Here is a 283,095-nt window from a genome sequence, read left to right as displayed (position 1 = left end):
GTGCTGAGTGTTAAGAACACAGCGCTGCAGATCCTGCAGTATTTCATGAGCTGTGAATCTGAGCAAGAATCTGTGCTGCCTGCCCTGCTGTGTGCCATGGAAAGAAGCAGTTCAAGACTGATGTTGGCATTCACGGGAGCAGCTGCACACGGTGGACCGTCACTATTGGACTCGGGAAACAAGCACTAAGTGGTGGGATCGGACTGTGATGCAGGTATGGGATGAGGAGCAGTGGCTGCAGAACTTTTGGATGCGCAAAGCCACCTTCCTTGAACTCTGTGTGGAGCTCATCCATGCCCTGTGGCCTAAGGACACCAGTTTGAGAGCTTCCTTCACAGGGGAAAAGCACATGGCGATCGCTGTGTGGAAGCTGGCAACTCTAGACTGCTACCGGTCACTCACATATCAGTCTGGAGTCGGGAAGTCCGCCATGGGGGTTGCGGTGATGCAAGTGTGCAGGGCCATTAATTGCTTCTGAGCAATGTGCAGGAAACAGTGCATGGCTTTGCTGCAATGGGATTCCCTAATTGCGGTGGGGTGATAGATGGAAGGCATGTCCCAATTTTGGCCCCACACCACCTTGCGACAGAGTGCATCAACAGAAAGGGCTACTTTTCTATGGTATTGCAGGCTCTGGAGGATCACCAGGGTCCTTTCACTGACATCAACATGGGGTGGTCAGGGAGGGTGCATGGCCCATGCATCTTCAGGAACACTGGCCTGTATAGAAAGCTGCATGCAGGGACTTTCTTTCCAGACCGGAAGATTCCAATGGGGGATGTTGAAATGCCAATTGTGATGTTTGGAGACCCAACCTACCCCTTGCCTAAGTTCCCCCTAAGCCACGCAGCAGGCTATCAAGGGCTGCGCAGCGCAGTCACAGGGGCCTGGACTGGAGAGGAGAGAGGAGCTGCCAGAGAAAGGCACCTCTCCCCCGTCCCCGGAGCTCTTGTGGCGCGAGAAGGCTGGGCAGAGTCCTCTCTCCCTGACGCAGCCCCAGGGCAGTCTGCACCCCAAACCCCTCATCCCTGGCCCCACCCCAGAGCCCGCACCCTCCCCACACTGAGCCAACCCTGAGCCCCCTTCAATACCATGAACCCCACATCCCTGGCCCCATCTCAGAGCCCTCTCCCCCCCCCCATCCCAACTCTCTGCCCCATATCTGAGCCCCTCACACACTCTGAATCCCTCGCCTTCCCCCCCCCCGCCACACATCACCTCCATATTGGTGCACATAACAAAATTCATTCTGCACATGGATGTAAAAAATTAGAGGGAACATTGCCCATTACCCCTGTGGCTCATGAAGCCTTCCACTGGAGACCTGGACAGCAGCAAGGAGCGCTTCATTGACAGTTCTACCAAAGTAATTCTGAAGTGTAGACCAGGGCTAAGTGTGTCACAGCTAAATACAAGTTGGAACAGATAGATTAGCATATGTATTTAGCGCACATTCTAAGGGACCAATAAAGGTGAAGTGGCCCGTTGACACCCCTGTAGTCATAGGACAAAAATGCGGTTTAGTGGCTTACAGGTGGTTGTAATAAGCCATGAATCCTGTGTTTTTATTAAAACCATGATTGTTAGTCTGATGGGTTGGATCACAGAAACCCCTTTGGGACTGCCACCTGATGTGCCTAGACTCCCTCTGAGCCAATTTATCCTGCCAGCTTGGGACTTCAGTACCTGGCCTTGTTTGAGTCAGACATGCTTGCCTGCTGCAAACAGATCCAAGTCTCAACCATGTCCCCCACAAGCTGCAGGCTTAACTGAAAACCGCTTAAGAAGTGCTCTTGTCTCCCAGCACTCAGATACCCAGCTCCCAATGGGGTCCAAACCCCAAATAAGTCCGTTTTACCCTGTATAAAGCTTATACAGGGTACACTCATAAATTGTTCGCCCTCTATAACACTGATAGAGAGAGATGCACAACTGTTTGCCCGCCCAGGTACTAATACATACTCTGGGTTAATTAATAAGTAAAAAGTGATTTTATTAAATATAGAAAGTAGGATTTAAGTGGTTCCAAGTAATAATAGACAGAACAAAGTAAATTACCAAACAAAATAAAATAAAACACGCAAGTCTAAGGCTGATACATTAGGAAACTAAATGCAGGTAAATCTCACCCTCAGAAATGTTCCAATAAGCTTCTTTGACAGACTAGCCTCCTTCTAGTCTGGGTCCAGCAGTCACTCACGTCCCTGTAGTTACTGTCCTTTGTTTCAGTTTCTTTCAGGCATTCTTTGGGGTGGAGAGGCTATCTCTTGAGCCAGCTGAAGACCAAATGGAGGGGTTTCCCCAGGGGCTTATATAGCCCCTGGGGAAACCCCTCCATTTCTTGTGGGTGGAAATTCCTTCTCCTCTCCTGTGCAGAATCCAGCTACCAGATGGAGTTTTGGAGTCACATGGGCAAGTCACATGTCTGTGCATGACTCAGTTCTTTACAGGCCGATGCCACATTCCCAGGAAAGCTCAGATGGGGATTGGTGTCTCTCAAAGTTCATTGTCAGCTTACATGTTTCTTGATTGGGCACTTACTGAGAACAGTCTTTTCTCAAGAAGCTGACCAAATGCTTCACTGAGGCTACTTAAAATCAAACAGGTACATAACCAATATTCGTAACTTCGAATACAAAAATGATACATACATACAAATAGGATGAATATATCTGTAGATTATAACCTTTGCAGAGATATGTTACATGGCAAATCTAGCATAAAGCATATTCCGGTTATGTCATATTTACACTCATAAGCATATTTCTATAAAGCATTATGGGGTGCAGTGTCAGTGTCTAGCAAAGTTATGAATTTAAGCTCCCAGGCTCATCTTTTGAAAGTGTTGAGCTGGTTTCCTTTGCAGATGAGGCCTGATAGGTCAGACATAGAGGGATCGCTTTGTGAAAAGTGTCCACCTGCTTATATTTTGCTAACTATTGCACACTGTATTATGAATCTGTCACCACAGGTCACTGCCATCTTTGACCTGTTAGGTAACCATCTAGCACTAATTTAGTACATTTCCCCAAGTCTTTACCAGTACCCCCAAGGGCTTCTGATGCTGTTCTGGCTTTTTTCCTCTTAGCTCCTATAAATCCCTTGCCCTATGCGCTCTAGGACTTGCACAGTGCTGTGTTTCTTGCTTGGAATGTCTGCCTTTCAATGAGCACTTTACGTGCATGTGTACTCTCCCTTACATCTACCAGTTGCCGTAGGGGAGGAGAGGAGGAAATAGTGTTTGGGGTCACATAATGGCTGTTCTCTGTACCATGCACCTCTTGCTCAAGGCAGACCCTTAGCACTTAAGGCAGAAGGGCCATCCGCAGAGCAAGAATTCACATTTTGACCTGGCAGTCCTCCCCAGCTTTGGGTGGCATATACAGCCTACCATCAGTATGGCAAGGTTTATTTATAGACTTTTCCATAGCACTGAGTGCCTCACACATTCATTATCCTTCCAACACCCAGCTGAGGTAGGGCTGTGATGTTGTCAGATATCTTGCAAGCTACGTGAGATCAGGCCTGGGCAATACTTGTGAATGAGAGGCCTTTAGGGCAGTGGTTCTCGGCCTTTTTTGGTTTGCAGACCCCTAAAAAATGCTGAATGGAGGTGCGGACCTCTTTGGAAATCTTAGACATAGTCTGCAGACCTCCAGGGGCCCAATGACCACAGGTTGAAAACCACTGTTCTGTGGTGGTAACAACCTTTCACGGACCCCTTAGACAGTCTGCAGACCCTCAGGGGTCTGTGAACCACCGGTTGAGAACCACTGCCCTAGGTAAAATCCTGGGTGCTCCAGGATGTAATATAGTGGAGGAGAGATTCTTGACTGAGTACCAAACAGATGCTCTAGCTTGCAATTAGAGGGTGGCTGTGTTGCTAGGTGAGCCATTTTCTGGATGAGAACGAAAACCGAGATCCTAATCATTTGTGGACATTAAAGATACTAATACCACTTCTCAGAAGTGTGAAAATACTAGCTGCAATGTCCTGGCCAGATTACAGTTGGCCAGTTCTGTTCCATCTTCCTAAAATCCCCCCTGCAGTTCCAGTTGGCTATGATAGTCTGCTTCACTTCTCATCCTGAACTGTAACGTAACGTAGCGCTGCATTGCTGTGCTCTTTTAAACAGCTGCTGGGGCTGCATTTCAGTGGTGGGCAAAGTGATCCATGTGGGGATAATGCCTGCTCCTGGAAACCTTACTCACATGAGTAGGTCTATGCAGGGTTGGTCCATGGTTTATAAAGCACCTTGAGTTCCTGTGGGAGAAAAAGTACCATGGATGCTCTGATGAGGCTATTAAAGGATACAACCTCCTTTGAATATATGGGAATTTGTGTACAGTAATGTTAATGTGAACTGCACATAAATCCAGGTTCATTGAGAAGAGCTATAAGCCCGCTAACGCGTCCCATTCATAGAATATCAAACCAGAGTCAAGAGCAAGCCATCTGACACTGAGCCAGGATAATCAGCCACTGCAATTCTGAGATTTCTTGCAGAGGACTTTTCCTTGGAGTTAATCAGATGAAATGCCTCAAAACATCCTCCTGCATGACCTACATAAAATATAAAATTGATTCCTAAATCCTGCTTTCACAAACCACAGCATAAGCATAAATATCACAATGCATCTGTGGCTATATTGAGCAGAAAATCTGGCTTGGATTTGTAACGGGAATAGCTTTTCCTTTTGCTCCTAGTTGCCTGGGGGAGTCTGTGGTTTGGGATACCTCAATACTGCCATGCTGCTGCAGTGGACTTGGTACCCTCTAGATTCTGGACCCAGGCAAAGCTTGTGATTGGTGTATCCAGGGAGCAGGCTTGTTTTTAAAACAAACATCTGGAGGCCTGTGAGCTTGTTAGCTGAGCTCAGCAGTGTGGAGCTCATCATTAAAGTGGTACCAGCTGTGCAGGGTTAAAAAAAAAAAAAAGCCTTTCTTGGAGCCAAAGGAACAAATATAATTGAAAAAGGAGAAACCTTTCATGAAACCCCTCTTGTTTTTAGAGAGCAACTCACCAGTGCTGCTAACCAGATGGATTCTTCTCAGTCCTCTCCATAACCTTCCAGGTGCAGTCACTCTAGGTAGTGCTCTTTTGAGGGGCCCAAAATTCCTGTATATTGCACCGAGCCAAGATAGTGAAGCTATATTCGGCCCATTTCCTTTCTCATTGTGGGCATGGAAAAGCCCCATTTCAAAACTGCAGGAAGATAGCTCGGATGGGGCTTAATAGGTCTGTGCCATCTCACTTCTCTGCACTGTGAACATGTGACGGCTGCATTTGAGAGCAGCAGTTGCCCAAAGCGGCTAGCTCTTTTCTGCAAGTGACTAGATTGTGTGTGGCATTTGTGAGTAATTCAGTGACTGCTGGAGGAAGGCCTTGCACCCAGTTTGTCTCACACCGTTTGCCGCCTCAGTGCATCCCCTTGAAATGGAATTAGATGAATGTGTAGCGAGGCTCTTGCAGAGCAAAGGTTGTGTTCAGTCTTGGGGTTTATCTCTTACAGATGTCTGTGTTTTTTTACAGTTATAGCTGTCTGTGTTTAATCAAGACTAGCATCTGTGTGGGTTACCTCTAGCACCCTATCTGTAATGTGTTTTCACCCTAGGGGCATGGGGAAGGGAGAAGAACCAAGCATTGCTTCACAGTCACTCCTCTGGCTGTATGAGGAACTACATTCATGGGATCTGAAAGGAAACGTGTCCTTTCCTCATTGGCTAGGCAGATGGCGGACCTTGAAAATGAGGATGGAAAGTGGGATAATTCCCAGAATTCAGCAGTGTTGTGAAGAATCTGCCTCCTTTCTTCCTTGGGGGAGAAATTTACAATCGGGTTAACAACTCTGTAATACATTGATTCCAAGGCCATGAGGCCCCACTGTGATCCTCACATCTACCTGCCGGTATGAGAGAGGCCAGAGAATTTCCCTGTGCGGTGCTGTGATTTATGGCTGTTGCCTGAAAAAAAAGTCTTTTGTTTGTGTCTTATGCTCCCCCGCTCAGCCGCCTTCCCCCCAACTAAAAACTGCACATTTCTGCCATGCTCCAGGAATGAATCTCACATGAATTTGTTAATTTTTTCTCTTTCCAGGAAACTACTTTGCAAGTCACTTTTTCATGGGAGGTGAGAAGTTTGATACCCCACATCCCGAGGGTTACCTCTTCGGGGAGAACATGGATTTAAACTTCCTGGGGAACAGACCCGTTCAGGCAAGTTCACATGTGCTGTTAATTTCACATCTGTATGTGTCTGTCAGGAGGAAACCCAGCTTCGATACTTACCCAGGAGGAGACTGAGCATTGTCTTGGAGCTGGCGCACAGTACTAGGGGATTGGGATATTCCTATGTTCCATTTCTGGTTCTGCAAGTGAGTTGCTGTGTGATCTTGGGCAGTGGTATATTTGTGAGTGGGCATCTGGTATAATGCCCCCATCCACATGGAGGATGCCATTTTGAGAACATCCTGCCACGATCCAGCCCCACTGCAGCACAGATTTTGGGCAAATCACATCGCCTCTCTCTGCTTCTGTTGTCCAATTTGCAATATGGGCATCATGCCTACCTCTCAGGTGTCTGACAAGACTGTAAAGAGCTCTGAGATCCTGGCATGGACAGCAATACGGAATTGCAGAATGCTCTGTCTAGAGAGAGATTTTTTTCTATCTCGTGATTGCTTTGGTATGAACAAGAAGTAACAGTACTGCATGATTCAGTTTGTCATGGGTGACCGCTCCTGACTCTCAAATTTGCATTTTATACAAGCTTCCAAGCCTTACGAACAGGCTTGATATCAATAGCCTAATTGCCATTGGTTCTTTTACCCTTCAATGCAGACTGCTGAGCTGAGTAGTTCTGACCTGATGTCAGCACTGGGTCTGAGACTCTGATTCCCGTATAGTTACCTTGCAGTCACTTGTAAACCTATTGCACTGCTATGACCTCCTGGATTCTCCTGCAGGGAGGTTTTAGACCTGGGGATAAATTCAGTGCAGGCTTTCAGCCAACTCCCTGCTGGGAAAGACCCTGTCCAAGACCTTTTTCTTTTCCCCTTTGTGTGCACCTCTGAGGCTATTGGCTCTGACTGGGAGAGAAAGTAAATTGGTCTCTCTTGAACAAGGACAGTAGTCTTGGTCCTGGATTTCCCTGTGGGTCTTTTCCTCAGACTTCGCTGTTTTGAGCAGGAGTAGAGCTAAGATGGCCAAGCCTAGGCTGTAGCACTTAGGAAAGCGTTATATTCCTTCTCAAACCAAGGGTGGAGATTTATTTTAGACTAAACAAACACCAGGCTTTCCAGGAGGGGAGTAGAAAGCACAAGCATGAAGAGGTGCCGCCTCCTGCCTGTGGCAGACAATTTAACAGTAGATGTGCATGAGCTGCGAGGTATTTGAGAGAGATGTCTGGTTGTGGTGAAAAGTGCTGCATAAGGACAGCGTGGGCAGCTTCAGGACAGGCTCTGCACTGTGTCCTGCCAGTGTGTGTACACTCTGCTGTGGGGACTGCTGCTGAGCTGGAGAGGACTGATTAGTCTCTCTAACCTATTCAGCTTGAGTCTCTCTACTGAGCCTGCCAGTGGGATTGCTGTTTAGTGCCAGCTGTGGTTGGTTGCAGCCCAGTGTTGACATGAGCATGATCTCGGGCAGCGTGGATGTTTCTTGTATTAGGTTGCATCTTGCTTAAAGTGTTAATTCCCAAGATGGTATGTTAACAAAGCAACTTCTTGCCTCTCATTCTAGTTTCCCTATGTCACACCAGCCCCACACGAGCCTGTGAAGACACTGAGAAGTTTGGTGAATATCCGCAAAGACTCTCTACGTCTTGTGAGGTACCTTTACTGACCAAACTGTTTGTTGTATTGAAGGCAAAGGGTGGGACACACTTACATTTGATGGCCTTCTCTTCAGTGCACTAAGTGACAAGTCCTTATTCCAGTGTCACTCCCAAGGGTGTTCAGAATATTCAGGGTTCACATGTAATCAATGCTGTCCAGGGCTTTTCAGATAACTCCCGTTATTTATTTCCCCAGAGTTGGGTAATCAGCATTTCCAACCAGCACTGGGGAGACATCTTTCTCTAGAGGCTGAGTAGAGCAAACGCTGCCTTGTAGGAAGCTGTGACGCTTGGGTCTCACTCAGGAACACTAACACAAATGGAAAATATTAGTCATGTCACTACTCCTGCAGACAGATTTCTTTCTGAACTTTTGTGATTGCAAAGTTAGAAGTTTGTTTTTGGTGCAAGGGCCAGGCCAGGAGGACTGATTAGTTTTGAATAAAACTGTTTCAGATTTTTCTTGCTGGCTAAAACACAGTGTAGTCCCACTTGATTCACACACCTTTAGGTGACTGTATCCCACACTTGTAGGGAGATAGCTCATCCAGGCTAACGAGTCTATATCTCACTGCTCTGCACTTAAATCAAATGCAGTGGTAGCTAGAGTTAGGTCTGTGGATTAAACGTAGCTGTGGAGTGTCTTAACAATCAGTCTGCAGCTGTACTTATTTAATACAGGTGTAGAGCCCTGGGGTAGATCTAGGTCCCAGCACACAGTCTGAGCAGCCTGGCAGCTGCATGGAGCATTTCATACAGCCCCTGGAGAGTCTGTGCAGTTTGTCATTTTATGGAAATGTGTGCATTCCTGGCAAGTTGCCAATTTCAGGTCATGGCTGGGCAAGGTTTGGGTGCCTTGGTATAAAGTGTATGGCAGTGTAGTTGTAGCTGCTGGGAGCTTAAATTTATTACTTTGCTAGACACTGACAATCATGGACTGAACAGACACCAGATTTATGACTTATTACAACAATCTGTAATCTACTAACCCTCTCTTTTTGTCCTATGACCACCTTGAATGGCCATAAGAACATAAGATATATGCTAACTATTTATGCTAAACACTCTGTTCCACTTTGCATTTTGCTGTGACACTGGGAGTTCCTTTCCCAGCCCTGAAGAAGAGCTCCGTGTGGCTCGAAAGTTTGTCTGTCTCACCACCAGCAGTTGGTCCAATAAAAGAAATTACCTCACCCACCTTGTCTCTCTTGGTAGAAAAGGGGCTAGATTAACCAGAACTGCATTTGAAACTGATCAACCTTGTTTTTCTTTGAAAACTCTGATTAGTCTTTTTTAATGGTCAAAAACTCAAAGTGATGGTCTCAGAATGAGCTGGACAGGTGGAGAAGGAAGAAGCGCCCACTCAGATAGTGGGCATTGGTCAATGTCCATGTTACGAAGAGCTCTTGGCTCTTCTAGCCAAAGGGTATGTCTGTCTCTATTGGGATAACACCTTAATTCCTGCTTCCTCTGAAGCCAGGACTTGCTATGTAAACGGTGTCCTAGTCCTCTAGGAAGCATAGGTTAGCAACGCACCAGCTCTCAGATGTGTAGAGTCTTATATCTGTGAAAGGGCCTGCTGCTAGTACAGGAATTTTTAAGTGCTAATCTGAGCTCTGTCACTAGCCTGCTGATGGACAAGTCATCTCCCCACTTTGCAACTTAGTTACCCTATTTGTCAAGTGGGGAGAATGAAATTGACCTGCCATCTGGGGGAGTTGAGGCTGCATTGCTGTTTGTAAGGTGCTCAGTGATACCACAGCGATGAACCCACATAGATGCAGGTACTATCTGCTTTCAAGAGTTGGCCTCTCACATGGCAGTCAGTCTTACTGGTCCTGAGTGAGCTCCAGAGCACAGTCAGTGCTGCACTGTTTAATTTTCTCTTGACATCAGTATGTTTAGGAGTTCTAGTGACCCAGACACTTAAAGAATCCTTTAACACTTAAGGGTTAGCAGCCTTTTTCACAAGGGAAAGGTCTCAGTTTGCACTGTGCTGCCTGTGCTGAGTGGAAGTTCAACCCCTCTCCCTAGGAACGTGTAAAAGCCCCTCCCTGACCTCTCCAGCAAGGGTTTCTTTGTGATTGTGAACATGGAAAAACAGCCAGTTCCTAGTTCTCTGGAGATTCTCCTCTTCTCTCCTTCCTGTCCCTGTAAAATGAGGCTGAATTTGGCTCGCTTTTTGATGAAAGATGAGATCTGACTGTAAAATTCCCATGAGCTCTTGGGTTTTCCCTGTCTCCGAATTGTTAGCCGGAGCCTCACCTGTCTGGAGGGCTAGGTGATCCTTCTAGATTGCAGTTGAGAGCTTTGGGGGAGGGTGTGAGGAAACTTCCACTCTGGCTCCCGGCCATGCTGTGACTGGTGAGCAAAGTTCAGTGTGTTGCCAAACCTGAAGTATTTGTGGTGGTCACCGGGAGAAATTCCACACTCATTAATGTTCCTGCCTGAACCTCTGTATCTTTGAGAACTTGTGCAAATTCCTGATTTCCTGCCAGGACCAGACTCCCCTGTGTTAACTTCAGAAGGGGCAGGGGTGAGCTCTCCTGTTGAATATAACAGAGTCAGGTGACCTCTCTTCCCTCCTGCCCTGCCACTTCAGAAGGTGACTGTGAGTTCCTGGTAGGAACTCTGCCAGCTGGTGAGTCCCCATAGGAGACAGAACAGCTGCAAGCCAATTGTCACCACATAAAGTCCTGAGAGTCAAATGGCTGAGGAAGTTTTCTCCTCTTGGTGCTGTGAATAAGTTTGAAAGTAAGTCAGGAAGCCAGCGTTGGTCAGCAGCTCCTAACCTGGATGTCCTCTCCAGTTATTGGAGGGAGATTGAGTCCTGAGATGCATTATGTGTTTGGAAAGAGGCCATCTCGTGGTGGGATTTTGTTGCCCTCTGCCGCTGCTGCTTTCTTCAGACTTATCATAGAACTGGAAGGGACCTCGAGAGGTCATCTAGTCCAGTCCCTTGCACTCAAGGCAGGACTAAGTATTATCTAGCCCATCCCTGACTGGTGTTTGTCCAACCTGCTCTTAAAAATCCCTCATGATGGACGTTACACAACCTCCCTAGGTAATTTATTCCAGTGCTTAATTACTCTGATAGTTAGGAAATTTTTCCTAATGTCCAACCTAAACTGCCCTTGCTGCAATTTAAGCCCATTGCTTCTTGTCCTATCCTCAGAGGTTAAGAAGAACAATTTTCCTCCCTCCTCCTTGTAACAAACTTTTATGTACTTGAAAACTGTTATGTCCCCTCTCAGTCTTCTCTTTTCCAGACTAAACAAACCCAATTTTTTCAATCTTCCCTCATAGTTCGTGTTTTCTAGTACTTGAATCATTTTTGTTGCTCTTCTCTGGACTTTTTCCAGTTTGTCTACATCTTGCCTGAGACGAAGGGAGGCTACATGGGGATGCTGGAGGAGGCAGGCAGTATACCACTTTGTCGCTTGGGAGTCTGCCCAGAGCGATTTACCTGGCACTTGCTAGCGGAGAATAGTTGCTTGTTTGTAATTGAGGCCTGCACCTTTGTCGCATCACCCTACTACTGTAACTCCGCTCCTGCTTCGTTGGCCAGCTCATGCTGCGAACCGACAGGCCAAGCGAGAGAAAGTAAAACTTCTGCTGTTCCCAAGAGAGAACTTCAAGGAAGAGAGACAAGCAGAGGAACCCATGTTGTGGTGGGTGTGGCTCAGATCAAAGCAGCCCTGGAACTTGTAGGTGCTCAGCCAAAAATCAAACTGCCTGTGCATCTCGCATTGACAGCACAGGGAGCTGCAGGGCTATTTCATCCCTGTGTGACTTCATTTAACTTGGCCCAGATTGTTTTAGGGGTCTCACAGTCCTGTTCTCCCCTTCCTTCATTAAGCATGGCATTTACTGCTCTCACTTGTATCACTTCTGGAATCAGATAGTAAGCTCCTTGGGGCAGGGATCAGAAGGGACCAGTGGATCATCTAGATATCACAGGCCATATTACATTGCACCCCAGTTCCCCTGTGTTGAACCCAAAAGCTTGTTTTTGACTAAAGTGTCTTCCAGAAAGGCAGCCAGTCTGGATTTGAGAACATCAAGAGATGGATAACCCACTACTTCCTTTGGTCTTTTGTTCCAATGGTTAATTACCCTCACTGGAGGAAGGATAGCCCAGTGGTTAGGGCACTGGCTAAGGATGTGGGGGACCCGGCTTCAATTCCCTGCTCTGCCATGGTCTCCCTGTGTGGCCTGGGACAAGCCTCTCAGTGCCTCAGTTTCCCATCTGTAAAATGGGGATGACGTTTCTCTACCTCAAGGGGTTTTGTGAAACGCGTTGAGATCTGCTGATAAAAGAAGCTCTATAAGAAATATACTTTGTTGTTGTTGTTACTGATAAATATTTGTGGCTTATTTCCAGTTTGAAATTGTCTGGCTTCAGCTTCGAGTCACTGGTTCTTGTTCTGCCTTTCTCTGCTAGATTAGAGAGCCCTTTAGTACTCAATATTTTCTCCCTGTGAAGATACCTGTTCACTGTAATCAAGGCGCCTCTCAATCTTTGTCATAAACTAAACAGATTGAGCTTTTTAAATCCCTTATTCTAGGGCACTTTCTTCAGCCTTTGAATCATTTTTGTGGCTCTTTTCTGCACCCTCTCCTATTTTCTCAACATCCTTTTTAAAATGTGGACCCCAGAACTGGATGTAGTATTCTAGTATCAGTCCTGCTAATGCCATGAAAATGCTCTCCACTCCTTACTACTCCCCGTTTATCCATCCAAAGAAAACATTAGCCCTTTTTGCCACAGCATTGCACTAGGAGCTCATGTTTCAGTTGCCTGTCCACTATGATCCCTAAATCCTGTTCATAATCACTGCTTTCCAGGATGCAGTCCACCATTCTGTGGGTCTGGCCTACATTCCTTGTTCCCAGGCATGTAATTTTTGCATTTGGCTGGATGAACACGTTTTGTTTGAATGGGCACAGCTTAACGAGCAACCCAAATGGCTGTGTATGACTGCCCTGTCCTCCATCATCATTTCGCATTATATCAATCTTTGTGTCATCTGCAAGTTCATCTTCAATAGATTAATATTTACTTCCAGAAATTTGATTAAAATTGTTGGCTAATATATGCTGGCTAGCATGTGTGTGCGTGTGTATACACACTAATATATATTATCTGCAACATATAAATGTATTGGTATGCCTTGTGCACCATTAACATAAAGCACAAATATTGTAACAGTGATATAGCTTAAACCGGCCTGTACCATAACCCTGTTCGCTATGCTAAGTATCCCATAACTCCTTGCATTTGCTGAAGTAAGCATTTGGCATAAGGAAACTTGTCAAAATCAAGATACATTTGTTCCATGCCTTCATGGAAAGTACCTTCATGGCCAGTACCTGGAAGGTAATATCCCAAACAAAGATAAGGAAGGAACAGAAAAACAAGTTAGGGTACTGGGACAAACTGATGGGTTGGATTTGACATAGAAAGAGATGTGTAACTTGTAAAATCATGATCTAAATAACACCAGATGGAATGTGTAATTTTGGGAGCACGCTTTCTATGTAAGGTGCATGTAACATTGCTGCACAGGATGGCTTCCCGGACCCTGGTATCAAAGAAAACCTTTTTCCTGTACTATGTGATTATTGGCTTATAACTCTAAACCTGACTGACACTGGTTATTTTGTCTCTTAAGTATATTTTATAATGAACCAAAGTGTGATCAAGCAATTGACTATGCCATTTATCAACAAAATGTTGAATAGTCTTGGAACCTGTACCAATCCGTGCAGAGCCCTACTAGAAACACCCCTATTTGATGAGGATTCCCCATTGATAACTGCTTTTTGAGATTTGTCAGTCAGTTCCTAATCCATTTGAAGTATGCTTTATTATTGTATCGTGCTTGTTCTTTAATCAGAACATTATGTGGTACTCAGTCAAATACCTCACAAAAGTCTGTTATATCTACACAATTCCCTTTATCAACCAAACTGGTAACCCCTTCAAAGAGTGAAATCAGATTTGTTTGAGAAGATCTGTTTTCCATAAAACCATGTTGCCTGGCATTAATGATATTCCTCTCCTTTTAATTCTTTAGTGATTGAATCGTGTATCAGCTTTCCTATGGTTTTGTCCAGGGTTAATGCTAGGCTAATAAGCCTGTAGTTACCCCGGTCATCCCGTTCACCCTTTTTGAATACTGGTGCAACAATGGATCAAATTTGTGTTCTCAGACGTGCCTCTAACATCATACATAGTGATGGCTGTAAAAGGACTCTGTATACATAGTACTGGACATGAATGCCCGAAGTCTTCCACACACTGTAACTTGAAATTGACCAGGTACATGCATACAGTATCTTTCCCTGGGCCTTTCGCCCCTGCAATCAGAAAGGATTGTGTAAATGTACTGTAAAGTGAACTGGACTCAGGAATTGGAAAGCGCTCACTAACCCCAGAGCCACCTACTGATGCTCCACATTGCAAGGATCACAGGAGGATTAAGTACACAATTTTCTCCTGAAGCTGCAGCCACCAGCTGTGTGATAAACTAGGCCATAGAAAAGGATCTCTCTGCTCCCTGCACAGCAGTCTGAAATAGCCCTCAGTGCTCCTGGCTCCTGTAGCAGGCCAGCATAGTGCACAGCATAACCTTCGACCACCTGCACCCCTACTTACTGGCAGGTTCTTTACACCCAGCCCCAGGGCACCTGGTGTTAAATACATCAACAGCGTTACTCCATGGTGGTTGGGCTCAAAGCGTAAATGCGTCATCCCTGGCTCCAGTCAGACAGAACTCCAACTCTGCTGGACTGCCAACAGGAGCAGCTTCCAGAGAGTGCAACTCCAGCACCTGACCAGGAGAGCAAGCCAGCTGACTGTAACGATCCAGATGGGATGCAAGGGAGAGGAGGTGCAATCTCGCGTAACTGGGTCCTAGACCATTTAGGGTTTAAACACTTTATTCCTAGGAATGATGGGGACAGAGACAAACATTGGCAGCAGATCCAGAGGTGATGGGGGTAGGAAGTGAGCTGTAGCTCACGAAAGCTCATGCTCAAATAAATTGGTTAGTGAGTTTCCACGGTATGCATCCGATGAAGTGAGCTGTAGCTCACGAAAGCTCATGCTCAAATAAATTGGTTAGTCTCTAAGGTGCCAGAAGTCCTCCTTTTCTTTCTGGAACAGTGAGAGAACCTTGAGGGATGAGTGGGGGACCCAGGAGAGTGCATGGCTTCTCGACACATCAGCAGCTCAGCTGAACCGCCAGCTAGCTGTGCAACAGAGCTCCCCAGCCCTCTGCGGTGGAGGAAGCTGAGAGACAGGTTAGAAGACAAAGAGGTGGTCTGTAGTAAGAAGAACTGCAGAGCAGGCCGAGGGGCCCTCAGCCTCCTTTCTGAACAGGTTTCAGTGATCTAAGAGCCAGGAAACCCTCTGATCTCTCTCGGTGTTCCTGACATCACAAAGATTCTCTGGGAGCTAAAAGGTTAACGATTGTAACCAGCGCTGTGAGTGGACAGCCAGTGTGGGGTGTATTGTGCTCCTGACTACTTGGGTCTCTCGGGATGCTCCATCTCTCATCAGATCATGCTTTAAAGATAGTATCACACAAAGCAGATGGAGTCCTTTATGGCAAGAGACTATGTAGGTCCTGGAGGTGGGAGCACACCCCTGAACTCTCCTGCCTGTCCGAGAGTCCTCACTTGGCCCCAATAGGCATGAGCAAAGTGGTTACTAGAGGCATTGTGATGCAGAGAAGCACACCACAGATCTTCATTAAGGGACACTGACCGGTGTCAGCACAGCCCTGAGAGCCAGGAACTCATGGGTCTTAATCCCTGCTCTGACACTGATTCCACTGTGACCTTGGATGAGTTTCTTAACATCGTCTGCTGCAGTTTTCCCGTCCATAAAATGGGGGTACTGCTTACCACACATGCCTCATAAGGGGCAGTGGGGATTAATGTTTGTAAAGAGAAATTAACTATATTCCTGCTAAAGACCGAGCTCAGAACCTGTAGGGAGAGACCTTCAAAAGTGGTTGGTGTTGGCTTAATTCCACTTCCCTTGAAGTCCCAGGGAGCGGAGTTTACTGTACGTTTCCACAGTCTTTTCCGAGGTCACTGTCGTCAGGCTCCAGACAAAGTGCTGAGTGCTTCTAACAATGCCATCCCATAGGGTTTAACGTGCGGCAGAGTTAGCCTGGCTGTGTCTGCCACTGCCGTACCTAGCGTGCACAGCAAGCCCTGTGGAGAAACGGGCTGGTATCAGTGGGTGCGGGCTGTCAGAGCCCTAGGAATGACACCATACGCAACTTTCTTACCTCTCGCTGTGCTGCATTTGTTCCCATGGCTACGTGTAGCTTCCCTGCTTTCGCCTAGTGTATGTTAATATGCACATCCTGGCTAGCTTGGTGGCTGTTAATAGTATATAGAGCTTATGTTGCTGATTTTTTAACCCTGCCTAGGCCAATGGTATTCCTGGCCAATGCCTGCCTGGCTGCCTATGTGAAATGAGGTCTAGGTTTTGGTACATTTCCCGCTGGGGAGGTGTCCCCATCACCATCTCCCCTCCCACTCAAAATTGGTACTGATTCCCCCTCCCCCAATGTCAGTGGTGGCATGGAGACAGAGGTCTCCTGAGCCTTTAGGGGGTGTTCTTTGAGCTCAGGGGCGGGCACGCTGGCAGGGGATGGTGCAGGGAAGCTTGCACTGCTGCTCTCTGTGTTGTGCATGTCTAGAGCAGTGGTTTTCAACTGGTGGTCTGCGGCCCCCTGGCCACAGACTGTCTAAGATTTCTAAAGTGGTCTGCACCTCCCTTTGAAGTTTTGTAGAGATCTGCAAGTGGGAAAAGGTTGGATTTTTTTGTTGAAAATTTTGGTCTAGAGGTTTCTGCTTCCTTCAGTCTCCCAGTCTGTCAGTCTGCTTGAAATGCCGAAGTTACACTCGCACTCACTCGGAGAGCTTGCTGATCTGGCTATGCCTTTCCATGCTTACAGTGTTGAGCTTTACCGTGAATTTATTCTCTTGAGTGGCACCAGTAACCACACTTAAATCAGGACTGTATCTATTTGCATAATAGTGCAAACGCAACCTGGTCACGTCCTACTTCGGCTGCCTTATATAGGTCATAGCAGCCACGGTTTCAGAATGGCAGCTATTTCTTGCTTTTATCCTTTTTATTCCAGCAAGTTGGAAAAGCTCTGGTTAAGAAGCCAGTTCCTGTTTTGACCTAGGTGAACCCTGGAGAAAGGTCTGTCGTCTCTTGCTTGATTTGTGTGGAATCTTCCAGATAGCTGTGCACTGAGGAAATAAAAATAAGGCTGTAACCATTCCCTGCATTGCTTGTTTAATTTGACTATTTTTAATCTTTATTTGGCAGCTTTTATATTAAATCATTGATGCTTTAAAACCTCATACCTATTAAATGCCCACTGAAGGTGGAATTTATGTTGGTGTTTGGATTTATGTTAGTTATGGATTCTCTTGGAGACATCCTGCTAAAGTAACATCTAGCTACATCTGCTGTGTATTCCGGATAGCCTTATGGAGTGCTCTATGAGGCTATTTGGGAGAGAAGATCTACAGGTGCTGGAGAGCCAGAAGGATTCTAGGCAAAAGCCCCTTTGTTATCTAGGCCTCCCTGAATGGTTTGTCCACCTAATTTAACCAGCTGAGCCTCAGATGTGCTACTGGTAGGATGTTAGAAGCTGGGCTAGGGCAGCAAGCTCAGTATCATTATAGACATTTAAAAGGCAATCCGTTTAAAACTGATCCACAGAAAAAACTTTTCTACAAGCACATAAATAACTAAGGCACTGTAATGGGGCAGGACTCACCACCTCAGTGCCTCCTGCTGGCCATGCTGGAAATTAGCTCTTGGTTACCAGTGAGCATTCCTCTAATGGTGTCTCACTGCCATCACTTCTGCTCTGCCTCTAAGACCTGCATCGCTCCCCAGATCGTGGCGTCCTCTTCTGGGCACAGCCCTCCAGCTGTGCCCCACTCTGCTTTCTCTCCCCTTCCGGGGGAACCAGCTGTCTCTAGTCCATCCACTTGTTGCTGTGGCCTACTGCAGCCTTCGGTCTAGCCCCTCCCCTCAAGGAGTAAACTACAGTCTGAATACTGGTCACTCCCTCTGCGACAAGTGGGAGAAAAGAGGGTGGACGGACCTGCCCGCTATTCTGGGCCCTGACCCAGGGACCCTATAGCCAGCGGCCATATGCTGCTGCTCCTCCAACTCCCACTGCCTATTTCCCTGGGCCATTTCCCTGTAGCCCTAGCACCTTTCTGGCCCTTTTTATCAGGGGCCTCAGTTTGGCAATCCTCAGGCTAGAGCTCACTATTGCTCCCCTAACCCTACCCAGCACTGCTCTATCTAAGGTGGTACTCTAAGGCAGCCAGTCCTCCCTTGCACTCCAGGGAGAGATTCCCTCTGTTCTACTCAGCAGCCCTTCTTATATGGGCCAGCCTGGCCCTAATTGGCTGCTCCACTAAGCCTTCTCCCTATTGGCTGGCTCAGTCAGCCCTCTTCTAATTGTCTGGGTTCTGCGCAGCCTCTCCAAGGCTGCTTTAACCCTTCTTCTGCCTGACAGGCACTCATTGCTTCAGGATGTTGCAACTAAGAGAGCTTACAGGGTTCAGAAAAGGATTAGAATGTACAGGGATAATGACAGAATCAGCAGTGACATTAGGCTGGATAAAAATGTATAAGAAAGATAAACCTTCCTACTCTAGGACACAAACCAACCCCTAACTGATGGGGCTAGATTATTTCAGCCGTCTAAGCATGTGAGAGAGAGAGAATGCTCGGTGCCACCTCAGAGACCAGTGTCCCATCTCTAGCCATACTCATCGCTGATGAAGGAAGGAGATATTCAAAAACAAAACAAAAAAAAAACCCCAAACCCTCCCCAGATATGTTGTGGAGGGAATCCCTTCCTGACTGCTGCAGGTGGCCAGCTGAAACCCTGAAGCATGGCTCTAGGAACATAAAGCATAAACCAGAAGTGAGCGACAGGGCTGTGGAGCCTTGCTCCCTACCAGGCCTCTGTACCCTAGGACTGTGACTGAGAAAGGGATGATGGCGGTGGAGGAGCATTTTAAATTACATCCTCCTCTGATTTTCCAGTGCATCTTGTCCCTTCTATCTCTCCTTCAGGGCATGTCTACACTACAATATTAAGTTGACCTACGTTAGGTTGACTTACAGCCACCACAGTAATTAATGTGATGGCTGATGTCCACACTGCCCTCCTGTCAGTGGTGCATGTCCTCACCAGGAGCACTTCCACTGACTGAAGAGGGGCAGTGTGGGGGGCTGAGATCCAGGGCTCTCAGCGCTGCACTGCTTCCCACTGGAAGCCCAGCTGCCTGGCCAGGGCTTCTTACCTCTCTACTGAGAGTGGAGGGGAAGCTGCTTGGTGTGTCTCTCCTCTGGTGGGGTGCTCCATGCCCAGAATCTGGTCAGCTGCCATGTTCCTAGCAGGGAGTCGAGACACCAGGGGACAGCAGGGCTCCCTCTGGGGAGCCTGGGTGGCAGTCTAAGCCAGGAGCCTGAGTGGCAGCCCAGCTTGGGGTGGAGACCTAGCAGCAGCCTAGCTGGAAGCTGGCTTTCTTGTCAATTTCATGGCTCCAGCCGATGTAAGGAACAGTTTCGCGCTGACATAAGCCCTATGCCTCTCATGGAGATGGGGTTATTATGTCGGTGTACTACGGCACTTACATCGGCAGGAACCAGGCTGTAGTGTGCATTGTCCATTGTGAGGATAACTTCATTTATAGTGCTTTCTCTTCTGTAGGATTGTGACCGTTGCCTCCCTGGGACTGAAATAGAGTGACTGTGAGATCAGCTAGCACAAGGGTGGCCAAGCTGTGGCTCCGGAGCCACGTGTGACTCTTGAGAAGTTTAATATGCATCTCCTTGTATAGGCGCTGACTCCGGGGCTGGAGATATTGGTGCCAACTTTCCAATGTGCCGGGGGTGCTCACTGGTCAACCCCCGGCTCTGCAACAGGCCCTACCCCCATTCCACCCCTTCCTGTCCCCTCCCCTGAGCCTGCTGTGCCCTTGTTCCTACCCCTCGCCTCCCGAGCCTCCTGCATGCTACAAAACAGCTGATCGGGAGGTGTGGGGAGGGAGGGGGAGGTGCTGGTTGGCGGGGCTGCCAGTGGGTGGGAGGTGCCGGGAGCGGCAGGTGGGGGAGCAGATGGGGGGCTGCTGACATATTATTGTGGCTCTTTGGCAATGTACATTGGTAAATTCTGGCTCCTTCTCAGGCTCAGGTTGGCCACCCCTGAGCTAACACGTCAGTAGCAGGCATTTTGCAGTTAAATAACCTCTGAAAGAGATTCAGCTGCTGCTTAGGGCAGATCTCCTCCTCTTGGCTTAAATGCTCATCTTAGGGAGACTTATGCTGCTTGGGGTTGCTCCCAAGAACAGGGTGACTTGGATGGGTTTAGGGGGGTATCTTGTTCTGAGGCAGATAACAAGGAAATTTAGGCTGACTATCCGAAAAACCTTCCTGACAGTTAGCTCTGCTGGAACAGTGGGCCTCTCTGTGGTGACACGGTGACCCATGGCTTTAGTCATTAAGACTGTATTGGACAAAGCTTAACATACTCTAAGAACACTCTTGCACTGGCCTCTGAGGATGAAGTAGATGAGATAGCAAGTATCTTCCATCTGTAAAGTTTGTCCTGACTCTGGCTTTTTCTTGTAGGTATAAGGATGACCTAGACAGTCCTACTGAGGAGAACGGGAAGCAGAAAGTCCTGTACAGCCTAGAATTCACCTTTGATGCTGATGCCCGTGTTGCCATCACAATCTACTGCCAGGCTACAGAGGAATTCATCAGTGGCATGGCAGTGTAAGTACTGGGAAAACAGATTTAAAGGGGCACTGGCAACTTACAGGTCACAAGTCTGTCTGAAATTTTTCTTCTGGTACAAGTAACACCAAAGGAGGCAGGAGAGAGCACGAGGTTTCTCCTTTACAGTTTGCTTGCTTTGTGCATTTGGCAGCTCTGTATCTTAGTAGTTTCCCCTGTTAGTTAGTTGTGTGGGTTTTTCCATGCACATTTGGGAAAAGAAAACTAAAGCCATACAGTTTGTCAGGGAGACACAAGGTGTAGCTCCTGAAGGTGTAAGCTCATTTTTTGTAACTGACCAACTAGATTTCAAGAGGATGTCCCTTTTCATTGCAACACCTGGGTCAATAGAACTGATGCAGTGAGAATGAGCGCCCTTCAAGGATCAGGAGAGGGAAAAATGTGTAAGGAATCGAGCCGCCTCCCCCGGCTTTAGGGGTTAAATGACCATCTTATGAAATTAATTATATTGAAGGGTCTCTCCTGTGTTTTATAGGCAATAATGCCTGTTAGATGTTTCCTTCCTGGTGCCTACTCTAACATTTGTGTGGTCAAAGTTCAACCAAGGGAATGTTAGTGTGGCTTGTATCGTCAATATAATTCAGTCATGAAGACTCAAAGTCCTAGTATGCAATGCTTAATCTAGATCAGCATATCTAGGCTGCGTCCAATCAAGGCGGAGTTTTATATTTTTGGGATGTTTTAGTCTCAAGGGGGCACACTTCCGTGTTCAAAGACCTAGGGTGCCTGTAATTTTCTTTTTTTCCATGCAATTTAAGTACACGGGGGCCTGGTGACTTACTACTGCAGGCCTCATATGGCATGATTTTTAGACCCCTCTATTTATAAATAGCTCAGGATCTTTTGTCGCTAACAGAAATCTCTAGGCTGGAGAAGCTTAATGTAGATCTCTAATTGATGGCTGACATCTCTCTACAGTTAGAATTAAGGGTTTCTGCAATTGTGTTATACATCATACTGGCTTTTAAAGGAAACTTGTGTAATTTAAGGTAAGTGATCTATTAATGATTAAAGCAGAAAAAAAAATCAAATAGAATTGATGTCAAAAGACTTGCTTAGGCACAATGTAAACATCCTGCTAATGATCAATGAATGTTGTTTTTAGAAATGGGGCCAAAGGCTGAACATTCCCACCCAGATGTGAATTCCTCCAAACTTGGAGGGTGTCCAAAGTCAGGATTTTGATCAGGCTCCTCTCTAGTTTTGTTAAAGCCTGCAGCTGTCTTTACTCTTTGTGAAAAGTAATAAATTAGCTCCTCTTACAGAGCTTTGGCACCTCTTGGGAAGCTTTGAAAACCCAGCTCTTCAGCCTCAGTTTCTCCTGAGCAGTGCAGTATATAGGCAGGCTCCTAGAAATCCTAACTGTTTCCATGTTATGTTTTTGTAAGCCTTTAAAAAGGTTTCCTGTGAATTTAGTGCTAGCGAAGGTCTCGGCTTGACACTCTTGGCACTTGAAGTCCTCTGTCCCTAAAACTGGTGAAACGTGGCTAAGCAGCAGTGCCAGCTTCTCTGCTACTGCCCTGCAGAATATCCCTCACCCTTGCTCTGAAAAGGGATCATCTTTAGGGACTGTGCCTTTATGTTGGAGTGGCATAGCTGTCCAGTGCGCAAGTCCTTAGACTGAAAGAGCACAGCTGGGTTCTGTTCCTGCCTTTCACTGACCCTTGAGCAAATCAACCATGCCTCAGTTTCCCCTCCCATACCATGAGGATAATGATGGCTTATGACTGGGTGGTGGTGGTTATGGTTGCAACAGAAGCCGATGGACTCTTCTGAAGCCAAGATCCTGATTTAATGCAGATGTGGTAGATAATAGGGATCTGGGGAAGAGAGCAGCAAATATAGACTTTATAAACTGCTTTAATTCAACCCAGACTATTTTCCCATGTGATGGTGGCGGCAGCTTTGTAAGCACATCTTGGGGCTAGTGCAGCTGCCTGAAGTGGGTATCTCTGCTTCTCTGGATTTAGCACGCTGCTACTAAAAACGTTCTTTTAAAGCCCTGATTTTAGCTTTGCCAAGCAGTTCTGTAAGGGCAAACACTATAATTGCTTTGATTTATTCTCCAAGTTCTGGTGGAAAAAACAACTCTGGGCTGCATTTAGAACACCTCAAAGTGGGGAGCTGCATTTTTAGCACACTAATTGGAGTGCACGATCGTTGAGGGTACTTTTATCTCCATTGGTTTGACACTAATATCTAAACTGAAGGGTCAGTGTGTGCAACTGTTGTGTGTGTTAGAATCAATGCCCCCTCTCACCCCTTTCAGACTGATATGCCCAGCGCTTCAGGGGGGAGCAGGATCTCTCTGAAAACCAAAGTCACTTTTTCCTCTTAAGTGGAAGCCAATCTCTGAAGCAGGAGAGGCTTCCTCCAAAGGTGCCAAGGCAAACGTGTCCTCTTAGCCACCAGTCTGCAGCATGCTCCTTGGAAGTTCTAAATGGCTGAAGCTCACTTCCCTGGCTACTTTGCTGAAAGACCCACCTCACAATCCCTAATCGTACTAACATGATGTTTGTTTCAGTCCCCGGCTTGGAGCATGGCTTGGGCCTCTTAGAGTCATTTTGCTGCATTTTGGAGGAGGGACTCTCAGCTCTCTGTGCAGAGACCATTCTCCATGGACCACAACCCCCCCGGCCTGCTTATCCTGCAGCTCTATCCAGAGCTAATAGGTCTCCTTCCCTTTGCTGAGAGAACTGGGGTCCATTTCAAAGACAAAAGGAAATCTCCTCCCAGAATGGCTCAGCACTCCAATTAGAAAAGGAATGGCATCAGTACCATGGGAATCCATCTTGAAGACAGAAGGAGTCTCTTCTCTGCTTGAGACTTCTCTGTCTGTTTCATGAGACAGCTGAGTTTTCTGGAGTCTGTTAAGCTGGGGAAGATAGCATGTGTGTGTGGTATGAGCAGCCTGTGTGTTTCATTGCATGATTAGTGGCTTTGAGCTCCCTTCCCTAATCTGTCCAAAGCCTCACACCACACTGGCATGTCATGCTCTTCGTTAAAACAGGGTCCCTAGGGATTTTACAGCTGCAGGTGTCTTGCTGAATGTCATAAAACCATTTCCTAACTGTGAGGTATGAACGTTTAGTAGTCCCCTAAGGGAAAGAGTTGGAGTCAGCCCCATGACTGGAGTCACTTAAAACTAGCCATTTGGGCTGGACATGCACTTTAAGGAACAATCCTGTGCTGCCAAAGGTGACCTAATAGTTTTGGTTTCTAACTCTGTGTGAGGATACTGTTCAGTACTTGTGCAGAGCTTTTCCTTTCCATGTGCTTTAGAGACAAGAGATGCTCTTCCCTAAATTACTTATACTGCACTGTTTGCTTGCAGGCACAATGAAGCACAGCTGATTTCATTGGAATGATTTATTACATTTCATTTCTATTAGTATCAGGTATTGCAAAACCACCCCACCCAATCCTGTCTCTTTTAAAGTGACAGCCCATGTGACACTGGGTCACTTACCATCTGTTTGAATGTGGGATTTTGAACTTAATTCCTTTTGATGGTGGTGAACCAGCTAATTAAATGTATGCCTTGGCCTACTGGCTGCATTCATTTGAGTGTGTACAGAAAGGAGGCAGCAGGACTAGATGAGCCTCTTGTCACTTAATAGTCTCATGCTTATTCATGGCCTGTGAAAGTCCTTTCTCCTTGATTGTACAGAGAAGTCAAATTAAGCATGAGTGTCTATAGCAGAAGTGTGTGAAGCAATCCAGGGCTGGGTATTTACTGCTGTGCACAAACCTACTCCTCTCTTTAAGGCCAAAGCCTGCTTTGAGCCATACAGATAGCAGCCCCCAAAGAAATTCTATAGTGCTTGAAACTCCTATGCCATAAAACTAAATTCCAGAGATTTCACTGCCCACAGGTAAACCCTCTTTCTTTAATAAGAGTTTAGCCCCCTCTTGCCTTTCTCTGCAGCTGCACTAGCTGAACAACTTGGGCATGCTGGTTAGAGTAAATATGAGTGCAGCACGTCTTACACAATAAGTCCAGCTAGCAAATCTAGACCTGCTACAGTCTTGGGATGGTGAAACCTGCCTGCCAAAGGGCAGATTTCACACACTCGGCCACAGTTTCTCCAGGGCTGGTGCGGAGAAGCTATGCCTCTTCCTGGGAGAAAGGAGAGAGTTGACATTGCACTGTGTGGCAACCTACCACCAGGTCAGGAATGGACATACAAACGGACACAGGATCAAACCCCAAACATTGTGTGTGACCTGTCCTGCATGAGTCCTAACTGCCTCTGACAGAGACCTAAGGGGTCTGGCTTTTCATACTCAGCCTTTAGCAACATTTGTCTAGTGTATTCTGCCAATAAAATCCCAATTGAATTGAAGTGATGCCTATGCCTGACTTGGGACACCATGTGCTTGCTGTAGCTGATTTGACTGTATAGTAAGTAAAACCACACTCACCTGCGTACCCTATAATTCACACACAAAGCAGCTGTCACTTCCCACCTCCCCACAGCACTTTAATAACAGAGTTGCAGCGAGATCTCCTATTACTACAGCTGTTATTTTTATGCTGTACTGTTCTGAACATTTTTCTAGTACATTGTGAAGTATTGTCATAAATCATTAAAATGAAACTACCCCAGCAAGAATGAACAAAGCACGTTTTAGTGCAGTCCCCTGGATGTTTTTTTTTTATTCACCCAGCTGTTAATTTGCAAAATCAGTCTTTGGCACCCCATGCAAGTGGTTCCACTGACTGTCTAATCAGCCTGGCAAAATTCTACCAGCCAGGTTCTTAGCTGGTGTCAGTGTCGTGGCAATGGATTTCCAGTGTAACTATGCCAGTGTACACCAACTGGGGAGCTTGCCTGGGGCATGTAATTTTTGGCTCAGGCCGGCTGGGTAAGACATCTGCAGTTCTTTCTCCTCCAGACATTTATACTGTGCTCATCACCAAGATAGCTGAGGCCAAACTGGGAGACCTAAAATCAGACGTTTAAACTCCTAAAATAGAAGTGGTCTCTTTTTTTCTCCAAGCTTCCTGCTCCCACGGGCTTGAGTGGGATTTGTAAGTGCTCGGCTTCTCTGACAATCAGGCGGCTAAATCCTAAGGACTTGACTGTGGATTTAGGAGCCTAACTTTAGGCCCCCAGTTTGAAAGTATTGGCTTGAGCGTGTAAGGGTAAGGGCAGATGAGCAGGTGCTTTCCCTGGGTTGGTGCTTTTTAATGGTAGGTGTGCAGTGGTGCTCAAAACAGGCTGTGGATAGCTAATTATTGATCACGTGTGTCAGAACTGCATTAAACCTCTCGGCTGTTAGGTGGGTGAGCGGTGTAGCTGTCCTGGAGCAGCCTGCTGTGGACTCTGAAGAGAAGATCCCCTGCTTTACACTGCCAACCAACACACTGGAAATGGAGCTATCAGCTAGTTAAAAGTGCATCTAAGTAGCCAACCAACTGTACCACGCAACCATGGCAACAAAAGCATTATTATGGAGCTCTGGGAAGCTTTAAGCTCTAAATGCAAGACAGAAAACGTGAGGGAGATGACTGCTGTTGTGTAAATATGTGGGAGCTGCATCGTGCTCCTGGCTGGAGCAGAGGCAGGGCACACTAGGTGGTAGTGGCTGTTGTCGTGTTCTTTGGAGCCCTTGTGGGAGCTGTCTTACCATCTCTTTTCCACGCGCTTTGCGTTAGTTACCGTGGAAGTTGCAAGTGTGCTTTCCAGCCACAGCAGGTGCTTTAGTTCCTGACAGTCTGCGAGCTTCGCTTCTGTATCACAAAAGGGCTAGTCAGATCCTTTAAAGATGCTGAATCCAGATCTCCTAGCGGTGCTTCTACTCCCTGGTTTCCTCTTTCCTTGCACACTTTCCTCAGAGCCATGGTCTTGCCCTTCGCACAGCTCTGCCCTTCTCTCATCCTCTTTCACCTCAAGAGCCGCGCCTCCCATTCTCCTCACCTCCCTTGCTTGGTTTCTCTCCAGCCCCTGCTCTTTGAGCAAGCGCAAAGCCCCTCTTTCAAACCATTTGTTTTTACAGAGCTGCTGCTATTCCTCTCCCTTACAACGGAGAATACTGAGGATAACAGCCTATTACTATGGCTAACCAATGGAGTTACTCCTTTAGCTCAAGTACGTAAAGGTCTGGACTGTAGGTCCTTGGTTTGAACTCTGCTAAACACCCTTCAAGGATCATTATTTCTGCCTTAGCTTGCACCCGGGACATTTTGCTTCCCCTATGATTTGTAAGATACCACTTACACCCTGGACACAGTAAATAGTGGCACCAGGTGGAAGTTTCCTTGGATGCTTACAGCCCTGCTGGAACTTCTAACTTGGGTTAGGATAGAGAACCCAGCCGATTACAAGTGCAGAAGGCCTGGAGGGTGGCAGCTGGCCCTACTGCTCCAGGTGATGCCTTGGTTTCAGAGTAAGACCCTAACAAGGGAATAACTGTCACTCCGCCATAGGTGTGGAGGGAAAGTTGGCCAACACCCCTGGATCTGGTGTTGGTGCGGCTGGTGGGGGGTGCCCTTGAGCTAGTGGAGTTGTACTGCCTTCAGATCAAGGATGCTGCTCTTGCAGGGAGGGAAAGGGGCATGGGGCTTGGAGACATGGGTGTGAGAGGAGGGTATCAAATTTAGTTCCTGCTACTTGGCCCAAATGCTGATCCAATGCTAAGCTGCCACTGCTCTCTGTGTGCAGCCATTAGAGGGAGCCAAATGCCATCGCAGGCGGGACGCAGGCAGCCTGTCAGCAAGTGAGGGGAGGTGTGGAAAGATTTATCACTGTTAGATCACTGCTCAAGCTTTCAGCTGTGCATTGAGGGCAGGGGCCAGGCTTCCTCTTCAAAAGTATTGAGGAGACCTGAGCCTGTTAAAATATGTGCTGCCAGTACCCATACTCCAGACCTCTGGGGTCAGCCTTTGCTAGGCTGGGGTCCCTTGTCTGCAGTGCTTTGTGCTGCCCCATTGACTAATATTCCCATCCAGGCCACTATGGAACTGATCAACTTGACTGCAGATCAAGGCTGTGTTCTTGCGCTCTTTCCCTCTCCTGAGCTCACTTTCCCTTCCTTTTTGTGTCCAGAGTGAATGGCTGCCAGCCCCTGCCAGCTCCACTTCTCAGAGCAGCTATTTGTGATTCCTGGGAGGCTGCAGGCGTGAATGACTTTCTTAGAGTCCAGCACAGAGCAATCACTTGTTACATTGAGTTTTCTTTTTTGCCCCCTCTCCAGATACAGCACAAAGAATCCTTCTCTGCAGTCAGAGACGGTTCATTACAAGAGAGGGGTGAGCCAGCAATTCTCCCTGCCTTCCTTCAAGATTGATTTCTCAGACTGGAAGGACGATGAGGTAAATCTCTCCTTAGATTTCCCTCTTCTCCAAAACCCTGTTGTTCCAGAAACACTGGGCTCTGTTTATTTAACTTCCTGAGTTGTAGCTGGAAAATTACCAGTCACAGTTGCCGTGGCATGATCTGTCAGCATGGGGTGAAGGGCCCTGGGAAAAATGGGTCTGAAACATTCAGGACAACTGTTGGGTAGGTATATTAAGCCAAAAAAAAAAAGGGGGCATGGGTTGGGGCGGGTTGGACTGTCTGTCGAGATCTCAGATACCTGGAGTAGATTGGAACTTATCTACAGCTCTCTGGGTGAATGACACTGGTGCCATCTCCAGAGGAAGCTGCTGCTTTTTCATCCAGTCTTGATGTGATGTTCTCCCAACTGATCAGGGCACTGTGGGAGCTCAGGAACGCAAGTCCCCTTCAGAGAGGCATTTATCACCTAGTAATGTGTCTGGTTACACAGAGCCTGCAGAAAAGTTGGGTCCACTTAGCAAACGTATTAAACCACATGATTGATAAGTAAACTTCTTTTTAAAGAGAGAGTCCCCAGTTACAATATTCACTTTTTTTTTTACCCCATCAAAGGAAGTCAGAATCATACAAGCAGGGTGGAATTTGATCGCTTTGAAAATAAATACTTATCTTCTCTAGAAAAGAGTACAATTTTGAATTGTGTTCTGAGCTGTGAATTAGTATTAGTATTCCATTTCTCATGATGTCCTACTGGTGAATCAGCGTGTGTTTGTTTTTTCCTAGTGTGTGTCTGTTACAGAATATTGAGGGGGCGCATATGTGTTCATAGATTCCAAGGCTGGAAGGGATGAGGGACCACTGCAATCATGTAGCCTGATCTCCTGTGTAACACAGGCCAGAGAACTGCCCCACAATCATTCCTATTTGAACTAGAGCAGGGATTTTAGAAAAGCATCCCCCAAATCTTGATTTAAAAATTGCCAGTAATGGAGAATTCACCATAGCCCTTTTGGAAAGATACTACAAAGGTAATTGAGCCTATAAGGCACATTTGCATTCATTCACGGGTTTCAAAGAACTCAAGATCACCATGACTGGAGCTGTGTTGGTTGGGAAAGTGAGCATTTATGTATAGCCTTCCATAAGCTTCCCTTTGTCCGGTATCTGATAGATAAGATTCTTACAAGAAAATGAAAGGGATTCTATCTAGTCATGTGGGCCCAAAACATAAAGGGATCTGTCAACTCCAAAATGATACTGTGTGACATGTTAGTTACTGTTATTACAAGTAACTTGCCTACCTTCCTAGAACTGAGAGATTAGCGAGAAAAAGATTGGTGTTTTTTCTGGGTTTCTTTGTATGTTTAACAGCATTTTTGGTACGTTTAATTTCACTGTTCCATCTGGTTTATCAGCCTTAGGGTGAGGCTTTTATGTCTGCTGATTTTAATTTCAAAATGATGGCGCACCTTACTGCAGAGGAGGATTGTGAGATCAGAGGTGAATGAGCTAGTCACTGCATTTCTTTTCTTTTGTTTCCATTTTTCCCAGCACCTGACAGTTAAGTAAATATTGGGTGGGATCTTTCTCAGTTTAAAATATCGTGTTTACCATAACTGATGTTAACCACCCTTGGACGGCAAAGTTGTCAAATTACTAAAATACTGATGGTGAATGTGCCTCTAAACCTAGCTAGGGAGCTGTAAGGGTTCCCTGTTCATATAAATGAGTTATTACCTGGTATTTTAATCATGCTGAAGTCTATCTCAGTCGCATCTGTGACTTTGAGACCAACATGTGAACTACACTCTGTACAAAATAGCATTTTCTCTGATTTGTTTTAAATTTGCCTCATTTCAGTTCCTAAATTCCCTTTATTTTTGTCTCCTGGGACAAGATTAGTAGGCACATCTGACTGGCTTCCTCAATACCATTTCCTTTAGCTTATCCTCGGAACTTGTCACGTATCACTAACTATGGAAGGCTGGGTTTTCTTTAGCTCAGTACTTTCCTCGTCTATGTGCTAGAGGAAGTGGCGTCCTTTGAGTCAGTAACATACCAGTGCCCCAGCATGGAACTGTGGGAAGCTTTGCTGCTAGAGGTGCTGTCCTTGTTGATGAGCTATAATACCAAGGTCTTGGCCGTTTGTGGTTAATGATGCTCTCTGCTCAGAAGAGTATTATGAGTGGTGTTAATCCAGGTGTTTTGGCCAGTTTCCAGCCAAGATAGGGACTTTCTCTAACCCTCACCCTGCTGTCCACGCTCAACTGGATATGATGATATTCACTTCCTGTCCCAAACTGTTGTAATGTTGCAGTGCATGGTTAAACGTGGAAACAAAAAAAAACCCTATATATGTTGTGCAATCCCAGCAGAGTGAATAGCCATTGGTAAAATACACCCCTAACCATAGTTTCAAAACAAACCGTAAGGCAATTACCAGGCTCTTCCCCATGATCCTGAGAAATCTGGGCTGCAGATGTTCTAGTTTCTCTGCCAGTAGATGACCTCACAAGTACACCTACGACAGCTGAAAGAACTGTCCCATTCTCAGCCCTGCTTTTCGTTCCCTTTGTCACTCACTCTGATGAAGGAAGCAAGATGCTGGCAGCCCAGACTCTCCTCAGCCTCTTAGAAAAGCAAATTTGTTCAAATCCTCTGTTAATGGCATTTCTGACCAGCCAGAGTCACTTGTAATTGTGCAAACAGGTTTTTAACTCTTAGCAAAAGTTTTGCAACTAGTCTTTAAACAGCTGTGTGTCAGCAGAGGTGGAGGTGATCTGTGTATTGCACATCTGTTGGTCAAGTCTTCAAAGCTCTTTGGAGTCAGAGGTACTATAGAAACATAAGCTGTAAACCCCCTTCCCATCTCCTCTTCGGACCAAATTCTGCTGATCCACTCTGCTGATCTGTTGCATAATCAGCCCTGCCGTCTGGCAGGTCTGCAACTGACTTCACTGGGAGTCCTGCTTGGGGAGCAAATGTAGAACAGGCAGCATGGCTCAGAGGAGGGTTTCTGTGTGTGTATCTACCTTCCCTTCCCCCCTCCACGCCCAATAACATGCATGTGGCTAGGTCTTCCTAACTACTCTCTGAAATGCAGCACTCCTGTCGGACATCAAACTGTGTGCTGCTGTTCAGCTGTATTCACTTAAACCCTGTGGACTGCTTGCCAGCTTCACTGTTAGTTTGTCAGAATAAGATGGAGTTCATGCTTTTGCCTACTGCAGTGGTTGTATATGACACAGCCCTTGACCATATGACAGGATGGAAAGCAGTCTTGCCTGGGGTGGCTGGCTGGATAAACCTTACTAAGTGCATGTTTTAGTTTGTCTTTACAGATGTGTTGGTTCATTGGCAAACTGTACTAAGAGGCTTTCGTTGTTGAAAGACTGTCTTCTACACATCCAAGAGGGAACATGAAGTGCAGCCTTCGGGAGACCGTACATTCAGACAGTGCACAAATTCACAAAGTAGTTCTGGCCTATGCTTTCCCCGCCAAATGTGCCAAAATGTAGCTGTGCTCTTGCAATAGTAGATTGGGAGCAGGAAGTGGAGCAGGAACCTAAGAGCTGCTTTCAGCTGCACCTTAGTCAATTATCTTTAATGAGTTGGGAATGTTTGGAGTGAGACATGGTAGTTTTGAAAATGTGGTATAGAAATGGCTAGCTAGAGATGCAGCAAACCCCTGCAGAGGATCTCGCAGTGTTTGAGGCTGAGCTGAGACAGGAAGTGGTTTCAGTCACAAGACCTTTAATAGCAACTGGTCTAAATTGATACATAGTCATGTCATTATATAGTTGAGAACTGAAAATTTTTCTAGGAAGCCTGTAGACTAACCATAGTTAAACATTTCCTAGAACATTCGGCCTCTGTAATGATTAGACTGAAGCTAGGAACAAAAAGGTGGTAGATTCCCAATTTTCTGTTCTCCTGCACCCTCCACAAAGTAAATTAAGACTGGTCTACATTGCAAAGTTGGGTCGATGCAAGATAGCGTACGTGGACCTAGTTGTGCATTTGTCTATTCTTAACTTTGTCTCCCACCAATGGAAGTGCCCCATTACGCTGACACCATAAGCAGCGAAGAGCCATAGCCATTGTACTTAGGTCAATGCAGTGCGAGTGCTAGACGCCGTGTTACTTATGTCGACCTTAACTGTCCTCCAGCAGCTGTCCCACAATGCCCCACACTGACTGCTTTGGTCATCATTGTGAACTCTGCTTCCCCGAGGTCACGGAGACCAGAACCCCCACCTCCACCCCTTAAAGCCCTGCAAATTTTTGAAATTCCTTTTCCTGATTGCCTGGCTTGTCGACCACACCTAGCAGCTCTCTCTTGTTGAGTGAAACTGCGCAGTTGACCATGCTGGCTGCACACTCCTGCCTGGAGTAGGCAGAAGATATTGGATCTCCTGGGCCTGTGGGGAGAAAAGGCTGTGCAGGCATAGATCTGAACCAGTAGTAGAAACCTTGACATCTGTGAGCAAATTGCTCAGGGGATGCAAGAGAAGGGGCATGACCAGGGACCACCAGCAGTGCTGCGTGAAAGTCAAGGAACTGCAGAAGGTGTACCAGAAGGCCAGGAAGGCCAACAATCGGTCTAGTGCCGAGCCACAGACCTGCTGCTCTTACAAAGATCTGTTTGCCATCCTCGGTGGAGACCCCAGCACCACCCCCAGCACTCTGAGGAGCCTGAGTCACAGGTCCCTGCCATGAACAGCAAGGAGGATGTGGAAGAGGAGGAGGAGGAATATGGGAGACAGGTGACCGGGGGAATCCAGCTGCACAGTGAGGACCTGTTTTTGATTCCACCGCAATCCAGCCAGTCCTGCCTTTTGATCCTGGGCAAGTTCACTGTAGGGTAAAGAGCCTTGGTAAGTGTGTGTGGATAAATATTTCAATTACAGGGGTGGCATCTCCAAAGTAGCAGGACATTCTTATTAATTGATTCTTGCTAGAAGAGGGAGTGGTACAACCAAGAGAGGTAGAGTTGCTATCAGGTTTTCATTCCCCTCTAGAGTTAGGCAAGGGGGCCACATGTTTATGTACACAGGGATGTCCCTTGAATTCTCCATGGAGATCTCAATGAAACTTTCATTGCAGTCCTCTTCCATTGTCAGCCGAAGGTTGCTAGGGAGGGCTGTCTTATTTCTTCTACCGTGGTAGGACGCTGTCCCATGCCACTTGGTGATCATTTTAGCAGGCAGCATTGCAGTACACAGGCTAGCAGCATATGAGCCGGGCAGCTCTGGGACACCAGCAGCAGCTGTGCTCTCTCTGCCTCTGTTACCCTCAGGGCTGAGATATCAGTTAAAATCACCACTGTCTGTGCCATTCAGTATTCAGTGCCATTGCCTTGTACAACTAGAATCCTGTGATCAAACAATTCCCTCCTCATTTCCCCTACCCCCAGTGGATCATACTCACCATGGCTGGTGCAGTGACTGGTGCCGTGCACAAGCAATCCCAAGTAGAAGCGAGAATGCAGAGCTTAAAGCTTTAGAGGAGCAATGGGAGTGAATTAAGCATCTTAAGTTTTGCTTTCTGTGGTGAATATGCTGACAGTGGTACCTCTGTGTGTTTATATCTGCAGCTGCTGCCATTGCGACCTTCAGGGTCTCCCCCTCCATACTGGCAGAGCCAGATGAGGAGGAGAAAAAGGAGAACTCAGGATGACATCTTTAATGAGATCCTGTACTCCACTGCACCATGAGCACAGGGCCTGGAGGATGAACTTTGCGGACACCTGGAGAAGGAAAGAGTGGAGGAGAAAGGCTCAGGAGTTCCAGCAGGACAAGGAGACGGAGACGCACCAAGACATAATGGGGCTTCTCAGACAGCAAACACAGATGCTGCAGACTCTGTTGCAGGTTTAACAATCCCAGGCTCACCTCTCTTTGCAGCCCATTGAGAACCCAATATTGGGACCTCCCTACACACCCCCTCCTCAACATTTCACGTGTAATCAGGGGTCACTGCAGTACCCCTGCCGCTCCACCCGGGGGCACATGAAAAACAATCACTGACCCATGACAGCCACAGTCGGTGTATTTGTAGCTGAAATGGGCATGAATGTTCTTTCCCCTTCACAAGTTCTGTTCTCTTAATAAATTCCATTTTATTCCATTTTTAATGGATTTGTTTTGAAATTGCACGGGTTCTTTTTGCACTGAAGTTGTTACAGAATAAAATTCTATTATTTGTAACCATTCATTTTTATTAGTTCACAACAGATGCTGCTGAGTGCTCAGCAGTTCTGAAAGCAACCAATTACCTGTTACTGCAAAGTGTCTCACAACTCATAAGGTCATTCAGAAACAACATTAATAGGTGCATTGACAATGTTCTATTACTACACGTACAGCAATCACCACACGATTCCTACCAGGCCACTAAAGAGCAAGGTGAGGTAGAGTCCACTACAACAACACATGCTACTGTGGCTCACTGTTAAAATGGTCTTACAAAGCTTCCCTGAGCTGTGTAGCTCCACACTGAACTCTTCTAATAGCCCTTGTATCTGGCTGTTCAGATTCAGCAGACAGCTGCTCTGCCTCCACCCGCCAGAAACGTTTTTCCCCCTTGCTTCACAGATGTTATGCAGGACACAACGGGTAGCAATAGCCATTGGCTTATTTTTCTCACTGAGGTCACTGAGTAAACAACGCCTGCATCCCTTCAAATGACCAAAAGTGCACTCAACTGTCATTCTGCATTGCTGAAAGAAAGTCCCTGCTTGCAGCTTTCTGAACAGTCCTGTGTTCTTAACGATGAGAGCATCGTGCACCTTCCCTGAGCAGCCCACATTGATATCAGTAAGGTGTTCCCAGTGATCCACCAACACTTGCCCAACTGTGGAACATTAGCTGTTTCTGTTGATGTACTCTCTGTGGCGTGGTGGTCTGGTGCCAGAATAGGGATGTGTGTGCCGTTTATTGCTCCACTGTAGTTCAGGAACCCCATTGCTGCAAATCCATCCACTGTGTCCTGCACATTGCCGAGAATCACAGCCCTGCGTATCAGGAGGCGATTAATGGCCTTGCACATTTGCATCACAGCAGTCCCCGCAGTGGATTTCCCGACTCCAAATTGATTTCCTGCTGACCGGTATAAATTTGGCATTGCAAGTTTCCACAATGCAATCACCATTCGCTTCTCTGCTGCCAGTGCAGCTCTCATTTTGGTGTCCCTACTCTGGAGAGCTGGGGCAAGCTCAGCAAACAGATCCAGGAATATGGCCTTACGCATCTGAAAGTTCTGGAGCCACTGCTCGTCATCCCAAACCTGCATTACGATGTGATCCCACCAGTCGGTGCTTGTTTCTCAGTCCCAGAAGTGGCACTCCACCATCTGCAGCTGCTCCGCAAATGCTGCCCACAAACTTGAATTGGTGCTCGCTATGGCCCACAGCACTCTATCCTCCAGGGAAATGTCACGTTCCTCACTCATTCAGTAGTTCTTGCATCTCTGCAAATTCCTCAGGATCAGGCGCCCTGTGCTTGCAACATTCATGACACTAGTGCAGAGTTATACACGTGCCATGCTTCTGTCAGACGTGGCGGACAGCGAAGAGGGCCATGTGGGTTTGGGGGATTTTGAAAAAAGGTGCAAAGATTTTGGGATACAGATAAAATTATGGGATGGAGACAGCTGCAAACTGGGAAGTTGACCCCGTGCTCCCAGTCAGTCTTGTGCGACTCGTTTTGGCCGCATCATGCATTGCCAAGACTTCCCAAAATACAGTGTGCTGGCAGGTGGTGAGTTGCATAGTGGGATACCTATCCACACTCTGCATCGATACAAGCAGTCCTGGTGAGTATGCACACTGCCAACACAAAGGGGCCGGTATGCGCGCACATGAGCAGTGTACCAACTGCAGCAGCTCTGTGCCGACCTAACTTCTGTCGACATAAGTTTGTAGTGGAAATCTGGACTAAGGCCAGGTCTATGCTAAAAAGTTGACTTGACCCAGCTACCTCGCTCAGGGGTGTGAAAAATCCACACCCCCTGAGCGACTTGGTTAAGCCAACCTAACCCCAGTGTAGATCCCGTTGACCTAGCGAGGGAAGAACCCCTGTGCTGCTGCAGCTTTTCTAGTGAAGATCTACTCTAGCCCTGGGAGCTTGCTGCAGCCTGATAGGCCTAAGATATTACGTATGCTGCCCGTCTGGTGGCAGTGCAGCAGGGTATTTAATGGGCCACATTGTACTTGGTAGGTGGTACTAGTCTACTTTGTATCTGAGGGCTCTACACTTGAAGGGCTACAGCAGCACAACTTCAGCTGCGTTGCCATAGCGCTTCAGTGTAGACCCTACCTACACCAGTGGGAGAGGCCATCTACCATCCATGAGGCCATCAACCCAGCACGCTCTGTACTGGATCAACTAAACTACATGGCTCAGGTTGTGGATCTTTCACAACTCTGAGTGATGTAGCAGGATCGGCCTAACTTTTTAGTGCAGCGCAGGCCTAAGAGATCCACTGTTACACCTTTTAAAAATAGCAAAAATAACAAGGACTCCTCGTTATTTTTGCTGATACAGACTAACACAGCTACCACTCTGAAACCTTTTAAAATTTAGGTTATAATTAATGGAAGGAAGCACACTGAACAGAGAGGTAATGGGACGGTGGGTCTCTGTTTTCTATAGAAATGCCCCTTGTGCCATGGTTTGAAAATGAAGCCATTCTCAGCTCCCCTGAAGGAACATCATGAACAACTGTGGGTAAAGTTACTAGGTTTAAAATTCAGCTCATAGCAGTTAGAGATGGAAAGACATGCTAGAACTTCAAGTGCAGTACAGGATAGTTATCCCTACTCAGAAGCTCTCTTGGGTATTATGCTTTTAACTACATGAGAGTTTACTCTCTCTTGTTTCTCCTCTCCCCCTTCCTCCCTGCCCCCGATTTGCCAGATATACTCAGGGTCTCCTGCTGAGAAACTACACAGCTGAAAAGGAGTGCTCTGGATGTTTGGAATTCCAGCTGTCAACAGTTATAAAGCATTCTGGTTTTGAGATACTAGGTGATAAAATCAGTCCTAGATGAAGTCTGGGGAAAAAACAAGATAAGGGGTCCAATTGGAGAGGCTCACTGCTGCTCCGTGAGGACTGCTTTTTCATTGGTGGATGTCTCGTGCTCTAGAAGACAAGTGTTGTTGCTTTGAAATTAAGTCTCTAGCCCCATGAAGATAACCTTCAAATTGCAAACTGCCTGTAACCACTGTGCAGTGCCGTCTGCCTCTGGCTGCAGACAGCCTGAAACAATACCTCTGAGAGGAGTGAGCTGCTCCCATTTGACTCATTTGGGTAAGAATGGCGAAACCTAAAGATTAAAATGTTCTGACCTTTTGCTGCTGATCAAACCCAATGAGCGAGAGTGTCTGTTTAACAGCTACCTGATGTTGGATCCAGAAAAGCTGGTCATCAGTACAGATACCAGGAGGAGCGTATCTGGATGCCTGTCTGTGACCCAAGGAGAAGATGTGGTATATAACCTGTCTCATACTGTGGACCATCATTCTCACTCCTCCATTTCCAGAGTGAACCTTGAGCATCTGGAACTTTTTTGTAACTTCCTGCAGGAATTCATCATTTTCTTCCTTTTCTAGTGCGCGCACACGACGCTGGGATGTGGGGATGTGTCCAAACCTCTTCTGGCGCCTTTCAGAACGAACACAGACACTCTTTCCTTTCTCACAATGTTTTGCTTTTGTGAAGCAGCTGTGTGAGCCCTTTCTGGAATCGGGTCTTTCTGTGGCTTTGAGGGAATCTAGTGACCCATAGCCTGCAGGCATTGATTTCTTTATCACTACTGCCGGATTGGCAGGGCTGGAAAGTGAAGCCGTCAGGTAGCCATGGAATGAGCCTGGGCAGTGTCATCCCCTCGCAGCTCTGTTACCTCCTGCCATTGTGATTCAGCCTGGCTTGTGGGTAGGGTGCCAGCAGTCCTGTATTACAAGGGACATCGCATATTTAAATGGAAAATTACCTGTCTCTTACTAAATTGGGACACCTTTTATCTCATATTTCTACAGCAGGGGGCCAGTCAGTACTCACAGGTGCATCTTTCCACTCCCCTCCCAACTCTGGCCCTTCAGTGCTGCGCAGGGAAAGCAGACTGGGCTCAGGGCTGGGAGGGGAGTGGACAGATACACCCGTGATTACTGGCCTCCTACTGACTCTAGCCGTTGAGCGCAGTCCCCTCTGCTTTCCCTGCACAGGCTGCCTGTCTGTCTGGCAGGGCAAGTGGATGGGGCTGCGTGCCCTGGTGCTGCGCTGAAGAGCCAGGGTCAGGAAGGAGCTCTGTCTGGCAGCAGGGTGCACAGCATGGCAGCAGGCAAAGACCAGCCATGCAGCCTCCAACTTGGCTCTTGGTGCCTGTGCAGACGCTGAATGGCAGTCACAGTGGCTGCTGGCCCAGCATCTGACGCCCTGGGCTCTCTGCAGCATCCAGAGCTGGGGAGAGAGAAACCTAGGAAGCATGGGGTGGGGAGAAAGGAACATGTCCCCAGAGGTTCAAGTCTCATACGCTACAGATGCATGCTCTGGTCTCATTATTCCTGTGAAATTGAAGGCATAGGAGTTCTAGGGTTTGCGTTTGGGGTGGGGGGAGCAGTTCAAGTCCATTTTTACCCTATTGGAAGGAAAGGCCAGATGTTCATTGAGCCTCTTGAGCCTGGCAACATCTTTCCCCGGTATGTTTTCCAGCCTCTCTCCTTTGAATCAGCAGGCCCCCCTCCTGCCAGCTTTGTTAATTCACTACACTGGGGTATCTGCATTCTTAGCATCCGAAGTGTGTGTGTAAGGCTACATCTGCAGTACGAGCTAGAGGTGTCACTCCCCTGCTCGTGCCGGCTCTCATGAAGTTAGTGCTAATATAAATAGCAGCGTAGCCTTGATATCATGGGTAGCGGCTATGGGGGCACGGCTGAGCCAAACCTCCCTGAAACTAGTGGGTATGTGCTCAGCATGGCTCACCCATCCCTCTGCTGCATCTACCCGGGCTACCATGGCTACACATCTATTTATGCTCAGGTAGCATGAGCAGGGGAATCGCACCCCGAGCTCATGGTGAAGATGTCACTTCAGGCACTGTGCTTTCAGCTGCCAGCAAGAGCAGAAGGCTGGCTCCTTTCAGTGCTTTTTTAATGCAGTAAACAGCTATAACGATGAGGCCATTAATGGCAACTAACAACTTGACGTGGCTTTTGAAAGCAGCATATTGCCCACAACAGCCCTTTAGGGTTCTGGTTGCAGGCAAAGTTGATTAGTTGCTAGGGAACTTCTAATTATCTGTCTGGGGATATACACGTGAATAGGGTCTCCTTGCCTGAGGCGTTTGGTTGGCCTGGTGGCTTTGATAAATGAGACCCAATAAAAGAGGGAAAGTATCTGCACTGTGAGGTCGTTTTGCTGCTTTATGATGTGTAAAGATGGCCTAAAAGGAATTTTCTGCTTATTTTTTTTCCGTAGGAATATTGGGTTTTTGTTATGTTGTTGGTGTTGGAGGACTCATTGGATACCTCAGAGATCTGACTTAGGGGTTTTATCCTTTCTCCTACCAAATGCAGTACGTTATCAGTTGGATCGCCATTTCTCATTCCCCCAGGCACCCATCTATGGTGGTATGTGTGTGTTGTTTTGTAGAACAAGGGTGATTATCCTGAAGTGCAGGGGGAGAACTCTTGGTCTGCAAATTGGAACTTGGCTGTGGTATTCTGCTATGTCTGTGTGAACCTTGCTCATGTAGATCAGATCCCCTGTGCACATCTGACAGCAGGTGTGCCATAAGTGTGTGTGACATTGATGAGTCTGACACAGTGTTTGGATACTATTGTGAGATAGGTGCTGTAGTTAAATGTTCCTATTTTCTGAACTGTGGAGGACTCAGAGAGCAGGAAGCAGCCTTGGAAGGGTCATTTCTGATAGTCCGACCTAGGATGATCACTTGTTCATCTTAAAATAAATCTGTGAATAATAGGCCCCATCTTTATCCAGTGGACTCTTCTTTCTTGCTCATTAGGAGTCCAGAAGAAAGGCTGAGAAGAAAGGCTCTTCTCAAGTCAGCCTTCAATTTAAATTGCAAACAGCCTTGGAGGGCAAGTGGGACCATGGATAACACCAGCCCTGGGGAGAAGGGCATGGAGGAGGGCAAGAAACCCAGCCTGTTTTGGGGCACCACAGCCTCAATAACCTCAGGTACTGAGTTTCTTGCCCTCCTCCATGCCCTTCCCCCAAGGGCTGGTGCCTTCTCCAGCTGGAAGCCAGTCCCTTTCACTCTGCTCTTCTGCCTTGGAGATCTCATGGCCAATGCTGAGCACAAGAGAAGCCATGGCTTAGTGTGTAACTGCAGCTACTTAGAGCTCTGTAGCTAACAGACTTAGTTAGGCTTGCAAGTTGAAGCCGGGGAACTGATGCAGTAGTTTCAGAAAATTCCAGAAATGAATCCCTGAGCCACCTCCTCTCCTGGCATCTGACGATACTTTAAAGTTCCATTTTCTGTAATTTACAAGATTCCCTGCAGTTGTTAAAGTGCTTTATGAAGTTCAGGCAATGGAAGCATTTGGGCCTATGCTGTGCACTCTCAAGTGAGATTTTAAATTGTCACTGTCTGCTGTTGTTTTGAAATTCATGTTCCTGACCTACTGTGTGTACAACATGGCAGGAGAGGAAAATCCGTGTGCTGTGTTTCAGGGGGAGAGGTTTATGCCAGATTGCAATTTGACTGATCTGGGGCGTGTGGTGATGTAACATCAAGGACTGTATGCGGCACTCTGGGTTTCTTTCGTGGCATAGGCAGGGTTGCTAATTTACCAGCTGAAGAACATGCTTTTAAAATGTTGTAGCCTATTATTATTGTGCTGAGGTATAAAGTGGGAAGCAAAATCTGTACTACTACACTTAGGACATTACTGCTGTGATAGAATCACAGAACTGCAGAACTGGAAGGGACCTCGGTGGGTTATCTAGTCCAGTCCCCTGCACTGAGGCAGGACTAAGGATTATCTAGACCATTGCTGACAAGTGTTTGTCTAACCTGCTCTTAAAAAACCTCCTTTGACTGAAATTCCACAACCTCTTTAGATAATTTCTTATAGTGCTTAACTATCCTGAGAGTTAGGAAGTTTTTCCTAATGGCCAACCTAGAAGTCCCTTGCTGCAATTTAAGTCCATTACTTGTCCTGTCCTCAGTGGATAAGAAGAATAATTTAATACCCTCCTGTTTATAACTACCACTTATATACTGAAGACTGTTATGTTCCCCCTCTCAGTCTTCTCTTCTCCTGACTAAACAAACCCAGTTTTTTCAGTCACTCTTTGCATGTCATGTTTTCTAGACCTTTAATCATTTTTGTTGCTCCTCTCTGGATTTTCTCCAATTTTGTCCACATCTTTCCTGAAGTGTGCAGCCCAGAACGGGACCGAGTACTCCAGCTGAGGCCTTATCAATGCTGAGTAAAGAGAGAGAATTACTTCTCTTGCCTTGCTTGCAACACTACTGCTAACGTATCCCAGAATAACGTTTGCTTTTTTTGTAGCAGTATTTCACTATTGACTCATATTTAGTTTGTGATGCGTAGTTTGTATAAAGTAGGAGGCAAAATCTGCAACACTACCCTTAGATACTGCTACTACAGTGTACCATTTCGACGCATCACTAATGGCATTAGTTATTTTCTAGATACTTTGTGCAGCTGGAAATTGCACAGGAGCTCCTTTGGATATGTGAATTGGTGGGGTGCAAATAAATCCAAATTGCTCTGGTTCCTTAGTCTGCTAGCCATGTTTCCTGTTTAATCACTGTACCCGTTAAAAATATGTTCATTTCTTCCTTCTGGAAGATAAGCGTCGTCTTATGTTTGGTACAGATTCTTTGTGTTCATTGCAAGTGGGGATTGACAGCCCATCAGAATGACGTCCTCTCTCCGCAGAACAAGTACAGCACAGGAGGTGGCCGGGGAGCCGTCCCCCTGTACTACCCCACCAGAGTGCCTCAGCTCTACCCTGGCAGCCCCACCCCCTAAAGCTGGGAGGGGAGCTCAGCCACCCAGGCCTAACAAAGAGTCATCACTTTTTGTGGGCCACACTCTGTATCACAATACAGCTCCCCACAGCCAGCCACCAGTCTTGAGCCTTACTTTTTAATCTGTCTTGGTGTTGGCTTAACATGGGCTTTGTCTCTCATTGTTGAAACCCCGTTTTCTTTCTTCTCAGTTGAACTTTGATTTGGATCGTGGCGTGTTCCCTGTGGTGATCCAAGCCGTAGTGGATGAAGGGGATGGTAAGCTAGATGCTTTTTCATTGGTTGGTTGTTTCTCCAAGCTCCTTGGAGGCTTTGTCTGCACTGTGAACTCGGTGACTGAGTCCCCCTCTCACATACACATACACACACTAGCTCTCAGCAAGCTAACGAGAGCACGCATAGCCGTGTAGCCTCAGTAGCACAAGTAGCAGCCGCATGGGTACGTACCCACCAGTTTTTGGGGGGGGGTTGGACTCAGCACGACTCAGCCATGCCTCCCCTGCCAGTACCCGTGTTTCTGCAGCTACCCCGCTCTTTATACTTGGGCTAGCTCCAGCCTGAGTATATGTACATAAGCAGGGGAATCACACCCTTGGCTTGCATGTAGAGATAGCTGTAGAGGGGTGCAACCCCCAAACACGTGCTTCATGCAGGATGGGGCTTAATGACTCCATGTGTTTCCAGTGTTTCAGGAATGTGACTTAAACATCCAGGGGAAAGGGGCCCAGGTAACAGTCAAATGTGCCTTTTACACTCAGATTTCATTTGGAGAGGAAGGGTGGTCTTATGGCTAAGGCACTGGCTAGGTCAGACCTTGGTTCAGTTCCTGGCTGTGCCACAGACTGTGGTGTGACCTGGGGCAAGTCCCTTCATCCTGCTGCACCTCAGTTCCCATCTGTAAAATGGGGATAGTAATACTTGCTCTTTGTCTGATCAGACTGCGAGTCCTCTGGCTATGTGTATGTGCAGGCAGGCAGGCCCTGATCTGTGTGAAATCTTTAGGTGCTGTTATAATAACATTAATGTTTCCAAGCTCTTCAAATCACTGTTAAATCAAACTGTTTTTACAGTGAAACCTAACTTTGAATGTTGAAAGGCTCTGGTTAGTTCAAAGGGCAGCTGAATTCTTTCGGCCCTACCTGACAATCAGCCAGAGCAGCTTTTTATTTGTCAGTTTTTAATACATTCACCCATTTAAAAACATTCATTGCTTTTTTTTGATGCATGGCTGGCTAATAAATATAATATCTAGACTGCCATTCGTGTTGCATGAGGTTTGTTCCTCTGCAGGCTGTTTGTGTGGCTACCACTCCTCCTGAATGTCAGCAGTTAATGGGAGACATTTCGCTTACCTTTGTCGTAAGCGCAGTCCTTTCTCTATTGAAGCCAGTGGGGCCAGGATTTCACCCTAGTTTTTTTTTGTTTTTTTTGTAATGTCTTCCAAAGCAGAGACCAACAGATTATTTACAGTAACTCCATTTCCAGCACAAACATTGCAGCATTGTGCTAGGACGTGGGAACCAGAAATATGAAACTGTCCAGAAACTGATGGCAAGCAAAACCAGTTGAGAAAAATCCCCAAATATGAACCAACATGAAGTTGAGCAATAAGGCATAATATAGTATGAAGGAAAGGAGTTGTAAAATGTTTGCAGTTGTAATAATCTAAGGTGCTGTTAGTAACACTGGTAAAGAAGTTTGGTTTTTCTTAGATGTAAAAGTGTCTCTTTCATTATGTCTGGGGAGTGCTTTGACAATCTACTTGTATGCTGCAGTGGTGCGTATATATAGAAATGCCTATCATGGCCTGATAAATAGAACAAGAAGAGATGGGGAATAAGGAAACAAGCATACAGCTGTGTGCATACTGCAGTGTCTCTTAGTCAATAATGCACTCTCATTTGATTTAATAAACTCTGTAAATCTGTCCTAATAACCTAGACAGGCAATGGCTTTTAAATCCCCTCCTGGAAAAAATATCAACGCGCACAGTATATGACCCCGCAAAGGGATCTGAGAAAATTTGATGTGCCTTTTTCTTTCTTTTTAATGAATGAAAGAGCTAGTAGTAGGTGTTCTGATCACCTGGTAAGTGATAGGCATGTGCATTAAATAAAATTGAACGGTAAATGAAAAGAGCAATCAGCAAAATGCTTTGTTTGTCCGAAAGCTGCCAGGAGATGCTTGCTTTCTGTGCAGAACTGTGAGTATAAAGCTACTGGGCTGGAACTGGAACTGCTCTAAGTTTAAAATCCTTAATGGAGGGGAGATTTCTGTGCAGCATGTGACTGTCCAGTTCTGGCTATGCAAGCTGCCTGCATGAACAGGCCTAGTTTCTGTTTAGGTTCTCCTATCTCTAACTTGGCTTTAAAATGGTTTATGGGAGAGCTGAAGTTAATTCCATTGCTCAGATTAGAATTTATACTGGCTTGTTTGCAGAAAAATCCCCTGGAACTTGTTTCCTCCTCACTGATAGCAGGGAGGGGATCAGCCCCCCTGGCCTCCATACACACACTTTTATCTTTGCCAACTATACTTTACCTGCTAAAGACTCTCTGTGAGAGCTCGGTGTGACCCCAAGGGTCACCAGTCACTCTTGGCAAGAGAGTCCATAGTTTCTCCTCCCACATGTTGCTTTTTTAAGCCAGAATCAAATGAATGGGTCGCCTTGTCATTTATGCCCTTTGGGGCTGCAAAGGAACCTACCGAGCTCCCTTCCCTTTGGAAGCAGAGTCATTTCCTTCTGCCGTTACTAGCCTGGGAGCTGACAGCAGAATCAGCAGGTCACTCAAAACCTTCCCTGCATCCCTAGCTAGTTGCCATGTGGTCATGTGAGTGGGACCAAAGGCAGTTATACCCCTTGTCCCCCTTGTCTTGCCTCGTGACTCCTCCAGACTCTCATCTGAGGCTCTGCATGTACGAGTCTGACTCCTAAAACACGCTGTCTTTGCCTGGCTCCTGAGTGTTGACGGAGCCACGCGTACAGTGCTGGAAGCTTCATCAGTTGCTTTTGAGCTCTCCTAGAAGAATGAGATCACCCCCAATTGGGAAGGGGCCAAACGTGGGGGGAGAAGGACAGAAGGGGCCAGAGAATGAAACCAAGATGTTTGTGTCTGTACTTGATAAACTGCTGGTACAATTAATAAATGAATTGGGAATCCCTAGGACTAGAGTAAAATAAGGCAATAAACACTGAGGATTTGCCAGTGTAGATAAACCAGCCTGACGTCTCTCTTTGCGAGGATAACAAGCTTAGGGAGTAAAAGAAACCCAGCAGGCTTTTCGCTCTCACTGCTTTGGTGTCTGTAAAGGAGAAGCCAGATTGCATGGAACAGCTGCGAGAGATGCAGCTGGTAAAATGGATCTGAGTGGGCAGTGGTTCACAGGCTGTCTGCAGGATGGAGGTGCCATTTGGCCCTACAGGGCTGTTCTCTGGGCCCAAGTGTTTACCATTCTCCAGAGGCTAATGTGGAGAAGTCACTAATTGAATTGCTGGACAGTATAAACTGGGAGAGCTGTTGACATTGCAGGCAAGGATGAAAATGCAGCATGGGCCAATTAAAGGGGGAAATGGGATATAATTCATCTTGTGTGCAGCAGCTGGATTCCCAGTCATAATAACCTGGGCTGTTACATTCTTTACGTTGAACCCCTTCTCCCCAACATGCTCCAAATCATAAGGGGATTGGCCTCACAGAGCAATAGCCATGAAATACTCTCTGTTCCCCTTTCCCGCCCCCCTCCCCACCGAAAAATGGCGGGGAGAAGCATAACCCTCGTTCTGTTCCCTCTGTGTGTGGTGGGCTTGGAGGTGCCGACCTTGTTCAAGGTTTTAACCAATGTTGTTCTCTCTTTCCAGTGGTGGTTGAAGTTACTGGCCATGCTCATGTTCTCCTGGCTGCATTTGAAAAGGTAACTGAGCCCTGCCGTTCTGCTTCCTTTCCTGTGTGTCCACATAGCCATGTGGATGGAAGTGTCCATGGTACAGAATGTCTGTCTTTTGTTCTGTTTGCATGTGACTGGGGCTCCCAGGTGCTACCATAATACGCTACCATCATATGTAACATACATCAGCTCCCATGCAGGTGTATTCAGTACACAGAGTTGTGGTGGTCAACCAGCCAATTGTAGGCAACATCTCCTGGCCACCTGAGGATTGGAATGATTCCAGCATCTAGGATATTTAAATGCAGTGGTGTTTAGACAAAAGAAGGCTGTCATGGTAGTATGATCAGAGCCTTCAGATCCATCTGCAGGACCAGATCTGCTATATGACTGTTTAGTCTGAGACCAAATCCTGTTACAAACTGGTGCTATGTTATATGTGAAGACCAGGGCTCTCACAGTGTTTGGGAACATGGTAAGAGTAGCTTATTCCCACCCAGAGGGCAAATCTAAACCATGATATATTACAGGGAACTCTGCTGTATGGATAGGTCCCGGTACTGATTGTCTCCCCCCCGCGGCATGCAGAGTCTGATAGCAGTGCAGCTACTGCTTCTCCATGCTGCAGCTGTTAAGGCACCTTAGTGGGAGTACCTAGAGGTTGTTCAGGGAGTTTAGTGGTGCAAACTGCACTTGAGGGCAAGGCGAGAGGGGCTGGGAGAGCGATCGGAGGGAGCAGCGTGTTTGCTTTTCTTTTTCCGAGCCGTGGACTAGTACCCGAAGTGTGGGAGTCTGCAATGCCTGAGGTCTAAGCCTGGTTCTGCTCAGGGCTTGCTGGGACCCTGGCCAAGTTGCACAACCTCCCTGCCCCAGTTTTCCCAGCTGTAACATGGTGGGGATAGCTTCCTCCAAGGGAGTGGGAGGGCTAATCAGTTGGTGCTGGAGAAAACCCCTGGCTGGAAAGGTGCTCTGGGAATTAAGTTATTTTACGTGGTGTTCGCTGACCTTGGAGGTGGATAAAAAGTCTCTCCTCGATCTGCTTTGGGGAGTGGGGAGGCCCTCCGGTGGATGGAGAGAGCTCAGCTGGGGGTGCCATCTGCCAGCTAGGGAACTGTTAGAACAAGGAAAAGGGCAGCTCTCACTTCCTCTGGGAATTTCTTCCTGCCTCTTCCCTAAATTCTCCTGGAAGCAAGAAGAGCAAACTTGCTCTCTCCCAGTATATCTGGCCCTGCCCATACTGTGAATCAGGAGAGAGCCGGGCAGGTATTGAAGCCTGAAATGGTCAGAGCCAGGCTGTTGCCTGTGGTGGGAGATTCTCTAGGTGCCCCTTTGGGACTATGATGAGATTATGGGAAGGATCAGGCCCTTGTTCCATATGAGACAAAAGTGAGTGGTGTTGCATGGTGCCTGGTGAATTAACGTCTGTAGCCAAAGCGTTCACCGTTCCCTGCTCTCCAAAGACCCTTAGTTATTCCCCTTGCTGCTGCCTTCGTGCCCTCTTGGCTGTAGCTAGCGCCAAATCCACTGCCAGTGTAATTTTGTATGCAGGACAGTCAGAGGGATGGGGTTTGTCTCGCCACTATCCGCTTGAGAAGACCGAGCTCACCACTCTCGCATAGTGCCCAGCCTCCTGTGGCTACGGAGCTGGAGTCCTGAAATGAACCTTGCTCTGCATTCCTGGCATCATATTCTAGCACCATGTGGCCAGCCTTTATAATAAACGCTTCTTATAGAAATCTGTTCCCCATGGCCTCCGGCTGATGGAGCAAGTTTTGTCTCCTGAGCTGTGAGAATTGGCACCTCACTGTGACTGATACCGGAAGGTGCAACATTCCATGGTGCATGATAATTCTGTTAGAAATCATTAGTGCTGCTGTGATAGTTTCCATTTCGGTAGCACTTTCTGTCCCAGAGAGTCCAACACTCTGGATGCACGGTGACACCAATACTCGGCTCTCTCTGGGAGAGAGGCAGCAGCTGGTACTCACTCGGCATGTTGCCGCCTGGTGGGGAGGAGCAGAAATTTAGCAATGATCTTTCCCTTCCCCCCACCCCCCTCCCAACGAAGTGGCCCACGGGCTGCTCGCTCTCCAAGCAAGGCAGAAAGGATCTTGGGGTTTTGAGCCCTCCTGGAACTTCCTCTCCTTCAGAAGATCCAAGGGCTTAACCTGTAATTCCAAGGAGTCTGGGTGCTTTTGACTTGATGCATAGAGCACGGAGATCTCCAGCTATTGTAATGTGGAGGTCCATGGGGTTTCGGCTGAAGGGGAAGCATGCCAAGTGCACCTTATGCCAGGTGGAAATGAGTGCCTCCCTAATATTTAGAGAGCAGAGCAAGGTGCTCAGCAAAACTCAAAAGCACCTAAAGCTGCCTGGGCCATTGCATGAGTGGTGCTGAGCTCAGTCCAGTGCCCAGACCTCTTGAGTGCCCCATGTTTGAGCACAAGCACTTCCATCATTCCTCTTCACTCTCCACCTGCTCTGTGCTTGTTAGCCCACCAGTTGGGCATCACCATCCTTGGTGCAGCCTGCTCCTAGGTATTGGTGATTTTCCTGGGCGGTCCTGAGTGCCTTCTGCTAGACTTGGCTGCCAGACTGCTTCAGGGAGCATTGCACCACAGCCCCTGCCTTCAGCACAGCCCAGCCAGTGTGGAATGGAGGCTGGAGTCCCAGGGCAGTAAGGAGTCTGTGATCACTGTATGGGGTTCCCCTCATGCTGTGGAGGGGCTGATGGCCCAGCTGATCCTGGACTGGGGGTGGAACACACCCATGGCTCCTTCTCCTAAACCATAGCCCCGCCATATTCCTGCCCCCATAGCTGGCCCTTGGTTTCCTGTGTCTTGTTGAATGTCACCTTAAAGGCTAAATGCAGACCAGCCCTCCCCTATTGGGCCTGGGACAGTCAGGAGGGACACCCTCTTCTCTGGGGAACCTCCCATGCCCTGACCATGTTATGAGGGGCTAGGTTACCTGCTTTATTTCCTTGATTCCTAGCCCTGTTTGTTTGGCCCCCTGTGTCCGGGGTTGCTGGCGAGCGTGGAGGGTTATTCTTTGCCTGGTGTTTTGGGAGCGCAGTGGAGGCGGGTTGGCCTGATCCGTGGCCCTGTGTGAGGTGTTGCAGTGTGGGAGAGTGGGAAAGGGGGTTGGGGGGTGCAGTAAAGAGGAGTAGCTGGTTACCTGTTTGAAGACTGAGGAGCAATGTTGCCTGTGCCATGCCAGCAGGTGGCTTGGTAGTGAGTGGCAGACTGGGAGCTGAACAATTTTAACATTAGGGTGTTTTATAGACAGGGATTCTTTGTCAGTCCATTCGCTGAGTAATGTGTGTGTCCCCAGGGGCAGCCTTGGCCTCCCTCAGACTGTTCATGCAGCAGGCCAAAACTCTTGGTGGCCTTGCATGGAATTCATGTTGCTGGCTGATGCCATTCGGGTCCTGCCCAGCGTTGGGCACAGAATATAGTGGCAATTTCCAGAGCATGCTGCCCACTGCTGAGCAAATGGAGGGAGCAGCTAGGACCCTTCTCCAGAGGGCTAAGCAGCCAGGAGTCTTGGTGGAAGATGCAGGAAAGTGTAAAGGGAGCCATGGAATCGGGATATGGTCCCTTGACTTTGCTTGATGGGATTGTGACGCAGTGATGGGTGATACATGTTTGCAACCTGAGAGCGCATCCTGCCATGGTCCTGTCATGGCCCCAAAACTCTGCTCGCAAGGCTGAGCTATCCAACTGCAGTCTGAACAGAGAGCTTGTGAAGTGCAGTGACCATTGAGGACTTTAGCCCCATGGGCAGCAGATATCAGAGGCCAGGGGAGGTTGAGCCTTCCCAAAAGCCCTGCGTGGCTCTGCCCCCAGGTCCCCTCCTGCTTCCCTGCGCTCTACAGCTCTTCCCCCATGGCCAGGGCCCCAGGCTGGGTCTAGTGGGGGCCAACCTGCAGCCAGGAACTCCGGGTGGCTGGAGCCAGTGCTCACACCACCCACGTGGTGCTCTGGGACTGGGGGCGTTCAGGCGGCCTGCGGGGAGGGGGGCCTGCAGGGCCTTGGACAGAAGGGGCAGGCCGGGGGCTAGCCTCCCCGAGCCCACGGTTCACCCACCGTCCATGTTTGGCAGACTAGGGAAGGCAAATCCAAGCATAGGTGGAACATAGCAGCAAAATGTCCCTTGCAGCCCCCCCGCACTGCTCATGAAAGGAATACAGGCTTCAAGCAACCAGGAAGCTGCACGTTTTCTGCTCTGCCAGTTTTCTGCTCTGCAGCCGCAGCCTTGCTCCTTCCAGACAATCTCCACCCCACCCGTGGCCCTCCTCACCTTGTTTGCTTAAAGCACATTTACTCTCCTTAGAAAAGTCTGGGGCTGTTTGAAGTGTAGGCCATTAATCCAAAGCAGCTTTGTTTGTTAAGGATCCAATTACTGCCAGAGTCACCAGAGCAAGCGGAGAAGGGTGCTCACAGAACTCGGACATACCAGCAGGCTTCAGTAATTTGCTATTTATGTATTGGTAAAACAAACATGTAACCTCGGCAGTACGTGTGTAGTCTGCTGGCCTCGGCAGTTCAGTGTGTGACTGGAAAATGCGGCTCTTGAGTCTTTTTGTGTGTTTCATGTTAATGATGCAGTTCTTTCCTTTTTATGACTCCCTCAGTGAACAGATGTGTGCTTACATGTGTACACACCTATCAATCTGCTAGATGGTTCCCAGGGCTATTAAGTGTCTTGCAGTGAATCTCCTTTCCCATCCCCAAAATATCTCAATCAGCCACTTCTTTTCTGGGTTGTAACTGACTAATTGCACCTTGAGTGTCCCCAGGAACACAGAGGAAATGGAAAAAAGCATAGTGCCTTGGAGTCCCATCTCTAGTATCCTTTGCATGTAAACTTGTTCCAACTCTAGACGTGCCAGCTAGATGAGTTAAATACAGTTCTGCTCTGAAAATGGAATCATCCTTGAGGTCTTCAAACTACAATTTGAGGACTTCAATAGCACAGATATAGGTGTGAGGTCTTTTTTAGGAGTGGTGGGTGAAATTCTGTGGCCTGCATTGTGCAGGAGGTCAGACTAGATGATCATAATGGTCCCTTCTGACCTAAATATCTATGAATCTATATTAATTGTGTCTGACTCGAGATCAAATCTACACAGCTGTCAAGTAAAGAGATGGCTTTCCTACCAGCCCTGCACACTCCCCCGTGCTCTCTCTCTGGCTCACTCTTCATCAGCAACTATTCTACAATGGGATGCTACCGGGGTGAAAGTAATTTAAGGACTTACCGGTACTCCCGAGTTCTGAGCAGGGGGCGTGGCCTCGACAGGAAGAGGCTTGGCCTCAATCGGAAGAGACAGGGCCTTTAAATACTGGGGCCCTTTAAATCAAGATTTAAAGGCTCCGGCTATGGCTGGGAGCCCCGGGGCCTTTAAATCACCCCCGGAGCTACCAGCTGCAGAGGTGGCTGGGAGCCCCGGGGCTTAGGGGCAATTTAAAGGGCCCCAGGCTCTGGCTGTCGCTACTGCAGCAGAGCTCCAGGGCCTTTAAATCACGGCTGGAGCCCTGCCACCACTACCCCAGGGGCTCCGGCAGCGGGGCTTGGGCAACGCTTTAAAGGGCAAGGGGTTCCAGCCGCTGCGGGGAGCCCTGGGCCCTTTAAAGCGCCCCCCCCCCAAGACCCGCGGCCGGAGCCCCTGGGGTAGTGGTGTCAAGGCTCCGGCAGCGCTTTAAAGGGCCCAGGGCTCCAGCCACTGCGGAGAGCCCTGGGCCCTTTAAAGCTCCAGCCTGGGGAAGCTGGTCCAGTCCGGCATGGCGTACTGGCTCTTGCTGGTACACCGGACCGGACCGGCTTACTTTCACCTCTGGATGCTACTGAAATAACAATTTGGGTGGTGCAAGAGCCAGACTAGATTCCAGCTCCCACTCTCAGAGCTGGGCTGGCTTTGGAGCACTCATAGTAGTAAAATGGAGTAATCACTTGTAGTGTGTTAAGACTTCTGGCTCTGAATGCCCCCAGGGAGAAAGCTTATTGAGTAAGGCGGGGCTGTTTTGACGCATCCCTTTTCAGGGTAGAAATGCCCTGTAAATTACATTTCAATGGACTTCTTTTCAAGGCTTCTGCTTCCATTTCCAAATGTCATCTGCAACAAATGAAGTTTAACACCCTGATTTTCAGTCTTCATCACTCAGTTCCTTCCTCCCCCTCTTTTTGAAAGCATATGAAACTCTTAGAGCATGCCTACATAGGACAGTTATTCCAGTAGTGGTAGAGTGTGAATTTAAACCACTGTAGCTATCCCAGTGTAACTCCCTATGTGGACACTCTTATTCTGGCAGGAGTGCCTTTTCTGTTTTAATTTGTTGCTTTGGAAGGGGTTTAAACTAAACTGAAACAAAAGCCACTAACATTCCAGAATAGGTATGATCACATGGGGGAGTTATTCCAGTATAACTACAGCAGGTCATTATCGCAGTATGATTATACCAGTATAGTTAGAAGTCCCCTGTCAAGCCTTTAGGTAGCAATAAAGTGATAAACAAAGCTGTTTGATTGGCTAGAAAGAGAGCATTACCTGTGCTGTTCTTGCTTCAGATCTGGTTTCCCCCCCCCCCCCGCCACATGTTTCTTGTGAGAACCTCCTGCAAAGTTGGACCCATGCTCTGTTTCCTGTGTTGAGAGTCCAGTCCCTTTGTAGCACTGATTCCTGCGCTGTTCTGGAATTCTCCAGACCCCAGTGAGCTGGGATACTTGCTATAGAACTTGTTAGGCCAAGGTCAACGGGGTGAGTTTGGGCTCTTCTGAAATGCATCTTATTTGGGGAGAAAATTCAGTGAAAGGGGAGAGTGAGGGATGAGCCAGCATGGTGGTCCTGAGGTTCTGGGAAACTGCTGCTAATGATCCTGGGAAGTCTCAAGGAAAAGGGTGCTAAAAGCACACAGAGATGCTGCTCTTTAGAGATTGTTGATAGTGATCCCCAGTGCTTAGAGCCCTTTCCATCTACGAACCTCAGCACACTTTGCAAAAACTCATCCCATAGCCTCTGGGTGGCAGGTGGGAATTGCTTCCATTTTATGAAGGGGGAAACTGAGGCAGAGAGTGTCTTGCCTACAGTCACACACGATCTGTGGCAAAGCCAGGACGAGGACCCAACTGTGATGGGTTCAGTCACAGAGACCCCCTTGGGACTGTCACCTGACATGCTGAAACTATCTCTGAGCCTGTTTTCCCTGCCAGCTTGGGACTCCAGAACCCTGTCTGGTTGAGCCAGACACGCTACTCCACTACAACACAAACCCAAGGTATGAACCATGCCTCCAAAGCTGCAGACTTTAACCAAAACTGCTCAGCAGGTTTCCTATCTCCAGCACCCAGACTCCCAGCTCCCAATGGGATCCAAGCCCCAAATAAATCCGTTTTACTCTGTATAAAGCTTATACGGGGTAAACTCATAAATTGTCTGCCCTCTATAACACTGATAGAGAGAGATGCACAAGCTGTTTGCTCCCCCAGATATGAATCACTTACTCTGGGTTTAATAATAAACAAAGTGATTTTAAATATAAAAAGTAGGATTTAAGTGTTTTCAAGAAATAACAGACAGAACAAAGTAAGTTACCAAGAAAAATAAAACAAAACACGCAAGTCTAAGCCTAATACATTTAAGAAACTGATTACAGGAAAATCTCACCTTCAGAGATGTTCCAATAAGCTTCTTTCACAGAGTAGACTCCTTCTTAGTCTGGGCCCAATCCTTTTCCCTGGTACAGTTCTTGTTACTTCCAACTCAGGTGGTAACTAGGGGATTTCTCATGATTAGCAACCCCTTTGTTCTGTTCCACCCCCTTTTTATAGCTTTGGCACAAAGCGGGAATCCTTTGTCTCTCTTTGGGTTTCCACCCTTCCTTCTAAATGAAAAAGCACCACGTTTAAGGTGGATTCCAGTGTTGTGACATGTTCATATGTCCTGTGAGACTTCATTACTCACTATCTGGCACCAATGTATACAGGAAGGCTTACAAGTAAACAGCCATTTACAACCAATTGCCCTAGTTAATGGGAGCCATCAAGATTCCAAGCCACCATTAATGGCCCACACTTTGCATAGTTACAATAGTACTTCAAAGTAATACTTCATATTTCTAGTTTTAGATACAAGAATGATACATTCATACAAATAGGATGAACACACTCAGTAGATTATAAGCTTTGTAATGATACCTTACAAGAGACCTTTTGCTTGAAGCATATTCCATACAAATATCTAGATGAGTTGATGTACCTCCTGGGCGACCTCTGCATATCCCTGGTTGAGAACCACTGGCCTAGAGGAACCACTGTAGCTCACGAAAGCTTATGCTCAAATAAATTTGTTAGTATCTAAGGTGCCACAAGTCCTCCTTTTCTTTTTGCGGATACAGACTAACACGGCTGCTACTCTGAAACATTCTATACATGATACTCACATTCCAAGCATATTTTCATAAAGCATATGGAATGCAACGTCACACCAGCTCTCCTGGTTCTCAGGCCTGTGTCCTCACCATGCATCCTTCACTCCAATGTCATGCCTTGCTGTTAGCGTGTAGGCCCTATAGCATGCTCCTGATGATGACTCTACAGCATGGTGCTCTTCGTGTGTGTGTGTGTGACTGAATTCGGACCTTTTGGAGTCACTTTCCTAGCTCTCTGGCTGTTAAATGTGAAAAGTAAATGTTGCAGAATTCAGTATCTGCATATTGCCCTTCAAGAGCATTGTTAGGTGACAGGCTGAGACATGGCTTCATTAGGGAACTTGTATTCTCTTGTATCCTTTGTTAGAATTACTCTTGTCTGCCCATCTCTGCTTTGTTCAAACACTTCTAAAGCAAGAAGTAGGATTCAATTTGTCATTGTTGTTGCTGGAGAAAATCTGTGTCTTAGAGACTGACAAGATAGCCATGCAAGGGCCTTAAAACACCATGCTTTGGGCTGTGCATCTTCATGTTTTAAATCTCAAAAAGAGAGGGGCGCTTTCTGCTTACGTGGCTGTCTGTCTGTGAGCCCTGCCCTGCTCTCTTTCCTCTAGGCCAGTGGTTCTCAATTAGGGGTATGCAGAGGTCTTCCAGGAGATACATCAACTCATCTAGATATTTGCCTAGTTTTACAAGCTACATAAAAAGCACTAGTGAAGTCAGCACAAACTAAAATTTCATACAATGACTTGTTTATACTGCTCTATATAATATCCACTGAAATGTAACTACAATATTTATATTCCAATTGATTTATTTTATAATGATATGGTGAAAATGAGAAAGTCAGCAATTTTTCAGCAATAGTGGGGTGGGACACTTATATTTTTGTCTGATTTTGTACGCCTGTAGTTTTTAAGTGAGGTGAAACTTGGGGTATGCAAGACAAATCAGACTCCTGAGAGAGGTACCATAGTCTGGAAAGGTTGAGAGCCATTGGTCTGGGCCACACCTTCAACCTGATAGTTACGTGAAGTTGCGGAGGACATATTATGGTAGGTGTTGCCCCTTTGATTACCTGATCTCTCTGCCCTGCTCACCTTGTGATGGCAAAATTACAGCTCTGGCTGCTGCCACCAGCCAAGTTCCCCTCATGCCCCTTGTACATTAGCCCATTCACATCCATTCTTCTTCTTTCTAGCCCACGTCAATGCTCTCACGTGTCATTTTTGCATCTGGAGATGTACTTGTAGAGCAGTTAATTGTTTAACAGGTTTTTTAAAAGCTCCTAGCTTCAAAACTCATTCAGCGGGTTTGCATTTCCATCTAGCACACGCGGGTACTGAGGTGGTAACAGAGGTGGGGTGATGGGAGGTGAGCACCACCTCAATGCAGCATTGAGAAAGATTTCGCTAGAAATCTGTGGTAGCCTCACAAATAAATGTTTGATGCCTGTCTCTCCTGTGCTCTGGTGTTGATAAGTAGCAGGACAGAAACCATAGTGAAATGCCTGAATTACAAAGTAAAACACACTGAGTTTGCAGGAATTTTTAGCCGAGACTAGCTGCTTTCTCTTCATGCCAGGACATAAATGGGGTCCTCCTTTCTAGCAGCTGAAAGCCTTAAGAGTTTGTACAAACACAAAACAACAGTGTCATCCCAGTAGGGTAGTCAGACCTCTTTGAGCAGGGGGTTGGACTAGATGACCTCCTGAGGTCCCTTCCAACCCTGATATTCTATGAAACCTTGCTGTCTTGCTGTGGGGGAGCTACATGGTTGCACACACACCACATGGAAAACCTGCTAGAGCCACTCGTGCTGCTTCCTGGGTCCCAACAAACCCTGTCTGTGATAAACCTCTAGGGAGATCAGGGACACCAAAGGCACAGGCAGACCTTCTGTTGAGAGACCCCCATTGCTGGTCTGAGTCTAGTCCCAGGGACAGGTGCTCCCTTTGTCTTTAGTTAGTTTCCATACGTTACAATAGCAGCTGCAGCGGTGTAGTGGCAGCTTCAGAAATCAGGAATCACCTGGTAGAGAACGGACTGGGCAAATGTCCCATTTTGGATAAGGTCCCACCAGCGGGATGTTTCTCCAGATCGCCTGGCTTGGTGCGGGAGTCGCATGAGAACAATCTCCTGCACTGGGGTAGCACCCAGCGGGGGGCATGGCAGTAGATACATTTTGAAGGGATTCTGACTTTTTGGTCCTCGCCGCTTCCTGCGGCTGGGTCTGGTATCAATATGCAGGTGATGCCCAGGACCTGCTACTGGAGGCCCAGATGAACTTGTTTTCAGGATCTTAGTTGAAAGAAAAAGTTAGTCTCGCTGCATCCCCTTGGGCGGCCTGTGTGGTTTGCTCATGAGGCCACAGGCCAATGTACAAACAACTTCAGTTTAAAAAAAAAAAAATCTAAGAGTTGTTCCATTGGCTTCTGTTTTTCAGTAGAGGGAGCCGTCTCCTCCTGGTAATTACAGCCTCTTATCTGCGGTGCACTTCCCCAAAGCTGGATTGAATGGTGCTTGACATATTACCAGTCAGTTTGACATACTTCCGTTGTCCTGCAATACAGAACTGCTTTGGGGAGTGCCAGTGTAAATGGTTCTGTTTACTTAGATTCCTTCCTTCCCTGTAGGTCTGTAAGGAGACCACACAAGCTGTGTGAAACTCTGCAGGGAAAGTGTTTTTATTCCTCTTGTCACTAGGTCTCTGGAGATGTTCTTACTCCCTTCACACTCTGTAAGATGATGCACTTAAAATAACCCAGGTACTAGATAAGACTGGTCTCCCCCATCCCATCAGGAGGCCCCTCCTGATTCACAGCAGCCCTTTGGCTTGTGCTCCCAGTGAATGTAACTTAAGCCTTGGATGGCAAACTCCCAAACAACCCTTTCTGCAGCATGGCTGCTTCCCCAAAGCAAAAGCTGTGGCTTTTTTTTCCCCCCTGCTGATGGTAACTTTGGAGCGCACATTGCCTCAGTTACAAAATCAAAGGGCTCTGCGGAGCATTGAGCTGAGCTGTGGCTGAAGAGTCTTGTGCTGAGCAGCTGTAGTAGATTCTGTTCTTCTGGTCTAGCTTTTACAGTCGATTAAGTAAGCGTGGCCCATTAGCGCGGTAGCTCTAACTAAATTTGCAGTCACAAGAGCACATGGTGACCATCTGTAAGTCCGTTTTGACTCTCTGCCACATGCTCTGTGCAGCTGGCAAATGTTTAGAAAACCACAGCTCTGCCTGGTTGTGGAATGAGGCCCCTCGTGCTGTAATGCTTCGAGTGACACTTTCAGATAGATAAAGTAAGGACTAGAATCACAGAATATCAGGGTTGGAAGGGAACCTCAGGAGGTCATCTAATCCTACCCCCTGCTCAAAGCAGGACCAATCCCCAATTTTGCCCCAGATCCCTAAATGGCCCCCTCAAGGATTGAACTCACAAATTTGGGTTTAGCAGGCCCATGCTCAAACCACTGAGCTACCCCTCCTGCCGTGAGCTATCCCGCTACTCCTGGTGCAGCATCGAAGGGTTGTCTACACGGGGAAGAAACCCTCAGGACCTGGGGTGCACTACCTGCTCTACACTCACTCCCTGTGTGGGGACACTAATGGCGCATTGAGTGTCTTTGCACTGTTGCTTTGGCTATTTCCGTAGAGTCCGTTTAACCTCTCTGTCTTTTCCCCCCACCAGCACGTGGATGGCAGCTTCTCTGTGAAGCCTTTAAAACAGAAGCAGATTGTAAGTATATGGTCCCTGTTTATATCATTTATAGAAAAAAAATGTGCTGGGCCAAGATGTTTGCTGCCATCCCAGAGATGCCCCCATGTGCCCAAAGGGCAGCTGCATTGGCAGATTGCCAGAAGCCCACGGGCTGCACCTAATTTGTCTAGATTAAGGAGCAGATGGGAGCCTTCCTCTTCTTTATTGTGGAGATAGGGCCTGTGCAACCAAAAGGTGCCAGCATTGCGCCGTGGGACTTGTAATGTCACGGGTAGCACCTTTTGTATTGGCTTGAGTGATGCATTGTGTTTAGATCAACATCTGTCATTCTGTGCTCCTGGATCTCCATAGCCGATTGAGGCATATCAAAATGGTAAGTGCCTTAGAAATATCTACCGTCCTGATGTCTTCACTAAGCTCTATCAACATCAGTTTGAGGTCTGTCTGAATTGCATCGTTGCTGGATATGTTGGGCAGCACAAACGCCACTTGCTCAGAATCTACTCTTTGCCCCTTCAGCTCTGTGTTCTATGATAGAGGCTCTAGAAGTCTAACTGGGTGGACCATTTTTTGGCCACCCCAGTGTTAGCCACCTCCTCACAACTGTTAGCTCTTTTCCTTGCACATCTGCGTGCCTTAGCTAATTGCAGGGATCTCTGTACTTGTTTTCTCCCTGCACAATGTGTCAAGTCTCCTTATTCGCTGAGAAAAGGAACGTCTTTTGCTGGTGATATCCTAGGAGCAGCTGGGGTGACGGGAGCAGTCCAAGGAGATCTAAATGGAGGGTGCTTGGTCCACAGGCAGCTAAAAGGAAACCTGGGAGCAACTGCAAGAAAGCAGAGATAGAAGAGCTGTTAACTCACCTGGTCCATCTTCCTGCCAGCGCAGAGGGACTTGAGAGAGCTGGCTTGGATGTTGCCTAGCGAGAATGAGCAACACTGAAGCCATCATAATTCCAAGCAGAGTTGAAGGGAATATCCTGAGAGCTGGGAGACTCACAAGACATCGAGGTTCCCAAGGAATTCAGACTTTGGAGGAGAAGTTTGACGCTATTTCTCTGCCAGGAATAAGGTGAGGTGGCTTGGGGGCACCTGCAGTGCAAGGCCTTGAAGAAGATGCAGCACACAGATGTTCAGCTGAGGTAACAGAAGACTAAAGAGTGAGCTGTGGTGAATGCACTGGCTATTCAATCCAGAAGCAGACTGGGCATGTGCAGTTTCCACTCATGCCCAGGAGTGTGCCCTTGTTGGAAGACTATTCTAAACTGGTTATATGATGGTGGCCCCTCCCCTTGTGGGAATTTGGCTGAGTTCACCGTGACATTGAGCTGGTGATCTCAACAGATCTGCTCAGCAGGGAGGAATTAGTCCAGCAGATCTCATGCTGAGGATCGGAAGCACCAGTAGTGTGGAGTTTAAAAAGAGCAGCAGGTTATTTACAGTTAGACTCCTTTGCAGCATAGCAACAGGATTGATAGCATGGCAAAAACCCAGCCTGATCATCTTCCCCTTCTCCCTCATGTCTCCATTGGCAGCCTTGCTTCCCTTCCCATGGCCAAAGCTTGCAGTATTGGTGTCAAGTCTGAGATTTCATTTTCTCTTCCCATCCAGGCCCTTCCTAAATCCTGCTGTTGTGTTCTCTGCATTTTGGAAACTCATTCCTTCCTTTCTATCCCACTACCAAATTCATCTATTCTGTGGCACCCTGACCGATGACCACCTGGCCTTTATGATGTGTATTGCGGTTGTGCCTAGGAGCTAAGGTCATGGCCCAGGACCCCATTGTGTTAAGCACTGAACAAAGACTTCTGCACCCACCCGTTTCTCTCCTCTCCCCTGTTCCAGTCCACCCACAGAACAACTACCCATCTCTTCCTTTCCCCTCACCTTAATCATGTCTCCCTCTTTTTTGCACCTTACTCAGCTCTCCCTAAGACTTTGGGTGCTGGGGCTTGCACTTCCCTGGCAGACGTGTGCCTTATTTCTAATGTGGATATTCAGTTTTTGAATAAAGCTGCATTTTCCCTGAGCTGCTTTAGAGAGAGCATTGCCTGTTAGAGTGCTTTGTCCTGATGGGCTGATAGAACTCAGTGGGTGGGGGAGGTTTAAAAACTATGCCTCTCTGTAGCTTTTAGGTAGTGCTTTTTGGTGGGAAAAAATAGCAAGATAAAAAGCCCCTAAAACGTGAGATGATGTGTTGCCTTGGTTTGATGTGAATGTCATTAATAAGTTGCCGTTGTGGTTGGTCTTTAAGAGTGGACTCTGTCTTTGATCTTTGATAATCATAATACTTAACGTCTTAGAGACTAACCAATTTATTTGAGCATAAGCTTTCGTGAGCTACAGCTCACTTCATCGGATGCATCTGATGAAGTGAGCTGTAGCTCACGAAAGCTTATGCTCAGATAAATTGGTTAGTCTCTAAGGTACCACAAGTACTCCTTTTCTTTTTGCGAATACAGACTAATACGGCTGTTACTCTGAAACCTGTCAATACTTAACATGGGACATCTTCCCAGCACTGTGCAAACAGTAACTTAGTTTGCTTGCCTGTTTCTACAGCCAGTGATCTGGCTAGTGATCTAATTTCTGCACTGGTCATTTGTTCTCAGTAAATACTGTTATTACTGGGGCGCATCTGATGCAGCTGGCTGGGCTGTTGTCTTTATTCACTAACTGCATCGTCTCTGGGCTGGGTTGGCTCCCACTTGCGTCTACAAGACTTGCACAAAGGATGAAATCTATCATAGTCCTTCTCTAATCTAGCTATGTCAAATTTTGCTTTAGGCTGAAACTGGGGGGGGGAGGCAAGGCTTGCTATGGAAACTGGGTTACTCAGGGAATTGGAATGGGATATGGAACCTGACACTTCTGTTGATCCACAGCAAGGGGAGCAGCCGCATAACCTGGAAGGGCCACCTGTATGGGGGAGAGGGGAACTCCATCTGACTCATTTCAATCCCATATCCAAAGGTTGCCAACAAAGGGGCGCAAATAGGGTACAGAAAAATATAGGCTCCACACTAGGAAACTTGGCAAAAACAAAAGGCAGTTAGACTATGGCTACTTTGAAACAGCTGTTCTCAATAAACTTTTGACTCTGGAACTGATCTTGGAAACTTGTTGTCATATAAGGCTCCTCTGCTGTCCATATCAGAGCTGGTCTGTTTTGCCTCTGTAGCTGCAGCCAGCAGGGAGTTAGTGGCTTAGACATTTACTGCTGGGGAAGATGGGCTGAAAGTGGTATCTTCTTGACTTCGGCCTGGTCTATACTAAAGTTAGGTTGACCCAGCTACATCCCTCGGGGTGTGAAAATCCATACCCCTGAGTGATATAGTTAAGCCGACCTACCCCATGGTGTAGACAGTGATTGGTCAACAGAATAATTCTTCCATCGACCTAACTATCCCCTGTCAGGGAGGTGGATTACCTATGCTGATGGGAGAACCCCTTCTGTTGATCTAGGTAATGTCTACAGCAGTACAGTTGCAGAGTTTCAAGTGTAGATGAGTCCTTAAAAGAGCTTTCCACAGTCAAAGCAGTGTGAAAAGTGTCTCAAGTCCTGCTGTGGGACATCTACACAGCAAGAGTTGCTCGCTCCAGTTCAAGCTGCTGTAAACGTACTCATCTAAGAACTCAAGCAGTGGGGAAAAGCATTCATCTGCAGTAGGCCACAGAGAGGAATGAATTGCGGATGTTCACCATAGCTCATACTCTTCTCTAGGCCATTGGGGATTCAGAGAGTTTAAAGTCAGAAAGGATCATTAGATCATCTAGTGTGACATCCTGTGTATCATAGGCCACCAACACCACCCACTTATCCCTGCACTGAGCCCAATAACTTGTGTTTGGCTAAAGCATATCTTCCAGCAAGGTAGTCGGCATTGATCTGAAGACATCAGGAGATGGAGAATCCACCATTTCCCTTGGTCATTTGTTTCAAAGGTCAATCACCTGCATTCTTAAAAACATGTGCCTTATTTCTCATTGAATATGTCAGGCTTCAGCTTTGAGCCGCTGGGTCTTGTTCTGCCGTTCTCTGCTAGATTCAAGAGCCCTTCCATATCCGGTATTTTCTCCCCATGAAGATACTTAGACTCTGTAACAAAGTCACCTCTCAGTCTCCTTTTGGATAAACAAAACAGATTGAGCTCTGTATGCCTCTCACTGTAAGGCATTTTTTTCTGTTCTCAAATCATTGTACATCCTGGCCAGTTTTTCAACATTCTTTTTAAAATACAGAGACCAGAACTGGGCACAGTATTCCAGCATCGGTCTCACCAGTGCCATACACAGAGTTAAAATCACCTCCTGCTTGTACTCACTGCTCCCCTGTCTACACATCCAAGGATCACATTAGCTCTTTTTGCTACAACTTCGCACTGGGTGTTCGTGTTCAATTGCTTGTCCACTCTGACCCCTAAATCCTGACCCCTAAATTTCAGTGTTCCTGCTTTCCAGAGTACAGTCCCCCATTCAGAAGGTCTGGCCTGCATTCCTCTTTGCTAGATGTCTCCCTTTGCCTTTAGCTATATTAAAACTCAGTCTCCGCTCCGGTCGTGGAGCTCCCATCGATAGGTTTAAGATACGGAGCAAGAGAATTCAGCCCAGAAAACTAACTGACGTGTGTAAAGTAAGGCCCAGAAAGGGATTATCCCCAACGGTCGTTGTTCTGAATTTGAGAACTCCCAGGCAGTGTAGAGCAGAATGCCATCTTGGAGGCTGCCCTGTGGCTGTGAAGGAGCAGAGCACAGTGAAATCAGCAGTGTCTCCTCTTCAGGGTTGGTTTTGTGTGTGTGTGTGTTTGTTTTTTTTTGTTTTTTTAAATCAGGAAGAAATGTTGCATTCACAAGCTCACAAAACCAGCCTGTTCTTCTTGCCAAGTTTGCTGATGGTAAAGTATTGGCCCACATGGCAATGATCTATTCAAATAAATGCTGGTTACTGCATGGACTTGCATTACATGTGCACGGCTCTCCCTTAGTACTTTAGCCTGCTGAAATGGAGAGCTGTTTCCTTTTAACTGGCCGCCAGCACAGTTCTCAGCTTACCACAATATGGGAGCCCACTCCTGCTATGAAATAGTGTGTATTTGTCTGTCTCTCTTTGCTGACACAGTTCTCTGCCTTCCTAATTGTCTCTTCCTCCTCAGCTCATAAAATCTAGGAGCTAAACAGTCCCACCCATAATGTTCCCAGGTTTTTAAAATAGACCTGTAAGCTGTTCCTACAAGAACACAGAGTTCTGCAGAAATTAACATGGATTAGTCTGCTCCCCGTGTGTGTAGAATGAGCTGAAAAGTAGTGGAGTGAAGTGTGTGTATATTATTGTCAACTTTTCTCATACCATCATTAGACTTCTTTCCTTCCCTCCCTACCACTGTAACCACCTGTTACTCCCTGAGATCTTCTGGGTACCCAGTGCTGTAAGCCCTTTGGCTAATGATCTGAGCTGAGTTTCTCTTGGCTAGATGGGGTGTAGTGCACTAATTAATACCTAAAGGTCTCTCTAGCAGGAGTTGCATTCTACCTTGTCGGAGAGGTGGATTTCGCCGTCGACTGAGCCTCGTATATTTCTAACTGGCATGTGATCCTACATTCTATTTTAGAGATCTTTCAATAAAGGGAACACATCACCCTGGGTAGATTCCAGTGCCCACGCTGCCATCCGTCGGCACCCTCGGAGCTGACCCCCTCTGTACATCTTGATTACCCAAGGAGTCAGGAGGATGGAACAAGGCCCTCTTTGAAATGTCCAGCTATAAACGCTCTGCTCCCACACAATAATTGTAAAACTTCCCAGCCTGTAGCTTAGAGGCACTGCAGAGAATTTCACTCCAGAGTCCAACCACTGACCTCATTGCCTTGAAATGCAGCCCCAGCATGGATGTAGGCTCCATGCTGAGTTCAGTGGGGAGACACTGGAATTAAGCTGCTGGTTCATGAGTCAGAGCATTTTAAACTGGCAAGCAGGATGGATATGATTAGGCTTGGCCTGTGTCATCTGTGTGTGCTGCTTTCTTCAGCACTGAAGCTCTTAGTCACAGACACAGCCCTTCAAACAACCAAGTTCTTGTTATTGGCTGGAGGTGGAAAACTCAACTGGCCGACTGGTGGGAGAGTTCGAGCATCTGATTCCAGGTGGCTTTGCAGAGTAGTGGCAAAGGGTCAGTTTTGGATATGCAGTAAAACGTTTCCATGTCCCATCTTCAGGATGTCACTCTGGGCAGTACTGAGGGTCTCCCCACCATTTCGCCCACTCCCTGGGCTTTTCACAGGGTGGATCCAGGAGAGATTTGCTTTTTGGTGGAGCTCACTGTATAGCATCTGCAACAAAGCGCAGTGATCAATGGTTGTGTCCGTTACCAGGGTGCTTCCATGCGTAGAAGGCTCAGGTGAGATTAGCACTGCACCTGCCAGTGTGGCTGCCCCAGCTGTCCTCTGTAAAAGCACCTACTGGCAAGTCCCCGGTCTGCTCTGAACACTGAGCCCTTCTTCCTCTCTTCAGTTTTCAGTGTCTTCCCCCTCATCCCTTTCCTGGAACAGAGACGAAAAGATCCTCTGCACCCTCTTACCCCATCTGTCTCGTGATGCAGCGGCAGACCCGCACCCTGCCACATCTCCCCAGTGTGGGAAACCATAACCTAAGAAGCCTTCCCGCAGTGGGAACTGAACCTGTGACCTAGTTACTACATGCACACGCGCTCTAGGCCAAGGCATCACCGCACTAGCTGCTGACCCTGCTCCTCCATGGCTTTTCATGTGGAGGGGCACTGCGTTGGGCACACGGCAAGGCCAAAGGTTCATAGCAGCTGCAGTACAGTCCATACCCAGTTACGATTTGCCAGCTGTGCCTCTTTGCACTTGCACGTGCCATCCCAGTAATTATCCATGTACTGTCCTAAAGGGGAGACACCCCAAGGGCTCGAGCACTTTTGTAGGTAAATTCACTGCGCTCACCTAGCGCTCTCCCAGGAGCCTGACTCTCTGAAGTAGCTTTCTCATACAGAACCGTTTCTCCGGCTCTGTTGACTCGTGGGTATCTGCAAGCAGAACACCACATGCTGGTAACAAGTGCTGGGGAAACTTGGCTGCCACAGTGCAGAAGCAAGGTCTGCTGCTGCTGCGTTTGTCCAGCCTTTCTTATATGGAACTGAGCAGGGGGGTCTGAAGTTCAGCATGGACATCCATGATTAAAGCTAAGCCACCAAGAAGGGCCTGATCCTGAGAGGGGCCAGGTCCTGCAGCGCCCGTTGAAGCCAGCGGAAGTTGCAGGCACCTGTTGCAGGCCTGCTATGAGCCAAGTGCAGTATTATCAGTTGTGTTTGATGTAACCCCTGTTCTGTCCCTGCCCCTCAGCCAGTTCTGAAGCTGGGGCAACGGAAGCTCCCTAAAAGCGGAGGGGGTCGCTGACGCCGGAACCATGGCCCTGCCCCAAAGGCCCTGCCCTCACCCCGCCTCCACTCGCTCCTCTCCCCCTTCACATCACTTGCACTCACTGGCAGTAATGGCCTCCTGGCCCCTCCTTTTCCGGTGCCCCTGTCTGAAGCCCGCTCCTCAGCGTGAAGGTGAAGGGAGGGGCTCTGCTGGGCCATGGCTCATCCAGGCTCCTTTGCTATGTTTGTGTAGATCAGCTCCCCTTCAGCACTGCACGGGCAGTGCTACGCCCCCTAGGCCAGGGGAGGGCAAACTATGGCCCGTGGGCCGGATCTGTCCCATCAGGGCTTTCAGTCCGGCCTGCGGGATTGCCAGCCCCATGGCGCAGTGGGTCGAAGGCAGGATCTCTGCCTGCTGTGGCTCCATGCTACTCCCGGAAGCGGCCAGCACCACGTTCCTGGGGCAGAGGGCTCCGTGCACTGCCCCCCACAGCTCCCATTGTCCGGGAATGGGGATCTGCAGCCAATGGGAGTTTTGGGGGTGGTACCCATAGACAAGGGCAGCATGTGGAGGAGCCGCCTGCTTCACCCTACCCCCAGGAGCCACTGCCAGACATGCTGGCCGCTTCCGGGTGTGACGCAGGGCCAGGGCAGGCAGGGAGCCTGCCTTAGCCCCCTGCGCACCACTGCCACCCTGGACCTGCTCGAGGTAAGCAGTGCCAGGCCGGAGCCTGCACCCCGAACCCATTTGCCCTGAGCCCCCTGCCGCACCCCTCCTGCACCCCAACCTCCTGCCCTGAGCCCCTTCCTGCACACCGCACCCCCTCCTGCACCCCAACCCCCTGCCCTGAGCCCCTTCCTGCACACCGCACCCCCTCCTGCACCCCAACCCCCTGCCCCAGCCCTACATTCATGGTCCTGCATACAATTTCCCCACCCAGGTGTGGCCCTCGAGCCAAAAAGTTTGCTCACCCCTGCCCTAGGCTGTGGCGCGGGTCTGGCAGCCCATTCTCTCCCTTGTTGCAGGTGAAGTGACTAAAATGGAATAAATGCAAATAGAGCAGCCATGACTCCTAGGCTAAGTGAAGTCCCTTTCTTTCCTAGGTGGATCGGGTGAGTTACCTGCTTCAGGAGATCTATGGCATCGAGAATAAAAACAACCAGGAGACAAAGGTACTGGTCATGTTGCCTTACTGCTAATTATGGCAGTCCAGGCCCTTCTGTTGTGATGCCACAGTCAGTGGTGAATTTGTCCCCTTCGGTTTTGTTTGGCAGCCTGAGGATGGGCTCTGTGCCTGATGTTCACAGGAGCTAGAGGGAGTGAGGCACCAGCTGCTGTTGGGTTTCCGTGGGCACCTCTCTCCATAGCCCATACCAATAACGGTCCATCACGAGAAGAGCCGTGCCAGGCTCAGCTACTGCGCGCTCTGTCTCTGGTGCCCTGCACAGGCTGCTTCCCAGCCCAGAAAAGTCTTCCTTTTCCTCCCCTGTAAATGGGTCCTTGATCCCACCCCCCACCGCACTCCCTGAGATCACTCCTTGCAACTGACTGGTCGGTTAGCACAGGGCAGGCTGAGGAGAGCTCTCTGCATCCCTGAGGTTTGTGACTGTAGCGGTGCTGTTAGTGTGTGCAGGTTGGCTCCTCATTGCCAGGGGTTAACATTCCCCTTGTGCTGGGTCTGCCGCTGCAGTGCATCCCTTGGACGTGGCCATGTGTTGGAATGGACTGCTGTTCTCTCCATGTCCCTGCAGCCATGGAGGAGTTGACTCTGAGTAGTCTCACTAGTGCCAAAGGGATTATATGGAAACCGCTTCAACTACAAACGTAATCAGCTCCTTCTTGAGAAGACAAGCCTGGGATTTGATCCTGGGTTCTTATTTATTGCATGGCCTTGGGCACGTCATTTAACTTCTCTGAGTCTCAGTTTACCCCTCTGTAATGCTGACCTTCCCAGCTCAGTGGGCAGGGGGGAGAGGCTGAGAGTATTCATCTGTGATGTGCTCTGCAGATGAGAAGCATGGTGAGTGCTGGGTGTTGGCCTCTACAAATTTGACTGCTTTTGGGAGTGCTGTACTCGATTCCCCAGTGCTGTGCTTGCGGGAGGAAGTGATGTTAGGAAGGGAACAGAACAGGGGAAGCCCCACCCCTTCTCCCCCAGCCTTTTCCCAGGCCTGTGCTAACAATCTATGCCCTCTGTGTGGCTGCTCCACCAGGTAGCCCGTGGGGAGGCGGGGAACTCTTTTCAAATCCTATTACCTGGTCCCCTTAGAGACTCCTCTTTGCACTCCTGCTGTCTTCTGACCAGCCGTCGGACCCAGCTCTTTCAGACAGAGAGCCCTGTCAGTGCAAGACTTCGGGCTGTTTGTCGTTCAGTTCCAGTACAGTGAGCAGCCAGTGTGAAAAGGAGAGAGGAAGGACCTCCTTGCGCAACACGCAGGAGCCCTGAAATTGATCAAGAGTGCACACTATGTCCGCAGGCAGCTTCCAGCTGCTCACTAGTGTGGTCAGCAGGTTGGCTCGCTCATCTGGCAGGAGCAGATGCTGTGTCGTCTTGTTTACGTCTAGGTCGCCCCACAGTGCGGCGTGCGTCCCAGCGTGCGTCAGCAAAGGGAACTCACACGAAAGGACGAGCATGTCTGTGCACATCACTGAGGTCACTAATGGTTGGGCCCTTCCCCAACAATTGCGACTGCTCCAGGTTCAGCAAGTGTTGCTGATGGGGGGGAGCAGGGTCCACTGCACTGGAAGGATTCCTCTCTCCCCCCCCCCCCCCACCCCTGGCTTCAGTAGAGGGAGCTGCTGTGACTGGGAGCAAGTTCCTCTTTGTAGCGACTGCTGCATTTGACTGTCAGCTGCAGTCGCAGGGCTTTGTTTAATGAAAGCCGTATAATCGAGCCCAGAGTGCGGCAGTGTTACACCAAGGGGGATGGAGGGGTCTTCCCTCTCCCACCCTAGGTATCTCACTTCGAAGAAGGCCACAAACTCCCTGCCGCAGCCTGTGTCCCTGGGGCTACTTAGAAGCCCTCAGAGCCCTTGAGGCTCTGTATTGCGGCCCTGGAGGGTGACTGTTCACAAGTGTTGGGTTCTGAATGGACAGTGTTCCCTGAGCTGCACCCAGAACTTTGAAATTAACGTGCGTGAATCAGCAGGAGGAGATGGTAGGTGTCACCACCTCTCTCCGCTGCTGCCCCAGGCAGGGCCGGCTCTACCTTTTTGACCGCTCCAAGCAGCGATGGAAAATGCTGCCGAAGGGGGAAGCGGAGGAGCTGCCTCTGGCATGCCGCCTAAAGCTGCCGCAGTGCCACCCTTTCCCGTTTGCCGCCCCAGGCACCTGCTTACTAGGCAGGTGCCTAGAGCCGGCCCTGGCCCCAGGGCAGATCTGGTTTGAGCTGTGGGCAGCTGCTGCCCTTCTCTCCTGCTGCTCAGCAGCTCCCCTGCTGGTTGCCTGTTCTGTTGCAGGGGAAGAAGGCTGGACAGGAGCATTGTGATCGTCGAGGGCGATCCTTCTGTAGAACACAGCCCAGAGACCTGCCCCAAGATCCTTCCTAGAGCAAATGTTTTTCTAAATATCCAGTCTTGGTTTTAAAAGTTGCTAGTGATCCACTACAACCCTTGGTAAATTGTTGCAGTGGTTAAAAAATGTGTAATGTGTTAGACCTTTCTCTGCTAGACTGAAGAGCCCATTATCAAATATTCGTTCCCTGTGTAGATACTCGTAGACTGTGATCGTCACCCCTTAACTTTCTCTTTAAGTTAAATAGATTGAGCTCCTTGAGCATGGATTGCAGCCTCTTTACCTTTTGAGCCATATTTCACCTTTGAGCTGCAAGGACCTCATTGGATTGCAGTGTCCCTTTCCTTCCCCGCAAAGCACCTGTATTCACGTGGCACTGCCTCTCCTCTCATAACAGCCTTCCGATGATGAGAACAGTGACAACAGCAACGAGTGCGTGGTGTGCCTGTCCGACCTGAGAGACACCCTCATCTTGCCCTGCAGGCACCTGTGCTTGTGCAATTCCTGTGCAGACACCCTGCGCTACCAGGCCAACAACTGCCCCATCTGCAGGCTGCGTGAGTACACTCAGGAGAGGGTGCAGGTCTCACTGCCATCCATTGGGTAGCTGCAGTCTCCCCATTCGGGTGCAAAAGCCCTAACCTCTCTGGGCAGGGGTGGCTTTACTGACCAGCAGCGTAAGTGACTGGTTGGTGCCCTGGGATTATGGGTGGGGCAGAAACCTGTAGTCTGATTCTCTCCCCTCCTGCTCAGCCAGTGGGACCAGAACGGGAGGCAAAGTCTAGATGGACTATAGCCTGCTTAGCTTCCTCCGACCAGTGTCCCAGCAGTGTGTATCTTCGTCTTCCTTTCAGTCCACTCACCCTGTGTGTCAAGCTAGCAGCCCCATCTGGGAGAGGAAAAGGGTGTGTCTTTTATGTAAGCACCACCGTTTTTCCTGAAGCAAACTGGCTCCCGTCACTCCAGAGGGTTGATGCTAACTCATTGGCATTCTATTAAATGAATGGAGCTCTTGCGAGTCAGCAGTCTGTTTGGCTTCTACCACCAGCCTGCTTTACGTCCAGCATTTGGAGGTGTTAAATCCTTTCCATATCCCCTAATTCAGGGCCTATTCATTCAAAAAATGAATGCCTGATGCAGAGCAGAGTAACTGCAGCCCTGTCTCCAGCTCAGTGCCCTGTTAATATTTCAGCAGTTACTAGGAATAGGACAGCAAATTGGATTAGGTCACAAGCATGACCCCATGCTGGGAGCTAATCAGACAGGTTTGGAGGTTGCAAGTTGGGCCTTGGCTCTGATGAGCTTTTCCAGGCATGATAGTTTTTTCTGAGCCTCGGGAGGGCCTATTGTGGACGCAAGCTCATTTAATTGTAACATGTTTAATTGCAAGCTCATTTAAGTGTCTCTGGGGCTGGGTGGCTAACCTTGCACTAAACAGCTCAGTGTTATAATTTGAAAGGGCCTGAAGCAGCTGGCTTTCCCTGCTTGTTTGTTGGCCACCCGAAAGCCATGTGATCAGCCTGAATCAAACCATGGTATCAGATGTATTGAACCTATCCCATACTCGCCTACGTCTTCAATTACCGCCCCATATCCCCAGTATCCTTCACCTCCAAATTCCTCAAACATGTATTTACAGCTGTTGCCTTGAGTTCCTCTCCCCCTGCTCCATCCTGGATCCCCTCCAGTCTGTCCCCCGCTCACTGTTTTGGACTGTAAGATCTTTGGGACAAGGCCTGTCTTGGTGTGCATTTGCGGAGTGCCCAGCATACTGGGAAGCTGATCCTGCTTGGGGCCTCTGGGAGCTACTGCAATATAAATATTTAAGTGTCCCCGACTGCTTCAGAAGATGGTGTTCTCTCTGGTGCTCGTAAATGCACCAAATACTACTCCTGGGGAAATTCTATGCCAAAAAGTTAAAAATTCTGCAACAAAAAAATTAAAATTCTGCAAAATGCTGAATATTTTATTTGTCAAAATAACACAGTATAATCACACCAGTTTCAATTATTTTTGGTCATTTATTTCAAAATACCTGTCAGCAAGTATGTCTGTAACAATACGGACAACAGAAAAGATTCAGGAAATGTTTTTTGACAAATAGATTCCTTAGTAGGCATATTAATACAGAACTCTGAGTAATAATTCATTTAAACTGCAATACAGAACCGTATTTCCCACACCGCCAGAAACAGTGCAAAGGCTGGGGGAGAGTCAGGGGTAATGGAGTAGCTGAGGGGGAGGGAAATAATTGCTGGGAAAAGACCAGAGAAGTGCTGGGGGGGGGAGGGGAGAAGCTTTATAGGTCCTTAATTGAAAGGATGGAGATATTTAAATCTTCAACAGAAACTTTTAAATGGTCCTACTAGACATTATTTTTCCTTGTCATTCCTTGGGTTTCACTTCCTTGATACTTGTGATATCACCTTAGTTCTCTAGTCCTCCATAAGAACAACCATACTGGGTCAGACCAAAGATCCATGTAGCCCAGTATCCTGTCTTCCAACAGTGGCCAATGCCAGGTGCCTCAGAGGGAATGAACAGAGCAGGGAATCAAGGGATCCATAGAGTACGCCAAGAAAAAGAACCCTCCCACCTCAAAAGTAACCTCTCTTTAAATAGAAAACTCTTATGCTTTTGCTCTTTACATAACAAAAATAATGTGATGAAGCCACAAAGGCACAGTTGGGTCCCAAATAACCATGTTAACTAAATACTTGCACCCGCACACAGCCAGGCTTCATATACACTGCTGGTTTCTGGTGTCTTTTAAGACTTAGAATGTAGTGTGCACCATAGAGCGCTCTCAAAACTCCTCTGTTCTAGACACCACAGAAACCCTTTCAGGCATTCTTTATGCATAAAAAAGCAAACAAAGAAAACCCCCATTTGTTTCCAGATCACCATTAAAAAGGATAGCTGGGTCTTCAGAAGATCCTGTGGAAAGAACAGTATCTGATCATGTAACTAAAGATTATATCATAATGCATATGTATTGGAGGGGGAGGGGGGCAAATTAAGGTTGTACGGACAGGAAATGCCAGATGTCAGGCTAACTTATGAGTGCTTCACTGTACAATCTTAACATTCTTTTTAACACAGTCTTTTATATCATTTTCTTTTTTTAAAAAAAGCTTACTGAAAAAACTGATATCCTCATGTGGAACCATGTTGACCCTCACATGGGTCACCAGCTAGTTTGGGACCTCTGCCACTTGAGCTGAGTAATTGGTAGTAATAGAAGGCTGTTATCTTCCTTGTGAATTGACCACTAGAGGGAGATGAAACCTGCTGGCAGAGCGTGTCTATTTGCTGACAGTGGAGGAATGTAGAGACTCAGGAGTAGACAGAAGTGGGGGGAAAGGATAAGAACTGGGTTGGGGGGGGAAGACACACACTGCGGGGAGACAGGCTGAAGTGTGTGGGTTTTTGTTTTTTTTAATAACTACTAGATAAAATAAGTGATTGGGCACATGTATGTTCCAGTGCAGGGATACGGGTGCTCAGTGTGTTCAAGTCAAAGGCTTTTGCCAGCAGACCACTAGGTGGCACATGTCCTCCTCCTCTCCTTGTGCAGTGAGCCAAGGCCATGAAAGGGGCATGTCTGCCACCACCTCCTCTGTTCCTTAGCATGGACAGGCACAAAAGCTGCTTACTCTAACTAGGAAAAGGTATTGTGAGGGACAGATATCCAGTTTGTACCTCCTCCCCCACTAAAGGAAAAAAGCAGAGGGATTTTTGCCTAAAAGTGCACTGTGGTGGTGGTGGGTTTGCCTTGGAACTGAACCTGCACATGAGATGATGGATTCTGAATCCACAAGGAATGCCCCTCCAGCTGCCCGCATCTCGGAATGCAAGTCAAGAGAAAAACAGTGTTCTTCCTCTCACTGTCGGCCGCCTCAAAGCACCCAAAGCATTCCGATGCTGAAAAGCGCTTGAAATCTTAGTCTTCATCGAGCAAGCCTTCCAGTAAGTCCTTCAGTGCCGGTTCGAGGCATCGTAAACATAAGCATTCACCAGCTCCATCAGACTCCAGTTCCTCCAGGACCATTGAGTCCCATGCCTTTATCTTTACTGGGCGCCTCTTCACCTGTACAGACAATCCAGACCACCTTGGCAATGCTGGATCCACCAATGATCGAGTCAGTGCCTCTGACTCCTTTAGCCTTCCTATCTGCAAGAGATCTTGGGTGTCTCCTTTTACTGGCCTTTCCACGACTGGAACACCCAGCTCTGGTATTGAGCACCACAGGGTCTTCGGCATTCTCAGCACTATGCGCACCACTGGGCCTGTCCGTACTGTTGACACACCCGGCACCATCCACACAGAGACATCTGGTGTGGTAGACGTTGCCAGTATTTTCAGCGTATCCGGGACCATCGATGAAGTCAGCTTTCCCAGAGCGATAATTAAAACCGAAGCCTTTGTCATCACTGACAAAGTCGACTTCAAAACTGCCAACACCCATTACCTCATCAGCATTCAAACCTCCTTATCCCATGCTATATATGGACTACAGGGCCCATCTCTCTCAAGACCCCCCTGAGCCCTGACAGGAATGCTCCCTCTGTTCCTTGGGGAGTTACACATTCCCTCTTCAGACTCGGAACTCTGTTACCATCCTGACCTTTCAGATCACCTCATAGACATCATGACAGGGGCACAGATTCTAAGGACTATGACTCGTCTTTTTTCAAGGAAGCCCCAAGATGGTGACCTCCACTGTGGGAGGCTCCAACTGTGGAGTTCCCCTCTCTTGGCCATACTGGTCGTGGCCCATTCCAAGGGAGCTGAGACCTCCTTCAGAATCTCAGACCAGCCGGGGTCCCCTTCTCCAGTCCAAGAAGCCTTTCATAAGGCTCCTCTGACTGTCCCCTATTGAGGAGGATGAGATACTCAAGTAACCCCTGGATGTCCCTCCACGCACTTCGTCATCTCCAGACAAGGCTGTCACCCGCAGAGTCACCTCCAGAGGACTTCAAGGTTGTCCAGGACCTAATGAGAAGAGTGGCCTCTTCTTTAGGAGTGCAGGTGAAGCTGGTTCAAGAAAATCTGCAGTCTCCTTGATGCTGCACAAACACTTGCTACGGGAAACGTGGTCCTTCCCATTGAAGAAGCCCTGCTTGAGACCAGAGAAAAACCTTGGGCAGACCCCAGTTTCTATTCCACCTGCAGCCAAAAGACTGGAAAGATGCTGCCAGGCTCCTCAAATGGATTCTGATTGTTATCAGTTATCACACTCTCTGATGTGTCTCCAACTCACTGGTGGTTATGGCCGCCAGTGAGCATTCACACCTGTCTCATCTCAAAGCCAAGCTTAAAGACAGGTTGCTCAAGAGACTGGCTATATATGGCAGGAAAACTCACTCTACAGTTGAGGGTGGCTAACCGTCAAGTTCTCCTGTCCAAATATAATTGTATTAATTTTACAGCTTTAGCCAGACTACCAGAGAAGACTAGGGAACAGTTTATGGCTCTGAAGGGCACCTCACAGCAAAAACATCCCTCCATGCAGCTACTGATGCAACTGTTACAGCCTTGTGATCCGTGGCCACTGTCCTTGCCATGAGATGTTCCCCGTGGCTCCAGGTGTATGGAATTCCAAAGGAGCTGCAATCTGGGATTTGCCGTTTGAGCGGTCTGAATTGTTCTCTCAAAAGACTGACGTTGTCATGTGCACCCTGAAAAACTCCTGGACAACTGAGCTCAATAGGGGTGTACACCCCAATCAAAGAGGAAACAGTTTAGACCTCTGCCCTCACAGATCACATTTCCAGCAGAGATTTCCGGACTCTTAAGAGACAATCTAGGCCTTCTCGATGGCACCAGACGGCTTTGTCTCCATCAGGCCCTTCTCACTAGACATCAACAGCTTCTTAACAGTCACTTGGACAGCATACCAGGCTCTCCATGTATCCCAGCTTTTGGAAGATGCCTATTGCACTTTTAACAGTGCTTGGAACTCAAATAACGACAGACCAGTGGGTGCTCAGCAATGTGAAGAGGAATGTGTTATCCAGTCACCGACCTCCCCGCAGCCCACCTTCCCAGTCCCCTTTCAGGGACCATCTCACAAGACTGTATTACTCTAAGAAGTCCGGTCTCTTCTGCAATGGGGAGTGATAGAAAAGGCTCATTGTCACCACAGAGGGATTCTATTCCTAATTCCCCAAAACTTCCAGGAAGTTGAACTAAGAAAATCAAGTTCCAGATGTCCCCCTCGCTTCCATTACCCTACCCTGGAGAGTGGAGATTGGTATCCTGCCCTCTATGTGCAGGACACATACTCCTGGTAATACATCCAGGCCACAGGAAGCACCTTCACGTTATAGCCTGAGATACATGCAGTCAACACCCGGTGCTCCCCTTTGGCCTAGTGCGTGTATCGGCCTTCCTGCGCTGCCTAGGTGTCCAGCATGTCCCTTACCTAGACAACTGGATAGTGTGCAGTGCCTCAAGCATCCAAGTCCACAGCAGCATCCTGATCAGAGGCTCTTGTCTAGTCCTGAAACTGAATTTGGACCAAGTTACAGACAACGCAGCTCAAACTCCCCGTAACCTCTGGCTTCACGCTGCCCTGCTAGCCGCTGAGTGCAACAGGGAAACTGACTAATCCCTGGGTTGTCTTTAAGCACAAGCAAGCGGTATCAGTTGCAAGCCTGGTGTATTCTTAGACTCCCTTTAACCTAAGTCTGAGCAAAGTGACAAAATTAGAGCTTTCCAGAGAGTGAGTTGGGGCCAGAAATGAGATGGAGGCAGGGTGAATTGATGTAAATCGCCCCATGGACAGCCAAATCATCAATTTGAATCAACTTTTCCAGTTGTACTTCAGTTATTTCTACAGAAAGGTGCCTTATCATTGGTTGATATAACCATTTAAACATGTTGATTTACAACTAAATAGAGCCTTTACGCTAGATTTAGGACATCTTTTTGCTACCTAGGACAGTACACTATAACTACATACATTTATTTAAGCAATTATATAGCTTAATATTTTCAAATTCTTATTAATTGTATATTTTTAGTATGTTAGAAAATGGTGAATAATATATTGCTTATTTACTAGGTAATTAACTTTTTTCTTGTAATTTGTGTTAAGCTGCAATAGGATAGTAACTGGAATTTAATTAAACACACACAACAGCACATAAAATTGATTTTTTATTAAATAAAATAAGGCCTTAATACAGTGCATTAGCTAATGTGCCATATTTATAAAGCTTGACCTCAAAAGTTAGCTGTGTTCCCTGGATTCTTTACATCAATAAAGCAGCCTTTATCTCACAGTTTTTGATAGAGGCTCATGGATTCAGTATATTTATTTTTTATTTAAATGTTTTAAAAAATTATAGTAAGTTTAGACCTTAACATATTTTGGGTTAAATTCAGATTTCATTTTAATCAGGTTTCTTTTTAAAAAGAAAACTGTGTATTTTAAATAGCGACCCTTGATTTCTAGTGGTGAAAAAAAATCTATTTTTTTTCCCTCAAAAGAACCCATTGATTTGTCTGGGCAGAGGCTGCTCTAGGGTAGTGACATGGAGGCCAACCTGAGCCTGTGAATGAAACAAGGAGGCCTGAGTTTAATCACCTTGTCCCTTTGTATGGGATGGGCCTGGACCCATTTCAGACCATCTCAGAGTCTTGTTCATTGGGGGATTTCAGCGCATCTGATGTGCCTCCTAGCCCTAACGTGTTAACAAGTCATCGTTTAACTCCCCCCATTACCAGAAAATTAATGCCACATTAACACAGTGGCCAACTCCTCACCCCCACCCTGGCCTGGAGCAACAAATCTGAGGCTGAGAAACAATAGAGGGAGCTGTGTCTCCCGCCCCCAGCGCGGTTCTTGCAGAGCAGTCACAGAGAGCTGCTGATGGTCTCCTTGGCATTCTGTGTGCAAATCTGTCAGAGCCTGGCCTGCTTTTCTTTCTCCTTCCTACTTCTCAGGGAGTAGCCCCAGGCCTGGCCCCATCCCCACACCTCCCAGCACTAGTGCAGCATCCTATGCACCAGGGAGTCTTCCTGAGCCATGGCTGGGGTCCCTGCCTGTCTGAGGGCCTTTGCAGTGCTGCCCCATGGTGCCCGAGCCTGGCAACTGCATCTTTGCCCTGGGCCTGCATTGGGGATTGCCACAGTGTACCAACTCCTGGCCTCCCACCATGCGTCAGCCCCTCTCCTCCCTGCGGGTCGCTGGCTGGGGGCAGGCTGACACGGCTGGCTGCAGATGTAGGGCCTTGCTCAGGTGCAGCAGCGCCCCCCAGGTTAGTTATGAGAGTGGGCACTTCCAGAAGGGCCTGGGGCTGTATTTCCATATAAATAGAGCTGCCGTTTCGTTTCATTCGCTACAGATGCTGCTCGGGGCCAGGGGCTCTGTCTTCTGCCAGACTGCTCCTCCCTCCAGTTTCTTGCACTAGCGGATGAGCTAAGGGGGCTAGACACCAGCACTTGGCTTCCGTGTGTTCAGCTACGAGACTTAGCCTGAAATCGGTGCCAGTCAGCTGGAGGCAGCTCCCCCCAGGAGCTCCTGGTTTCTAGGGTGCAGGGTCTCACCATGGTGAATTCTGCCTGCTAACGGGGTGTCTGAGCCATGTCCCTAGTGGAGTTGCTGTGGCACAAGCTGGCGCTGTCTGACATGCTGCTTTGGCCATCTAGTCACCTGTACAATGTTCCCTCCTAGCCTTCCGCGCCCTGCTGCAGATCCGAGCTGTGAGGAAGAAGCCTGGGGCTCTGTCGCCCGTCTCGTTCAGCCCCGTCCTGGCGCAGACCATGGACCATGATGAGCACTCTGTAAGTAACTCTCAACCCTGTATGGCTTCTGGCCCTGTGTTCCCCCAAAGCGAGTGCTGTCTCCCTACCCAACAGGAAATGTGCAAGGGAAACAGTGAGTGGACTTGGTCACATTAATCATCAGAGCATAAGCTTTCGGTGAAGTGAGCTGTAGCCCACGAAAGCTTATGCTCTGATAAATTGGTTAGTCTCTAAGGTGCCACAAGTCCTCCTGTCCTTTTTATGGATACAGACGAACACGGCTGCTACTCTGAAACCCGTCATTAATCACCAGGAGTCTCACTAGCATGTGAGACCTTCCACGTACGAGGGCTTGCTAACACGCTGGGCTTCGCTTCCTCCTAATGCCCACAGTGCCCTAACCCCAGACACTGCTCCCATTCGTTCTAATAGCGCTCGCCCAACCACTGTGCTGGAGGGAAGCAGCATTATCCTTGTTTTACAGATGGATACATTTTGGGAGACTTGCCTGTAGTCCAGAGGGAGTCAGTATCAGAACACAGGGATTCCTGGCCCCGGTCCTGTACTGGAACCCTGAGATCAAAACCCCTTCTTACTTGTTTTCCTGCTCCAGACTCCTAGGACTGGGAAAAAGAGCCTCTGTCGAGTTCCTGTTCCACCCATGGGATTGCTTGAGGGAGCTTGTCTGGATTTGTCTAGCCCCGATCTCTTTGAAGGGAGTGCTTGGGTTCTCTTTGTAAAACTCTTGTTCAGAGAGGTTGGGGTTGACAATAGCAGAGTCAAACCAAGTCTCAGATGCAAGCAGAACTGATTGCAAAAGAGTCCCTGCACACCTTGTGTAAAGCAAACACCTTTGGTTGTGAAGTTGCTTAAAAAACCTCTCTAAAACTCTTCTAGTTGAGTGTTTGCACCCTGGGACTTGTTCATGATTGTGGTACAGCGCAACGAATCAGGGGCCGCGCCTTGGCAAGCAGGAGGGGGAAGCACAGCTGAAGTATTAATGCAAGTGACCGACCTAAGAGAGGGAGGAGCGATCCATTGTTATCCCCTAGACCTATCCAGTGAGGCTTGCAGCTACCCTCATCTTCAACACCAGGGAGGCTCCTGCTTCCTCTTGCTCCAATCAGCCTGGGGGCTTGGCTCATGGTAGAGCGTGGGGCACTGGGACCTGTGTTCTCTGCAGGTCGCATCTCTTCATTAAAGATGAGGGCTGTTGTCTGATGCTGTTATACAAGCTTGACACAGCCCGCAGCCTCCTCGCAAGCTGCAGATGAGGCCCTCCGAGGATCACGCAGGGCACCCTGCAGTGGTCATAGAATCATAGAATATCAGGGTTGGAAGGGACCTCAGGAGGTCATCTAGTCCAACCCCCTGCTCAAAGCAGGACCAATCCCCAATTTTTGCCCCAGATTCCTAAATGGCCCCCTCAAGGATTGAACTCACAACCCTCCTGGGTTTAGCAGGCCAATGCTTAAACCATTGAGCTGTCCCTCCCTTCCTACTGAGTTATCCCTCCCTTCCCTGTGGTGCTGTAGGCAGAGCAATAGGCTGCAGGGACAGCTGGGTGGTAAGTGCCCGATGAGAGGGAGCTGTTGCTTAAAGATGTGTGTAAGTTTCAGTGACTGATTCGCAGGGCCCTGTGTGGCCCCTGGCTGTGGACTTCACTGCAGGATCCAACCCCCACCCCCCGGCCTCAGAACCGAGCTACAGCACCTGAGCTTTCATTTAAAAAAGAAAACACAAAATAAAAGGGTTGGTTCTTGCCCCTCATGACTGCGAAGAAAACGTCCCCGATATAAACCAATCTCTTACTGTCTCCTCATGTCTGCTGCCTCCTGAAACAGGAGCTCTGAGCTGGTGTCTGTACACAATGCCCCCTCCAGCTTGGTGGGGCAATAATCCTGGAACCTAGGGGCAGTTTTAGTGTCAATGCAATTAAGTATTTCATTGCTCGCTTAGCTCACTATCCCCCACTGCCTCTCCAATTGCCTAAACCCACAGTGTGCTGTACCTCGCTGCCATGTCCTCCGGCATGCATGCACCAACCTCTACAAGGCACTTGTGCTTTGTCAGAGCAGATGTTGTTGGCACTGAAAGGCATCACAAAGTGAATGGGTTATAACATCTCAGTCAGTGGCAGAGATGCTGAGCTGGGCATATTCTTTATACTCCTCCTCAGCGCAATAAAAACTTCCCTTTGGGAATTTACCAGCCTGCCCCCAAAACATGAGCACTGCGGTGCAGAATTGAGGTGCAGTTTGCCGCTGATGATGGTGATTAATAATTGGGTTCAAATGACATTGGTTTAACTACTTTTAACAGGACACCGTCGACATGTACGGCATGTCCCCTCAGCCCCCAGTTTCCCAGTCATGTGAAAGACCCAGACAGACAACAAAGGAAACTCGCTATGTGGAGGAAGCAGCAGGAAGGGCTGTTGGATGCACAAAAGAAATAAACTGACAAATAGCAAGCACATAACATATTGCTCTCTCTAATCTTTGCCTTATCGAATTTTGACTGTTGTTTGAAACAGATGTGTGCACAAAATTTTAAATTGGTGGTGCCCCTTTAAATTAACCATTAAAGGAGCAAAGGATTTACTGTGCAAAGAATAAAGCAGGGATCCAGGTTTTGGACTGGGTCCAGCTTGGTGGGGTTGCCTAATGTTACCCCTGTTTTCCTCTCCTGCAGAGCTCCGACAACATCCCTCCAGGATATGAGCCCATTTCGCTGCTGGAAGCATTGAATGGCCTCCGCTCCATCTCCCCATCCATCCCTTCCGCTCCTCTGTACGAGGAAATCAGCTACACCGGGGTGGTGGATGGACTGCCCCCAGCAGGCCGCCCACTAGCCGGGATTGACAGAGCCATGGAGAGCGGCCCTCAAAAGAGCAAGCGGAGCAAATCTCCAGACAGGTCAGCCCTAACTTCAGAAACGTCCCTCCCCCAGGGCCTCTTCCCTGCACGTGCCTTCTAAATACCCCTAGAGAGCTCAGAGCTACCGACCATTCCCATCTGTCTCCGTAGGCTGCATCACAGGAGGTCCCCAGCTTTCTCATATCAGCTGTCCATAAACACACTGAGCTGGGGAGTAGCCTTCCTGGCTCCTGGTCACAGAGCGATCTGCTGTCCTAGTGCAGTGTGAGGCTGGGAAGTGGCGCCCCGGATTTTCAGCTGGTTTTGCAGCCGTGCTTTCGCACTCTCCATGTCCCGCACCCCCAGTTCTATGCCCACACTTCCTTTGAGCTTTTTCTGGTATCATGCCCCTCAAGCCCCAGGCTGCAGGTGAGCCTCCCCTTGACACGTGGAGACCCAGTCCGGAAGCAGAGCCCTGACAAGCATTGCAAGAAGGGGCTGAAACTCCTGGGAATGCCAAGTTCAGATCCCAGCAGGCCTGAGGTGGCCCTTTGCCCTGCTGAGCAGGTTCTATGCAGGTGACTGTTGGCTTGTGTCTCAAATGACACGCACCCAGGGGTCTGAGCACTCGAAGCGGCTGCTTATGCCCTTGTGGCCCTTTCTATGGGAGGGAGGTTCCTGATCACACGTTCCCCTGCCTACACTCTTGTGCACCTCCTGGTTTCTGCCGTTTCCGCTGTGCTGTGCCTGCCAGGGGTTGGGAGGTGCCATGGGAATGTAAGTTGCTGTGTTTTGTGGCTCTCTGCAACGTCACCCTTCTCCTACCCCCAGTGCGTTACGATCTCCTTCGTCGCCGATCCACGAAGAGGATGAGGAGAAGCTCTCTGAGGACTCGGACTCCCAGCCAGCGCTGAGCGGGGCCGAGCTGGTACTGAGGAAGAACAGCTCTCCTGGAGTAAGTCCCCATCCCAAGCACTCAACCCTGGTTGCTCCCTGCCCCATGAGCCCTGCACCAGTGAAGGGCCACTCTCTGGGCTGTGGCCTGGCGGCTGGCTACGGGTGCCAGTCTGGGGGGAGGTGCATTTCGGGCAGGATCTTCCTGAGTAACAGGGCTCAGGGTAAACCCTTTAGTGCATGATGGGAAGGAGCCCGGAGTCTGCTGCCGGGGAGCCCCAAACACTTCCCCACCTCCCTTAACTCCACAGCTCTCTACCCCCCAACCCCAATGCCTTGGGCTTCCCATGCTCCCAACCCCTCCCCTTGGGCACAATGGGAACTATTACAATTACAGCCCGGGAGGGCATTTCTAACCCCTTGGGGCTGGCACCTGAAGGGCTTTGTTAACATGGGATGCTCCTGCCGGTGCAGAAGGATTCCTGAGTGGCAGATCTAGGTTAATTCTGGCTCCAATCACTGCAGCTGGCTTTGCAGCTTCCTAGCTCTGAACCCCCCAACCTGGGCCTGCCCAGTGGACCCACAATCAGCATCTGACACCTGGGAACCTCCAGGAGGGGGTTTCAGCAGGGGGTGGTGTGACTGGACAGGTGGCCACCCTCGTTCCCCAGGCCAGTACGGTGCTAGTGTGGTGATATTGCTGGGCACCCTGTATCGGGGCATCAGGCTGCCCCCTGTCCTGGACACAGCCCTCCTGAGCACGTCGGTACAGTATACTGAGTCCGAGGGGAGGGGTTCCAGCCTGCAGAGGTCATTCTGTTCTCTCCTTTTCCAGAGCATAGTGGCTGAAGAAATGGAGGGGATCTCATCCCTGCAGCAAGGTACGTCCTGCCTTCAGATAAGTTAGTCTAGAGGGTAGAGTTTGGGGCTGGAATTGACCCCCTGCTCGCCTCTTGGTCTTGCTCTCTCAGCTTATGGCAGGGCTCCTTCTAATCCCTCTGGAAGGTGCTCCTTGGGGATGGACATGGTCTCAGCCTAGGATCACATGCCCGGGTCACTGTTCTCTGTTGAATGTGGGAATCCCTCTGCCAGGGACCGGCTTTGGGGTTTCCAGTTCCCCTTGGAAACTTGAATCTGACAATGGCTAATCAGCTGCAATTCCCCAGTCTGAGGGCCTGTCCGGGCAACAAGCTGGGGGGTAAATCTGCAGCACGCTAGCCTGCTGCGTATCAACTGGCCACATGGATCCTTCGACCATGCACTCAGGGTATGTGCACGTTTAATCTGGGAGATGTGATTTCCAGCCTGTGCAGACATACCAGCACTAGCTCTGCTTGAGCTAGCATGCTAAAAATAATGGAGCTGGGGTAGCATGGGCCGCGTCTTGGGAGAGCTGCTGGAATACGTATTTGCCTGGATCCCGGGTACATACACAGGTGGCTGGTCTGAGCAGCCACCCATGCAGCCCCAGCTACACCACTGTTTTTAACAAACTAACCTGAGCTGGGTTTCAGAGTAGCAGCCGTGTTAGTCTGTATTCGCAAAAAGAAAAGGAGGACTTGTGGCACCTTAGAGACTAACCAATTTATTAGAGCATAAGCTTTCGTGAGCTACAAAGCTTATGCTCTAATAAATTGGTTAGTCTCTAAGGTGCCACAAGTCCTCCTTTTCTTTTAACCTGAGCTGGGAATCTCACCTCCCAACTCAGAGGCAAGACGTAAACATTCCCCTGTGTGCATTGAGTGCTTGGGAGCGCTGCGTGTGGTAGCAGGGTCCACGTGGCCAGTTAGCGCAGGGGCAGGCTGCTGTGCTGCAGATTGACACCCCAGTTTGCCATGCACTCACCCTCTAGACAAGCCTGAGCTTTGTCCATGGGATTTCCTTGGAGACTGAGCGCCCCCTAGTGCTTGTGCACGGACACAGCGCCTGACCCATCACTGCTGGGCCCCAGGTGTGATTCTTCATTGAAACATGAACTTTGTGCAACAGGGGTCTTTGTGCGAAGAACTATCAAGATCCGCAGAGCTCTGTGCGCTGTGACTCCTTCCAGCGCGTCTCATGTCTCATATCTTCCAAAGGGAGCATTTAAAAACTGCATTTGGACAGTGGCAGAAGCTGAAGGGGAAACCACGCCAGCTGGGAACTAGGGAAGCGACAGTGACTGAAATTTCTCATGCGTTCCTTCCCAGCTGGCTCTCCCTGGAGCTGAGCTCTGCCCAGGGTGGGCTGACGGGGCAGATCAGTAGTGCAGTGCCAGGCTGGCTGTGTGCATTCTCCTCCCCTTTGTTGCTGTCACCATGTTCCCCAGCCTGCGCCCAAGGGCCAGGTGGGAGGCAGAGGCTCTCAGTTGGCCATTGTGCCAGGCAGCACCCACCATTCCCAAACACTTGATGGGAAACTTCACTGCAACTTAAAAGCCTAGATCTCATTCCCTAGACAAACCCTCAGTAACACCAGGCTGCCTGTTGATCTGCTGTGGGAGGTGGCTTCCACATGGGGAAGGAGGAGAGTGCCGGGGTGGGTTCTCCGTCTTGCCCAGTGCCAGGTAGCCATCTCCCTGCTCCAGTGCTGCTCCATGGGTAAGATCCAGGCTGTTCCCTGCATGCCTGGGGCTGGCTCAGTGCTCTGCTAGGATTCGCACTCTGGTGCTGTGATCAGTGCCCAGGGCAGGGCTGTCAGGAGGAATGGCAGGAGGCATTGCACGACTTCGCTGGGCTCCCTAGGCCTGATGTGTCTCGGCTGCAGACAAGAGAGGTGCCTTTTTCAGTCGCTGGCCCTGTCACCTGGCAGCGTTTGCAGGGCGCAGCAAGGGGCAGTGGGGAAGGAACCTGTTCTCCCAATGCGTATGGCAGTGGGGGGCCCTTGTTAGCACTGGTCTCTCCTCGGGAGGGAAGGCAGCACAGGCCCCTCCATCTCTCTCCCGGGACTAAGCTGTCCAGCTCTCTGCTGACTCCAGGTAGCCGCCTGCCCTCCATGGAAGACATCCCGCCAGAGAGCAACTGCAACGAGCACAGGAGCCGTACGCGGTCGGAGAGCGACCCCCCAGTTGATGTGTACCTGCCAGGTAACAGCCCAGCCCTTGTGCGGGCACGGTGCTGATTGGCGGTGGGTGGTGCCGCCGTGGCTTGGCAAGGGGTCTGTGCTGTGCCTATTGGCTGCAGGCTGAGCCACCCTGCTTGCAGCTTGCTTGCCTGGGTTGGCGCATCAGGCAGCTCGTCTCCAGTGGAGAGCGAAACTCTCCCCTAAAGCACCCACTTGCCATGATCATATGGAGCTAACTGCTGCCTCCAGGGGCATGGGTGAGTGGGGCTCCCAGAGAGGTAACTTGCCCTATATCTCCCTTTGCCGTCCCCCTCCTCCCTCACCCTTTTGTCTTGCTGCTTCCAGTCCCACCCCCTTTCCTCCTTTCTGCTCTTTGGGCTGCAGCCACCAGACGGCAACACAACTGCAAGTGTGATAGTGGCCTCCCCGTGCAAGTTGGTGAGATTCTCTTTCCCCACTCCACCAAAGATTCAGGAGTACATGAATAGAGGCATAATATGTGGGGGGGCTGAAAACCCCTGGTCTCCCTCCTCTAGTGACAGCCGCATCTGATCACTGGCCCTGGCGCTCCAGCTGTGAGCTCCCACCAAGGGGAAAAGCCCACCTGGCAGCAGATCCCGGGCACACCCAGAGAAGAGCGCAGGTTCCTGGCTTTATTGCTCCTTGTCTCCATACTGCTGATCCAGGGAGGGAGAGGCAGGGCCTGCCATGCTGGGGCCGCTGAGCAGTGAGCATTGCTGGCTGTGCAGGGGAGGACCCAGGCTGCAGCCCCGCTGCCGTTAGAGCAGGGGAATCCTCCTCCAGGATGCCTGTGCAGGAAGGGCTGTGGCAGCAGGGGTGCCTGCTGTCACCACAATCCACACGCGGCACACTGGGCTCATCCTGGAACCAGCCTGTGGGCGAGGGAGGGGCCCACTCACTGTGCCGCGGGCGGGGGATTGCGCTTCGGGGGGCTTCATGGCTGAGCTGCTCCCAGTGCAGCTCCGTCAGCTGTAGTCCTTGCAGCCTGTTCTCCCCCGTAGAGTCGCGGTCTGTTCTGAGCGTCTCTCTAATGTCTCCTTCCTTCTGTCTGCCTCCCTGCTCCTGCCCTGGGCAGCACTGGGTCCCGATTCCTGCTCTATTGGGATAGAGGAGTAAGCTGGTACGTCGTCTCATTCTCTTATGCGCAGGGAATTGCATGGGGCGGCAGGACCCCTTTCAGGGTGGGGCTGTGGTGGGGGCAGACTAGCTGAATGTGTCAGTACCAGGCTGGCCCCTTCTCCCCTCCCTGCCCTTCCAGCTCGGCCCAGGATGGTGCATTGCTGCAGTGGTTTCCCCTCACCACAGGATGGCAGTAACAGGCCCCAGTGCAGGGCATGGGATTTCAGCCAACTGGCCTGAAATCCTGGAGTTCAGCTGCTCCCAGGGCTTCTCTCTCTCCAGACTGCTCAGCTTGTGCCTCCTTTGTGAATTGTCTGCAAACTGACCTGTCAGCTCTGATCCTACCCCCTGGCAGCATTCCTGAGTCCCCTCTGCCCAGCGCTAGCCAGGCCCAGCACCCCGCCAGGCTCCACTGGGCAGGCCACCAGTGTCCCTCTCCCCAAGAAAGCGAGGTGAGTTCAGCTCACTGCTCCTCACGACTAGGGGCGCATGGTGCCTCCAGCCACCGCTGCTGTTACAGGAACAGAGGAGCCCGGTCCCTGCCATGCTGAGCACCCTCCCGCAGCCCCTCGCTGAATGCTCCTGCAGGAGGCCCATAAGCATGTGGGTAACTCAGCCCTGTTAGCACAAGTGGCCAGGGTGCGGAACTGGCCCAGAAACCCCCTCTCACACGCACACAAGGAGATCTGATCTGATCTGCTTCTGCTCACCATGTGCAGGGTTCCCCAAAGACTGGGGGGCCAAGAGCCTGAAACCTGCGGGGGTTCCCATCTGGGCCCCGGTGCCCGCTGGGTCCACGTCCTGCTGAACTGTGGCAGAGGGCATGGGGCTCGTGCACTCATCAGCAAAGCCAAGAAACTGGAGAGGAAATCCTTGTTGGGTCCCCACCCAGCCCCTCTGTCCTGGGAGCCAGCACAGGGCAGTTCCCTTCCCGAGCAAAGGAAAGCGGGACATACCTGGCATATGCTAGACTGTGGGGAGTGTCCCGTTTGCAGCCTGAGTCCCTCTAGCCTCCCCCCACCCCCACCCCCACCCCCGAAAGGTCCCGTGCCCACAGGGCTCCTCTGGTGCGCACATGCTGGCTGATTTTCCCCCAAGCTGTGGCTCAGCCCATCCTGTGCCCGCCTGCTCCACCCCTAGGCTGATCAGAGGGAGGGAGGCAGGGACCGCAAGGCGAGCGAGCTGTCTTCCTGGGCTGTGACATCTGTCTCTCTCTCTCTCTCTCTCCCCCCTCCTTCAGGGTCGTCCGACTCCAAGACCCTTCCAAGCCATGGCGCCAACAGTCCCACTCAGCCCCTCCTCTTCGACCAGCCCCAGCTCTGCCCAGAGGACGCGTGCAGCCTTTCCTTCCGCCCAGGCCTGCGGCGGTCTCAACTGCGTCCCAAGCCACATGCACAAGCTCTCCTCTCCCCGAGGGAGCTGGGAGCCTCCCACGCCCAGCAGGGCCCCCAAATGACACTCTGAACATGGCTCGGGTGTGTTAAATGAGTCTGTAAATGGGGCAAGAGGAAGGCAGGCGCTGCCCCCTGCAGTGGGTTCAAGCCAGGCTCCCACTTTCCTCTTGGGACTGGCTGCTCCCCTCACCAACGGGCACAACTTTTGCACAGGTTGGTTTTTTAAAGATGTTTAAAGTACTTCCTGTTCTAACCCCTCCGCCCCCTTTCCCTCCCCCCACAGAGGAGCTGGTGGGAGGGAGTTGTTGGGGGGCGGGATGCAAATGAAGGACACTCGCATGTATATTTTGTAAACACGAGGACTGTCGCAGCTGTAGGGTTGTGCTGCCCCTCCCCTGTAAATACGTCTTGGGCCAGTCACCCCTTGCAGGCCGGCCAGGGTCTGCTCTGCTTTCTCCTGGGGGCACCCAGCCCGGGGGGGGGGGTCTCTAGCCAGACTTACGTGGCACTCCCTCTTCTCCTGGTGCTACTGTCCCCAGGCGATGGTCCCCTGGGTGTGGCATTGCCACCTGTCCAGCTGGTGGCTCCATGATTGCTTTGCAGCTGGCGCTCACTCCCCTGCAGCCTTGTGTGGGAGGAGCAGTGTGGATAGGCTTATGCCTTCCCCTGCAGAGGGACGAGGGCCCCAGCTGTACTCCCAGGAGGGACAGCCCCTCTGTGGGGAGCCTGCTCCTGCTCAGTCCTTCCCAGGGAAGATCCAGCCGAATCTCCAGCATGGGGCACACGGGATGCCCCTCCCCTTCCTGATCCTGCACGGGGGGGGCTCTTGGGTTCAGCCACCAGCTGCTCCCCTGCTCCCTCCAGCCCGTCCTTCTTGGGGAGCTGGTCGCTGCTGCGCCGGGGTGGACCTAGCACCTGTCCCGCCCTGCTGTGTGGCTTCTTCCTGCCAGGCCCTGGTTCCTGGGATCTCAGCATGCCATGCATGTCTGCAGGCCGGCTCTTACCTAGCTCACAGCACTGGCAAACTCCTGCCAGCGGCTCCAGGGCAGCCTGCTCTGTCAGCGCCCTCGGGCTCTATGGGCTGCTTTCTGAGCTCCTTAGACACAAGCACAAGACTCCTGCCGGAAGGGGGGGCTTTGCCCCACCAGGCTGCCACCAGCAGCACCCACTTGGCTACCTGCAGGGCCAGGGCCAGTGGGGCCCTGCTGAGTGACACTGTTCAGGGGAGCCCTTAGGAAGAATAGCCTGTTCTTTGTCCTTTACTATTCTGCCCACTTTCCCTGCTGCAGTGAAGCCCTGCCACTTGCTCCTCCTAGCTCTGGGGAAACCCTTCCCCAGCCCAAGTCCTAGCCCCTGGAATCTCCCCATAGCCCCAGCACTACTGTGGTGTGTCTGAGCCCTGGCAGGGGTAGGGAGCCCGGCCTGCAGAGAGTTGGGAGCAGCGCCCTGGCAGTGCTAGGCCCTGTTACAGCTGCAGGGCCCAAAGGTGTGGGAGGATCAGCCTGGCAGTTTGTTTCCCGCTGGCTGGGGCAGGGCCGATGAGTCGAGCACTCAGCTGTGGGTGGGGTTGGGCCCAGCATCTCTCCAAAGCCAACAGCTCCATGCTCAGCACCACCAGCAGTGAAGCCCAGGTGGAGGGGTCCTGCCCCCTGGTACGGGATTCCTGCCATGCTGGGGCATAGGAAAGGCCTCCATGGCAGAGAACCACCCCCTAACCCATGGCCCCTTTGAGTTGCAGCCAGCTGCCTCCACCCTGGTAAGGCCTTCATGAGGCAGAAGATCACCCCTAGGCCCTCACTGCGGTCTCCTGGGCTCGGGTGTCTGTTGCTGAGGAGATGGGGCGTGCATTGGGGTAGCAGAGGGGTCAGTCTTCCCAATGCTCCTGCTACGGCTCCTCCCCTGGAGAGCAGGCACGGCCATGGCACAGGAAGATGCCGTGAAAAGCACCTCCCGGCCCTTGCCACTGACTTCGGTGACTCCCTTTGGTAGCAGGGAAGCTTCTATCACCGCTATTTCCAGGGGCGTGAATCTCTCTGCCCCTCGTCCTGACCTGCAGCTGCATGCTCCCTGGGCAGGGTTCCAGACGGGGCTAGCGGGGCATGGGGGTGCTGCCAGCCTACGGGGCTGAGGGAGACCTGCACTCTGCACACAGCTGCACACCTGGAGCAGGAGGTGTTTGGGCACCTGCTTTTCCCCAGTGCCCATGGCCTCGTTGGTGCCCCCTGTGCGCCCGCCTTGATCGATGTTGCTCAGTGCGGTGACCTTGCTGTGTGCCTTGTTCTTGCTTTCTGTGCTGTGGGGAGCCCCTCACCCCATCCATGGGGCTGGCCTGGACCCTGCGGGAGTCTTCTGTCCCTATTGGGAGCTCTGCCCACAAGGACGCATTCCCAGGGGCAGGTTTGTGTGCATGGCTGCTGGGCTCTGCCGTCTGCTTCCGTTTGCCACCATGCCTTTCATTCTCTGCTCCTCCCCAGTGAGATGGGCCAGCCGCCTGTCTCCCCCGGCAGGGATTTCTGGGGGCTCCTCCCTTTGTTCCTTTGTTTAGAGTAATAAATCCATGCAGCAATAGCCTCTGTTTGGCCGTTATTGTAGTCTGTGTGTGCATCCCCTGCCCCATGCAGGGGGAGCGGAGCAGAGCACTCTGGGGCAGACGGCTGAGCCCAGACTCGGGCCTGGGTTTGCCCTGTCACCGGAAACCAACTCCCCTGCAGAGGCCAGGCCCCACGGCACTCAGACCCCATGATGTGCACAGCGGGCCCGGAGAGGTCTGGTGGAGGCTGTGGCTGCAGAGGTGTTAAGGGGTCTCTGTCCTGCCAGCCCCACCCTCTGAACACAGCACCTGTCTCCCCAAGCAGCTATCTGCAAAGCCCCAGGCCTGGGGTCTGGCTGGGTGCAGGCAGGCTCTAGGTTCCCAGGGGGCTGCTGGGGCCCTGCTGCTCATGACTGCTTCTTCAGACCATGGCCCTCCCCACCCTCAGGCCAGCTCATCCGTTGGCTGTGGGGAGATGTCCCTGCTGCACAAGCAGGATGGGTTCATTCCATCTAGCACCTGGACTCACTGCTGCCGGGCTGGTGGCACCCACCCGCTCACCCCGCCAACATGACTGTGCACTGGGAATAGGCGCCCTGATGTTCCCCTCAGCTCTGACACGGTACCTGCTCACTCCCTGGCATCAAGCTTCTCCTGGCACTCTCTGCTGCTGCCGCCTTGTGTCCCCTAAGCTTGCGCCTAGCCGTTAACAGTGGTGATAACTGAGACTCCAGGAGTCAAAGGGTTAACTACATGTCACAGTGCAGAAAACACGGATTACAGCTAGTGGGGGGGGGGGCCTTCCCTCCCACCCCATGTTGGAGCTAGGAGCTCAGCCTGGCCTCCCTGCCTCCAACTGTCAGACCCCAATTGCTGTTCACCAGGAGCCAAGGAAGCTGGAGCCGGTGGACAGCTTGGCTATCCCTGTTCATTGCCAGAGCCTGGGGTGCATTTGGGGGTGGGATGAGGGGTTCCGGAGATAGAAGGTTCAGCCTGAGCTGCTTTTATCATTTTGGGATTCTTATAACTCTTCGGGTTGCAAAGGAAGGAGACAAAACTCAGGCCCTGACCACCTCTCCCCTAAAAGGTACAGCCCTGGCCTGCCCTGAGACACTGAGAAATGGGGCCAGGGGCCAGGCTCAAGATGTTTCCAAAGCTACTGCTCTCTTCCTGGTGTCCAGGAGTCCCTGGCGAAAGTGGGAAGCTAAGAATGGGCATGTTTGGTGTGTGGCACAGTGTGCAGCTCTGAGATCATAGTTGGGAGCTGAGAATGGGCATGCTCAGTGCCTGGTATAGGCCCACAGGAAGGAGGGCTGAGAATACCCACTGAGGTGACTGGAGCAGTTGACACCTTCTTTCAGGCTGTATTCATCTGCGTGGGTGTTCTCACTCAGTTGAGAACACTGCATTGAGATGAATGGGCCACTTCACAGCTCCCAGAACTCCCTGTGCTGTAGATGGATGTGTAGAGCCCCCTGTGCCTCATAGGGCCCAGAGCTGGCGCAGGGCCTCTGCATCTCCACTCTGCAACCCCTGCCTGCCACAGGTGGGTCCATGGGCTCCTCACAGCCCCACCACTTCCCCTTAAGGCATGGCCAGGAGGAAGTGGAGCTGGCCACTGAGTGGTGCATAGCTCAATGGTCAGAGCAGCAGAGATGCGGTCAGAGCAGCAGGTGAGAATATTCTGTGTTTGAGAAGATGTAGGGGACCAGCCAAACCCCATCTTTAGAAACCCCAGTTCATTGACTAGAGCGCTGATGAAAAACTGATTTTGATCCCTTGGTGAAAGAGGGATGGTCTTCAAAGGCGCCTTTGATCTCCCAATTTTCCCCTTTCTGATTCTGTTCGGTCAGTGATTTTGAGCCCCAGAGAACAATCTGTTCCGTCCCCTACAACTACCCCCAACATCCTCTACAATCCCTCCCCATGCCTGCTCCATCAGGTCAGGGGCTGAGCTCAAGGGTTTCCCCTTCCCTCCACTGTTCTCCAATAGGGAAAGGGAACCCAGAACTCCCCATTTCCCCATGCTCCCTCCAAGCATGGGGACAGGGCACCAGGCTTACCCCTTTTCCCCTAATGATGCTGTTTCTAGGGAGAAAGGAGCTCAAAGCAGGGTAGGAGAGTGTGGGGAGAAAAACAGGGGTCAGAGTTGTTCAGGAGGGTATTTGGGGTCTTCAGCTCTGCCTCCCAACTTTCACGTCCCTGCCCTCCCTCCCCCTTTCATTCCTTCCTTCAAAACATACTGCCCACCACTGGCTCCGTGACAATCCCTGTCTTCTCAACCTGTGGGACCCTCACTGATGCCCTGCCCCCATGACTTTAGATGGCCAAAAAGTATTATTCTAACACAGAGAAAGAGGACAACTTTGGGTAAAAGCCCGTCCTTTTTCAGTGTGTGTGATAGAGAGTGTGTGTGTGTGTAAGTGTAAAAGATTGATAAGGAAACTAATAACAGCAGGGGAAAGGGAAAAATCCATGTCTGGCTGGGCTAAAGACTGAAAGGCAACGTTTTCAGTTTTGATAATAGAAGATCCCAACATTGTTGAGCTGTGTGTCACACTGAAGCCTAGAATATTGAGTCTGTGTGAAGTGATGGAGACAGCTACAATTCGGGGCTCTTTTGGTTCAGAATATCACTAGGGTCAGTCGTCACTGGGTTTAATGATCTGGAACTGTCTCAGTTTTTAAGTTCTCAGCCATTTTGACGTCAGAAATTCCGAGGGGCTGCATCCAGCCCTTCAGATGTTTTAATCCAGCCCTCAAGCTCCCACTGGGAGCAGGGTCTGGAGCTTGCCCTGCTCCAGCCAGGGAGGAGGGTCAGGGGTTGGCCCTGCTCTGTGCATGCTGTGGCTCCGCATAGCTTCTGGAAGCAGCGGCAAGTCCCCCTCTGACTCCTATGCATAGGGGCAGGCAGGGAGCGCTGCATGCTGCCCCCCACCCCCACCCCAGGTGTGGTTCTCACAGCTCCCATTGGCCAGGAACCACAGCCAATGGGAGCTGCAGGGGTGGCACCTGCGGACGGGGCAACGTGCAGAGCTGCCTGGCCACGCCTCTGCCTAGGAGCTGAAGGGGGGTCATGCTGCTGCTTCCGGGAGCTGCTTGAGGTAAAACGCTGCCCGGTGCCTCCACCCCTGTCCCTCTCCTGGGCCCCAACTCCCTGCCCCAGCCCTGATCTCTCTCCTGCCCTCCAAACCCCTCAGTCCCGGGCCACGGCACCTTCCTGCAACCCCAAACTCCTCAGCCCCACTCCAGAGCCCGCACCCCCAGCTGGAGCCCTCACCCACTCCCACACCCCAACCTCCAATTTCATGAGCATTCATGGCCCACCATGTATGCCCACCATACAATTTCCATACCCAAATGTAGCCCTCAGGCTAAAAAGTTTGCCCACCCCTGCCTTAGAGTTATCGCTTTGAAGCCTAAAGTGTCTAGTATGAGGGACTGGTATCAGAGGACGGACTCCCCTCTCCCTCATGGCCAAGACAGGTGCTGGGGTTATTAAGACCTACCTGGGAAGAGTCAAGGGCAGGGTCAGGCTAGGGTGACCAGATAGCTAGTGCGAAAAATTGGGACACTTTTGGGGGCGGGGGGGTGTAGTTGCGTGTATAAGACAAAGCACCCCTCTCTTTACCCTGTCCCACAGTAAGGTCCCTGCAAGATGTGTGCATGCCTTCTGCCTGCTCTCCTCTACCTTTCCCTTCCCTCCCAGGAGTTCTGCAGTCTCGCTGCGGACGGCCCAGAGAGCTCGACCATCACGGGCATGGAGCAAGGGGGGATGACCTTTCTCAGACCCTGCCCAGCCCAGGGGAATTGCTCCCAAGAGGATCCCCAGCCATTTATACCTGCTGTTCCATGGCTCCGCCGTAGGGCAAAGCCATTAGGCGTAAGGCATTCCCCCACGACGGAGAGGGGAGCACCAGTGATCTGGACAGGAGAAGTTCAGTGGGTTGCTTGTAACAAAGGCAGCCATGGACTTCAACCACGCAGGCCTCCCGTCAGAACTGCCCTACCTGTACAAGCAGGACCACATGCATTTCTGCATGCCTTAGCAGGTCATGGGGCCTGAAGACCTGATGTCCCACAGCCCCGAGCCCCTCTGTGACAGGCCCTTGCGGACAACGCCACTTTGTGAGGCACACCCCGAGAGGGTGTGACCTCGGCCAGGCTGCTCCAGGCTGAGTTTCCGCCTGGCCTGAGCTGGGGAGATGGGTGCAGGTGCTATGGGAGGGAGGAAAGGGAACAGGAGGCAGAGCCCACCCATGGCACCAGACTCCAAGCGGTCCCCCCCTAAGCACCGAGCCATTGGTTGGCCACACCAGGTGGGCTTGTCCCCATGGCCTCACCAGCTCTAGATCTCATGGAACAGCTACCCTGGGCCACCCTGCCAAATGGAGGTGCTGGAAAGGGCAGGTGCGCAGCACCCAGCAAAATGGCGGCTGTGGCCAGTGCCCAGCTTGTGGCTCCAAGTGCCTCCCCTGGCTCTGCCCTCTTGGAGCAATTACCCTCATCCCAAAGATCACTTTAACCCCTCCCCCCCAGCTGGAGAGGCATGTGGGGTTAGAATGGAGACCCCTGGTGTGTGTGGGGGGGGGCTGGAGGAGACACAGGGGGTTAGAATGGAGGCCCGGGGGGGGGGGTAGAGGAGACACATGGGGTTAGAATGGAGACCCCTGGTATGGGGGGGGTAGAAGTGACACTCATGGGATTGGAATACAGGCTTCTAGTGTTGGGGGGCACTATGGGGCTCTGGGGGGCCTCCAGCACCCTCAGCCCCGGGCCCTGGTGGGTGAGTGAGAGGAAGGGCTGGGGTGCCTCCCCATGGCGCTGGCTGCTTGTTGCTGGGCGGGAAGCCCATGGAGGTGATGGGCCATGCCCCTCTTTCCTAGCAGCCCGGCTTGGGGCAGGACTACATATCCCAGGATGCCGCGCGGTGGCAAGAGAAGCTTTTTCTGCTTGGTTTACCACGTTCAGGTTCCCAAACAGAGGATGCTGCAGGGGGGCTGGGGTGTAAGGAGAATGGGGCGGGGGGCAGCAGCCAGCTGCCCGGCTCTGAAGGCACCGCAGAAGTAAGGTAAGTAAGTAAATCGTGGACATTTGTTCATATTTCAAAAATGTGCCTTGACGGATCTCGGCGGACCAAAAGCTAGGTCACATGTGGGAAAACCTGGCTATATGGTAACCCTAGTTTCTGCCCAGCGTGTCATGACGCGGTGGCTGGATTTGGTGCCGAAGTCACTGCCTGCATCCCTCTCCTGCTCTGTCCTCATGGCCGGGCCCCACTGTGAGGCGCCACAGGCCGCCTCCCACTACACCGGCCCAGCCCTTAGTGCTGTGGGACCAGCTCATGGGCACAGCCTGGGATGGTGCTTGATGAGATGAAAGGAGTAGATGTGATCAGAGAAGGCTACAGCCAGAGCAGCCCCCACTGTCCTCTGACAGGAAACTATGCTTCTGTGCGGCCTACATGAGGACGCACACCCGCTCCCCTCATCATCGAGCCATTGACTGCCCCAGATCCACCTCCCTGTTCTCACGGGTGCCAGGGAGTCACTTCGGCTGGACTGAAGGCTGCCAAGAGCCCTTCCAGTTTGAAATCCGCCCTGCTAGTGGCAACGATACCAGCCTACCCAAATTACGCCCTTCCCCTCAAATGCTGTTCACATGCTGCTACATGGGGTGGGTGCGGGGCTTCCCTAGGGCAGGCAAGTGGGGGGTAGCATATGCCAGCTGGGGACTGAACGACTCTGGTATGGACAATGGCCACTACAGCAGCTTCCCAGTAGAACTGCTAGCCCTTGTCTGAGGTTTAAGAGGTATCTGGCAGCTGCTCACTTTACTGTATACACAGACAACAACCCCCTGGCACAGCGCCACTGCTGGGCAAGGAGCACCTGGCCAGCTACGCCCCCACTGTGCAGTTCAGGCCTGGCTGAAGCAACACCAATGCAGATGCTTTGTGTAGGCGCCAAGCACATGGGGTCTGGCATGGAGTGGTGGGGGATAGAGGACCTTGGTGGGAAGGGGTGAACAGAGGCCCTGGCAGTGGGGGAATGGAGGGCATGGGGTGGAGCAGGAATGGTGCACACTGAGCCACTGGGCTGGGGGGCGCACAAAACCCCAGACTGGGAGGAGGTTGGGGGCTTCCAGGGATTCCCTGCAAGAGAGGTTATTGGAGCGTAGCCCGCAGGGAGCTGATGTGGGGATGCAAGGAGCTCCTGGGGCTCAGCCCACAGAAGCTACAAAGAGTGCGCTCCTCTGGTTTGTTAAACATCAGCTGGCTCCCAGCAGAGTCCTCCTATCTGCCCACACACACCATGCCTGGGGCTCCACATGCCTCCTGAGCATTGGGTGGTTCATGTGTGCGCTTCCCGAGCCTGCCAGCTGGCCCAATTGGTGCAAGGTCTCAGCCCTCCTTGTGCGGCTGTGCCCTGGCTGAGCTCTGCCTTGCAGCTGTCTCCTTGACTTGGATGGAGCCTGTTTTTTGGATCACCCACCTGGTCATCTGCCCCTGCCCTTGGTCCTTCCCCAATGGGTCTAATCCGCCCAACTCCTGCCTAGGCTCATGGGGCGCCGGGCTGCCCTTCCACCAAGGTGCCTGGCCTCAGACCCTGAAAGGAACAATGGCCTGGGTTCTCGAGCCCCATCTTCCACTCTCCCAGAGCCTAGTTTGGTTATTCCTTCAGCCCTATTCACCTTGCCCAGGCACTTGGAATGGGGCGACTGCCCTCCCAGCCTGCCTCCGAGAGCCAGTACCCCGTGACAGGGGGTCCCAACTCACACGGAAAGAAAGACAGCTAAGGAAAAGCAAAAAGCAAATTATCTTGAATACAAGTGACATCAAAGGGATCTTAACAGATAGAACAGAAGTGTCCCAGCCCTGGAAAGGTGTGAGGAGCCCAGCTTGGCAAGTGCCTCTGGCGTCTGCACGGGGCTATGTCTGGGGACTGCTCTGAGGAATGGGCCGCTCAAGCAGGGCCCACTGACCCACATCAATTGGCTCTAAAAGGCCTGGGCTGCTTCCGGGCAGTGGGACCGCAGGATCAGACTATGCCAGTCCTAGTTCTGCCTGACCAGTGTCTGTGCACGTGCTTCATGGAATTGCTTCAGGTTGACATTTTGAGCACAATTCACATTGTACCAGCACCCCCAACAGGCATTTGTGTGAATTAAATTGTTGGCGTTCCCTGTTCCCACCGGTACTAAATCAGCTACTTGGTGCCAGGCAGGACAGCAGCTACCCCCCAGAAGGCCAGAGGGGAGCAATGCCCGCTGCAGTTTGGGCGATCCTCAGGAGGGGCCTGGCTTATATCCAGAAGGGCATCTCGTGCAGTTCCACTGCACACCCAAACCCGACTGACCCAGCCCGGCTTAGAGCCAATCCTTATCCCAATCTGGCTTGCCAACTTCCCTTCCTACATGTACCAAAGGCTGTTCCCTTGGAGACCTGCTGTGGAGGTCAACTATGTGCTATGAGTCAGCAGTGTGCCCTTGTTGCCAAGAAGGCCAATGGCATTTTGGGATGTATAAGTAGGGGCAGTGCCAGCAGATCAAGGGACTTGATCGTTTCCCTCTATTCGGCATTGGTGAGGCCTCATCTGGGTCCTGGGTCCAGTTTTGGGCCCCACACTACAAGAAGGATGTGGAAAAATTGGAAAGTGTCCAGTGGAGGGAACAAAAATGATTAGGAGTCTGGAGCACATGACGTATGAGGAGAGGCTGAGGGAACTGGGGATGTTTAGTCTGCGGAAGAGAAGAATGAGGGGGGATTTGATAGCTGCTTTCAACTACCTGAAGGGTGGATTAGACTGTTCTGAGAGGTAGCAGATGACAGAACAAGGAGTAATGGTCTCAAGTCACAATGGGGGAGGTTTAGATTACATGTGAGGAAAAACTTTTTCACTAGGAGGGTGGTGAAGCACTGGAATGGGTTACCTAGGGTGGTGGTGGAATCTCCTTCCTTACAGGTTTTTAAGGTCAGGCTTGACAAAGCCCTGGCTGGGATGATTTATTTGGGATTGGTCCTGGTTTGAGCAGGGGATTGGACTAGATGACCTCCTGAGGTCCCTTCCAACCTTGATATTCTATGATTCTATGGAGATGGGTACAGCCAATGCGAGATTTACACCATCTCCCCGGATTTTCAAGGCCCAGTGAGAGCTCACCGGATGCTGCTGGAACCATGATGCTTTCCAAGGCTCGGGCCCCTTTCTTGGGGTGAACCCATTCAAGGGTGCCCTGCCCTTCACAAAGAAAAGAGAACTCTTACCGGGGCTCCCGCTGGCTTCTCCGGGATCAGTTGCGTTACTGCACTGGATGCCTCATGGCACCCATCTCTGCCACTCTGGATTTGGGAATCTGCACCCGACTCCCTTTCAGTCGGCTGAGAGTAACGGAGGCCATCGCCCGTCTCTTCAGAACGGCACTTGCCTGTCTCTTTGGAATGGCTCTTGCCCGGTCCTTTGGACCAACCGACCCTATTCACCCTTCTCCACTCTGGTCTTCAAAGTTCTTGTTTGAATATTTGCTACTGCCACCAAGCTCTGCACCTACTGCAGCTCCCCCTGAGCCCATACCTCAGCAGCCCTCCTGCCTGTCACAGCGTAGATCCCTCAGCTCTCATAGCTGGTGCTGGCTGGGGATGGGCCCAACCCTCCAGCATCTCCATTTTCCAGGCAGGTGAGTTGTTACATGCTCCTTGGATTTCCACTTCCATGGCCACCGTCCTGCTGTCTGTACCAACCAGCACCTTTCCTGGGCTCTGATGAGCATTGGCATCAGGCGCCTAAACCCAGCGTTCGGCTCATCTCACAGCACCAGGTCTGCTTACCGAAAGTGAGCACTAGGTACTCCTGTCCCATGCCTGGACCCACGAAAGCGAGCCGAGCACCTCACCCACAGACAGCCTGAGAACAGCTTGAGATCGTTTCAGCCCCACAACCTGCAGTCATTTGCTGTGTCAGATAAAACTGCTGATACAGACGAGCACCAGCTCCCTGCAGGAGCCAGCTACTAGATGGGGTGCTGAGTCTGTGCCCCTATGTCCAGGATGGACGACTGACTCGAGTGTCCTCTGGCTTTGCCCTGCCCAGGCATGGTTCAGTCTCATCGCCAAGGGGCTGCAGGTCAGGACTGAGAGGCATCAATAGAGCTGCAGGAGCTGTGGGACGCTGGAAGAGCTGTGTGGGGTCCCTATAATGTCTGGAATCACTGTCCCTGAGTCTAGCCCCTAATATAGTGGCTGGTCCCGCCCCCATCTCCATGTGGGATCATCCATTGTGTGTTCCCCTGGGGCTGGGCTGGGCAAGGGGGGCTCTGTACAAGGCCTTTCCCAGCAGGTGGGAGGGGGAAGCAGCACAGAGAGGGAATAGGGAGCACAGGGCTGGGGGGCACAGATTCACCCAGACCACACCAGGTGTGCTGGGAGGGTACACCCCCGAGTCCCTGTCAAGCAGCATGAGGTTCCCCACCATCTCCTCCATACACACCCAGCACTACACAGAACTGGGGTCCCAGAGAAAGCCACGCTCACTTGGCCCATTGCATCGCACTGCCCCCCGCCCCCAGTACCTCTGCGGGGACCTCAGACCCACCTTCCCCAGGGGGCCCTCTGGGACAGAACTAGCCCCTGGGACAGGGAATGAGGCACAAGATTCAGCCAGGTCAGAGAGGGGAAGTCAAGCCCAGGGCTGGATCCCCACAGCCCAGTACTCCCCAAAAGGGCCCCAGCTTTCCTCCCCAGGCCCTGCCTTCCCCCAAGCTGTGACGCCTGGGACCGGGCCTTGCTCCCACTTCTGGGACATGTGCGTGGGGCACAGCACCCTAGTCCACACGGGACCTGTGCCATACAGCTCAGGCCAGTGACCAAGCCACTGAACAATGGCCAGGCAGGGAGGGGGAGGCGGTGGCTGGAATGTGGAGCAGGGCAGGTGCATCTGTCTGGTAGTGCAAGCAAGCCCCGGCTTGCCCTGTGCTAAGCACCTCACACAAACCCTGGCCCAGGGACAATGCGCAAGGGAGAGGTAGTCAGATGATCTGTTTTCCCTGCAGCCTCCCCACCCCTCATCCAGTCCAGCAGGCCCAGCACCAGGAAGGGACCCTTTTCTCCCTCCCCGACTCAGCCTCTGTAACGATGCTGGTTCTGGTGGGACCCAACGGAGAGTGCCAATTCAGGACAAACTGCTTCAAGCAGGGCAGTTACAGCCCAAGGCTGAGGTTTCTGTGCACAACAAGGCAAACCAAACCAGCCGGACAGAGAGGACTTTGGTCTCACCCCACTGACTAATCACAAGTCACACAAGCAATTCCCTTAGATGCTCCAGTTTCCTAGTATCCCCACCAGTGCCACTCGTTATGGGGACAAATGATTATGAAAACCAATACCCCTATAAAAGAAAAATGGTTCCCTCGATCCCAAAGGACCAAGCCCCAGACCCAGGTCAATATACAAATCAGATCTTACCCTCAAATCACGCTGTTGCAAATCCTTTAGAATCTAAGATCTAAAGGTTTATTCATAAAAGGAAAAAGATACAGATGAGAGCTAGAATTGGTTGAATGGAATCAATTACATATAGTCATGGCAAAGTTCTTGGTTCAGGCTTGCAGCGGTGATGGAATAAACTGCAGGTTCAAATCAAGTCTCTGGAGAACATCCACAGCTGGGATGGGTCTTTCAGTCCTCGGTTCAAAGCTTCAGTGTAGCCAAGTCCCTCCAGAGGTATGAAGCAGGATTGAAGACAAGATGGAGGAGCTGCAGCAGCTTGTTATATTCTCTTGCCATGTGGTCTTTCTTTCTTTGTTCCAAAGACAAGCTGTCCATCACATGGCCTGGAAAAACCTCAGAGTTCTGTCCATAGGCATGTCTCTGCATGCCTTGCTGAGTCCCAGGGCGTGTCTGCCTTCTCTCAATGGGTCAGTTGTCTAGCTGATGGTCCTTAATGGGCCATCAAGCAGGCTAGGCAGAGCGGACACCAACTTGTCTGGGGTGTCACCCGGAATCATAGCATAAGTTTGAAATACAGACAGTATAGAGCCAATACTTGTATCTTTAAATACAAAAATGATACATGCAAACAGATAGCATAATCATAACCAGCAAACCATAACCTTGTCTTAGACACGTTATTTGACCCCCTTTATACAAGATTTGGTGCCACTACAGGACCTTGGTTGCAATGATGTTCTATACAGTCCCACTTCAAGTCAATAACGTCACACTCCCAACGCAAAATTGATGCGGGAAGGGCTAACACAAATATCACTGACCACATCCCAAGTGCTCCCCATCCTTGGTTCTGTCTTAGTACAGCAAGTATTAGTTTAGAAGCCATATCAGTGTATAATAAAAATGGTTTATCAAAGTCATATTCAATAACATGATGGATTCGCTTTACCAACTCAAGGTAAAACTTGGTTAGAACAATAGTGGATTGGATCTGCTCTTGCAGCATGGTTCCTGTATGTCTCGTGATCTTGCCAAGAGCTAAAGAACATAGCTACTTTATCCATACAAGCTCTGGCAAATGTTTGGAACTCAATTAACATCAACTTAATGTAGATATTACTGTTCTTTATAGTACAGGAATCTTGGCATTTAGCCATGAAAGCAATATGGTAGTGTGCCTCAGTTTCCCTTTTCATACATCACATCAGGTTTGGAATGTCTTTTCTCCTGTAAAAAGTTCCAATACTGTTTACAGGCATTAACTGTGAAACATCAGTATAACAAGGCCTTTTAACGTAAAGTGTGTTCCTTTTAACATGTTCAAGGAATTTTCCAAAAGATTAGGCACATCATGCATTTTTACAGTTTTTGGTCACAGTAACACATTAGTCACAAAAATTACCATGAGCAATATGAACAAATTCTTTGCAAGTGTCCATCTACAGCCATATTTCTCATGCCACACCTTCGGCACAATACCATTGGGGTTTGGGCATTTTAGGGTTAACCTGTGGCTTCCCTTTGCAAAATTAAGTTCTCTTTTTCCTCCTTGTCCTGAAGGATCAAACCCTGATTTCTCTTGCTTAACAGAATTCACTGGCTGATTGCGTGTGTTCTCTGTGCTAACAGCTATTACCAAGTCCTTCTTCTCCCTGTCAGCCAAGTAATTTGCATTACCACAAACAGGAGCCAGTTCACCAGTTTTCAGATCCTTAACTGCTACCAATTCCAAGGCTGGACTCTGTCTTAAAGAGATACCATCCATTTTCACTAACAAGCTAGACTCAGAGTTCTGTTGTCCTTCCCTTACCAACCTCTGCTTCCACATGGAATTAGATGTTAAGTTCACTGAGAGACTACAAGTCATATCCAAAGCGTCTGGAGATGAGAGTATACCTGCCATCCCTGCATTCTTGAGAGATTAACTGCACAGCTGTTCTGCTCTGCAGACTCAGCTACCCAGTCTTCCCTCTGAACCTGAGACACAGACTGTTCACTTACAGAATCAGCATGGAGATATTCCTCTCTCAACAACCTTGTCTCCCCAACAAGCTGACCAAACACAGCCACTTGGTTATAGGACTGTCCAACTTTCTTAACAGCTTTCACTCTATCTGAGACCTTCTCAAAGCTATCCACACTGGATCTGAGACCTTCTCAAAGCTATCCACACTTTCCAAAAGGAAAGTCAGGGGATCCATTCACCACAGAAAATTTCTGGCTGTTAGGAACTGAAACTTTCTTGATTACATCACTTTCACACCCTTCAGTTGCAGTAAACTGCTTGCAAAGACTACTATGGGGATTCCTTTCCCCAGGAGTTTTTCTAAGCAACCTTTCACAGAAATTCTGCCCTTAGCCTCTTCACCTAGGGCTTGCTCTAAAGGAACACTTTCCTGAGCAACAACAGACTCTTTTGGGTCTCACTTACAACCAGAATCACCTCTGGCCCATCAAGTGGATTCCTACACAGTCCCCTTTCAGGCAAACTTATAGACTTCCTAGATAAAAAGTTAGAAGCATTCTCCTTCCCTTTGCCACACACAAGTTCAGGAATCTTTTCCTTCTTGCTACAAGTTTCCACACCATCAGGTAACACCAGCATATCACCTTTCTGCTCTCCTTGTGCCCTGGCTAGGATATCACCCTGATTAGACAAAGTTGCTACACCCTTTCCCAACAACACACAAGCACCAGAATTGTCTGATCTCTGGGATTTTGCTAGGACACTAACTGGATGCAACCTAGTTACAATGCCATTCTCCCTAGAAGACACAAACTTAGGACCAGTTTTCAGAGTAACAGCCGTGTTAGTCTGTATTCGCAAAAAGAAAAGGAGTACTTGTGGCACCTTAGAGACTAACCAATTTATTTGAGCATGAGCTTTCGTGAGCTACAGCTCACTTAATCGGATGCATACCGTGGAAACTGCAGCAGACATTATATACACACAGGTTTCAGAGTAGCAGCCGTGTTAGTCTGTATTCGCAAAAAGAAAAGGAGGACTTGTGGCACCTTAGAGACTAACCAATTTATTAGAGCATAAGCTTTCGTGAGCTACAGCTCACTTCCTCAGATGCATCTGAGGAAGTGAGCTGTAGCTCACGAAAGCTTATGCTCTAATAAATTGGTTAGTCTCTAAGGTGCCACAAGTCCTCCTTTTCTATATACACACAGAGATCATGAAACAATACCTCCTCCCACCCCACTGTCCTGCTGGTAATAGCTTATCTAAAGTGATCATCAAGTTGGGCCATTTCCAGCACAAATCCAGGTTTTCTCACCCTCCACCCCACACTGTGAAGAGAGTTGTCACTTTGGATGGGCTATTACCAGCAGGAGAGTGAGTTTGTGTGTGGGGGGGGTGGAGGGTGAGAAAACCTGGATTTGTGCTGGAAATGGCCCAACTTGATGATCACTTTAGATAAGCTATTACCAGCAGGACAGTGGGGTGGGAGGAGGTATTGTTTCATGATCTCTGTGTGTATATAATGTCTGCTGCAATTTCCACGGTATGCATCCGATGAAGTGAGCTGTAGCTCACGAAAGTTCATGCTCAAATAAATTGGTTAGTCTCTAAGGTGCCACAAGTACTCCTTTTCTTTTTGCAAAACTTAGGACCATTCCCTTCCTGGGCTTTAGTTGAATTCAGAACCAACTCTGAGACAACTGCACTATTCTCAACCATCACAGGCTGAAAGGCACCTTCTGTCTGCTCCACAGACAAAGAGCCAGAGACACATTCTCCTTTACCAGACACACAGCTTGGGATATCCTTTCCCTTGTCTGCTTGGAGACCGGGTTAGCTCCCTCCATAGGCAAAACAATACCCCTGACAGACACAGGAACATTTCCTTCACTGTCACACTTCTCCACACAGTTAACAGGTAAGGTATAAGGACACTCATCTTCCACTATCCTTGCCTTCCCAAACTGCTGACTAGACAAAGCCATCAGCTCACAAAGCTGCCTAGGCTCATCCAAAATTTCCTTACCAGGCACATTGCCACTCCCAACAGATAAACTGCTGCTCTTCTCACTATACTGAGCTACTTCCAGCAAATCAGTTACCTTTTCCAGGTTCACTTTTACAAGCTGTACTTGCCAATAATCCATCACCCATCAAAAATCTACCCTTTCCTTCCTCCGTTAGGGCTTCCACCTGACCATCCACTTTAATCTGCTCCTGAGAAACATTTTCCTGACCAATGAGTTCTTTCTGCTCTTTATCTAATTCCAGATTCACTTCTGAGACATTAGACAGACATTCAGAAACTTCATTCACAGACAAACTGCTTTTTTGCACGGACAAACACCTATTTCCCACCAGGTTAGAATCCCGCTCCCCCTGGTCAGAGCAATATAACATACCAACATTGTTATAAACTGAAACTTCAAGAGGATAGTTTCTCGATTGCTTTTTTGACTTTGAGCTGAATTCTGGCAATTTCTTGTCACAGCTGGTGAACCCTCTCCTCAGCAGCGATCCTTTGCTTTCCCGGCCATCAAATTTCTGCTAGTTTCTTTTCATGCTCAGGTTGCCATTTGTTTGCTGCCTTTTGCATTCCAATTGCTTCTGCACCTTCTGTAGCATCATGTAAGGGCTGTGCTCCTGCCTCCTGATCACCGGCCATTAACAGATCTCTCAGTTCTTGATTTGTAGCTTTCTTTCTAAAGCTTATCCCCTTTTCTGAACACAAGTCTTCCAGGGCTTTTTGGCCAAGGCCCTCATATGCTCTTTGCTCACCCATTGGAACTGTTCTTTAACCAACCAAACTCTCAATACCAAAATTCAAATTTGGATAGCGTGGGGTTCTGACCCAAAGTTTAATTGACCTGGTTCTGTGGATCCTAGCACAACTACACCACTGTAACGATGCTGGTTCTGGTGGGACCCAACGGAGAGTGCCAATTCAGGACAAACTGCTTCAAGCAGGGCAGTTACAGCCCAAGGCTGGGGTTTTTCCACCTCAAAGGCAAACCAAACCAGCCAAACAGAGCAGACTTTGGTCTCACCACACTGGCTAACCACAAGTCACACAAGCAATTCCCGTAGACACTCCAGTTTCCCAGTATCCCCACCAGTGCCACTCATTATGGGGACAAATGGTGATGAAAACCAATACCCCAGTAAAAGAAAAAAGGGTTCTCCCGATCCCAAAGGACCAAGCCCCAGACCCAGGTCAATATACAAATCAGATCTTACCCTCAAATCACACTGTTGCCAATCCTTTAGAATCTAAAATCTAAAGGTTTATTCATAAAAGGAAAAAGATACAGATGAGAGCTAGAATCGGTTGAATGGAATCAATTACATATAGTCATGGCAAAGTTCTTGGTTCAGGCTTGCAGCGGTGATGGAATAAACTGCAGGTTCAAATCAAGTCTCTGGAGAACATCCACAGCTGGGATGGGTCTTTCAGTCCTTGGTTCAAAGCTTCAGTGTAGCCAAGTCCCTCCAGAGGTATGAAACAGGACTGAAGACCAGATGGAGGAGCTGCAGCAACTCTTTATATGCCAGAGGCATGCTGGAGAGGACCCTGAAGGCAGCCACCCACTCGGTGTACATGGAAACCCTGAAGTATAAACCGGACCAGGGTGAAGCCTTCAAACTGACCAGCAAGTGGGATGCCAGCAACCATTTCCTCGCTGGGGGCGGCTTCACCCGTTTTGCCGACTGGCAGTTCATCCACCGTGCCCGGTTCAACTGCGTCCCGCTCAACGGAGCTGTCCGCCACGGGAACCGAGACAAGTGTTGCAGGAAGTGCGGCTACTCAACGAGACCCTGCCCCACATCCTGTGTAGCTCAAGCCCCATTCCAGAGCCTGGCAGCTGCACCACAATGCCATCCAGAACCGCCTGGTGAAAGCCATTGCACCGCGCCTGGGGGAGGTCGCCGTGAACTGCGCCATCCCCGGTACTGACAGCCAGTTACGACCTGACGTGGTAGTCACCGACGAGGCCCAGAAAAAGATCATCCTCGTCGACATCACGGTCGTCTTTGAGAACAGGACCCCAGCCTCCCATGAAGCCTGAGCTCGTAAGCTGGAAAAAATACGCCTCCCTGGCCGACACCCTGAGAGTGAAGGGCTACGAGGTGCAGTTGGATGCCCTGATCATCGGAGCCCTGGGCACTTGGGACCCCTGCAACGAACGTGCGCTGCGGACCTGTGGGATCGGTCAATGCTACACATGGCTCATGCGGCACCTCATGGTCTCGGACACCATCTGATGGTCCAGGGACATCGACATCGAACACATCACCGGCCACCGACAGTACCAGGAGGTGTGAGCCGGTACGACATCGTGCATCCACTATGAGAAAGGGACCAAGAGACTTTTTCCATTGGACCATATGAACTGGAACCATAAACTCACTGAACATTAAATCTCACCAAATGAGGGTAAATCCATCCTCATCATTGTATCCACTCGTTATACTCCACACCTGAACATAGCCATAATATGAACAATATACCCCCATATCTCAATGGCTGTACGTTGACCTGTTAACCTTTTACCCCCAATCGGGGATATTGCAGATTATGTATTCCTTACGCCACCCGTTCCTAAACCGAACTTTGCACCCCTTGATAATCTGTACCTTATTCCCTGATAACCAGAAACTTCTATGCTTAAACTTTGTACCGTTTTCTTTTTATTTTAACATCATCTTAAAAAAATTATTACTTCTCTTGCCATGTGGTCTTTCTTTCTTTGTTCCAAAGACAAGCTGTCCATCACATGGCCTGGAAAAACCTCAGAGTTCTGTCCACAGGCATGTCCCTGCATACCTTGCTGAGTCCCAAGGCATATCTGCCTTCTCTCAGTGGGTCAATTGTCTAGCTGATGGTCCTTAATTGGCCATCAAGCAGGCTAGGCAGAGCTGACACCAACTTGTCTGGGGTGTCACCTGGAAGCATAGCATAAATTTGAAATACAGACAGTATAGAGCCAATACTTATATCTTTAAATACAAAAATGATACATGCAAACAGATAGCATAATCATAACCAGCAAACCACAACCTTGTCTTAAACACCTTATTTGACCCCCTTTATACAAGATTTGGTGCCATTACAGGACCTTGCTTGCAACAATGTTCTATATGGTCCCAGTTCAAGTCAATAACGTCACAGCCTCCTTTGCTGCTGCTCTGGCCCATGGCTTTGGTGCCACAATGGGGCGGGTGCATGGACTCCTCTTCCTCTCCCGCACTGGCCCAGGGCGCAGACACCCAGGGGTTGGGCTGGAAGAGACACTTTGAGCAAGAGACTCTCCTCTGTGAGCCCCAAATGAGAGCGGGAGGAGAAATCGGTGGGAAGGGGGAGATATCTGCCTCCAAACTAGCCAGCTAATAAGAGCCTGGCAGTGCTCCCATCTGGACTGGCAGAGACAAGCCAGGCAAGCCTCTTGTTTGGGCCCAATGGGCACAGACAGCCCCTAGCGCTCTCACTGCACCCTGAACCCAGCCAGACATTAGCGAGGGGTTGCTCACACAGCCTCTGAACCAGCCAGGCTGTGTGTACCACAGACTCCACTGGATGGGCACGAGGGCCAGGGGAGCCCCCCGGCCCCTTCCAGGGTCCTGAGCCTCACAATCCCCACTAGCAACCTCTCACCCCAGGACGAGCCTGTGCTGAGGAGGAGCCTCAGGCCTTGTCAGCGGTTCCACCACCCGGGCTAGAGCCAAGCAGGGACAAGGCAACAGGCCGGACTTGGCCCGGGGTCAGCTGGCATCAGCTGAGCCCAGAGCGCTGTGGCTCCTTACCCCAGCTTGGGGTTTGGCCCCTGTGCTGGAGTGGTGGAGGGAACGTGACAGATGGCACAGCTGGATTCCCATGGGTTGAAAGGCCTGGAGTATGTTGTCCCACACATCTAAGGGGAGACACCCCTATTTGGTGCTAAGACCAAACCTCATCAACCCTGTGAGAACAGGCCAGACAGCTGCTGCATTAGGCCATCCCTCCCCCTGCCCCTCTCTTAACAGATGAGGGCGCAGGGGCTACTGAGCCACAGGTCAGAGAAAGCCCCACCCTGATACCCAGAGCCACTCAGCCAGACGCCCCGTCTCTCAGAACAAGGCAAGACTATTAGAGTGTCAAGAGTCAAGCAGCAGTTACGGCCAAGCAATGGGGCTGTGAGTTCAATGCGCCAAGCAGTGGCGGGTGTCACCCTGGGAGATGGCTCAGGCCTTTGTGCTTCTTGGTGGGTGCTGCTTGGGGCAGCTTTGGTAATTCATTGGTTTCAGCACGGGGGGCACAGTGCAGCCTTTTGAAGGGGATTTCATACGGCGGTTGGGCTCGTTAATGTCCACATGACACAGAGTAGGGGTGTTAGCCCTCCCCGCCCACACTGGCCAAATGCAAACATGGGCAATTGAATTTCCTCTCCATGTACACCCCAGCAGTTTCAGTGGGAAACAGCATGCTTCCCTGCTGTCTTGAACTGTGGGATAGCATTGCTATGCTCTGTTCAGCAGCTGCTACGTCCCACCCCAGAGGCTGCTGCATCTCAGCCAGGAGGGAAGCAATTCTTGGGCATGTAGTTTGCAAAGCACTTTGCAATCTTGTGGGCTTCAAGGTGCTCGAAAAGCAAGCAGAGTCCCTGGGGGTGCCATCCCTGGGGTTAGGTTTAGGAACAGGTGCCCCACCCTGCCAGAGTTTTGCTTCAGGCTCGTCTCTAGGCCTGAGTTATCTCGAAGTGCTTTACCCACTATAGCCCCAGAAATCACTTTGCCCATGACAGAACTACAGCCATCTCTAGGGTGAAGCACGGCAGCTGTTTAACACCGCACAGCAGCACCACCCAACAGTTCAGAGCAGGAAGCAGGAAGCAAAGAAGAACGTTGTCTCCAAATTGCAGCAGGAAGGGACCTGGAGAGGCACACACAGTAATAAGAGCCAACTAAAAATCAAACTCTGTGCCAAAAATACTGCCCTTTTGGCATTGGTTCCATTTGAAACGGAGCGTTTTTCATTGTTTGCCATTTTCTGTGTTTTCCCCCCTAATATTTCTATTGAAAAACGTTATTGAAAAGTTTTGTTTGTTTGGAGAACCATTTGGAGACGTTTCTGGGGGAAAAAAGTTCTTTTTTTTAAATGGAAAAAGTTTTTTTCACAAAACATTTGGCCATTTCTTTTGCTCAACTTCTCTTTTTCTAAACTTGGCCATTTTTTTGTGGAAACCTTTTCGCTGGATACCTTTGGAGCCGCTCTAATACTCCTCCAGGGTGGAATGTGTCTGGACAACTTATCCAGCCCCTCCGTGCTCATGATCTGTGCTGGGGGACCCCTTGTGAGTCACATGCTTAGGAGAGGTCAAGTTTCCTTCATATGAAAAAGCAGCCCAACCTCTGCGAGCACAACCCTGGGGCATGGGAGCTCACCGGTCAGGCCCCAGCTCTGCCATAGACGCTCTGTGCAACCTAGGCCAGATCTCCCTCTGCCTCAGTTCTCCACCAGTCAAACGAAAATAACAGCCCTGACCTGCTTTATAGCAGTGACTTGAAGGGACGAGCGCCCCCAGTGGAATAATTCAGAGCAGATGTTGCATGCCAGGGCCAGGCCTGCTAGGGTCTCAGGCAGGGATAGAACTTGCTTTCAACCCACAGGCCTTTACCACCTGGACCCAGGGCATCCCGGGGAGACCTCAGGACTGACAGCTCAATACAGTGATGAGTCTCAGCTGCGGTGTGGCTTTGCCATCACCCAAAAAGGCCAGCCTAGCCAATCAATGCTCACTGCCCTTGCTCTGTGCCTGTGCCCTGTAACTGGCACAGAGCAAGGGCAGTGAGCTTTGATTGGCTAGGCTCCCTGTCCTGCCTGCTCAGTATGGAGTGCCAAAGCGGGCCGGGCAGGGAGCCAGCGCAGGGTGTTTCTTTGTGCCGTGGGGAGCACAGCTACTGCCCGTACTCCTCCTATGCCCAGTGGCACAGTGCGTGGCACAGGCCATCAGTCTCACACGGCCAGGTGGGGATGGCACCTGGGAACACCGCTGTGTGCTGGGGACCCTTCCTCCCTGCCAGCACTTTCCACGCTCCCTGTAGCCCCCTGCTGCCTATTCCCCCCTGTATAATCTCTTCCCAGCCTGCTACTGGCCACAGCTTGGCTTCCCCAAACACCAGGGCTTGGGGGCAGGTCGGGGGGGGGGGGCGGAGAGGGGGGGCTGGCAAAGGTTTATCAGACCTGAGCCTGGTGGTGCAAGAGCCCTGGACTTGGCATAACCCGCTGTCATTTTGTGTTCTTCCCACCAGAAGCTGAGAACAAGAAACCCACATAGTCAGCAAAGATAATGTGGCCTTGCTTAGGCAGCCAGACCAACACAGCTGTAGCTTTGGTTAATCAGACTAATAAGTGACAGCCATGAGAATGGGAGTGTGACTAGCTGACCTTGAGGCCGGGTGTCTGACTGTTACTCTTGTGGCTAGAAGTTGCTTTGCCGATTAGTAGAAATGATGAGGGTTTTTTTTTTCTGCTGTTGCTAGGGCTATAGCCCATTAGGTGTTATTTGGGGTTCTTCTACGAGTGCTCGCGCATGTCCGTTCCACGCCGCATTGTCCCCTCAGTGGTAGCCGTCGGGCCGGCTCTAGTGCCCTCTGGTGCCGTATGCTCAGGCGCTGGTATAAGGAGCACCGCTGGCCCTGGACCCTCTCAGTTCCTTCTTACCACCTGTGACGGTTGCTGGAACAACTCCTCTTGCTTTGGCAAGGAGTTTTCAGTGGTTTTTCTTCTCAGCTTAGTTTATTAGTCTTAATGTAGTAGCAACAGTGTAAATAGTGTAAACAGTGCTCGTGTAGATAGCCCGCTGCCTTTAGTGTAGAGGGGCTCCCTTTGCCCCTGCGGCCGGGCATGCCGTGGTCCCCGGGCAGCAAACCTTGTGCCACCTGTGGCAAACCTATACTGGTGAGCGACCCACGCTCCAGTTGGCCGAAGTGTCTGGGAGAGGCTCACGATCGAGAGCTCTGTCAGATCGGTCAGGAGTTTAAGCCTCGTACGGAGCAAGACAGAGAGGCTAGACTGAGGGCTCGCTGCATGGAAACCGCTCGGATTCAGCGCTCCGGGACAAAGTGCCCCAACCGCACCGCGCGTCTTGATGCTGTTCTCCAGCTCCGGTGCTGAGGGAAAAAACATCAGCCAGAGCGCACCGAGAGGGGCCTGGTGTCGAGACAAGGCAAGCAGGAGGAAAGCACCGGCGTGCGACCCACGTCGGGCCACTCCTCCAGCCCCGTCCCCTGGCAGCACCCTTAACTCCACCCCAGTGAGTCTGGTGTGGGAGCCTCATCGTAGCGCCAGTGGGATCAGTGGTTCTCCCCCTCTCCCCACTTCGGGCCAGGTGTGGTAGGTTCCGACTGAAAACTCAGCCATTAATGCACACACAACAATCTCCTGACCCTGGCTGCTCCGATGGAGACCCCACTTACCCTCCCCGCATGCCTATGATAGGGGACCTGCCGTCCACTTGACTCCCACCCCGTCCTCCCCTGGCTGGCTGCCCCCTGGGCTTCTCGCCTTCCCTTGACCCACCAATACCAGCTCACCGCCTCCCCCCGGCCCCGGTTTTTCCTCTCTCCCGCTCCCAAGTGGAGGAGCGGGTCCAAAGCAGTGGGAGGCCCCAGCCGCAGCTTGCCCTCGGGTTCTGCGCTAGGACCATGCCTGGTTCAGTGGCAGGGCAGGTCTGTTTCCTTAGCCCCAAGGCTGCAGCACAGAGCTCTGTCATGGGCCCAGGCCTGGAAATCACAGGGCTGGAGGATCGTCTTGTGTCATCACAACAGCTCCTGGCTCCTGCAGGCCCCAAACTCCTGTGGCTCGCAATCCGTTGGCAACTCTGCCAGACTGCCTTTCCCTGGTTACTTTGTGGTAGCTCCGAGGGGCATTGCCCACTCCCACCCAGCTGGCCAGGGGTTCCAACCCCAGGCACACCTGCAGTAACTCCCCCTGCCCAATGTGTGATACTCAGATGCCCTCCCACCCCACCCAGCACTGTGCCCTGGGCAGTCACCCACTCCTAAGGCCAGCACTGTTCATGTGAATTGCTCCAGGAGCGAAAAAATCCAAAGATTTGCGAGTTCTATCACGGGATCCTGAATGAGGCTTAATTTTACTTAGAACTCATGTCTCTCGTGACAGATTTGTGAGAGTTGGCATGTCTGGAAGTGTCTCAGCCCAGCTGCTTGGGGCTCAGGGTCCTACTTTGCAGTGCGGCCACTGATACCTCCCCATCATAGAATCATAGAATCATAGAATATCAGGGTTGGAAGGGACCCCAGAAGGTCATCTAGTCCAACCCCCTGCTCAAAGCAGGACCAATTCCCAGTTAAATCATCCCAGCCAGGGCTTTGTCAAGCCTGACCTTAAAAACCTCTAAGGAAGGAGATTCTACCACCTCCCTAGGTAACGCATTCCAGTGTTTCACCACCCTCTTAGTGAAAAAGTTTTTCCTAATATCCAATCTAAACCTCCCCCACTGCAACTTGAGACCATTACTCCTCGTTCTGTCATCTGCTACCATTGAGAACAGTCTAGAGCCATCCTCTTTGGAACCCCCTTTCAGGTAGTTGAAAGCAGCCATCAAATCCCCCCTCACTCTTCTCCTCTGCAGGCCAAACAATCCCAGCCTCCCCAGCCCCCCCCCACAACCCATGTGCCCCAGTCCCCCAATCCCCTTGGGTCATGCCCAGAGGATGTGGGACCCTCACTGAGGTGTGAGCCCCTCGTGCCTCTCCAGCAATCTGTGGGGGGGACTAACATCTTGAGGGTGGGGGAGAGTGGAGGAGGGGGAAGGGGGTGGATGGGGGTGTAGGAGCCTGACTTGTCTGGTGACTCCGGGGTGGGGGGGAGGAGGGCTGTGCTAGAGGCCATGCCCTCAGAAGCTGCACGTGCTGGAGCCAGGAGGGCCTCATATGGGATGGGATTAGTCAGTGCCTTGTTTATGCCAAGACAAATAGGCAGGAAGAATGAGGCTGCACCTGGCTGGTTGGGTCCACTCCCACGTGGGCCGGGACGCTGTTCACCCCATGCTGCTCACTGGGCCTGCGCCTCCCGCTCACTCACGCCCTGGCATGCTCGGTTCTCCTGAGTGCCACGAGACGCGGCGGGCACTGCAGGGCAAGCCCAGACACGTACAGTGCACCTGATGGGGGGGGGTACACACAGAGGAAGGGAGAGGGAGGCACACACAGAGGGGGAAGGACACACTGTGGGAGGGAGCTCAGGCAGGGCAGCATGGTGCCAGTCTGTGGGTTCAGGGTCATGTCCTGCCTGCAGCTACCAGGGGGGCTTTCTCTCCTCAGCCCTATCCCCCCACCCGTGGTCCCTGCCCCAGCAATGTAGGGGAGGGCGAAGTGGGGGCCTTACACGCATACCTCACACTGACCCACAAGTGCCCCCCAATACTTGGGGGCCTGTGCACCCCATTTTCGTATGCCCTCCTGCATGGAAAGCCAGGGGGTGCTGGCTTTTGGAGAGTCTCCCATGTGATGCTGGGAGGACTGGATAGCCATGGGCTGCCCTGTCTCAGCACTGGGGGCATGGGAGGCCTAAGGCTCCAGCGCTGGCAGGGATGGCACCAGACACCTGCTAATGGGGCCTTTCTTCAGCGAGCCGCTCCCTGCCCCAGGGCCAAGCTGGTGCCCTAGGCTACCTGGAGGGACAAGGGTGGCACGCATGGCACCTCCCCCCACCCAGCCCCACCTGGGACACTGAGCTTGGGAAGCTCCTGGACCTGACCTGTGAAATGCCCAAGGGCCAAGACTCCTGAGCGATGGAGGGGCCCAGTTGTGTCCCATGCAGCCTGGTCCCAGGGCTGGGTTAGCCCACAGCCTGCTCCCTGGGGCTCCCTCCAGCGCCTGGCACTGAATCCTGGGGCCCTGCCTCTGGAGCGGCTCTGGCCCAGTCCGGAGAGCTGAGCTCTCCAGCGGTGACTGGAGCTGCCCCCCCACCCCTGAAATATAGAAGTTAAACTACACCTGTGCCACCTGTCTCTGCTGGTGCCCCTCAATCCTGACCCTCAGCTCCTCTGCTAGTCTAGCCTTAGGCTGCCCCCCAGCTCTGCCAATACCCCTCAATCCTGACCCGGAGCCCCCCTGCTATTCTAGCCCTGGGCTCTCCTCTGTCCCCAGCTCTGCCCCTCAACCCCCCGCTATCCCAGCCCAGGGCTCCCCACGCTTACAGGTCAGCTGCTGCCCCTCAACCATTACAGGCAGCCCCCGCCACCCCCTGCTAGTCTGGACCAGAAGCTGCCAGGTGTGCAAAGGGAGGTGGGTCAGCTCCTGCTCACTGCTCTCGGTCCCACACTAAACCCAGCCCCTCAAGGGGAAGGGGCTGTGCAGGACCCCACCATGCTGCCCTGCTTTAGTGAAGTGGGGCAGGAGCTCAGGTTGGCCCTAGCCCCCAGTGAGATGTGCTCTGTGGGGACTCCCAGCCCCATTCCTAGGCAGGGCTGGCCAGGCCAGTTCTGCCTGCTCTGCTGGGCTCCAGGAAGCAGGGCTTGAAGCTCAGCCAGCTCTTTCCTGCAAGTAGCTTAGCGTGACATTGCAGGTGACATGACCCTGTTCCCGGCACCCCTCTTCTGCATCTGTCCCACAGCCCGGCAGCCAGGGGGTTAATCAGCCATTGTGTGCCCGGGTTCAGTGCCGGTCACTCCGGTGCTGGCAGGAGCTGCCAGCACCCACCCGCTGGGCTCCGTTCCCGCTCGCAGCCCGCGCCATGCAGTCCTGTGCACTCGTGCATGACATTCACAGCTACCGCCTGCGTGCAAACATGCCACCCACATTCCACCTGCCAGCCCCACGCAGCGAGCCCAGACCAAGAGCCAGCCCGCACAGAGGGCAGGGGAAAGGGCCCTGTAGAGAGCCTGGGGGCAGTGGGGAGGCCCTAGGGGTCTGGCTGGGTTAGCGCTTCCAGCACAGGCCTGTGATGAGAACCCCATCCCTTAGCAGAAGGGGGACCAGGCACCCCCTCCACACACACACACTACTGGGTCCCCACTGCCCGTCTGCCACAGGGGGACCTGAGTAAGGGCTGCACAGAGAGCGTGTGAAGGAAATGCGGGGCCTAGCCTGGCCAATCACAGGGCCTCTGTCTCACCATTTCTGGCAGGTTGTGAACAGCCCTGGGGAATTGCCCCCATGTAGGTTTGCATGCCCCCTGTCCTGCAGGGATGTGTGGGAAAGGCCCAGCCAGGTGGGGTGGTTTGAGTCACTGGGTGTGGGGAGCTCAGAGGGCCCCACAAGGCAGCAGGTTGGGGCTTCCCAGGCCCCACAGGGGCACTCGCTGCAGTACATAGGTTCTTGTGCCTGGAGCTCTGGGTGCTCTGGGTGGGTCTGTGCCCAGGATTAGGTGCTGAGATTTCAGCAGGGCTTGTAACCCCTTAGCCTCCCCATGCCCAGCCCTGGCTCTCCGAGTGCCTAGGGACTCAATGCAACGGATTATAAAATGGCACTGAAAGCAGAGATGCCCTAGCATGAGCCCCCTGCCAATGGGGGGGCGGGGTGGGAGGGCTGGCCCTGAGCCTCGTGGTGAGAGTTTGCTGGGCTCCAACACCCGCAGGATGGGCAGGGCATCAGGCACATGCTGGGTGAGGCCTAGAGATGGGGGCAGTGGGGAGTCTGGGAGGCAGATGGAGCCAGCCACAACATCATGTGCCCAGCTGCAGGGTTCCCCCCCACCCCCCACAGGCCGCGGGCACAGTTGTTGCCAGAGAAGAGGCAGAAGCAAAGAGGGGAGAATGGGCCAGGGGTCAGAGTATGATGTGGGGCAGTCACCCTAAACCCCAATTCCTCAGTGACCCCTCAGACTCCCACTGCCCCCAGAATTCCCAGATCAGGCTGTGCCAGGCTGGCAGGACGGGGACAGGGTAGCTTGCCCCGATGCCCTGCAGGAACTCAGAGGGCCGTGTCCACCAGGGCGGTCACCCACGCCCTCACCAACTGCAGCAGCAGATAGGGTATGTGTCCGTTCATTTCAAATATGCCAATCAGCTCATTAAATGATTTACCTAAAATATCACCCATGGTACTGCCCAAAATGTGACAGCACGGGCCACCTGCCTAAGCCAGCCCGCAGCCGGAGAGGGGACAGTGGTTCGAGCGGGCAATGCAAATAGCCTAGGCCAGTGTGCTAAACCTCAGTGGTTCAGGAGACAAATTAGCGCTCACCATTCCCCAAAGAGCTGCGGTCGTGTGCATTCATTGTTTCTGGCACCGGAGCGCAAATCCTATTTAAACAGCATGGCAGGGGAAATACTGAGGTTCTCTACATATATCTGTGTGGGTCTCTCGCTATTATTCTCACAGCAAAATCACTGACAAGCTTTATTATTTTATCAACTGCAATTGGTTAATTACACAGTAAAAGCCTCCTGATTGGTTAATAACTCTGATCAGTTAACAATGAAATCACACGTGGGCTGCACAGGGCAGCGGGAGGCACATTAAAGAGCCACTTGAGGCTCACTGGCCCAGGCCATAGGTCTTGCGAAGCAAGCTCAGCATTCCCAGCAACCTGAACCCAGCCAGCGCCCGCCCCCCCAAGCCTCAGTCTCTGTTCCTAGCCTGGCTCTGCGGACCCCCCACGGCAGCCAGCCCAAGTGCTGAGCCTCCGGGCTCAGCCCACTTCACATTGTGCTGAGTATTTGCTGACCAGCCCCAGGGATGGGGGGGGGAGAGCAGTGAGGGGGATTTGGGGCAGTGCTGCCCACTGGTGAGAGGCAGCCATTGTTCCTAGCTCCAGCCAGCTGAGCCAGCCCCACTGCTTGGGGATCCCGCTAGCTGCCCTGGGAGGGACTCGGAGCCAGTTCCAGCTCATGCCATTCATCCTCCTGCGTCAATTTACAGCTCCCGGCTTCAAAAGGCCGTGCCCACTGGGGCTATGCGGGGTCAAGGGGCCTGGGCTGCAAGGCGCTTTGGCTTTGGTTTGTGGGGTCAGTGAGCTGTTGGCTAAACTGGTTAGGCTGAACAGTACCATAGGGCGTGGGGAGGGGTGGGGACAAAATGGGGTTTTGCCTCTGTCCTGATTCCCATGGCATTGCTGCCAGGCTGGGGGAGACTGGCAGAGCGCGCAGCGGGCACGGGTGCGACTGCAGCTCCAAGGGCAGTGCCCGCTGGGCAGAGGACAGCCCCAGCCAAATTTCAGTGTGACACCCAGAGCAATGGCGCCATCTCCCACAGCCCAGGGGCAGTCTCTCTGCGTGGTGTCCCTCAGCCTGCGGGGTGAGCTGAGATGGATAAAAGGGCCAGACCCCAAGGAGGCCCCTGCCTTTCCATGCCACTGCGTGGGAGGCAGCCGTTCAGCTCCACTTAAAGGGTCCAGCCCAGTGCTCAGCACACAGAATAGGGTGGGAATGGAGGATCATGGGGGTCAGCAGCCACCTGGCGAAGCCTGCCTTGGGCAAGGTGAGCCGGTGCCAGGGCTCTGGCTGGTGGGGGTGGGGTGAGGCTCAGAGAGGGAGGTGGGGCTGGGGAGCAGTGAAGGGGGAATGACCTGAAGCTCTCCATGAGGTGGGAGGGGCAGAGGGGCTGGACTCCACCTGGCTGGAGGTGCTGAGCACCAGATTGCTGCCCAGATGGTTCAAGCAGGGTGAGGCCTGGCAGCCTTGGGACACAGAGGCCCCTGGCGCGTTCACATCTGGACCAGGGAACCCTGCGCTGGAGGTTTGCACCCCTGGATGCAGCAATGCCCATATGAGCTGGCCCAGCTGGCGTCAGCCCTGCTCGCCACACGGGGCTCGCTCACCTCGGCTGCCCTGCCACCCACCCCGCCCCTCCGTCAGGGGTGAGAACTGCCTGGCACACCGATGGGCTGGTGTGTTCTCAGCCTGGCATTAGGAGCCGTGCCACTGTGTGCTGGGGGGCAGCTGGGCACGATCCCAGCCCATGCAATGGGCCGTGAACGCTGGAACTGAACGCTATGCTGTAGGAGGGGTCCATTTTTATTCTTTTTGTCTTTTACAATAAAAACAACAAACAAAAACCCAAGGGAATTAAACACAAAAAGCTGCACAAGACAGAGTCTTCAGCATGTGGCTTCTCCCAGGAGCCTCAGCGCCGTGCCAGGTGGGCAGGCTCGTTCGCTGCACGCTCAGACGCCGGCAGGGAAAGAACCCATTGTCAGCAGCGCGTCATCCAGGGAACAGGGGCTGCCCGGTCAATGCCGCTTCGGCACAGGTGCACTGAGCGCTGGTGTAGGGTGAGTCGTCACTGTGACCGTAGCGACACGCATGGAGCGTTTGCATGACAGTGCGTGTCCACGGCCCAGGCAGGGCGGGGGGTGGGAGGATGTGGGTGGAAGTGGGAAACGTTCAGCCGGACTCTCCTGACACGCATGAATGTGCATGGGCGTGTTTACAAATTCAGCCAGGTTGCAGGGCCATCGCAAGCCCAGGGATTTCAGGCCAAAGGCTACAAGGATGTGCTTCAGCCTGGCTCCTTTGCCGTCTGGGTGCCCGGGCACGGCTCCGACGGGCTCGGTTTGAGAAGCGTCCATAGATCCATTGAGATTTTGTGCTTTGTCTTCTGTGAAATCTCCAAGAACGCCTGCAGCCTGGCCTGGCAAAGCTGGGCTGCCCGTTGAATGGCTGTAGGGGACTCACAGCCACACACACACTTTCTCACTCTCACACCCTGCCTCTGTTCCCTCTTAATTAGGGATGTAAATATCCATTTTAAAAGTTAACCATTTAAACTATTACAATTAGGTCATTTAAATGGTTAACCAATAAAGGGGAGAGGGGCTGGGCCCTCTGCGGCTGGGGCTGCTCTGGCTGGCTGGCCCATGGGGCTGGGGGCTAAAGGTTAGGGTCGGTTAACCCAGGGGTGGCCAACGTATGGCTCCAGAGCCATGTGCGGCTCTTCAGAAGTTAATATGCAGTTCCTTGTATAGGACTGCAGGGCTGGAGCTACAGGCATAAACTTTCCAGCGTGCTGGGGGTGCTCATTGCTCAACCCCCGGCTCATCATTTTCCTCATTTCACAGGTGGGGAAACTGAGGCACCAAGCTGCGCTTGCCCAAGCTCACAGTGCAGGATAATGTCAGAGGCGGGAACAGGACCCAGCTGGCCCATTTGCCTCTGCCTCTCGCTGGCTCCCTGCTCCAAAGGGTAGCACTGCCCACTCCTGAGGCAGGGTGACCTCTGCCATCTTCACCCTGAGGGGGAGGGGAGGCTGCCATGCCTAACCGCCAACCCAGATGAGGCCTAGGAGCAGTGAAGCTGGCTAGGGCCCTGCTGCAGAGCCAGGTGCTTCCCTCAGGGGTGGAAAGTGGCCAGCACTGGCGTGGAGCCATGCAGCCAGGGGAGGCTCCTTTGGTTTGCCTGGTAGACCTGCAGCTCAAGGCTCAGCTACTGCAACGGGCGACTGCAGGAGGGAATTTCACTGCCAGCTCACCCCCATCCCTGGCTGGACATCAGCAGCTCCCAGCAGGAGGAGCGGCTGGGTCTCCAGGCCACTTGCCAAATACCCAAGTCCTGGCAGTGGGACTCACGCCATGGCACAGCTGCTCCCTCCTAGGCTAGGGCAATCCCAGCAGAGGCCCCTCCCAGCCCAAGAAGCGGGTCACCCACAGCGGTGTTCCTGGGGCAGGCTACACAACTCTGGTGCTAGCTCTTCCCTCCTGTCCTGGGCCATCCTGGTGTGTTTTGGGCACGACGCCATTCATGGCAGTTCCCTGCGAGTCTCCTGCCCACCCCTTCCCTTCCCCTACAGCTTCCTCAGGCGCCTCCCCTGTGGTCCTGCCCCACAGCTGCTGCTGCCTTGGCCCCCCCTGCAACCTGGGGGCCACAATGGGGCACAGAGCCTCCTGTGGCTTAGGGCCAGGATCCGGCTTGCCCTGCAAGGGTCACTGCACGGCCAAGTCGCCGCTCTGGGGCACTACAGTTTGCTGGGGTGGGAGTGGGGGGACGAGTCCCCATGCAACCCCTGCATGAGGGCTCAGGAAGCTACAGGTGCTGGCATTTGGGGACAGCAGAGAGACAGGGCCTTGTCCCTCCTGCACTCCCAAGTGCTCTATGGGCTTGGCATGCCTTCACGCCATGGGATAGGAGACAGGCAGGGGCCCAGCGCTCCCCGCAGGGGAATGGTTGCACCTCAGCAACCTGCCAGGGCCTGGATCCAGCTCAGCTGAGTGAGGGGCAGTCAGAGAAGAGCGATCAGCTGGGGGGCTGGGCACTGCAGCCCACGGGCTCCTGGGGCCCTGCCCCAGAAGAGAGAGGGGGATCACATGAAGGCATCGACTTTGTCCCAGGGCTGCGTCTCGCTGAGGAAGCTGTCACAGAAGTTGAAACCCTGCTCAAAGCCCCAGGGGTTGCCGAGTGCCTCCCCCCTCGCCTCCTCCCAGGGGTGCTGGGGGGCGTCGGCAAAGGGGGTGAAATCCTCCCCGTGGGAAGCCCCTGGGCTCGGGTGATTGGTAGCCAGAGCGCCCCACTTGCCAGCAGGGGGTATGCAGCTGCCTTGCATGGCAAGGTCCACCTCTGTAGCCAGCGAGCTGAGCGCTGCGTTAATATCCAGGTCCTCAAAATTGCTGCCATTTCCCTGGAAGACGTCGTCAAAGGCATCGGCCCAGTCAAAATCTCCCCGCAGGGCCTCTGCGTCTCCGCCACTAGAGGGCAGCAGAGGGGACGAGGCAGTTCTGGCTGCCAGGCAGGCGCGCTTCGGCAGGGGGCTGGGGGCATCCAGCAGGGGGCAGCATTGGCCATGCTGGTGCAGAGGGCCGTGGGCAGCCTGGTGAGGGGTGTGCCCTGGCTGCCTGTCCCCCAGGTGGGGCATGGGGGACAAAAGGCTGCACCCAGCCTCTGGGACGGGCACGGTGGGGTGCTGCTGTGGCGGGCTGTAGGGCGCGGCCAGGGGCCGTCTCCGCTTGAACACACCGTTGACGAACATATCGGCATACTGCGGGTCGATCTCCCAGAAGCCCCCCTTGCCTGGCTCGTCCTTCTGCCGCGGCACCTTCCGGAAGCATTTGTTCAAGGACAGGTTGTGCCGGATGGAGTTCTGCAGCCAAGAGAAGGAGGAACAGGCCCATGAAGGACACGGTGGCAAAGCAGGGCCAGCAGTACCTGGACGTGCTGAGTCCTCCCAGCACCTAGAGAGTGCATAGCACTCGCCCCATTGGACAGCTGGGGAAACCGAGGCAGTGGGCTTTAAGGACCATGGAGTTCGGCACCTAAAGATCTTTGAGGATCTGGGCCTAAGTGACTTACCTGGGAAGGAAACTGGATCAGAACCAGGCCTCCTGACTCCCAGTCCCAACCATTCGCACCTTTTACCCAATCTAGCCAGTCTGTTCACCTCTCCATGTTCCACTAATGTGCGTGGGGTGGCCCCATAGCCCTGCAGGATTGCCAGCTTTGCCCATTGCCAATATCCAGGCTCCATGGTACAGATGTATGTTCCTCTGCAGGCCCCATGTGTGACTCACCATGTGAGCGTTTGGGGTTGGGGGCCAGGAAATTCAGGCACTACAGGCCAAGAGAAGGCCTCAGTCACGTGCGGAGCAGAATCTCCACTTTCAGTCTTAACAATGTCCCTTTCTGGCCCTCCTGGCTGAGAAGAAACGTGACCGGAGGGCGACCAACGCGGGGCACCTGCCTGAGTCTGCTGAGAGCCTGACGCCGGTGCTCTCAGAGACAGGAAAATGCCCCATGCATCTCAATGGGTCCTTAACACCAAGCCCCTCTGCTCTGGGGGCAGCCCTGCAGAGGCTGTGCTGGAGCTCAAGCATCCTCCACGAGTCAGGGCCGTCCCTCAGCCTCCAGATACAGATCCAGGGCCCTTCCCTGCCCCCCGACAAGCAGCTCTGGACCAAGTGCAGAGAAGAGCCTGTCCACTTGAGGCTGCCCTTGCTCCCGATGCAGCAAACCACCCCCAACCCCCAGGGCTATGCAGCAACCGTTATAAAAAGCACAGGCAGGTCCGAAACCAACTGCTCACGTCACACACAGCCCTGTCCAGCTGAATGGGCCACAGACGCTGGACCCCTCTCCCCTGCAGCTGGGCTCAGGAGCAAAGGGTGTATGGGCTGCGGCCAGGGAGATGCTCCTCCCCAGAGCTGCTCCTGGCACCTTTCTGAGCCTGAGGCTTATAAGAAGACCACGAGCAAGGTAAGGTGCAGCCTGTGGGGGCAGTGCTGGGCTGAACGTGCCATCTGGGCAGCAAGGGCTCTTTTGGACATGCTGGGCAGGTGTCACACCCCCCCATACACTCACCCCACCCAGCTCCTCTCCTGAGACACTCCCAGGCATCCCAGCAAGGCAGGGACCAGCAAAGAGCCCGTGTGGGCTTAGACACCATGGACTAGTCCTGTGTCTTTCGGAGGGTCTTTGCCCTGCCCCCAGAGAGCCGGCTGGGCAGAGCAGCACCCGCTGCCCACAGCAGGAAGGCCCGAGGAAGGGGCCACGTGGAGCCAGGACTGTTCAGGGAAGGCAGTGTGGCTGCATGGGCTGGGCTCCCCCTTGGAGCTGGGGATGGCTGGGCTGGAATTAAGCTGCAGCCACCAGGGGGTCTGGCAGCAGCCCCGCGGATTAGCCCTGCTTAGTTCAGCCTGCCCTGACGCTGCCCAGCAGGTGCACACGGCCTTGGTGTGTTGCTAATGGGGACCTCAGTTTGGTCTAAGAAGAATGCGTGTTGGGACCATGTTTTCCAGCTTCTCCCCGCCCCCCCCCAGCAGCTTCCACACCCCGACGAGAAAAGACACCCACTGTTTCCTGTGTTAGAATCACAGGCTTTTTCAGCCAGTCTCACGAGTCTTTGGGACCGGAGCGATGGTGTCAAAACACTTGGGGCGGGTAGCATGGTGAGCATGGGTGCAGGGCTGCCCGGAAGCATTACGCTGTCCATGTCCAGCTCCCAGGAGCAGGAACAACATGCCTGGGGTCAAATCTGCCTCTTGCTCACTTGTCAGCATGGTCAGAGACCTGCCGATGCCTCCTGGGACCCCCCTGGCCCAGAGCCCTCCCTGCCAGAGCTCAGGTGGCCCCATTAGCAGCCCTGGGTCTAGACAAACAAGCCTGGTGTGTTCATCCCCCGCTCTTTATAGAGAGGGGCTTTTGATGAACCCAGAGACATTGGCTCTTGGAGGCCCACCTCCCCCCCCCCCCCGAGTCCTGTCACTTATCCCTCTGAAATCCCAGCAAGCTCCTCTCCGCACAGCGGAGGTGGGGAAGCGATTTGCATGGCCACCATGACGAGTGGGCAGAGCTGACCCACTGAGAGAGGAGACCGCTCGGTAGGTTTGCTGGGAGCTCTCCCACAGCCGTGACCCGCCCCAGAGGTGGCTGCATTTCAGTCCCAAGCAGACACTCTCTCTACCACCTGTAGAGTGAAAGGCCACATGGAAATAAGGGTGGATAAGCCACCTTTCCAGTATTCCCCACTCCAGAAGACACCTGGTGAAGGAGCAGCCACACAGCTAAACACAGCGTTTGCTGGGGTCTTCCAAGAAGCAACAGAGAAAGAGAAACAGTGCCCTGCGCTCCCCACCCCCACCTCTCGGCACATGCAGCCTCAATGGGGGGTGACCGAGGCAGAAGGAATCAAATGCCGCAGCTCATTTATCCACCTGTGGAGCCCCGGTCCTCCTGGTGACAGACGGAGGCCTCCATTGTCCATTGCCTCAACAGGGCTGTTAATTATTCAAGCCACCGACTCACCTGCCAGCTGGGCTCAGCATGCCGGTAGTAGCAGAAGTTCTCCGTGATCCAGCTGTAGATGGCTGACAAGGTGACCTTGGCCTGCTTGCTGGCCCGCAGAGCCATGCAGATGAGGGTGGCGTAGGAGTAAGGGGGCTTCACCCCAGGGTTGCTCTTGTAATCAGTCACTGCCGCGCCGAGGCCGGGAAGGTAGCTGGTGCTAGGGGAGGTGGCAGTGGAGGTGGGCTTGCCGAGGCGCGGGGGCATCCCCTTGGCCGCAGTGTCTCCTGCTGGTGGGCTGGCCGGGGCCTCAGACCCTTGGAAGAGCTGCTGGGGAGGCTGGTGGAGAGGGTGGCTGGGGACAGGTGGTCTCTCCGGATCAGCAGTGACAATGGAAAAGTCTTGGAGCCACTGCAGGCTGGTGAGGCTGTCGTCCAAGGTCACAGCCCCACCCACATTGTCCCGGTCCTCAGGGTGCAGCAGCAGCCACTTCTCCTTGAACCGGGCAGCGATGTCAGGTGAGGCAAGGATGGGCATCCTCCGCGGATAGGCTCCCTCCACTCTTACTGCGGGGCAGAACAGAGGCACGTCAGCCATAGGCCAGCCCTCTCCCATGCCCTGCACAGCTCCTTGTGAGACACACCGCCGGGGAGGACATCTGTGGGTGGAGGGAGGAGAGACCCAGGCTGCAGGGAGTGGACAGCTAGGGCTGGGGTTTGAAGGAGCTGCTGGGACCAGCACAGCCCTGAGGATGTGGATCTTTCCACCTGGCAGAAGGGCTACACTCCCAGGGAGTTGGCAGCAACCAGGACCAGGTTTTCAACATCCAGGGGTCCCTCTTAACAATGCAACACAGAACTGGCTCAAGCCCCCACCCAGTAATCAGGGAAAACTAAACACTCCCCTCCCCTGGTGCCTCTAAGAGGCAACAGCACCCCACTCGCAAGTAGAGTCTGTGCGTAGTGGAGAAAATGTAGTCAAAGGGGAAACCACCACAACCGTGATTCGAACATGTCTGCCCATGAGCAAAACTCCCGCCCCGGAGTACAGGCAGTCCCCTTGGCCTCCGCTTCTCAACTGGCGGTGTGCAAGTCCAACCAACAAATGCCCCTGTAACACACCACCCCCTCCACCACACCCCACTCACAGCTGCTGTCCTTGGTCAGCAGAGACCCAGCGTTCACAGAAAGAAACTTCAAGCAACGTCTTCCCTGCTGTTGTATTCATCTGCTGCCCCTGGCCTCTCCCCTGGTACTCAGTGATTTCAGCTCTCAGGTAGGGAACCTCACTGCTGCAGGCTGGACAGTCTCTTCTGCAGAAACCACCCGGTCAACACTAAGACCTGATTAGCAGGAAATTCAAGCTCCACTGGGAATCTTTCATTTTAAGTGAACAGCTAGAGCTGATCAGTTCTGTGTTTAAACAGTGGAGTGGGGCAGGTCAGATGTTGCCTGTAACCCTTAGGCAGAGTCAACACCTACAGGCACAAAATCCTCCCCACCTCTGCTGGCAGAGGGCATCCAAACCCCCTGCTTAGCGAGTTCAGTTCAGTTGAGGGTGAGCCCCACCTCAATCAGGCCAGGCTATGCACAGTCCTGGTGCCCTTCACTGGTACAATAAAGGATAACATTTCATGAGCCCTGTATTCAGCATTAAAGTGATTTGTACTCCAGTGCCAGCCAGAACTGATAACTTGGGCAACATAGCTCTGTCTGCTCGCACCTAGAAGAGTGGCTGTGTTCATGTAAATACAGTCTGGCCCTGAACCCCCCACCCCCAGCTCATTATTAGGTCTCCAGGAAGACCTCAGTCAGACCTTGCTGGAGGAGGCTCCAGCATAATAGAACAGGCATATCTTTGACACCTTCCAGCAGGGACCTCAAAGCACCTTCCAACCCTGTGTTACCATCTGCATTTACACACAGGAAACTGAGGCAGCACAGGGACCTGCTCAGGGAGCGCCAAGGAGAAGGGCAAAGAATCAGCTGGTTCTGACCCTTGGAAAATGCACCCTCAAATGTACAGTCCCCTTTTGCACGGAGTGAGGGTAGTGCCCAGGCTTTGAATCCCCTGCTCCCCAGGCGAGGGATGGAGCTGTGCAGCCGGCAGGGAGACAAAGGCCGAGCAGTTGCCACCTGCGACGAGATGAGTTACACTGGCACCTGGCTCTGCCCTGCTCACCTGGGACGTGCAGTGTGGAAAACAAAAGTGCTGAGGCGGCCTCCAGGGAGGAGTTCTCCTGTTACCGCAGGTGGCCAGGTGCTGCCACCGAAGGGCTCACGATGACGCTCATTAAGGTCGTGCGCCGACAGACCGGGGGCGCTGCATAGCCGACAGGGAACACAATGCCACCGGGGAGGGCGGCTCGGGGTGGCCCCAGGCGCTAGCAGCTTGAGAATGGACCAGCAGCCACATGCGTGGCAGAGAGCCTGGAGAGCCAGACCCATCGCTAGCTGCCAGGAGGGCCCGAGCAGCAGCAGGATGGGGCAGCTCAGAAAGTCCCCTCTCACTCAGTGGCTCCTGAGTAAACCTCATGGCAGCCAGGCAGGGCCAACCTGGGGCATCTACAAGAGGGGTGTTCTACTCTATGCCAGACACAGCTGGACCCACAGCAGGCTTCCTGAGAGGCCGGTTACTGCCACCTGGGAGGCAGGGCAACGTCAAGCTTAGCCTGTTACAGACAGGGAAACCGAGGCACGGAGCTAGTGTCTCCAGGCCAGGCAGAGCTGGGACTGGAACACAGGAGATCCCGGCCAAGCCCCAGACCCTCTGCCGAAGGCAATCTTCCCGTTCCATCCCCCGGCAGGGGATGAAGGCCGACACAGGCCCTAAGGTCTGAGAGGCCCCCCTCTGCCCCCACCCACAAAATGAACACGACGCTGGTTATGCAACCAGGCTAGAGGCGCGGGTGCGTGCGGATCCGATCGGACCCACAGCTCCAGCGGCCTCCAGACAGAGCCAGCTTTGCGAGGCCAACCCCGTCCGGGACCTGCTCTCCCCACCCCGCTTTTCCTTTGGGGGCAGATCAGGAAAGGAGCCACGTTCAGACGAGATCCAGATCCAAACCCGACGCCCGCACGTCCGCCCGGACCCAGCGGATGCGCTCGTTGCGTGCCTCGCAGCCCGGGTGCTGGGAACAGCAGCCTCTTGGAGCAGCGCCCGAGCGGGGCGGGGGTATCAAAGGAGACGTCTCTTCCTCAAACTTGCCAAACCTCGTGTCGAGCTGCGGGGCTAAGCCTGGAACGGGGCGGGCGGGTGTGAAGCCAGAGCCGGGCGCTTGCCAGGGAGAGCGGAGCTCTTACCTTTGCAGAGAGGTGCGGGCTGGGGGCGGCGGCCCCAGGGGGCACCTGTCTGGACCGGTAGAGAGACACTCCGCGCCTCCTGCTACCGCCCCACCCGCCCGGCTGGCCTGGCAGGGAGATGCTGGGGGCGCCCGTATCGCCTTTTGTAGGGCGCGGGGGGTGAGGGGGGGCTTTAAACCGATCCTGGGTGTCTCATTGGCTGATGGCGTGTGGAGTCCCTTGTGCCTTCTGGCCAATGAGGCCCGGAGGGAGGCTCCCAGCCCGCTCAGCAGTTAGGGAGCCTCTATAAATTCTCATTCTGGGCAAAGAAAAGTGCCTTGAGTTGAGGGGCCAGGAGCAAGAGCACAAGGTGGGCCTCCAGACCATGAGATTGGCTTAAACCTCAGGAGATTTTCAGAAATCCTAAATCTGGCTTCTCTCCGTTGGTCTTCTGGTCTCTGAGCCTTTGGGGGGTCACGTTTTCCAGCTTTTCTCCGCAACCACCAGGGCTAGGAATGGATTTTAAAATGCAAGCTGAGTCTCACATCATCACCTAACTCCAGGAACCCAGACTTTAAGAAAAACACCAATTGTTGGGAGGCCCATGCTGAAATCTCCAGAGCTGGCTGCCTGTGAAACTAAGGAAGAGGGGAAAGCGTCTTCCACATAGGTCCTTGGCCAGTGGCAAGGATGAGTCCAGCTTGTGTGGGAGGGCGAAGAAGTAGTGTGAGAGCTGGGGGATAAGAGACGTTCAACCACCTGCAGCTTCCAAAGCCTCAGGACCTCTGAAAATCAGCCCTTCAGAGGAGACCCAGAAAGGTCTATAGAGCAATGCCAGCTGCAATGCATATTGCAGCTCACAGAGCCTGCAAATCCCAGCATGCAGCATCCCATACTGGCCAGAGCAGGGGCCATGGAGACCACAGGCACAGCTCCAAGCATGGGGGATGACAGAGGGTGTATATCCTGTCCCAAATGTGTTGCATCAAAAGGTGAGCTGGCCGCTGGCAAAGGACAGTGTGACTGTATTTAAATGTGGCACCTTCACCATGTTCCATCCACAGACAAAGCCCATGCTTCGAAAGGGGGGAATTATCTACACCCCATAGATAGGGAAACTGAGGCATAGCCTCAGAGGGAAAGTTACTTGCCCAAGATCACACAGCAAGTTCAGGACAGAGCTGGAATGGAACCCAGGAGTCCTGGCTCCCAGTCCCCTGCTCTAACCTTCCATGAACAATGACAGACCCCAGACTTTTCTTAGCCCATTTTAAACACCAGCTACAGCATTTCCCTCCCTATCAGAGCACATGGTCCAGTTCTTGGATGCTACAGGTCCCAGCATGGTCTTCGGGGCTGCAAAGTTTGGACACCTTAGCCCCTGCTTCAGCACTTCCCCTCATCAGTCTGATAAACTAAACAGCCCCGGCCCTAGCTAGTCAGAGGCCAGAGAGCGGGGGAGCAGGGAAGGGCAGAGAGGGTCTCTTGGAAGGAAAGAAATCAAACTGCCTCAAGAGGCACTGGCAGGGACCTCAATGCACGAGCATACACGCACTGCTGGTTCCCCACAAGTCACACTGTGTTTGGAGTCTCCTATTTGCACCCACTCCCTGGTGAGCCTTGGCCCTGGGGCAGAGTAGGGCTAGACAGGAGTGTACCTCTGCCTGGCAGCAGGACTCTGCCTGAACAGCTTTCATTTGACCCAAACTTATTGGAGCAGCTCCTGGGGCTGGTCCCAATGTCCGACACATTCACTCTCCCCTGGACTCTAGTCCTAGTCACTTCAACCTCAATATTCCCCTCTCTCCCTACCCCAAGGCCTCAAAGGGGAGGCCAGATGTTGAGCTTTGGCCACCAGAGCTGGACTCTGGGAGCCACCAACAGCCAGCAAGGGCTGGGGAGAGGGAGGCAGGAAGGGGGCCTGGGCTAGGGACCCATTGCCAGGTCGCCAGTTCTGACCTAGCCCAGGGAAGTTGTGACTAGATGTTGTTGGCTGTCCAGGATGTGAGGGGAGCTCATGGGATGGGAATCCACCTTATGCTCTGCAGCACTGGTACAGACATGGCCAGGTATGCTGAAGGGCTTGTGAGATGCAGGGACAGGGATCATGCTGGGCTGGAATATGCTGGTGATTGAAAGGTTTTGGGTGTTAGCTGGCAGCACCCTCCTGCCCCACCCTGTTTGACTCTTGGCCTGTGTAGACTGCCGAGGTTACCAGTAGCCACTGGACCTACAGGTGACCAACACTGGGGCCCCCCCAACCAAAGCATCCTGGGGACCTTTCTGCAGCCACAAATTCATCCAATGCACATGGGCCTCCAGAGGGGTACATGACCCCTCACCCATGTGCCACCACACTGCTCTTATTGCTGTCACTCGTTAACGGACCACCCCCTCCCCCTGGCATACAGGTCAGTATACATCACTGAACGTCCTGGCTATGGGGGGCCAAGGTCAGATTACACTATGGGATTTTTGGGCTGAATAAGGTCAAGGTCTGCGTGAGAGGCAAAGAGCCACGGCCCCAGAAAGATCCTGGCAGAATCTACTGCCTGCATCCAGGCAGGCTGAGTGTTAGATAACCAATTCCTTTCTGCAAGAAACAGGCTGTGGGGCCTAGCCCTGAAAAAAGCTTGTGAAAATAAAGGTGTTTCCAGTGTGTGATTTCAAACAGTGTTCAGAAATCCAGACACTCAGCGCACACCACAGGCTGTGTTGGTCTAGGGATACCTGCCGGACTGTGGTAGGAGAGGAGGGGTCAATTCCTGGTGAGTGTGTCGGCCCAACTCTGAAATACCTGTGGTGCATAGGTCACTCATTCCTCTCAGCACTCTGGGAAGCAGAGGGGTTGTTGATCCAAGGCTCTGACTCTGGGCATGAGAGCTGCTAGAAGAACCTGCACAGCAGTTGTGACAGTTGAAGTCTCAAGCAAGTTTTGCACTAAAGCTTCATGGCTCATTACCAAGGCCCTTCCCCCTCCAAGAGAAAAAGCTACAGTTAAGCACTTTAGTGCCCTCAGACAAACATAGCACTGACTACCTGAAGGTCCTTGGTTCAGTCCTGACTTTGGCAGGCCCATCATCAAGTGCCTTTGCCAAAGGAGGCCCTTTTCAATGATGACAGCTAAGTGCATTCCCCCCTTTGTGAGATAGGGAGGGTAAGGAAAGAGCTTCTGCCTCTACCTAGGGGTGGAAGGAAAGGAATCCTTATGGCCAACCAACCAGCTGCAGGAGTACTCCAGGCTCTGTGCCTGTGTAATCTGCAATCTGTACTAAACTGTATCAGCAAAGCAGGCCTCAAGCTCAATAGGTCCAAATGCAAATTTAGACAAACTGAACTCTCCTTTCTGGGGCATACAACTTCACAGGCTGGCCTAAAACCTGATCCGGCTCATATCCTGGCAATTTCAAATGCTCCTCCTCCAACAGATTTGCAAACCTTATGTTCCTTCTTGGGTCTTACCTCCTGATATGCAAAATTCATTCCCAATTATGCTTCTGTCATTGAACCATTACGAAAATTACTATGGGGAAGTTTAACCTTAGTGTGGACAACAGATGCACAAGCTAGTTTTGAAATGGTGAAAGACTTGATTGTACATAGTCCAGTACTTGCACTTTTCAGTCCTGCATTGCCCACAATTGTAACTACTGATGCTTCTGATTATGGACTTGGGGCTGTCGTCATACAACTTCACGAGGACAATAAAGAGAGCACTGTTGCATTTGCTTCAAGGACACTAAGTAATCCTGAGAGAAAATATTCTACAGTCAAAAACGAAGCACTTGCTTGTGTCTGGGTTACTGAAAAATGGAGAACTTACCTGTGGGGCTGCACGTTCAAGTTGCGCACAGACCACAGCCCTTTGATGACGTTGCTCGCCACGAAAGGACTGGGAAGAGCAGGATATCGTATTGCTAGGTGGTCTGCAAGACCACTCTCTTTCAATTATGAACTGGAATATGTCTGGAAACCAAAATGTGGTAGCTGATTGCCTTTCTCGCCTGCCTTTGCCTTCACCAGATTATCCACCAGAGGATGAGGATGTAGTGGTTGCGCTTATTACAAGCACTCTTACTGCAGTTACAAGAGAACAATTTCAAGCTGCTTGTTCAGTGTGTCCAATTCAACAAAAACTACAGGAATTTCTGACAAAGAGATGGCCCACTATCCCCAAAAACCTTGACCCAGTTTTGCGGCCTTATTTTAGAGTTCAGGATGAACTTTCTTAGCTCGATGGCTGTGTGCTACGAGGTACACACCGGCTACTTGTGCCAGAAGAATTACAGTCAAAATTCATACACCTGGCACACGATACTCATCAAGGAATTGTCAGAACCAAACAACGACCACAGGATCTATATTGGTGGCCAGGGATGGACTCTCAAACTGAAGCACTCATAAAATCCTGCGTCACTTACCAAATGCATGATAAGACAGCAGTGACATGTACCCCTCCATTACAGCCCTGTTCCTCTTCCTGAATCTGCATGGGAAAAAGTGGCGATTGACATTATAGGACCCTTTGATACTGCTCCAATTGACTGTCGTTATGCCATCACCTTAATAGACTATTTCAGTAAATGGCCTGAGGTAGCGTTTACATTGCAAATCTCTTCTGCTACTTGATTATCATACACATTGTAAGAAAAGTGATCACTTTAGATAAGCTATTACCAGCAGGAGAGTGGGGTGGGGGGAGAGAAAACCTTTTTGTAGTGGTAAACACCCATTTTTTCATGGTTTGTGTGTATAAAAAGATCTTCTGTACTTTCCACAGTATGCATCCGATGAAGTGAGCTGTAGCTCACGAAAGCTTATGCTCAAATAAATTGGTTAGTCTCTAAGGTGCCACAAGTCCTCCTTTTCTTCTGCTACAGTAATTAAGTTCCTCTCTTCAGTTTTTAGCAGGGAAGGTAACCCCAAAGAACTGGTTCCAGATAATGGTAGTCAATTTACTTCCCTGGAGTTTGAAACTTTTCTAGTAGAGAGGAACATTTTACACAGAAGGTCATCCCTATACTACCCTCAAGCCTATGGGGAAACTGAATGGTTTAACAGAAGTTTGAAAGAGAGTTTGCAAACGGCTAATTGTGGATAACCTTCACTACTGATTTCTTGCAAGCATACTGGGCATACACGACATGCCATAACGCAAAGATCACCCGCAGAGTTACTGCACGGGAAACAGATGAATACGAAACTGAACATTGCTGGATTATTAAAGGCATGACCTGAGGCCCCAACCGAGGATGATGTGAGAAAAACAGTTGAACAGAACCAAGCAAAGTATAAGGCTTTCACAGACAAGCGGTGCGGTGCTAAGGAACCAAAGTTTCAGTGTTGTTCCTTTGCTAGAATATGAAAACCTGGAACTTTACGCAAAGGGGACCATAAATTCACAGCTCCTCTTAAAATCATAGGTGTAAGGTCCCTTCTTCTGTATCGACTTTCTGACAGGAGAGTATGAAAGTCTTGCACCTGTCTATGCATCAAGAGGAGATCATACAAACCCAGTCTGCATTGGATGACTTCACCGTAGTATCAACACAAGACAGTGCCCTGGAACCGGGGCTTGAGAGATGGCCTGTCAGACCCAGACGACCACCTGTCTGGACTAGAGACTATGTTATGTAGTATCTATAGTGTTTTTAGTGTAATAATTCTGTCTACAGTCTAGTGTTTTGTTTCCTATTTGTTCCTAGGGTTAGAACAACGTTTATTATAATTGGGAGAGTTTCTTAAGAGAGGAGGGAATGTGGTGTTTAGATGTTGCTACAGCGCTCCCTCACACCCCAGATGTGTTCCTCCCTAAAGCTTTGCCAAGGACAGCTGTGGGGAGCTTAAGTAGGGTATTTACATGCAGCGCCACCTGATGGCTGAACAGTATAATGCAGATTAGGAACCATTGTACCCGGTGGCCAGCCCCCCCCCATCTTCCCCACCCACCTACTCCTGCCCCAGACACCGCACAGCCCCCCGGGTCACAGTGTGGCGTGTGTCCGTCCCCCCCCCCCCCCCCGCTTCTCCCGCCCGGGGTCACAGTGCGGCGCGTGTCCCCCCCCCCAGGCCCAAGGTCACAGTGCGGCGCGTGTCCGTCCCCCCCCCAGCTCCTCCCGCCCGGGGTCACAGTGCGGCGCGTGTCCCATCTCCCCCCGCCCGGGGTCACAGTGCGGCGCGTGTCCCGTCCCCCCCCCAGCTCCTCCCGCCCGGGGTCACAGTGCGGCTCCTCCCCCGTCTCGTCGGTCCAGGCGCACTCGCAGGTAATAAGCCCGCGAGCTCAGTGAGAGTCCCGCCCCCTCCCGCGACCACGTTTTTCGTAGCTGGGATCCGCCTCTGTTGCCTTTCCTCACTGCCCCACCTCTTGGTCGCAGCAGCCAATGACGACTGTGGGCAGCAGCCAGGGGTCACGAGGAGGGCGGCGCTAAGGAGCTACTCCCGCCACCTCTCCTCGCTGCCCACCCCCGGGAAGTGGGCTCTGGCCAGCTCTGCCTGGGAGTAAAGAGCCGCTCCCCTCCCCGGCCTGGACCGAACCCAGCATGCCGCGCGGCCGCGCCTCACTGCCCACAGCTTTGATCTGATTGCTGATTCGCTAGCAGGGCCACGGGTGGCGCTACAGCGCCCGCCTCCTGGGAATGGAATTGCTCGGATTGGGTGATGGCTGTTGCATTGGTGTCACACGCCGTGGTCTGATTGGCTGGATGCGGACAGTGGGCTCGGTGATCGGCTGTTTCAGGGGTGGCTCCGCCCCGCAGCTCTGTGATAGGTCAGCGCACAGAGGGGGGTTAGCCTCTCTCTCGTCGCGGCTCCGTGTGGTGATGGCGGCTCTGACGGGGAGCGCGGGCGCGGCGGGGCTGCTGCCCTCCCTCTCGGTGCCCGGCGTGACCGAGCTGAAGCCGCTGAGCCGCTACGAGGCCATGCGGCTCGGGCCCGGCTGGAGCCACTCGTGCCACGCCATGCTGTACGCGCCCAACCCGGGCATGCTCTTCGGGCGCATCCCGCTGCGCTACGCCGTGCTGGTCAGCGGGGCCTGGGGCGGGCCTCGGGCGGGTTCCATGGGGCGGGGCCTGGGGTCCGGTTGGGGGCTGGGGCCTAGGTCAGGTCCGGTTGGGCGAGGTGGGGAGCCGGGCCTGGGGCCGGGTTTGGGGTTTCGGGTGGGGTCGGGGGCGGGGCTGGTTGGGCGAGGGCTGGGGGCGGGAGTCGGGAGTGGTTGGGTGGCGATTGGGGCCCGCGGTGGGGAGTGGGGAGCCGGCCTTCAGGGTGCGGGAACGCCATGAGTCCCCTTGGCGGGATGGAGAGCTGGGACCCCCGCCCAGGGCTAGGGCTGAGGCCTTCCCCGCGCTACTGCACCAACTCCCTAGGGTGGCGCCTGTCGCTGCTCGAGCACAGATCTGCTAGTTCGGCCCTGCCTCGCCCTAGCAGGGCGTGAGCAGCCGGCCCGAGGACAGTGGCTAACCTTCTTCCCCTACACACCACTAGCCCTCCCAGCTCATGCTGCGCGTTGAGCGGGGTCTCCCTAGGCCAGTGGATTCTATGCTGGCAGTTGTTGCAGAATAGGCCCTTTAATCCATAGAGAGAGGGTGTGTGTGTGTGTGTGTGCGCGCATGTGTCTCTACCTATAGTTGTAAGGCCCTTATGGCTTTGCAGACGTGAACTTCTGCAATGCTGTCTGCCTGAGTTTGCAGACGGGGTGTTCCATTGCCTCTGCTGTCGCACAGGATTTTGCTGAGCAAGAACAAAGGGAACTGAACAAGTCTGGCTGGTTTTGCTGTTGCTCTCCACAGTGCTGTAAGTGACATTGAAACTGACAAGAGTCATGTCCGTTTCACTCTGCTGCTCCTTGGGAAGGGCTGAGCAGAGCCCAGAGGTAGTCACCCAGAAGGATTCAAACCCAGATGTAGGGGAGGGGCAGAGCAGCAGAAATGCCCCCTTCATAGCAGCCTGCAGAGGAGAGATCCATCTCCGTTCCTGCAGGCAGAAAGGCTGGAGCTTCAGATTTTTCAACCATCCACTATCTGAGGCTGATCCAAAACGTGGAGCTCCAAAACTGGCATGCCACTCCTGGACAGTAGCTAGGAGGTGGGAACTGAATGTGCCCCTTGAGCTCACCAGTGGCTGTGTCTTTTCTGTGTATCTCTGGTTGGTAGGCTTGGTCCTCTGGCTGCGATGTGTCTGGTGCACTTGTCAAGACTTGATGCTGGCTGTTCGCAGGTCACCTGACTCCAACAGTGGCACGAGGCTGGATGGGTTTCCCTTTTAGGCTCTTCATATGGTGCAGTACTGATGTGTCAGGATTCCCCAGTACTGTTTTGTCATTCTGTGGGTATCTCATAAGAAGGCGACCCGCTTGAGGCTCAGCTTCATCCTGCAGAGAAGTAGGAATGGGCTTTCTGGGGGTACCACTAAGCTAAAATTGGAGGGGGTAGGCAAAATGGACAGTATCAAACTGTTCAAATACCAAGGATTTTCTGCTAAAAATGATCACAGTGAAAGAGCTGTTTGGCCTTCAGCACTTATTTCCTAGTGAGATGAGTGGGGCAGTTCATGCCTCTCAGCTGCAAAAACTGTCTGACAGCCCAGCACTGGGTCAGGTTCTAGGTTTTCCTTCACAAAGGCAATTTAAAAAGAAGCTAATATTGTGCCAAAGCAAGTGGGGCAATGGAAGAGGGGTACAATAAAGCCTCAAACCTCTCTGATTAGGGTACAGACTGTCTTGTGCCTCACCTGCTTTAGCCCCTTTGTCTTGGAGAGGTTTCCTGTGGTGGTAAGTGTCCAGCTCTTGGCTGGGGGTACCCTCTCCTCTCCCACAGGGTCCCTGGGGCTATGTGCTGTGCCCCATTAACATAATGCGCCTCTATTGCAGATGCAGATGCGATTTGATGGACTACTGGGCTTTCCTGGGGGGTTCGTGGATCGCCGTTACTGGTCCCTGGAGGATGGTCTGAATCGGGTGCTGGGCTTGGGTTTGGGCTGTGTGCGCCTGACGGAAGCTGATTATCTGTGCTCGCACCTGACAGAGGGGCCACATCGCGTGGTGGCGCACTTCTACGCCAGGCAGCTGACCCTGGAGGAGCTGCACACCATCGAGATCTGCGCGGTGCATTCCCGAGACCACGGGCTGGAGGTGGGGTATTCGGGGGGGTGTCTGGAAGCTCTGAGACTTCACATCATCGGGGAATGAAGCTTCCCTCACTAGGCCTGCTGGGCTGCTATCCATTGCAGCTGGGCGGGGGAATGCACCGCATTTAACAGCTACTAGTGGCAACTGGCAAGTGCTACGCACTGCCACATGGCAATCCTAGTTGTGAGCCCTGGCCTTTCACTGCGGAGCTGGCAGGAATGCGGTAGCATAGGGAGGGCTTTGTGCTGCACTTTGAAGGGGAGTCCTGTTTGCTTGTCAGTCATAAAGATGGTGCCTCTGACATGCGGGTTGGGTGAACTTCAAGTCACCCTCAGCTCTGGTGAGCATCACGCGAGGTCTGGATGTGTTGTGTCTGACTGGAACTGTGATCTTCTGTGTGGCAGTGCATTGCTTTAATCAACAAGGTATTGGGCCCAGCTTGGATTGCACACAAGTTCGTAAGAAGTCAGAGAAAGAGACATGAGTTTCTTTCTGGGGAATCTGGTGCTACAGCATTCTCTGGCAGGGTTGGCGAGCTTGTGCCAGGTCATCTAATGCCCCTGATGTAGAACACAGATGGTGGAGGACCCTTTGTACAGCCTGGGTGCGATGCTGTGATCTGCCAGGAGTGATGCTGCGTGTGCACTAAATGTGACCCTGGGTTGTGGCACCTGTTGAGGGGGACATGGAGCCACAGCACTCTTGCAGAGTGGTATGAAGGGCACGGCCTAGACCCAGAACATAGATCATCCCTGGGGGCAGTTGGTGGTACACCTGGGATGTGGTGGTGGGGAGTGGTATGGAACATGGGGTAGGGAAAGGTGGGTGGTAAGCTGTGGTGCTTATACTGGGGGATGGGATAGAGCAAAGGGTAAGGTGTGGTACACTGGAGGGAAGAAGTGGTGGTGTTTTGGGTTGGTTGGTGGAATGGGTAAGTAGGGTGGGTGGTCAGACTGGGGCTAGGGTGCTTGTGCAGAGGGTATGTGGGGCATCACCTGGGTTTGGTATGGAGTAATGGGCAGGGGTGTGGTATTCATGCTGGGGGTTGGGGTGTTGGATGTGGCACCTGTGCTCATCCTGGGGGAATAAGAGGGGCTGGTATGAGGAGGGCATATATGGTCTGGGAGCTAGGATGTGGTCTGGGGAGGTATGGCACCTGCAGATAAGCTGGTGCTCATCCTGCATGGATCATGGTGGCTGGTGGGGCTTGCACTGAGGGTGGGCTGAAAGTGTAATTTGTTGTTACTGAATTGTGTGTGCTGTTGCAGGTGATGGGAATGGTCCGTGTCCCCTTGTACACCCAGAAGGACCGCATGGGCGGACTGCCAAACTTCCTGGGGAACTCCTTCATCGGGACTGCTAAATTCCAGCTGCTCTTTGCCCTGAAGGTTTTGAATATGGTGCCTGAGGAGAAGCTGGCAGAAGCAGTGGCTGCCACCCAGAAGCAAAAAAAGCCTGCAGCTGAGCCTGCTGCTGTGACGGCCAGTGTGACGGCTGCTGTGACGGCCAGTGTGACGGCTGCTGTGACGGCCAATCAGATGGTGGCTAAACCAGCAAATGAGCTGGCAAATCGGCCTTTAGCTGTGTCAGTGGCTGAACCAGCAGCAAAGCCAGCAGCTGAGTCAGCTGCAGAGCCTGTGACTGAGCCAGCGGCTGAGTCTATGGCTGAGTGATGAATTTTTTGTTTGACTTGGTTAATAATGGGTAAAGAGACTTTCTTCTTACTTTCCAGACAGTCACTGGCTGCAAATGCTGCCCATTTGACTCCACCTCAGTGCTCCTCAGGTGGAATGGGATTAGATTTGCCTGAAGCAATGGAAAGCTATATTTTGTAAGGCCCATACACAGTACCAAGCTTTCCAGATCTCTCTTAACTGTCCCCCTCTGGAGTCCATGTGCTTACCTGAGGACTCTCTTAGAATGCTTTAATTTACAGGGATGCTCTGCTCCATTCAGGTCCCAGCTTGGGTATTGTTTTAATGAACTGAAATGTTACTTTTTAAATTGTTCCAAGCAGGGTTTTTAGCCCCCTGCTGCAGTATTGTGAACCCATCACAGCTGTGTTGGGGGGGTGGGGGTGGGGGGAAATAAGTGAACCCAACTGAAGAGAGGCAAGTCTGCCAGCTCTAGCTCCATGCCATGTGCAGAAATGAAACTACCCTCCTGTAGGAACAGTCCAGGGATGCTCCTAGTTTTCCCAGGTTTCGTGACTTTGGTATCACATGGAAGTTTTTACAGTGGCAGCTTACCTGGCTTGTGGCAGTTCCCAGGTGGCTTAGTTGTCGGTGTCCCTGTGGGGTGCAGAAAGGTAGTGTGTGGCTTTGCGTATGGTGAGTTGGGGGAGCAGGAAAATTAAATAAATGGCTTTGCTGTACTTCTTCGCACTTGAGATCTTTTCTTTCTTGTAATGAAAACTGGAGAGCAAAGCTATTTGAGTGGCTGTACGCCTTGGTGTCTGCATCTGTGTGGAATGGAGCAGCCAGCACTTGATTGCTGGGAGCTTCCATTTGCTGAGTTGCCAGACTCATAAGAGGTTAGTAACTTTTGATTTTGTTGTAGGGTGATCCTGGGCTTTGTGTCCCCTCTGACTACAGTAATAGCACTTAACTGGTTCCTTTCCTTTCTCCACTGGACTAGCCATTTTCAGTTTACCCTTATATTTCTCACCCCCTTTTCCTTTAGTCCACCCTGGCCCACAGTCTTTGTTCCCTTATTCACTTCAAACTCAGGTGGAACTGGAGCAGTCCTTATTTGGAAATCCACCAGGCATCACCACTATAGGTCTGCCAACATCACCATGTCTGTGCTGGACTGTGGTTGCCACTCTTGGACCTACATATTGAATTCCTTCCCCAATATGGTTAGGAACTGTTCCCAGGTCTCCTCTTTGGCTGCAGCCAGTGCCTGTGGTCTCAGTCTCGGGGGTGGGAGAGGGAGAGATGAGTGTCTGGAGTTCTCAGTGGCCATGAACCACTGTCAATGTCTCGTAATTTGGTATTTTCAAAGAATTGCCTTCTTCACTTCTGCATAATCATTTACCAAATCCTTGCTGACGGCATGAGTTGCATCCAGAGCTTTCCCTGACAACAGGGGAACCAAACAGATGGCCCCTTTCTCCTCCTGTAGTCAGGCATGTTATTTCCATTCATTCACATCTGACTCTGTGTTTTCCTGCTCAACAGATGAGATAATTTCAGCTCTATGAACTATCCTCCAGCAGATCCTCTGCAGCCCAATCTTGCCCTACCAAGGGTCATAGGGTGGAGCCTGATGCTGCCATGTCTGTTTCAGGTACTCCTACCAAGCTGTTTGCTTTGGTCACTGAACAATCATTCTGAGCCAAGGGAGCTCTCTAAACTGAGCCTGTAGCTCTCCACTGTGGGCCTGTCTCTGTATCCCTCTTCTCCTGACAGCTCAGATTGCTGTAACAGGATGCTCAAGGCAGGAATAGATTCCTTGATGCTTGGTATGGTGTTCTCCTTCTAAGATTGGCCAGTACCTTACTTTCTTCCCATTAATCCTCTTCTCCACTCCCTCTTTCTCCAGCCCCCTCTGCCTCTTGGAGTGGAATGAGTTTTCTCTAGCTTGAGAGCCAGAGTCTGACCCCAGAGTCATCTCTGACGACATGTCTCCATCTCCTGGTTTGTGCCCCACCAGGACATCCCACAGCTCACACCAAATGTCACCAAGTTATTATCTGGTGGGCCTGATGAGCTGACCAACCCCTCCATTTGTTCCAGTTTCTACTCGGGCCTTGGACCCCCTGTCTCCTTGCCCAGTAAGTTCTTGTCCCACCTAGCCAGACTTTTCTCCCTCCTCCTGGTCTCCTTGTCCAGTTGATGCTAGTTCCCTCCAACTCCCTACTCTGCCTCCTGCCTCATATTCTCCATTTCCCCTGGCTTCTCATTCAGTCTGTATCCTTCATGCTTCCCCCAGCTCCTTGTGCCAGCCACTCAGTACTCCCCCTGCATCTGGCTCCTTGTCAGCTCCATCTCCCCCCATACTCTGCTGGTTCCCAGGTTCCGCATCTGATCAGTTCCCTCCTCTGCCCTACCCACTGGCTCCATGTCCCTCCTCCCTGACACCCAGCCTCCACATTCAGTCTCTGCTCCCAGGCTCCTTGTTCCATCTAATCCCCCCAGCCCTCTTCTACAGCGCCTTATGTCTGCTAGTCATTTCAGTGTTTGAAGGGGATGGCTTTGTCTTTTACTGTGCCTGATCGCCAGTGAGAGCGGGCAGGGGATGGCACCTAGCACACAGGAAAGACAGCTTCTCTGCTCCCTAGCCCCATTGCAGCCCTGGGCTGGAGCATGCTCAGTGGGGCTGTAGGGTTGGTGCATGCAGTCAGGTTGACGTGGAGTGAGGTGACGTGGGGGAAGAGAACATGCACCATAAAAACAGTTTTTAGAGACTTTTCTTTCCAGGGTTGGTGCTAGATACTAGACAAAGTGAGTCACATTTTATTGGATCCACTTCTCTGGAGATTTTTGGAGTTAAACTTTAGCACCCCCAGCCCTTCCCCTGCAGCCTCAACACAGCAAGCAAGCTAGCTCCTGCTGGGCGGTGTGGCTGCTAGACATGCTGCTTTGAGCGGCATGGTATTGAGGTGGGGGGGGGTTGGATAAGGGGCAGAGAGTCCTGGGGGGCAGTCAGATGGGGCAGAGGTTTGGGGGGTGGTGGTCAGGAGATGGGTTGGATAAGTGTGGGGAGTCCCAGGGGGCCTGGTAGGGGTGTGGATAGGGGGCAGGGAGGGGGTGGTCAGGGGTTCTGAGGGCGGCAGGAAGTGTGTGTGTGTGTGGGGGGGGGAGGCTGTTGAGGAGGCACAACCTTCCCTACCTAGCCCTCCATACAGTTTTGCAACCCTGCTGTGGCCCTTGGGCCAAAAAGTTTGCCCACCCCTGCTCTAGCAAGTCTTCACAAAGCATAGGCAAGCTCATTTTTTGAAAGGCTTAAGTGGCCAACTGTGGGTGGATTTTCAGACAAAGACACATGCCTGACATGAAGGCCTATGCCTCTTGCATGTCCCTGTTCCACAAAAAAAATCTGTTTTCTCATATTGACAAAATGTCTTGCCCCTCGCCTGCTTTTGAGAGAGAGCTGGAATTTAAAAAAAGTCAGCTCGAGGCAGACAACCAGCATGGACATGTGGAGTAGTTAATAGTTGCCCTAGAGAGATGTTAACCATCTCTGCTAGAGCCTGTCCACTCCATTGATGGGTCCACTGTTATTGGCAGGAGAGGTGCTAGATCCAGCTCCTGCTCCCCTGACATCACTGCAGGGGCCCTTAGCTAGATTGCCCTGGAGCCTGGGGAAAGGTCAGGTTAGCCTTAAAAGTCTTACCTCAACCCAGCAAAGATGTATGTAGTTTCAGGGAAGGCCCTGTTAACCTCTTTCACAATAGCAATCCTGGACATTCTCTGCAACATGTGTCTCATCCCAATGCACTACAGTGATAGCTGTCACCCCTCTGTCTATCCTTGTAACCTGCCAGATCCATTGCTATGGTTGCTTAATGCCAATGCTATGGGGCTAGGGTAACTGGCAGCCAGCAGCACTGCACTCAGGATCTGGTTAGTTCAGACAGATTGCTCTGGTGAGGCTGCACGGGAGATCAGTGACAGCTATCATGGGGCTGAAATAGAGGAAGAAGCCACCTCCCCTCACACTTGTGCTGGTTGGGTAGTCAGCAAGGCTCTGCTAGGTCCTTTAAGGCTGTCAGCTCTGTGAGCTCTGATGAAAGGACCAGAGATGATGGGAAGATAAAGTGACATCAAGTATTGCATCAGCCAGCCCCCATGGAGCTGGAGAGAGCCAATGCTCAGGTTATACTTGCCCAGGAAGGGGGGTAGTATGACTTCCACATAAGATGCCATTTCCCCCCTTCAGCTACATGGGTGGGGAGAGGCAAAAATAGGAGCAGCACCAAGGGATGTGCTTGGATCAGCAGCAGTGAGATGCTTGTCAGTACAACCCCCTTAATGCAGCCATCCAGAAAGTGTGTTTGAGGGGGACAAGGGGCAAGAAGAGGGTGAACTATGAATCTTACTGACCCCCAGGAGAAAGACCTGCTGATGAGACAGAAGAGCTGCTACGCAGACAGCCCTGACAGTGCAGAGAACACTACCAGGTGCCACTGTCAATGGGAAGTAGTGCAAGTCACTTCAACCAAAATTCATAGGTGCGCAGGATTGTGCTGACTCTTGGCAGGGCTCTCCCCAGCCACTTTCTGAAAGGAAATGGCTGTTCCAGCAATGGGGTCACTGAAGCCCCTCAGCAATGCTCTCTGCTAGGGCTGACTGGGGCAAAGCTTGTCTGGGAGGATGGCCCAGCTAACTCACCCAGCACTCTAAGGAGAACAGGTGCTTTTTGCCTTTGACACCTGTGTTTATGGAGCACACTGCAGCATGGTTGCCATTGGCAAGAGCAGCAGTTTAAATCCAGACTTATACTTGAAAACAAGCAGGAGAATCACAAAAGAAAAAATCATTTTAATTAAAGACATTTAGAGAGACAGGCTGACTGTGGCAGCAATATGCTCTTCAATAAATAACAGGGCAGGAGGGGTGGTGTGACTGACAAGCTGTTGCAATGAGGACAGAGTTCATAAAGGGGCATCGCAGGTAGGACAAGTAGCTTGTCTCCTCTTGCTGGAGTACTGGTAGTTAGCATAGACAACAGCTATGGGTACAAAAACAGTTGGAAGAGTTCAAACCCAGACCCATGGGAAAAAACATTCCGTATTGTACAGCTATTTCAGAGAGATAGTAAAGTGCAAGGAACACAAACCCCATGCACACTGAAGCATATTTAGCAACTAAATCCTCAGGCACAGGTGTACACACTTAAAAAAATGAGCTACTGGGGGGGAGGGGGGAGATACAAAACCAGTTACTACAAATTAGGTTAAGATGCCTTGAGAGAAACCAAAGCCTCTCCCTCTGGATGTGAGGAAATGGAATCTGCCTGGAGCCACTAGATGAAGGGTCATTTACATTGGAAAATTCACAGTCCTAAATACTACAGTGTAGGATACATGATTGAAAGCTCAAACAGAGCACCTGGCAAAGTCTGCTTGGGCAGGGAGCCGGGCTTGAATAGGTGCCCCTGTAATTTCACAGCTGGGAGCCTCCATACAGCATTACCAGGAACAGTTTCAACTGACAAATCCTTTCAGCCAGAGGCCTTGGCCAAAGCAGATTGGCAATGGCTGCTCTGCCTGGGAAGATCTCACTGGCACAGAAGGGAGAGCTCAGGATTTTTCCCACTAGGGACCCAACTCATTTACAGTGGGAAGAACCAACAAGCCCCATCTAAAAACATGTTGAGAATAAAGCCATCTGTCACACAATGACTGTGAATGGCAAGGCCTCTCCAGGAAGGGTCTGTAATAGGAGTTCAAGCCAATCAGACCCTGTCCCTCTGAGTGCCTCTACGGCAGCCCCAAAACGGAAGGATTGTTGGTGATCTTACTGGCAGCTAGAGAATCTGTTCCTCTGTGGCGCATGTTAATGCAGCAGCTGCACCAACAACAGACTGATCACTCCCTATTTTGGTTCCTGTGTGTACAAGAGCAGGCTAACTCAGCCATGTGGCCCTGCACTTCATTAGCACACACAAATTAAAAATGCAATACTAGGACATGTGCATGGGGATAGGACAAGGGAGTGAACAAGGAGGTTCCACAGGGTAACTGCCCCTCCCTAGGAAAAGCCCATCAGTCCTAGGATGCCCACATTTCCTCCACTTCCTGCACACAGAAGCTAGAGAGGCCCAACCAGGAGCAGTACAAGTCTTATGGCAGGCAGGGGGAAGGCTAGATGGCACCCATTCCTAACTACACAGAAAGCAGGTTGCCAGTGAGAAGCAGATTCAGTCTATTACAGACATCTCTGGTCCCCTCACCCTCTTAGCTCCCATACCTCCAACAGCACAGGTCCAACAGGGGAAGCAGGATGGCGTTTCCTGACTAGAATACAGATGGGCACTGAAGGGAGAGGAAATCTCAGGCTGCTGTAAATCAGCCAGAGTCTGGAGACCTGGGCTGGGCAGATCAGAGGGATGTACCCCACAAGGGCTGCAGCCCTTAACATCCCATGTGGCCCAGCAGCTGAGTGCATAATGAATACTGGGTTAGAACTTCTTTACACTGAAAACATTTGCTAAAAGTTTCTGTTGGATGATTACGAAACAGTTCTTCCTCCCTCGCCCGCCCCCCATACAGAGCACACTGGTATCCATACCAGGCAGGTGGGCCAGGGAGACAAGAAAAACAAGGTGACAGGAGAACAAGGCTGACAAGTTCTCTGGGGAGGTGTCAGCCCATCCCAAGGAAACAGGCTTGGTTCAGAGTAGCCCTTTAAAAAAACCACTTCTAAGCAGCTTAACTGTCATGCTGGATCTAAGACATTTCAGTGTCAGGAGAGGACTGTCATCTTGCCCAGCCTGCTGGGTGGGGTGGCCCTGGCTGCAAAGCATGGAGTGCACATACACATACAGAGATTCCATTCCTTCCTGGGAGACAACTTTGCAAGAGAAGGGCTCCCCAGCCAAAAGACCTGAAAGATGTAAGGTACATGCACAAAAATGAAGCAGAGCTGGTGGGGTAGGAGGGCTGATTCTCAGTCTGAATGGGTGAAGATCATCCCATTGCAGGACCTGGTGAGATCACTGCATGGCACTGGCTAGATCTCCCCTCCTCACAGAGAATGGGGGAAGTTTGCCCATAAAACTCTGGTCCCAGCCCATGCTGGTCAGTCACTGCCCTCTTTCTCAGGCAGGGGCTCTACCTGCCACACTGCACTGAATTAGACACACAATGACGACTGTGCAGCCCCAACACCAACCCATTCTCCAGCTTTCCCCAGAGGCCCTCTCCCTTCGAGTCATTAGCCTCCTTCAGCCCACATGATCTACACCAAGTGAAGCATCCATTTTGAAGCTCAGACATTTCCACACTGCACAGCAGCAGTTTGTGCATCTGTACCAGCTCCACAAAAGGAATTTTCCTGCTAAAATCCCAGCTGTTCTTACGCATTATAGCTAGAATGCTTTGACTGAGAAACAATCTATTCCAGCAATATAACAAATGAAGCTGAGCATGTCCTGCTGAGCTGGGAAATGAACAACACCTTCAACAATGATCCCCACTGCTGCCTCAAGGGAAGACACACAGTGGCATCCCAGGGCCTGATTGAAGAAACTTCCTGGGCTTGGCTCCAACCCACATGGGACAGGGTTAAGAGTGCAAGCTGTATCTGCAGCACACATTCTGTATTTAAAAAACGGGCTTCTCAGAGCCTCCTGAAGGGGGGTGCCAAGACTGCCCTTTATTTGGGATTCTGGCAGTGCCAGGCAGAGGCCCCTGACAAGACAGATGCTATTCTCACCCTATTTAGATAGCAGCTGGCATGGTAATAGCAAGGGGATAGTTATCCTCTACAGTTAGACATTGACTTGTCTTTAAGTGACATCTGGAGAGCTAGTTCTTCCAGCAGATTTAAGTTACTTTAAGCAACTTTGTGCTGTAAGACCCCATCACTCCCTGTCTCAATAGTAACCTCCTAGATACCTGCCACCCACACTGCCAGCAGCAGGAGACAACACACCAACTTTAGTTCAAGACTTCCTCTGCCAACTCCCAGTTTCAAAGTGGGTACATGAACAGTGGGGACAGGGGTGCAGAGCCAAGGGAGCACAGCCTCCGCCAGGGGAAGAAGGGGCTTGTTGACCATTGCTGGAAGGAGGCCAGGCATTTACCAACAGTGTATGCTTTGCTCCTATTTGCTCCGTTCTAAATGCTCCCACTAGCAGAGCTGAGGAACAGCACTATTCTAATGTCCTGCTTGCACTCAGGTGCCACTCCTGTGGCTATGGGATCTTTTTGCACATTAATTTAATACGTGGGGAGGGTCTGGGGCCTTCTGCCTATTGGGGAGGTCAATGTCTGGCAAGCTCCACATGGGGAGACAAGTGTCCTGCACAAGTCTTGTACAAACAAAGCAAGCATTTCACTATTGACAGTCACATTGCAGCCTCCTCAGGGACTTCAATACCAGACTCCTGGCAAAGACGCAGGGAGGCTGCCCATCCCCTGCACATCTCTCATGGCCTGCAGTCTCTACAAACACAAGAGGGGCAGCAGCTAATTTACTTCAAAAGCAGCAATCTGTGCACAAATCTCATTCCTAGAGAGCCTGCGGGAGATTAACTTAGGTTCCAATGGTGACAAGGTAAGGGAATGGAGATGTCTCACTCTCTTTCCTCAGGGGCTCCAACTACAGGAATAACTCTATACATCTCCCCCACTCATATCCTGGTGAGCTCTAGCTCACACTCAAGGCAGAAGGATCTATACAGTATATATATATTTCACTATGAAACAGTAATTTCAATCCCTGTCTTCTACTTTGGAGCATCGTGAATCAGACACTTCTTTTTAAGTCATGGGGTGATGACTATCTCTGGGCATCTCAGCAGCAATTTCCTTCCTGTGAGTGGTCAGGAGTGTTACCAGCAGCAACACAGACTCCTCAGCAGGAGCACGGGAGCCCAAGAGAAATGTGCCCCATTTCCATTGGGCCTTGGACTAAGAGGACATGGCCCAGCCCTGGCCCTCTGATGTATTGTGTGGGTTCTAACATGGTTGATCAGTGCATGTTGATTGCCTTATTGTACATTCCTGTCATTAGCTATGCTATGGCAAAGCAGATGACTGCATCCTTGTCCATCTCATGTACAACTATGTGCATCTACGTGAGTACTGGCCAAAAGCAAGGGGAGAGGGAGAGGAGGGGAGGAGTAACACACAGAGCTGTAATAGGAAGGGCCACTTGCCTACAGCACAGTGACACCCCTTATAAGACAGTAATGACTGTCAATCCACACAGGATGCCTTGGGACTCTGGCAAGAAGATGGCAAATCAGGGCTACAGCAAGTCAAGCATACGGTCTGCCAAATCTCAGTCAATCCACCGCTGAGTGGTCAATTTTAAGAGGCTGGGTTGTTGATAGGAAGCCCGCATAACTGGAATCAGTGCAGAGCCAGATGATTCAGGAGATAAAGGGAAGAATGATCCTATTAAAGACAAGAGAACAGCTGTCTGAAAACCATGGAAGGGACAGGACAGACATTGTGCTTACAGTCTAAGACGCCGGGGCTTTGCGCATTTAAGCCAGTGGGAGGAGAATGGGGAGTTTGCTATTCTGATTTCCAGACCCTGTGGAACTGGGGGGCAGTCTCAAATGCTCAGGGCCCAGCTGAGGTGCTCTAAAAGCTCAAGGAAAGGGGTCACCAGCAGCAGATTGCTTTTAACAACATTCACTGGGCTCAAATAAATTACATCACATTAACTCTCGGGGGTGGGGGGCCGGAGGAAATCAGGGCCTTAAGTCAATAGGCATTCTGCCATCAACTGTAGCAGGAGCAAAGTCAAAAACAAAAGAGGCAAGATTATTAAATAGTTGCCAGTTTACAGCCCTGCACAGAATCATAGAATCATAGAATATCAGGGTTGGAAGGGACCCCAGAAGGTCATCTAGTCCAACCCCCTGCTCAAAGCAGGACCAATTCCCAGTTAAATCATCCCAGCCAGGGCTTTGTCAAGCCTGACCTTAAAAACCTCTAAGGAAGGAGATTCTACCACCTCCCTAGGTAACGCATTCCAGTGTTTCACCACCCTCTTAGTGAAAAAGTTTTTCCTAATATCCAATCTAAACCTCCCCCACTGCAACTTGAGACCAGAGGGATCCCAGGGTGCAGCTCTCTCAGAAGCTGGGCTCTAGCCGTTTCCAAGAGGCTGAATTGTATGCTGAGCCGCACAGTCTATGTTGCAGTGACCCTTGCTTTAGGCATCTTGCCTCATATGCCCCAGACGCTTCAGTGGAGCGATTATGCCACTGACTTGTTGCAGTGCAGTGCTCCAGAGAGAAGGTAAACCCCATTCTCACAGCTCCCTACCTCTCGCTTTGCTGTCACCATCTGACTGTCACGTTGCCCGGCTGTATTCAATACCACTCTTTGCGGAAATGCCAGACCATGGCAGCAGGCTGCGGAGGAGACTCTGGGCTTGGCGGTATATCCGGTGAGGAATCGAACATGGGCTCAGGCTGGCGAGCGTTGAGCCAATGTGCTGTAGGTAGTCAGTGAGCCTCAGTTAAGGAGAACAGGGATATTTACAGTGAAATGTAAGAAACAACCTAAAACACTGTATTGACAGCAGCCCGTAGGACAGTAATAGGCAATGAGAGCTAAGCCATGCAAAGCAGCACTGGCCAGCTACCTGCCCTTCATATCTAACTGCTCAGGTACAAATAAGCAGGTCTGTCCTGCACAGTAAGAGGAGGACACTTGGGGAACATTTCTTGTAATTTGCCCAGGAAATGCTTTAGCTGAACCACCACTAGTGTCCCTTTCACTCCACAGCACTCCAGCTGCTGGAGCCATGGCCCGTCTGACAGCAGAGACATTTTGATTGCTCAGATACAACCACGTTACCATAAAGAGTTAGGGAGAAGGGACTTCTTTATGCTCCACCGAGACTGACTGACCTGAAGTATATCCTATAATTTAGTTTGTCATCTCTGTTCTGTACCCACTCTGCCTCCCTCAGGAGAGTGTGGATCCTTAGAGCCGTTCAGAAGTGTGGAGTAAGACAGGTCACTGAATAGCATGCGTCCAGCTGCATTTGGAGCCCACCACACCATTAGCGTTGTGAAGGCTCCACTCTGCATGACCTACGATGGTTAGCAAGTTTCTGATATACCCAACAAAAGGGCAGACATTGCCTGACTTCTCTGGACAGGAGGAAAAGAGCTCACTAGCCCTTCATTTCTGAGACTTGACTTCAAGTCCCCAGACATGTCAGCAGCGAAACCATTTGGAAGGCACCGGGTGGAAGCCACCACACAATGGAGCAGTCTCTGCTCAAGCGGAAGCCAAGACCGGATCAGAAGATGATGCTGTAGGTTGGGATTAAGGCTTTGGATACTAAGTGTTGCTAGCACAGCTGTGTCAGCTAGGAGCATGTGGGGTGGGAAATCACACCCCCTAGCCAGCACAGCAATGTTGGCAACCCCCCAGTGTAGACACAACTATGCTGACTGAAGGGTGCTTCTGCTCCCCGATCATCATTAGCTATGCTGACAGAACAACTGTTGGTTTGTGCTCCATCTCCACCAGGGGGCTCTGCTGACACAGCTATGCCAGCAAAGCCTATGTACTGTACAAAGGAGTACTTGTGGCACCTTAGAGGTTAACAAATTTATTAGAGCGTAAGCTTTCGTGAATTTGTTAACCTCTAAGGTGCCACAAGTACTCCTTTTCTTTTTGCGGATACAGACTAACACAGCTGCTACTCTGAAAACTATGTACTGTACAGGAGTCCTTAGATACATTGACAGAGCCATGTGGGGAGCCCAGGACTGGAACAGCAGGGCAGGAACTGCAGGTCTTGCCTCAGGTGCAATCAGCAGAGCTGTGCTGAGGGAGTTTTGCACAGTGCCCATCCACACCACACCTAGTCCTAGCTAAACAGTTGCACTACCATCAGTCACCCAATGTAGACAAGATATACATCTCTAACCTCACAAGAGACATGTACTGTTCTACTGAACGGATCCCACAGCACCCTTGAGGAAGTCCGGCACAAACATGCCAGAGACAAATCCAAATCTCTTCTGGAAAGCAAGGAATCCAGTTCAGTGAAGCCTACCCTTAAATTGGGATGAGTCACCAAATGCAAACAGACTTGCTTTGCAGGATTTGTTTTACTCCAAATACCATGTGTCTGGTTATCTCGCTCTGCAGCTAATCAAATCCAAGGTAAAGGATATAAGATTGTCCAAGGAGGATGTCCGCCATTGATGTATAGAACGTAGGTGAAGCCGTCTTTGAGGACCCCTCTGATAGAGTAATAATAGGGCAGGTAGTGGTGCTGTCTAAAGTCTCTATTTTCATAGAAGTTAATTGCTGTATTGTTGGTGGTGAGGACATGCAAGTAGATGGCTTTACAGTGGTCTTGGGCAGTTGTCGATATATGATCCTTCAAGCTTTCAAGTAAGAGGGAACCTATCAAAGGAAGGAAGAACAGCATTACACAGAGCAGCAGCGCTCTCACTGGGACAGGGTGGAGAGTGCAGCCAAGCCTCTGCACGCACCATCACTGCCTCTGAACAAAGCTCCTAGATTAAGTTCCCTGTAAGCTGCGTGGCCACGCAGCAGGCTCTCAAGGGCCGTGCAGGTAGGCGGGGAGAGGCGCCCCTCCCCCAGCCCCGAGCTCCTGAGGCCACAGCCCTCACCCCCTGCACACCAACCCTCAGCCCCACCTCCAAGCCCCCTCCCACACTCTGAACCCCTTGGCCCTTCCTCCACCACACATCAACTCCATATTGGTGTACATAAGAAAATTCATTCTGCACATGGATGTAAAAAAATTAGAGGGAACACTGCTCCTAGATCTTTCCTCATTCTCATTCACCCTTTTCAGAACAGCCAGCAGAACCTGGGTTGGGTGGTCTTAATAAGCTCCTTCCTCTCTACAATACTGGGCTTCAGAAAACTCAAGGCTGTATAGGGTGGGAGCGGTCCCTCCTAAAAGCCATTGATTGGTGGGAGTCTGCAGGGCTGGATTTAGACTGTAACAAGGTTTACACATGCAGCTGTGGCCCCCACAGTTATGAGCATTCCAGGCACAAGGACTTACCAGCAATAGCCCACTGCCAGCCAAACAGCTACTCCCATTGGGCTGGCAAGGTGGTTGCTGGAACCATTTAGTTTTAGAATGGCTGACCTGTCACCTTGACTAGCAGCAGCTAGGTCACAGGAGTACATTCAGTGTTCTAGAGAGACAAGGCGGGTGATGTGATATCTTTTATTGGACTAATTTCTGCTGGTGGAAGGGACAAGCTCTTGAGCTACACAGAGCTCTTCTTCAGGTCTGAACACTCAGTGTTTTAAAGTCATTTTGAAATTGTAAAGAGCAAAATGCAACTGACAAACAGGTCACATGCACTTGTCTTGCTAAACTCTAATTAAAAGATAAGGGAGGGCTTTAGCTCTCCATCAGCTCCTGGGAGTTTGGCTCCAGCCATCTAGAATCTTTCATCTGGCACTTGTCAGTGAAGGGGCACAGTGCATGCACTTGGCCTTGGGAGACTAGGTCTGGAGGTTCATCTGAGCAGTCAGTACCGTGTGGTGGACCCAGCTTTATGTGTCTTCACACACGCCTCTAATGTTGAATATCTAGCCTCACACACTAAGAGGCTCCTTTGACCTGAAGTGGCTTCTACTGGTTCTGTACCCCTAAATGCCCCAAGTCTCATATGAACAGCCCAGGATACAGTCAAGGGGCACAGCTTCCATGCATGACTTCCAGTGTGAATCTGGGATGGCCACATTACAATAACTGAACAAAACACATTTGCCCAAGTTAAGCTATTGTTAACTTCTCCCAGTAGAGGTACCACTGGGCAATGGTAAAGACATGATTCACTAGCAGACGTCCTAACACATGAACCTCATTTGTGCTATGGTTTTACAATCCATGTGTAAAGAACCACATAGTGAATGGGATTTTTCAGAAGTGCCCAAGTAGTTTAGGAGCACAAGTCTCATTGAAAGTCAGGAGTTGTACCCCTACGCCATGTAGGTGCTTCTGAAAATCCCTACCCAGTACATAACGTTACCCCCTCTGCCTAAGTACAAGGCCAGCTAAGGAGGCTGATATAAAACAAGAGGTCTCTTCTGGTCCTAAACAACAGGTCATCCAGTCCAGCCCCTGGCACTGAGGTAGAATTAAAACAAACTAGATATCAGCAATACAGAACCTGGTTTTGGGAATTCAATGTGGAAGAGTATTTAAATATAGAAGCTGCATGGTAATTTCTCTTCTGTGTACCTGGAAAGATAAGTACTGCATTGCTAAGATTTTGCACACTTTCCCACCCATCCCAGGAAATCTAAATGAGTAATAAAATAAGAGCAGTTCAATTCTCAACAGTTTATTGCACTTTTCTGTATCCCACGCTCCATCCCGTTCCTTTCTAGGTGCGGGAGAAGAAAGAACCAGAAACGGAAGCCATGTAGAATCTGCTACAGAAATCAGAGCTACAATAAAGGTGGAAAATGCCTGGAGCAAAAAGTCTCCTGCATGAAAGGTTTTGCTCTTACAATCATAGAATATATCAGGGTTGGAAGGGACCTCAGGAGGTCAACTAGACCAACCCCCTGCTCAAAGCAGGACAAGTCCCCAATTTTTGCCCCAGATCCCTAAATGGTCCCCTCAAAAGGATTGAGCTCACAACCCTGGGTTTAGCAGGCCAATGCTCAAACCACTGAGCTATCCCTCCCCCTTCCTCTTGAGTGGAAATGGAAGAGCTCTTGGATAAGAAAAGAAGGGCTCTCAAAACATCAATCCCTCAAACGTCGTTATGTAGTTCTGGAACATTTCAATGTACTAGTCTGTAATAGCTATCTAATCCTGAACGCTGATCCAAGGCGATGGATGGACTTTAGAGAGGGTCTTTCAGAAAAATGTGTTCCTAAATTCTGTCCCAATTTAATAAGTGCAAGAAATGTTGACTTTAACGGAGAAACTCCAGCAAGATGCACCAACCAGCTGGGGCATCTGAAGGTGACTCAGAGACCTCCTTATGAAAACAGGAGATCCCTCCCTTTACCAACTTCCCTGAATTCCGTTCTCCGGATAACCTAGAGTTTGTCCCAAGACAGCGCTTGAACCAAGGCTTCAGTTTGGTGCTCTCCCACACAGACACAACCCAGATCATTTCTATGGCATATCATATCAGCCTGGGTCTGCAGATGTGAGCACTCAGGGGAGGACAATTATAATCCTATCTACTGTGACAAAGTTCCTCCTCTACCTTGGTGGGTCTTGCGCTTATTGGCGGATTTGCTCACCTCAGAGATTCACGGCAGCCCTCAGTTTGGCTGTTTTCGTGAACCCATAGTCCAGGTCAACTCCTTTTGTGTCTGATCAGGAGTTGGCCCGCCCTCTACTCCGGGTTCCAGCCCAGGGCCTGTGAAATGCAGCTGTCTAGAGTGCCTCCTGGAACAGCTGTGAGACAGCTACAACTCCCTGGGCTACTTTCCCATGGCCTCCTCCCAACACCTTCTTTATCCTCAACATAAGACCTTCCTCCTGGAGTCTGATAATGCTTGTACTCCTCAGTTCTCCAGCAGTATGCCTTCTCACTCTCAGCTCCTAGTGCCTCTTGCTCCCAGCTCCTCACACGCACACCGCACTAACTGGAGTGACAGCCTTTTTAAACCAAGTGTCCTGATTAGCCTTAATTAATTCTAGCAGCTTCCCAATTGGCTACAGGTGTCCTAATTAGCCTGCCTATCTTAATTAGTTCTAGAAAGTTCCTGAGTGTTCTGGAATAGTCCCTGTTATCTTACCCAGGGAAAAGGGACCTGCTTAAGCTGGAACTAACGTATCTACCTTCGACCACTCTCTTATAGCCATCTGGCCTGACTCTGTCACACTACTGAACAGGTCAAATAAATCAAGTCAAGTCTAACATGGTCCCAGCTGCACGACACCTTAACGTGGTCACTGCTTTCAGACTTGGCATGGGTCCCAGCTGCTAGTGTCTGAATGGCACATTTCTTTCTATGAATTGGATGCTTAAGGACAAGGATGGTACATGCTCTCACACCAGAAAACCATACTAACCTGTTCTGTAAGTGCTGTTCTTCGAGATGCGTTGCACATCTCCACTCCACTCTTGATGTGCGTCCCCCATGCACAGTTGTCAGAAATTTTTCCCTCAGTAATACCCATCAAGGAGGCATGAGTGCCCTCTGTTGCCATGCATCACTGCACAAAGGTATAAACTGTGGAGCCGACCACAAACCCCATCAGTTCCTTCTTGCTGGAAAAGTCTGATGCAGAGGGATGGGAGGGCGGGATGTAGAACGGACATGTAGAACATCTCAAAAAAGCAACAGTTATGGAACAGGTGACAGTTTTTTCTTTTAGCAATTGACCATGTGAATACTCTTGGTGGCTCACAACTCAGGAAATCAGGAGGGCAGATTAGAGAGTCTATCTGAACAAGCACTGGAGGACAACTCACCCAAATATGGCAGAATGCTGAGTGATGGCATAATGGGATGCAAACATGTGCATTGAAGACCATGTTGCCACCCTACAAATGCTTGGAACTTGAACAAGGAAGGTCACAGAGAATGCTTGCAATCTTGTCAAATATGCCATCACTCCATTTGGCAGCATGTCAGCCAAGTCACAGCACAAGCAAATACAGGAGGCTAACTGAGACAAAATCCACTGAGAAGAGAGTGGGAGGCTCTTCATCCTGTCTGTGACCACCACAAACAGCTGGGAAGACAAATGGAACTGCTTGGATCTGCTGAGTTAGAATGCCGACACTCTCCTGACATCCAGAGTGTGCAGCTGTTCCCCATCTTTATTCAAGAGGGACTTCGAGGAGAAGGAAGGCAGGTAAATCACTTGGTTGACGTGGAAGTTAGAAACTCAATTTTGACTCAAACTTTGGATGAGGACGTGGGTAAACTGTCTTAAGGCTTAAAAGGAGCCCCATAAGTTTTGACAACACCAAGTTTAAGTCCCACGGAGAAACAGGATCTTGTACCTGAGGATACAACTGTTCCAGGCCATTCTTTTTTTCTAAAAAGATGTCAATAAGATTTTTGAAAGTGATCACCAACTTGACAGGGGAAAGGAGAGCGAGCTGCTAGGTGGACTTTGATAGAATTAAACAGTCAACTCTTGCTGTTTTAGGTACAGATACGCCAAGATATGCTGGATTCGGCCAAATTCTAGATTGTCAATACCAGACAGAGAAACGGTTCCACTTCGAGAGGTAACTAGATCTAGTAGGTGGTTTCCTACTATTTAAAAGCACATCCTGAACCTCTTTTGAGTACTACTCCTCCCTAGAGTCTGACCATGGGCCATCAAGGTTGTTAAATGAAGTGCCTGCAGGTTTGGGTGGAGCAGGGGACCATGATCTTGAGATACTAGCTCTGGGGCCAATGGAAGTGATATCAGAGCTTCCACTGAAAGGGATAGGAGGGTGGAGAGCCAGTGCTGCTGAGGCCAAGCTGGGGCTATAAACATGAATCGAGCATGGGCCAGTCTGATTTTTAGCAACCCTCTGTGAAGGAGTGGAACTGTTGGGAAAGCATACAGGAGCTTGCCTGTCCAGGGCAAAGAAAAGTGTCCATGAGGGAACCCAGACTGTGATCTCGCTGGCACTTCCTGTTTGTTCTCGTTGCAAATGGGCCTGCTTGCAATGTGAACAAATTCCCACAGCTTGAAAATGAATCTGGCTACATCTAAACAGAAAGACCACTTGTGTTGAGTTGTAAATGACCTGTGTGTGTGGCTGCATTGCTTTTTGACAGAGCAGGGACAAGTGGCCCCCTCCCTGGCTGCTGAGTTAGAACACTACCACTGTTCTCTGAAAATGAGCAGGCTTTTCCCCTTGACATGGTGTAGGAGAGCTATCCGACTGGTGTCAGGCTTTCAACTCCCTGACGTTTATGTGCAGAGTCAAGTCCTTTGTGGACCATAACCCTCGCATTTGCAGGGAACCCAGATGAGCTGCTCAACACCCAAGGCAGACACGTCTATCACCAACATCAGTGGCAGCTGAGGGTGGACAAACGAACACCTAGGTATACGTTGACAGGGTTTGTTCCCCAATCTACAAGGTAAAATATGAGAAGGCACCCTCACCAAGATGTTTAGAGGGCAATGGCTTGGCAAGAATATGGAAGACAGCCAATTTTGTAGATGCCCGAGACGTAAGTCTGTCACACCAGATTATACAAGTGCAAGAGGCCATATGCCTAAGAAGCCTCATACAATTAAGTGAGTGAACCTTGAGATCTAAAACAATGGAACAAATTGTCTGAAACTTTGACCTTGGAATGAAAACTCTGGCTTGAGCGGAGCCCAATAATGTTATTGTAAATTCTATCCTCTCCCCAGTTCAGAGGATAGACATCTGAGTTGATCAACAGACCCAATGCATTGAAAGTTGACTGGATACAAACTACTCTGAACTGCACCTGAAACCGCCTTTCACAAACCAGTCATCCAGGTAAAGACAGACTTGTACTTCTTACTCCTGCGGGAATTCTGCGCCACCACACCTGCGCAGAATTTATGTCCCCTGCAGATTTCTTGGTTTCTCCACAGAAAAATGATTTTCTGGCAGGTAAGCAAAGGGAAGCCACAAAAGCAGTCACGTGACCCTCCCCAGCAGTATGTTTCGGGTGCCCAGGGCAGCCAGTAGAGAGGTAAATCACCATGGGGCAGGGGTGGAACTGGGGAAGACATGGCTGGTGGTTCCTACCCTGCGCTGGACTCAGCTGCTAGTCCCGGCTGGGCTGGGGGGGACAGGACTTCCTCTTCCCCTGCATGGCATCCAGGGTTGGATCAGATCCAGCCCCAGGATTTCTCCCCTGGCTGCAGGAAGCTCTGCAAACTCCCCCCTCCACGCTTCTTGTGCCCATTGCTCCTCAGCTGCAGGGGGAGCGATCACTCTACAGGGAGCTGCGCCCCCATCCGTCCAAACCCCATGAATCCAGACCCCCTCGTACCCAGAAACCCCCCTGCACCTGGACCACCTTGACAAGCCACCCACACCCCCACCTTACCGAGCCCCAACCCCACTGAGCCCTATTCCCCCAGCATCTGGACCCCCCACTGAGCCCTATTCCCCCACACCCAGACCCTCCTACTGAGCTCCAACCACCTTCACCTGGACCCCCCTGCAGAGTCCCATTACCGTTGCACCCAGAACCCCACAACAAGCTGCTGTGCATCCAGATCCTCCCCGCACCCGGATCCCCCACTGAGCTGCCCACATCCAGATTGCCCCACACAGAACCCTCTTAACCCACATCTGGATTTCCCCTACGCTAAGCCCCTCCACTCTTGGATCCTGCCTGCCTACCCACACCTGGTGCACCTGGATGGAGGGGCAAGGCTCTGGGGTGTTTCTGGGGCAGGCCCGGTCCTTGTGCTGTGTCAGGGTTGGGTGCAGCCTCACTGCTGAGTCAGTGTCCCGAGAGTGGGGAGCTGCACAGTGATCTCCCACCTCTGTGCAGCCAGTGGCCTGTGCTCCCCAATACCATGCTGTAGCTTCCACATTTATTTGACAAATAAAATTTTTGAAAATGCTGCAGTGCAGACTGCCCTCAGGAGTAACTCCTAACTTTCGCAGGAAGGCACACATTTTGTAAAAATCCAGGAAGCTGATGACAGGGCTAAGAGGCAGCACCATGAACTGGCAATTAGACTGGTTTATAGGAACCTGAGATACTTCCTGTGGCCTTGATAAATCACCACATAGAAATACGTGTCCTTTAAGTTGAGCGTGACATTCCAGCCTACAGGGCAGGGATAATGGAAACCGGTGTGACCATGCGAAATTATCTTTTTTAGAGATCTTTTGAATTGCCAGAAGTCTAAAAATATGAGACCTCCCTTTGCTTTTGGGATTAGGAAATAGCAGGAATAAAACCCTGTTCCTTTGACATTCGGGAACCTCTTCTATGGCTTCCACGCAAAAGAAAGATTGTACTTCCTGGAAGAGGAGTTCCTTGTGAGAGTGGTCCCTGAAGAGGGATGGGGAGGGAGGGTGGGAAGGAGGGGAAGAAACAAAATGAAGAGAGTGTTCCCACTTCCAAGTCACTTAAGACCCATTGGGCCAAAGTAATTCAGGACCAAGCACTGAGGAAGTGTCTGTTAGGTCCTGGCAAGGTTCAAGAGTAGGGTATCGATGGAACTGCTGAGGATGAAAGTGTTTCCTTGACGGGTCAAAAGTATACATACCAAGGAATTCAGAGTCACCTTGGAGCTGTGAAGTTTATAACCTGTCTGCATCAGGAAGAGGGATGACCCTTCAAATGGCAGGTCTTGAATAGTCTGCTGTACTTCTTAGGCCAACCCCAAAGAGTACATGAGCACCAGTGCATGATGATGGCAGAGGCCAGAGTCCCAGCAGCCACTTCAGCTGCATCTAAACTATCCTGAAGTGAAGTTATCATCACTAACTTCCCCTCATTCACCTGCGAAAGGAACTCTTGTTTAGCATCCTCCCACAGCTTGTCCCTAAATTTCAGTACACAGTTCCAGGTGTTAGAATCATATCACCCTAACAAAGCCTGCTGGTTGGTGATTCTAAGCTGTAACCCCACCGTAGAACACATTTTTCTACCAAATAAGTCAAGCTTTTTGGCGTCCTTCAACTTAGGGACAGCCGCCTGCTGCCCCAGCGTTCCCTCTTGTTGGTAGCTGAGACAACAAAGGATCCAGGAGAGGGTTGGGAATAAAAATGCTGGAAGCCTTGAGAGAGAACACAATACCTATCCTCCGCTTGTTTTTACGTGGGAGGGGAGCAGCAAGACACTGCAGTTGGGAGACAAGAGTCAGAAGATGAAGAATAACCTTCTCCTGACACCTGCTGAAGATTAGTGTCAAGAAACCAGAGATAACTGAAGAGAAGCCATCACCACCATCTTTCCTCGATGGTACTGACAGGTAAGAGGTCTGGGATACAGGAGGTTGATGTGGTGCTAGGTGCTGCACCATGGAGCCTGATGATCTGCCAGTACCATAGAAACAATCTCCTGCACCTTTGGGGACACTGGCACCAACAAGCTCAACAAGTTCCTTGTTCCTACACATGTGTCTGTCATGGATGGTAATGGAATTGTCTTTAACTGGTGCACAAGAGACAAAAACTTTGGGCCCCAGATTCAATCGTGCCTGCCCTGCAGCCAGAGTTGATGGTGCTCTCTTGGCTGATGAATGAGAGGTGGAGTGCTTCACTTTTTATTGCACTCTATTTGACCCTTTGTCCCCTTGCTTGATGGACTTGGGAACTGATGATCTTCCTGTCCCAGCAGCCTCTGTGGAAGCCTTGTTTCTTCCCAGGCACCAGAGAAAGCAAGGAGTGCTAGGACTAATCCAACATTGGAGGTACGCTTCTCACAGAAGCCAAAGTGCTCAGCACCCTCCCCCAACCAGGAAGACTCTTAAGGTCGTTTCAGAGCAGCCTACATCAAAAGAAACTTCAATCTGGCTTCTCTATCTTTCTTGCTCCTTGCCTTGAAGTCCTTACAAATTTGACACCAACCCCTAATGTGAGACTCACCCAGACACTTTAAACAACTTGAGTGCAGGTCACTCATGAGCATCGATTTAGAACATGAAAGACAGGCCTTGAAGCCCAGTGACTGAGGCATTCCTTGGTCCCAACAGTGGAACCCCATATTGGGGAACCAAGAAAGTAGTAAACTTTGGTTAGTGCAAGTTCTAACACTAAAACCCATGCAAACAGGTAACTATAACATGCTGAGAGTACTTGTTAAAGCAAGACAAATACATTCCAACAACTGTCATGGGCAGTAAGAAAGAACTGAAGTGGGCTGGGGCAGCTCCCCACTTTATACCTGCATGTAGTGGCGAGTGACAGCAGGGGGAGCTTGAGCTGTCCCAACAGATACTGCTGAGGGAAAATTTTTCCACCAGCTATGCACACTTCCCAAGAGTGGAATACACATGTGCAAATCACTTGAAGAAAAAGTATTTTATCTGGCCTTGAAGCATACATTCTGCCACATCAAAGGGGTAAGACATTTGTTACTTTAGGATTTCCCCATGGCAGTGAAATTGTTGTGCTGTAGCTGGGGTTCAAACTGATCACTGCACTCACTTGATGGACATATTCTGATCCACATTATGATGTTATTTCTTGAATCCCCCTTGTTTCCTCTCCCTCTTTTTTTTTTTTTTTTAAAACAGCTGGAGATGTCATCACACATTTGCAACCTCCGAGGCCTGTAGTTCTCCCTCACAGCACAACACAGGCATGGTATGATCAATGGCGGTGCCCACTCCCCACCCCTCATCATTATCAGCATGCCTCAACCCCGTCCTGGAGGGACCAGCTTCATGGGCTTGAGGAGTTCTGTTTCCATGGCCACTCAGTCCACAGCAGATCTGCTGGCACTGCTAGCAAGTTTGACAGTTATGACGGTGTTTTCAGCATGGTCAGCTATCCACTGGGAATTGGACTGAGATCCACTTACTCTTTTCAGAGGCCACTGAACAGCAACCAGATGGTATGGACTCTCAATCACTCTGTATATGCAACAGCGGGCTACTGTGATGTAATCTGTATCCCATTTCCAATTCTGTGAGACATGACAAGTTCTATACAAGCTTAGCGTACAAGCTAGTCTCTGAAGTGGGCAGAGTCAAGGCATTCTTAGTTCTATAACCTTCACCCACATACCAAACATGAGTCACGAGGGATAAATAAACCACACAATGGATTGGTGCTCAGCAACAGACATAGAAAAGCTATTTAGAATGTTCTTACCTATTCCATGTTTTCTAAATTCTTTCACCACTCCTAGACTTAAAATGTAAGCAACTTGAGTATCGACCGCAAAATTGGAAGCTAGAATATCCCCATCCTGAGCAGAGACATGACAAAGCATTTAGTAGGATACAGGTGTATAGCACAGTGTATAATGTAAAAACAAAAGCAAGCATCAATTTTCAGAAGAGTTTTCTTATACCAGGTGCCTTTATGGAGCTGTTGGAAATGGGGAGATAAACACAGCCCCCTAAATGGAGGAAAAGGAAAGAACCTATTTGGGCTGGGGGAGGGGTTTCTGCTATTTTCATATTTCTTGCCAGTTGGGGGATAGTAATCATTAAGTTCCTTTAATGTCCTCCACAGTTAACTGTTAACTAAACACGCTTGTTTCATGTTTAGTCGTTTACTGAAAGGTGTTAAATGGCATTGTGGGGTTCCACATTTGAGTGTCCAGATCAAACGTCAGCAGTTTACCAGCTAGAATGTGCTTTTTCTGCCAACCTGCATAAGAACGGCCCTATTGGGTCAGACCAGTGGTCTATCTAGCCCAGTATCCTGTCTTCCGACAGTGGTGATCCATGCCCTGTCATCCGCTCCCAGCTTCTGCAAACAGACTCTAGGCTTTGAGTCAAACTGGGATCCTCTCTTACACATCAATAGTAATACAAATGTTCTACAGGCCATGTTATGCCCTCAGCAACATCACAGCCTTCAATGGGATTTGCACAGGTGTAACCAACTGGAGCTTAGTAAAATGAACTGCTGGTGGTGCACAATAAAAGATCCTGAAAAAATGTAGTCTTTTGACTTCTCTCCTTGCCTGGCTACTCATGTGAGAAATGGGCCCCAGAGCAGGTAATCATTTGGGGGTATACGCACATCTTATCTTAGACTATGGCTTGCCTACCTCTTTATGCACCTTTGTTCTGCTCTTTATTTCAGCTACTATCATTCCCACAATGGTGCCTCTGTAGGTGGCTCCAAGGGAAAAGAACTTCTTGTTGGAAGTGATGTCCTGATACCATGAGTCAGGGTACCTGGGAAGAAAAACGAACAATACCCATGAATGCTTAGGGGGACACACAGCATTTCAAATTGAGCCATGAGCCTGCAGTCAGGCCACCCTGTGGAATCTGTCAGGGTTACAGCATAAGCTGGGCCAGAATAAGACTTCAGTGGGAGACCTGCAATAAACACTCAGATGCTGAAGGAAGTAGTTGGTAGTCTAGTAGGCAGCACTCTTCTACAAGAGTCAATAGATATGCAAGCTAGGAAGCTTTGCTGATGGAGGGAGTCTCTTCTGGATGGAGTTAAAACTAAGGCCTCCGCATGTAATCATTAAAGATCTGTTGGCACTTTTCGTAAGGGTGTGAGTGTTGACCCAGGTGTCTGGAGTACATCCCAGCTTGGCTAATTTCATTCTATGCTACCAGTAACCCATCTGACAAGTATTCCCTTAATGGGGTGGGGGGAGAAAAGCAGCCCTCTCCAAGATTTCCCCCCTTTATTACAAAGCTCCTTGTAAGATGCCCACAGTTCCCTTGGTGAGGGCTTTGACATTCTTTAGGATGTTGGTGCTGAAGAAACGAGAGTTTATCTGTTTCTGCTGTTCATTCTCAAGACCCCCTGAATACTGATGGACCATTGGCAGTGTTGTATAGGTGACATAGGACTGGACAGGCAGTGGGTGATGGTCAGGACTGAAGTACATTAGCACGTGGGGCAGCTGTCACAGTACCTGCCTATGCTCTCAGCTCCGCACTTTCACACCAATTGTTTATAGACCGTCTCTCTACGCGCCCCCTCCACCCGCCGCAGGACTGTTACATACTCTATTGGGAACCAGTCACCGCAGAGCTGTTTCACTACATCTATGTCATCGTGGCAGAGAAGACGCAGGTTTATGTCACTAACTGCAGTTGGGGGCACCTCCTCTGTCATTCACACCTGCGAAGGAAAAGGAAGCATATTAAGAAGGATGCACCTGAAAGCTTCAGGTTTGAGACCTGTTAGTATCTGGAATAAAGGCAACACTGGGGCTAGGGGGAGTCTTCACTGCCAGGCAAGTCATTCTTAGGCCAATCTGAATCTGCACAGCACGGGGAGATAAAAATAATGATTTTTTTAAAAATGGATTTTTTCATTTAAATTACAAGTTTTTCTTTTAAAAATAAATCTGTTTAAAATTAAATCTGAAGTTAGTACAAAATATGTTAATTAAAAAATAAATATTTGACTTCATGAGCCTTCATAAAAAAAAAAGCTTTGGGTTAAAGACTGCTTTTCTAAATAAAGACAGAATTAGGAGGGAAAACATTCAAATTTGGAGGTCACACTTTATAACTATGGCACAATAGGTCATGTACTGTATTAGGAGCTTGAGCCTGTGGGAGATCCAGGCCTGTGCTACTGGATTCAAGAGACTTGCAAAGTCATCACAGGCTTTGAGACCTGGCCTCTAACTCCAGGAGACACCATCCTGTATCTCATCACGATCATCTGCTGAGCCCACCTGGGTGATCTCATGTTCCTGTGTTATAGCTTCTCCTTACCTGAGCTGTGATTGGCTCAGTTCTCAAATTATTAGTATTTATGATTCCACCCATCATGGATACTTACTCTAGTTATAGTGTACCCGCCTAAATGGCAAAAAAAAAAAAAAACCCATCAAATCCAGTGTAAAGGCTCTATCTATTTAATTGTAAAACAACATGTTTTAACAATTCTCAACCAATAAGCACCTTTCTTTAGAAAATAAAGAAGTACAAAAGGAAATATTGATTTAAGTCAGGGGCGGGCAAACTTTTTGGCCTGGGGGCCACATCGGGGTTGCGAAACTGTATGGAGGGCTGGGTAGGGAAGGCTGTGCCACCGCAAACAGCCTGGCCCCTACCCCCTCCCACTTCCTGGCCCCTGACTGCCCCCCTCAGAACCACCGACCCATCCAACCCCTCCTGCTCCTTGTCCCCGGACCACCCCTTCCTGGGACCCCTTGCCCCAACCACCCCCGAGACCCTCACCCCCTATCCAAGCCCCCCTACTCCCTGTCCCCTATCCACACCCCTGCCCCCTGACCCATCCAACCCCCCCCATCCCTTACCGCCCCCTCCTGGGACCCCCGTCCTTAACTGCCCAGCCCCCGGACCCCACCCCCTATCCAACCCCCCTTGCACCTGTCCCCCCCTCCCAGAACCCCACCCTCAATCCAACCCCCCTGCTCCCTGTCTCCTGACCGCTCTCCACCCCATCCAACCGCCTCCTGTCCCCTGGGACCTTCTGCCCATTATCCAACACCTCACCCCGCCCCACTTACCATTCCAGTCAGAGCAGCAGGACAGGCTCATTGGAAAGCCTGGGAGGTGGGCGGGTGCAAGTCATGCTGCCTGCATGCACCACAACTACATGGGAGAGAGGACAGTGGGGGAGGGGCTGGGGGCTAGCCGCCCCGGCTGGGAGGTCAGGGGCTGGTCCCACAGGCCGGATGTGGCCTGCGGGCCGTAGTTTGCCCACCTCTGATTTAAATCATCAGTTCTAATCAAAGTTTCCATTTAATGATTTAAATCAGGATTTAAGTGACTGATGTAAATCAATCCACCCTGCAGGGAATGTTTAAATACAAACCTTGACACCATCTCTTCCCACCCCAGAATCAGTGTAATTATAGCAAAACTATCATGAAACTTTTCTAGGACAATATTGTCAAATGTATTTAAGTACTACAGAATAAAGCAGCCAATAGGTGGCAGAGTGAATATACACATTGGTATGCACAAAGGAAGCGCAGAGCCAGGTTATATTTGCTAGTCAGAACAAGCATTCTCTACAAGATGCCAAGTGGCAGGTGACCTAGAGCAGGGGTTTTCGAATTGTGGGTCGCGACCCAGTATTGGGTCACGGGATGTAAGGCACTGGGTTGCCGCAGCTTTGGTCAGCACCGCTGACCAGGCCATTAACAGTCCCGGCAGCGGTGATGCTCGGCTAAGACAGGCTAGTCCCTACCTGTTCTGACACCACGCTGCGCCCTGGAAGTGGCCAGCAGCAGGTCTGGCTCCTAGGTGGGGGGGCCACGGGGCTCCGCACTCTGCCCCCGCCCTAAGCACCGGCTCCACAAAGGGCTCCAAGCTGGGGGGGGGGGCAGTGCCTGCGGGTGAGAGCTGTGCAGAGCTGCTTACACACCTCCGCCTAGGAGCCGGACCTGCTGCTGGCCGCTTCTGGGATGCAGTGTGGTCCACAGTGCCAGGACAGGCAGGAAGCCTGCCTTAGCACCCCCACTGCACCATCGACCGGGAGCCACACATGGTAACCCCACATCCAAACCCCATGCCCCAGCCCCCCTTCCTGCACCCCAAACCGCTCATTCCCAGCCCCAGCCCAGAGCCTGCACCCCCAGCCCAGAGCCTGACCCCCTCCCACACCCCAACCCCAGCTCAGATCCCCCTCCCACACCTGAACCCCTCATTCCTGGCCCCACCCCGCAACCCAACGCTCTGCCCCAGCCCTGAGCCCCTCTCACACCCTTCACCCCCAGCTCCGTTGGGTTGTGGGCATCAACAATTTTCTTCAACTGGGTCGCCGGAAAATTTTTTTGAAAACCGCTGGCTTAGAGTAGTAAACAAGTTATGCAGAGCCAGAGCAACAACAGGTGAATGAACAGCAACTGTTTAATCTGAATCCCCACAAGCCATCTTTAGTTATTAGTATTTCTGTTGGTCTCCAGTATCCTATAGCTTCAGAGTTTTTCCCTATTACAGCAGCTCTTAGATGATCTGTTGAACTTTCCGTCACAGCCATGAAGCATTCCTCAGGACTTCAAGCAATGCCTTCTACTAGTTGTAATCCAATTCAGGTTTCAGAGTAGTAGTCTAACATGGCTTCCACTCTGAAACCTGCCACCATGCAGGGCACTGCATTTATCTGTATGAAGTGGAAATCCATCAACTTCATGAAAAAAAAAAACAAAAAACTCGTACAAATACAGACAGACATCATCTTCCTTCCCAAATGCAAACAGATGGACATCATACCAAAAGGACAAGGTAAAAAAAACTCCACTACAATCTACATACCACACAGACTATGCTGAGAGATTGTGCCACACACTCTCAAAGAAACTGCAGGACCACCTGATCAACATCCTATACAGCAAACAGGGAAAGATTCCACTGCATGCATCCAATGAAGTGGGTTTTAGCCCACAAAAGCTTATGCTCAAATAAATTTGTTAGTCTCTAAGGTGCCACAAGTACTCCTAATCCAATTCGGGACTCTCAAGATTTCCAAATGCTTGTTTGATGAATACTCAAAACGAGACAGCTCCCTCTTTTTGTCTGGTGCTTCTCTGTGTCAAATTCAAGTGATCAAATACCTGAACACCAGAACCGGAAGGGAAAGCAGTGAAGGACATAATGGGGGCTGCAGGCAACCTGTAAAATCCTAGGGTATGTCTACACTTGCAGAGTTTTTGCTTTGAAAAGCACTAGTTTGTGTACTCAATCCCTCAGGCATCAGAGAGCGTTTACATTAGCAGCACTTCTATCACCAATGAGAGCAACCCTGTAGGTCAGTTATCCCACAGTGCAGCTCTCTCCAGTTTGAGGATGGGTCTTGTGTGAAGAGGGGGTGGGGGAAGGGGGCATCCTGGGTCCCTGCACAGCCTCATCTCCCCAAACACTGGTCAGTTCCAGTAGCTCAGCATTGCTCCAAGCGGGGAATCATTTGCTCCCCTGGAGCAGGCCTTGTCACCTGGTCAGAGAAGTGACCACTTGCCAAGAGACCAGGAAGGGGAGTTTCAAAGTCCCCAGGGCTTTACAGTGGGAAGGGTAGATGTCGGTTTACCTGGCAGCAGAGCAGCTGGCTAGAGTAGTCACCTACGCACTGTGGGATATCCTGTGGAGGCTAAAAGCTCTAAACAGGAAGAGCATGTCTTCACTTGCACATCACTGCAAAAGCATCACTGGTAAAAGCTGTATGCCTCTCATGGAAGTGGTTTTCTTTGTGCAGTGAAACTGCAAAAAGTCATTGGCAAGTGTAGTCACTCCCATGGTTTTTGCGCAAAAAAGGGACTTTTTCCGCTTTAAGTGGCAAGTGTAGACACGCGCCTAGAGACAAAACACCCATCACACTGCTGCGAGTTTATTTTCATCTGATCTCTCTGATCCTGTCCTAATGACTTAAACTGCCCTCAGAAAGGCATAGAGCCGGAGGGGAGGGGTGGTGTCCACCAGAGAATCTCTACGTCAAGACATGGTCTATAGCTACAGCATAAAATAGTCTGAGAAACCCTGTCCTACAGACTTGGATGTTTCATGAGAGGGTCCCTCTCAGAACTACAGCGCACACAGATTCAGAACGAGCAATGAGACAGGATGCAGACACTCAAGTCACTGATTGCAGTCACTCCACCCATTCATCAGCTGTCACCCCATTAACTTGTTTGAGCCCAGTGATAGTGTAAAGACCAAAGGCCCCACTGCAATACAGAAGCCCTTTTCCTTTTGTCTCATGGCTTTGATGGATTACAGGTACATTACCACAGGTAATGGTATACAGAAAAAGGTTATCTTTAGAAAGCATGGAGTTAAGTATAGGATTAGAATAAGGTACCCCAGAGACAAAGCATCTTGTAGTCTGTATTTTGTTTTGCTGGAAATAGAAGGACCACCATTAACCTTCTTGTACTGGGCTGGTCCACAGCACATGGTAGATGAGTAACAAGGAGACAGAGAACAAAACCAACTAGTATTAAGAATCAGGAAAATTACTGATCCATCTGTAACACTGTGGGAAACCCAGGAGGATCATGCTCTCACTTTCATAGATTTTAAGGCCAGAGGGGACCACTGGATAATCTAGTTTGACCTAACACAGGGGTTCCCAAACTTGGTTCGCAGCTTGTTCAGGGTAAGCCCCTGGCAGGCTGCAAGACGCTTTGTTTACCTGAGCGTCCGCAGGTACAGCCACTCGCAGCTCCCAGTGGCCGAGGTTCGCCGCTCCCAGCCAATGGGAGCTGCGGGAAGCGGTGGCGCAGGCTGCACTGCTTCCCACAGCTCCCATTGGCCGGGAACGGCGAATCCCAGCTACTGGGAGCTGAAAGCGGCTGTACCTGTGGACGCTCAGGTAAACAAAGCGTCTCGCAGCCTGCCAGGGGCTTACCCTGAACAAGCTGCGAACCAAGTTTGGGAACCCCTGACCTAACATTATCCTGATGATATCCCACTGAGGGAATCCCCAAAGCAGAAGGCTGTGTCTACACTGACTGATGCTCTCAGCGCTTCCCCATCTGGGCCAGCAAGAGCAGAGACACAATCCCACCTGGCGGGTGTGTTTCTCTAAATGAAGAGGTGCTTGTCTCACAGCCCTATGCATAGAAGGGATAGAGCCAGAGCAGAAACACAAAGTTTCCCCAACCATGGCTCAACAGAAATTGGAGGGCTCATCTCTTCGGCAGAGAGGAGAGTCCATGATCCACAGTCCATTCATCCTTGATGCTTCTGCTTAGAGGGGGCTAATTCAAGTGTGGTTTTTGTAATGTAGATATCTGTTCGATCGGAAGAGGAGTGAGGCCAAAAAAAATCATTTGACCCAGGCCACTGAACAATCTTGGTCAGTTATACTGCCGCAGGAGGTGCGGTTACCAACTCTGACAATTTTACTGCAAATTTCACAATATATGGTGTTTTTCTTAGACTCAGCTCCCAGATTCATATAACCAAAAATCTCCACATCTTTAAAAAAAGTTTCTAGCCCTCATATTTAGAGAAAAGCCAGGAACATGAACAGAGTAAAACCTAAATGTTCAGAAATCAGAAGGCCAAAAGGGAAAAAAAACTCATATTTTTTTTAAACAAAGACTTTAAACTCTGTCTTCTAATTTTTGGAGGGCTAACACTGATTTTTGATTGCTTGGGGTTGGTGATACTGAAAAGAACAGTGTGTGAAAGCAAGTGCATAATCCCCTACTGTTGAAGTGGGGGCTCTGCCCAATTTAGAGGTGCTCCAGTAAAGCTCTGATCCTAGTACTCTTGAGACGGAACAGATTCAATTCCAGTCAATGCCATGATTGTGCAGGGTGTGCGATTTAAAACAGTAATGATTACAAAATCACTTCAGCTCGCTATCGCTGTCAAATAAAGAGAAGCAAGCAATTGCAGCAATGATTTGGGTTTGAGTTTCTCTGACAGGACATTCAGTGCTGACCAATCCTCCAGGGAACTGGGAACAACAAAATTGTTCCCAGGGACCTCAAGGAACATGGAGAAAACATTTTTTTAAAGTTGTGGCTGTAGCAAAGTAGGCATTTAATTCAACTCCCTGCTGAAGAGCCATTGAAGCTATCCAAAAATAACAGCTACAATCACAATGCAGAATATTTCCGTGCAAGACCACAAGATTCCCAGGATGCTTGGTCCTTGGAATACAGTTAAAACCCTAAGAAAGGGATACAGTTACTGATACTAATGAGAACAACCTTCAGCCATGACCCTGGCATTCTTCCACTGCACTTCTGCAGTCCACAGGCATGTTCCTGGAAGAGTATTTGGGAACAGCTGACCATACCTCATTCTTCCAATAATATGGGGCTGTTGTGGCCTAGTGGACAGAGCACCAGGCTGGGAACTAGGAGCTCAGCCATTGGCTCGTTGTGTGACCTTGAACACGTTACAACACCTCTGAGGCTCAGATACACTTATCCCTGTTGTATTTTGGGGTACTTTCCTATCCTTTAAAACACTTTGAGATCCAAGGATGGTAAGCACTATACCAAACTACTGAGTATTATTATTAGTGTTTTCTGCAGTTATCTCACTTTTAAGAACAAAACTTCGCTAACCCTTCCCCATCCAGAAAAGCTTTAAACAGACCTGGGGCAGCGTTTCCCAAATGGTGGCTCCATCAGTAGGTCACAAGAAGGGTCTTGGGATGCCTGTCACTGTCCCTCCCAGCATGCCCTGTGCATACCCCAGAAGTACCCTACCCTACCCCCAGCAGGGGCAAGAGGGGCAGTTTGACCCAGGCCCCCACCCTGAGTGGCATTGTGACATGGTGCACAGGGTTGCAATGCCATTCAGGTCTGGCCCAGCTACTGCTCCATCATTCAGTCCCATACTTCAAGAATAAGAGGGCAGATGAAATTAAAAAAAAAAAACATTTAAACAAATCAGAAACTACTTTTATGCAGCCTATAATTAACATATCTCAGGATATTAAAGGAAATAACTTAGTAAGTTTCAAAAGAGGACTGGTCACATATGAGCAGGAACAGCATAGCAGTGATACCAGCTAGACCAGAGGTGGGCAAATTACGGCCTGCGGGACCGTCCTGCCCTGAGCTCCTGGGCCCCCAGCCCCATCCCTGCTGTTCCCCCTCCCCCGCTGCCGCGCAGGCAGCACTCTGGGTGGTGGGGCTGCACGCTCATGCAGGGCAGTGTGTCTGGCTCCAGCCGGGTGGCATGGCGGCCCAACATGCTGCTCTGAGCTGCATGGTAAGGAGGCCAGGGCCAGGGGGTTGGATAAGGGGCAGAGGGTGCCGGGGCGCAGTCAGGGGACAGGGGGCGGTTGGATGGGGCGGAGGTTCGGGGGGGGGAGGGGAGCAGTCAGGGGATTGGGGGTGGTTAGATAGGAGGTGGAGTCCCAGGGAGGTGGTCAGGGGACAAGGAGCAAGGGGACGTTGGATGGGTGGGGAGTTCTGAGGGGGCCAGGCTGTTTGGGGAGGCACAGCCTTCCCGGCCCTCCATACAGTTTCACACCCAATACAGCCCTCAGGCCAAAAAGTTTGCCCACCCCTGAGCTGGACTAACAACTACAAGACCCATCAAATCCTCAGACTTCAGCAGATTACCAGCTGGAACAGCATTGTATTCACAGTTAGATACTCTGAAGGGTTTTACATCTACCTCCTATATTGCTATTATCACAGAAGTGACACTTGACTAGAAGGATCATTGGTCCTTTCTAGTCTGGCAGATCCTGTGCGTTCTGAAAGACGACAACCTAACATGTCTCTTGAGCCAAGATACGAAAGGTACAAGAGATTAAGCTAAAGCAAGCATGGACATACCCATCCAGTTACATCATTTCACAACATTTAGCAGCAGTCTCCAACGGAAATACAGTATTTGTATCTTATTACTACAACGTCTGGTTTGTGCTCTGTTTGTGTAATTGTTCACCGTGTATCTTGACTCCTGGGAACTCTCGAAGCCAGGTTTAGTCTGGTCTGTATGTAACCCTCAAGCTCTTTCTACAGCAGCTGGGAAGGGTTTCAGTGTTCTCCAAGGACACGTAACCGGCGAGAAGAACAATTGTTTCCACTCGTGATGGGTCTGGAAATTCATAGGAAAGTATACTCAAGAAGAGCTACTGCCAACCAGGGGGAGAAACAAATAAATCAAGTTACCAGAAGAGGCAACTACAGAAAAGCATGCCAGTATGATTTTGTTTTCTTCCAGATTAAAATAGCATAGAGCCAAGAACCAATCCGTGTGGAATCCTACTAGAAATACATCTGCTCAATGATGATTCCCCATTTACAATTACATTTTGAGACCTATCAGTTAGCTAGCTTTTAATCCATTTAACGTGTGTCATGTTATTTTAAATTGTTCTAGTTTTTCTTAACTAAAATGTCATGTGGTACCAAGTCAAACGCCTTACAGAAGTCCAAGTATTTTATGTCAATACTATTACCTTTATCAATCAAACTTGTAATCTCATTGAAAAAGACAAGTTAGTCTGATAGGATCTGTTTTCCATAAGTGCATAATACTTGGCAGTACATTACCCTCCTTTAATTCTTCATTAACAGATTTCAGAATAACAGCCATGTTAGTCTGTATTTGCAAAAAGAAAAGGAGTACTTGTGGCACCTTAGAGACTAACCAGTTTATTTGAGCATAAGCTTTCATGAGCTACAGCTCACTTCATCGGATGCATACTGTGGAAAGTACAGAAGACGTTTTAATACACACAAACCATGAAAAAATGGGTGATTATCACTACAAAAGGTTCTCTCCCCCCCCGCCCCACTCTCCTGCTGGTAATAGCTTATGTAACGTGATCACTCTCCTTACAATGTGTATGATAATCAAGGTGGGCCATTTCCAGCATGAATCCAGGTTATCTTCCCCCCCTCCCCCCAGCATTTGACATTGGTCAAACTGGACAGTCTCTATGTAAAAGAATAAATGGACACAAACCAGATGTCAAGAATTATAACATTCATAAACCAGTTGGGGAACACTTCAATCTCTCTGGTCACACGATTACAGACATGAAAGTTGCAATATTACAACAGAAAAACTTCAAATCCAGACTCCAGTGAGGCTGCTGAATTGGAATTCATTTGCAAATTGGATACAATTAATTTAGGCTTGAATAGAGATTGGGAGTGGCTAAGTCATTATGCAAGGTAACCTATTTCCCCTTGTTTTTCCCCCCCTCCCCCCCAGACGTTCTTGTTAAACCCTGGTTTTGTGCTGGAAATGGCCCACCTTGATTATCATACACATTGTAAGGAGAGTGATCACTTTACATAAGCTATTACCAGCAGAAGAGTGGGGTGGGGGGAGAAAAAACCTTTCGTAGTGATAATCACCCATTTTTTTATGGTTTGTGTGTATAAAAACGTCTTCTGTACTTTCCACAGTATGCATCCGATGAAGTGAGCTGTAGCTCACGAAAGCTTATGCTCAAATAAATTGGTTAGTCTCTAAGGTGCCACAAGTACTCCTTTTCTTTTTTCATTAACAGAGTATTATAACAGTCCCTCCATTATCTTGCCCAGGAACAGGCCAATAATTATCTGGGTCACCTAATTTACTGGCACATCAGCTTTCTTCTAGTGTTTTGGACCTTCCCTGGTATGCCAAGGCTTATAGGGCCGGGGAGAGGAACCACCACCATTAACAGTCCAACAAGCTCCTAAACCAATTTGGAAGCAAGTTATCCAGACCTGACGATTTTAAAATGTCTAACTTTAGTAGCTGCTTAACATCTTCCTGAGGTGCTAGTGGAATGGAAAGAGTACTGTGATGTTCCCCCCTTCCCAAATACAAAGCAGAGATATTTATTGAACATTTATTACTTTTCTCCATTATTATTGACAATTCTACCATTTCCATCTAGTAACGGACCAGTACCATTGTTAGGATTTTTTGTTCCTAAACTATTTGTCCTTAACTGTGCCAGCCATGGATTTCTCCTTATGCCCCTTTGCTTCCTTATCAATTTTCTACAATCCCTAGCTTCTGATTTATATTCATTACTCTCAACTTCCCTTTTCACCAACATTTTTTTGTTGCATGCCTGGATCATATGGTTATGCATTTGAAAGAGACAATCCATTTTTTCCCTTCCCCTTATACCTGTGAACAATGGCACTGATCTAAATTTTAGTGGAAGGGGCTTAATATTCCCCTAAGCCTACAGATGTCAGGAGGATACAACATATGATAGTGCCACTGAATTTTAAATAGACTGCAGAGAAGCTGTGAAAAATATAGGAAGACAAGGATCATGTGCATCCAAACTAATTTTATGCCTCCCCCTTCAGTGATATAAAAAGTTCAGCAAAATAACTGGTTTTAGGAATCAGATTTTTATCCCATCAATGTGCACTGGTTATAAGGGAACTCACCAATTTTTTTTTATTTTTATATATCTATATATAAATAAATAAATAAATTTTAAATTCAACTGTCTAACAGGAATCAATTGCAGCTGGAGGGAGTTTCCTGAAGACAGGGAGATGGTGGCAATTTGCCTCACCAGCAGTGGAGAGGAAGGGAGAAGAACCAGAGCAAGCGGGGGGGTCAGGGGACGGAGAAGCAGCATACAAGCCAACAAAGAAGCAGGAGCACAGGCAGGGTGGATTTGATTTAAATCACCAGTCAGGAAGACTCAATTTAATCATGGATTTCTACATAGAAGTGCATTCTTGTTGGTTGTTATAACCTTAATACATATTCTTCACAACTCAGAAAGATGAAGGTTTCATTTTTAGAAGGTACAAACTATACATTTTTAAAGCGATTTATTTTGAAAAATTTTCAGATTAGTTTTACAGCTGTATCAGAAAATGAATGATTGTTTGTTTATTTCATTTACAAAGGTAATTGAAGCAGATATTTATGAAGTCATTGGGAGGTCAACTATCATTAATATTTGGAGGATTTTCTTGCCATGCTGTGTTAGGAGGAAATCACCACCAGACAGACATTTAAATTGTTTTATTTAACTAAAACAACAACGTTATGTATTCTGGATTTTTTCTTCAACAGCAAACCTAGTATTTTAACAACAAGCATATGAATTTTTGAATTTAGTTAAACATTCAAGCTTTTTAAAATCAGGTTCCCACAGCTCCCATTGGCCAGGAACAGCAAACTGTGGCCACTGGGAGTTGCCGTACCTATGGACGCTCAGTTAAACAAAGTGTCTTGTGACCCGCCAGGTGCTTACCCTGAACAAGCTGCAAACCAAGTTTGGGAACTCCTGTTCTAGGCTGAGAACTGAGTCCAATTGGGTAGATAGAAAGATTAACCTAAATAATCTATACAGATGCCCCTGGAACTCCATAAAATTGGGTTCTTAATCCATGAACTATTGGAACTCATTTACAAAATGTTTCTTAAACATTACATGAATATATTGTCTCATACTATAGAATTAGAATCCTTATTCCATGAGGAGACACCTTTGAGCTATAATGTATCTATCTTTAGATGGTTTTTCCCTCAAACAGCATTTTTATAAAAAAAATCCGATTTAAATAAAAAAATTGGATTTTTTAATTTAAAAAAAAAATCACTGATTTTTATCCACCCTGAGCACAGGGATCCCCTGTAAGCAAACTCCCTGATCTGAACCTCAGAATTTATTCAGCTTAGGTGTCAGGTTTTATTCTTGTTGCCCCCACACAAACTTAGATGGATGACCAACATTTTCTATAGCAAACTTCTCTTGGTTTTGTTTATTTTATAATAGCCATTGTATGTAACTCAATTTACCAACAACATACAAGAGCTGTGGTTAGAGAAACATCTTCCTGTAGGTGGAGATACATGACAATTTCTACAGCGCCATCTACACCACTTTATTACTAAGGGTATGTCTATACTACAAGTGCTACATTGGCACTGCTGCAGCGTAGACACTTACTACAGTGATGGAAGGGGGGTTTCCACCACTGAAGTAAATCCACCTCACCAAGAAGTCTTCCATTGACTTAGCTGCATCTACAGTGGAGAGTTAAGTCAATCTAACTATAGCACACAGGGTGTGAAATTTTTCACACCCCTGACCAATGTAGCTAAGTTTTAAGTGTAGACCAGGCCTAACAACATTGGAAAAGTGGAAGGAAATGAGGGTGGATGAAAGGATAAAGAACAACTAGATTTCTTCAGGTTAGTGAATCCTATAATTTAGGGAATGTTATCCTGATTTTACCATGAGCCAGCCATTCTGTTTTTATGGACAGCTGAATCAGTTAGTGCTACAAGTCATTCGTTAGTTGTGGAGGGTCCCAGCCTTGAGAATTACTGTGGATCTTCACTACCAGGCATGGCTGCTCTGCATGGGGAGCACAACTGTTTAGCTGTTACCACTCAAGAAAGATCTTGGAGTCACTGTGGATAGCTCTTTGAAAACACCCACTCAATGTGCAGTGAAAATCAAAAAAGCGAACAGAACCTTAAGAACCATTAGCAAAAGTATAGATAAGACAGTAAATATCATAATGTCACTATATAAGTCCATGGTATGCCCACACCTTGAATACTGCATGCCTTTCGGGTTGTCCCATCTCAAAAAAAGATACATTAGAAATAGAAAAGATACAGAGAAGGGCAACAAAAATGATTATCGGTATGGAGATTAAAAAGACTGGGACTGTTCAGCCAGGGAAAGACAACACTAAAGGGGGATGTGATAGAGGTCTATAAAATCAAGAATGGTGTGGAGAAAGTGAATAAGGAAGTGTTATTTACCCCTTCATATAACACAAGAATCAGATGTCACCCAATGAAATTAATAGGCAGCAGGATTAAAACAAACAAAAGGAAATATTTCTTCACACAATGCACGGTCAACCTGTGGAACTTGTTGCCAGGGGATGTTGTGAAGGCCAAAAATAACTGGGTTCAAAAAAGAAAGAAATTCATGGAGAAGAGGTCCATCAATGGCTATTAGTCAAGATGGTCACCGATGCAACCCCATGCTCTAGGTGTTCCTAGACCTTTGACTGCCACATGCTGAGACTCTGTGACAGAAGATGGGTCATGTAATGATTACCCTGTTCCGTTCATTCCCTCTGAAGCAGCTGGCACTCAGCACGGTCAGAAGACAGGATACTGGGCTAAATGGACCACTGATCTGACTCAGTATGGCCATTCTTATGTACAACAGTTCACCCTTCCTTTAGTTTATCCTGCTTGTTCCTCTTCACTTCTCGTACACCACCAGGCACAGCTAAAAATCCACTGAACGCTTTAAGAGATATTCAAGAGGCAGGGGGAGAGTTTATGATCAGCTAAAACTGGTGAAGAGCACTTTTTTGAGTTTGAGACAAGAGATTAGAACTTACTCTCTTTAGAAGTGATTATTCCTTTTGAGAATCTCAGGAGTCTCCCCCAAGGCATGTCTACACTACAGCTGGGAGGTGATATTCCCAATGGGGAGAGTAGACTTGTGCTAGCTAAGCTTGAGCTGGTGCCTAAAAATAACAGTGTGGATGCTACAGCACTGGCAGCCGCTCAGGCTAGCCACTCAAGTCTAACCTGACATGACCGCAGGGGTTTAAGCATAGGTACCTAGCCAGAGCTGCCGCCAGTGCCGCAGCATCCTACTTATTGGAAGCTTTAACAGATCGAGGAGTTAGTCAGTGCTTGACCTTTCACCTAGAGATAGTTAATCTCAATCAGAATCGAGGCACTTGGGCTCGCAGTCTGGGGAAACTTGCACTGCTGTATCTCTTCTCTGAATAAAAGCCTTCAGTGCTACCAAAACCAGTGTCTTTCACCAACATTAAATTACCTACAAAACAGTTACACAAATAAGTAGTAGATGCTTCTTTCCTCCTATTGTCCCAAACTTCTCAGCCAGCTCCGATTACCGTGTGCACACAGAACCTGGACCAAAATTTCAGAGCAGAATGCACAAAACCAGAGCCATTAACTCTCACCTTTGATCTTCTGTGGCAGGAAGAAAACCTGAGTATGAAACTGACTTCAGAAAGATGTCAAGAAATGCACATTCAAAAACACCGCCCAACCTACGCAGTAAGTGCTTCTTCACAGTAGTTACATATTTGGAGTCAAAACAATAGCCTTTAACCCATTTATAGCAAACCCCTAATACTGTGAACATTTCAAGCCTTGACTCCTTACACCAGAGGTGAGCAAACTACGGCCCGCCAGCCGTTTTAATCAGTCCTCGAGCTCCCACTGGAGAACAGGGTCTGGGGCCTGCCCCACTCCAGCTGGGGTGCAGGGTTGGGGGCCGCTCCACGCGGCTCCCAGAAGCAGCGGCATGGCCTTGCTCTGGCGCTCCAGCTAGGGAACAGGGTCAGGGGCTGCTCCACGAAGCTCCCGGAAGCAGCGGCATGGCCTCCCTCCGGCTCCTACGTGTAAGAGCAGCCAGGGGGCTCCACTCTGTATGCTGCCCCCACCCCAAGCGCCGCCCCCACAGCTCCTATTGGCCGGGAACTGAAGCCAAGGGGAGCTGCAGGGACGGTGCCTGTGGACAGGGCAGCGTGCAGAGCCGCCTGGCCGCACCTCCATGTAGGAGCTGGAGAAGGGACATGCCGTTGCTTCCAGGAGCCACTTGAGGTAAGCGCGGCCCAGAGAGCACACTCCTGACCCTCACTACGCCCCAACCCCCTGCCTCAGCCCTGATCCCCTTCCCACGCTCTGAACCCCTCAGTCCCAGCCCGGAGCACCCTCCTACACCCCAAACTCCTCATTCCCAGCCCCACCCCAGAGCCCTCCCCCCTACTCCCCTGTCCCAGCCCGGAGTCTCCTCCTGCACCCTGAACTCATTTCTGGCCCTGCTCCAGAGCCCACACCCCCAACCAGAGCCCTCACCCCCTCCCGCACCCCAACCCCAATTTTGTGAGCATTCATGGCCCGCCATACAATTTCTATTCCCAGATGTGGCCCTCGGGCCAAAAAGTTTGCCCTGTCTTACACTGTCTTTCAATGGCATAAAATATCAGTGCCATTGACAATGTGAATTATCTGCCTGTCTCATCAATTTAAATCAAAACTTCACCAGCTCTTCTGCCATGTAGCTACAGTTTTAAACTACATTATTGAAGTGGTAGGGTGTGCTGGAGTCCATACACCAGTAACATTCTGTCTTCAAAGCAGGCTGCAAATGGTATAACTTTCTGCTGTCCCGGATACAGCATTCCCTTAGGGAATGATGAACAAGAGTCACTGAGAGGGTTTTTCTGTTAAATCTATTCTGGCTAGATGTGGAAAAGAAACTTACTTTGTGCAACAATGTTAACGGGGGATGAAGCAAGAGGGTCAGATTAAAGCCAAGTCTGTTGCACAATATCTGCCAACAAGAGAAGAGATTTAATGCCAAGACTGAATACGGCAATTTTCCAATAAGCAGCTGCTGCTCCTCCTCCAAACCCAAGCCACTCAGTGTACACGCTGGCATTGCAAAATTAGAACAGGCAGTGACTAACAAAAAAGCAGCTAGTCTCAATCCAGTTAGCAGTGCACACACTCGGAGGCTAGAATTTCATATCTATCTAAAGGGGACAGGATCTAGAAATTCAAGACTTGAGCTCCTGAGCAATTATTTGTAGTGGTAGTTCTGGAGCACTACCTGTCAATTAATCAAATCCATTCACTTAGCACACATGCCATTATAAGAGACACTGCCAAGTACCTGGTTATGGTTTTTAATACCTTGTTTGCAGTAGCCTCCAAGAGGCTTAGAGAGAATATTTTTCCCGCCTTGGTAAACACATTCTTCTCCCAGATCCTGCATTTCAAATACAGTGTAAACCAGTGATTCTCAAACTTTTGTACTGGTGACCCCTTTCACATAACAAGCCTCTGAGTTCGATACCCCTTATAATTTTTTTTTAAAATATATTTAACACCATTATAAATGCTGGAGGCAAAGCGGGGTTTGGGGTGGAGGCTGACAGTTCACGACCCTCCACATAATAACCTCACAACCCCCTCAGGGGTCCCAACCCCCAGTTTGAGAACCCCTGGTGTAAACCAACATGGCTCCTCCAATTTCTTCCCCGATGGAGTTTTCCAACATCAGTGATGTAGGCACAGCTCTGAGACACTTTGTAGCTCTTCCAACATAGTAACATTTCAAAGAGAGTCTGGTACAGATTTGTGCCAGTGTCCCAAATAATCAGGCTAAGGGAAGAATTCAAAATAGAATGGCGATTTAGATAGCTTTTAAAAACTGGATTATCTTGGTATTCCTACCTTTCCAGAAGAGTGAAAAAGACATTCTAGGATATCAAATCCCAGAAGCCTTATTCTAATTATTTGTACTTAAGGCATCACAGGATGGACGGTGCACTCCAAGTATCATCAAGAAAGCAGGAATGATGTACATAATTTAATGTAGGTTTTAGACTGTGCTAAACTTTGAACTTTGCAGAAGTGTCTAGAATGAGAGAGAAAAACGCCAGAAAATAAAGTTAAGTTTCTCCAGTCTCTCTTTTTTAAGATGTCCCAAACACAGAATCATAGAACTGGAAGGACTCATCTAGTCCAGTCCCCTACACTTGTGGCAGGACTAATTATCTAGACTATTCCTGACAGGTGTTTGTCTAACCTGCTCTTAAAAATCTCCAATGATGGATATTCCACAACCTCCCTCGGCAATTTATTCCAGTGCTTAATCACTGACAGTTAGGAAGTTTTTCCTAATGTCCAACCTAAACCTCCCTTGCTGCAATTTAAGCCCATTGCTTCTTGTCCTATCCTCAGAGCTTAAGAAAAACAATTTTTCTTCCTCCTCCTTGTAACAACCTTTTTGCATACTTGAAAAAGGTATGTCCCCACTCAGTTCTCTCTTTTCCAGACTAAACAAACAGAGGTGCAGACTCCAGAGAAAATAATACAAAACATAACAACAACAACAACGATAAGTAAATAAAAAGATTTCATGGTCTCTGGCTTTCCGGATTTGGCCTGCGGTCCACCTATTGACTATCCCTGGGTTAAAGCATTGGTTTGCAAGGCAAGACACAGATTATTTGATGAACTGTAATTAAAATCATCTACTTAAAATATTATTTTGGAACCCAGCCTTGTGGCAGCATTCTGAGGAATCATCAGGGCTCTACCAGAGAAGAAGAGGTTAAGAGATCTGATTAGTCCACGGGTAAATTCACTGGGAGAAGCTATTCCATACCAGAGGACTCTTTAACCTAGCAGACAAGGCCAAATGAGATCCTGCAGTTAAAAGTTAAGTCAGTAACATTCAAACTAGAAATAAGATGCACATTTTTATCAATGAAGGTAATTAATCATGGGAATAGCTTACCAAGGAATATGGTAAATTCTCCATCACTTGGAGTCTATAGATAAAGACAGGATTTTTTCTGAAAGGTATGCTCCAGTTCAACAAGTTGTTGGACTGGAGACAGGAATCACTGGGACAAAACTATGGCCCGTGTGATGCAAGAGGTCAGACTAGATCATAATGGTCCCTTCTGGCCTTAAAATATGAGACATTAAGCCACTCAACCCTGCACAGGAAAGCAAAGACATGAATTTGAAACCCTGGAAATGGGTTAAGTACTTGGAGATGAAACTGGATGCTCATGCAGAATGCATAACAGTGTACTTGCAGAATCCTTTTTGATGCCAATGCACTGGGCATTTTCTGTGCTGTTCAACAAGCAAAAGGGAAAAAAAAATCAAACCACTGTACAATCCACTGCTAAAAGAAAAGCTGACAAACTATCATTCTAGTGCAATAAGAAATTGAATATGCTTTCCCATGTGCAAGTTAGATTGTAAACTCTTCAGAACAGGGAACTTTTTTTTTTTTTTTTAAAATGTTGTACTGAAACTGCATATGTTTACAGTGCTAGAAAACAGGCTGCTCTAAACCTCAAGAAGAGAAAGGTGCTGGTTATTTTGTAGATGGTGCTGGTCATTCTGTACTCTTCTTTCCAAGTCAAAATTGAGCGAGTCCCCCCAACCTGGTGCTGGTGGGCACTATGCTGAAGTGCTATCTTTCAGATCAGACACAAAACTGAGTTTGACCTATTGTGATTAAAAATCTCATAACATTTCATGAAAGAACGTGGTGTTCATCTGGCATCCTGCTCAAATTCCAAGTTGTGTGACTACATTCTCCCAACTGAAACCTCCACCGGCAATTTCAACTGGACATGATCTTCTTCTTCAGTCCTTGTCCTAACTAGGGATCTAAATAGCGTTTAAAAAAGTAACCATTTAAACTACTGAAACTGTATCGGCTAAACATTTAATCATTAACAAGTTCACAATCTACCCCATGTACATATTACCTTTGTCAAGTGTCTTTACTAACAACAAAAATAGTCTTATGTGTAAAACCCGCTTTTTTGTTTAACTTTTTACATAATATCCCCGAGCTGGCCAAAAAACACAAAAAATCCAATTAGAATTTCAACTCTACTGCTGATTTTTGTTAAGAAAAATTAACACGTTTACATGCTCTGGTGTCAGTCTCATGCACAGATAAACAACAGTAAGGCGAGCATTGGAAACATGTTCTATAGGCATAGACAATGCTAGAATGCACAGGTATGTACATTCCAAGCCTTAAAAAACGCTGTGCGATGGACTGCATCACGCCAATGAACTGCATTCCAATGAAGGACAAGGCTCCCTGAAATAACATTCCAGTTCATTTTCTACTGCATTCTCCTCATTGGTATAATCTTCACCTAAAAGCATCACTACAGCACTTCTCAGTTTCACACATTTTTTTCAGTGCTGGCTCTATCGGCTCATCCAATTCAGCCACAGCACTTGGAGGTGCTTCTATTTCTAACATCGATGCAAGTGCAGAAGCTTTGATTTAGCAGCCATCTGGACAACCGGCGAAAGAAACTGCATGTGTTTACGACATGGATCTAAAAAGGAGGCAATAAGTGCAGGTTTGGCAGTTATGGCCGGATCATTGGGTTTCATGTGATGCTCCAGAGAGTGACGAACAACAGCCCTGAAATCAGCAACTTTTCCATTTTCAACAGGAGCTTTGCTTTTGCGGTCAGTTTGGAGAAGATTGACTGTTCAGCAGACATGGCAGTTGTAGTGCATTTTAAAGTGGAAAGTAGCAATAAGATATCCTCTACTAATTACCAGTGCTCATCTTGCAGCTGAAGTGTTTGGGTATCAGATTGTTTTGTTATAGGGCTATCTGAAAGCACAGCTGTTATAGCCCACCTTTGCTCACTGAGTCAGATGCTGAACATGTCATAAAACAAATTCTAGTGAGTTTTACATGACTGGATCGGACAGCATCGCCTACCCTGAAGCTGTGTTTGTTTTCTTTCGAGTGCTTTTGCAGTCACGGTGCTGTGGTGGCAGTGTGCACCTAGTCTACTTGCAGCCGCAACAGCACGATTCACGCTACTTGAAGAAAACTCATAATTTACAGCTAGCTGCCATGTACGGGCAAAACAATTGACAGATTCCCATGTAACATACCTCGGTGTGTTGGCGAACACAATGTTGCTTGCATTATCGTATATGCACACCAAGACACAGCCTGCCAGACCCTATCTTTCCACTGTAGCGTTTAATTTTTCAGCAAGGTTTTCCGCTATACGTCGTTCTGCCATACTTTTGGTTTGTAGAACCGTGGACTGAAGCTCCCAATTTTCAATATAATAGCAAGTGACAATCATGTAGCTTTCTGTAGTTAATGCTGTCCAGCAGTCGGTGGTGAAAGCTACTTTAACAGTGTTTTCCAATTTTTCCTGGACAGATTTCACACAGTCCTCATAGCACTTCTCTAGTCAGAAGGTTATAGTCTGTCTCACAGGCACACAGTATTCACATTCTACCAAACTTATCAATGCACAAAAAACTGTATCCTCAACAACACTTGGAGGCAGCATATCTGTAGTGATCATGGTGCACAACACCTCAGTTAGTTTTTTGCCACTTTGTGTGTTGCATTTTCTTGAACTATCAGAAACACTGTCAGTGTTGTTTGAGTTTTGCCTTTTTTCACATGAAACAGAGGGATGTTTCAGCTTCAAATGGTTCAGCATTGCTCCGATGCGGTTTGCATACCTCAGCTCTGTCGTACGCAGTTTACATTTAACTGCATCTTCTGTTATTTTTGTGAAGTGATTCCAGGCATTACTCCTTTTCGATCGCTCCATCTTCACTAGGGAAAAGTAGTTACCAAAAATCACGATAACCTACATGATGCTGTTTGAAGGTTTACTACCACCAAAGAGTGACATCAGTTCCATAGCAATGCTCCTAACAATGCAGAACCTAGTTCCACATACACTATGAAATGGTATTGCTGTGGCGTTTCTAATGTGCGCATTCGGTATTACGTCACAAAATTATTTTACCAAGCTGTTTTAAACATTTACTGAATACATTCAAAGTAAGACTAATGCTTATTGGTTAACCGTTTAATATTTTACATGCCTAGTCCTAACCTGTTGTAGCATTGCTGTGAACCATTACAAAAAAATTCAGCAATGTACCCCAAATGGCTGCATTTCATTAGAGGGTGAAAACAATTCTTGTATATATGTATAGATGTACACAGGTGCTTTTTGTTCTGTATATTTGCAATATTAAAATAAAATCATACTAAAAAAACAGAACAAATTCAGTGGAGGAATCTACTCCAGACACATATCCCAGGCTCAGCAACATCTGAAAAATTGTAAAATGCTATGAGATCGTTCAGACTGAAAGACAAGAAACAAACTAAAACTGCTTCACCTCAGTATGTGGGGGTGAGCCCTTCAGAATGAGAATATACCTTAAAATGTGTAGCTGTTGCCTAATCTAATTTTAAAAGCAAACTCTCCCTTCACTAAATTATACGTAAAATAAAGTTGTACCTTACAGCAGCTACGAAAGTATAGCCTGGTAGTCTAGAGCAGCAAACACTTCCAACCAGGAATCAATGTTTGAGAGTAACTATGCAGGAAACAATAGGAAACGTTTAATTTAAAATCAGTTCCATCCTCTTTTCCTGAATAGTTAGCCATGAGACAAGGGCTATGGCTACACAGGCACTTTACAGTGCTGCAACTTTCTCGCTCAGGGGTATGAAAAAACACCCCCCTGAGCGCAGCAAGTTACAGCGCTGTAAAGTGCCAGTGTGCGCCATGCTCCCAGCGCTCTAAGCTAATCCCCTCATGAGGGTGCAGCACCAGGAGCGCTGTCTCCCAGCACTGGCGCGTGACCACACTCACACTTCAAAGCGCTCCCGCGGCAGCGCTTTGAAGTTTCAAGTGTAGCCATGCCCAAGGTGTAATTCCCTTTAAACTTGATTTATAGATCTTTTCTATTTCTCACACTAAAGTTTATATTAGACAATGAGAATTTAAGTTGTCACACTCATATCAGATAGTTAAACAATTATGAAACTGAACCATAGTAAGTAAAAAAAAAACCAAAACACTCTCCACACATATCCACTATCACAAACATTAAGTAAACACATCCCTCTAGAGCAGGGAAGTAGTATTACTACCAAGTTTACAAATGAGGCAAGGCACACAGAAATTAGCTTGATTTTCTAAGGAACTGGACCACTGCAGTCAACAGGAGCTGCAAGTGTTCAGCACCTCTGAAAATTGGGCCATAAGTAATTTGCACAGGGCTACCTAGTGACTCAGTGACCGAGTTGGGATTACATCTCAGACCACTAAAGACCTGACCCAAATCTTTCCATTAACTCTAGATACTTGTATCACAGCAACAAGTGTCCCAATTAAACTAGGCTAGTTAATACTGCCAAAAAAAGCTTACAAATTACAGCAATAATTTCCATGAAATGGTGAGATGAAAGGAGGAAATGAATTCCAAGAAGTGTGTGATCTTTGAATTCTCCACATCAAACCACAGATTTGATAAAAACAAGACGAACAGAGCTGCCTGACAGGGGTCTCTACAGGGAATCCAGATATCCCAGCGCTGGCACTGAAGATTGGGACTGTGTCATGGCAGAGAATTCGGAAATCACTTCCTTTACCTCTTCCCACAGCCCAAGAGAAACATCTGGAACCAAAACTAAGGGCGCGTGTCCACCTGGCGTCACTCCTGAGGGACTCTCCCCGAGCAAGGCACCAGAAGACGCGAGGTCGGTCAGGGGGAGCTCCGCCTGCAGACAAACCCTTACGCGCTCGGAAGCGGGGCCCGGAGTCCCCGGCGCTCCGGGCCGCGCCGCTCCTTGCCCCGCAGGGCGAAGGGGTGTGAGCGGCGAGGGACGCCCGGCTGCGGCTGGCTCAAGACGCTCCCCGGGCCCGGCGCAGCAGTTCGGCGGGAGCACGGACTCGAGGCCGGGCAGCGACTCCCGGGGCGGGGCGGGGGCTCCGCACCTCAGGCTCGCTGAGGCAGGTCCTTCCGTCAGGCGGGGCCGGGCCGAGCGGCACCAGCGGCCGGGGCTCCAGCCCCCGTCACTCACCTCGGGCGAGGCGGCGGCTGCCTCGGTCTGCTACGGGAACGCGGCGGCGGCGGCGTCGCTCAGCACATTCCGGGCCGGCGGAGGCTGCGGGGCCGCCCCTGAGGAACCAGCAGGCGCCACAGGCCCAGACACCGACTCCCGGCGACCCCGCAGCAAGCCGCCGCCCCATAGGCTCCCCGGCCCCACGTGACACTCGGATCGCCGTCGTTGCCGGAACTGTTCGCGCATGCGCACCAGCTGATTCTCGGGGGTTGGCAGCGGCCAGAGCGCAGAGCGGCGTGGGGGGGGCAGCTGTAGACCCGCGGCCGTCCCGCTACAGCACTAGCCTCAAGGCTCTGCGCCTGTCCCTGGGGCGCGGCCGACCTGAGCAGTGTCTGCGACTGCTTCCCCTCCCCCCACCCCAGCTGCCAGAGGCTTCGCTCGGGAGTTGGCCCTGGGCAGCAGCGCCCCCTGCTGGGCGCATCTCCAGGAGCAACATTAAAGCACTGCCCCTTAAACCACCTCCAGGAGGGGACTAGCTAGCAGCGCTGGTGCACTGTCCACCCTGGCACTTTAAAGCACTGAACCTTGCAGTGCTCCGGGGGGTGTTTTTTACCCACAGAAAGCTTAAGCCCAAATAAATCTGTTAGTCTTTAAGGTCCCACCAGACTCCTCGTTGTTTCTGTGGATACAGCCTAACACAGCTACCCCTTTGATACAAAACACTTTAATGTAGCTCATGCATAATTCAGATTTCTCTCTAGGTCCAGAGTCAAAATCATGCATTCATGGAGACTTTTAAGATGAACATCTCCCCTTCATGCCTCCGGAAGATCTGGATGACCTTGTAAACTGGAGTAATAGGAATAGGATGAAATTTAATAGTGAGAAGTGCAAGGTCATGCATTTAGGGATTAATAACAAGAATTTTTGTAATAAACTGGGGATGCATCATTTTGAAGTAACAGAGGAGGATCAGGACCTCAGAATATTGGTTGATCACAGGATAACTATGAGCCATCAATTTGATATGGCTGTGAAAAAAGCTAATGCGGTCTTGGGATGCATCAGGTGAGGTATTTCCAGTAGAGATAAGGAGGTGTTAGTACTGTTATACAAAGCACTGGTGAGACCTCATCTGGAATATTTTGTGTAGTTCTGGTCTCCCATGTTTAAGAAGGATGAATTCAAACTGGAACAGGTACAGAAAAGGGCTACTAGGATGATCCGAGGAATGGAAAACCTGTCTTATGAAAGGAGACTCAAAGAACTTGGCTTGTTTAGCCTAACCAAAAGAAGGCTGAGGGGAGATATGATAGCTCTCTATAAATATATCCGAGGGAGAAATACCCGGGGGGGGGGGGAAGAGGAATTATTTAAACTCAGTACCAACATAGACACAATAAGAAATGGATATAAACTGGCCATCAGGAAATTTAGACTTGAAATTAGGCAAAGGTTTCTAACCATCATAGGAGTGAAGTTCTAGAACCACCTTCCAAGGGGAGCAGTAGGCGCAAAAGACATATCTAGCTTCAAGACTAATCTCAATAAGTTTATGGAGGAGATGGTATGATGGGCTATCCTAATTTTGGCAATTAATTGATCTTCAGCTATTAGCAGTAAATATGCCCAATGGCCTGTGATGGGATGTTAGATGGGGTGGGATCCGAGTTACTACAGAGAATTCTTTCCTGGGTGTCTGGCTAGTGAGGCTTACCCACATGCTCAGGGTTTAGCTGATAGCCATATTTGGGGTCAGGAAGGAATTTTCCTCCAGGGCAGATTGCCTTCCTCTGCAGCATAGGGCATGGTCACTTGCTGGAGGATTCTCTGCATCTTCAAGTCTTTAGACCATGATTTGAGGACTTCAATAGCTCAAACTATTAGGGGTTTGTTACAGGAGTGGGTGGGTGAGATTCTGTGGCCTGTGTTGTGCAGGAGGTCAGACTAGATGATCATAATGGTCCCTTCTGACCTTAAAGTCTATGATTCTGTGCCCACGCACTGGGAAAACACAGCCTGACAGAATTTCTCTGATGAAAGAGCTGTGTCATTGGAACTTTGTAAATGTACCTTGGAAGAATTTATTACAATCACAAAGCTGACATACATAAACTTTTGCAGTGAGATAAGTTAATGCATTTTAACATAAATAGAGACCCTTTTACAAGCCCCTTGCACTCCATAAGCCTCTGCTCCAGGAGCCATATTGCTTCAAAGGTGGCTCAATGGCAATTAGTGCAGAGGTGTATGGGACAAATGACAGGATCTTGTTACGAGTGAGCAAATGGGCAGATGACTATAGACAACTGCTAATGACGAAAGGGTCACCATGCATAAACTGAGCACTGCTGCTGTAAGCTATCTTGCTAGCTTTTCTAAGAACTGTGCAGATCACTACATGATAAACAGAAGATCATGTAAGCCCTTCCTGTGCCAGATGCAGTTTGATGCAACAGTGGCTGCTCTCACTATTCTACTCAGTCTACAGTAAACTTTGCCTTTTAAAGTTCAGCCAGTGGCCAGAATGGTCCCCAATACACAGCAAGAATCCATCATGCACATTTTGGTTTTGAATGGAGAGAGCATCATGGGACATTCTACACTTGTTGAATACCATAATCAAAATTACTACAAACTTCACTGACATCAGAGATGTGTAAATGACATGCCAACCGGCTTAACATAGGAACAAGAGCAGGGGCTCTCAACCTGTTTTCTTTCTGAGTCCCCCCCACCGTGCTATAAGAATTCCACAGCCAACATGTGCCACAACAACTGGTTTTTGGCAAATGCAGTAGATTAATAGCCAGGGCTGGCCTTAGGTGGTAGCAAGCAGGGCAATTGCCCAGAGACCCACACCATGGTGGGCCCCCATGAAGCTAACTTGCTCGGTCTTTGGCTTCAGTCCCAGGCTTGGACTTTAGCTTTCTGCCCTGGGCCCCAATGAGTCTAATACTGGCCCCGCTCTCTGGTTTATTTTGATAGCCCCCCATAAACCTGTTCATGCCCCCCCAGGGGACTCCAGGCCCCTTGTTAAAAACTGCTGAACGAGAGTATTTAAATTCCTTCTAGAACCAGTTGACAGCAGCATGGAATCCAGATATGCATCATCATGCTATGCATATCCAGGACACCCTTTCTCAAACCCAAATCATCAGGAGGTAGAGGTTAATGGTCCCTCCACCATAACAAAAGTCCCCATTCATTTGGTAGGTTAATTGTCTGCTGACACCATCTAATTTGAAACTATAATCCTTCAAAGGGATGATGATAGAAAAGGTCTAAAGTAAGGTTTTTAATTTGAGTGTCTGAAATAGGTCAGAGATACAAAACAAGAAAGAAATCCAAGAGTTTTAATTAAAAAAAAAAAAATGGAGTCCCATCCTTGAGCACAAATTTTGGAAAACAGGCTGCAGACAATTTAAAATCAATTAACTACAGGTAAAAACAAAATAAACATGGGTGTTACACATCAAGGTTATCACCACCTCTACTTCCCCCTTTCAAGTAATCTTTTAAAGGAGATATGGTACAATGTGTATTGATAAATATCATTTCATACTCCTTTATGCTCAGTAGTTCTTAGCTTCAGGACCTTTTCATCTTGTTGCAGCTTCTACCAAGTGATTAATTTTATCTTTCCAGGGAAAGAGAAGTAGACAAACATCAGGATTACTCTCCAGTTGTAATTTATTGAGTGAATTACAAGTGCCAAGCCCCAGCTTCCATCTCTTTGTCCTTTGATTTTAGTGTGTAATTGGATAACTATTATTGCCACACATGACATCTGAAATATGTATAAAGAAATAAAGTGATTGACTCCTAGAAAAAGGATGCCCTTGCTTCCTTCTAAAGCCAATGAAAGGGGCTTAGAGAATTTCACTGTGCTAGAAAACTACCCAATTCTGAGTGGGGATACATTATGTATTTCACTGCAGTGATACAGAAGACAAACGTATTATCTTGACTAGAACACTTTTCCACAGAGTACACCATTTCTAATTAAAAGCCTGTGGTACTGGTACTTCTCTGGAACAATATCAGTATGTATTTTTTGTGTGGCTGCAAATTAATTGCAGTAAAAGGTTAAACTGGTAAACATCAGTAACTAATTTGTTGCAGTAAGCTGTTGATCCGTTTTTGCCAACCAGCATTAGTGAGTGATACCAGATTTGATCTCTACATTTCACAAATTTGTTCATTTGAACATGTGAAAAGGATATTCCAGAGGCCTACCAAAAAAACAAGGAGGTTGCAATTGCAAAAGAAGTAAGTTCCTTCCTAGCAGAGGGCTAAAAAAAATTGGATTTGCTGAACACCATTTGAGAGATAAAAGTGAGGCAAGCAATCCCTTCTCACTCTTTTCTTTAGTGGTTTCCTCTCAAAGGAAGTGCTACCCTCCCCTACACCTTGCACTTCAGAAGCAAGCATTTGCAGTGCCAAAAATATACAATGGATACAAATGTTTACAAAGAGAAAGAACAGGGGCAAGGGACTAACTTGCAAGTCTTGGTATGGTTTTCTCTCTGTCCCTCACAAATGAGAAGGAGCAAGAAAGTAGATGGTCTCCCTACAGAGTCAGACACGTGTACATGTGAGAAACACCAGATCAAGAAATACAGTGGTACTGCTCATTAGAGGAGTTAGAGTTGATATTAAAAAACCCCATACATTCCAGAGGGCTTGTTTTTGTCTCTCATCCATAAATATGGATTAATAAGAAATTGTCCATGTTTAGGGCTAGAGCAGCCTAGCATCTGCTTCTCCCCTACTCCTGAAGAAACTCACACAACACAATATTAAAGAGGAAAATATGGTTCCATAAATGTTTGGTTTCCTCTGTAAGGCTTCCCCAGTCAGGGAAAAATGTGTGCACATCGTACAGTTTCAGTTAGGTTCTTTAGCGAATAGGCCTGTATGGGAAAGTCATGCCTGGTATAAATGTCTGCACAGGATGGGCTGGGAGTGCTGGATGAGCTGGATGTGCAGGCAACGCAGGGTGTGCTGCATGTGCAGGATAGCCCAGCGGAGGGGTGTGGATATGAGGATAAAATCCTGGTGGCAAAGCAGCATGGGTTGGTTGTTGCACTGGACCTGAAATCACCAGCTGGAGTAGGCTGCGAAAAGAAGATCCAGATAGATGTAAGTATTACTCCAATAATAAATTGTCCGAACAAGGAGCAGTTTGGCAGAAGTCCTGCTCCATGACAAGAAGAGTCACTAAAAAGCCCCTGCCAATGCGTAGCAACAAACACTGGAAAGTGCCTTAGGGAGAGATGGTGGCATTATGCTTATGACATCCTGCAGACTGATGTGTATGGTGCAAGGTACATGCACAGTGATATTTCTCAAAGGACCACTGTCCATGACAATCAACAGAGTTAAGTATTTTCAGTAATCCTGTTGAACAGCTGTTTTGTCAAGAAAGAGGGGGCTCTGGTTACCATCTCTCCAAAGGGCAATGCTCTGTGAGGCTCTATGGCCAGGCTGCAGGAGAGAGGGCGAGGGCTCAGGTTTCAGAGGGATGATAAAAAGAAGCAAGACTGTCAATGATTTATATAAGCTAGGGTTAAATACCCAAAATCAGCAAGGGTTAATTTTTTAAAAATAGGCAAATGTTAAGGCCAACATTTTCAACCCCAGGTGCCTAAAGTTAGGCTAAATCCACACTTAGAAACCCAAACAGAAATGGCCTGATTTTCAGATATCAAAGCCTACCTTTAGAGACTCAGGTTTTAATATTTTGGCTAATAATGGTTACAACAACAAACAAAAAATAGCATGGTTAAGCATGGAGTCTAAGTATAATAGGTGGGAATTAGGGATGGGGCAGAGGTAATTTTTCAAAATTACATTTCACTTTCACAGTCTTGTTTGTCTATTTGTCTTAATCCAGGCTCTTATTCTGCAAACTGGGTGGACCAAGGAGGAGTCTCACTGACTTTAATGGGGTCTGCCTGGCTTGGGGATTTGTACAGATTTTAAGGCCACAAGGAACGATTAGATCATTTAATATGACCTCCTGTATACCAGAAGTCAAACTATCTTGAATTATAGTTGGGAACCATTTAAGAATTTACTGATTTAAGATTCCCAAAAAGACCATAATTCCACAACTGAGGAAAAAGGCCATACTGGTTTATAAGGGACGTGAAGGCAGCTAGCAATGGGACACAGGGAGAAATCTGTGGCCTGCAGGGTCAAGGACAATGAAGAGTTTTCAAAACATGTATTAGGAACAAAAACAATCCTGAAAATGGTATTGGTCCATTACTAGATGGAAAGGATAGAATTAATAATAATACAGAAAATGCTAAAGGCTTCAATAAATATTTCTGTTCTGTATTTGGGGAAAAATAGGTGATACAATCTCATCATATGGTGGTAACACTCCATTCCACTAGTCTCTGGAGGATGTTAAACAAAAACTAGTAAAGTTAGACATTTGTAAATAAACAGGTCCAGTTAACTTGCATCCAAGAGTTTAAAACAGCATCCTGACGAGCTCGCTGGACCATTAGTGTTGATTTTCAGTAAGTCTTGAAGCACTGAGGAAGTTCCAGACGACTGGAAGAAAGCTCATGTTGTACTAATTATAAAGGGTAAATGGGATGACCCAGGTAATTATAGACCTGACAGCTGGACTTGTATCCTGGGCAAGATAATGGAGCAGCTGATACAGTATTCGATTAACAAAGAATAAAGGAGAGTAATGTAATTAATACAAATCAAAATGTATTCATGGAAAATAGATTCTGTCAAACTAATTTGGTATCTTTTTTTTAATGAGATTATAAATTTGGTTGAGAATGGTAACAGTGTTAATCTAATATACTTAGACTTCTCTAAGGCATTTGATTTGATACCACACAACATTTTGATTAAAAAGCTAGACTATAAAATTAATATGGCACATATTAAATGGATGAAAAATTGGCTCACTGATAGGTCTCAAAATGTAATTGTAAACAGGGAATCATCATCAAGCAGGTGTGTTTCCAGTGGGCCCCTGCAGGAATGGGATCTTGGCCCTACGCTACTTAACATTTCTATCAATGACCTGGAAGAAAACAAACTCATCACTGGTAACCCATTTGCAGATGACCCAAAAATGTGGGGAGTGGTAAGTAACGAAGAGGATAGGCTAGTGATTCAGCACAATCTACATTGCTTGGTAAACTGGGCACAAGCAAACTATATGCATTTTTATACAGCTAAATGTAAATATATACATCTCAGAACAAAAGAATGTAGGCCATACTTACAGGATGGGGGACTCTATCCTGCCAAGTAGTGATTCAAAGAGATTAGGGGCCGTGATGGATAATCAGTTGAATATGAGCTACCATTGTGACACTGTGGCCAAAAGAGCTGATGCCATCCTGGGATGCATAAAGAGGGGACTCTCCAGTAGTAGGGAGGTTAATTTACTGCTGTATTTAGCACTGGTGTGACTGCTCCTGGAATACTGCGTCCAGTTCTGGTGCTCGCAAATGCAAGAAGGATGTTAAATTGGAGAGGGTTCAGAGGAGAGCCATGAGAATGATTAAAGGATTAGGAAAAATATGCCCTACTTATTGTTTGAACTCCTGGAGTCTGTCTATTTAGCTTAACAAAGAGAAGGTTAAGGGATGACTTGTCACAATTTATAAGTACCTACATGGGAAACATATTTAATAAAGGGCTCTTCAATGTAGCAGAGAAAGGTATAACACAAACCAGTGGCTGGAAGTTGAAGCTAGCAAGTTTAGTCTGGAAACAAGATGTTAAATTTTTCACAGTGAGGATAATTCAACATTGGAACAATTTACCAAGGGTCATGGCGGATTCTCCATCCCTGACCATTTTTAGGTCAAGATTGGATGTTTTTCTAAAATATATGCTCTAAGAATTATTTTGGAGGTAGCTCTCTGGCCTGTGTTATACATGATCACAAGTTCCTTCTGGCCTTGGAATCTATACATCTGTGAAATTTCACCCAGTTGCTCCTGTATTGATCCCCAAAACTTGTGTTTGACTAAAGCACACCTTCCAAAAACTTGAAGAGTGGTCAGTTTGGATGAGCTATTACCAGCAGGAGAGTGAGTTTGTGTGTGTATGGGGGTGGGGGGGATGTGAGAAAACCTGGATTTGTGCAGGAAATAGCCCAACTTGATTGTCATGCACATTGTGTAAAGAGTTGTCACTTTGGATGCGCTATCACCAGCAGGAGAGTGAATTTGTGTGGGGGGGTGGAGGGTGAGAAAACCTGGATTTGTGCTGGAAATGGCCCACCTGATGATCACTTTAGATAAGCTATTACCAGCAGGACAGTGGGGTGGGAGGAGGTATTGGTTCATATTCTCTCTGTATATATAAAGTCTGCTGCAGTTTCCACGATATGCATCTGATGAAGTGAGCTGTAGCTCACGAAAGCTTATGCTCTAATAAATTGGTTAGTCTCTAAGGTGCCACAAGTACTCCTTTTCTTCTTCCAAAAAAGCACACTTACATTATAAGCTCTTCTGGGCAGATGTCTGCCTCAACAAACATCTAGGAAATGCCTTGAAATATGCATTAAAATAAATACAAGTTTAGAAAGGTCCCTTACTTGTTGTGTGGTAGCCGAGCGCACACTGTTCTCAAGTCATCTGAAATTCAAGAGGATAGAAAACAGAGTGTGGATAAAGCAAAATAAAAGATTTTTCCCCTCTACTCTTCATTCTGGGAAGTTTTAGTCAGATTTCATAAAATGGATTAGTAGAGACCCAAAATTTAATCCTTTCATGCGTAAGATATGTATAGAGAACATTTCCCTATAACTTTTACATCACAAACTATTTCGCACATCATCCATCTGCAGATGAGCATTCTCTCACTTGCCTTATATTTAAGTTAAATGGACAGAAATTCACATCTGTTGCAAGGCAGACAAACCCTAGCACAAAATTCTCAGCGGATTAAACAGACAGAACTTTGCCCAACTGGGGCAGCCACACTGGCAACTCAACTAGAGCCAGGGGAGCAGCACCCAATTCATACAAGGCAGTGGTTCCCAAATTGCGGTTCGCAAACCCCTGGGGGTTCGCCAGAAAAATTTCACTCATGGTGGCCAAAGGACCCCAGGCATTGGAGGCAACAGATGGGACCCGGTTGCAGGGCAGACAGCCCGAGCCCCAGGGAGAGCGGAGCAGGGCAGTTGGGGCTGGCAGTCCGAGCCCTGCCCCCATCAGCAGGGAAGTCAACAGCCTGAACCCCAGCGCTCCGTGCGGGGCTGGCAGCCCAAGCCCCAGGAAGAGCGGGGCCGGGCAGTTGAGGCTGGCAGCCCGAACCCTGCCCCCGTCAGTGGGGGAGCTGGCAGCCCAAACCTCAGCACTCCGTGCGGGGCTGACAGCCCAAGCCCTAGGCAGAGTGGGGCCGGGTAGTTGGGGTTGGCAGCCTGAGCCCCGGAGGTCAGCAGGACCTGCAGCCCAAGTTCAGTGGAGCTCAGTTGACCGGGGCGGCCAATGGGGTCCAGCAGCAGGACTCCCACGGAGTGTGGAGGAAATTTAATCTTAAATCCCTAGAAATATTCATTTTTAGGAGGGGGTTCACAAGATTTCACAATTTAATGAAAGGGGTTCATGTGCTGTTGAAGTTTGGGAACCACTGATATAAGGGAAGACTGCTATGGTCATCTCATCTTTAACAAGAAGTAGAGTTAAAAATAGGAAGCCTGAAGACTACATGTCCCATCATGCAATACTCCATCTTGAGCAAAACAAGACAAGGAATGGAGATTCAAAGTACCTCCTTATCAAGTATTAGACTGCTTCAGGTCATGCTGAGGTAGAAGAAACATGTTTGGGAATGGTTCAGGCAAGAAGGAAGAGCAGATCTCCAAAATCCCCAGTATCAAAGGCTACAAATTGGTTAGTTGTACTCTCAAAGGATTCCAACAACAGTCATGGGAAACAGGCAGCCAAGATGTAGGCAATACCAGAAATATCACTGCCCAATGTAAATTGGAACTTACATTTCGTAAGGCACCCGCCTCCGCTTTTTCCCCACTGTTGTAGCAGAACTCTGCTTGCAGCCCTTTCTAACTGGTTTTTGTAATTATAACTGAACTTTATGTTGTCGTATCAAAGTTTGTTATTGACAAACAAGTGTGCTGCTCCTTCCTTCCTCTTCCCCAATTGCTACTTGGGGAGTAGGACACCAGTCCTGGCACTGTTTGTATCTTTATATGCCTCATTCCTCTGTGCACTGCTTCATTTACCCACCAAGGAAAGCTGCACCCTGCCGAGCAGGCTTGGAGGTGAAACGCTCCTCAAGAGGTATTTTCAGATTTGTGTTAAGAGACTCTGGTAATGGAATTTGGGACACTGGCTCTATTGGGGAAAACAGTTTCCAACCAATTTAACAAGAATCCTACTCTAAAGAACATGCAGTTGTGAGGTCCTTTTAATGCTGGTTTAAACAAATTCCTCCCAATTCTATAGAAAACTGAATGCCCAAAAATGTGATTAGCCGGTATTTATACTGAATTCCCTTCCTCTTCTAGTACAGCAATCCCCCAACAAGATGGGCCAAGTAAGTAGTTAGGAAATAAGTTTAAAGGGACAACTTTTAAAAAAAAAAGCCTCACGTTTTGGCTTGCTACTATTACAAAACAGACCTAAGATTACTAGAACTAAAATCTTAGAGAAAAACCTATATAGTTGGCTTTGTGCACTTAATACTGAGTACAGTCAGCGTAGCAGGTGTGGAGAGGAGTTGATTCAGGTTCACACAGGTGCCTCAGGGAACACCTGTCTAGGAAAAAAGACTGGTCTCTGAACCTCTGGGTCTGGGTGAGAAGCCCTGAGCAGGGGAAGGTTGGTTAGATTTCTGGTGTTTTGTTAGCAGATGTTCTGTTATATTGCTCTGAGAAAATGGTATGATTGGCTGACCTTCGTTCGGGTTGAATCACTTGACCAGCCGCTTTTACTTTTTGTTTGTGTGGGTCTTTCAGACATTTTTGGGCCACACAAATTGGTAGGGGGACTTTAGTTCCAGGTATTACACCTGCCCCACTTTTAATACAGCTTTTAGACATTGACTGGATTTTCAAGTTGGTGTCCTTTAATAAATTCACCAAGATTCCTCAACAGGCCTCAGATTTATAATGATCCTAATGCTTAGCTAATGAAATAAGTTTACCATCTTGTGCAAAAAGTACTAAAAATTACAGGCTAGGGAACATAAAAACCCTCCACCCAAACAAATCTTGTTTCTCTCATGATGAAAAAGACTAGAAATGTAGGCTTCAAAAACGTTTCAGATAAAACCACCACCTGGACTATTCTCCATGTCATGTTTATACCCTATGCTCTAGTTCAGGGGCCCTCATCCAGTGCAGAGAAACCATCGAGTTGAACAAACAGGATGCCATTTCCTTTTAAACCACTGAAAATGTGTCCTTCCCCAGAGCTCCTTCAGAGCTCCTTTAGAGAACGGTGGTCCTGCCAGAGATTGTGGTGGGAGCAAACCAGTAGTTCTTTTCAGTCATATGGGCCCCATCCACAGAGCCACAAACTGTTTTTTTCCTACTCTGAAATGTCACGAAAACCCGTCTCCCTGTACCCAGAGTCAGATATGGCAAAGTAAGATTTGACTTCCTTTAAAACCGCAGAACCAATATACCGGCCAAATAGCAAACTGGATTCTACTCTGGCTCATGAATTAGAATTGTTTACTAACTTCTAATTGCAGTGCAAAACTCTGCCTCAGTTAACACCAGTACAGCCCCTTTGAAAGCATGGGCTGTACAATATAACTCAGGGCAGCATCTTTATTATATGTGATTCACGTGCCCACAAGAACCTGGATTGACTTTCACATTCCAGGGTGTTGGAAGGACTAGCACACATTTTTAAAAGGGCAAGTCTACCCTGGAGTTATTGGGGCAAAATTTACACACACACAGCCATCCCCTCCCCATAAAATGACATACTGTTGTTATGAGCCATACATTCAATCTGTAACCCACCTAAACCTTCCACTCCAGCCTCTCCCCCTCGTGACTGTAGGGGTGCTAATGGGCTACTTCACCTTGAACAGTCCCTTGAAATACATGAGACACAAGGTGGGTGAGGTAATATCTTTTATTGGACCAACTTCTGTTGATCTGAGATACACTCTTTCGAACTTGCACAGAGCTCTCCTTCTGACCTGAAGAAGAGCTCCGTGTAAGCTCTCTAATATCCTGGGATCAATACAGCTACAACACCACTGCACATATTGAAATATGTTAACTACTTATGCTAAACAATCTGTTCCACCTTGTATTTAGCTGTGACACTCCGACTCCTTTTTCCAGACCGAAAGAAAAGCCCTATATAGCTTGAATGCTTGTCTCTCGCACCAATAAAAGATATTACCTCACTCACCTTGTCACTTTAATTTTCACTGTATCATTTTTCAAAGGAGAATCATAGCCTGCATCCTTCTCTAACCTATGCTGCAAGGATGTACAATGGATGGCTACACTCTAATTTTTTAATTCAACAGTTTTAAACCAGTTTAGGACACAGGGTTTAAAGACATGAATCTGGAACCATAATTATCTAACTGTGCAGGACCTAAAGCAGGCCACAGACCCATCATCTTTGGAGTGTTTTGATGTCAACTGTACCATTCAGGCTCTGTTTATGGGCCCAGAAGAGGACAAACATACTCCCATGTCAAAAAAACAAACTACAAACCATCAACACAGCCTGGGAGCAATGGTGGGAGTATGAACAGAAGATTCCCTCCCAAATCCCCAAAGCAACAATCTTTCTTGATAGTCCATAGCACTTATTTTCATCAGTGGTCTTTCCTTTCTTACTCTCTGTCCTGAGCTGTTTGCTACACCCAACTTGTAGCTTTAACAATCTCTTATTTCCTAAGACTTATAGAATATTTCGTCTGTTAATGCATTTACCCATGTATTATCCCTCCCTCACCCAGAGACAGCCTACCCACATACCAGAGAAAAGTAATTTCATGCCAGGCTCTTCACCAGCTGCTTTCAGCGACATACCTCTAGTGCACAGCAATGCTCCTGATGCCATGGCCACCTGCAGAGCCTGAGCCAATCTGTCTAGAGCCAGTTCAATCTCTTTGGAAGCATTGAGTGGATTGAGTTCATCAGACAGTCTGTTAATTTCCTCAACAAGTGGAACCACGTGGTCAAAGGGCACTAGACCCAGTCGGCCATATAGGTTCTTCTCTGTTAAGTGCCCCTGAAGCATCATGAGAACCTGTAGGACGCTTAGATGTAGTTTGGAATACAGCAGGTGGCAGTCTTTGTCAGCTCCAGCGGCTGAGTCCTTGGCGATTTTATTGGTGAGGTGACCATTTGAGAGAGAGGCCTTCTTTTTCCTTTTGTAAGCCAACGGAGCCTTCACACACCAGCGGATCAGTCCAGTGAGGGGGGTGAGCTCTAAAAATCCTATTGGCAGGTTGGCTGCAATAGGAGTGTTTAAAAAAGTGATGAGTATCAAACGGGGGTCCTCAAAGATCCAGGAGACAACCATCTCGAGCAAGTCTGAAGGGGGAATGAGATCATCTGAAAATAAAAAATATGAGACACTGCTCAGCAAGTCCCCTCCTCTGGCATAGGGACAGCAATTTCATTCTCCTCCCCTATGTTTCATCTGTAAGTCTGAGCCCAGCCTCTGCTAAAATCTTTATTCATGCATCACGCTCTTTCTGTCCCAACTACTGCAATTCTATTTTTATTGCCTCCTAAATCCCAGCTCTCTCACCTTCAGAATGCCACAGTAAGATACCCTCACTCCAGGAAGCCTGAGCCAAATTACCACCAGATCTAGTCCCTTCACTGGCTTTGTAGCCACATCTGAACCTAGTTTGAGAAGACCCCTTCGTTCCTTGCCCTTGGTCAGGACCGTCAACAACAGGACCAATCGTTACATGGACAGTTGTCTATTACAATCTGGACTGAGGTCACTCACCACTGTGTTGTACTTCTCAACTTCCCACACACACCAAAGGATAGGTGCTGCATCCAGCACCATGTCTAGCAAAGCTATGGTGCCGAGTGCCATTAAAATGCCAATAGGTAGCTGAGAACACAAACATGCCCATAACAGTTAAAGGGCACTGCAGCATTTGTTTCGAGAAGAGAATGCTGCCTTTTTGCAGTTTACCTGAAGAAAGGTCATAGAGCGCGGTAACCGACGTTATGAACTGGCAGCAGAAGCGAGGACTGGCGCTGAATATTTGTTTCAATGTCTGAATGGAACCTGGCACCAAACAGCAGTAGTCATCCACTAAGGCACGGGCTAACCTCACAGAGTAGATTGCAGGTGTTCGCTGAAAGAGATTTGCAGTACCAAGTTGCGACAAGTACGTCAAACCAGGAGGTAAGAAATTCTGCAGAGCCCAGCCCATGGGGAGATACAGAGTTTTTCACTAAGGGTACGTCTATACTACCCGCCTGATCGGCAGGTTGTGCTCGATCTATCGGGGATCAATTTATCGCGTCTAGTGTAAATTGATCCCCGATCGCTCTGCCATCGACTCCTGTACTCCAGCACAACGAGAGGCGGAAGCACAGTCGACTCCGCACCGTGAGGAAGCGAGGTAAGTCAACCTAAGATAGGCAACTTCAGCTGTGAGAATAGCGTAGCTGAAGTCGATGTATCTTAGGTTGATTCCCCCCTCCAGTGTAGACCAGTCCTAAGGCTCTGTTACATGAAACTATCAGTTGGCTGTTACTACATCTTTTTGCTAACTTTTAAGTTTTGGTTGATTTATGTAAAACACAAAGATCAGGCGCCTCAGCTTTAGCTTCTGATGGCTGTGGCTCGCCCTCAGTACAATGGGTTCACGAGCTTATCAGATCCCAAGTGAGAATTATTCTGCAAAGAAGAAAGAGTCTTACTAATTATCATCTGGAGGGAGGGTAACTTCATTAAAATGGATACAAATACCACTTTGGAACAAGACCATCATTTTTTACCATGACTGTCATCTATTACAAACCCATCTATCAGCCACTTTTTAGCTTTACTGGAGTAGATTATAATAATTCTGTGCAAAAAAAATAAATACCCCAATATTAAAGAAACACCATCAACCTGAAATCTACTATCTATTCTAGTCAAACACGATTTAAAAGGTGTTTCAGACACTACACCTGCCCATGTCCCCCTGCCAGTTTTTTTATTTCAATTATTATGCTTCCCTATTTTCTAAAAATGTTTTCTCATTCATTACTGTATGAAAGACCGATCTGTAAACTGACCATTCCCAGACAAAAAATATTTAAGATCTAGGGTACAAGTCAGTAATTGAATAGTAAAAAGCTTTGCAAGAATTTCTACAACTGGCCAAAGTTACATGTATCTGATACAGAGTGTGATGTTTCATCACCACACTAACCTTTGCTCTTCACATGAAAGTGTTCTACTTTTATGAACTGAGGATAGCAATGTCCTCTGTCCACTGCTGTCCAAATCCTCTTAACTATAGTCCCTTACTTGACACTTGATTCTGAAGACCACCATCGCCCAGAGGAAGAAAGCCACGCTCCCAGGGATTTCTGGAGGGTATCAGGATCAGGGCTCCCCTGCCTAAAGTTCTCAGGAAAATGAGTGAGTGGGAGACGTGTGAGAAATATGAGGCCAGTTCACCAGGCCAGCACCATCCCTGCAATGTGTTTTTTAAGCACCAAGTTTTTAACATGGAAACCTTTATGTACCTAAGTGGTCTGAAGGAGGCAGTACACCACAATAAGCGACCCCCTCAAAGTCTCCTGCCACCCACATTATACCCCTTCCTATTCCTGCAGCCTTCAGGAGACCTATATGGAGAAACAGTTACACTGAAGACTTTAGGGAAGTGGGGGGATTCCCATCCCCCTGTCTGCAGAACAGCCTGCTTCTGCACATCTCCTGAAGGGTGAGGGAATGAAAGCTCACACCTGTGGACCTTAGGAGGCACATCAGGGTGCCGCTCCCCTAAGGCAAACATTAAGAGATCCACAGGAGCAGGGGCATGAGAGTTCGAGAGGCTTGGAGAGCCGTAAAGTTATGCCCTGCACAGACCTCAGTAGGGAGAATTTCCCTCGCTGCACTGCCCTGTCAACTTTCCTAAGCTGCAAGTGGAGGGTCCACAACTGTTGCACTGCGAGTTCTGTGAACTGAATTCTAGAGCCCACCTCTCAGTCCTAAACCTACGTTGCTTTGACCACTACACAGCCCCTTTTCTTCAGTTCACCCACTTGCACATCATGTTCACCTACTCAGCTCTTAGGGACTGTCCTATCCATGCACCAGCTTTACCTGCAGCCACGATGCAGCACATTCCAGAACAGGAACTCTGCACACAGCTACCGCCATGGAAACCAATTTTCCTAGCAAGACCATCCTGCCATCATCTGCTTTGTTTCCTTGAGGGCTGAAAAGGGCTGAGAAAATGATCTGCCGGACTGAATCCTTGGTTTGCTCTTGGAAATAACTGCACATGATCTCAAGGAGTTGAAGCTCCTGAAGAGAATTCAACCTCTAAAAAACAAAGCCAGAAAATAACAGAGTAAATCCCAATGCAGCATGTCCAGAAACAGAAGGAAGCATTATGAAAATATGCCTCTTTCTCCCTTCCCCATCACACTTCAATCTCCTGCTCCTGGGCAAGCCTGGCCATACTTCTCCATGAACTGCCTCTAGAATAGGGTACACACACTGACCAGCAATTTCAGGGACCATATAAATTCCTTGGTTGAAAGATCAAGCAGCAGCAGTGAGTCTGAGGGTCTTGAGGGCTTCTGAGCAGTAGCAGAAATTCTAGCCTCCCAGACTTCCTAGCCTATCACACGTGTAGCCTGACTTATCTTTCAGTTCTTGCCTCCTCTCTGGTACAGTGTGCACATGCTTAGTTCTGAGACAAACATTACATTTACTTATCAAGCTAGAAAGTTTATTAATCATATTATTTGCAGGGTAACTGCATGGAGCTTGCTGTCAAGGCAAAGGATAAAGTCTATAGAGGGACCCAAAAGAACTCTCAAAAGAAACTAAACCAAAAATACAAAAAAAGGTCTAAAAGTGACTCCTTTTCCTGGTTCTTCCAGTGCCTATTATCTTTCTAGGCCCTGATCCTGCACCCAGATCTACATGGCTGGATACTTGCACTTACATGTACCCCAATTTAATCAGTGGGGCTCTACAGAGATACAAGATTCCAGCTGTGTAGATTTGATTGCAGGAACAGGGCCTAGATTATAAGTACAACATCATCAAGACATTATCAGCCAATTCAAATGCAGTTGTATTTTTGCTCATTGGACCTGTTACCTACTTTAGGCTGGGAGTTGCGCTCTTTGGGAACCTGAAATATGAATTCTTCCAGCAACTCAATTGGGCCTTTGTCCACAATGGGAAGAGGTGCATTTTGGAGCTGACTGCTGAAGTAGATGTCCAAGTGATACAGCACTTCTTTGGCAGCACTCAGGGCATCCCGGCGGAGCAGGGAATGACGAATGTCACTCATTGTGCTCCTGCAAGAAAAGAGACAAAAAAGTGATGAGTAAACCTCAATACCAACAACAGCATCTGTCTAAGTTCTTCTGCTGCAAGGAAATGAGAGGCTTCTGCTTTTTTATGCAGCAGTTCTCTTGTATTTGCATGTAGGGACTCTTGAGCAGGAACAATCAGTACTTAAGACGACAGGGGTCTGTCACCCTTTCCCAAAAAGCCCTTGATTTTTGTTTTCTTTGGCCCACACCTCACCCTACTTTTAAGCAAACAAGTAAAGCCAAGAAACACAAATGCATTTCTCATACTGAAAGCATTAATGGCACTGGCTCCTAAATATGCTTAGGACTCTTGAGAAAACAACGAGCAACCCCTGAAGGATGTGGAATGAGCTGCTGTACCGCTGTCACAAAGACAGGATCACAGCACAGAGGCAGCACACAGACGTTTATGTGCCTCAAATATAGCCAATTTGTGGAAATGGGATGAGAAAAAATGCTTCATTCTAAAACTAACCTAGGGCAGCACAAAAATGTCACCCTATGTATATCTGCAGCAGTGGTTCCACTTGAAAAATTTACCAGACACCTAGCAGCCTGAAGCCTCTGCGTGTGGGGGAGAAGACCAAGGCCAGTGGCTCCAGAGCTCTTTCTGCAGCTCAGCGCTTTCCCAAACTGCTTTGGAATTAAATATACCCGGTTCTTGAGTTTCACTGCTACAAAGTTCTAGACAGCCACCATGAAACTGACCAGTCACGTTAGCTTCTGCAAACCTCCCAGGAGCAGGCCAGGGCAGGAGTCCTGTCTGCAGCATCAAGATGACATCAGAGTGCCACTTACACACATGCCCTGTTTGGAAGGTTTTCTGGGTAACTGCAAGGGCTAGAGACCTTGCTGGTAAATGAAAACTCAGATACTGCAGAAAGTCCTGGCACAGCCCCCACTCTATTGTCAGGGCCAATCGCATCAAAACCCCTGTAATCTTTCTGTGCCACTGCTTCAGGTCATTTGCTGGGGTGCCAAGCACAGCACTGTCTCTCCAGCTGTGGGGTAGGAAGCTAAGACAAGGTAGAGCCATGTTGTGCTCGCTGGGCAGTTACAGGTCCAGGTCATGGATGTGTGATGCCCCCACATGCCAGGAGAACAGGCACGAAACCTGCTGTTCCCCACTCCCGCAGGTGCCCCCTCCCTATCCCCAGGCCTCCCAAATCCCCTCCCCACATGTATCCCCTGCCCCCAAATCCCCTCCTCATCCCAGCCCCCAGGTGCCCCATCCCCATTCTCTCACCATCCCCTGCCCCCAAATCCCCTCCTCACCCCAGCCACCTCCCCATCCTCTCTCTGTCCCCTGCCCCCAAATCCCCTCCTCACCCCTGCCCCCCAGGTGCCCCTCCCCCATCCTCTCTCCGTCCCCTGCCCCCAAATCCCCTCCTCACCCCTGCCCCCCAGGTGCCCCTCCCCCATCCTCTCTCCGCCCCCTGCCCCCAAATCCCCTCCTCACCCCTGCCCCCCAGGTGCCCCTCCCCCATCCTCTCTCCGCCCCCTGCCCCCAAATCCCCTCCTCACCCCTGCCCCCCAGGTGCCCCTCCCCCATCCTCTCTCCGTCCCCTGCCCCCAAATCCCCTCCTCACCCCGGCCCCCCAGGTGCCCCTCCCCCGTCGAGGCTACTAGCAGCCCCCGGGAAGCCACGAGGCCGCCCCAGGCCCGACCCGGCCCGGCGCCAGGGGCCCCGCGCGGTTGTGGGGCTCGGTCCGGGGCCCAGCTGAGCGCGCACCCGCTCCCGGCCGCACCTCCTGCCGGGCCCGCTCAGGCGAGCATATCCGGGCGGCCTCCGCGGCGGGGCCGGGCTGAGGCGAGGGGAAGCGGCGAGGCCTTCCGCGGCCCAGGGCGCTGCAACGCGAGCGGGCGGCACGGCGGCCCGGCACGGCCAAAAAGGGGGATGGGGCGCGGCCATCCGCCCACAGCGCCACCTGCTGGCCGCGCGCGCGAGGCGCCCGAGAGGGGCGGGGCGGGGCGGGGCGGGGTGGGGGGAGGAGTTTGTGGGGTCGTGCCCGCGGGTGTGTAGGGCTGGTGGGCAGGGGGAGAGGGGCTTGTAGGGCCATTGCCTGGGGAGGGGAGAAGGAGGAGGGCTGTGGGGATGGTGCCCAAGGGAAAGGGGTACGTGGGGCGGGTGTCCCTGGGGAGAGGGGTGTAGGGGTTGGTGCCAGGGAGGGGGGGCAGTGCTCAAGGGGCCAGGGCCATGCTATAATGTGAGTGAGGGACACACAGAGGGCTGGTAAGAGACTGCTCTTTATTTCCCCTGTGCTAGGTTGGCGTTAGGAAGGGCTGGTGCCCCTTGTGTATGTGGGTTCAGAGCAGCAGGGTGTGTCAAGTTACCTCCAGCCCTGGGCACTGCAGTGCCATGCTCCCTGCTGACTCTCACAGGGACCGGAGCCAGCTGCAGATCCTGAGGCACCATAGGGTCTGTTCTTTTACGTTGCACCATGAAAGTCGACTAAGCTAACCCCCAGGGAATACCGCTAGTGTAGGAGCCTCCTCCAGTGGCATAGGGCTGAGCCATCCCCTTGTCAGCACAGGAGCACATCAGAGGTGTGGCTGGAGCGATGCTGCAAACTGTAGCTCACGAAAGCTCATGCTCAAATAAATTGGTTAGTCTCTAAGATGCCACAAGTCCTCCTTTTCTTTTGGCTAATCTCAGTTGCTGGAATGGCACCAGCGCAGCCCAGCCTAAATTATAGAAGCCCTTGGAGTGCCCCTTTTTATGCTGTAGTCTGGGCTGGCACCACTGTTCCCTCTAAGATCCTAAACCCCGCATGCACACGGCAAAACACCACGCACACAAAAATTTGCACAGAAGAAATTTTTTGCGCACTGGGCCTGTCAAAAATTAGAAGGAACATTGGTTGGCACCTACCCAACCCCAAAATCCAGTGGTAGCAAAAGTGGTATACAGCCTGCAGCTCAGATCTGGTGCTTGAGTATTTAGTCAAGGTAGGATACAGCACCATTAGTGCTTGGATTGCAGGCTCTTTGGGATAGGAACTGGCTCTTTGTTATATTTTTACACTGTTCCTAGCACAGTGGGTTTGGGGCCTGTAGGTGTGACCACAAGACAAATAAATAATAATGAGAGCACTGTGTTTACTGTATCAGATATTTCTTGTTGTTAGTTAATAAGCAAATAATACTCAAACCTGCCTCAGTCATCATAGACATACAGCCCAGGTGTTACATGCCAAAGCCCACAGACACGCTTTTCAGTAGTTGCTCATACAGCTTTCCTCTTTTTGAAAATGTAAAGGAAATATTGTACCACCTAAAAGAACAACAGCAGACCAATACAGCCAGTTAATTAAATACAGCCCTCCAAGTGAGACAGCGTGATCAGATGTCCTGATTTTATAGGGACAGTCCCAATTTTTGGGTCTTTTTCTTATATAGGCCTATTACCCCCCCACCCCCATCCCGATTTTTCACATTTGCTGTCTGGTCACCCTAAAGTGAGACCTCCAGGAAGGGTGGCAAGGGAGTTAGCCTGAACCCATTGCCAGAAGTAAAGCAAGCAGCTTCCCCCCGCCCAGCCATAGGGGCTGCACTGCTGCCAGAATAACTATAGTGCAGAGTGCTCTGGCCTCCCTGAAATGGTCCTTCCCATCCCTGGCCTGTGCCTATGCTGTCTGGATAACCCCTGTGCATCAGTGGAATTCCTAGCTGGGGGCCCTCAGCCTCTTTCCAGGCTCACACACCTCAGGAGTTGAGGGGTCAGATTGCAGTTCATAAGTGAGCACCCAGTGTCCTCCTTGGTTTTGTTCAAGTATCTAACATTCTTTCACTTGCAGGTAACTGCTGGATGCTCTTGTCATAATATTTCTTCTAGTTTCCTTCTGGAAGCTTGTTAGATGTTAGCACCACTGAGGTGGGGATGTGTCCCTGGAGATGGTGATCCTGCCTCCCACCCACACCAAGATCTTCAACCCCATCCCACAGCAACAACTTTTAGGTTAGATCTACACTACAAGCTAGATCTACACTACAATCCCCAGCTCGTGTACACATACTTGTGCTAACTGTCATTGAGTTAGCCTGAGTATAAATTGCAGTCTAGCAGCAATAGCACAGGAAATGGAGGCACTGCTGAGCTGTGCTGAGTACATGCCCACTGGATTCATCCCACTTGCCCTTTTTGAATATTGGAATTTTCTCAGTATTCTAAGATTTATTAAACAGTAACATCAGCAGGCCAGAGATCTCCTCAGCCAACTCTTTTAGGACTCTTAGGTGCAAGATACCTGGGCCTGCTGATTTAAAAATGTTTATCACTAATAGATAGTGTTTAATATCCTCCTTGGTTACTAATGGACTGGAAAAGTTCTTCATCATCTTTGTGTGATACAAGCACATCATCCTGCTTCTTTCCAAATACAGAACAGAAATATTTATTGAATATATCTGCCTTTTTGCAACATTATTATCAACTTTATCATCTCCATGTAATTATGGGCCTGTCACAGGTAGCTGGTCCTTAAAGGAAGTTGGGCCAAGCCTCACCTGTGATGGATCAGTTACTTCCCAGCTGAGACTGATCATCTAGGGATCAGCTGATTATAAAAGCCTGCAAGTGGCTTAGCTGGGAGTGGAGAGTTGCAGGGATTTAGCTAGCTTATATGACAGGCCTTGGAGCTCTGTAATCAAACTGGTGGAGGGGTAGAAAGGCTCCTGCAAGAGAACTGGTTTTGTGGGCTAAAGGATTATTGATGTGTGGAAGTGTGTTAATTAGAAGAAATAAAGTCAAAACCCTTAAAAAGGGGCCTGAAACAGTCTCTGAGTGTGCGGGTCAAGCCTTCCTGAGTGGTAGGGACAGAACAGCTGTCTGCAGGGTTTATACCATTGTTAACAGTATATCAGCAACGGAAGAAATCCTAGAAAGTCCTTATTGTTCTTAGCCCTGTTAGCTATGAATTTTTCCCCTGATGACTTTAGCTTCCTGTTTCAATCTTCTACACTTCTAATTTATAGTGACCCCTATTTCCCCTTTTTTCCTTTTGTTATATATTGCTTTTTTTATTTCTACTTGCAGTCTTTACATTGTCACTGAATCGGGATGGGTTTTTAGCCAAAGTTGTCCTCTACTGCTTTTTGGCCGTCTAATAAACAATTCTTAAAGCACTCTCAGAACTCTCAAATTTCATTTATAGTTTTCTGTCTAAATTTTTCTACCCAGTTAACTTTGCTCATCATTTTCCTCTGCTTTGGGAAATTAGCCCTCTTAAAGCACAAAGTATATAGTGACCAGTTGGGAGTGGTCTTCATTTGCCCATATTGAATGTAATCCAGTCATGGTCACTGGACAGTGGTAACCACCAACTTCCAGTCCAATGATTAATCCATCCTTATCTGTGATAATTAGGTTCAAAATGGTTAACTTTGTGTTGGAAAATCATCCTCTGTTGACCCAGGCTGGATATGAATCAGTAACATAGCTACGAAAGGCTCTGGTTCAAATTATAATCACAGCCCTGTGTACTTTGCAACAAGCCGGGCCTCAATCAGCAACAAAGTCCCCAGATTCCTCTTCCACTAGAAGAGGCAGGATGGAAGTTCTGTGGCAGAGTCAAGTCATTTTAAGAATGGAGGCTTATGGAATGAAACCTGACTGTGAATACTGTAGTCAGCACAGCAGACCCTTTGTTACTTATCCAGTGCAATTCATTCCACGCTACACCCACATTTTCAAAGGGCTGCAGATTTTTGTGTTGTCCTGCATCACGATCATTATTCAAAACTAACATTCTATGGCAATTACTGGAGCTGCTCATACCGCTTACAGCTAATGTTTCCAGCTGCCTGGACGCTCCAGCACCAGTAGCCAGCTCTATGTCCTCTGGACACTGCATGGTTGGAAGATTTTCTTCCCACTTGGCTGTTTCAGGCGGCATGCAATGTCCTCTAGTGGCACATGTTTGCACAGGTACTATCACAGCCCAGCATCCTATTTTACATTCTCCTTTCAAGGTAGGCGAAACAATGGTGAACAGCGAGCAAGGGAAGTAAGAGCCAGATGGTTTTTTCAAGCCCTGGCCTGAGTTGTGAAGAGGATGTAGGGGAGCCTTGCTGCAGCAGAAGCCCGTGACTCAGCCAAAATTCTACCTGTGGAACTGGGAAAGAGCATCCTGACGTTGCAAAGAGCAGCTCTGCCACCTCTTGCCTCCTGCACTCCTTGCTGCCCTGGCTCTACTCTGCTGCCAGGCCCCTCACTGGGAGGATCCAACCCCACCCTTGTGAGAAATTCACCAGCTGCATTTCAAGGATGAAAAGCTCTTGGTAGATGAAGGAATGTAAATAAAAGCAGCTGCTCCAGTCAGAGCAGCGCTCACAGTGACCAAAGGAGAGGCAACATGGGGACAGCTGTAATGTGGTGGGGCAGTGCAGAGAAGCAGCATGCAAAGCCCAGGGGAGATGAGTTCCATCATGTTGCATAACTGACCTCCCCAGCCCAGACAAGCCTCCACAGCTGCTGCCCTCAGAGATTCTGCAATCATGGGGGTGGTCCAGCTATTGGAGGCATCTCCCACTCCCGAGGTGGTGGGGCTGTGGGGAGCTGCACCAAGCAGGGAGGCTCTGGGCCTTGCTCTGCTCCCACTCACACTGGTGTGCATGAGAACACAGAGGGAAAGAAGAATCAGGTCCTGCCACTACTCAGAGCCTAGGGAATGAGGTTGGGTGAGGAGATGGACACATCCTCCAGGAGATGGGTTCTTTCCTGACCATCATCTGAGAAGGGAAGATTTGTAAATGGGCCATAGAGGCTGAGGTCTCCCTAGCTGACAGTTTCAGAGTAGCAGCCGTGTTAGTCTGTATCCGCAAAAAGAAAAGGAGTACTTGTGGCACCTTAGAGACGAACAAATTTATTTGAGCATAAGCTTTCATGAGCTATAGCTCACTTCATCGGTAGCTCACAAAAGCTTATGCTCAAATAAATTTGTAAATGTAAAAATATGTAAATTTGTAAATGTAAAAATAAATTTTTTCCACTAAAAGAGGCATTTGGGGCTAAAGATTCACCCCTCCTCTGGAAAGTAGCAACTGGGGAGGTTGGAGGGTCCTGGCTGGGGACTGGGGAGTAAGCAGGCTAGGGTTGCCAATTTGGGTTGGCTGGAGATTTCATGGAGATTTCATCCCATGAGGTAGCCTTTAATTAAAAATTAATCTTTAATTCCTGGAGACTCCAGAACAATCCTGGAGGGTTGGCAACCCTAAAGCAGCCGGGCTCTAGGTCTGCAGCCATAGGAGTTACAGGTGTGGGTGGAGAGGAGACTGGGGAGATTGAGCCCCTTGAGAAGGGTGCCGTAGATCAGATAGGCACCTGCCCCTTGAGTTCTGTGCAGGAGCTGAAGGGGATGAAAAACCCCTCCTCAGCTGCCTCTTCCTGTCCCTGGAACAGCTGGCAATCCCAAGTCCGCTCAATAGCTGCCCAAACTCCCAATGACTTCTTCAATGGGGCCAGGATTTCACTGCTGGAGTGGGGTAAAACCTGGGAGGAGTCAGGAATGCTTAAAGTTGGGATAGACTCTCTTAGTTTATTTTAGTGACAGCATGAACATAGTTCCTGTTAATGCTTATCACAAGGAAAGACAAATGAGCATGTGTTTTATCCTGCCTTCACCTTCCACGGAGCAATAGTGAAGTCCCTATTGGATTTTATGGAGTCTCTGGCTCTTCTCCCTTTCCAGAGTCAAAACTCTGCTTGGGGTAAGATGTGTTATATATACACATTTCATTTCCTTTGTTGTTGATTGGGGTTTAGGGGCATAAAGGGGTATCAGTGGCAGCATCAGGCTTTCCCAAATGGAGTTCTAGTTCAGGGCTTCAGCTCTGTGTTGAAAATGCCCAGGGCAACTGCTTCTCTCCCTGGACACTACTCGGAAGAAGTGTGCACACCTCTGTGTGTCTTACCGGCCCCTGAGACATTACAATTCTTTTACATGAACATGGCCTTGGTTTGCTCCCAGCCATGGGGTACCATGGAGCTGGTTTCACTCTGTGTCTCTGGTTTAAACCAAGCAACCCACTCTTTATCTTGTTACATTTGGGAAGTGATAACTTTTTCAATAATAGTTGAACCAATGTGGTAACGATTGAAATACTCCACTTACCTACCTTTAGCAGGGAATTAGGAAGGAAGCCTGGCTCATTCAGACCATGGGGATATTGCCAATCCTACATATTCAAAAATCATATGTCAGGCCCCAAAATCTCATGAGATTGCCTTAAAAATCATGAGATTTTTAAAGAATAATCCATCTGGGTTCTTTTTATTGACTTTGTGATTTTTGAGCCTTTTGGGTTTGTGTTTTCAAGTTTTTCTCCGCAACCACAAGGGCTGTTGCTATTGATTAGCATCGTTTCCTAGAGTTACATTGGACCCCATGGCTGGAGATATCATTGTTAACTCAGATAGGAAGAGCTATTTTTTCACTAAGCAAACCTTTGCTTTCATGAAAATGACCATATGGAGCCTATACCAGGCCTTGAGCAAACAGTGGAATCCTCCTTTGGCAAAGTCAGGACTTCACAAACTTTCATAAATAGGGGCCGGGGGGACTTCTGCTCTCCGTGGGGCATACGAAGCGACATCAAAGGTAAGCTGCACTTTCATTTCCTTCTTACAGATGTAGACTTCGGCTGTTCCATCTAATTTTCTGGAGATCAGATTTTTCTCCACCAGACAGTATCTAAGGCCAGATCTTCAGCAGGGGTAAACCAGTCAATTAACAGTCATTGAGGAGATCTATGTTCTCTGAATTATAGTACTTCCCTATAAGCCCTGATCCTGACCTCCTTACTTCAGTGGAAGTTTTGTACTGAAAAGTTAGGTCGGTATAGCTACAGCACTCAGAAGGGGGTGGGGTGGGGTGTGAAATTCACACCCCTGAGTGCTGCGGCTACGATGACCCAATCCCCGGTGTACACATGGCTAGGACAACAGAAGACTTCTTCCGTCACCCTAGCTACTGCTGCGCAGAGAGGTGGATTTCCTACAGCGATGGAAACCCCCCTTCCGCCGCTGTAGGAAGCAGCTCCACTGCAGTAGCACAGCTGCAGCTGAATAAAGAGGGCAGAAAAGGGCATGTAGCATTTCTCTTATATTTACAAACCCCTTGGGTGCAATCCTAGCCCCATTGAAGTCAATAGCAAAATTCCCATTGATTCAATGGAGCCAAGACTTCACCCTTTATGTGTAAGAACCACGTGTACCATCTAGTGTCTTGGGACACCAAACAAAGGGCCAGCACAAGGTGGTAGCAAAACAGTGGTGATCTTCTACTGAAGGTACCACCCAATTGTCCGGACAGAAGGGTGCATGGGGAGGGAGCTCTCTTATAGAGGTGTTGAAAGCAATGACCTTTGAATGAGCGTGTGAGATATTTCAATGGGAGCATGGGGAATCATTCCCCTGACAGCTGTGCAGGTGGAAGTGATGTGTTGGCATAGGGTGCTGGGGGTATGGCTGGGTTTACTGGAGTCGGTGCATCAGGATTGGCTCCATGAATTTCAGTGGGCATTTCACCTGTGTAGGATTCTCAGGGAATGGCCCTGTGTTAATCCAGTGGCACAGGTGAACTGAGAACAGCACGGAAGTATGAGCAGCTTCAGGGAAGGATCCTGCAGCATCAGCCTGCACTCCGCCCCCATCCCTCTGCCAAACAATCGAGCCTTTCTCTCGGGCTGAGTGACATTGGGAAGATGAATCCAGGGAGTCTCAAGGGCGAATGTCAGTGAGGGCAAACTCCGAGGAAGGGGGATCTCAGGGGCTGCTTTCAAGATTGTTACCTGTGCCAGAGTAACATCGCTGCATGGCACAGTGACTGGGGGCAGGCGAGGCAGTTCTTACTGTAACTAACCTCTGCCAATCCCTTGGGGCTTTGCTTCCCTTCCTTCCTGCAGGATGGGGGCCATGAGGCCGGCGCTGGCCTTGCTATCCCTGGCCTACCTGCTGCACACAGCCGCTGCCCTGAGAATCTGCGCTTTCAACATCAAGACTTTTGGAGACAGCAAGCTGTCCAATGAAACCATCGCAGGCATCATCTTGAATGTGAGTATGGGGGAGTTCCCACATACCAGCAGTTCTTGAGAGCTGGGGGTACCCTGGACTCTATCAAACAGCTGGCCCAGGGGCTCTCAGAAGTGTGATTTCTGTGGGCCTGGAAAGTATGCTCTCACTTGGGCCGAAGGCTACTTAGAAACCCAACTGAAAGGGAAGTGATGAAGGGCCAAGTGCTGGGTTGTTTCTCTGCTTACTCCAGCAGGATTGGCTTAGAGATAGTAAAGCTGGTTAGTGTGACTCCTCCTCCATGGTGCTTATGCCCTAGACCTCTTGGTTACAAGTGGAGACAGCCTATCTGAGCCCTGCCCAGGAACCCCTGCAGGGAGACACTTTCCAGCCACACTGTGCCCTATAACACTGAGGAGCAAAACCAAGGTCTAAGTGAGGAGATGATAGATCAATGGATGGTTATGTATGGGCATAGATGGTCTATCAGAACAAAAGAATGGCCACACTGGATCAGGCTAATGGTGAATCTCTTCCAATAGCAGCTGGTGCCAGATGCTTCAGAGGGAATGAACAGAACAGGATAATTATTGAGTGATCCATCCCAGTTTCTGGCAGTCATCAGCCACACGGTCCCCTATAACACTGAGAAGTGAAACCAAGGTCCTAAATAAATAAATCGATCGATCTATCTATCTGTAATGGGACTGTTGTCCCCTGATTCAAACTCAGTGGGGGTGTTTTGGTTGGCTCACTCCCAGTACCAAAAGAACTGGGAACAGTCGATGGGAGATCAAGACCCTGAGACTAACAGACCCCAGGAACAATGGGGAGAGGCCAATGCTCCAGGTCAGCCTGATTGACAGGGCAGGCAGGCTAATCAGGGAGTCAGGAGGCCAGGGGAGTCCTGTCCTCCATGTAAGCTGGAATTGCCTGGGTCAGACAGAGTGGGGCCAAGCTAAGGAAAAAGCAGGGGCTCAAGCTCAGCTGGGGAGCAGAGCTGGGCCAGATCCAGAAGGACCAGAAAAGCAGCCCAGGAAGCAAGTCAGTGCTGGGAGCAGAGTCACAGAAGCAGCCCACAGAGCAGCCTGTGCTGTGGGAAGAGCTGCAACTATCAAAGCCAGAGGGGCCAGAGAAGCAGCCCAGGGAGCTGGAGGCAGAGCAGCAGCAGCAGTGCTGAGGCAAAGTGGAGCTGAAGTTGGAGCTGAGGCAGAGTGGAGCTGGAGCTGAGCTGGATCTGGAGCAGTCCGGAGCTGGGTGCGGTGAGCAGCTGGGGAGAGCGAGGGGGACCCTGGGCAGCGGGGCCAGCGCAGGGAGACGCCTCAGCCAAGATGCCCCTTGCAGGCTGCACTGGGAGGGGGATCGTAACCCTGACGGGGTGGAGGTGATGCTGGGAAGAAGAAAGCCTGAGGGCATGTGGCCACTGCCAGAGCAAGTGTCCGACCCACAGCATCTCTGTAGCACAGCCAAGGCCTGAGCAGGTGGCCTGGGACTTGTGAGGAACAGACTGAACTTCCCTGACATTCCAGGGACACTGGTTGTGATGTCCCCGTGCCACAGAGTGGGGTGATGTGTTTTCTTCTAACCTGTCCCATTTTTTCCTTATTTTTTTAAATTGATGGCTGTTTAATAAACTGTATTTGCTTTGAACTATATGTAATGATCAGTGAAGCATCCAGTGCAGAGAGAGCACCCCGGAGAGGGGACATCCTAGCCCCTGCCCTAAGTGACCACAACAAGGTTGGGGGTCGAGACCCCCAGGAATCCTGGGCCCAGCCTTATTGGGGTTACGAGGACTCTGACACCCAGGAGAGGACTCTGACACCCAGGAGAGTGGGAGGGAAGCCCTTGAGGTCAGACAGGCCTCTGGGTAAAGGAAGTGGGAGCGAGGACTCAGAGCCTTTCGCTAGCCCGTTTCACCGTGGTAGTGTATAAGCCAGGAAAGTTCCCCACAATAGCGGGACCATTCCCCTGCTTACATATCTATCTATCTGGGACCTTGGTTTCACTTCTCAGTGTTATAGGAGACCATGTGGCTGATGACTGCCAGAAACTGGGATAGATCACTCAATAATTACCCTGTTCTGTTCATTCCCTCTGAAGCATCTGGCACAAGGATACTGGGCTAGATGGATCATTATCTAGATCAAGGGTAGGCAACCTATGGCACATGTGCCAAAGGCAGCACGCAAGCTGATTTTCAGTGGCACTCACACTGCCCGGGTCCTGGCCACCGGTCCGGGGGGCTCTGCATTTTAATTTAATTTTAAATGAAGCTTCTTAAACATTTTAAAAACCTTATTTACTTTACACATACAACAATAGTTTAGTTATATATTATAGACTTATAGAAAGAGACCTTCTAAAAATGTTAAAATGTATTACTGGCATGCAAAACCTTAAATTAGAGTGAATAAATGAAGACTCGGCACACCGCTTCTAAAAGGTGGCCGACCCCTGATCTAGATCTATCTATCTATCTATCACCACTTCAGATTCAGGTGCCACAAGTCCTCCTTTTCTTTTTTCAGATTCCACAGTGTTTTCAGAGACAGACAGAGGGTAACCCTGGCAGCCTGGCTGGCGTTCCCCATGGCAGTGAAACTCATCTTGTGCAATCACTGCTGTGTTGGGATCCTGCTGGCTGATTTTTGAACCCTTCTGGAACAGCTTCAGTCTGAAAGCTGCCATTTCCTCATGTTCTCCTCTGTTTCCCCATCTAAGTCACCCCAGGGCTCAGCTCCTTCCCCCCAGCTCCTGCACTGCAGCAGAAGATAGGTAAATGCCTGGCTCAGCTGGTGTGTGAAGGGGCATGTTGGCCCTGGGGACACCACCCTTCTGGTGGCTGGCTGCGGCCTGGGATTTTGCTGGGTGTTCTCAGCGATTTTCCCAGCGTTTGTGCATATCTAAGGGAAGCTGGGGTGTTAGGCACTGCACATGCAGCCTGCACCAGGCTCGGCTTCACAGCACGGCGCTTTGTGTTTTCCCCAGATCTTGCAGACGTACGACATCACTGTGGTGCAGGAGGTCCGTGACTCTGACCTGAGTGCCGTCCAGAGACTGATGGATCAGCTCAACAGGTGTTTTCCAAACCTACATGGAAGGGGGGGAGGAAGAAGGGGAGGAGCCTAAAACCTTGCTGTGGTCTGGAGTGTTTTAGAGCAGATATAAACGAGGCTCCTTCGAGTGCAGCACCCAGCCAGCCATATGGGGAAGGTTACGCGGCTGCCCACAGCAGTTTAGATGAAGGGAGTGCTGGAGCTGGGGCTCTGCAGGTGGCTCTGGCATAACTGACTCAGTGACAGTGTCACAGGGCGCATCACTCATCGCTGGTCTGGCACCTCCTCCTGGTCACTCTGGGGATTAGCTTGAGGCCAACACCCCCATCCACGGTCTGCACCCACCCCACCACTTCAGCCGCAGTCCACCTGCAACCCCTCTTGCAGCATCAGGTACCGCAGCATCCTCTTCGTGGCTCAGCCCTCGGGCCATGTCACTATCTGGGTTCCGTGCTTCCGGGGGAGGTTTACCTCCTCAACAGTTCTGCCACTTCCCCAGTGGTGAGTGGAGGGACCCAGGCCCACCCACTGCTCTGGGTCCCAGCCCAGGGACCCTCCACACCACAGTCACTTACTGCATTCCTTTGCCTTTACTATCACTGCATTTCCCTGGGCCACTTCCCCATGGCCACAGCCCCTTCCTCAGTCTCACCAGCCCATCCGGAGCTCCTTCTCTTCTCCCCGGGTTCCTGCCTGCACTGCTGTGTCCAAGGTGCTACAGCAGAGGTGGGCAAACTACACCCGGCCCCTGAGCTCCGGCCAGGGAGGATAGCCCCCGGCCCCTCCCACGCTGAACCCCCTCCTCCATAGCCTCAATGCACCGCCAGTGCTCTGGCCTGCCGTTCCTGCCAGGCAGCATGGGCAGCATGGCTGGCTCCGGCCAGACGGTGGGGCTGCGAACACCTGTCGCTCTGAGCGGCATGGTAAGGGGACAGGCAGCAGGGGGGTTGGATAAGGGGCAGGAGATTCTGGGGGGCAGTCAGGGGATTGGGAACAGGGGGGTTGGATAGGCATGGGAGTCCCAGGGGGCCTGTCAAGGGTGTGGGTAGGGGTCAGGGCAGTCAGGGGACAGGCAGCAGAGGGGATTGGATAGGAGGTGGGGTTCCAGGGGGGCGGTTAGGGGACAAGGAGCAGGGGGGGTTGGATGGGTCAGGGCTTCTGAGGGGGGCAGTCAGGGGGCAGGAAGTGGGAGGAGGCGGACAGGGGGCGGGGGCCAGGCCCTTTGGGGAGGCACAGCCTTCCCTACCTGGCCCTCCATAGAGTTTCACAATACTGATGTGGCCCTTGGGCCAAAAAGTTTGCCCACCCGTGTGCTACTGGGTTGCAGCCACCTCCAGACACAGTTCTTCCTCCTCAAATTCCAGTCAATACTGACCCTGATCTGCTCTGCGGCTCTTTTATATGGGCCTGCCGGTCCCTGATCGGTCACTCCTCACAGCCCCTCTCCTTACTGGCCAGTATGGGGCAAATGCCCCATCACAAACACCCTCGTGGGTCTCTGGAGCTTTTCACCACCGAAAGGCACACGCGTGTGAAGGGACCTGGGCATCCCTGCCTGGCGCCACACGCCGCCATTCTCACAAAGCAAGCATGACATGGGGTACAGTGGTACCAGGGTGGCATATTTCGGGGCAATAATCTTGTATACAAAAGACAGCACAAACAGAGGAGCACAGAACTCACTGAGGACATCAGCAAGGTGCAGACACTGAGCAGGTCATGGCCAGAATCTGGGATTGGGCGGGATCCTTGGATGACTGCTTTCCCCTGGGATTACAGCATCTTCGTGGCTACTCTAGTTTACACCACTGACTCCAATGCTACCCAGGCTTCTGACCAAATGTGCGCAGGGTAGATTTTTGCCAACCGCCCCCATTTTGTAATGTGCAGGGGGCCTCCCAGAGACAGCCAGCAGCCCTACGTGCCACACCACCCACTTTATAAGAGAGAATGGCCTCACCAAAAGAGGGTGGTGTAGTGCGTGAGGGGCGAGGTGTGACACACACGTGACACTGCCTGTGTGATGCGGTGACAAGCTGAGCCCAGAGGAAACAGGGAAGGAAGATCACAGGAGATGCCCCTCCCCCCACATTCCAATGGTTACTTACGAAAATAGATTGGGTGTTTGCTGACAGGGCAGACAAAAATCGTGGGGCTCTCCTGCTGTGCCCCCTGTGCAGCCGTTTACACCAGTGCAAAGTGACTGTATACACTGATTCTGATCTCATGTACCCAGGTATAAATGAGGGGTAACTCCATTACAGCCAGTGGAGGCCATCCAGTGTGAAACCGGTGTGAGGTCAGAACTGGGCCCTACTATATAGGTGTGAATTGGTGACAAGGGACAGGGGCCACCAACCCCTCAGGAGAAGCCTGTCAAAGGGGCAGAGAGGGCTGGAATGGGCTTGGGAAGTGCAGAGGGAGCAGACAGCCTCAGGCCAGGGGTAACATGACACCAGTGAGGTCTGATTCTGGTATGAGAGCTGAGGCCACCTGCAGATGTCCCTGATGTGGCGGGAGTCACAGGTGCTCAGCACCTCTGTGGCAGAGGGGTTCCCACAAGACCTCTTCCACTCGGCTTCCCAAGAACTCAGTTCGACTCCACTCCCATCACTCAGGTCTCTTCGTTGGGCCTGCAGCGAAGCTACGCTGAGTTGATCAGACTCAAGTGGAAGGGGTGAGGATCGGGCATACCAGTACCGCCCATCCAAAGTGACCCAGCAACCCTCTGTTTTTATAGACAGGTACACATGCCATTGAAGCACTGGTTGGGGGATGGGCGTGCTTCTTTTGGAGGACCCAATCCCTGTACAACATGCACTGTCCATGCACAACTTTCTCTTTGCCTTGGCTCACCTTCCAGGCTTCGCTGACCCATTGTTATCTTGTCCATTGTCAGCGGTTCCCTGAGGGTCCCCCCTTATCTTAGCCACCACAGACAGTCTGGTTCCACCCTGCTGCTCCACTTACCTCCCTAATCCTGTCTCCCAAGAAATGAGGCCTCACCCACGTCCAATTACTCATGTCAAGCCAGCCTACATATTGAAGGGGCCCCATGGGAATGATGCTCCCTGAGACACCCTCCCCTCCCCCCCAAACCTGGCTTCCTGGAACAGAGTGGCAAGGGGCCTGCATGGAGGGAGACGTCTCAGCCGTAAAGCAGGCAGGGTTACTCCTACCTATGCTGGCTGGGAGATCAGCTGGGGGTGGGATGGGAATGGTGGGAGGTGGTGCAGGAGCAGGGAGATGTGCTGGACGTGTGCACGGCCCTCCCTGCTCCAGCACGGACCTCACTGCCGGCTTTTCTGCCACCCCCACTCTAGGGCTTCTCTGCAGCCATACAGCTATGTGATCAGCGAGCCCCTGGGCCAGAGTGCCTACAAGGAGCAATACCTCTTCATCTACCGGTAAGGATCCAGCAAACAGCCACAGCGCCTCCTACCCAACCACTGCTGCTCTCTGCATGCATGTCCCTGGGCTAGGGTTGCCAATTTAGTAACATTTGAAAAACGGAACCTCCCCAGCCCTGCCCCTTCCCCTGAGGCCACACCCTGCCCCACCTCTTCCCCCGAGGCCCCACCTCTGCCCTGCCACGCCTCTTCCTGCTGACACCCTGCCCCTGTCTACTCTTCTTCCACCCTCCCTCCTGTCACTTGCTGCTTTTCCCCTCCAACCCCTCTAACCGGCTCAGGAGGGACTCACTTGCTTTGCTGGTGCTTGGAGCTGCAGCCATCTGATGCAGGTAGGAGGTGGCCCTGGCCATATAGGGGCTGGTGTGGGTGATGACTTGGCTCCTATCCAGCCTACAGTAACCGGACATTAGGTGTCTGGTCAGTAGATCTGACCGGACTCTGTCAGGTCCCCTTTTTGACTGGACTTTGGGATAGAAAACCGGACACCTGGCCATCCTACCCTGGGTGCACCAGGGCCCACCCCAGAGTGGAGCCACCTGACTGCGTGTGGTCATTCCATCTCTCCTCCCGGCAGGACGGGTGTAGTGTCGGTGGTGGACAGTTACTGCTACGATGATGGCTGTGAGCCCTGTGGGAGCGACACCTTCAGCAGGGAACCCTTCATTGTGAAGTTCTCTTCCCCCTACACAGGTAAGCGGGGCCCAGGGATCTCTCTGCCCCATGGCACTGGGAGCAGCAGCACCCCAGGCCATCCTGCATCTAGCTAGAGAAACCCCTGCTCCCCCACACGCTGACCCCTCCCACCAGGGAACAAGGAACGTTACCATGGAGAGTTCGGCAAAGTCTTTGGGAATGATGCTTCAACTCAGGACAGGCCTAGATCCAATAGGGGGAGCGTGGGGCTGGGTCCGGTTCTGGGGAGTTATTCTGACTGGTATGTGGGCAGCCTGACCTAGTGGTTGGAGCAAGCATTGGGAGTCAGGACCAGTCTGATACCAGGAGGTCAGCGTCCAGAACAGGCCAGAGAGCAAACCAAGGTCCGGGGTCAGGCAGGGCCAGGTTACCAGGAGCTCATTAGCAGGTAACAGAAGCAGGTATGCCAGGGGAAGCAGCCTTGAGCAGGGAGATCCTGGCAGCATAGACATCTTCCTGTTCCTGTGCTGGGTTTATATAGTTGCAGTGAAGCAGTGAGGACCCCCCGTGTTCTGCCAGCTGGAGGACTGAGGTTCTCTGGCGGAGTTCAGCTCCTACTCGGACACCGGTTAGCAGGTCAGTGGGTGGCGGGTTGGCGCTTACTGGTGCTGAAGTGCCCTATGGACCAGGGTTCAAGACCTGCAGTCCCCGATGGGTGTGGGTCTGGATGCTGGCTTGCGGAGTGCGTGCCTGGGGCTGTTTCACGGCATACGCCCCTGCAGGGGGCTGATCTTGGACACTGAACCTGAATCCCAGTGTCTGGCAGGTTGCGGGGTGGCGTTTGCATCCCTTGAGCTGGGGGTCAGTGGCAGGGGATCAGTTCAGCTCATTGTAAAGCCAGGTGCAGTTGGGACCTAGAGCTTAGCTTTGGGGTCGTGGGGGTTCAACGGGCTGTGAGTATACCTGCCCCTCTGCCAGCCCGCAATCCCATTGCTCCTTGGGGTATGATTGGTCACGGGGCTGAGGGAGGAAAAGGGTGGCTGTGCACTGACATACAAACCCCACGGCAGCCGTTCTCATGGGGCCTGAACTCCTCAGAGCAGCCGCAGAGAAGCAGCGACAGTCCTGGCCAGCGGGAGCCCAGCCCAGAGGCTTCCTTTGACAGCTGCTGCTTTGGCACAAAGCCAACCAGGGGCAGCTTTATGGATGGCACTGACCCAGGAGGGCAGCACACAAGTGCAGAGGGACCCAGAGAGGCCAGCATGGCCAACTGGAGCTGCTAGCACTGTGGGAACTGCCAAGTGACAATAGAGTAAGCACAAGTAATAGGAGATCCTGGTTCAAGTCCCAGTCCTGCCTGATTCTGAGTGGGAGGGGAAGTGTCCATACGGAGAGCATGGTCTTGGGAACCCCAGGGTGGAACAGTCCCAGATGTGTGTGAGAGAGAGACAGCAGGGAGGATGGGTGAAGGCTCCGTGTGCGCATGGAAAATGGCTGGCTGTGTAACTTGTGTCTTTGGCAGAGGTGCCGGAATTCGTGCTGGTGCCCTTGCATACGGCCCCCAGTGAGGCTGTGGCAGAGATCGACGCCCTCTATGATGTCTACTTAGATGTCATCAACAAGTGGGGGACTGACGTAAGCAGATGTAGCCGCATGCAAACCCAGTGCCTGCCATGTGAATGAACTCACTGGCATTCCTTCCCCCGCTTGTCTCGGGTAAGGCTGCTGCTGCCAGGATGAGACATCAGCTAACTTGGCTGTGGAAGGTCCTGGCTAGTCTATTACTTATGCCGACCCCCGACTTCCTGTGCAGAGCTGCTCTGTCTGCCTGGGCCAGTGTAGGTTACCAGGAATGGTCAGAGGGAACAGCTAGGAGCTAACCAGCAGGGTTTGCCTCTGGGGAAGCGAATCTCCCTTCGTCCATATCCACATACTGATCTGTGTTGAACAAAGCTGTGGAGCAGAGAGGCCCAACTGCACTGCCCCCAACCCCTTCAGCCCTCGGCCCATAGGCCTCAGAGCCACACAACCCCTCTGGGACCCTCGCCGCAGAGTGCCCAAGGGTGGGGAGGTGTGGGTTCCTTCCTGCTTCCCTGCCAGGGTCTCCACCCTTCATCACACCGATGGCGAACGAGGATCTCGGACCCGCTTCCAGCTAAATCGAGGGGTTCCGCGGCTCAGCCTGGACAGCACAGTCCCAGTGTGCCGAAGGCTCGATCAATCAGGAATGGGCTGTAGGCCCTTTCACCTGCTGGCATTGGGCCCAGGACAGTGGTGACTGAAGCCAGCTGTTCCCTGATGACATTGAGCCAGGGAGGTGCACAGAGCACGTCACCCTAGGGGTGGTCTTGGCACCAGAGCCTGGGCACCTGCACTGCGCTCCCTCCTTAGAGCTGCTCTCTCCAGGGCAGGGCTGGGTACATCAGCAGGAGGCATGGGGGGCCCTGCCTGTGCTGCCCCTGCTCTGCAGATGAAGCATCAGCCCCCCTGGCCCAGGTCATTGTGGAGCCAGGACTTCATGGTGTATCTGAGCAGAAGGAAAGCCTCATGACCCCAGCCCCAGAGAAGACGACACCCCGCCCCGTGCAGAGAAGGAACCAGCAGAATAGCCAGAGGGAGTGACAGACCCCCAAACCACCATGTATCAGCTTCTGCCCCTGCCTTAGCCACAAAGACAGCCACAGCCAAGGAGAGCAGTGGTTAGCCAGCGAGACCTCAGCTTGTGGCACTGGCAGGGCTGCCTGGGACACTCCAGAGCGAAGGGCTCAGGGAGGTTGCCGTGCGTGAGGTTCTTGCCTGGCTGGGCCCCCCGCACTGACCTGGCACTTCCTTGGCAGAACATCCTCTTCCTGGGAGACTTCAATGCCGACTGCTCCTACGTCGGGCCGCAGGACTGGCCTTCCATCCGCCTGCGAACCAGCGACGCCTTCCAGTGGCTCATCCCAGACAGTGCAGACACCACTGTGTCGTACACAGACTGCGCCTACGACCGGTGAGGAGAGCTGCTGCTGATCATCCCCAGTGCCGCTACTGGGCCTGTGCCTGGCAGCTGTACGGAGAAGCCCAGGGCTCCATGGTCTGTGGGCTCCCCATCAGCCCTTGGGGGTTGGGCGGGTGCTGAGGCAGATGGGCAGTGGGCTGTCGGGGGAGCCTGCGCTGCCTCTGCCCAGGCTGTGCCTGTTCTACCAGTCAGTAGCGGGTTTCGGTCCCTGGGACTGCCGGTCCCTGAGCAATGCAGTCACCTGGCAGGAGGGTACCATGTGAGCACCATGGCACATCAGAGATAGGAATGACAGCAGCCCCAAGAGACAGCCTAATGCAGCCAGAGCCAGCCCTGGGGACAGCAAATGACGGGGAGGGGATGAAAAGGGACAAGGAGAGGACCGCAGGTGGGCAGTGCCCTAGCACAGAAGGTCATCACTCATAGGACCACATCTGGGAATACTCAGAGACCCCTTCAGCTGGGGAGAACCACAGCCTCTGGCCCAGACTGCAGAGAGACACTGTAGCCCAGCCAGGACACTCATTAACCCTGATTGCCCTGTGCTGTGCTGTGGGTGTGTGCTCCCCACACACCCGGGTGCAATAGGAAGCCTGGCTCTCTCCAGAAGGTTCTGGAATCAGGTGCCGCTGGAACTTGGCCCCACGTTCAGCTGTCACCTGCCTCCACTGAGCTCAGCTTCCACACCAGATGGAGCTGGCTGAGAGCCCCGGGGGGGTCTAGCTGCAGGGGAGAGGGATTTTTCCCCCAGGACTGCACAAACCAAGCCACCCTGTCAGCTCCCCCCAGCACTCTCCCTGGCTCCACTACTTAGGGAAGCTGGTGAGGAACCCCACCAGCAGCGCTGCCATCGTTGGCCCTGGGCTCCAGCCTGGCTCTGGGGTGGGCGAGGGCATTCCCTGCAGGGTGTGACCCTGAAGCCCAGCTGCCTGAGAAGTGCAGTGTTTAACCCTAGCCCCTTGTGGCATGTCACAGGATCGTGGTGAGTGGCTCTGAGCTGCAGCACTGTACGGTGGACAAATCTGCCAAGGTCAACAACTTCCAGGAGACTTTCCACCTGCAGCTCAAGGATGTAAGTGAAGCCGACAACCTGCCTGCATGCTCTCAGAGCACCTAGCTGTGAGCAGAGACAATAGCTGCTAGCTAGCCAGGGGACAAACGACAGCTGGTCAGGACTGGAGCCAAGCTCAGAGATCACTGCATCAAGCTTTGCAGGGAGTCTCCCAGAGTTAAAGGCTAGTCCAGCTCAGCTACACTAAGGCCTGTTCTATACACAGGTGTTGTCCTGCTATAACTGTGTGGGTTTGGGGGGTACTGCTATAGTTACAGGGGCAGGAACTCGTGTGGATGCAGTTATACCAATATAAAGGGGCTGGATAGCTTGTTCCCCTTCCCAGATGGGAAGAGCTATCCCGGGGTAAGCACCTTTAGACCAGTCTAACTCCATCCACACTTGAGGGCAAAAGGGGTACCGCTTGTGGGTGTAGATGAGGCTGGAGACCCTACAGGCCTGATTCTCCATTGTCCCACATCTTGTGTAGAGTGAATGCGGGGCAGAGTAAGAGTGCAGGATCTGCAGGGCAGCCTTTCCCACACACTTGGCTGTCACTGACTGCCCAAGGGGTAGGATGACGGGCCCTAGACATGGTTACATCACCTCCTGGCCAGGACACAGCATTTACACTTGGAGGGTCCTGTTGGCTCTATGCTGTACAGCTCGCTCCGCCCCTGCCAGTGCTTGCTAGTGGCTGTTTTCTTATGGATATTGTGTAGAATATCCCCACACCTGCAGTTAGCCCCTGCCATGGGTTAAAACCCCGGGCCTGATCCTGCTTTCTCCCTGGGGTAACCATTGTTCTTGGCAGACCAGCTGTCAACTGGTATAACCATAGGTGCTGACTCCATGGGTGCTCCGGGGCTGGACCACCCATGGAAAAAAATAGTGGGTGCTCAGCGCCCACCAGCCACAGCTGTTCGGCGGTGCCCCCAATCAACTAATCCGGAGATGCCACCAAACAGCTGATAGGCGGTGCAGCCAAACAGCCGTTTGGCAGCTGGTAGAGGGTCTTGGGGGAGAGTGGAGAGCAGCGAGTGGCAGGTGGGTGGGGGGCTTGGGGCGGGAAGAGGTGAAGTGAAGGTGGGGCCTTGAGGGAAGGGATGGAATGGGGGCAGGGCTTCGGGGCAGAGCAGAGATGGAGCACCCCTTGAGAAAAATAGAAATTGGCACATCTGGGTGTAGGTGAGAAAGGAGACTCTGGCTGCTCCTTTCACAGCGCTGGGGAATTAGAGGGTAAATTACACTGAGGTCTTGGCTCTCCCTTCGACAATGCTGTCCACTGCAGCTCATGCGTCTGTGCTCTTACGTGATTGGATGCCACCACTCAGGCATCACTCAGGGGGCTCGCTGCACAGAACCATTCAGCGCCTCGGGAGGCCATCTCCCCTGGGGACTGTGGCTGTGTTTTGCATGCGTGTAGACTGCATGAAGGAGGCAACGCTCTTGGGGGCACTGTGTAGGCAGCGTGGCTCAGTGGCTAGGGCGCAGGAAGGGGCGTCGAGAGGCCAAGGGCCTGATAACCCAGGACTTTCCCCTTGTGTGGTTGGTTAGAGTGGCTGTGTGAAGTGATGGTAACACGCTCCAGGCCAGCTCAGGCTGGGAGCATTTCACACATTCTTTGCACCAGTCTGAATGACTCCCCAAGGCGCAGGGCAGGAGAGGGTTAAACCTTAGGCTTGAATTGCACGGCCAGTTCGCCTTGCTGCTCTGTGCCTCAGTTTCCCCTCTGTAAAGGGCTCTGAGCTTGAGGGAGGAGCTGGGGGAGCCTTGGCTCATTCTGGCATTGGCCTCCTGTTCAACGTGTGCCGCTGGCCTCGATGTCCATGGGATGAGTGCAGGCCGGGCTTCCCCTGGTTTGCACTCACACTCCTGATGGAGCTCACGCCTGGGAGCTCATCTAAAGCCATGCAGACCCCTAGGGAGCTCTCCTTCCCAAAGGCAGGGAGCTAACGGGAACCCTGCGTTTGACAATGAGTCACCTTGCATAGGAGGATCTCAGATCACCTCATTAATATTAATTGACTCACCCTGGCAGAGCCCAGTGATAGGGATGGTCAGCGTTATCCCCATTGTACAGGTGGGGACACTGAGGCATGGAGTGGTTGGGTGATTTGCCCAAGGCCATGCAATGAGTCGGTATCAGGGCACGGAACAGATCTAGACACATGCTCTGTCCATTAGCCCATTCTGCCTCCTGCTGCACCTCAGGAATTGCCAGGATTCATGTGACAAGAGCCATGACACGAGGTCATGGACAAGCTGTATCTGATGCCTGCTGAGCAGCCCCACAACTTAGGCTCTGTGATTTCTCCCTTTTGTGTCCAGGCCCTGGCCGTCAGTGACCATTTCCCGGTGGAAGTGACTCTGAGGGCTCGCTGAGGCTCGCCTGCTCCTGCTTTGCTCCATCCCCCCCATAGCTACCAGCAAAGCAACCTCTACCGCATTCATATTCCCTTTGGCTGCTGCTGGCTGCAGCGCCAACGCCTTCAGACGAGCTCCCCATGATGAACCTTAGCATCTACGATTATAGCCAAATACCAGCCTCCTGGCATCTACCTGCTGCTCCTGGCACATCCTCATGGCTGGTCACAAACCCACCTCTCTAGGTGCTGCATCGAATGGCCCACCAGCGTCATTTACTGGGTACCTGGATAACTGGCATATCCATGCCATGCCATGCCATTGGGAATGCCCTTCATGCAGTGTAGTTAGTAAGCTTTGAAATCTTTGGTCTCGGGGCATCCTGGAGCGTTATGCTGGGCAACAGGGCTGGGGCGGCGCTGATTTTGTGACCAATGGGTATGTGCAATTAACATAGGCTGAATGAGGGGCAGTTTTATAAGTGCTTGATGATTGGCTAGAAGCCAACTCTGGAGTCGCATGATATCTGGTGTTTTTCATAAAGCCCTAGCTCTTAGAGTCATGTGATTATAGCAGACTCTTGGCTTTCATTAAAAGAGCCAGGTTCCAGCCTTCATGCATGTGTTTAAAAGCTGGAAGATGTGAATGACCTCTCAGCGCTCAAACCCCACCAGGCCAATAAACAGAACCCACCACTGATTATTTTTTCTCTCTCTCATGATTTTTAAGCCAGACTCATGAGCTCTGAACACTTAACATGGAGCGTAAGAATGGCCACACTTGGTCAGACCAATGGTCCATCTAGCTCAGGATCCTGTCTTCAGACAGTGGCTGGTGCCAGGTGCTTCAGAGGGAATGAACAGAGCAGGGCAATTATCGAGTGATCCATCCCCTGTTGTCCAGTCCCCACACCTGGCACTCAGAGGTTTAGGGACACCCAGAACATGGGGTTGCATCCGTGACCTAAAGCCATTGAGGGCTTCCTGTCCTCCATGAACTCTGTGAACCTGACTGTTCTTGTAACTGTCTGTCCACCTGGAGTCATTCCCTACAGGACAGCGTTAACCCTGCATTGTGGTGTCCCATCCTGACTTGGGGCATTGCCCTAGCAGCTCTTCGGGGAAGAGATTCTATTCTGTGTCTATGGCTTGCCTTTTATAAGCCCCACCTGCACTAGATGATTTAGTTGGGGATTGGCCCTGCTTTGAGCAGGGGGTAGGATTAGATGACCTCCTGAGGTCCCTTCCAACCCTGATATTCTATGACTCTAAGGACACTATGTCTATACTATGGAATAATAAGGGGGAGTGCTGGTCATCTGCAATTTGATACCATGACATGCAATCAGTATGTAATCAAAGGGCCCGGAGAATCAAATGGATCCATCTGTATCTGATTCAGAGTGTTTTTTGGGGGGGTCATTTATGCTCTTGAGGGCCTCTGCCATCTGAGCTGCCAGATTTTGTAATGAGGGGCATTTTTCTGCTCACAGCAGCATCCCTATTCAACAAATGCTACTGCAACAGCAAGACTACAGCTCAGCCCCAGGAGGGAAGGGACTAGACTGTGGCTGTGGGAACAGGACAGGGTTTGGGATGGGGGAGGCACGTGGCTCAGTGGGCATGTAGTGGGAACGCTTCTGTCTATTGCAGTCAGTCACTCAGCTCTCACAATGCATAGAGAGCCCCCAGAACAGCTCAGCGGTGGCCCTGAGTGAGTCAAGCCAACCTCCATCTAGGCTGCTGTGAGCATCCTGTTTATTTGGGGGGGTACCTAGCATCTCGGAGATGGAGTGCGTTAGTGCAGGGTGTGTGTGAGACCACACACCTGCTAGGGTTTTACTGCCGTGTTACAAAATGTTTTATTTTAGAACAAATTAAACCACGATTAATGATTCTTCTAATTTATTAAATAAGGCACCAAAATATCCCACTGAGCCAGGACGGGCAGGGATGCAACCCCATGCTCTGAGTAACCCTAACCCAGGGGTGGGCAAACTTTTTGGCCTGAGGGCCACATCGAGGTGCGAAACTGTATGGAGGGCCGGGTAGGGAAGGCTGTGTCCCCCAGATAGTCTGGCCCCTGCCCCCTATCCGCCCCCACTCACTTCCCGCCCCCTGACTTCCCTCCTCAGAACCTCCAACCCATCCAACCCCCGCACCGCTCCTTGTCCCCTGACCGCCCCCGCCCGGCACCCCTGCCACCCCCATCCAACCCGCCCCCGCTCCCTGTCCCCTGACTGTCCCGACCCTTATCCACACCCCCGCCCCCTGACAGGCCCTCCAGGACCCTACCCCCTATCCAACCCCCTGCTCCCTGTCCCCGGACTGCCCCGACCCCTATCCATACCCCTGCCCCCTGACAGGCCCCCCAGGACTCTCACGCCCTATCCAACCCCTGACTGCCTCACCCCAGAACCTCCACCCCATCCAACCGCTCCCTGTCCCCTGACTGCCCCCCGGGACCCTCTACCCACCCCCACCCCCCGCCACCGCATGTGCCACCGCTGCCCCCTTACCATGCCGCTCAGAGCGGCAAGAGCTCACAGTCCCGCTGCCCGGACGGAGCCAGCCACGCTGCCCGCCACTGGGGGAGGGGGAACAGCAGGGGAGGGGCCGGGGGCTAACCTTTCCGGCCAGGAGCTCCAGGGCTGGGCAAGACAGTCCCATGGGCTGGATGTGGCCCGCAGGCCATAGTTTGCCCCTCTGCCCTAGCCTCTATTTGCCAAAAGCTTGGAGTAGGCGACAGGGGATGGATCACTCGATGATTGCCTGCTCTGTTCATTCCCTCTGAAGCACCTGGATTGGCCACTGTCAGAAGACAGGCTAGTAGGTTAGCTGGACCATTGGTCTGACCCAGTGTGGCCGTTCTTACGTGCTTCATTCCTTGTTACAGGAAAAAAAATGGGGGGGAAAAATAGTCATTTCTTTTCTACCATGTCCATGCTCTTTGTTACTGGGACGAATTTCCTGCTCCATCTCCCTTGGCCCCCAGGTGGCAGTGGAGACTGTTTACATCTGGCTACGGCAGAGTTGGACAGCTGCACGTAACCCTTGTGCCAGGGGGTGTCACAGCCCCAAGGTGTCGCGGGCAGTCACCCCTGCTCCTGGGAGAAAAGGTAGGCTGCTTGGAGAAGTGGCCACAGCTGTGGTCACACCTAATCAGGCCACAGCGGTAGGAGAAAATGGCTAAGGGAGGAGCTGGGTCAGGCTCGCTCCAGCCTTGGAGTGGGAAGGGCCAAGCTGCCTGGGAACAGAGGGTACCTGATGCAGAGCAGAGCAGGGCTGGGGAAGGGCAAGAGGAGCTGGGGAGCTCCAGCCTGGCAACTCCCCAGGTTGAGGCCTTGGTAAAGGCCTAAAGAGGTACTGGTGCTGCAGGGAAAGGCAGCTGGTCCAACCCCTTTGCCAGTGAGGAGTGGCCATCACAGACTGCAGTTTGCCCCAGTGAGAGGGGGCGAGATGATGACTGGCAGTAGCCACTGAGGCAAGGTGGGTATAGGGGAAGGGAGCTCCCTTGGGAGGGGGAGACCCGGGTGAGGGGACTGCTGGGGACAGAACCCCGGGGTAAGGGGCATCAGGGTCCAGGAGGGACACAGAGGCCTGAAGCAGGTAAGACCCTGGCCAGCAGAGGGTGTAATACCAATAAAATAAAAACCAGCGGGATCTTATTAAAGGGGAAAAGGCAAAATACCACATTTATTGTGAATACAGAAAGACTCATAGTAAGCAGTTAGTTACAGCTATAACATTCCATTCAATCTCATATTTATTCACATTCATTCATACACACACACAGACACACACACACAGATAGATACATACACACAAGGTTGTTATCATAGTTACCAGCCTTAGAGTTGCTCATGCCAAGCCACTGGCCAGGTGGCCTGGACAGGAGGAGGGAGCAGGGCCTCGTCAGATGCACATCTGATGCTCCTGGAAGTTGGTTTGCAGAATCAGACCCCAAAGTTCTCACTTTCTAGAGTCCATTTTTATAGGAATTTCTTCCTATGCCAGTCTGTGGGAATTGCTTCATCATGCTGTTGCTGAATCCATCAGCAGATAGCACATTTCTGACGGCTCTGTGCTGCCAGATGTTATTTTGTTCTTTGGTTCTCCCATCCTTGAGGCTGTTGGGTGGATTCCAGTCTGCCCTCCGGGGGTCCTCTGATTATTTCCACTTGATGCCTTCTTCAGCCGATGGACACTGGATTCTTAGGCTGGCACCTCCCTGATCATTCAGTTATTATCCACACCAAGCATCCATCCCATACATCCTCTATCTCTATTTTAATCACAATTGTTAACAAAGCGAGATGAATACAACAAAAGGGCAGGGAGTCTCTGGGTGCTGTTTCTGTTGTTACAGAGTATTGCTTTGAGTCTCTCTCTCTGTGAGTAGTTGTTGTTACAAAGATTGCTTTGAGAGCAGACTCTGTCTTAGAATGTACTAACACAATTAGCAGCTTGCAAGTTTCACACATAGAGGGAGAGAAACAGTACCAAAACCAAGAGACCTCTTAATTAGTAATACCCTGGAATTTAAACTATGGGGAATCAAACTCATTTGTGATTTTAATACAGAACTTCTTTAATATGATCCAACAAGGGTGCTCTGAGAGTTGGAATTGAGCTAATTCCTGAGGCAACCAGCAGGAGGCGCCGCACCAGTGAGTCGGCAGTCTGCTGCATGTGGTGGAGAAGGTAGGCATAGATGGTCACCACCTATACGAGGGGCAGGGACAGGACTGGAACTATTGCCAAGTTCCGGAGGAGCCACCGCAGGAAGCAATGGGAGAAGCCCAGCGCCAGGGCCCGGAGGCTGGGTGTGGAACGTAGTGCTTGTTATGCCTGTACAAGGCATGGATATTTAAAAAGGGATTGTCCCTACTGGGACGGGGGCAGGGCGCTTCACCCCAAGCCGGGACAGGGGCAAGTCCCTAAGGCAGCCTGCCTGGGGAGGGAACCCAGGGGGCCGAGGACATTCTGGGCCTGCGGACAACGTGGACACGTACAATGGGCGTGCCCAGGCCTGCGGCGGAGGGTCCAAGTCAGCCCAGGTGAGAGGGTGGAACCACAGAAGGACCACGAGAGACCCACGGAGGCGGGAAGCCTGCTGGAGCTGCATCAGCCACATTAGGAGGTACTGCCCCCTCAAGGGAACGGAGGGGCCGCAGAAGGTGCCTGGGGGCCTGGAAGAGTCAAAAGGGGACAGGATCAAGACCGCAGTGATGATGGCTGACTGGCTGATGGGATGCCAACAGGAGGTGGCCGAGGCAGCAACTGGGATGAAGGGGACCCAGCAGGAGATCGAGACCCAGACCGTTGCTGGGCAGGTCTCAAATAAAGAAACTGAGATAGAGTGGGCCCAGCAAGAGGCTGGGACCCAGTTGGTCAAGGAGCAGGCCACAAAATGGACCCAGACCCTAAAAGTGGAGAGGCAGAGGGATGCTGACCTGTGAGCGTGGCTGGAGGCAGCGGAACAGGCCCACCAGAAGGTGGAGGCACGCACCCGGGAGATGCCCCAAGTCTGGGAGGCTTCGGAGATGGGGTGGGTGGCCCTGGAGGGGCTGCTTTGGGGAGCCCAAGCCAAGATGCCCCTCTATCCCCGGGGTGGGGATTTTGAGGGGGGCAAGACACAGGCTAGCAGAGAGCGCTCTGAGCACTCGAATTGAGCTAATTCCTGAGGTAACCAGCAGGAGGCACCGCACACCAGTGAGTCTGCCGTCATCCGTACAAGGGCTGGTTTCAATATCTAGGGGTTCCTCTTAACATTACAAAACCAGATCTGGCTCAAGCCCCTACCTAGAAATCTGGGAAAACTAACCCCCCCACTCCTGGGCCTGTAAAGAGGCAAAGCAAAAGTTTATTAATAGGGAGAGGGAACTCTGCATGAATTTGGGGAAACCCGGCACCAGTGTGTCAAAAGTGTGCAAACAATAAGTAACCCCCCACCCTGCCGTATCCTTTGCCTCTGTTTTCTACCTTGCCGTGGGGAAGTCTGACAGACGAATATCCCTTTAACACAGCAGTCCGCTTTCCCTCTGCCGTACCCCATTCACAGCTGGTTGTCCCAGATCAGCGCAGTCCCAGAATTCAGGGGAGCATTTGCATGGGTTCACCACCCGCCACTAATGGGGGCAGGGGGCAGGTAATGGCTCTGCTGCTACCTGCCACTCACTGCTGCCCCTGTGTCTAGCTGCGATGCCACGTTCTGAGTTTCCACCACTTAGCCCAGTTCTTCATGTTTTCACCAGGCAGCAGGGAACCTGACTGCTGCTGCAGCCTCTATGCTGCCTTTCACAACAGGTCTAAGGTTCAGCCCCCTGGACCTACCCATCAGTGATTTCAGCCCTAGTGATCACTCAGCAGAAACAAAGACTCAATTAATTCAGATCAACTCTATCTTTAAACACGCGAGAGCGAGAGAGGTCAAATGTGACCTAAACTACCTCCACAAAATCACCACCACCACCTAAGAGCATCTGTTCCCGTCACCCTCTGCCTTTCACTTGCATTTAACATCACAACCCCCTGCTTAATTTAGAGTGACAGCCTCAATCAAGGCATGATAAATACAGTTCTGTTGCCTCTTAGTCATACAACCAGGATAATAACATTTCATCACCCCTGCGTTCAAAGCTAAAGTGGTGGCAGAAAGCACTGGAAGGCAGGCAGAGGAGCAGGGACGCGGCACACTCAGGGGAGGAGGCAGAGGTGAGGTGGGGCGGGGAGGGGAGCTTGGCTGCCGGTGGGTGCAGAGCACCCACTAATTTTTCCTCGTGGGTGCTCCAGCCCCGGAGCACCCACGGAGTCGGGGCCTATGCCTTCTGGGGGAGGTAGCAGAGAGGTTGATTGGCAGGGGACGCTGTTACCTGGTGATACCATAATCCCTCAAGCAGTTGTGGAGGGTGCCTGGCCAAAGTCAACGTAACCCACAGTCTTTACTCACCATGGCTCCTAGACTCACAATCAAATCTAACCTGCCCCTCTCCGTTATTCCTATGGCATGCATCACTGTGCCTGGCTGGCATCAGTAGCTGGCAGATCAAGGCGGGCACAGAAAGCACACCCCCTCTCCCCAGGCACTGACCATGCCTCAGCCAACCACATCCTTGACACATGGCCCTGACCACGGCCCAGGGCTCTGGCTGTGCCAGCCAGGACCGTCGCTCAGGCAGATGGGTATTATCATCTGTCCCAGTTACAGATGGGGGGTCGCCACGCACAGAGAGTAATTGACTTGCCCAAGATCTGTAGCTGAGCTGGGGGGCGAGATCTGACTCACAGCCTCATCTCATAAGCACAGCCCATCCTTCCTTTGGGGTGCTGTATATGCATAGGCTGCCCCACACTTCGCAAGCATCAAGGGCAGGCACTGGTCAGGAACCCCCACCAGGAACCTTGGTCTCAAATGTCGTCTGGGCCTGTACTAGATGGCCAGCCAGCACTACGCAGTGCCAGACTGGCAGCCTTCTGCCACCCCTCCCTTCCCAGGGACGTGCCAGCGTCTTGTCTGCTGTATTTGTCAAAGATAATTGAACGCTGCTGTGCGAGTGTTGCCTGGGAAAGCACCCACACGTACACCCACACGTACAGGTGTTACAATACCTGCTGGGCTGCTCCATTAGCAGATGAGTAAGAAAGGACCTGCTCGGTGGACCTGGGGTATGTTCTATTCCACCAGCCCCTGGCTCTTATATCTGTTCAGCTCCTTGGGGCAGGGACTCGCCCTACGAGGGTGCAGCACTTGGCACAATGGGGCCCTGACCTCGGCTGGGCGCTCTCGGCACCGCCATCGTACAAATACAGCCATCATCAGATTCAATAATAATCAGCAACAATGCGGAGTGACAGTCCATCTCTCGGGACGGAAGGCAACACGCCGCTGGCTAGAAGAATTCCCCTCCCATTTAAAGTGCCATGAAAGACAATGTTTTGATGCAGAAGCCAGGCTGTGCCTGGAGCCGTGTCCGGGGCTGGATCAGAGCCCCAGGAGGCACCGGGAAGGAGGGTTTTACCCTTAATTTGCTCACAGAGTACAACCAATGGTGGCCAGGGTGGCTAGTGGTTAGAACACATTAGGGAAACACTTCAATCTTCCTGGACATTCTATTACAGATTTAAAAGTAGCTATACTTGAACAAAAAAACTTCAGAAACAGACTTCAAAGTGAAATAGCAGAGCTAAAATTCATTTGCAAATTTAACACCATTAATTTGGTCTTGAACAGGGACTGGGGGTGGCTGGCTCATTATAAAAGCAGCTTTGCCTCTCCTGGAATTGACACCTCCTCATCTACTACTGGGCATGGACTACATCCACCCTGATCAAATTGGCCCTGTCAACACTGGTTCTCCACTTGTGAGGTAACTCCCTTCTCTTCATGTGTCATTATACAATGCCTGCATCTCTAATTTTCACTCCATGCATCTGAAGAAGTGTTTTTTTAACCATGCAAAGTTATGCCCAAATAAATCTGTTAGTCTTCAAGGTGCCACCGGACTCCTTGTTGTTTTTTAGGTCCAAATTGTCACAGGTGGTCTCTCGCTTTGGGTGTCCAGCGTTTGGTGCCTCAGGCCTGAGGGTTGGAGGGACGCAGCACTCACTGCTCCAGCTGAAAGGAGTGGGAGCTCGTTCACGAGGACTCTAGGCACCTGAACATAAAAATCAAGGTCCCAAATTAGAGGCCATTTTAACCAGGTAGGCGACCTCAGCTCCTCCCTGTGCGCAGTGAGAACAGCTGCCCCTCCCTCGCGTGGGGCACATTAACACACCCAGGGACTCTCCAGTGAGGTGGGGGAGAGGCAGAGCATGGTCACTGCAGACAGCCCATTTTAACACACTTCCGCTGGCTTTGCTGGCAGCAGGACTGGGCTCTTTCTGGACCTGATCTGGAGAGGTGCAGTGCACCCGCAGCTCCCGCTGCACGAGTGCTTGTGGGGCTGGGCTGGGGCTAACAGGGCCTGTTCAGTGGGGTAGCGAGTGCCCTTGTCTCTCCCAGAGAGCCCAGCAAGAGCAGGGTCAGCCCAGGAACCGATGCCCAGAGAAGACACCCAGCACTCAAAGCAGCTGCTCTGCGCTGTCTCCAGAGATCCCGAGATGACCCCCTCCCCACCCCAGGGTGCCCTAGCAGAGCTCAGGGGAAATTCCACAAAGGAAGGGCCTGGTTCCTTCTATTGAGAGGCTCTCATGTGGGGATGGAGATGGGGGTGAAGCGGGAGGCACACAGGGTGATCCGGCTGGGGCATGCACAGCACAGAGATGGCTTTGAAATGGTAGATTAGGGCTTGAGATAATTATTCACTGTAGCTGCCGTGGTGTCTTTTTGGATAGAAAATGCCATGTGATTCCTCCCCCTGCCCCCTCCGCCGTTTGGGACAGCCAGTGAAGGTGGCAGGGGCAGACAGCGAGGAGGAGGCAGGCGGTCCCCACAGGCATCGGGAAGCAGGCTGGCTGGCCATAGGGCTCTCTGGGTGTGGTGCAGCCCAGGGGCAGGACCCTGGTCCCCGTTCCAATGGAGGCCCCCAAGACAGCAGCCATTGGTGTTTGTACTTGTCCTAGCAGTCAGGGCCACTACGGCTCTGGCAGACCCACCACATTTGGAGCCGGCACCAACGGCCGTTTCAGAGGCTGTCCCATCCCAAGCAGGACTAAGGATCTGAGCTGTGAGCATGTTACAAACCTTAGCGACTCAACCCTGGAGGAACGCTCCAGGTTCTCTGAAACTAGACATTGAAACCCAGGCCGGGCTGGTCCTGGGGGATTCACTGGTTTAGAACAGATTCCCCTCCTCTGTGTCGTGGGCTTTACTGTAACATGGAGACACACAAGCAAGACCCGATGCAGCGAGGAGCCGGGCAGGCTCTGAGGGGAGCAGACCAGGCCCCAGGTGAGGTGGTGCTGGTGCTTGATGCTTGGCCCAACAGCCACAGGCACATGCAACCTGCAGTTCCTGCCTCACCAAAGGAGAGTGCACATGGACCAGCAGCTAAAGGAGCCACCCTCAGGACAAGCAGGGAGGACAGTGGTGGGTGGGCGGATGTGGGTCCTTTTAAGTTGCCCACCTGCAGAGACCAGATACAGGGCAAGTATTGTGCTCTCTCCACAGAGATGTCCTTCCACTCTAGGAATGCTGTAGGGGTGTCCATGACTCCATAGGTCAAAGGAAAGCAGTTAGTGCATTCAGGGGCAGTGGGTGCCCGGTCTGCAGCGGGAGCAAATCTGCTCCAGCCCCAGCTACAGAGGAAGCTGCCAGGACTGGGGGGGTTAGCTCTGGTGGTCCCAGGGGGCAGCCAAGGTGGCAACAGTCGTCACACACATCATAAGGGCGTGTGGTTTACAGGCGGGATTGTCATACTCACTCAGCATTGGCCTGACGCTGCTCCCCTTGGAGTTCCCTTTGGCTTCCGCAGGAGCAGGATGGGGCCATATGTCATCAGAGGCAGCGGCGCTCACCGGAAGCTTTGCAAACCACATCAAAAACTGTGTCTACAGCAGAGGCCTGGAGCCAGACTGACTCCACAGCCCTTGTCAAATGCTAGCCAGAGGAACATGGGGCAGGGAGCCTGTCACGTTATTGACTTGAACTGGGACCGTATAGAACATTGTTGCAACCAAGGCCCTGTAGTGGCACCAAATCTTGTATAAAGGGGGTCAAATAAGGTGTCTAAGACAAGGTTATGGTTTGCTGGTTATGATTATGCTGTCTATAGGTGTATCATTTTTGTAGTTGAAGCTATGAATATTGGCTCTATACTGTCTGTATTTCAAACTTGTGTGATGCTTCTGGGTGACACCAGCCGCGTAGCCAGGTGGAGGGAACAGGGGGAGCGATCCAAAAAAATGGCACCACCCGCTGCGGCTCTTTTACTCACTCAGCAGCACTCCGGCGGCAGGCCCTCACTCGCTCCGGGTGTCTTCGGCACTGAAGGTCCCGCCGCCACCGTGCCGCCGAAGACCCGGAGCGAGTGAAGATCCCGCCACCGCCGTGCCGTCGAAGACCCGGAACGAGTGAAGGTCCCACCACCGCCGTGCTGCCGAAGACCCGGAGCGAGTGAAGGTCCTGCCTCCGACATGCCACTGAAGACCCGGAGCGAGTGAAAATTTAAAAGGCGCCAAGACATTCAAAAGGCACCACTTGTGCTCAGTGTGGGAGCGGCCTCTCCTCCGCTCCCCCGCTAGCTACGCCACTGGGTGACACCCCAGACAAGTTGGTGTCCGCTCTGCCCAGCCTGCTTGTTGGCCCATTAAGGACCATCAGGTATACCAGTGCTACTCAAAGTGGTGGTCCGCAGGCCGGTGCCGGTCCGCGAGCCATTGGCTGCTGGTCTGCGTGCACATTGGGGAAAAAAATTGCCGGTCCCCCACCTCAGATAGAGAAGGAGTGAGCCAGATGTAAGCAGTGTCAGGATGAGCTCCACCCTGACATCTGGTGGTGAGGTGTGGCAAGTTGTGGAAAAGAACTTCAGGGGCCGATCTCATTTGCATAGGCACACCCACCACGCCTAGAATGAGACCATAGCTGCCCAAATGGTCACTTTGGCTGCTGTGGGATCCCCAGTGTCTCTGTTATTGGGGCAGGAAGAATAAATTGTTATTACCCTGATTATGGGAACTGTGCTTGGAACTGTACGTGGCCTTTTGTTACGATGGAGGGATTCATCATCATCTAAGTAGCACTCGCTAGGCAAGGGTCATGGGTTCCAAAACTGTGTGAATGAAGAGAGGCTGGGGACAAGTATTAATACTTGGTGGCATGGGCCCCTTGGTGAGGGCCTTACATGCTGATTGCACTTCCTCCTCTCTCCACTGTGGAATATCAGAGCTAATTTTGATTTCATTAGAAGTCTAGTTATAGGCTGCTGAGCTCACTTTGGGCTGACAGTGCACCAGCACTGGGGCTCCCCTACTATAAGCTGAATTCACCTAAGAGCTGAAATCACTGAGTGTTGTGTTAAGTAGTGGGGGAGGCTGAAGATATATTGTGGAGCAGTTTGCGGGACGGCTGGTGAAGCGGTTTGACGCGGAGCAGTGTGTGGATGGCAGGAGCTGCTTGTGGGCCGTGGAGCTGAGTGAAGGAGTTCGTGGGGCGGCTGGTGGAGCGGAGCGCAGCTGTGCGAAGGAGTTCGTGGGGCGGCTGGCGGAGCGGAGTACAGCTGAGCGAAGGAGTTCGTGGGGCGGCTGGCGGAGCGGAGCGCAGCTGAGCGAAGGAGTTCGTGGGGCGGCTGGTGGAGCGGAGTGCAGCTGCGCGAAGGAGTTTTGTGGGGCGGCTGGCGGAGCGGAGCGGAGCGGAGCGCCGCTATGGAGCTATGGGGCGGTCAGCTTCAGATCACATAAGGTGCCTCTTACCCCCGTCCCATTTCCACCCAGGTTGGGAGGTAAAGCTCCGCCGATAAACTTTCGAACTCTGGGGCTGCCCTGACCAGGGACAGAGACTTTTGGGGCATTGGACTTTTGGGGTTGCTGGACTCAAGAACCAAAGGGAAAAGGGCATGCCCCAATTTGCCTGGGGTGGGGTTGTTTTTGCTCATGGGTTGTGTTATGAATCCGGTTGGTGGTGTTTCCCCAACATAATGCCACATTGTTTCTCTCTGTTATTAAAATACTTTTGCTACACTCAGACTATGTGCTTTCGAGAGGGGAAGTATTGCCTCTTGGAGGCGCCCAGCGGGCGTGGTATATATTTGTCCCAGGTCACTGGGTGGGGGCTCGAGCCGGTTTGCATTGTGTTATTGGAATGGAACCCCTAGATATTGAACCCGGCCCTTGTTGCTGCCAACTCTGACGGGCAGAAGGGTTACACATACAATTGACCCACTGAGAGAAGGCAGACACGCCTTGGGACTCAGCAAGGCATGCAGGGACATGCCTATGGACAGAACTCTAAGGTTTTTCCAGGCCATGTGATGGACAGCTTGTCTTTGGAACAAAGAAAGACAGACCACATGGCAAGAGAATATAACAAGCTGCTGCAGCTCCTCCATCTGGTCTTCAATCCTGCTTCATACCTCTAGAGGGACTTGGCTACACTGAAGCTTTGAACCAAGGACTGAAAGACCCATCCCAGCTGTGGATGTTCTCCAGCGACTTGATTTGAACCTGCAGTTTATTCCATCACTGCTGCAAGCCTGAACCAAGAACTTTGCCATGACTATATGTAATTGATTCCATTCAACCAAGTCTAGCTCTCATCTGTATCTTTTTCCTTTTATGAATAAACCTTTAGATTTTAGATTCTAAAGGATTGGCAACAGTGTGATTTGAGGGTAAGATCTGATTTGTATATTGACCTGGGTCTGGGGCTTGGTCCTTTGGGATCGGGAGATCCCTTTTTTCTTTTACTGGGGTATTGGTTTTCATCACCATTTGTCCCCATAACAAGTGGCGCTGGTGGTGATACTGGGAAACTGGAGTGTCTACGGGAATTGCTTGTGTGACTTGTGGTTAGCCAGTGGGGTGAGACCAAAGTCTGCTCTGTTTGGCTGGTTTGGTTTGCCTTCGAGGTGGAAAAACCCCAGCCTTGGGCTGTAACTGCCCTGCTTGAAGCAATTTGTCCTGAATTGGCATTATCCGCAGGCTGCGGGAAAACCGTTCAGGAAGGAGCCCTAAAGCTCCACTGCGAGCCTGATGTGATGGTGTGGAGCCATCCCTGCTTTCTCCCCAGCACGTGACGTCTCTCGGAGCCCTTGGGAAGAGAGAGTGCAGAAAGGAGGGATGGAGATTGTGGTGGGAGGCAGGTAAAGCAATTGATAGGGACCAATGGCCGATTCTGAGCATGGTGAGAGGCTAAGAGGGATGTGCCAGGGGTCAGGACACTCGCAAGCAGCCTGCCAGAGCAGTGACTGGTGAGCTGATGAGACCTGCTGATGGCGCAGTCAAATCTAGTGGAGAGCAGGGGACCCAGCGGGACCCAACCACAGTAGGGAGTGGGGCAACATGCCAGGAGGTGCCTGGCAGAGCCAGGGAAGGAAAGTGAGTGTGTGCTGGTTGGGACCATACAAGCTACTGGGAGGTACCTGCGTTCTGCCTCCTGTAAGAGGTAGTATGGCCGAGTGGATAGAGCACTGGCCTGCCGCTCCTCTGCCACTGGGCGACATTTGACAAGTCGCTGTAGCTGCTGTTTGCCTCAGTTTCCCCACCTGTAGCAAGGAGCTAATGATTCCTCCTTCGTAAAAGCACCACAGAAGAGCTAGGTGTTACTATTATGCTGCATGCGGGAAGTAAGTGTTGGTCTCCGCTGGGCAGAACGGGGCAGCGAATTCCCCAGGGAGTGAGCGACTCAGAGCTCTCCCTGTGTGGTGGGTGGAGAAGAGCACCACTCAGGTGTCTGTGCCCCTTGCTGGATGGAAGCTGGTGGGCTCACCCGAGGAGCGTGGGGCCCTGGGCGTGAGAGTGTCAGAGTGGGGTGTTCTCCCAGGGGTTTGTTCCCCGCTCGCATCTAGTGCTGATGGTGCTGGGCCCTCTGAGCCAGCGGCACTCTTCTCTGCTTACCACCCCTTTGGAGCAATCAGGGAGATTCAGATACTTCAATAGTCTCAGAGCTGGGTGGCTAATTAGCAGAGAGTAATTGTCCCGGTGGATTCGGCCTTCTGTTCGGACCGCAGAACAGCCACAGACAGAGGTTGAGCTCCTTGGGCTTAGCCTGTTGCTAGGGTTTGTGGGGCCCGGAGCCAGAGCAAGTGGAGGCCCTTCCCCATCCCTTCCGCCTGCAGTCCCCCCGGCCTTCTTCCACACACTCCTGCCAGGCAGTAGGGTTGGGGCACAAGGGCTTACCTTGCTCCCCAACAGAAGCAGTGGGCGGAGCGAGGCAAGCCCCCATGTCCTGACCTCGCTCCCCGGCAGGATGGTGGCCAGAGCAAGGCCAGCCCCCGTGTCCCAACCCTGCTCCCTGGCAGGAGTGGTGGCTGGAGCAAGGCCAGCCCCCGTGTCCCGACCCCACTCCCCAGCAGGAGTGGTGGCCGGAGCAAGGCGAGCCCCCATGCCCCAGCAGGATGGCGGGTGGAGCAAGGCAAGCCCTCATGCCACAACCCCACTCCCCAGCAGAATGGTGGCTGGAGCAAGGCAAGCCCCCGTGTCCCGACCCCGCTACCCAGCAGGATGGCGGGCAGAGCAGGGCAAGCCCCCATGTCCGGACCCCGCTCCACAGCAGGAGCAGTGGGCAGAGCAGGGCACACCCCTGTGCCCTAACCCCATTCCCTGGCAGGAGTGGCAGGCAAGTGGAGTGAGGTCAGGGCGCAGGGAACCCATTTTTCTGGGGGCCCCCAATTGGCGGGGCCCCTGGGCCTAACACCATCAAGTTTGCATTAGAATTGTTCCCTGCAAGGGAAGCTCCGGGTTCCTGATCAGGCCTCCCTTTGCAATACCAACTGGTACAACAGTGTTGGTTATTTGTCCCTGGCTAGCTCAGGCACATGGTTTTGTTTCTGTCCCTCCACTCCATTGGAGGAGTATGCCAGTGCTTCAGACACAGAAGAAAGCCTGCCTGCTCAGGAGAGTTGGAAATTTGCTGTGTCAATAAAATTAATCTGTTGCTCAAATGCTACTGGGATGTGATTTTTTTGAACACACTCCTTTGAATGAAGCTGTGACAATAAATAGAGAAATGGATGCGGTTCCTCCAGGGAGTGGCACCTACCTATAGGGAAACATCTATGGGTGTGTCTGCACTTAAAAGGCTACAGCTTCCCTGTAGACCAGTGGTTCACTGCCGTAGACAGTCCCTATACAGATGGAAGGGGTTCTCTCTGCAGTGTAAATAATCCACCTCCCCAAGAGATTTTTCATACCCCAACAGATGTAGTTAAACAGATCTAATTTTCTAGGGTAGAGCAGGCCTAGGTGTGGCAGATTGTCTCATTAGAGGAGATTAGCAAAATCCCTGGTTCCTCTACTTTGTGAGGCTAAAACACATGGTGCAAAATCTGTCCCTGTTCCATGGTGCTATTGTTCTCACTGAACTATCTGCACTGTGATTTGTGTGGCTAAGAAAAGGACCATGATGGGCCTTTAAAAAAGCAAAGCATGATGGGATACACTGCCAGAGTATAAAAGAATGACCAAGACACATCATTTCACTTCAGAACTGGATCCAAAACGGGAAGGGTCTGGAGCTGTTTCCTGACAGTAGAAGAGAGTCTCATGGCCTGATTCTGCTCTCCCTTCTACCTGTTTTGCATCACTGACTCCAGTAAAGAAGTTCCTGATTTCCACCTGGGATGGGATGAGAATGGGATGAGAATCTGGCCAAGAGGGAGTGCCCACTGCAGGAGATGTTTTATGTCCTCTTTGCACAGGACTCTGACAGTTGCAGGGCCAGGGTTCTGCGTTTGTGAGCCAGAGGTTGCAGAGTGAGATTGTCTCATCTCATGTGCAAACAGTGTCTAACAACAAACGCAATGTCCTTAGGCTTCCAGGAATGAGATGATCACCAGCTGGGGGCTGGGTCAGGAAGGAATGTGTAGCAGGGATTTGACACCTTAGAGAGGAGGGAGATAAGAGAGGACACAATAAATGTCTATAAAGTACTGACTGGTCTAGAGCCAGGAGGTGGGGAGCTTCTGATTTTCCTGTCTCCTAGCACGAGAACAAGGGGACATTTGGTGATATTTCAAGGTGGGAAATTCAAACCTGGGAAAGGAAATGCTTTTTCACACAATGGTGTATAATTAGACCGTGGAACTCCCTGCTGCAGGAAGTAGTTGAGGCCCAAGAATGTAGCAACATTCAAAGAGGGATTGGACATTCCTGTGGACAATGGGACTATCCAGAGCGAGCATCATTAATGACAGCAGATGCTGGAAAGGATATTAAGATAATCTATAACTGTTACAGACCAGGATGAGACCTAGTATGAGGGCAGATTATCCCACATCTGCCAAGTCTGGGATTCTTATACCTTCCTCTGCAGCATTTGGTGCTGACCACTGTCAGAGACAGTCTACTCGACAAGATAGACCTTGGGTCCAATCCTGTCTGGCAATGCCTGTGTTCCTCGAACTGGTCACAGCTACGCCAGAATATTGGGCTAGGGGGCCTGCCCTCATGTGGAACCCCAGTGTCCCTGAGTCCCGTCCTCGCCCAGGAAAGGAAGAGATTTGCGAAAAGGAATAAGATTAAATGGGCTTTTTCTGGCTCCCTCCTCCCCTCTCAGACACAGTAGCCCCTCTGCTGTCATCCTGGGCTGGTGCACGCTGCTATCAGCCCTTCCCCATTGCTCTCCGCATCTCTCACAGGCATGTCTGACATCTTGGTGAGCTGCAGCATCCTGAAGACTGTGATTAATTTCCTATTCCTTCTGGACTCCTACCTGCTGCGGCCTCCTCTGCAGGGGTCAGTTACCCTGAGCCAGTACAAAAGGCTCCTTCACCCCACAGCCAGGAGACAGCACAGGAGAGCAGGCAAGGCTGCGATGCTCTGAGCAGCAGTGGGCAGCGCCTGGCCCCATCCATTCCTGTGCGCTCACTCGCTCTCCCATTCTTAGCCAATGGGGCCCTGTCTAAAATTGAAAGCGTGCTCTCCCCTCCATTCCCTGATCCTTGAGCTGTTCACTAGCATCCATAGGACCCTGCCCACCGCTCCTGTCGGGGCATGAGCTGTTCCGGAGGTCACAGAGTGTTTCTCCATAGAGTTCTGGGCTGGGTTATGGCATCTCTGCTGGCATCTCCTGGAACTAGGGAAAGCCCTGGGGCAGATGGGGAGGGAAAGCTGCCAGGGAAATGTTTGTGCTTTAAAAACCCTGCTGCCATGTTGATGACATGTCATTGCTAGAGCACTTTAGGATGCATAACACTTTGCAAAAGTGGGACATGGGGCGGCCTTGCTCTGGGCGGTGAGTCGGATACACAGGACAGCAGCTGCAGCTCAGGGTGGCACAGATCTAGGGCGGGGCCTATGTGAAGCTGCCTTGCATTGGCTCACGAGCGTGAGGACCAACTTCAGGGCAGACGGGGAAGAAGCGGGGCACAACCCCCACTTGGTCGTGAGTTCCATGCTTAGATTTTACCAACCAATTATCAAGTATAAACCCCTCAGGCACTATAACAGCCTTAACCTGGAGTCACAGACAGTCCAGTTAGGTCCTCCGATGTATCTCACCTCACAGGTAAGCCTAGATTTGTAATAGATGGTCCCTTACACAGATTCGAAGCATTATTCAGGTTACTCCCAGTCGGACAGGGCTGATCAATTGCACCTTAGATCTCACACCAAACACAGCTGGTCTGCCAGCATTACCGCCCAGTCTCATCTCACCTCTACCTCTATCTGTCCCCTATTAATCCATGCATCCTCCCACCATCTTGGTCTACCCATTTATCTATCCAGCCATCTGGGAGTCCAGTTTATGATTTTATATAGCACCTACAGTGGTACTGAACACTGAGCAAAATAGCAATGCGTATAAGCCTTCAAAAGAAGAAAAAGCATTTTCCTCTCTGTCGCTCCAGTGCAATGTAGTAGGATTCAGCATCTAGGACTTTGGCTGAGGAGGATAGATATTCCCTTCTTACAGTTCTTTGTGACTGGGACGGAGCAATGGTGCCAACCCCAAGCATTCAAAAATCTTAAACCAGCCCCCAAAATCATGAGATTTTCTTTTTAAAAAAATTTTGGGGCTCTTTTTTTTTTTTGCATTCTGATTTCATAGCCTTTATGTCGCACTTGAGTCACATATTCAAGTTTTTCTCTGCACCCATGAGGGCTAGAAACAGACTTTGTTTTGTTTTGACTGCAAGCTGAGATTCTCGTATAATTTCCTGATTCCAGGAGCTGGGACTTCAAGAAAACCATCAAAAACTACGAGACTCACAATCCTGTCCGAACACTGATGGAGCCTTGAGGCCCTGGCATATCTCCTTTAAAGAACATGGACTTACAGAACATTACAGAGATCTCAAACTAGGAGCTGAATTTTGGTGTAAGCATTGTCCTGTGCTGGGCAGGGAGCATGGCTCAGGGTGGGTGAGACTTGCCTGCCAGGCAGAGCTGGTGCAGGCAGGATGTGAGCACAGCAGGTGTTTGGGGACTTGTTAGTTGAATTATGATGAGTTATTTCTGAGAGGGTACCAACAACACAGACACTCAGCCTGACTAATCCTGAGGAAGGAGACGCCCCATATGGCTTCACTTCCTTGCTCATCTCCCTGAGTGGCCCTTGCAAAGCTGGGGAATTGTTTTCCTGGCTTTGAAGCTGTCAAAGACAAACCAAGTCATAATGATTTCCAGCCTGACCCTTGCAAGAGGATGAAGGAGGGAGAAACACACATTGGGGATGGCTTTTTGAAAGCCACTCTGAGGGGTCAACACAACCCAGTCGAGTGCTGCAGCGAGCCAAAATGACCTCATCTCCTTACTGAGAGGAGAGCTACGGAACTGCTGTGTCAAGGAGTGGCTCGTTATCGTCTCTGCAGCCTCAGGACTGCCATGGTGATCCGTGCTTATGGACTTGTTCCCAGCAGATTGTGGGGTAGCTGATACCCCAACAGTAGGTTCTTGTGGTTTGGGCCACCCCCAGATTGGCCACAGGAGTGTTTCCTTCTCACTTTCCTCCGCTCTGGGCCTGTGGTCCCCTTTGTTTTCCACTCTCTGTATCTTCATTCAGAGAATTTCACCACACTCCATAGGTGCTGACTCCGTGGGTGGTCTGGGGGTGGAACCCCTCCCCAAAAGAGTGGGTGCTCAGCACCCACCAGAAGCCCCACCAATCAGTTCCTTCCCCTCCCTCCCAGCGCCTCCCACCCGCCGGTGATCAGCTGTTCAGCAGCATGCAGGAAGTGCGGGGGAGGGGATGGGGTGGAATGGGATGGGAAGAGGAGGGGTGGAGGGAGGCTGGGCCCTGGGGGAAGGGGTGGAGTGGGGGTGGGGCCTGGGGAGGAGGTCAAGCACTCTTGGGGAAATCACAAAATCGACACCTCTGCCACACTCTTCATTGCCATGCCTTGCCACAGCTCTCTGGCATGGCCATCCCAGTGCCATCCCCCAGGAAGCCATCCTGTTACACTCTCCCTCTCTCCTATAGTGACCAGACCCCATGGATGTCCTAGTGATGAGACTCATCCCCAGCTTTCACTGGACTCCCCAGATCACAGTGTCTCTTCCAGGTCCCCCTCCATGTCCCCAGTCCCTGGCCACAGTGCTTGGGTGTGTCAATACATCAATCCTGCTCCACCTGGTGTCTCAAAACAATCCTATCTCCTGCTTTGCTGGGGAAGTTTGTTTTCACAAAAGTCAATGCCCGAGCAAGAACCCTCTATAGCAAGAACCCTCTGCCCAAGTGTCACTGCAGCCTTATGATGTCAAGGTGACTGCTGGCGAAGGGCTCAGTAAAAGCTGAATAAGACCTTTAAGATTTGCCCCCACACTAGTAGATTTAAGCCACAGTTCCCCTTCTCCTCCTTGCTTGTCTATTTTGCAGCCCACTAGGGACCATTGGCCAGCTGGGAGCCAGCAAGCTGATGCCCCTTCCCTTTGATCTGGAAAGGATGGCCATGCACAGAGCTTGTGTTCCCACAATACTATGACAAACACCATGAGCAAGCAGGTCTCTTCACTCTGCCTGGCTAGGGATCGTCCTGCTGCTCTTGTCTTGCATTGTTTTCGTGGTTCTGTGCCGCTCCCGAACTAAATTAGCTGCTCCTGATTAGGCAATGAATTGGTTTTCCCCTTGAGCACTTCTTTATTTAATTCTATTGTAAGAGAGAACTCACTAAAGCAGCCCCACCCTTCCCAGGGATGAGTGTTTGCTTCCCTGTCCATAGAGAAGCATCAGTTCAGAGCCAAAACGTGCACCGAAGGGTCCATCTCGTTCTACCAGGACTCCTGTCTGTGCTCCTGCCAGGGAAGTCGGAGCAGGAGAATTGTGGGCCGCGCGTTATCAGTCAGGAGAGCAGAGCAGCTTCCTGCAAATTCTCCCTCCAGACCCATGCCTGGGAGCTGCTTACAGAGTAAGAGCTAGCCTCTCTTTTTAAAGCATGCCTCTTCTTTTTATTTTTCACAGGCAAAATTATCTTTGTAGCTTTGGGCTGGGCTGTTAACAAAGGCAGAGGTTTGTCTGCACTTTTGAAGGTGAGGTGTATTGTTATTAACAGAGATCAGCATGACTGGGTGGGATCAGCCATGAAAGTCCTGGAAGATTTGGAGTCAGATCAGATGAAAGTTTTGCGGGACACAAAAGCAAGGCAAAATTACTGTGGATCAAGGCCGAGACCTGAGCATTGGGATTTGCGATAGACACTTAAAAAGCCCCAAACCCAACCCACAATAGGGAGGTGGGATCAGAAATTAAAAATGTGGAGAAGGCATTGGGGGATAATGCACATTCAGCTGGAGACGTTTACAAGAGAGAAGATGGAGGCTGCCTAGAGATCCCCATCCAGTGTCCCTGCTACGGACAGACTGTCTGAGAGTAAAACCTGAAGGGAAAGGGAGAGCTCGCCTTGGATCTTGCTGGGTGCAGAAAAAGCTCGTGGCTGCTCAGAGTAGCGTAGTTCTGTGTGGTGCCTTTGAGTAGATACCATGTGTGGAAGGAAGAGAGCTTCCTTCCTTTGAGAGCTTACAGACTAATGGCATCAGCAGCACAGAATCATATCACACTGGACAAATTCTGGGAGCTGGCAGTTGTTATAGCAAGAACCCTTCCTATGGGTTCCAGGAGTGTTTTTCAGGAGGTGCTCTATGACAGTGCTTCTCAACCAGAAGGACGCATACCTGTGGGGGTATGCAAAGGTCTTTCAGGGGGTACATCAACTCATCTAGATACTTGCCTAGTTTTACAACAGGCTACATAAAAAGCACTAGCGAAGTCAGTACAAACCACAATTTCATTCAGACTATGACTTATTTGTACTGCTCTATATACTATACACTGAAATGTAAGTACAATATTTATATTCCAATTGATTTATTTTATAATTACATGGTAAAAATGAGAAAGTCGGCAATTTGTCAGTAATAGTGTGCTGGGACACTTCTGTATTGTTATGTCTGATTGTATAAGCAAGTCATTTTTAAGTGAGGTGAAACTTGGGGTATGCAAGACAAATCAGCCTCCTGAAAGGGCATAGTAGTCTGGAAAGGTTGAGAACCACTGCTCTGTGGGCAGATGAATCAGCGGCATGTTGTGGGCTGTCCTGTAACCCATCAGGAGACTCCAAGCACGAAACACCAGGAGGAATTTGGTGATTAGATTCACACCCTCAACCATAGGTGAGAGCCAAGGGGCAGAGGTCTCTTGGTTCTGCTTTAAGCAGAGACCACATGCCAGGGACACTCCCCAGAGATACTCCCAGAGAGTGATGACTGCCCACCTTCAAGCAGAGCCATCCCCTAGCGCTGCCTGTTAGCCTGTAGGAGGGCCTGGTGGAGACTGGTGTTACAGTGGAGATGGTGGGTGTCATAAAATTAAAGGGAAGGGTAACCACCTTTCTGTATACAGTGCTATAAAATCCCTCCTGGCCAGAGGCAAAACCCTTTCACCTGTAAAGGGTTAAGAAGCTAAGATAACCTCGCTGGCACCTGACCAAAATGACCAATGAGGAGACAAGATATTTTCAAATCGGGAGGGAGGGAAACAAAGGGTTCGTAAGTCTGTGTGATGCTTTTGCTGGGAACAGATCAAGAATGCAGTCTCAGAACTTCTGTTAGTTAGTAAGTAATCTAGCTAGAACATGCGTTAGATTTCCTTTTGTTTAATGGCTGGTAAAATACGCTTTGCTGGATGGAATGTATATTCCTGTTTTTGTGTCTTTTTGTAACTTAAGGTTTTGCCTAGAGGGATTCTCTATGTTTTGAATCTGATTACCCTGTAAGGTATTTACCACCCTGATTTTACAGAGGTGATTCTTTTACCTTTTCTTTAATTAAAATTCTTCTTTTAAGAACTGGATTGATTTTTCATTGTTCTTAAGATCCAAGGGTTTGGGTCTGTGTTCACCTGTACAAATTGGTGAGGATTATTATCAAGCCTTCTCCAGGAAAGGGGGTGTAGAGCTTGAGGGGATATTTTGGGGGAAGACATCTCCAAGTGGTCTCTTTCCCTGTTCTTTGTTTAACACGCTTGGTGGTGGCAGCATACTGTTCAATGACAAGGCAAAGTTTGTACCTTGGGGAAGTTTATAACCTAAGCTGGTAAAAATAAGCTTAGGGGGTCTTTCATGCAGGTCCCCACATCTGTACCTTAGAGTTCAGAGTGGGGAAGGAACCTTGACAGTGGGTCAGCCTCTAGACCCTACAGTCTCCTTCTCCCTGTGGGTTCCTTACAGACCCCACTGCAGATCACTAACAAGTGGGCTATCTCACACCTTAGGAGAAGCCAGGACATTGCCCTTGGTTGTGCTACCCTGGAGCTGATTGAGTTCTTATAGGCCACAAGGACCTTTGCAAATGGTCCCAGAGGCTCAAGCTAAGCCGTGCAGACCCTGATCTTTTCAGGGGAACTGTCCGGAGCAGCACTTAGCTTTAGAGCACATCAGACAGAGAGCCTGTGGGCCGCTGCCCGGCTGCCCGCTGGAGGGAAGGAGAGCTGTGTGGATGCAGCATGCTCAGCCCCAGGTGTGCCTGGCATTACTGTGCTAGCCACGCTCTGCACAGTGCTCCAGGAGGGAGGGCACCAGGCCTAGCCTTCCCCACCTGGGGCAGGGCTGCCGGTGCAGAACTCTGGGAGGTGACTGTAGGGAGGCCAAAGGGGAAACGTGTATGGGAAAGGGGAGGAAGTGGGAGGGTAGACCAAGGAGACCTGTAGGCAACATGAGCCCCAACAGAGGTGACTGGCTGGTCCAGGGCAGTCAGCAGAGATGAGTCCAGGATGCAAAGCTCAGCGATGGAGCGTTTGTTCCAGGGGCCTGCATGGAGCCTGCCTGATACTGGGCAGCTTTGCTCCCTGTCCCAGCTTCTCTCATCGTCCTGGGGGCAAGTTCACGCCAACCCTCCCTCCCGCTGACCTGTGAACCAGGCTCGTCCAGGCCGATTGCTGGGCTATGAGGCCGCCCTCCCCGTGCCGCCTCGAGAGTCACTCTACAAAGGGAAAAAAGACCAAATGGCTGAAAAGACGAGAAAGACGCCGTAACCCTTAACACAGCTCTCTGTCATTCTGATATCACAAGCAAGGTTACACCACAATCAGCAGTACCCTCTATAGCATAAATACCATAGACTGAGAGGAAGCGGCAGATGTCCAAATCAGGGATATGGAACTTAAGGAAATGTACCAGAAACAAGATATGTTTTCCTCCAGCCCGTGGAAAGAGGAACTAATGGGTTTGTAAACAACCTGCCTATAAGTACCAACCAGGTACAAGCAAATTGCAGAACCAGACAGAGCGAGTTACCTGTCACCAGCTGTAGAATCGAGCTCACAGACTGTGGTAACTATACTCTTAGTGTTTCTGCTGTCTAGCTAACTAATTATTAATAAACCCAATCAAGCTGACTGATGCGGAGGTCTCTTTAATCACTGAATAAATTTGAACCTTACTACAACCATTGTTGGTAACGAATTGGTGGCCCAGACGGGCACCTTGACAGGCAGTAGTGTTTGGTCTGACATGACAGGAATGCTCAGCCTAGTATAGTGGCAGTGGAGAGCTCAGCTGTGACTATCACAAGTCCAGCTATTTAGCACGGGGATGGGCAAACTACGGCCTGGGGGCCGCATCCGGCCCTTCAGACGTTTTAATTCTGCCCTTGAGCTCCCGCTGGGGAGCGGGGTCTGGGGCTTGCCCTACTCCGGCGCTCCAGCTGGGGAGCAGTGTTGAGGGCTTACCCTGCTCCGTGCGGCTCCTGCAAGCAGCAGCATGTCCCCCCTCCAGCCCCTATGCTTAGGGGCAGCCTGGGGGCTCTGCACACTTCCCCTGCCACAAGCACGCCCCTGCAGCTCCCATTGGCCAGGAACCACGGCCAATGGGAGCTGCAGGAGTAGCACCTGCGGATGGGGCAGCATGCAGAGCCGCCTGGCTACGCCTCCATGTAGGAGCCAGAGGGGGGACATGCTGTTGCTTCCAGGAGCTACTTGAGGTAGCTACCCGGAGCCTGCACCCCTCACCCCGCCCTATGCCCCAACCCCCTGCCCCAGCCATGATTCCCTTCCTGCCCTCTGAACCCCTCGGTCCCAGCCCAGAGCACCCTACTGCATCCCCAACCTCTCATCCCCAGCCCCACCCCAAAGCCCGCACCCCCAGCCAGAGCCCTCACCCCACCCCCGATCCCTAATCTGTGAGCATTCATGGCCCGCCACATACAATTTCCATACCCAGATATGGCCCTCGGGCCAAAAAGTTTGCCCATCCCTGGTCTAGCACACCGCAGTGCACCTAATCCGATCTAAGACCGATCCGTGGGGTCATGTGTGTTCATGGCTTGGTTCGAAAGCTGAGAAGACACCCAAGGTTAAGGAGTTAAGAGAGGGAGCAAAGTGGGGAACTAAAAATGTTGCTTCAGAATATGAATAGTGTAAATTCTGGCTCGGAATGGCCACAAGGAAAGCTCAGGAAATGTCAGATTGATTGTGGTGAGATGAGTGTAAGGAAGTTAAGTTGGCACAAAGAACCTAAGGAGTTGAGAAGTGCTTCCCAGGTGGCACAGGAGCAATTCATTGTGGCAAAGCAGGGTGTCCCGGGGATTCGTGTTAAGTGCTGGAAGGAACATGAGGACTTGAGAGAGCAGGTTCATGATTGAAGTGGACAAATTGCAGCACTAAGTGAGAGAGCTGAGGAGTGTAGAATGCTAAGAAAAGTAAATGAGCAAGGGAAGGAAAAGATGCAAGAATTAACCACAGACGCAAACAGACTCAGGTGCTCATTAGGTGAAAGAAAAATTGCAGCTACACAGGTCCAAGAAACACCAGTGATCTACAAGGTAATTGTGGGTGGTTGTCCTGAAGGAGAAACTGAGAAGAACCTAAATGAGAGAGATTATCTGGGGAAATAACCAGTTTGGAATAAAGATCTAATCAGCCTGATGGTAGATCCAGACGACACCCCTAAAAGGAAATTGTAATGTTAACCCTAAAGCAACCAAAATTGCTAGTTTAAAAAGGAAAACACTATGATTGTAGCAAATTTTAGACTGACCCAAACGATATAGTTGGCTATTGGCTACAAAGCAGGTAAAAATTGCTACTACGCAACTGCATGATTTGGAAATTTGAATGAGCCATAAAATGCTTTTAAAAATTGGCATATTGGTGTGATTGATGCCTCTCACCCCATTTCCTGGGGGCATGGGTGTGCATGTCCATGGACTCACATGAGCCTGAATTAAGGGAGTGGAAAAAACGGCTCCATTCATTAATTCAAATTAATTCAAAGTTTAAGCAAAAGGTGCTTAACAAGAGATGCAATAAAGTTGTGCGATTGTGAAAGGTTTAAAGGACCTAAATGAACACTCTCTGTCAATAGAACCCTATTTAAAAAGGAAGGTGTATGTGAAATGTATGTGTCAAATAAATTGGCTTTCAAAGGATTCTGCTAAAAATACATTTGCTTCAATAATTAAAGAGCTAAAATTTTTTATTTTGAACATGTAATGGTAAAGGTGAGACAAGTTAGCCTTGTTAAAGTAAAAGTATGTCAAGTAATTCCTGGGATAATTTAAAGTTAAAGGTATTAAGTCCTCAATTGTTGCTGTGCCTTTAAGTTATGATTTTTGGTTCCAAGTCGAAAAGCTGACAGGGGACCCTGAAAAGCAAAAGGCAGCAACATACTTGGACTCTGGGGCCAGCAGCCAACATGTTGCTGTACAAAGATAAAGAGGAATTGCCTTTCCTGGCAGGCACTGTTAAATGGTTTTGTCTGTGAAAAAATAACTAGACAAGCAGAACTGCTTTTAACCAAGGATTTGGTTTAATGGGCATTAAGAATTGGTGCCCATGGACGCCGGTCCTAAAACATGACAAATGTCAAACAAAGCAATTAATTTTTGAAGTCCTCAAACCTTTGTTTTATATTTAAACAATGGAGCTTGGACTCTGAAGCAGAACACATGTAACTAATATCAGCTGGCTTTGTTGTAGCAATGACACCATGCCTTTGAAATAGATGCCCCTTTAAACTAGGCGATGCCTGATGTAAATGTCAAAACGAAATTAGTAAATGCAAACAGGTGGAAACAAAACCCTATTCACCACCCTTCTAACCTGCAAAAAAGTGCAGGGGGTGAAGAGGGTAGGAGAAAAAGTAAAGGAGGTAAATTGAAGTATTAAGCATATGCATAGAATGCTTTGTTGCTTGCTTATTGGTCATGTGGGCTATTAGTTAAATGTTGTTGGTTTAATAAGTTAATAGATACAGAAGTTGTTATTTTTATCCTCTGTGAAGACAACCCTCATTTCTCCCCATCTCCTCTGGAAAACATTTCACTTCTGAAACTTTTGTAAGTAACCCTGTTTCCTCTATTCTTTCTGAATTGCTTCCTGAGATCATGGTGATTTGGCTCCACTGCTTTGTTCTAACCTGTTTATCGGAACCATGGAATATCCTGGAGTCTGATTTGTATGGTTCACCAGGGCTGCATTGTTAACTAACCATCTTTGTGTGTAGCAACTGGTTGGTCTGTGGCAGGAAATGATCCTGTATGTAACAGTAACTGATTGCCATATCACTGCAGCAGTTCAAAAGGCTGCCTGTTACGATCTGTCAGGTCTTTATAATAAACTCACTCTTTTTGGGATATTGTACAACCTGGGGTTGAAGCAAGAGCCCCAGCCTTGCTCAGCATAAACATGACTGTGAAATAATGCCTGTCATGGTTACTGTTCCAGGTCCTATCCCAATAGCATCCATATGCAGCTGAAAGCATGAATTCCTTACTACAGCTGGGTGTCCACCAACCCTGTGTCTCTATCCTGGGCAAACCTCATTGAATTAAGTTAAACCCTAAACAACATTGCAAAATGTTAAAGCTGAAAAAAACAAACATTCAAAAGGTTTCTATCTGTATCTCCCAAGGATAAGCAGTCAATAAAAATTTATTATCCTCAGATGGTTTATATAAACTCAAAGGGGTTATATTTTATTTAATTGTTATATTATTTTCCTTTCTACTATGTTTAAAAATGTATTGGATATTAGAATGTATGCTGTGTATAAATATTTGAAAAAGTTTAATCGATATAACACACAAATTAACTCTAAAAAGCTAAAACAAAGTGGTCGGGGAAGAAAGCAGTAAATTTTTTTCACTTATAGCGTGAGCACCCCTGTCTTTGCAGTCAACCCCCCCTGTTTTAGCAATTAACCCTACAAATGCAGGGTCGAATGACTTAGCAACCCCGATAGCAGACACTCCAACAATCTGTGACATGCAGACAGCATACAAATCTGTCATCTTAGCGGCATGGGACCCTCCAATTCCTGAACCAGCCATGCCTGCTACAATGTTGAAGAAATTGCAACTGTCCATTCCCCTTTTGGGGAAGTAAAGGGGACATGCGCGTGAGTGGGGAAGAAGTGGGAGGGTTCCCAGCTTTGAGGATTAGTGGATCTGTAGCCAACATGAGCACCAACAGAGCTGACTAGCAGCTTGTTCCCTGTCCCAGCTTCTCTCATCCTTCTGTGTCCAAGTTCACATTAATGCTGCAGCTTCAGGGCTGTTTAATGCAATCACTTGCTCTGCACTATTTTCAGATATACAGGCACGCAGGGTTAATGAAGGGAACCTACAGAAAGGCTGCCCCATACCTGTGGTAGCTTTAGAGACTGTTTCTAGGGGCTAAAACAGGTGACTGGGAGCCAGGATTCCTGGGTTCTTTTCCCAGCTCTGTTGCTGGTTCACTGGGTAACGTTGGGCAAGTCCCTTCCCCTTTCTTTGCCTTAATTTCCTTATGTGCAAATTAGGGATCATGACATTGACCGATTTCCTGGAGGGTTGTGACAGGTGCAGTTTAGTTTAGTGAGGATTGGTACATGCCTCCTCTGCCAGGAGGCTGTGCACATCACAAGCCACCCCCCGCCCCATCATTCCAGCCCAGCCAGCACCCACAGGCGGCATCCTGCTCCTTGCCAATACACTAACCTCTCCACTGATCCCTACAGACGCTGTGTCCCTTCTTGCCTGCAGGATGGGGGCCACGAGGCTGGCACTGGCCTTGCTGTCCCTGGCCTACCTGCTGTGCACAGCCGCCGCGCTGAGAATCTGTGCTTTCAACATCAAGAACTTTGGAGACAGCAAGCTGTCCGACGAGACAACCGCGGGCATCATTGTGAAAGTGAGTGCTCCAGGCTGCCTGGGGTTGCGGCTTGGTGGTGCTGGCTCTGGGGCCAGCTCAGGAACTCAGCAGCAACCAGGGATGGTTTGTGTTCGCAAAGTTTTAAAAGGGCCCCATCTCGGGGATGACAGCAGGCACGTCCCAGGGGCAGAAAGGGGATCGGTACCCACTGTCCAGAGGATTGGGGGTTCATTCAGGGGGTCACTCTCTGCTGGGGAATGGGTGTGGATTCAGGCTGATCACACTCACTCCCCACACCCTGCTGCCTTGGGACTCAGCTCCCCCCGCCCTAGGATGACCAAATGTCCCAATTTTATAGGAACAGTCCTGATATTTGCAGCTTTCTTATGTAGGTGCCTATTACCCCCACCCCCGGCCCCATTTTTCACACTTGCTGCCTGGTCACCATACGCCCCACTCACCCAGGGCATGGTCTCCGCGGGGGGTGCGGGGGGTTGGTGGCCCTCACCAGCTCCCCACTGGCAGAGGAGGACACATTAGTCAGGCTAGTGGCTGGGATGGGCAGCCCCTGCAGTCCCTGCCCCTGCCCCATGTGTCATCATTCACACCAGGTGTGAATGATGCTAGGTAACGGGGGGAACTCGCTGCCAGGGCAGGGCAGTGGGGACCTCCCATTTACTCCGGGCAGGCTCCACTGGTGACACTTGCCCTGCTGGGGGGTCGTTCAGGGCAGATGAGGCAGAGCGGCTGCTGGGATCCGGGATCTCCCGCTGGAGACAGGCAGGGAGCTGGTATCCCAGGGCCTTGCTTGGTTCCAGCCCGTTAAAGGGGCTGTTGCCGGCACCCAGTGCCGAGAGGCAAAACAACAGCAGAGGTTGGTTTGCTACCCGGTGTGCTTCACCCAATAATCACAACGGGGTGGAGAAGCAGAAAAGTTTATTTGCAGCTGCAAAAAGGTACAGGGAGAATAGAATCTCAGATCCTGCACCCAGAGCAGGAAGTTACACAGGCTTTTATACATCCTTTCTTCAGCATACTTATCCAATAGCAAGCTGCCCTAAGTATCCATATAGCCAGCCAATCCAGTTACCAGCTAGTTCCCTTGTTTTTTGTATCATTTGTTAAACTATACATAAAGCTGCTTTATTCAGCATTTTTCTTCCATATCTGCCCTGTTTGGCCTTGTTTAGTTTCAGGCAGTCTGACTCTGCAACATATTGTTGCAGATCCTCAGCATAACTGCAGTGTGTGCCTCCAGGCGGGGGGGCCAAGGACACTTGGGCCTAGTACGAAGAGCTGCTGCGAGTGCCTCCAGGCGGGGGGGGGGGGGGCCAAGGACAGTTGGGCCTAGTGCGGCGGCCGGGGGAGCAAACAGGGCGGGAACGTTAAAGCGCCGCAGGGTCCTTTGCCGCGGCAGCGCTTTAACGTTGCTGCCCCTTCCCCATCGGCGGCCCGGCCGGTCCGGACCCGACCAGCCGGGCCCCCGACGTGGGAGGCAAAAGGGGCAGGGATGTTAAACCGCTGCTGTGGCAGCGCTTTGATGTGGGCTGGGTACGGGCCAGTGCGGTTCTTACCGGTACGCCGTACCGGCCCCTACCGGCTCCCTTTCACCCCGGAGTGGCAGGGAAGAAAAGAGGCCGGGGATGCCGGGGCTCAGCAGCCAGGGACATTGGCACCTCCCTGAGCCCGGTGCGCCCCTCCCCCATTCCTCCCTCACACCGGGACAGATGCCACTCAGCTAGTCACCCTAGGAAATGGCTGGAGGTTGCCAGGGCCACCCCAGCCTGGCAGCGGGATGGGCCTTTCCAAGTGCCCTTGTTCAGAGCCCAAGCCACTCAGCGGCTGCAGGGTTGGCTGGCCCGGCCATTCTTCTGGTGCCAAACCCAGCCCATGGCCTGCAGACACGGCCCCTCTGCCTCCCTGCCCCCCTCACGGCTAGGAGAAAAGAGACCCACCAACCAGGCGTCCCCGGCTCTGAACACCGGGGAATCCAAATAGCACTGAGCCAGGAGGTGCCCGGGCTGTGGGCTGGCTGGGTGCACTGCAATTGCACCCTGCCCAGGGCTGTTTGCAGTCCTATAGCATGACAGGCAGGCTCAGCTGCCTCCTCTCTGGAAAGGGTGCAGCTTTCGAGCCAGAAGAGAGGCACCGCCATGCCTGCGCTCACCTCCGGGGGAAGCCAGAGAGATGGGCCCAACCCAGGCCAAATCTGGGCCTGGACTCCTGACTGCAGTGCTCTGTGCTCCTACACGGAGGCTGGGTTCTGGTGTGTGGAGCCGGCCCAGGTAGAGACAGGATCCGCTGTGACCCAGGCCACAGGCCGCTGGAGCAGGACCTGACTTTTGCTGCACGGTGCCCCCTCCTTGTCTCTTAGCTCCGAGGGGACGCTGTGGCTGTGCGTCAAGAGGCTCTTCACTGTTCTGTGACCTCAGGCAAGTCTCTTCCCCACTCCGTGCTCTGGAGAGCCTGGCAGGGCACAGGCACCAGCTACTACCTTGATTCCCCAGATTGCAGAGTCGGGGGGCTCCATCTGTCCCTCAGTGGGGTTCCAGCGCTGTCCGTGAGGCTGGCCCATTGCACATGTACAATTCGAGTGGCACTGGAGCCATCTTCGTCCCTCTCTGGGGCTGTGTATCGCACCATGCCGGTGTCCACTGACCGCAGGGCCCAGCGCTCTGCACCCAGCCCACAGCCAGTGCACGTCAGGGCAGGGAACAGAGCTGCCCCTCCAGCCCTCCCTGCCGTTTGCTCCCGGCTGTGCGCTGACAACTGCCCCCATGCCGCCCGCAGATCCTGTCGCGGTACGACATTGCCCTGGTGCAGGAGGTGCGGGATGCCGATCTCAGCGCCGTGACCAACCTCCTAGACCAGCTCAACAGGTAACCTCCGGAGTAGGTGGCAGGGACATGTCTCAGTCCCCATTAGTGATTGTGACCGAATCCAACGGAAGTCATTCAGTTAGGGTGAACTGCAAAGAATGGGACAGACAATCCCCAAAGCTGGGGGATATTCCAATACTTAGATTTACCAAACCAGCACAAAACTGCTTCTATAATATCTCACTGGTTACCCAGGAGTCAATAACACAGTTCCTTTAAAGCAACCCGGTCTCAGGCCTCCACCCAGAAACCCAAGTAAGATATGATGAAGATTACTGAAAATCTTATTCATCATATAAGAAAGATCTACCAATCCCAAAGGATCGGACACATTACCTCCCAGGTTAATGAATATTTCAGATCTTACCAAATACACACTACAGCCAATTCTTACTATAAACTAAAATTTATTTAAAAAAAGAAAAGAGAGAGTATTTGTAGTTGTAAAGAGTTCTTTCAGAATTAGTTCATAGGTTATAGTTCAATGTTTATATTCAGGGTGTTCCAGCTTAGGACTGGGATCTCAGCCTTATGACTTAAGCTTCCCCTGCATGAAGCATCAAGCACGTCAGAGATAAAAAGGATTGGGACCCAAGGCATCTTTATACAGTTTCAGGCCTTCTTGTGATAGCTCAGAGTCTTAGGTGAACAATAGACACTCATGGGGACTTTGAAGTGGATCCATTTCCTAAGCATCGCTGGTAATTATCTACACAGATTAACATAAGGCAATTGCCCGTTTTCCATCATTCTCAGGTGATTTGCTATAAATTTCAAAGCGAGATGAACACAGTGATAACCTATGTTTACAGGTTTCAGAGTGGTAGCCGTGTTAGTCTGTATCAGCAAAAAGAGTCTCTAAGGTGCCACAAGTACTCCTATGTTTACAGTTCAATTAAATGTTAATATTCCCTTTGGATCTCTGAATCAATAGCTATAGTGACAGACAGGAACTGTCTGTTTACATGGCTAACATTTACAAGATATAAGTACACACATACAATTACCATCACCTCCAATTCTCTAACAATACAGGTTTGCATTTCAAAGTTCTAGCTTATCTAGTATGGAGTGGCCCTAATTACCATTCACACGTCTCTAATGGTTGACTCTGTATCATTTATCCTGAAGGATCCTTACCCTTTCTGGCCATACAGCACACTTTGTATAAGATTTGTTGCAATTATATAACAGTGGTAGCAACAATGATTTGCATGGTCATATTTTAAATTAGACAATGTCACAGTGATAAATGAGGCCACAGAGCAGTCACCAGGCAAAGGGGCCGGCTCCAGGCTCCAGGGTCTGGGAGGCCGAATCCAGCCTTGTCAGCACGAGATCCTCAGCTGGACGGGGCCACGTATCTGTGCATAGGGCTGTGTCAGTGTCAGGAAGGGACTCATGCGCTGCACAGCAGCAGATGGCACGTAACCATGTGTCCTTGGCTCGACAGCGAGAGAGTCTCCTTCAGCTCCCGTGGTCAGTGGGCGCACAGAGAGTGCAGGCTGGAGATCAGCAGGTGAAAGGTGCGAGCACAGGGCGAAGGAGCATTGTGGGCTGGCTAATTAGCTGGCGTCTGTAGGGAGAAGATCTGAGTGCCAAGTAAGTGACTAGTGCCAGGACCCGCCTCTGCCCCATATAAAGAGCAGGGCAAAGGGGAGCAGAGGGAGAGTAAAGCGGGGAATGGCTCGGGGGGGACGGGAGATGTTTTTCTGGCAGGTCCACGCACAGGACCTGGCTCCCTTGGCACTCCCGCTGGGTACATTGGAGGCACCCCACTTACACTGTTGGAGTGGGAGGCTCAGAGCTGAGGCCAGCCTGTGAGGTCATCACTGCTGTTCTCCTTTGTGTCCCCCCGCAGTGCGTCGAAGCATCAGTACAGCTATGAGATCAGCGAGCCTCTGGGTCGGGAGAACTACAAGGAGATGTACCTCTTCATTTACAGGTAACAGGGCTCATGGAAGAGGCTGGATCAGCAGCTGCCAGCCTGGAGACAGGCCTGGCTTGCCTCCCCCTGTGTACATCAGCAGCAACTCCTGGGGAACCTGACCCACGGCATCTGTGGTGCTCCTGACCCCACACAGAGTGGCCCCTTCACACCTCCTCTCAGGCCCCTTTTAAGCTGGCAGCGTGGTGTAGAGGGGTCTTAGTTTAAACAAGAATGAGGGCCACAGTGTTTGGGCACAAGGCAATCTCTTGGTCTCGGGGGAGTGAGGGCTGGGATCTGGGGGTCAGAGCTAAGGCCCTTTGCATCACAGTAGCTGTGTATTTACATGCTTCTAAACACGTCTGTTGGACAGCATGTCCCACATGCGGCATTTCCTGCCTGGATGATATTTGCTTGGCGGGTGTCATGGGACAAGCACCCCGTATCCCCTCTTGGGGCAGGGTGAGGGTTGTTATTTCCCCGCAGCTGAGTTTGTACGATCACCCCTTGTCTTGGGACAGCGTAACCTAGGGGTAAAAATCAATATGAGTGCCCTCCCTCAGGGCTGCATGGCCCAATGGCCAGAGTCAGTATAACTGCCCTCTCCTTCAGGCCTGTGGGGCCTAATGGCCAGTCAGGGGAATGGGCCACCACCAGGGTGGGTGGCAACCATGTAGGGGGACCTGGTCCCTCCCTGCTCCATCGGGTCCCCGCTCAGTGCCAAGTATGTTTGCCACTTAGTCAGCAGGAACACTGCCATCTGAAACACACTGACACCATCCAACACATTGACTAATGCCCCCTGAGCTCCTTCCTACGCTGTCTAGGTGCAATGGTCCTGGCATCTCCAAGATATTTGGGCTCCTCAGCCTATGCGGCTCTCAGTAGCTCTGTCGCTCCTTGGGCATCTGCAGGAGCTTGGGCATTCACCTGGGTCTCAGGCTAAATCTTTTGTGGACCCCTTAGACATAGTCCCTGGACCCCCAGAGGTCCGCAGACCACAGGTTGAGAATCATGGCTCTAGAGGACATTGGTATCGGGCTGTATCCGAGCAGTCCAGATGTGTTAAAACCCCTGAGTCAAACAACAGACAACAGCATCATGAACAAACCTTATAGTGAACCATTGCTGCCTGATGCTCTCAGCACCCTGGGGCTGGCTTGGCACGGAGCTCCGACATGGACCAAAGGGACCCTGCTGCCCCCAGGCCACCCCACTGCGTTCCAACAGCTGAACAAATGAACGAATGAACAATGGGCCAGAGCCACAGTTGGTATTGACGGGGGCAGCGCTGTCAAGGGCCATGGAGCTATATCAACCGACACCAGCTGAGGATCTGGCCCATTGCCTCAGGACCAATTTCTCCTGTGTTGACAAGGAAGCTCTCAGCACTGAGGAGCTGTAGCAGCAGGTGATCCACTGGGCATGAGACCTCTGCCTTCTGGTGACCCGTTAGGCTGGAGATGTACTGACAAAGCTGCATTGTAATAGCTGGGGACGGGGACGCTACAGGCTGGGATTGAGGGGCACCGGCAGAGCTGTGGGTGGGGAGCCCAGGGCTAGGAAGGTAGGGGGCTGTGGGTCAGGATTGAGGGGTGCTGGCAGAGCTGTGGGTGGGGAGCGCAGGGCTGGGACAGTAGGGGGCTGTGGGTCAGGACTGAGGGGTGGGGAGCTCCTACCAAGCCAAACCCTCTGGCATGAACAGCTGGAGCCCCCTTCCTGTCCTCTTACTGACTCTCTCCCCTCCCTGCTGTTTCCCCCCAGGGAGCAGACGGTGTCTGTAGTGGCCACGTACCAGTATCCAGACCCAAGCAACATCTTCAGTCGGGAGCCCTTCATTGTAAAGTTCTCATCCCCCAACTCGAGTAAGCAGAGCCCACTGGCAGGAGTGACCCCAACCCCCGCCCAGCCCCATGCAGGGCCCTGCTCCCAGTTTGCAGCATCCTGAAGCTCAAGTCACCAACCAGAGACTCAGAGCAGCTGTGAGCCCCACTGAGCTGGAGCAGGCTGGCGAGCCACATCCTCGAGTGGAGTGAATGTCTGGGCAGGAGTGATGTAGGATCCACGTGCTGGCTTGTGCGCTGTGCTGAGGGGGTGACATATTCATGGCCCCAGGACGGGTGCATTGTCACTGCTTCCAGCAGGGAGGGACCCGGCCCTCCTGCTCTGGGCTTAGGCCCTGGTGCTGGAGGGCAGGGAGACTCTGCTACGTCTGAGAAGTGTGGCTGTGGGGGTCCGAGGGTACCGGCTCATACAGTACGCAGAGGACTGAACCCTGCAGTCACATTCAGCTACAACCCAGTGTATGTGCATAGCGAGAGCTGCACAGGAGGGATGTGACGAGATGCTCGGATCTCCACCCTGGATTCCCCATTCTCACCCACCCAGTGGGGCATGGGGCTCTGGCTATGTTGGCTAATAGGGGACAGGACACTCATAGATGTAGACCAGGGGAGGGCAAACTACGGCCCGTGGGGATTTCCAGCCCCATGGCACAGCGGGGCTAAGCAGGCTCCCTGCCTGCCCTGTCCCAGCACTGCTCCTGGAAGCGGCTGGCCCCACGTCTCTGTGGCCCCAGGGGTGGGGGCAGAGGGCTCCGTGCGCTGCCCTTGCCTGCAGGCACCACCCACCGCAGCTCTCATTGCCCAGGAATGGGGAACCGTGGTCAATGGGAGCTTCGGGGGTGGTACCCGCAGGCGAGGGCAGTGCGTGGCGGAGCTGCCTGCCCCAGCCCACCCCCAGGAGCCACTGCTGGACATGCTGGCCACTTCCGGGAGCGGCACAGGGCCAGGGCAGGCAGGCAGCCTGCTTTAGCCCCACTGCACGCCACTGCCACCCCAGAGCCGCTCAAGGTAAGCAGCACCGGGCCAGAGCCCGCACCCCTCCTGCACCCCGCACTCCAACCCCCTGCCCTGAGCCCCATAACCCCCTGCCTTGAGCCCCCTGCCCTGAGCCCCCTCCTGCACTCCACAGCTCCTCCTGCCTTGAGCCCCCAACCTCCTGCCCTGAGCCCCCTCCTGCACTCTGCATCCCCTCCTGAACCCCAACCCCTTGCCCTGAGCCCCTGCATACCACACCCCCTCCCACACCCTGCACTCCCTCCCGCACCCCAACCCCCTGCCCCAGCTCTACATTCATGGCCCTGCATGCAATTTCCCCACCCAGATGTGGCCCTTGGGTGAAAAGTTTTCCCACCCCTGATATAGACGAAGGGAGAGAGCTGAACATGTCCCCTGGGCGGGGGCACTCTTGTCCCCACTAGGTCAGGGCGCCCCAGGGCAGCACTACTGGAGGTGTTACTGAAGCTGACGGACAAACCTTATGGTTCAGGACTGTGTGTGTTCGCGCACATGTGTATGGTGGCTCTGTGTGTGTGTGTGCACACGCATGTGTATGATGGCTCTGAGTGTGTGCACACGTGTGTTGGCTCAGTGTGTGTATGATGGCTGGGTGTGTATGAGTATGAGATGGCTGGGTGTCTGCGTGTGAAAGCTCTGCGTGTGTGCGAGATGGCTCTGTGTGTGTGTGTGTGCGATGGCTGGGGGGTGTGGGTGTGGGTGAGAGAGAGATGGCTGGCTGGGTGTGTGATGGTTGGGTGTGTGTGAGCATGAGATGGCTGTGTGTGTGATGACTGTGTGTGTTTGTGAGAGCTTTGCATGTGTTGTGCGAGATGGCTCTCTGTGTGCATGTGTGTGATCACTCTGTAACTTGTGTCTCTGGCAGAGGTGCAAGAGTTCGTGCTGGTGCCCCTCCATACGGCCCCCAGTGAGGCTGTGGCAGAGATCGACGCCCTCTACGATGTCTACTTAGATGTCATCGACAAGTGGGGGACTGACGTAAGCAGAAGTATCTGGGTGCAAACCTAGCCCTGTGTGAATGTACGACGGGGCTTTAGATTCACAGCTGTTATGGCCAGAAGGGCCTGTTCTGACCATCCAGTCTGAGCTCCTGCATCGTCCAGGGTAGAGAACCCAGGTCCCTCTCCCCCTTGCTTAGAGCTGGGTTGGTATTAACTATACAGTTCCTGTGGAACCCACAGCGTCCATCGGCTGCTGCCTCTGGGCCACCACGCTAGCTAGGAAGGAGCCAGCTGCGCAGGCAATCAGCTGAAATCTCATTCCCAGAGGAGCTGGCTGGGATGCTCCATGGTCTGGAGTGTGCTCCCAGACAACTCCAGGGTGATGCTGGCATAGTTCCACTGACAGCAGCGTGACATACCCCCAGTGTAAATAGCCGTCTGTGTCTCCGGCTCTGTGGGATGGTGGCTAAATGCCACGAAAATGCCCACATTTCTCTGACGCAGATCACGTGCCGTCACCACCTCCTGCAGGCCTGGCTCTGTGGGGCACGGACCGGGCAGTTTATGGACAGACTTGGAGCTCCCCTGATTCCAGGTGGCTGCTCCTGCAGGGACAGCCTCTGCTGGCAGAGTATAAGAGCTCTGTGCTTAGTGCCTGGTCCTGCATCAGTAGCACGTCTCTGGGAGGTTGGTGGCTGGCAAAATGCCTTTTTGATGGAAAATGCGGTTTCTGCAAAATCAACATTTTCTTTGGGGAAAATGTTTATGGAAAAATGTTGATTTTCCTGCAGGAAAAGGGAAACGAACTATCTGATGTAGGGTCATGTCGACCCGAAGCACAGGGTTGTTGAATGGCATCAAAACATTTCATTTTGAGGAGGTCTGGCAGTGAAGCATCTGCCAATTCTGCAGCAGGGCCTCATTACCCATTCTCCCCATGGGATCTCTGGATGGACTACATCTCCCATGATACACCACAGTCTCCCCTCAAGATGTAGTCTGGTCAGGGAACGTGGCTCAGTGGGTGAATGGGGGTATAAGGCACCTGGACTACAACTCCCATGAGGCAATGCAGCAGCTTCGGCACATGCCTTTTAACAGCTGACCCCAAACAAAAGGTTTAGACCTTTCCAAATCAAACCTTTCTACTCTGGGTAAAACTTTGATATTTTGACTTTTCGTCCCAATTCAAGACAAAACCAAACAGTGAAATTTCAGCCTTTCCCCAGGATGCAAATTCTGCTTTTCACTCAGTCCTCACCGCACAGTCCAAAGGGTGCTCAGGCACTGACTGCGTCTCTCTCATGCCCGATCCCAGTGCCTGCCAGTACCGAACACACAGCCCATTCACGCCATTCCTTCTGTAGAATATCATGTTCCTTGGAGACTTCAACGCCGACTGCTCCTACGTCAAGAACGGGGACTGGGGGTCCATCCGCCTGCGCACCAGCGAGGTGTTCAAGTGGCTCATCCCTGACAGTGCAGACACCACCGTTGGGAAGTCAGACTGCGCCTACGACCGGTGAGACGCTGCCTTTCCGAGCGTCACAATGGGCAGGCCTCTCTTGGCAAGCACGGCGCAGCCCTGGGGCCTGAACATTCCTCCGGCCCTGCAGGGAGAGACCCCGGCTCCTGGCACAGGCAGAGACCCACCTACAGATGCAGGAGATATCCAAGGGTTCCCTCTGTATTTCCTGGTGGGCTATTAACAAGTCTCAGAACAGGTGGAGTAACTTTGGCCTGTCAGGAGAATGGCTGTGTGTGGGAGGGTGTGTGCATGCCTGCTGGGGGAAGGTTGGCTGAAGCCAGCAGTCCGATTGTGTGGGCAACATGAGCGCAGCACAGAGGACATGAGAGTGAATGAAGCTGCTGACGGCGATCCTCCGTCTGGGGGATCCACAGAGCAGTTGTGATTCAGGACTCACAGGGCACTCTGCTGGCTGCCTGTGCCTGCATTCCCTCTTGTGGCTGAACTAGAAGAGCTTCAGCGAAAGCCTTGGGTGGGGGCTTCTTTGCCTAGGTCTTAGCTCTTGTTTTTCATCAGAGACCCACTCTCGGAGGCCTGGCACAGACAATGGCAGATGGCATTTGGTGTCGGGGAAAAGAAGGGCTGAAGACTAGCCCAGCACTGATACTAACCCCAGATCCTCGGAGTTGGGATTTTTCCTTGCTGTGTTTGAATCTGAAATGAAAGCCCCTGGAAAGTGCAGGGGTTTAACCCCGAGTCTTGTGTTGTCATGTTCCAGGATTGTGGTGTGCGGCCCCAAGCTGAAGAAAAGCATCAAGCCCAAGTCTGCTGATGTCTATGATTTCCAACACGCTTTCAAACTGGAGGAAGCCGAGGTGTGGTGGGCTGAAACTGAGAGCAAACATTTAATTCCTTTAGACAGCGAAGCTCTTCCTGCTTGTTAAATTCCGGGGTAGACCCCTGGCTGTGCGGGACAGTCATACTAGGGACATCCTTAAGAACCAGACAGGGCCTCTGGCCAGACCCAAGCATCCTCGTTTATAAAACATTTTGAAAAAATGACAGGGATGTCTGCAACTCTGCCAGGAAAAGGTGAGCTCTCAAGGCTTTATAACTGGGAGTTTTGGATGCCTGTAGCACTCACAAGTGATGAAGCAAACAGGTCACTGATGACCTCCATAAACCACAGCTTCCCACCCTCCTCTGTGTGCACTCCATCAGCATCCAAGGGTTGTCGCAAAGGTGGTGGGAACTATTTTTTACGTCCCTTCGTGGGTAGGTGTCTTTAGTGGCCAGGAGTCCATAGCGCACCAAGGATAAAGAAAACAATAACTCATGCATTTAAAACTTCTCTAAACGAGCTCTTCTCTCCCTAGAAACCTACAGCTTGAAAGTCAAGGGTGTCAGGCCCTTCCCCTAGAAAACTCCAGCTTGGGGATAGTTCTAGCTCTGTAAGGCTAAGGGAGAGCTTCACCCTTTCTGAGACCCAGCTGGGGACATTGCCAGTCTTGAGGTTGGGCAAGGGAAAGGCCCCTGGGAAGGTTACCCGCTGCACATGTAGCCAGGTGGATCTAAGCTGGTGGAGCTGTTACACTGTGTCCCCACTTGCTGTTCCCATGCAGGCCCTGGCTGTCAGCGACCATTTCCCAGTGGAGGTGACGCTGAAGGCTCACTGAAGCTCCAGGCTGCCTTCACCAGCACCTGCTCAGAATCCTCTCCCTCTGCAGCAGTGGAGCGTGGCTGCCCAGCCCCACCAACTGTAACTATCATCCCGAAAGGACCCTCAGCACCAGCATTGGCCATCCCTGCAGGACAACATCGTTGGCCGAACCAGCCCTCCTCGTACAGCCAGGGTTTAAGTCAATGCCACGTTAGCAAAAGATGCCGGCGTGGCAGCCCTGATGCCTGAGGTCCTAAGTCACAGGACAGCCAGTACAAGCAGCTAGCAGGCCCATCTGCCACCCATCACAGCCTGGCTCTGCAGCAGCCCAGTTGTAAGTGGGGTTCTATCTACCAGGCCCATTCAGCCCTTGGCAGCACCCTCCATCTATCAGAGCACAATGACCTTCAGCTACTATGAACCTGAGCTGGATTCCAACTGCAGTTTGATTTCCAAACAATACTTGCCTGGAAGGATGCATTTGGTCCCAGGGTTTCCTTATCCAAAATTACTGTATGTGTAAACACTGTAACTTGTGGCCTCAGGTGAAGGGAAATGACCCCTTTGCCTGTAGCCACCTGTTAGGATACAGATATTCAGGCCTGTCTGTCAAGGCCTGTACTCTAAGAATTTAGGTGTATTCTTATCACTTGGCTAGTTAGAGGTATAAAAGAAAGAATCAAAATCACTGTCTGCCGGTGTAAGGTCCTTCTCTTACTGTGACAGTCCCAGGTCCTGTTCTTAGGCTAAGGCCTTTGGCTAACCAACAGAGGCAGCCATAAGCTGGGAAGCGAATGGTCACATCCTCACATTCCAACCTAGTCACATTGAAATAAGGTGCTATTGGGCTGTTAGGAATACAATCCTGCCCTGATAGTGCCTATTGCCTCCAGAGAAAGGGAAGTGCCTAGAAGATGTAAAAGGAAACTTAGTTTGATAGCATCCTGTCTGGCAAGAACTCACTTATCAATAGCTGGGATGTGAAATCCTCACTTCTGTATTGTCATTATAGTTCCCACTTTGCTATTGTTTGTCTGTATAATCTCTGTCTGGTTCTGTGATTGTTCCTGTCTGCTGTATAATTAATTTTGCTGGGTGTAAACTAATTAAGGTGGTGGGATATAACTGGTTACATAATCATGTTACAATATGTTAGGACTGGTTAGTTAAATTTCAGGAAAATGATTGGTTAAGGTATAGCTAAGCAGAACTCGAGTTTTACTATATAGTCTGCAGTCAATCAGGAAGTGGGGTGGGTGGGTGTGGGGGAGAGGGAAATGGGAACAGGGAATGGGGGTGGGGAAATTGGAATCATGTTTGGCTAAGGACAGGAATGGGAACAAGGACACAGGTGTAAGGCTCTGTGGTGTCAGAGCTGGGAAGGGGGACACTAAGGAAGGAAACTGGAATCATTCTTGCTGGAAGTTCACCCCAATAAACATTGAATTGTTTGCACCTTTGGACTTCGGGTATTGTTGCTCTCTGTTCATGCGAGAAAGACCAGGGAAGTAAGTGGGTGAAGGAATAAGCCCCCTAACACCACCTGGCTGTTACAGTCACACTCCCCAGCCTGGAGGAGCTGTAATGTTTAGTTAGTGCCCAGTATGGACAGACACAGCCCATGTGGAAAATAAAGTGTCCCTCTCTCAATTGTCCTCCTTTCCAGACATTTTATTGACAATTCACATTTTTAACATTCACGCTTTTTGGAAGGCAAATATCTGAGCGCCAGGAGACCCCAGCCATGCCAGTGGATGATATTTCACAGTAGCAACGGGCTGACCACTCATTTATTTATTTGGATCATCCAATCAAACATTTCCTGCAGCCCTTCAGGAAGAAGGCATCAGTATAAGGCACCATAAGACAGGTCACTAGTGTGAAAGGGCTAGAAACAGGAGGCTAAGGTGACAGCCAGGATAAATCGGATCGATTACACAGAAAAATATTTCATTTTAAAAATCTAAAGCTATTTCAGGGTGTTCACAGGTTGGCATATGGCTCTTCAGTCTTCCAGGCCAGCGACCCCATGTCAGGACAGGACGCTTCCTCAGCCTCTCCTCTGCTTTAGCATCTCCATGTACATCTGGAGAGACTTTTGAATGGAGTCTTTTGTGATGAAGCTGACAAAGTTCTGAATGTCAGATTCGCGGTGGGCGAGCAGACGGTCCACAGTTGGCTTCCTCATCATGGATTTGGTGATCTGACGGGCATGGTCTGTGGAGTAGAGAGAGAGAGCATGTTGGCCAAGCAGGGTCAGTGTACATTACAGCCAGAGGTCCACCTGTCAGTAGTAGGACCACGGGGTGTAATTACCTTCCTGAGGAAAAGAATACTGGGTCCTAACACACTCTTGATTCTAACAGGGAATGACAGAGCAAGAACCAAGAGCTGGAAGCTGAAGCCAGACAAAGGCAAATTGGAAACAAGGCACAAATTTTTTAACAATGAGGGTGATTAACCACCACAGCAACCTCCCAAGGAAAGTGGTGGATTCTCCATCTCTTGGTGTCCCTGAAGCCAGACTGGACTCCTTTCTGGAAGATGCTTCTGTCAAACACCTGTGATCGACTCAGTGCAGGGATAACCAGGCGAACTTCTCTGGCCCGTGCTGTACAGGAGATCAGACTAGAAGATTACAGTGGTCCCTTCTGGCCTTAAAAATCAATACCCTTTATCAACACTGTTTGACACAAGTGATACCACCATGAACAAACGTTAATTGCCCCATCCCCTGGGGCATGTCCTCTGAATCAGCTCCCAGAACAGCACAATAAAGCCAGTTTCCCAGCTGGTGACACTCAGCATTGCTCCATGGACTTCAAGGAATCTGCACCAGTTTACATCAGCTGTGTGAGGACACGGCCCTGAGTTCCAAACACAGAGAATGTAATTATGTATTAAGGAAGTTCATCCCCACCACACTATGGACACTCTCCATACACCTCACTTCCAGGACAGCCTTGGTCTTGCATTAGCCACTGCTGCACTCACTGTGAGAGCCTTGGCTGGCAGGTGCTATTATGAACATAAGTCGTTTCAGTCACAGAAACTCTCCCGAAGCCTATCCCAGAGCACAGACGTTCTTCACGATACGACCAGCCACATCCCCATCAGGAGAGATCCTCAGGAGCACGGCCAAGGAGCCCTCCAGTGGGGAATCTCTGGCTCAGGCACACGGCAAAGGGAAGAGTAAGCTCTCAAGTGGGGAAGAGATCAACCAAAGATAGAGAGCACACAATGCTTGTCTGCCACCAGTTGCATAAACCAAACCCTGCAGCAGGATCCGGATGGCAGCCCACCACCTCTGTTTCCAAAGCTGTCCAGCCCTCGCCTGCTCTGCTTCATACCTTCCCTCTAAGACCCCACATGCTTTTAAAGCTTTCCTCAGAGCGATTATTCTTCCAGCCTTTCCTCTCCACTGAACCCACTCCTATTTGTATGGAGCTCTTGTAAAAAGCGATGTGCAGAAGTGAACCTGGCTCTGAAAAGCAGAGCAGTCACCAGAGCAGAATTTACTTGCTTGTGCTGTGTTGGATATTCCTAACCAAACATTTGCCTTTTCCGCACCAGTGTCCAATTGCTATAATGCACATTGATTAAGAGACTGTAATGAAATAAGTGTTCTCATGAGGGTCTGATTGCTCAGTTAAAGTCAGTAAATGCAAGTTAGCTCTGCCAGCAGCATTATACAGAGCAAGCACTGTCATTCTAGCATGGTCTGCCTTTCGTTTTACTGGTGCAACACAAGAGAGTGCATTAGTGCAACACGCATTTCATTTTCCAGGTATCTGTGCAAGAACAAATCTGGGAAAGAAACAGATCAGCTGCCCACACATATACTGGAGGCTCCTCTGGGTGATAACCCACCATGGCCCCTGTGTAGCACATACACTAGTACACATGAATTTCAAGGACCAGTACTGGGTCAGGGCCCTAGTGTGGGGATTGTGAGATCTGCACTGGAGTCTCCAGGAAGCCAGACAAGAAGGGACTGGTGACTTGCTCCCCTCTGGAATAAGGGGCCAGGGACTGATGGGCATCCCGACATCCTCCCATCATGAGAGTGCAGGGCCCAAGAGATGCTTGGGGACCTGCTCCCAAGCCAAGGATGTGTGGGAGCATCCTGGGCACCTGCCTGTCAGTCCCAGATTACAAAGGTTCTAGAAGGCAAAGGAATTGAGAATGGAATGTGAGATCCAACGATACATAAGAGCTGGGTGTAATGTGTCGGGGGGGAGGAGCTGGGAAGGCCCAGACTTGGTTTTTGTCTCTCAGTCCTTTCCCCGAGTAGCACGCACATGCAGAGCGCATCTCCCGTCGGCTGGGCACCTTCTGTTTCAAATGCTCAGATCTGTGTTAAATCCCACCCAACGGCTTTCAGGGATAGGACAGCACTTGCCCCTCACACTGGCTCGTTGCATGCTGAGCTGAAAATTGCCACCATTCATACACGAGCCAAGTCATACAGCGAGCTTCGAATTTCTTCCCCCTCCATGCTGGCCTTACAGCAGCATTAGCTGTGTGAAACTGCGTGTCTGAACCCCATGCTAGCCAGGTGGAACTGGCTGGCCTGCCATCCATGGCATCTCAACCCGAATATGCTCATTGCACTGCCTTTATTCCTGATCTCTTGGGAGCCAATAGCAGCTTTACAACTCATTTCAGTGGGAGCTGTCTCTGGTCATGAACTTGGTAACTTCTCCAAAGATAGCCAAGGGGCCCCTTGAGCTCACTAGAAACAAACCATGCCAGGCTGTTTGGCACTGGATTCTCCCATAGGTGCTTACAAGCTGGCCTGTTCTAGTTGGTTCCAGAGGCTTCACTGAACTGTTATGGTCCAATTGCCTGGGTCTCTCTGCAGTTCACCTTCCCTCTGGGACCTTGCCAGCCCAGGGTTTCTCAGAGGTTTGCTAGAGCATCTGGTCCAATACTATTCTGCCTCCTTTTTAATCAATCTAGGATAAATATTGCTGACATTACCACATGCAGAGGAACTAGGGACTGTTAAGCCTCGCTCTCCGATTGCGTCTCATTCCCCTCCATCGCTCTCACTGTGCTACACCAGGTGACCAGCACACACTGGCCACGAGCTCACTGCTCTTTGACAGGAGCATCCCGCAGCCACAAGTCTCTTACCTGGAATAGCTAACCACTGTGACATCACAGCAGCAGCTGTGGTCTGTATCTTCTCCTCTGGTACTAACTGATCTACAAGGCCTATTTTATGGGCCTCAGGCGGGGAGTACAGGAGCCCCAGCTCGAGGGAACGCTCTGTAGCTCGGTTTCCAATAGTGTTCACCAATGTATCCTTAAACCTAGGAGAGAGGAGAGGAAACGCTCAGGCGGGGGAAGCACAGAACAACCAGCAAGTGTAAAGAGAAGCAGTGAGACAGCAAAACAAAGAGCTGATGTTAAGTAACCACCCTGTCCTCCTTCCAATCCCTCTTTAGAACTCACCTCTGCTGGGACACCTTCAAACCACTCAGCAATGGTCAGGCAAGCATGCTGGCTGCTTTGCAGACTGACTGGTATCATCTGTGTTGCCTTGCGGTCCCCCTGCCTGCAGCCACCCATTCTCTCGTCTTATACTTTCATTGTAAGCTCTAAAGGGCAGGGACTGTCTCTCTGTTACATGTATGTACAGCACCCAGCACAATGGGGCTGGGACTGTATGCGGTACCCCCATACAAATAAACTTTGTCCTGTCAGAGACTCTGGTGTCTCTGAATACACATTTCATAGCAGCACTGCCCCCGTCCCCCCACATAAATACACTTGTCTGATTACAGTGTAACCTTACCAGAAAGGTGCAACAATACCCAGCTGCGTTTCGTTCAGTCCAATGCTGTACTTTGGGTTCTCTGCCATGATTCTGTAGTCACAACTCATGGCCATCAGACAGCCCCCTGCCGGGCTGGACCCCTGGCACAGAAAGGAAGAGACTGGATCTAACTAAATCTCCACAACATGCTTCTAGTTCTAAAATACTCCATCTCCTCTCACCATAACAGCATCATCTATCGCATGCAGGATGCGCTCAGAACAGCACTGGGGATAAAGCTTTAAAGTCATGTCCCTATAAATCTTCGAAGGGACATGGTCAGAGTAAAAAAAGACATTAAAACAATTCCTGCCCTACATTATTAATTGTTTTACATTTTAAAATTCTATTTTAATCCCCCCCAGCTATTTATGCTGTTAACTGTTTGAACTTTCCCAGCCTGGGAAATGAACTAGTCAATTTCACCTCCATTCCTCATCAGTGTCATTGCCAGGTTCTCCAGCTCTAGCAGGAGGCTGCCTTGTTTGGGTTGCAAACTCGGCAGTGGAGTAGGGTTTTGCTGAGGTTTTTTTTTTTTTTTTAACCAAAAATATTTCTCTTAGGGGAATTTATATTTAAAAACTCCAAGGAAACATTGCCATCGGCCTTGCGCTTTGGGAAACCTACACTTGAGACCGTACGTGACCCGATGGTGTCCCTTTTAAGAAGTCCTAGCTGCCTCTTTTCCTCATACGTTCAGCCTCAGAGAGAAACTCAAGAGCACTTGCTAGTCACAGAGGTATGGCCAATGCCAGCAGTTATTTTGTGGAAAAATAAAAGCGAGTGACCAATCAATACACAGAAATCACCAGATGGGCCAGTGTAACCCAAGAAACAATAACCAATTACTGCATATTAACTTATGCCAGAAGACATCTGAACTGCCCTTGCTGTGGATCTAACAGCAGAGCGCAATGACCTCTTCCTTCCACAACGCCTGCCCTTGGATTTCATTCCCTCAAACTCTCAAGGTAACACGTTAACTAATAAAGCACAAATGTTAGCTAGAATCATTTACTAAATTCATCAAGTAGGAACTAGGAAGTTGTGCATGTGACACAAGCACACTTCAAGAAGGTGACCTACTAGACAAGCCATTTACAATGCACACTTTGCTTCTCTACAAAAGAAAAAGGACACTAAACTTTCTAAACTACTACATGCCACAAGGGGCAACAGCAATGATTCCCTCAACCCACCCAGCAATATTGTTAACCTATCCAACTATACTCTCAGTCCAGCAGAAGCAGCTCTCCTATCTCGGGGCCTCTCCTTCTGCCCCTCCACCCCCACGAACACGATACAGTTCTGTGGTGACCTAGAATCCTATTTTCGACGTCTCCGACTCAAGGAATATTTCCAACACACCTCTGAACAACATACTAATCCACAGAGACCTCCCTACCAATACTACAAAAAGAAGGATTCTAGGTGGACTCCTCCTGAAGGTCGAAACAACAGACTGGACTTCTACATAGAGTGCTTCCGCCGATGTGCACGGGCTGAAATTGTGGAAAAGCAGCATCACTTGCCCCATAACCTCAGCCGTGCGGAACACAATGCCATCCACAGCCTCAGAAACAACTCTGACATCATAATCAAAAAGGCTGACAAAGGAGGTGCTGTTGTCATCATGAATAGGTCGGAATATGCTCGGCAGCTCTCCAACACCACTTTCTACAAGCCATTACCCTATGATCCCACTGAGAGTTACCAAAAGCAACTACAGCATTTGCTCAAGAAATTCCCTGAAAAAGCACAAGATCAAATCCGCACAGACACACCCCTGGAACCCCGACCTGGGATATTCTATCTACTACCCAAGATCCATAAACCTGGAAATCCTGGGCGTCCCATCATCTCAGGCATTGGCACCCTGACAGCAGGATTGTCTGGCTATGTAGATTCCCTCCTCAGGCGCTATGCTACCAGCACTCCCAGCTATCTTCGAGACACCACTGACTTCCTGAGGAAACTACAATCCATCGGTGATCTTCCTCAAAACACCATCTTGGCCACTATGGATGTAGAAGCCCTCTACACCAACATTCCACACAAAGATGGACTACAAGCCGTCAAGATAATCCCCGATAATATCACGGCTAACCTGGTGGCTGAACTTTGTGACTTTGTCCTTACCCATAACTATTTTACATTTGGGGACAATGTATACCTTCAGATCAGCAGCACGGCTATGGGTACCCGCATGGCCCCACAGTATGCCAACATTTTTATGGCTGACTTAGGGGACGAGAGCTGAGGAAGCGTTGTTCTAACGCCCCTATTCTACTTGCGCTATATTGATGACATCTTCATCATCTGGACCCATGGAAAAGAAGCCCTTGAGGAATTCCACCATGATTTCAACAATTTCCATCCCACCATCAACCTCAGCCTGGTCCAGTCCACACAAGAGATCCACTTCCTGGACACTACAGTGCTAATAAACGATGGTCACATAAACACCACCCTATACCGGAAACCTACTGACCACTATTCCTACCTACATGCCTCCAGCTTTCACCCTGACCACACCACACAATCCATCGTCTACAGCCAAGCTATGCGATACAACCGCATTTGCTCCAACCCCTCAGACAGAGACAAACACCTACAAGATCTCTGTCAAGCATTCTTACAACTACAATACCCACCTGCGGAAGTGAAGAAACAGATTGATAGAGCCAGAAAAGTTCCCAGAAGTCACCTACTACAGGACAGGCCTAACAAAGAAAATAACAGAACGGCACTAGCCGTCACCTTCAGCCCCCAACTAAAACCCCTCCAACGCATTATTAAGGATCTACAACCTATCCTGAAGGATGACCCAACACTCTCAGAAATCTTGGGAGACAGTCCAGTCCTTGCCTACAGACAGCCCCCCAACCTGAAGCAAATACTCACCAGCAACCACATACCACACAACAGAACCACTAACCCAGGAACCTATCCTTGCAACAAAACCCGTTGCCAACTGTGCCCACGTATCTATTCAGGGGACACCATCGCAGGGCCTAATAACATTAGCCACACTATCAGAGGCTCGTTCACCTGCACATCCACCAATGTGATATATGCCATCATGTGCCAGCAATGCCCCTCTGCCATGTACATTGGTCAAACTGGACAGTCTCTACATAAAAGACCAAATGGACACAAATCAGATGTCAAGAATTATAACATTCATAAACCAGTCGGAGAACACTTCAAGCTCTCTGGTCACGTGATTACAGACATGAAAGTTGCTATATTACAACAAAAAAACTTCAAATCCAGACTCCAGCAAGAAACTGTTGAATTGGAATTCATTTGCAAATTGGATAAAATTAACTTAGGCTTGAATAGAGACTGGGAGTGGCTAAGTCATTATGCAAGGGAACCTATTTCCCCTTGTTTTTTCCTAACACCCCCCCCACCCCCCTGACGTTCTTGTTAAACCCTGGATTTGTGCTGGAAATGGCCCAACTCGATTATCATACACATTATAAGGAGAGTGATCACTTTAGATAAGCTATTACCAGCAGGAGAGTGGGGTGGGAGTAGGTATTTTTTCATGCTTTGTGTGTATATAAAAAGATCTTCTACACTTTCCACAGTATGCATCCGATGAAGTGAGCTGTAGCTCACGAAAGCGTATGCTCAAATAAATTGGTTAGTCTCTAAGGTGCCACAAGCACTCCTTTTCTTTTTGCGAATACAGACTAACACGGCTGTTACTCTGAAACCTACATCCCTTTGTAAGATAGGAATAGCTTCTCCCCTCCTGCAGAGAAACTCTAGCAAGGAGCCAGAGGGGCCAGGAAACAAATCTGAGCTCATCTGGTGGAGTTTCTGAGCAACCGTCTCCTCCAGTGGGAGGGCTTTGGGGGAGCTGAGGGGGATGGAGGGAAGCTGGAAAGGAGGGAGAACCCAGGATCTAAGGAGCTGTCATCTTGTCGGGCTTGCCCCTCAGCACTGCTCTGCTAGCTTCTCCCTCACCTGGCAACATGGCTTCTTCGGGTGTGACACCACCTCTGACCATGTCCCCCAGTGACTGGGCAGCGGTAGCCACAGAGAGGCTCCCCCTAATACTAGTCCAAGCAGCATGAATTCCAAACCAGATTGCCACTTGCAAGTGTGGGCTGCATTGGGGACAATAAAGCAAAAAGTAGCAAGAATGGTGCTCCAGCCTTTCCCATCCCTACAGTCCTTGGACTCATGGACTCCAAGAAAGGAGGGTCTCAGGATGGGGGAGAAAATCATGACAACACCACGAGTAGCCACCTTTCCCACCATGCCCTCCCCAGCTAGCCATCAAGCCCTCCCGCACACACAGCATCTGGGATAAAGCCGCTCTGAGACACGGCTTCTTGGGGCTGGGCGCACTCTTTGCTATGTCTGTGCAGCAGAAACAAAGAATTCGATCAGAGCCAGCACCCTGCAGGAGATTCTGTTGTGACCTGTCACTTTAAGAGGCTGCTAAGGCGGCTAGCAAGCTGAAATCATGCGAGGCACTGTGGAGCTCGGGCTTCCTGTGTCGTGCTGAGCAAGTCCTACTTCAACCAGAGGGAGCGGGAGGTGCTCAGCACCTCCCAGGTGCAACGTATGGCTGGCAGTGCATTATGGAAGCTGTCCACCCACTGCAATACACAAAACCATCTTGGAGCAACTGACAGTGTAAATCTCTCTCATTCATGCCTATATCTGAGAATCAGGGACAGAACCAACCTCCAACAGTAGGGACCCTGCATACTTCTGTGGGGAGGTGCATGTGAAACATACACATGTATATTTTGCACACACAGTCCCTGTATACATTCTAGTGTTCGTACATAAAGCCTTCTTCCTTTCCTGTCCCTGCCCCCACAGTACCAACATAGCAAGGCAAGTGACTGACAATTGAGAGCCTCCTATGAAGTCAGGTATAAAGCTGACTTGCATTGATAGCGGCTATTGTCACCATGTTGGATTGGTACAGCCTGAGCCACATCTCCTGAACGGCTTTCCAGAACTCTGCATAGTGCTCTGCGCTCTTCCCATACATCTCCATAATATCCAGGCCAGCTGAGAAGATTTTGGGGGCACCCTAAAATAATGTAAGAAAAACATCAAATGGATAATATATAGTGACTGACCTTTCAACTTGTTAGCAACATGGTCTGGTAGAACCTGACCTGATCACGTGTGTACAAAACTGTGCAAACAAATCTCTTTAATATTTTGCAAATTTCCTTAGAGTTATATTAACAGATAACTCAAGGGATCTTACCAGCAAGAAAAATAACAACGATATATACAAATAAAGGGGAAATTCATTTCTTTGCAATTATTATTTTTACTTAGCAAAGCTTGTGGTTAATTTCAAATTTGATGCCAGAAAATGCCAGGTGAATTTAAAAAAGAGAACAGAGAACTTCCCTCCCAAATCAGCCTATTTTGTAGCCCACTTTATTTTCTTCCATCCTTGAAGGCCCCTGTAGCAATGACCTCCCTCAGGCAGAGGTGGCTCAATGCGACAGCCTTCAGAGCCTACCAATGCCATGCTTTGATATCGCCTGAACTGGTTGCTAGAGAGCAATATGGCTACGCATGAAGCAAAGGAACAAACCAGGGTCTGGCACTCACACCCTGCACATAACAACACCTGGCACTACTGGCCAGCTGAAACCGGCCCTGTAAAGAGAATCTTCATTTCACTGTAAACATACTGACGTCAGGATGACCCCTCTGCAGCCTCGGTCATTCTCCAGTTTCTCCAAGCTTATTAGAAACTCTGTTAGAAAGTCCAAGCTCAGGCTGTTCACAGGAAGGTTCTCCATCTTCATCACAGCTACCCCTGCACCACAGAAAATAAGAGGAATTAGAACCCACTGGAGATGACCATAGCAATGTCTGCCAGGGCACTAATTACCACACTCCAGATCTCTGAACGTTCCCAAGACCAGACTAGATCAGGCCTGGATGCTAGCGTAGGAATTTTCCTCCAGGTCAGATTGGCAGAGACCCTGGGGTTTTTTTGCCTTCCTCTGCACAACGGGGGACAGGTCACTAACAGGTTTAAACTAGTGGTGAATTCCCTGTAACTTAAAGTCTTTAAATGATGATTTAAGGACTGCAGTAACTTAGCCGGAAGTTAGGGATATATTCAGGAGAGGCTGGGTGAGGTTCTGTGACCTGCAATGTGCAGGAGGTCAGACTAGATGATCACAATGATCCCTTCTGACCTTAAAGTCTACGGGTAACTGGCCATGCCACTTTACATAACTAAATTGCTGGATTTTCTCTACCCGCATCATGCCTGTTAGGGTATCTGGCATCTCTCTAGCTCCCCCCCTGCAAAGATCCGTGCACTCCACTAATATAATTTTAGCTTCCCAACACCCTGTGAAACATTGTTTCCTGCCTGCAGATGGGAAGCGGAGGCACAGAAAGATATAAAGCCACAATCACAGTGTGGCAGAACCCAGTTCTCCTGACTGCCCATCTTGTGGAAGAACCCCTTGAAATGCAGCTCTACATGAATTACACTAACGAGAAATAGGGTGTTCCAAGCTCTAGCAGCTACCATCAAAAGGAGCAAGCAGTGTGTCCCATTGTATTCAAGAGGGCTAACACAGACTGGACAGGAGCTGCAGTGGAGAGGCTACATTTTTCTTGTAAATATTGTTCTCTTGGTCGTGGTCGTGTTCCACTGACAGGCATCCAAATGCGACTGGCAGTGCTCACATAGGGAACTGACAGGCAATATGTACTTTAGATATAGATTATTTGAGGTGTGCTTGTGAAGATCAGCATGGCAAGCTGCTGTAGGGCTGAAGGCCTATTCCTTCATCCAAATGCGTGTACGTGCAGAAGCTCATAGGCCTAAGTCACTGCAAGAGACAAGTCACATGAATGTTAAAACAATCACAGCAGCTTTCCGGATCCATTACCAAGTGTCAGCACTTTGTACCGCAGGCATCATGCACAGCACTGTTAGAGAGAGCCGAGTGCACTGTACACACACACACACAGAGCCTAGAGCACCGTACCTGTAAAAGAACCCACCCCGGCCTGCCGTACACATACACACACACACACCCCTGGCTTGCCATACCCCCCCCCCCGTGCACTGTACACACACCCCGACAGGCTGTACACATACACACACGCCCCCCTCGGCTTGCCATACACCCCCCCAGTGCACTGTACACACACCCCGACAGGCCGTACACATACACATACACCCCCCCCGGCTTGCCATACACCCTGCCCCAGTGCACTGTACACACACCCCGACAGGCTGTACACATACACACACGCCCCCCCCGGCTTGCCATACACCCCCCCAGTGCACTGTACACACACCCCGACAGGCTGTACACATACACACACGTACAGCACACTATACATACACATACAGACAGCACACTATACATGTACGTACACGCACACAGCCTAGTGCACTGTACACGCACCGGCAGGCGGTACATGTACATACGCAAAGCATGCTGTACATGTACACGCACCCAGCACGCTGTACACACACACACCGGCAGGCGGTACATGTACATACGCAAAGCATGCTGTACATGTACACGCACCCAGCACGCTGTACACACACACACCGGCAGGCGGTACATGTACACCCCCACCAGCGCACTGTACACACACCCACACACAGAGGCCGCCCCTCACCGGCGCTGCTGTCCAGCTCCACCGCCACCCGGCCGTGGCCGATCGCTCTGCGCGGGGCAGCCCCCGGCTCCCGGCCTCCGGCTCCGCACAGCCCCGGACGCGGCCCTGCAAGACACGCACGAGTCAGCGGCGGGGCCCGGCCGGGCGCGAAGGGCCGGAACCGGGACCAGCGCACGCCGGGAACGGCCCCAGTTGGCTCCCCACGCGCGGGACCGGGGCCGGGCCGCACCTGAGCGAAGCAGCCGCCAGACAAAGGTCAACCCCACCGCCGCCATCTTCCGCCTACCGGCCCGCTACACCGCCGCCTAGCGAACTGACGCGCCCAGAGACGCTGACTGACACCCAGACGCTGATACACACCCAGACACTCAAACACACCTAGACGCTGACTGACACCCAGAGACACTGGTACAAACCCAGACGCTCACAGACACTCAAACACACCCAGAGACACTGACACACCCAGATACTGACTGACACCCAGAGACAGTAACACACCCAGACACTGACTGACACCCAGAGATGCACCCAGACACTGATACCCAGACACAGTGACACACCCAGAAACATTGACACCCAGAGACAGTGACTGACACCTAGACACTGACACCTACAGATACTGGCACCCAGAGATACACAGAGACACTGACACACCCAGAGAAGTATTAGCACACATATACTAACATACTGACATACAAACACTGACACACACATAGAGACACACATTCACATGTGCACAGACACACACACCCTGTTGACACACACACATGCACTGACTCATATACACACCATCTCTCTCTCACACACACACACTCACTCTATTGACACACAAGTGCACAGTCACATACAGACACTCCATTGACACACACACACCCCTGCACGGACACAATCACATGTGCTCAGACTCTCTCATGCAAACACTGACACACACACTCACCGATGCACAGACACACTTACACATATTTACACTCACACGTGCACAGACACACATACACTCTTCATAGTTACACACGCATGCACAGGTTCACACACACACACATCCACAGACACCCACACTGACGCACAGTCCATTGACACACACACAGAGCCATGTGGAGCAGGGCCTCTCCAGCCCGGGGTGGGTGGCTGGGGCTGGCTGCGGGACACAGCGTGTCCGCAGCCCCACATGCTCCATCCTCTACCAGCTGGCAACAGCTCAGGGATAGGGTGAGTGGCCACCTAGGCGAAAGAGCAGGCGCTGGTGTCCAGGCTCAGTGAGTGGGGCTGCAGGAGCCTCTCTGGGTGGGGTGGGCAGGCGATGGGGGAGGAGCGGAGTTGGGGGGAGCTGGGACCACCAAGTAAGCGGAGCTGCCAAGTACCTCTTGGCTGGGCCACCTGACCTCAGAGCCTGGCTAGGAGAGGTGACAGGGCCAGACCCCGGCTCCCTGCCCTGGGGTGGGGGAGAGGCCCACAGGGAGTCACTGACTGACAGGCTGGCGGCATCCCAGGCCTGTACCACCCACCTTGTCACCATGACAGGGAGAGACACTGCCCCCCACCTCGAGTGTGAGGCTGCAGTTACCCCCTCAGCACCACGCAAATACACCTGCCGGCACCCCCAAATACTCCCTCCCAGTACACACACCCCCCCCAATTCTCCCTCCCAGTGCATCCTCCCGCACGCACCCCCCAAATACCCCTCCCAGTACACACACACCCCCAAATACCCCTCCCAGTACACACTCACCCCCAAATACTCCCTCCCAATACACACACAGCCCTCATGCACCCTGAAATACTCCTTCCAGTACACACACACCCCTCCAGCACTCCCCAAATACTCCCACTCAATACATACACACCCCTCACACACTCCCAAATACCCTCCCAGTACACAGCCCCCCATGAACCCCAAATACCCTTCCCAGTACACACGCACCCCTCACACTCCCCCCAAATATGCCTCCCAGTACACACACACCCCTCCAGCATCCCCAAATAGCCACTCCAGCACCCCCAAATATGGCCTCCTAGTACACATACACACTCCTCTAGCAACCCGCAAATGCCCTTCCCAGTACACACACACCCCTTCAGCACCCCCAAATACCTTCTCCCAGTACACACACCCCTCCTGCACCCCCAAATACCTCCTCCAGCACCCCATATACCCCTTTTCAGTACACACACTCCAGCACCCCAAATATCTCCTCCAGTACCACTCACATATGCCCTCAGCACCCCCATATATCCTACCATTATACACACACCCCTCTAGCACCCCCCAAATACCTCCTCACAGTTCACACGCACTCCTCCCACCTCCTCCAAATACCACCTCCCAGTACACACACACCCTCCCAGTACAACACCCCCCCCCCCCCCCGCACAACTCAAATACCCCCTCCAACACCCACCAACTCTACCCTACCAGAAGTGTTCTCTTTTTTGGGAACTTGAACTATAGTAACCCTAAGCTGAAGGGGTGGGGGGGGCTGGGCATCAGGGTGTTAGGGGAAGGGAGCTGGGTGGGGGGCAATCAGGGGGTTATATACTTACAATAATTTTATTTGACAAAACCAAAGTTCATACTCTTTGTAAACTCAAAACAAAAGCAAAACTTAAAGTAGTTGT

At 50.4% G+C, this 283,095-nt stretch overlaps 8 protein-coding genes and 1 long non-coding RNA gene across 19 annotated transcripts in view; 5 read left to right on the top strand and 4 right to left on the bottom strand.

The window, feature by feature from the left end:
* MGRN1 (mahogunin ring finger 1) overlaps positions 1 to 89,584 on the top strand; it is a 106,347-nt gene extending 16,763 nt beyond the window's left edge. The window contains exons 2-17 of one of the 4 annotated variants that reach the window (XM_084641130.1): positions 6,099 to 6,217; positions 7,742 to 7,830; positions 20,539 to 20,685; positions 27,907 to 28,024; positions 42,209 to 42,275; positions 45,877 to 45,929; positions 58,015 to 58,062; positions 66,523 to 66,591; positions 69,331 to 69,490; positions 77,618 to 77,727; positions 80,383 to 80,606; positions 81,378 to 81,501; positions 82,276 to 82,321; positions 84,397 to 84,504; positions 85,579 to 85,623; positions 86,863 to 87,003. In XM_084641130.1, the coding sequence (XP_084497256.1) occupies positions 6,099 to 6,217; positions 7,742 to 7,830; positions 20,539 to 20,685; positions 27,907 to 28,024; positions 42,209 to 42,275; positions 45,877 to 45,929; positions 58,015 to 58,062; positions 66,523 to 66,591; positions 69,331 to 69,490; positions 77,618 to 77,727; positions 80,383 to 80,606; positions 81,378 to 81,501; positions 82,276 to 82,321; positions 84,397 to 84,504; positions 85,579 to 85,619 (1,523 nt within the window). In that variant the 3' untranslated portion in view covers positions 85,620 to 85,623; positions 86,863 to 87,003. Of the gene's footprint in view, positions 1 to 6,098; positions 6,218 to 7,741; positions 7,831 to 20,538; positions 20,686 to 27,906; positions 28,025 to 42,208; positions 42,276 to 45,876; positions 45,930 to 58,014; positions 58,063 to 66,522; positions 66,592 to 69,330; positions 69,491 to 77,617; positions 77,728 to 80,382; positions 80,607 to 81,377; positions 81,502 to 82,275; positions 82,322 to 84,396; positions 84,505 to 85,578; positions 85,624 to 85,904; positions 86,613 to 86,862 lie in introns of those variants that run through there. The other 3 variants (XM_084641127.1, XM_084641128.1, XM_084641129.1) reach the window with 3 other exon arrangements.
* LOC311527302 lies at positions 28,278 to 34,118 on the top strand. Its single transcript, XR_014713306.1, has 2 exons — positions 28,278 to 32,866; positions 33,586 to 34,118. It is a non-coding gene; the product is annotated as an uncharacterized lncRNA (long non-coding RNA).
* Positions 89,585 to 117,508: 27,924 nt separating the features above from the next.
* On the bottom strand, positions 117,509 to 127,038 carry LOC311526937 (forkhead box protein J1-B-like). Of its 3 annotated transcripts, none has more exons than XM_084640410.1 (3): positions 126,912 to 127,038; positions 123,631 to 124,175; positions 117,509 to 120,973 (listed from the first exon to the last, which is right to left on the bottom strand). In XM_084640410.1, the coding sequence occupies exons 2-3, from the start codon at positions 124,144 to 124,146 to the stop codon at positions 120,200 to 120,202; spliced, it is 1,290 nt and encodes a 429-aa protein (XP_084496536.1). In that variant the 5' UTR covers positions 124,147 to 124,175; positions 126,912 to 127,038; the 3' UTR covers positions 117,509 to 120,199. The 3 variants fall into 3 exon arrangements, with proteins under 3 accessions (XP_084496536.1, XP_084496537.1, XP_084496535.1); XM_084640411.1 differs by lacking the exon at positions 126,912 to 127,038 and adding an exon at positions 125,791 to 125,893; XM_084640409.1 differs by lacking the exon at positions 126,912 to 127,038 and having other exon boundaries at positions 123,631 to 124,363.
* A 6,631-nt stretch (positions 127,039 to 133,669) lies between these two features.
* Positions 133,670 to 138,385, top strand: NUDT16L1 (nudix hydrolase 16 like 1). The gene is made up of 3 exons (XM_084640412.1): positions 133,670 to 133,909; positions 135,754 to 136,014; positions 137,280 to 138,385. The coding sequence occupies exons 1-3, from the start codon at positions 133,709 to 133,711 to the stop codon at positions 137,682 to 137,684; spliced, it is 867 nt and encodes a 288-aa protein (XP_084496538.1). The 5' UTR covers positions 133,670 to 133,708; the 3' UTR covers positions 137,685 to 138,385.
* A 4,094-nt stretch (positions 138,386 to 142,479) lies between these two features.
* On the bottom strand, positions 142,480 to 185,672 carry NAA60 (N-alpha-acetyltransferase 60, NatF catalytic subunit). 2 transcript variants are annotated; one of them, XM_084641833.1, is made up of 7 exons: positions 185,068 to 185,672; positions 162,248 to 162,363; positions 161,324 to 161,453; positions 160,414 to 160,510; positions 149,842 to 150,076; positions 147,968 to 148,158; positions 142,480 to 147,085 (listed from the first exon to the last, which is right to left on the bottom strand). In XM_084641833.1, the coding sequence occupies exons 2-6, from the start codon at positions 162,355 to 162,357 to the stop codon at positions 147,996 to 147,998; spliced, it is 735 nt and encodes a 244-aa protein (XP_084497959.1). In that variant the 5' UTR covers positions 162,358 to 162,363; positions 185,068 to 185,672; the 3' UTR covers positions 142,480 to 147,085; positions 147,968 to 147,995. The 2 variants fall into 2 exon arrangements, with proteins under 2 accessions (XP_084497959.1, XP_084497958.1); XM_084641832.1 differs by lacking the exons at positions 142,480 to 147,085; positions 147,968 to 148,158; positions 185,068 to 185,672 and adding an exon at positions 184,636 to 185,052 and having other exon boundaries at positions 149,805 to 150,076.
* A 1,437-nt stretch (positions 185,673 to 187,109) lies between these two features.
* On the bottom strand, positions 187,110 to 204,477 carry INTS15 (integrator complex subunit 15). 5 transcript variants are annotated; one of them, XM_084641122.1, is made up of 7 exons: positions 204,328 to 204,477; positions 202,363 to 202,561; positions 201,348 to 201,569; positions 199,209 to 199,374; positions 198,080 to 198,607; positions 193,643 to 193,682; positions 187,110 to 190,169 (listed from the first exon to the last, which is right to left on the bottom strand). In XM_084641122.1, exons 2-7 carry the CDS (start codon positions 202,552 to 202,554, stop codon positions 189,953 to 189,955), a joined length of 1,365 nt encoding a protein of 454 aa, XP_084497248.1. In that variant the 5' UTR covers positions 202,555 to 202,561; positions 204,328 to 204,477; the 3' UTR covers positions 187,110 to 189,952. The 5 variants fall into 5 exon arrangements, with proteins under 5 accessions (XP_084497248.1, XP_084497249.1, XP_084497250.1 ...); XM_084641123.1 differs by having other exon boundaries at positions 204,312 to 204,448; XM_084641124.1 differs by lacking the exon at positions 204,328 to 204,477 and adding an exon at positions 203,288 to 203,681.
* A 7,837-nt stretch (positions 204,478 to 212,314) lies between these two features.
* On the top strand, positions 212,315 to 226,728 carry LOC311527846 (deoxyribonuclease-1-like). The gene is made up of 8 exons (XM_084642235.1): positions 212,315 to 212,630; positions 215,580 to 215,668; positions 218,971 to 219,054; positions 219,635 to 219,750; positions 221,216 to 221,328; positions 222,531 to 222,685; positions 223,670 to 223,766; positions 226,077 to 226,728. The coding sequence occupies exons 1-8, from the start codon at positions 212,484 to 212,486 to the stop codon at positions 226,128 to 226,130; spliced, it is 855 nt and encodes a 284-aa protein (XP_084498361.1). The 5' UTR covers positions 212,315 to 212,483; the 3' UTR covers positions 226,131 to 226,728.
* A 28,426-nt stretch (positions 226,729 to 255,154) lies between these two features.
* On the top strand, positions 255,155 to 268,094 carry DNASE1L2 (deoxyribonuclease 1 like 2). Its single transcript, XM_084641889.1, has 8 exons — positions 255,155 to 255,308; positions 258,060 to 258,148; positions 260,010 to 260,093; positions 261,840 to 261,940; positions 263,799 to 263,911; positions 265,242 to 265,396; positions 266,121 to 266,217; positions 266,965 to 268,094. Exons 1-8 carry the CDS (start codon positions 255,162 to 255,164, stop codon positions 267,016 to 267,018), a joined length of 840 nt encoding a protein of 279 aa, XP_084498015.1. The 5' UTR covers positions 255,155 to 255,161; the 3' UTR covers positions 267,019 to 268,094.
* Positions 268,095 to 268,658: 564 nt separating this feature from the next.
* ECI1 (enoyl-CoA delta isomerase 1) lies at positions 268,659 to 280,866 on the bottom strand. The gene is made up of 7 exons (XM_084641831.1): positions 280,712 to 280,866; positions 280,483 to 280,587; positions 278,514 to 278,641; positions 277,745 to 277,891; positions 272,806 to 272,927; positions 272,142 to 272,320; positions 268,659 to 269,219 (listed from the first exon to the last, which is right to left on the bottom strand). The coding sequence occupies exons 1-7, from the start codon at positions 280,755 to 280,757 to the stop codon at positions 269,053 to 269,055; spliced, it is 894 nt and encodes a 297-aa protein (XP_084497957.1). The 5' UTR covers positions 280,758 to 280,866; the 3' UTR covers positions 268,659 to 269,052.
* Between the last annotated feature and the right edge of the window lie 2,229 nt (positions 280,867 to 283,095).

Source organism: Lepidochelys olivacea (assembly GCF_965140295.1).
Source record: "Lepidochelys olivacea isolate rLepOli2 genome assembly, chromosome: 10".
NCBI lineage: Eukaryota > Metazoa > Chordata > Testudines > Cheloniidae > Lepidochelys > Lepidochelys olivacea.
The sequence above is the reverse complement of the archived record's forward strand: the minus strand, read 5'-3'. Positions and strand labels throughout refer to the sequence as shown.

What these genes read in the sequence shown, in the direction of transcription:
- LOC311526937 (XM_084640409.1), bottom strand. Translation starts at nt 124,224, where the DNA reads ATGGGAGAGGGCTGGCCTATGGCTGACGTGCCTCTGTTCTGCCCCGCA. An exon ending in ATGCTGAGCCCAGCTGGCAG is followed by an intron (nt 120,974 to 123,630) that starts GTGAGTCGGTGG and finishes TCTTGGCTGCAG; the next exon opens with AACTCCATCCGGCACAACCT.
- NUDT16L1 (XM_084640412.1), top strand. Translation starts at nt 133,709, where the DNA reads ATGGCGGCTCTGACGGGGAGCGCGGGCGCGGCGGGGCTGCTGCCCTCC. An exon ending in CGCTGCGCTACGCCGTGCTG is followed by an intron (nt 133,910 to 135,753) that starts GTCAGCGGGGCC and finishes CCTCTATTGCAG; the next exon opens with ATGCAGATGCGATTTGATGG. An exon ending in CCCGAGACCACGGGCTGGAG is followed by an intron (nt 136,015 to 137,279) that starts GTGGGGTATTCG and finishes GTGCTGTTGCAG; the next exon opens with GTGATGGGAATGGTCCGTGT.
- NAA60 (XM_084641833.1), bottom strand. Translation starts at nt 162,357, where the DNA reads ATGACAGAGGAGGTGCCCCCAACTGCAGTTAGTGACATAAACCTGCGT. An exon ending in GAACAAAGGTGCATAAAGAG is followed by an intron (nt 160,511 to 161,323) that starts GTAGGCAAGCCA and finishes GTCTCTGCTCAG; the next exon opens with GATGGGGATATTCTAGCTTC. An exon ending in ATTTAGAAAACATGGAATAG is followed by an intron (nt 150,077 to 160,413) that starts GTAAGAACATTC and finishes TTCCTTTGATAG; the next exon opens with GTTCCCTCTTACTTGAAAGC.
- INTS15 (XM_084641122.1), bottom strand. Translation starts at nt 202,554, where the DNA reads ATGAGTGACATTCGTCATTCCCTGCTCCGCCGGGATGCCCTGAGTGCT. An exon ending in GTGCTGCATCGTGGCTGCAG is followed by an intron (nt 199,375 to 201,347) that starts GTAAAGCTGGTG and finishes AATCTCTTTCAG; the next exon opens with CGAACACCTGCAATCTACTC. An exon ending in GCTCTATGACCTTTCTTCAG is followed by an intron (nt 198,608 to 199,208) that starts GTAAACTGCAAA and finishes TTTTATTTTCAG; the next exon opens with ATGATCTCATTCCCCCTTCA.
- LOC311527846 (XM_084642235.1), top strand. Translation starts at nt 212,484, where the DNA reads ATGGGGGCCATGAGGCCGGCGCTGGCCTTGCTATCCCTGGCCTACCTG. An exon ending in TCGCAGGCATCATCTTGAAT is followed by an intron (nt 212,631 to 215,579) that starts GTGAGTATGGGG and finishes TGTTTTCCCCAG; the next exon opens with ATCTTGCAGACGTACGACAT. An exon ending in TCAACAAGTGGGGGACTGAC is followed by an intron (nt 221,329 to 222,530) that starts GTAAGCAGATGT and finishes CTTCCTTGGCAG; the next exon opens with AACATCCTCTTCCTGGGAGA.
- DNASE1L2 (XM_084641889.1), top strand. Translation starts at nt 255,162, where the DNA reads ATGGGGGCCACGAGGCTGGCACTGGCCTTGCTGTCCCTGGCCTACCTG. An exon ending in ATGTACCTCTTCATTTACAG is followed by an intron (nt 260,094 to 261,839) that starts GTAACAGGGCTC and finishes GTTTCCCCCCAG; the next exon opens with GGAGCAGACGGTGTCTGTAG. An exon ending in GTTCTCATCCCCCAACTCGA is followed by an intron (nt 261,941 to 263,798) that starts GTAAGCAGAGCC and finishes TGTCTCTGGCAG; the next exon opens with AGGTGCAAGAGTTCGTGCTG.
- ECI1 (XM_084641831.1), bottom strand. Translation starts at nt 280,757, where the DNA reads ATGGCGGCGGTGGGGTTGACCTTTGTCTGGCGGCTGCTTCGCTCAG. An exon ending in GGAGCTGGACAGCAGCGCCG is followed by an intron (nt 278,642 to 280,482) that starts GTGAGGGGCGGC and finishes TCTGTGGTGCAG; the next exon opens with GGGTAGCTGTGATGAAGATG. An exon ending in TGACAATAGCCGCTATCAAT is followed by an intron (nt 272,928 to 277,744) that starts GCAAGTCAGCTT and finishes TTTCTGTGCCAG; the next exon opens with GGGTCCAGCCCGGCAGGGGG.